This window comes from Denticeps clupeoides, chromosome 13, assembly GCF_900700375.1.
Source record: "Denticeps clupeoides chromosome 13, fDenClu1.1, whole genome shotgun sequence".
Lineage (NCBI taxonomy): Eukaryota > Metazoa > Chordata > Actinopteri > Clupeiformes > Denticipitidae > Denticeps > Denticeps clupeoides.
Window position 1 is genome coordinate 20,533,522 of NC_041719.1, and position 220,015 is coordinate 20,753,536.

At 42.1% G+C, this 220,015-nt stretch overlaps 4 protein-coding genes, 1 long non-coding RNA gene and 1 pseudogene across 15 annotated transcripts; 3 read left to right on the top strand and 3 right to left on the bottom strand.

Annotated features, from left to right (window-relative positions):
• Window positions 1-3,293: 3,293 nt before the first annotated feature.
• On the bottom strand, window positions 3,294-71,240 carry ankrd24 (ankyrin repeat domain 24). The gene is given in 22 exon segments (XM_029001242.1): window positions 3,294-3,902; window positions 4,051-4,116; window positions 6,272-6,415; window positions 13,788-13,964; window positions 14,259-14,492; window positions 14,916-15,253; window positions 15,413-16,157; window positions 16,570-16,779; window positions 24,175-24,347; window positions 30,269-30,392; window positions 30,478-30,590; window positions 37,473-37,499; window positions 38,164-38,178; window positions 42,096-42,259; window positions 57,793-57,899; window positions 58,704-58,774; window positions 58,966-59,023; window positions 59,147-59,211; window positions 66,383-66,471; window positions 66,568-66,698; window positions 70,921-70,981; window positions 71,178-71,240. Coding segments are annotated over 21 exon segments (3,162 nt in total). The 5' UTR covers window positions 70,957-70,981; window positions 71,178-71,240; the 3' UTR covers window positions 3,294-3,827.
• Window positions 71,241-90,180: 18,940 nt separating this feature from the next.
• On the top strand, window positions 90,181-188,592 carry col24a1 (collagen type XXIV alpha 1 chain). 10 transcript variants are annotated; one of them, XM_029000018.1, is made up of 60 exons: window positions 90,184-90,655; window positions 105,393-105,463; window positions 116,947-118,190; window positions 123,199-123,252; window positions 124,257-124,310; window positions 133,402-133,455; window positions 133,634-133,687; window positions 134,880-134,924; window positions 135,297-135,350; window positions 135,500-135,544; window positions 136,213-136,266; window positions 136,962-137,006; window positions 137,464-137,517; window positions 137,803-137,847; window positions 139,869-139,922; window positions 140,014-140,058; window positions 140,247-140,300; window positions 140,582-140,635; window positions 142,679-142,732; window positions 147,143-147,196; window positions 147,288-147,341; window positions 150,349-150,393; window positions 150,622-150,675; window positions 151,599-151,643; window positions 160,109-160,162; window positions 161,365-161,418; window positions 162,669-162,722; window positions 163,109-163,162; window positions 165,114-165,167; window positions 165,255-165,299; window positions 166,725-166,769; window positions 168,838-168,891; window positions 169,381-169,434; window positions 169,763-169,816; window positions 170,075-170,128; window positions 170,787-170,840; window positions 171,274-171,381; window positions 171,550-171,603; window positions 173,683-173,790; window positions 174,103-174,156; window positions 174,721-174,774; window positions 175,112-175,168; window positions 176,061-176,114; window positions 176,560-176,613; window positions 176,878-176,931; window positions 177,309-177,362; window positions 177,602-177,709; window positions 179,895-180,002; window positions 180,755-180,862; window positions 181,747-181,800; window positions 181,900-181,962; window positions 182,054-182,107; window positions 182,779-182,814; window positions 185,337-185,372; window positions 185,502-185,528; window positions 186,033-186,116; window positions 186,449-186,629; window positions 186,723-186,832; window positions 187,354-187,569; window positions 187,727-188,592. In XM_029000018.1, exons 1-60 carry the CDS (start codon window positions 90,600-90,602, stop codon window positions 187,868-187,870), a joined length of 5,052 nt encoding a protein of 1,683 aa, XP_028855851.1. In that variant the 5' UTR covers window positions 90,184-90,599; the 3' UTR covers window positions 187,871-188,592. The 10 variants fall into 10 exon arrangements, 7 of the variants coding, with proteins under 7 accessions (XP_028855858.1, XP_028855854.1, XP_028855857.1 ...); XM_029000019.1 differs by having other exon boundaries at window positions 186,036-186,116; XM_029000020.1 differs by having other exon boundaries at window positions 186,057-186,116.
• Window positions 114,973-134,309, bottom strand: LOC114801756 (uncharacterized). The gene is made up of 3 exons (XR_003751625.1): window positions 134,170-134,309; window positions 123,174-123,232; window positions 114,973-115,919 (listed from the first exon to the last, which is right to left on the bottom strand). It is a non-coding gene; the product is annotated as an uncharacterized LOC114801756 (long non-coding RNA).
• LOC114802747 (uncharacterized) lies at window positions 123,412-123,530 on the top strand (annotated as a pseudogene).
• Window positions 188,593-191,038: 2,446 nt separating the features above from the next.
• znhit6 (zinc finger HIT-type containing 6) lies at window positions 191,039-204,384 on the top strand. 2 transcript variants are annotated; one of them, XM_029000030.1, is made up of 10 exons: window positions 191,039-191,181; window positions 191,525-191,593; window positions 192,420-192,526; window positions 192,602-192,687; window positions 194,017-194,120; window positions 197,252-197,320; window positions 197,399-197,479; window positions 199,961-200,035; window positions 203,403-203,527; window positions 203,620-204,384. In XM_029000030.1, exons 1-10 carry the CDS (start codon window positions 191,093-191,095, stop codon window positions 203,922-203,924), a joined length of 1,110 nt encoding a protein of 369 aa, XP_028855863.1. In that variant the 5' UTR covers window positions 191,039-191,092; the 3' UTR covers window positions 203,925-204,384. The 2 variants fall into 2 exon arrangements, with proteins under 2 accessions (XP_028855863.1, XP_028855864.1); XM_029000031.1 differs by having other exon boundaries at window positions 191,528-191,593.
• A 4,089-nt stretch (window positions 204,385-208,473) lies between these two features.
• Window positions 208,474-210,997, bottom strand: ccn1 (cellular communication network factor 1). Its single transcript, XM_029000029.1, has 5 exons — window positions 210,839-210,997; window positions 210,522-210,735; window positions 209,828-210,172; window positions 209,520-209,722; window positions 208,474-209,425 (listed from the first exon to the last, which is right to left on the bottom strand). The coding sequence occupies exons 1-5, from the start codon at window positions 210,884-210,886 to the stop codon at window positions 209,123-209,125; spliced, it is 1,113 nt and encodes a 370-aa protein (XP_028855862.1). The 5' UTR covers window positions 210,887-210,997; the 3' UTR covers window positions 208,474-209,122.
• Window positions 210,998-220,015: the final 9,018 nt, after the last annotated feature.

Sequence of the window (220,015 nt, forward strand, 5' to 3'; positions counted from 1 at the left end):
TTAATAAAAAAAATCCATGAATAATGACAGCACAGATACACATACACACTTTCATTTGTCAATTGTGTTACTGACAAGCCTATAATGAATTATAATGAACAGTCATAATGATCAAATATAATTAATAAAAGAACTATCCGCCATGCAGATTTGCACTGTCTGACAGGTTGATCGCATCAGGGATAGAATAACTGGAACTCTTTGTAGTTCACAACATTTCTATTTATGTGCTATAGGTTCAAGAAGTTCTACAATACCAGCTTGTTGCCATGTGATCAAAAGGTTCCCTCTATAACCAACAACTTAAGTTAAAAGGATCTTCTATAATAACACTTGAGACTAAAGGTATCAATCTAAATATTTATTATAATACATAATTCAAGAAGTTCTACAGTTCTACAATTGTCATGTTTGCTGTTGCTGAATAAATATGCGGACCCTCAACACACTTTCTGCTTCTTTATTTATTTATTTCCGTATACCCACAATGTCTTGCAGCAACACCCACAACTCAAAACACACACAAACTGCACACTGCCCAACACTCCCCATGTGCATATGTAACAATAATCTTCACAGCTTTTACAGAGGTGGTAAATATAATCTCCGAGTACAAGTTTACACATTTCCAGAGAAAAGTATCAATGATAAAAATCAATCCGACATACCTAGATGATGTTACACACAGCACTGGATGAAAAGACTGGTAATGATAGTCTATAGGACACATTACAGTTCCTGGTTCTCCTGGTCCTTTGGAGGTGACAGGATGCATCTCGCTGTGACAGTTTATTTGTGCCAGAACCCATCCATAAGCATCCATAAATTTCTTCACAGGATATCTTTAATGTCTTTGTAGATATCTGAAGAGATATGTGACTAGTCACAAGTCAAATTCTAGATATGAACATTAACAACAACGACATTTATTTCTTATATAGCCCAAAATCACACACAGTATGTCTCAATGGGCTTTGACAGGCCCTACAGTTAACAGAAGCACGGCAGAAGATGGCATTGTATGATTGATTGGTGCTACAGTGACCCGGTACCCTAAATAGGACAACCTAACTAAGGTAAATTTAACACTGTCTGTGCTTGACAGGGGGAATGTGTGACTTAATAATTGACACTGTGTCTGGGACTTTAACAGAAGGTTACAGAAAACAGATGTGTTTCAGTTTAGATTTAAGCACTCAGACTGAGTCTGAGTCCCAGATACTGAGCGGCAAGCCATTCCACAACTGAGGAACTCTATAAGAGAAGGATCTTCTCCCAGCTGTGACCTTCTGTACTTTGGGTACATTGGGTACATTACCCATTGATCGCAGGGGGCGTGGCAGGTCATAAACAACTAAAAGTTCACTCAGGTACTGCGGGGCGAGACCATAAGGTGAAAGAATGCTATCTAACAGCAATTGGATGTGGGGGTAGGAAGAGTGGGGATCTGCATAAAAACACAGCATGGTGGGAAGGAGCAATCAAGATCTGAAACCTGTTATTTAATTGGTCCCTTTTCCAGTGATTTTTTCCGCTACTGTAGTAAATCTTGTGTATATTCAGTTTGTGGGTAATTATTGTTTTCTTTCTCCAATTTTTTAAGTTTGATTTAAGGAGGCAGGATAGTGATATTATCTAAATGTGAATCAAATGAGAGACCTGCATCAATGAGGACACCTAGGTCCTTTACTTCAGTACTTGGTGAGATAGAAGGGCTATCCAGAGTTATGATGTAGTCAGCCACCTTATGTCTGGCTGCTTGAGACCCAAGTACGAGAGCTTCTGTCTAATCAGGGTTTAACAGAAGAAAGTTGGTGACCATCCACTTTCTAATGTCCTTCAGAGAATTCTCTATTCTGTTCAGCTGCTGCCTTTCATCTGGCATTGCTGATAGATATAACTTTGTGTCGTCAGCGTAGCAATGAAAGCTAATACCGTGTTTACGAATGACGTCACCTAAAGGTAACATGTATAAGGAAAATAGTTCCACAGAACCTTGTGGAACACCAAACTCTACTTTACTATGTGAAGACAAAACACCATTGATGTCCACAAATAGATATGATCTGAACCATACAAGGACTATTCCCTTAATCCCATTCATTCCCAACATTCTCTAACCTGGTAAGGAGAATAGCATGATCAATAGTGTCAAACGCTGCACTCAGGTCAAGCAGGACAAGCTGCGAGATATGTCCCTGATCAGAGGCCAACAGCAGGTCATTAACCACTTTAAATAGCTCTGTCTCAGTGCTTTGATGAGGTCTAAATCCCGATTGATATACTTCATGGATATTGTTGCTGTCTAGGTAAAACTGCTGGGCTACGAGTTTTTCTAAAATGTTTGATATAAATGGAAGGTTGGATATCGGTCTATAATTTGAAAGCTGACTGCGATCAAGATCAGGCTTTTAAATCAGGGGCCTGATGACTGCTACCTTGAACGAACTTGGTACGTGCTAAGCAACGAGTTATTAATTTTAAGAATAGAATTTATAACATCGGGTGCTACTTGTTTAAGGAAACTTGTAGGAAGCGGATCAAATGCACAAGTACATTAATTTGATGATGAGATTAGTTTAATTAATTCATGCTCTTTAAGAAAGTTGAAGCATTCTAATCTGTGGTCTGCTATTTGAAGATTATTTTGCATAGTAATATTGACAGAGTTGTTAGTTGTGCTTTTAATTTTATCTCTATTCATAACTATTTTAGTATTAAAGAAATTCATAAAATCATTTCTACTATGATGATATTGAGTGGTAGTATCCATTTCTGTCTTATTCCTGTTTAGCTTGGCTATAGTGTTAAACAGGAATCTGGGATTATTTTTGTTCTGGTCTATTAACGAGGAGATATACATCGATCTAGCTGCTCTAAGAGCTTTCCTATAGTTAAGGAGGCTCTCTTTCCATGCTATTCGGAATAAGTTCAGTTAACTTTGACACAATTTACATTCTAATTTCCAGACGGTCTTCTTAAGCGAGTGCATGTAATCATTATAGCAAGGTATTACATTTTAATCTCTTACTATCTTCCTTTTAAGGGGAGCAACATTATCTAACATACTACGCAGTGTTAATTCTAGACATTTGGTCGCTTGGTCAAGTCAATGATAGCACAAATAATCATTCTGTAACTCATTCAGTAGGTGTAGATTGGACTTGAATTAGTAAATTAATCTGGAAAATTTGTATTCTCTTTAACTAGCTTTAGTTATGGGAATGAACTGGCTATGACCACAATTTATGTAATAACTTTTATTCAACAAAAAAAATTCTATTATCCCCAATAGTCAGTCAGTACAAAAGATTAATCCAAATCAGTAAATTCAGTGTGAAGTGGCTCAGAATCTTTGATGCTAATTTCTTGAACATACCCTAATCGCTCCCACAGGTTAATTAAAAACATATCGGATACTGATTACGGACCTAGTGGGGCATAGGCGTTAGAAAATAGCATACTGTACTAACAAGGTGTACCTAATAAAATGGCTGTTGAGTGTATTTGATGTCTATTAAAAGACTGGTTTGTATAGTTTGGATTTATCAAATATTTATGACACTAATGCTAATAGATGACAATGACAGCATTAAATTGTGTTCTTCCCCAGTGATTACCAAATATTTTCAGACAGTTGAAAAGCATGTGTGTCTGTGTTAATGTACTATAAAATATAAATAAACAATAACAGCAAATATATGGAAAAATACATGTCCTTTGTCATTTAAATTTAAGTTCTAAAAAAAGCAACCACTTGTTTTTTACACTCATTAAAAAATTAAGGGCTCAACATGACTTCAGTTGGATAGAGGCAGATTAGCTGATTACTGGCTCTGGTTCTTCTGCATCATTCTGAGAATTTCAAGCAGCAAAGCTTGAACATCTTCATCCATGTGACCCTGCATCATAAACACAAAATGATTACTGTAACATCACCGTACAGTAAAACCACACTTTAGAAATCCTTAATCAGGATTTAAATTTAAGTCGTTTAAATCTTAAAACATATACATTTGTTGGACCTTCTAGATAATTAGTCAGTATTACCTGTACTGCAGAAAGCAGGTGTGAACGGTAGATGGCGACGATAGCCTTGTGTTTACACTCCAAGTCCTGAACACAAACAAATAAATCTTAGTTTCAGCACTATTTATATGATCTAATTATTACATACCATTCATTCCAGATGTACAGAAATATAGTCAAATCATCACATGAAATATTCTTATGAAAATAGAATTCCTCTGGGATGTCTCTACACTAGGGCAAGAGGGGGCAATGCCATTTAAACAAACATCCTACCCCCTTAAATTAAACTAAAATTTTGAGAAAGAAAACAATAGATTACCCACACACACAAGAATATACACAAGATTTACTAAAGTAGCTGAACATTTCACTGGAAAAGGGACCAATTAAATAACAGTTTCTTAGCAAGCAGGGAAGAGCAAAAAGGCAGGCTGGGCATACACTGTGCAATTTTTCCTGATCGTTTTCTGTTGTGGGGTAAACACCAATCTCAAACTGTATGAATAAACTGCATATGAAAAAAACAAGCAATATGAACACATCAGGATGGTAGTAGCCTAGTGGGTAACACACTCGTCTATGAACCAGAAGACCCAGGTTCAAATCCCACTTACTACCATTGTGTCCCTGAGCAAGACACTTAACCCTAAGTTGCTCCAGGGGGACTGTCCCCTGTAACTACTAATTGTAAGTCGCTCTGGATAAGGGCGTCTGATAAATGCTGTAAATGTAAATCAGTAGTTATGCTTAACAAAGCGAAATGCGCTGCTTTGGCCATTTGGTAGGCAGAAAAATCCAAAAGGAGTTCAATCAAAATTCATTTGATTTACCAATGTAAAAATATCAACTTTTCTCCTTGTTGTTCCAATCATGACATGTCCCCCTTCCCCTGGGTATTAGGTTTTATGTCTGTGTCTGCATGTGGTGTCATGTGAGGCTGCAACTTCCTGGTAAGTCCTCGTTCCATTGTGTGCACTTGCACACACACTGCTCCCCGGACATCTGACATGGTTGCCCACTGCTCACTCAGGGTGATGGGTTAAATGCAGAGGACAAATTTCACTGTGTGCAACAGCTGGGACCCTATTTTTTTCAGGACAAGACATGGTGAATTGTTTAACCTCATTTTTTGTGTTGCAATAAACTGCACTGCATTGTGCACAGTGTATGCCCAGAGGAAGCAGCAAATCTCTGTCTTAAAAATCTTAGCAACTGGTGAGATAATGAAAAACCGAGACAAAAGGTATAGGTCATTCACTTTACAACCTAGCTAATCACAAACTGAAAGTTAATTCTGTGAGATGCATTCATTTTTAAATTATGCCAACCCTTTTCTTTGTTTTCTTTATATTGGCAATAGTGAGAAGTGTTATTGTTGGCCACCATGTGCCCCCTTCACGTTTCTTTGCCCCGTCATCTATGCCAGTCTAGAACTTGCCCCGATGCAACTGTTCTTTTTTTTTTAGTATTTTTTGGACACCTGTCTGGATTATTGTTAGTTATCATGCTGCAGAATCTGAGTGTTTTGTATGGGCAGAGATTTGTGCCAGTAGAAACTGAAATTGAATTGAATATATATGAATTTGAATTGCACAAACTTAAATTGAATTGTACGAACTGAATCTGAATCTTTATTAACTTGCATCTGAATTCAAAGGAAATTGAAACTGCATTTTACATACCTAAAAAATAAATCAGCTCTTTTAAATCAGTTCTCACACTGAATAGTAATCAATTAAAACAAAACAAAACAATAATTTGAGTACACGTCCATGTTAACAACAACAATAACATTGATTTCTTATATAGCCCAAAATCACATAGAGTATGTCTCAATGGGCCTACAGTTGACACCCCCACAAGCCCTACAGTTGACATTTGCATTTTAATCTTGTATTCTTGTATCCAGAAACCAGGCTGTCTGTGCTGACAAGGGACCAACTGACACCACTTGACATGAGCAAGAAACACTGTTACTACCACAACAAATCAGGATTTCTGTAATACTTATGACTTTTCTCATAAAATGTATCAGGATTCAGTTTGTATGATTCAATTTCAGTTTGTGCAATTCAGATTAATTCGGTTCAAGTTAATTTGCTTCTTCATGAATCCTGGGTCATACTTCGTCCACGCACCCCCATCGTTCCATCATGTTTCATATTTTATTTAAAATTTGGATCAATTATTGGTTAAGACTAGTTCATGGCCCTCACCTGTAGAAAAAAAAATCCCTCACCTGTAGTTTCTGGGTCAGAGTAGTAACTAAATTCTGAAGTGCCACCTGCTGGCCAGAACAACCCCCAAAGGCTGTACCAAGAGGAGGAGTCAGAGCCCCCAGTGCCTCCTTCAGGCGAAAAACCTCCTTTGACAGTTCAGTAATCTTATGCCAGAAACAAACAGATAGACAGTGCAAGGATTTAGAGTAAAATATTGAACTGTTTATCAAAATTGGGTGTATGACTATATGTTAAAGGACAACTATGTGTCTGTGTCAGAAATGTTCACAAGTAATTTGACAAGTCAAGTCTCAAGATTATTGCATTTTTGCACTAGGCTATGCTATTTTGTATGGAGCCCAGGAGGGGCCATGTTAGTTAATTACATTCTTCGCAATAACTATTTTATTTCCTAAATTGTTCTTTAACCATTATTATTTTGGCCTATCAGTATGACAGACCATTAGTTCTTGTGTTGTATACGTTTTTTGGCCCCCTGTGGCTGACCATCAAAGATAGCAACCCGGGAGTCAAGGCCTTGCAGAGATGCACAATCTGACATCTCAGGTGTGTCACTGCTGCCAACACGGTTTGGGAAAATGTGAAAAAAACATGGAAAACCATGAAAAAAAGAAGGTGTTACAATCAAGGCCACCAATCTTAGTGCTTGCAATGCACAGAAACAACAATGAGGCCAGGCTACACAATCTGACATAATTTGCTTTGGTGTGGGTCCTTTGGGTCACCAACAAATTAGGACCAACAAATTAGGACCAACATTTTGGTTGAATTTTCGCCAAGTTGTTGGGCTTTCCATTTGGCATTGTTTCGACATATGGCTTGCCTTGTGGGGTCTATGGGTTGTGTGCAATTTCCCCCCAAAAAACTCAGAACATGTTCTCTTTCAAACATTCGCTCGGTATCTCACTATGGGAAACGCCCTCAGCGTGACCGATCGCGGAAGCACCAATGACACCACGTCCGTCGCAGACGGACCAATGGCAGCTGCACCCCGGGAGCCCCGCCTCCCTATATCAGGTGCCGCCGCCCACCGGAACGGCCTTCTCGCACTCTTCCCCGTGAAGATCTGCGGTCTTTCCTCAGTGCCCGGATTGTGGCTGCCCCCTGCTTACAGTTCACAGGCGAACCGTCAAGGACCTCGCCGCAGAACGCAGGTCTGCGGTCACCCTCCACGTGGTACCGAGAGGTCTTCCTTTGTCTTAGTTTCTGTGGAGGAACAGTGGGCTCACCCCCCGCTGCCCTCCGAATACCGCCTAACGCGTCAAGGCGAGGGGGTAGGAAAGCAGAAATAAAGCGAAAGGACTCAATTCGACGCTAACGCGTTGTGGCGAGTGTCCCCGGCCATTTGGAGCTCTCACCAGGTTCTAATGGCCAGCCCCTCTCCCGCCGGGTCCTCCGGGACAAAGGGCGTCGTGTCCCGCTATTGCCCCGCTGCCTGTGGTTTCAGTATCTCAGGCAAGGACCCGCACCCCATGTGCATCACGTGCATGGGGGTGAAGCACGCTCGGGCGTCGCTTGCGGACCCGGATGGCTGCGCTCACTGCAAAGCCATGTCGGTGAAAACTCTGGAGAGGAGGCTACGTATCGCCGCGTCCACACGCGCCGACTCGTGTCTGCTGCCTAACACCGCGGCGGAGGGCGCCTCAAAACCCCCTCCACCCCGCGCCTCCACGAGTTGGGCGGACATAATGGACGCCGAGTCCCCTATGCTGCCCCCGCTGTTCGACGAGCACGTGTTCGCGGACAGGGAGGAGGCGGACGTCGAGGAGGAGGATGAGGATCAGCTCCTCCGAGACGAGCCAGAGGAGGACGACGAGGATGCCATTCTCCCGGATGCGCAGCCCTCTAGACCTCCCAGCGCTCAGGGCAGCGAGCCCTCCACGGGGGACTTCGGTTTGGTCGAGGTGTGTAAAAGAGCCGCGGCCAAGCTGGGCATTGCATGGCCAGCCCCCCGTGGTGACCTCGGGGTTGAGAGGGACTTTTTCGACGGGAAAAGACTCCCTTCTCGTCCGCCCGCATTCAGCCAATCGCTTCCCGCGGTGCCTGCGTGTGTGACCGAGGTCAGACGGTCCTGGGATAAACCCTTTTCTAACCGCGTTCCCGTCAAGGGCTACTCGGGTTTGGATATTGGCGACATGGAGGAGCTGGGGCTCTCCAGCCCCCCCACGGTCGAGGCTTCGGTGGCTCATCACCTCCACCCGACCAGGAGGGCTTCATTTTCGTCAACAGGACCGTCGCTCCCAGGTAAAATGGATCGCTTTACCGCGTCCATTTATCAGAAGATTAAATCTTCCGCGCTTTCCGCCAGGGCGCTAAACGTGACCTCGCTCCTGACGGCGTACCAAGCCGAACTGCTCGAGGAGCTGGGAAAGCAGCTGGACTCTGGCAACCCCGATCCAGCGACCTGGGTGGAGATCTGCATGATCTCAGACCTGAATCTGCGCACTTCACGCGGCGCGATTCAGAGTTGTGGCCGTACAATGGGTCTCGCCGTCGCGGGTGAGCGCTCGTTGTGGTTAAACTTATCCAGTCTCACCGACCGGGAGAAGGTTGAATTTCTCGACGCGCCGGTGGACTGTAAGAACCTTTTCGGCCCAACAGTCGAGGCAATGCGGCAGAGATGCGATCTCCAGAAGAAAGAAGGAGAAGCCTTCGACTTCTGTCTGCCTCGCAAGCCGGCGCCGCGCGCCCCTCCCCCGCCCCCCCGCCCGGGACCCCCGCCTCAACACCGGGGTTTCCGATCTGACTTCAGGTCACCTGGCCCGCGAGCCACGGGGAGGGCAGCTGAACCCCGAGCTCAACACCGGGCTACCAGCTCCAGACAGGGGACAAAGCCGTCATACGCGGCGGTTGCTGCACAGCACCGCCCGGCTCCTCCCCCCAGCGGTAAGAAGCGCCGGCAGACCTAGGGATTCGTTTCCCTCACAGCAGGGGCGTCGCCAGCACCACGTGGTCTCTGGCCTCCCCCCTCCCTTGACCGACGTCACACTCGCCCCTCCCCCAGCAAAACGGCGACGGTGTGCACGTCGGCAGTACGTTCTGTTCAATGTTCAGCGGCCACTTTTGTTCCCCCGCTTCATTGCAGGACCAAAGCACCAGTTCACATCGTGCTTCCACTTACGCCCTCCCCTCAGCTCGTTCGGTCGAGCTTGAGAGTGGAGCGGGTAAGGCGGGTTTGTCCCTGTTCATTTTCCCCTTGCCGTTCTCAGGGTTCATTAAAAATGGTGCTGCCGCATCCACGCCTAGGGCTGAGGGCGCAGGCGCACGAACGAAAACGAAACTTAAGCGGAGAGTGTCATGCCTCTGCGCCTCCACCAGATGGTGCTCACGCGCCGCTGGTGGGGCAGATGAACCCCCTTGCGCGCCGTTTCGACAGCTGGCGCGCATGCGCAGTTCACCCCTGGGTCCTGGCGACGGTAGGGAAAGGTTACAGGCTGCAGTTTGCGGCACGTCCCCCCGCGTTCATCGGGGTGGTTTCGTCGCTGGCAACTGGGGATGCCGCTCAGGTTTTGGAGGCAGAAATAACCTCCCTACTGAGCAAACGGGCAATTAGGCCCGTCCCCATGGAGGAAATGCAGCGGGGTTTTTATTCTCGCTATTTCCTGGTTCCAAAGCGGGACGGAGGGCTCCGCCCTATTCTGGACCTGCGTGTTCTCAACAAACACCTCAGGCGGTTCAGATTCAGAATGCTCACTCACAAGGGCCTGTTTCGCTCGGTTCGTCCCGGCGACTGGTTCACTACAGTGGACCTGCAGGACGCGTATTTTCACATCGGAATCTATCCTGCCCACAGGCGGTATCTCCGGTTCTGTTTCCACGGTGTGGCTTACGAGTTTCTCACGGTTCCGTTCGGCCTGAGCCTCGCGCCCCGTGTGTTCAGCAAATGTATAGAAGCAGCTCTGACCCCGCTCAGATCCTCGGGCGTCAGGGTTCTGGCTTATCTGGACGACTATCTGCTCTGCGCCCGATCGCGCGAGCAGGCAGTGCACGAAACGAAAGTGCTGGTGACCCACCTCACCAGCCTGGGTTTCAGTATAAACTACGCCAAGAGCACACTGGTTCCGTCCCAGACCGTAGAATATCTGGGCCTCCAGATAAATTCTGTGTCTTTTCGCGCTTCACTGTCCGAGAGACGCGTACTGTCGTTAAAACAGTGCGTTGGTCTGTTCAGCAGCGGCAGAGCGGTCCAGTTCAGGACCTGCCTGCGCCTGCTGGGGCTCATGGCTTCTACTGTGGCAGTGGTCCCGCTGGGACTGTTGAACATGAGGGAATTTCAGCGCTGGGTGTTAGCGCTGCGTCTCTGTCCCCGTCGGCACCTCGGCCGTTCTGTCACGGTCTCGGAGGACTGCCTCACGGCTCTCCGCTGGTGGCAGAGGGCGGGCAATTATTTGTCCGGCGCGCCACTGGGTGTCGTGTCCGTAAGGAAGACGGTGACCACGGACGCCTCCCTCACGGGCTGGGGCGCCGTGTTCGAAGGCAGGACGGTCAACGGGCTCTGGCCATCACGGCTTCGGGACGCCCATATAAACTACCTGGAGCTGTTGGCAGTTTTTCACGCTGTGGTGCATTTTCTCCCCCACCTGCGGGGCTGTCATGTTCTTATCAGGACGGACAATACAACCGCGGTGGCATATGTCAACCGGCAGGGCGGGACGCGCTCACGCCGTCTGCACGGTCTGGCGCGGAGATTAATTCTTTGGAGTTACGCGCACCTTGCGTCACTGCGTGCGACGCATGTGCCGGGTTTGGTGAATTCGGGGGCGGACCTCCTCTCCAGGGGGAACCCCCTGTACGGCGAGTGGAGGCTCCACCCTCAGGTGGTTACTCAGATCTGGGAGAGGTTCGGCAGGGCTGCCGTAGATCTCTTCGCCTCGCGCGGAGACGCGCAGTGTCCCCTGTTCTTCTCTCTGAAAGACAGCGACGCGCCGTTGGGGGTGGACGCGCTGGCGCACCCGTGGCCGGACGCGCCGATGTACGCGTTCCCACCCCTGAGCCTGATTTGCCCCACACTCTCGCGAGTGAGAGAGGGCGGTCTGACTCTCCTGCTGGTGGTCCCCCGCTGGCCTGGGAGGCCGTGGCTGGCGGAGATATTTCAGCTTCTGTGGGACGAGCCCTGGCAGCTCCCGCCGCGCAGGGACCTTCTGTCACAAGCGCGCGGGGAGATTTTCCACCCCTCTCCAGGTTTGCTGAATTTGTGGGTCTGGCCCGTGAGAGGCTGAATTTGGACGCGGCTGGTCTCCCTGCCAGGGTGATCACCACCATCCAGAGTGCCAGGGCTCCATCCACGTGCACACTGTATGACGGCAAGTGGCGCGTTTTTGAACAGTGGTGCGAACAGAGGCGGGTTGTGCCCTTTGTGTGTTCGGTTACTGTGGTGATATGTTTCCTGCAGGACATGTTGGACAAGGGCAGGGCATTTTCCACTGTTAAAGTGTATCTAGCTGCTATAGCAGCATGCCACGTGGGGTTTGACAACACGTCTGTTGGTCAGCATCCTCTCGTGCGCCGTTTTATGAAAGGTGCCCGCCGGCTCCGGCCGGCTAGTCAGCTTTTCGTCCCTTCGTGGGACTTGCCCCTGGTCCTGCAGATGTTCTCAGGACCTCCTTTTGAGCCTCTGGAACAAGTGAGTGTGAAACTCCTGACCCTCAAGACAGCTTTGCTTCTCGCGCTGTCCTCAGCGAAGCGGGTGAGTGAGATTCATGCGTTCTCTGTTCATCCTTCTTGTATGAACTTCGGCCTGGGCGATGCTAGAGTTGTGCTGTTACCTAACCCTGCATTTGTTCCCAAGGTTGTTAACTCTGCTTATAATTGTAGCGCCGTGGAGCTGAGCGCTTTTCACCCCCCTCCATTTGCTTCAGAAGAAGATCGGAGGCTGCATTGTTTGTGTCCGGTACGTGCTTTGCGGGTTTACACGGACCGTACCAGAGCTTTCAGGAGGAGTGACCAGCTGTTTGTGTCCTGGGCTCCTCCATACAGAGGTAAGCCGATTTCATCTCAGCGGTTATCGCGCTGGCTGGTACGGCTATCGGCATGGCCTACCATGCACGGGGTCTCCCGCCCCCGCAGGGGCTTAGGGCTCATTCCACTAGAGCCACGGCTACCTCTTGGGCTTTATTCAGGGGTGTTTCTGTACGTGATATTTGTGCTGCTGCTAGCTGGGCTACGCCACACACATTTATTAGGTTTTACCGACTCGACGTCACAGCCCCGCCGCTCGCGCACGCTGTGCTTAGTGTCGGTGCCGCTGATTAGTGTTGTTTCGGCTCCGTGTGCGTCCGGACGGAGGTACTTCGGAAAGCATGCAATACGGGAGTTGGCCATATCTTTCCCATAGTGAGATACCGAGCGAATGTTTGAAAGAGAACGTGAGGTTACTTGACGTAACCCCGGTTCTCTGATAACATGAGTGAGGTATCTCACTGCTTTCCCCTCCTTGCATTTTGGCACGGGGAAGAGCATGCTAGAGAAGGCCGTTCCGGTGGGCGGCGGCACCTGATATAGGGAGGCGGGGCTCCCGGGGTGCAGCTGCCATTGGTCCGTCTGCGACGGACGTGGTGTCATTGGTGCTTCCGCGATCGGTCACGCTGAGGGCGTTTCCCATAGTGAGATACCTCACTCATGTTATCAGAGAACCGGGGTTACGTCAAGTAACCTCACGTTTCACCTTTTCGTACTTTGTGGCCAGATGGTTAGACATTGGCCAAGCGGTTAAGGAAGCGCCCCTGTAATCAGAAGGTTGCCTGTTTGATGGGTTAAAAGCAGAGGACACATTTCATTGTGTGCACCGATTGCTGTGCTGTGTATCACAATGACACTTTCACTTTCATACAAAGATTCATTTGGTGTTGACACGCCAATACCAATGTTGACATATGACTTGCTTTGGTCTGACTTGCGGATTATGCACAGTTTTGAAAAGTGTCAATTGGAGGGAAAGTGTTTTTGGCACTTAGTTCAGGTCGTACCGGAGCACACACACCAGCAAGCTATATGTCAAAAATAAGTACTTTATTGGGTGAGGTGTGCTATTACTTTTATTAGTGATCTGAGTGGATGTGGCTGAGCTAAAACTGTCAAATCCCAAATAGGAATGCATTGAATGCAAATTTTAGCATTGGTAGCATTTTAAAAACACACCCTGCTCACAGACACTTTGACCCCCGGGAGTCACCCTTGATGTGTTCAAGCACGTGGCATCTTTTTTTTGGCATTTCTCTTTCTCCATTGAATCCCATTAATTTTGTCTCTGATTATGGCCTTGTATCCTGCTTGCACACGGTTCAACCAAAACCCGTAAAATTTTGCATGGTGGGTCAGATATCCTGAACGAGTAAATGGGGTTCATTTTTAACCCATTCTTTTCGCTTTCCCATTCCTTTCGTTACATAACTTGCTGAGGGCAAGTCTAAAGTCAAGTCACAAGTCATTTTTTGTGTAACTTAAGTGCGACTTGAGTCTGAGTCTGGTCTGTGTGTGTGTGTGTGCGTGTGTGTGCGCACGCATATGAATGCCTACCCTGCGGTCTTTCTCTTTAATGAGGTTCTGTGAGTGATGGATTTCCTGGTGTAGCTGTTGGACATGGCTAGACTGTGCTTGCAGGTCAGAAAGCTGCTGCTGCACTACAGCCAACTGTGCCTCAGCCACCTGCCTCTCACTCTTATTGAACAAGGCCTCCCTCTGCACCTGAAACACCTGTGAGAGAAATGTGAGAGAAATAGAGAGTCAGTGTGAGAGAAATAGACTGCTGTGAGTTACGCAATACGTGTGCAGAAGATATCAGAGATTTTCACTTTTAAAACAGTCTGTGTTACAGTTGATATGTTTGAAATGTTAAATAATTTCAGATTTAAACATTTGTGAGACATTAATCTAAAGCATATACTTCATTTAACCTAGTGTGTATGCTTTACTCCTTATGAATCACCAGAATCTTTTTCATTTGCTAGTGTAAATAACCTCTCTGTGGAAAAAAAATCACAGGCTGACCTCAGTGCAGGTCTTCTCATGTTTACATGTGAGGTTAGCAAAGCGCGCTGTCAATGTGTTTATTTCAGCTTGCAGGGAGAGACGTTGGGCCATGTGGTCCTCCTGTGACACCAGACCTTGCTGCATTGCTTTCTGGGATTTGAGGTCCTTTAGCTCTGTATCCTTCTCATTCAGAGCATCTTGTGCTACCTGTGCACTTCTTACACTCTCCTCTAATGAGCGCTGAAGTTCTGTCTGAGTAGGAAATACATTGTGAACCATAACAAATTAATGATTTTTGTAAATGATAAAATCAGATAAATAATTTGTAATTGTGCAAAAGCTTTATTTTCATATCTATGATGTGATATCTGAATACAAATATTTATGCTGTTAATTTTGACAGTGTTTCATTATTTATCAATAAAGTCAATATTTATGTAAAATACCGAGTCAAATTTAATTTTGTACTGCTTTACCTTCATGTATAGCATAATTTTAAAACGTTTGGGTTGTATAAAAAAATCAAATACCATAACATGTTACCCTTTATTCCACTGTATTACTGTCCAACCTAAATATTAGATATTTAGATTATCATAAATTATAAATAATATAAATACATACATTTTAAATAATATAAAATTATAAATAATGATTTGACTTCAACTCCCTCACCTTATCCCTCTCATGCTCCTCTTCCTTACTAACAAGTTTGTGCTGTGCTGCCTGTAACTCTTCCTCCATTCTGGTCATTTCAGTCTGAGCATGGCATCTGAGAGTGTGTTCTTCTTGAAGCTCATGTGTTGTCCGGACCAGCTGCTCTGACAAGGCTGCCATAGCCTCCTGGTGCTGGGATAAAGGTACTGCATCCTTCATCTTCAAGGCATCCTGAACCCTGCCTTCTCGCTCTGCACACAGGCAGTCTAGTGCCTGAGCAGCTTCCTGTCGCACCACCTCCAGTTCCTCCTTCACTGACGCCAGTGTCCTACCACCTGTGATCTGTAAGGATTGCTCTGATTGGACACAATGAAGGTATTAAGTTGTGGGGGTAGGAAGCTTTTATTCAGGGCCTAATTCAAGGAATTAACTTGCTCTGCATCCTCATCTCACACTAACACACAAAGGAGGAGAGAGAGAGACAGAAAGCTTGGAACTCCACTTTACTAGCTCACCTGACATGATTGACGGTTCAGATTCTTCTGAATGGTCATCATCTTCTTCTTCTTCATCATGCTCATTCATATGGGTTGGGGACCGTAGTCTCTCCAGTTCCAGCAAAGCATTGTTGAGCCTCAAGGCTAGCTGTGCCCTTTCTCTATCCAGTTGGTCCAGCTGAAAGCCGAGGGAAATACGCACCTCATCCAGTTCCTCCTGAGGCACACAAACTCTCAGCTGCATTTCCAGCTCCTCCACCCTAGCCTGGAGCTGTTGCACCTTCTCACTTTCTTCCTGCACCTGCTCTTCTCTCCCCCCCCCAGCTTTCTGCAACTTTTCTGCCAGTGATACCTCCAGCTCATTTATGCTTTCCTTCAGTTTCTTCACAGTCTCACTCTCTTCATTCCTTTTTTCTCTGTGCTCCATTTCCTCCTTGGTCTTTTCTGTCAGGGCCTCTGTCTCTAACTCCTCAACCTTCTCCTGAAGATTTCTGATAATGTTCTCTGTGCTGATGCATTGAGCCTCTCTCTCTGTGAGTGCAGCCTCCAACTCTTTGACTCTTTGTTGTAGCTGTTGGTTGTCTGGAATACTCTCAACCCTCCCAGCAGATCCCCCTTCAGCTTGCTCCACTGAGGAAACTCCAACTTGCACCTGCTCCCTCAGATGTTTCAGTTCAGCCTGTGTCTGGATCAGCTGCTCTTCCAAACTGTTCACACGCAGGTTCTGTCTCTCCTTCATGTCTCCTTCTTCCCCATCCTCTTTGTATGTCTCATTTTCCTTCTGCATGAATTTCTCCTTAGTCCTGAAACCACATTATATATATCATCAAAAAGCATCCAAATACAGCATGCTTACTGTAAATATTTTCATAAATGTCTTGTTTTTGCAAATTTCAACTGGGCAGCGAATTACTGCATAGCACTTTTTCAGCATCATTTATCAAAAAATTATGATACAAGTAACATTTGAAATATTGTGCCCGGGTCTCACAACTAATAAATGCTTTTGTTTTGTATTTTTTGGGCATTCCTTCTTCCCCAGTGACTTACAAAAAAATGCTATCTTTGGTCATTGTTAGCTAAGAAACTTCATAACAACTACAATTCATAAACAACTACACACACACACCAACAACCAATGCAATCTGGCAACACCGAGGCAGGTCCATTCAAATTTCTTCAGGAATTTTGGTTTCTAGTTTCTTTTTTTCTTATTACCCCGACTCTTCTGCTGTGCTGTAAGCCACAGCTGTAGCTTGGACATTATAACATTGCTCCTGTAGTTTCTCCAACTCTGTTTTCAGTGAGTTATACAGCGCAGTGGGCACAAAATCAGGCCCAGGGTTCTGCATGTCGGTTTCATCTTTCTCATATGTCTCCAGCATCTACAGTGGGAAAACAACCACAAACACGCCATGCACAATTAGTCAGATACCTATAATGAATATAACTGTGTAGTGGTTTTCTTCTGCATTTTGTATTTCTTTTTTTTTTCTCCTTGGACGGCAAATGATGAGATGACACCACAAGATCACTCAACACCTTTATTGCTCTCACTGCGCAGGAAGCAAACCATATAGTCACAAAATCGTGTATCTCTCTTTCCTGCACCTCTCACTGTCCAAGACATGTCCAGTTGGATGTAATAATAACATAACATATATACAATTTACAGCGTTGCATAACCTGCACAGAAAGCAAACCATACGGTCACAAAATCGCATATCTCACCCTTCCTGCTCCAATATACAATATACATTATAAAAACATGTGCACACTAACGAAATATTTCTAATATGTACCAGGGCATTGAAAATGGGTCATGGTTGGGTATTCCAACATGACACTGATGCAAAACACACGGCCAAGGAAACAAAGGATTGGCGCAAGAAGACACATATTAAGGTCTTGGAGTGGCCTAGCCAGTCTCCAGACCTTAATCTCATAAAAAAAACCTGTGGAGAGAGCTGAAGGCTTGTGTTGCCAAACATCAGCCACAAAACATAAATGAGTTGGATCTGCAAAGAAGAGTGGGACAAAATCCCCCCTGAGATATGTACAAACCTTTTAGAAAAATAGAAGGAAACAAAGAAAGTGATTGTCATTGTGAAACACTGCAGCACAGCACACGTGCACACAATCAAATGTGTCTTCTGCTTTTAACCCTTCGTGAGCAGTAGGCAGCCATGACAGGTGCCCAGAAACCCAGTGGGGCAGACAGTTCTTTGCTCAGTGGCATCTCAGTGACACCTTGTGGCCAGCTAGAAGAAATTTTGCTGACTGATGGGTTATGGATGGTTACTTTTTCATGAATGAAAATGGTAATTAATTTGTAACTTTTTTAAAGTATATTTTTTCTAGTTTTTTTGGCCAGAAAAAAAAAACAGAAACATTTCTGTTCAAATAAACCTATCATTGAAATATTGACTGATTTTTTTCTTTGTTAAAGAAGAGTGCTGCATTGGACCAACTTTATCAACCCAAAAAAGTGTGTGACATAATTTTGGCCTTTGTGGATAGCGCCAGACAACCAGGTTCCTGCTGGTGCTCAGCAGCATTATGATCTGATGCAGAGAGAGAGAGACGCAGTAGATGAAGACAGGACATCATTCGCTATGTTCTAAAATGTGAGCAATATATAATTTTTCTTGGCATGTGTGCTATGAAAATTAGACAAAATGTTTCACTTTCACTTACAGTACAGCCCAAAAGTTTGCACACACTTTATGGACATTTTATGTGGACCGTACGACTTTTGTGTAAAGTTCTGGCAATTGCCACACACCTGTGGGCTAGTTCATTCCACTTTCTAAGCTGCCAAACAGCACCATTTTATTCCTCACCACCTGAATAAACATCTTCATTCTTTGAGTAATTTCAGTGCAATAGTAATACTAAAAATACTTTAAAAAGTCTTGCCTACCTCAGTTGTAATGATGCTGATTTCCACTTCAGAGAAATTCTTTTTGCCTCTTTCCATTCATTCATGTTGTAATCATTTGTGGTGCAGCCACAAAAATTATGCTTGGTTTCAGACATCAGATTTATGAAGATGGACACACATGAAACCATGTGTACCATGAATTTTACATCCCAAATATAAGGTCATACGGATAAATACCCTAGACTTAGATGAAGATCTGATCACAAGATATCTAACCATGAAATTTAAAAAGGTTCACATACATTTTCTGGCCACTGTATACACACAAAAGGTCTAACTCTGGAGTAAAATAATGAATAGAAAAAATAATTTAACACCAGAACTCCCAGAGAAGGGGCCATTTGGCCCGGTTGTTTTAACCTAATATCCTTAATTTAAATTCAAATTTTATTTGACACATACATAGTCATACAGGGTATGATATGCAGTGAAATGCTTTTTGCGACTGCTACAGACCACAGAATTGCAAATGTTGCAAGTATACAATGAACACCAATATGCAAATATTGCAAACATAACCAAATATTACACTTTTAGGTCTTTAACATAAAATATGTGTAACAGGTAGGGTGTAGGTGTGCAAATGAGTGAAAAGACAATGTTTAAAAAAAGAGCAGTAAAGTAAAAAGCGCAAGGAATTTGTGCAAAGTGATTTGTGCAGAGTGATTAGTCCAGAGTGATTGAAGGTGAAAGTGCTTGAGTTCTATGTGCTCGGACAGCCTGTGGAAAGAAGCTCCTCCTCATTCTCTCTGTGTTGGACTTCAGGGAGCGAAAGTGCTTCCCTGATCGCAGCAGAAAGAAGAGTCCATTGTTGGGGTGGCTGAGGTACGAATGATTCGTACCTCTCTTGAACCACTCTCTGTAGGGCTTGCCTGTCCTGCATGGTGCTGTTCCGGAACTAGGTTGAGATATTTCACGCCAGAATGCTCTCTATAATGCAGGAGTAGAAGTTCCTGAGCACCTTGGAGGGCAGTCTGAAGTCTCTCAGGTGTCTGAGGTGGTTCTGAGGTGAAACACAGCCCTGGGGGGCTCCAGTGCTGAGAGTGATCCGCCCATCCTTACTGCCTGTGGTCTCCTGGTTAGGAAGTTGGAGATCGACTGACAGAGAGATGAGCTGAGTCCCAGGTGCTCCAGCTTGGTGGTGAGTGTGGAAGGGATTATTGTGTTAAATGCTGAACTGTAGTCAATGAAAAGCAGTTTGACATAATTTCCCTTCCAAGTGTCCAGGTGGGTGAGTGCTGTATGGAAGAGATATGAGATGCCGTCATCTGTGGATCGGTTGGGACGGTAAGCAAACTGTAGTGGGTCGAGTGTGTCCGGTAGTGAAGAAATGATGAAGTCTCTGACCAGCCGTTCAAAGATCTTCATCACTACTGAGGTGAGTGCTACAGGGCGGTAGTCATTGAGGGAGGTAGGATGGGTTTTCTTGGGGACCGGAACAATGATGGACACCTTGAAGCATGTGGGGATCACCGACTGAGCTAGAGAGAGGTTGAATATCTCTGTGAACACCAGTGCTAGCTGGTCTGCACAGGCTCTGAGTATTCTCCCCGAGATGCCGTCTGGTCCTGCTGCCTTCCTGGTGTTCACTCTCTTGAAGGCTCTCCTCACGTCATGCTCAGTGATGATGAACGTGTTCTCGGTGCTGGCAGTGTCCTCCCGTCTGCAGCTGTTGGAGCCGCTAGCCGTAGCATTGCTAGCGCCTTTAGCTGCAGCCTCGAGGCGAGCATAAAACGTATTTGGCTCATCTGCCAGAGACATGTCCACTTTCTTCGTACCGGATGTTGGTGCTTTATAGTCCGTTATTGTCCTTAGGCTCCTGCCACAGGCTCCTAGAGTCACTCTGTTCGAGTTGTGACTCCAGTTTCATCCCATAGCACTGCTTCGCCTCCTTCACCGCTTTCCTGATGCTGTACGATGCAGCCTTGTATGGTTCCATGTTCCAAGCAAGCCCCGCGTTATGGGTCACGGTGCGAGATTTCAAAGAGTCGCGGATGGTTTTATCCACCCACGGCTTCTGATTGGGAAATGTTCTGACGATAGTTTTCTGAATGGTGTCGTCCATTAGTTTCTCAATGAAACTCACAACCGCTTCCGCAAACTCACTGATGTTTCCGGAACTGCTTTGAAACATGCCCAGTCTGCATCATCCAGTGCGTCCTGAAGAGCGGCCACCGACCTCTGAACCGGAACTTCCTGTTTAAGCCTTTGTTTGTATTTAGGCATGAGGAAGATGGCGGCGTGGTCGGATTTTCCAAACGATGGACGAGATTGTGCCCTTGTCCTTTATTGTCGTGTAACAATGGTCCAGTGTCCTTTTGCCCCTGGTGGGGCAGGGGGCGAAAGGTTGAATGGTTGCTTTTTGGGGGGCAAAAGGTGTGAATGGTTGCTTTTGTTCTGCAAATGTAGCAATTTGATGGCCATCAGTTCATAACAATTTGCAGGCCCTCATGCTTTGCATCATGTCACAGTCCACGGAACCAGAACGTAGGCGGTAGGCGAGGGGATTCAGCCAGCTGAGAATCCGAAACAGCCCGATGTACCGAGGAGACAGTTTGTGTGACTCGGTCCTGAGACGAAGATCCTGGGTGGACAGCCACACTCTCTGTCACGTTGGGTCGACGTCCTGCGGGTGGCGGTGATGAGGGCCAACCGAGCTGTTCTCCAGACGTTTCGGCTGCCACGGATCATCTGTTGGGCCGAAGGGACCCATAACAGACTTCAAAAGGGGCTATGTCCAGTGGCGGATGGAAGCAACATGCAGTTCCCGGTCTGGACCGCGTTGCGAGAGGACAGCACCAGCACCCACCTCTGATGCGTTGCGAGCGGACAGCACCAGCACCCACCTCTGACGCTTCCACTTCCACAAGAAACGGAAGTGAAGGATCGGGATGTTGAAGAACAGGAGCGGTGATAAAACGAAGGCACAGGGAATTGAAAGCATGGATGGCATCTGTGGTCAGGTGAAAAGGGTGTGTAGATGGCTTGGTGAGAGTAGTAAGTGGTGCTGCGACTGTACTGTAGCCACAGATGAAGTGACGATGGAAATTCGCAAACCCAAGAAACCGTTGCATCTGGGTAGGGGCCTCGAGGTGATGGTGAGTGGAGATGCGAGGGGTTCCATGGGGATGTGATGTGCACTGATGAATGAGTGGTCTATGAAGTTTCCAGACGCAAAGACAGTGGTGGAGACGACATGCTGATTCCATTCCTGGGCGGCTGGGAGGGTCATGACGTTGGCTTCAGAAAATGAGGAAGAAGTGACCCAGTTGATCGTGCCGCTCCAATCAGCTGGGCGCCCTGTTTCCCGGACGAATGGGATAGGTTAAGTGGTTGTGTGAGGGGGAAGCACAGTATGCACAAAAAGCCCTCCCGAAAACGCCGCTGTTTCTCCTCATTGGTGAGGGCTGCCCCTCCAAGCTGCATGGGTTCCCCTCGAGTGTCTGGAGGAGTAATGGTGGTTCAAAGTGGTGAAAAAGGGTCCGATGCACAATTGGAGTGGGAACCACAGTTTTCGGGTGCACCAGAAGGTGGCAATCGATCCAAAGCGGCAGTTGAATCAATGCTTCATTTGTGGCTGGCATCTCCCGGCTGACCATCTCGCCATAGAATCACGGGGCCAGTCCTTCATAGTAAATCATCCGGAGGGCGTGGACGTCCAGCTGAGTTTTTGCAGCCAGGGTCCGGAATCATGCAGTGAATTGACTGACAGACGAGGAACAGTGGTGCAGATGATACAGCTGTGACAGCGAGCTCAGTCATTCTGTCACGGTCCACGGAACCAGAATGTGAGCGTGTGTAGGTGGAGACAAGTTCTCTCCGACTTAGTATGCAAACGTAAAAGTACCATTTAGTATGGGGCAGGACGAGAGGCAGGATTTCAGAAGAGAGGATAGGAGAAGGTCAGGAACTGTCTTACTTTGAGACAAAGGAGTGGAGCCATTGACGTGTGTCAATCAATGACTGAGCGGCTGGCAGTGGCCATCTTGCCAATTTATAGGAGTCACGTTACCTCGTTTCCGTGTTGCTCCCAGTCACATGGATGGAATCATGTGACACAGCAGAGCCAAAGACTCCGCAGCAGTGTAATCTCTTGCATTATTTGCGGCTTGTTTGTACCCGTAGCCATACCACAGCCATGCATGAAGTACTATAGATTTAGAACTAGATTTACCGAGTTTTTATGTTCTGGTGAGAGTCCCGAGATGTTTGTCAGTAGCTGTATTTTACAACATGCTGGACCTGGTGGTGGCAAATTCCTACATTCTGTACAAGGCAGGTAGAGGGTGGAAAGGCAAAAGAAGATTCTTTCTGCCAAGGAACACCATTGCCGATTTTTGCAACAAAAGGCAATGGAGACAGTGAACTGCAACAGAAACAGTTTGAAACACTCAATTTTTTTAGAAATAAAACAGACTTGTGTTTCCATATATTTTGTGAATGTGTGTCTTTCATATTTGTAGGTCAGTCATTGTGTGGGATATTTTGTATTTGTGAAGCTTACAAAGAGGTTTGGTCTGCCTTGGATTTGAGCTATTCTAAGTAAAAGAAGGCAAATGTGCCAGGCCTCACAGGTAATGTGTTCTTCAAGTAATGGGGGGATGGGGAGTGACACATTCTAATGGGCCACACATTTACAAATGAATGGGAGCCAATTGTCAGTGATTGAGTTCTTAGTTTCAAATCAAGGGGCCATGTGGCCTACCTCTGGTAGGGCTGAGGGGAACAGGAAAATCTGGGAGTTCTAGTCTAGTCTGCTATAAGCATGATCCAACTTTGACTGTTATAATAATAATAAAATAATAATAAATGTGAAGTCATGTATCACATGTGATACACAGCAGCACAGCACACGGTGCACACAGTGAAATTTGCCCTCTGCATTTAACCCATCACCCTGATTGAGCAGTGGGCAGACAGTGCTTTGTTCAGTGGCAGCTCAGTGGCACCTCGGTGGATCAGGATTCGAAGCGGCAACCTTCTGATTATGGGGCCGCTTCCTTAACCGCTAGGCCACCACTGCCCAAAAGTGGTTATTAGATTAGATATTAGATAGAGTTTTTCTCAGACATATAAAACACAGAATTAACATAAAGACAGGAATAAAGTGTACTGTATACAATAATATTTAAGTAGAAGGCATAAATAATGTACAGAAATGCATAAAAAAATGTTATGCTTGAACAAAATAACATTCAACTTTTAGATTTGTCTTTAAATGCATTACCCATTCAGATGAGCATGTTCAATCATAGAAACACCTAATACACATAATGCACCTAATATAAACTTATTAGGGCAGTAAAACAATTTATTATAAATGATAAATTAAGTTAATTTTAAAAACAAATACATTAAAAAAATATTTATTTTTGAGCAAATTTTCGGCCAACCTTTTGTATTCAAAAGGACAGATTCAGGACATGCCCCAAAACACTGTCCTGTTATTGTGTGCATATTTTTTAAAACTATTAGTGCAGATAGTGGAAAGGTGTGTCCAGAAAAAGGCTCATGGTGTACAACCACAAGCCACTTGCTTATGTGTTTCAGCCACGGCCATGTGTCTCTATTTGAAATGATAACACAATATTTTCATCATTTCAGAATCATCTGAATTGGCCCTAAAACTTCTTCACTGTCTGTCTCCATGTTCATTTATGGAAGTTATTATCTTTTAACTTGTTAGTATTTATACATTAATGATAAATAATCAGTTATCATAAACATCACAAACAGAAACAGCTCCATGGGTTCAGTTTTTCACGTTTTTAGTTTTTAGTGAGTTAGTGAGTTTTTTTGTGTGTGCACATATTTGTGTATGCATTCTGCTTCCTACCTGCACTTTCAGAACCAACTCTGCATTCTGTGCACTCAATTCCTCCACTTTTTTGCGCAATTCATTCATGTCAGCTGGACTCTCTGGCTGCTCTGTAGAACCATCCTGCACTGAAGCAGTAGCCAGATTGTAGTCTGAACCCAAGGATCTCTGGGAGAGAAGCTTTTCTGCCCCTGACAGAGAAGAATCTGAGTGTTAGTATAAGACAATTAATACAAAATGTCACAGGCCACAGCACGGCAGGCAAACGTGTCACTGCAAAAATTCCCATGACCAATGAATTGATGAGGATATGACACAGCAGGCATACATTTATACTCAAAAACACATACACACACAATCAGGAAAATCCGGAGGACACCATGAAACTCCACACGGGAACATGGAGTGGGAGCAGCCCCCAGAGTCATGACACAAAAAGTTGACTACTATGATGCCTTATTATTTTTTTTAAATGCAATGCATCTGGCTGAAACAGCTGAATGTAATTATTAGACTATGTGTTGAGCAGTTGTAGGTGGGCCAGCTCTATCTTGGGGCAAGAGGGGGCAGCGTCCCATTAAACAAACTAAAAAATAATATATTATCAATATATTTACTAGTGGTGGGCCGTCATCGGCTAACGTGTTGCGTTAACGCGAGACTTTTATCGCCGATAAAAAAAATATCGCCGTTAATCTATTCACAAAGTTGGGTTGGGAGCTGGGTCTATACTACGCAAGCTATTGTGCCGGAGTTAAATGGTTACACTAGATTTATAAGTATATTTCTTCTTTCTTGTGTCTTTTAGTTTCTTATTTCCTAAAGACTTTTATTTTGTTTTTGAGACCCGGTTCAGGTCTCTTGGACACCTGCGTGGGGTTTGTGTGCCAATAGTTATTTCTTTCATTTTAATTCATGTACATATTTTGCATGTGTGTTATTTTGTGAATATTTTTTTATGTTCTTTTAATACTGTATATTGTAGAGAGAGGTGCAGAAAGACGCGATGTGTGACGCGATGTTCTGACGCGACCTTGCTTTTTGTACAAAATACACTTTGCACAGAAAATCTCTTGGGTGTCAGCTCATCATTTGTGGTTCAAGAAACGAAATCAAAAAGTTGCACAATGCAGAAGAAGAACTGCTACACTATGATGACTTTCACCTTGATATTTTAGCGCAGATGTATACCTAGCCGAATTGCACTGTAGGGGGCGAGAACGAGTCTTCGAACTGTGAAATTACCACATCAAACGTGACATGGTAACATGGAGGCAGCTATTTAACTGAATAAACAGTTGGTAAACACAAGTACATCTTATTGAACATAATTTATTTTCATCACCAATTATCATAGTAGAATAGCTTTCTCAAGCAGTTTGTGATGCATTTTGGAAACAGGAGATGAGCCCCTGGTCTAATGCGCCACCTGTCTTGAGAAACCCGTTCTCAAAGACTTAGATTTACTTTACTTTACTTTACTTTATTTAGCAGATGCTTTTATCCAAAGTGACTTACAAGAGGAAGACACCAGCAATTCTCGTTCGATTTCTACAGAATATTGAGTTTACAAACTAAGAGCCCTGATAAGGCTTAGACTTGTCAGTGAAGAGCATGCTCAGAGATTGTTAGGTGCTAGATTAAGAAAAATTATAATGTATTTAGTCATTATTTGTAAAGCTGTAAATCTTGAGTCGGTTCAGGGTTGGCCTCAATTTCTATCATGTCATGCTCTTATCATGTGTCAGACAGTCTCAAGGTGATGCTTAAGAGATCGAGAGAGGAACACTTCTCTTCCAGACTGAAACAGTCAGAAAAACAATGGACTAGAGTCCATTGTTAAGCATCATCTTGAGACTGTCTGCTGCATACAGCCGACTGGATGTCCTGTGTCACTTAGACCCTTTCAACTCTGCTTATTGACATGTTTTTTATATTACTTGACCTACCCTTTTTAGTTGTGTTAATATTGGCAAAGGTGAAAAGCGTTATTTTTGGGTTTGAATATATTTGATATTCGTCATGTAATTTAAGTAAATCTCATGTTTTTAGTTGTTATAATCTATTGAGGAATAATTTATAATTAAGATCAGTGACCCTAAAAGCTTAGAACTGTAATTCTTGGCCTGAGCCCAACCCTACTTTTTCGGTGACTGGTAAGAGTTTCACATGCAATAATTCCTCGAGTCTGGCCAAATTGCAGCTTGACTGTGCATCGAATAGTGTACATGATGTACAATCACTGATTCGCCCCTTTTCCTTTTTTTCACATGCTATTTATTCATAGAGTTTGAGCTGGGTGTTAACTCCACAACAGGAAACAAACAGGAAAAATTGCACTGTGTATGGCCAGCTTAAGTCTAGCATCCATAGCTGGGCTTTTAAAAACCTGTACTTGTCGGCTTGGGTCAGATTCTGTCGGTTTCAGTTTGGGTTGGCCCCAACATTTTAGACCTGATTACAGCTCTATAAGAGCTACACCAGTAGAAGCTCAGACTTCAGGTGGGAACACCCAAGGATAGAGGTCTTAGGGGTAGAGGCCTATGTTCAATCACATTACATGACAAAAACAGTTATCCAGAGCACCCCCAACCATTTTTTGTCTCTGTCGCCACTATGTGCCCCCTTCATATTTCTGTCTGCCCTCTCATAAATGCCTGTCTAGAACCTGCCCTTGTTGTAGGCCACGTATTTGATTTGCAACTGGAAAGTCTTAGTATTATTAAGTAATCAAGCTCTCGATGAACGCTTTGTATGTTTTCAAATGTATGCTATGTATGTATGTTCACATATCAAAAGAACTTTGCATTTGCCCAATCTTTGACCTCTGCTATTGTTCGCTTGGTCTCACAATAAACATATGAAGAACATGTAAAACATAAAATAATTAAAATGATCAAGAAGCTTATTTTAACAAAGACGTCTGTTTACTTTAGTGCAAGCTAGCTGCAGCTGCCCTATCTTGTAATACCTCTGGATACAGTAGTGTCAAGTATGAAAGGGAAGTGATTGTCATTGTGATACATAGCACAGCACACGGTGCACACAACAAAATGTGTCCTCTGCATTTAACCCATCACCCTTAACGATGGCCAGTATTTATGTCTCGTCTTGTCTTAATCACATCAAAAGGTGTCTTGCCAAAGATATTGCTTCATAAATTACGTTGACAAAAACAACACTAGTATTAAGAACTTTGTTACATGACAACTTTGTGTCATACATTTGGGGCAGTGGTGTCCTAGCAGCTAAGGAATCATACTAGTAACCATAAGGTTTCGGTTTCAAATCTTGAACCATCAGTTTGCCCTTGAGCAAGTTTAGGATCATTGTCATGCATTGTGTCCCTGCTGATGAGTGCAAATTTCTTCCAGTATTTTTTCTGACAAAATGCTGCAATCATCTAGCAATCAACACTAAATTCCATGTGTTGCTGTAACTCAAACACCAGCCACCAACAGTGGGAAGTCTAAACCCATGCCATCCTAGATGTCCATGTTTCCAGTATTCTACCTTCTTTAGCACTATTTATTGTTCCTGTGTCAATTTAATTTGGGTTATAACTCTGCAATATCTCACCCCTAGTTTACTTTGGTTGACTTTTAATCTCCAACACATTAATGAAATGTCTCTGCCCTACCTGCCATCCTCTTCCCTATCCCCTCACCATGTGAGCCCTGTGTGGACACCTAGTGGTAAAAGCATTGTCTCACATTAGACACCACATTAACACCTGTGTCATGGCCAATGCGCCTCCAGCCCGCTAGAGGGTGCCTCACCAGCCTGGGAGATGACGACCCGGAAGAGGAAATGGAAGTAACCCCAAGGAGACACGCTCTTTGTATGAGTTTACTCGGCAGAGATGCTAGCTCTCTCACCCACGCCCCAAGATAATTGTGATTCCTGAAATACGACCTTCGCCTGCCCACGACTTCGAGAATTGCCTGATCCCCTGGAAACCACGAAAGAACCCCGACCGGAACTTCCTGGCTACGACCTCAGCCTGCCCCTGACCTTGAACCTTCCTGGCCCATCGGTTAAGATGGGATTCCATGCTCCCCTACCTTCCTGCCGCCCAAGACCTACTCCAGTCCAGTCCAAGATCCCGGACCATCCTGAAACCCACCGTCTTCTGGTTCTCCTCTGCCCCGGTACTTCCCAAAGATCCCGAACTGACTCCCCGCTGCATTGCAGCGCGTCCATTGCGTCCTCATTCCTCGCCGGTCAGGCGCCCCCGGTCCTCCTGCCCCGCTCGCCCAGTGTCATCTACCGGTACGACGGCTTATGCCCACGCCCATAGTATGTCTGCAAGTATGTCATCAGATTCCCCCTGTGACAACCTGTCAATGGAACCACTCCACTCTGAATCAGGAGGTAAAGCTATATGCTTTTCAATTTTCGGATTGTAATTGTTCTATAGCTATTTACTCACGGACCACACCCCTTTGGGAGCACACACCCGCTGTGCTGTTCCTTACTAAGACCCAAGTCATGGAGGATTACATCTGTGAGATGCTCCATTAGAGCCAGATTCAGTCAGCTCCTTTTTTGTGAAAAAAGGGATGACAGGCTGATTATCAAAAGATGAATGATTTGACCATGAAGAATAGGCAGGAGCAGCCAGTGTTTGCGATCAAATTGGTACACATGCAGGAGGTAGACGAGTGGAAAACCGCCTTCAGTACAGCATCAGGCCACTATGAGCACCCAGTGATACTATATGGAATGGTGAATGCACCTGCATATTTTCAGGGCTTCATCAATGCATTTTGATGCATATTCTCCCAGTATGTCTCCTTTTGTCCAACAGCTCCACCAGCTAATCGCACGTCTGCTTCCACGTCATCTGTACATTCAGCTCGGTCACTGCCCTACTGATTGCTCTGCTGCAAGACAAACCAATTTTCTCAGCGGGAATAAGGAAGCACATGAGGATTTCTATGATCTCAAGCAATGCTCTCTGTGCCCATCATTAAGATGCCATGTACCTCTTCGTGGTGGAAGAGGTAGATGAATTGTCCAATGGTAAGTGCAATCCTAGCTCAACACCAAGGTGAGTTACCCAAACTATACCTGTGATATCCCTAAGCCGTCCGACACTGAACAAAACTTTGATATCGATGACAGGAAACTTCTTCTGCATTCCAAAAGTGCAGGCACTGGCCTACCTCGTAGTCTTCACAGATCACCTCAACCTGGAGTATATTCACATATCTCACATTTCCGTTATCCTTGACATAATGCCCTCTTCATGGTCCTCTTCAGGAGGAAGAGCCACTGCCTTTCATGGCTGCCCAGTGCTCACAAAATGGTGATGGGTTAAATTTTGAAGACAAATGTCATTATGCTGTGCTGTGTATCAATATGAGGAAAAGAATCACTTGCACCTGGGTCTTCTGTCTCCTTCTCTGACACTCTCTCAGGTCCTTTGACAGTTTTTTGCTTTCTGTATACTAAAATGTGCAGGTGACTGTCAAGATTCCAGAAGCTTGTTTCGTCAGGAACGTTTAGGAGGAAAGGATGGATGTAAACACGATTCTCACACGTCCAATTTAATAATAAATAAAAAGGGTACGGGGACCCTCACACCAGATATGAAATGGGTAAAAGAAAAATGACAGCATTAGGACGGGACACGGCTACATTTATTCTAATGATAACAATCAAGGTAATCAGGTACACAATATAAGCCAACATGAAACTGAGTACTGGGAAATGTTCGGAACTTTTTTGTACACAGACACCAACTACAAGTGTAATTTCAAGTGTAAGTGTACAAGTGTAATTAATGGAAAATTACCCAGTTAGCCTGTGTGTGTCAAATTGTGTGTGTATATGACCAGGCCAACTTTAAGGGAATTTAACCTTGTCATCGAGGCCATTTGGGTGCTTCAACTTATAATTATAAAACAAAGAGTTGTGTAATAATAAATATCCAATCTGGAAATATTAATGCAAGAAAAGTTTTGGGCATGGTAAATCATATTATCTAAATGTTTTGCCAGGATGTGTAAATATGTATGTAAAGTGTATGGCATCATTAACATGTAATGAGGTCTAAAGAGAAACTGATATTTTTTTTTTGTTTTATTCACTCTGAAAGAGCACACACCTGTGAAGTCCAACATGTCATCAGAATCCTCTAAGTTGCTTAAGAGTTTCAATTCCTGAAGTTCCGCCTTCAAACTGTCACGCTCTGCCACTGCCTGCTCCAAACTTTCACGAAGCTCTGACAGCTGAGACAAAGTCATGGACAGATAATAAGGGGGTATCTGTTCAAGGAAAGGACGATGAAAGAGAAAAAAAAAAGTGAAGTAATACCTCCTCTTGTGCAGTGAGGGCACTATGTTGCTGCTGCTCCAATATTTTTATCTTTTGAAGTAGGCGACCCCGCTCCAGTCTCAGTCTGCGAATCTCCTCAAACACCTCTTCATCTTCAGTCTGAATAACAGCATGTGCATACAGCACACTTAAATGATTTAAGTGTGTACACATTATGTGTAATATGTACACATTAATGAAGTCATGCACTGGTTGATATAAACATTAAAAATGACTCCCAAATAGCAGGTAAAGACTAGGGCTCTGAAGTTTTGAAGACAGGTAAGAGTTAAATTTCACAAAACCCCACCACCCCGCCCCTGCCCCACCCATTAATGTTTTTTGCTTCATCTGTTTGTGCCACCCCCTTGCATGGATGCCGCCCTTATCATTTGCCTGTGCTGCCTTTGCCATGGGCCGGTCCTGAAACGAACACAGTTTGGACATGATTCCATTAATTTTGAAAAGACATTAAAATGTCTCTTAGGACCTCATGGGCTGGAATATATTGGTCCTATGCACCAATATAGACTGATTAAATAGAATGAAAAATCTCATACCTGAAGGGGAGGTTGTGGTGGGGCTGGAGCCTTCCTCTTGCGGGGTGTGGTGCCTCCTGAAAAGGCAGGCGGGAGTGCACGGACCTAAAAGGATCACATACCCAGAAAGTGATTGTCATTGTGAAACACCACTGACACCATTGCCCCTATACCGGTATCGCTGATACCGATAGTGATTACTTAATAAAAACATGATTTAAATTTACAGGTAATAGCTTTAGTCATATAAAAAAAACAAGGGACTAGTTTGGAATTAAGAACGTTTATTTAAAATGAAAAGCATGTTGTATGCGACATATTACAGAATAAAAAATTATAAAAAAAATTACACAGTAACAGTGCAACTTTTTTCAGTTTATTGCAAACTCTGCCGCTTTGGACAACACAAGGGGCATTAATATCCATGGTGAAACTAAACACAGAGGAGGCTTGCAATAGGCTGTGGTTTAGACAGCACCATGTCAGTCATGTAGCGGCGGCTTGGGACATCATATCTGGGCTCCAGAACATGGAGGAGATCCCACATTTTCTACCTCCAAGAGTGGCTGGTCACTCAATGCAATGTACTTGATTGTGTTATTTTCACAGCCGGTGGATTGTCTCTGGACATTTTCTCTCGTCTTGCAAGAGATTGCTGCAGCATGGGTTATGTTGGTTTAGAAGCATGGATAAACTCTTTGTACGCATTGTCATGTTGGGATTTTAGGTGCTTGATTAAATTAATTGTGTTAAATGTGCTACCTTTTGAGCCTCCTCTGGACAATTTCTCTGAGCACAATTTGCAGTCTGCCTTTGTTTTGTCATCTTCATTCACTTTGAAAAAGTTTCACACGGCTGTGGTATCGAGGCCGATACCAGATACCAGTATTGGTATCGGTGCATCCCTAATTCTAATAGACAATATTTAAAGTATAGTACTTTTTAAAAAACACTTAATACTTTTAGAATAAATCTGATACGATGTAAAAAAAACATATCTGCACAAATATGCATGTAGGAAGGGGGAGGGAGGTATCATTATGTATCATTACTGTTAACAGCTTGAAAACTGTTTTATGTGGAAATATCCATAATGAGCAACCAAAGGGAAGCGAGAAAAGGGAGAAAAACAAATGAAGGGAAGAATGCAGGTCAGATGGATGAGATTGGCTGTATCTTTGGCTGTATCTTTAAATGATTTTTTATACCACTCAGTAGCCTCGCTAGATTTGAAAGGATATCCTCAAGTGATTGTTCCAATATATTTAGTAACGTGTTTATTTGATAACCCTGTGTCCCATCCTGCAATAATGCAAATAAATTTACAGTGGATGCATATAGGGGGGATGCCTGTATGAACAGCAAGATGGGCATATCAGATCATTTACACTGTTTTATTACTAGCAAAAATAAATTCCTCAGAGTATTTTAACCTAACATTAAATTCAATTAAGTGATCATGGTTGACTATGAATGTTCAGGATCCAAGTTACTTCAGAAGAACCAAGACTGCTAATTTATCCACTCCAGAATGCTTGAAAAATTGAGTTGTTAAACCACAGTAACAATAGATATGTTTGGAGCTGTGAATGTGAGCCTTTCAAAACACTTTAGAAACACCCTTGCCCTTCTGACCTCAACCTCAAACATATTGAAAATTTGGAGTCTTAAAAGCAAAAACACTTAAAAGAACTCTACCAATTCTGACAGTGGTCAAACATCCAGCCAAAAATGTCAGGACAAGGTATAATTTGTATATATCATTGTGATCCTATGTCAAAATTCATGTTTAATCCAAAAAGGCACAGTTAAAAGCATTGAAAGCTAGAAAATCCCCTGACATTGCATGATGATTAATTGGTCCCCCCAAATAGGGCATTTTACCCAACCCTAAATATTTCTGTGAAACGATCATGCATTCCAAAACAATTTTAAAAATCGTAATATTTTGGCCTTTTAATGTGAGGCACCAGAAATTATCTGGTAAAACAATTACATTTTGGTTTTCCACCCCATGTGGCTTTCTAAAACAAGAGAAAGAAAACAGTTGTGGTTACCTCCTGGCTCCCTTCTTGATGTGTTGTGCATGCATGAGAGAAAATCAAAGAACATGAGATTATATACAGAATATCCCACCCCAACGAGATCATCTACCAAACATCTAAATTTGGTCATAGCTACGTACATTGAGATATTGGGTCATACTTTCTACACTAAAATACAAATTAAGGGCTGAAAAATACAGACACCCTCTTTTGTGACTCAGTGGGTGTTATGCAAGTGTAACATAATTTAAAGACATAAAAGACATACCAGTGTTAACACTTATGTGGGTGTGTTCATGTAAATTTTTTCATTTACTTTTTTATTTGTTTGCAAAAAGGCAGGGCTCAGCATAGTAGAGAAACAACAATATTTATTTCTTATATACAGTGAACGTTTTTTTTTTTGGTGACACACAGAACAGTATACGTCCTCAGCATTTAATCCAACACCCTTAGTGAGCAGTGAGCAGCCATTAAAGGCACCCAGGTTGCATAGTATGGGGATGGTACCTTGCTGAAAGGGGAACTTAGTGGCACCTTGACAATTGAGGATTTGAACACGCAAACCTTCAGTTACAAGTCCACTTCCTTAGCCTTTAGGTCACCACTGCCCTAATAGAAGTTATAGATAATAAAGTACAGGTATTGCATGAAAGTATGAGGTTAAGAATTATAAGAATTATAAAGTCTAAGAATTATATGGGATGTCATATTAATGTGGATATGAATGAATATGATATGAATAAGAGTCATGGTTCCAGGTGTTGTAGATGTTAAAGTATATTTGCATAATCATACTGGAAAGGTGCATAATTCTATTGGATAGACAGTAGGAAAGACTAAGAACAAAAGAAAAACAAATAATAAAACCAAAAACACTAAACATTCAATAACATAAACAAATATAAAGGTAATACATATACTTTTGAGGACCACCCTCACATAAAATAAGTGATATAAATATATGTGATATATATGTAAAAGAGATAAATTCAGCTTCAGCATCAAAAAAATAGACGACGTCCTCCAGAAGAAGCTGCTCAGCAAAAAGACTTCTTACACTCAATCGACAAGCGATTGTCCAGCTTCTATCCAAGGTTGGCGCTGGTCGAAATTCTCAGAGAATTTAAATCTATGAGGGAATCACTAGATATCAGCCAGCAGCAGGTGGATAATATAACAGTTCTTAGAGGAGAAAATAGATAATGAAAAAGACTGTAATCGATCTCCAGGCCTACAGCATGATAGATAACCTGGTATTTTCAGGCATCTCGGAATCTGTGGAAGAAGATGCCGAAATCACTGTAAAAACCTTCATCAAGACCCAAGCTTTTGGAAGACACAGTGTATGGGCTTTGACCAAAGAGGCCTGGTGCCCAGAGAACGCGTTCCATCGTGGCCTAATTCAGCTACTTTTAACAGAAGGAGGAGGTGAAGAGCCGCAGCAGGGAGCTGAAAGAAACAGGGTAAACAACCAGTTACCTAAAGAGATCCTGAGACACAAAGAGACACAAAGTTCTGTTCTCAATTTGACACGGTTTCATCCAGAAGGGCACCCAAGCTGTCGTCAGCATGGACAGGCAGCTCTACTGCGACCCCAATAGCACTCCCTGGATGTATCAAAATACTCCATATAAGATCAAAAATGTTTTTCTTCTATCCTCTCCTCTACTTTCATTATCGTTTATCTAGCTTAAATGGATGTCATAACAGATACTGTAACATCTCGCCCCATAGGGTTTCAGGACAGTATTTCCTGTTTTTTCCTACATCCACCCCATTCATACCCTGCAACGATTACCTGCATTTCTACGCACTCACTCTAAAAACCCTTTATTTTTTTACACATCTACACAGCACAACCATATACACTCAGTGTCACCACATCAAGTACATCTTTACAGCTCACACAGACATATAGGACACACACAAGCATGTACACGCTCACCCATATCTCATTAATTTAAGTGTTGAATGCAGCATGGAACATCAACTACAAACACACATTTATGGGCACACTAAGGTTTGTCACATGGAATGTGCATGGAGCTGGCTTAGGGAGCTGGCCACTTAAAAACTACAGGAAGATGTTGTAGATCTGACACAGCTACAGATTACCAAAAAACACCTTTCCTAATGTGTTCTCAGCCTGTTATTACACTATGCAATGGAGAGGAACAATTTTAATACATAAAAATGTTAATTTCACAGTACTAAACACAGTTATACACTGTAAAAATAAGACACATTTCGTTGTGTGCTCTGTGTTCTGTGCTGCAGTGTTTCACAATGACAATAACTTCACTTTCATTTACATTTACAGCATTTATCAGATGCCCTTATCCAGAGCACCTTACAGTAAGTAGTTACAGGGACAGTCCCCCTAGAGCAACTTAGGTTTAAGTGTCTTGCTCAGGGACACAATGGTATTTGAACCTGGGTCTTCTGGTTTAAAGACTACCACCCAAATATACATGTATCCAACTCTCAGAATACTTAAATCACTGCAGCTCTCACAGACAGGTCAATAATGTGATTTTTCTTTTTAAGCGAAGTGATTGTCATTGTGAAACACAGCACAGCATGCACAAAACAAAACGTGTCCTCTTCTTTTAACCCATCACCTTTGGTGAGCAGTGGGCAGCCATGAAAGGTGCCCGGGGAGCAGCATTTCGTTATTGGACTTCTGTGCAAGCTGCAGTTTAGCCATAACACCATGTTCCAGGGCAGCCTAGGTTGCAGGTTGATGATTGACATTGTAGTTGTATCATCCGACCTGCGGCCATATGTTTTGGACACTCAGGTGAAGAGAGAAGCGGAGCTGTCAACTGATCACCACCTGGTGGTGAGTTGGATCAGATGGCAGGGGAAGATACCACAGAGACCTGGAAGAACCAAACTTATAGCAAGGGTCTGCTGTGAACACCTGGCAGAACAACCTGTCAAGATGGTCTTTAATTCCCACCTCCGGCAGAGCTTTGACCGTGTCTCGAGAGCAGTGGGGGACATTGAGTGGACCTTGTTCTGCTTGTTGAGGTGACTGTTGCTAGCTGTGGTCGCAAGTTGGCCGGTGCCAGTCATGGCGTTGGTGGACACCAGAAGTTAGCGGAGCCATCATGCTGAAGAAGGAGGCCTATGGGGCATGGCTGGTCTGTGGGTCTTCAGAAGCAGCAGACAGGTACCGGATGGCCAAGCAGGGTGCAGCAGTGGCAGTCGCCGAGGCAAAATCTCAGGCATGGGAGGAGTTCAGTGAGGCCATGGAGAGGAAGGCAGCAACACGCTCACACTGTTTTCAGCGGGGATGGGGAGCTGCTGACATTGACTAGAGCTATAGTTGGGCAGTGGAAGGAATGCTTTAATGAGCTCCACAATCCCACCTACACGCATTCCGATGAGGAACCAGAGCTGGGATACCTGGATATGGACTGTCCAATCTCAGGGGCAGAAGTTGCTGAGGTAGTCAAAAAGCTACACAGCAGCGGAGCCCTGGGGGTGGATGAGATCCTTCCTGGGTATCTTGCTGGGTAGGTTCACAGCCGAGTATGAAGCGGCTGGGATGAGGATCAGCACCTCCAAATCTGAGACCATGGTTCTCAACCGGAAAAGGCTGGCTTGCCAACTACAGGTCGGCCTCATCACTGATGGGGACGACAGGGAGTACATGGAACTGACAAGGGACTTTGTGGACTGGTGCCAGCAGAACTACCTCCAGATCAACACTGGAAAAACCAAAGAGCTGGTGGTAGACTTCTGCAGGCACAAACATCCTCCACTGCAACCACTGGACATGGGTATGGCCATTGAGGCAGTGGAGAGCTACAAGTACCTTGGTGTTCACCTAAACAATAAACTGGACTGGACTCATAACACTAATGCACTTTATAAAAAAGGGCTGAGCAGGCTGTACCTGCTGCGGAGGCTCAGGTCTTTTGGAGTACAGGGGCCACTCCTAAAGACTTTTTATGACTCTGTAGTGGCATCAGCCATCTTTCATGGTGTGGTCTGCTGGGGTAGCAGCATCTCCGCTGGGGACAGGAAGAGGCTGAACAGGCTGATCCGGAAGGCCAGCTCTGTTCTAGGATGCCCTCTGGACCCAGTGGAGGTGGTGAGTGACAGGAGAATGGTGGCTAAGCTGTCATCCCTGGGAGACAACATCTCCCACCCCATGCAGGAAACTCTGACAGCACTGAGCAGCTCCTTCAATGGCAGGCTACTGCACCCACGATGTGGGAAGGAGAGATTCAGAAGGTCTTTTCTTCCAACCGCTGTCAGACTCTATAACAAAGACCTCGCAGCTGACCATACATACACAGACTTGGGCACATTCTGTTAATTTGTTAACTGTTTAAATTGTAAATTTGTACATATATACAGATAAATATTTATCTTATTTTTTTGGTGATGCTATTACCTCTGTTTTTGCTGCTATTACCTTCTGCTTCTGTCCACTTTCTGCCGTGACAATGCAATTTCCCACTTGTGGGACTAATAAAGGTTTATCTTATCTTACCTTATCTTATCTTATCTTAATTATCTCAGGGTTTTGTTCACGAGTGAGGGAAGGAGGGAGCAGGAGATCGACAGGCAGATTAGGGCAGTTCTGAACTGATCTGTCGTGGTGAAGTGGGAGCTGAGCCAGAAAGCAAGGCTCTCGATTTACCAGTCGATCTACGTCCCAATCCTTACCTATGGTCATGAGCTTTGGGTAATGACCGGAAAAACGAGATCACGGATACAAGCGGCCGAAATGAGTTTCCTCCATAGGGTGGCCGGGCACAGCCTTAGAGATAGGGTGAGGAGCTTGGACATTCGGGAGTTGAGTTGAGGTGGTTCGGGCATCTTGTCAGGATGCCTCCTGGACGCCTCTCTGGGGAGGTGTTTCGGGCATGTCCTGCTGGCAGGATGCCCCCGGGTCAACCCAGGACACACTGGAGAAATTATATCTCCAGTCTGGTCTGGGAACGCCTTGGGGTCCTGCCGGAGGAGCCGGTGGAGGTGGCTGGGGAGAGGGCTGTCTGACATTCCAGTATTTGCAGTATTTGCAGTATTTATCAGTATTAATCAGATGCCCTTATCCAGAGTGACTTACAATCAGTAGTTACAGGGACAGTCCCCCCCTGGAGCAACTTATGGTGTCTTGCTTAGGGACACAAAAGCAAGTGTCTTGCTTAGGGACACAATGGTAGTAAGTGGGATTTGAACCTGGGTCTTCTGGTTCATAGGCGAGTGTGTTACCCACTAGGTTAATGTAACATCAACATCATCTTACATTCATCTTATATTCATCTTACTTTTCTTGGACTCAAAATTCAATGGGGTCTCCCTGCACAGCTGCAGAAAGTAACTGCTTTTCAGGGGCAGTGGTGGCCTAGCGTTTAAGGAAGCGGCCCCGTAATCAGAAGGTTGCCGGTTCAAATCCCGATCCGCCAAGGTGCCACTGAGGTGCCACTGTGCAATGCACTGTCCCCACACACTGCTCCCCGGGCACCTGTCATGGCTGCCCACTGCTCACTCAGGGTGATGGGTTAAATGCAGAGGACAAATTTCACTGTGTGCATCGTGTGCTGTGCTGCTGTGTGCACATGTGATACACATCACTTCACTTTATTATTATTATTTATAGTCATGTAGTTTTAGTTTTAGTTAGTATAGATTAGTTTAGTGTGTATATACATATATATTTTTCTGTCTTTTACGAATGCACTATGGGAGGCCTGTGTCAAACAGTATTTTAATACACAGTGTACTGTGTATACTTTTGTACTGACAATAAACCTCTCTTGAATCACCTGTTTTCATTGAGTGTTCTTCATCCTGTGAGGCATAAGCTGTACCATGGCACAGAATGCCACCCAACCTTATGCTTGAAATGAAAAGGTGAAAAGAAAAGACCAAAACCTAAAAAGAGGAGGGAACTGATTCGCATTTTTGTAGATGGTCTACTTGGAAAGGACCAAGGAAGGCAAAGTTAAGGAACAATGCTGTAAGATTGGACATCGCAGGACCATGCTTTTGTTTTGCATTCCTGTGCCAATTGTTGTGCATGAAGATTCAACACCTCTGTTTCACATGCCTGTGTCGGACGGCCTTTTGCCGAGCCAAACGTGTGAAGTGTTGGCCGTCGGGACCACCTAACCTCTTTGTCTTGCGCAGACGGGAGGCCCCCGAGCCAAACGTGTGAAGTGTCGGCCATCAGGACCGCCCACTCTCTTTGTCTTCCCCAGATCGGAGGCACTGGGGGGCGTGACATCAGAAACAACAGGTTCTGATTGGTCTGTGACAACTTCCTGTAGGCCAGTGACAACTTCCTGTAGGCCAGGGGTATAAAGGTCTGCTCACATGTGGGGAAGTGACTCTTTTTCTTTTCTTTCCCAGCTGTCTTTCCATCAAAACCGGATCTTATGGTTTTTGAGCCTGCTTTATCATCTCATTATTTCCCATGGCTCTGCCTCTTTCTCTCTCTCTCTCCCCCTTTACTCTTTCTTCTCATTTTTGTTTTCTCTGTAACCTTGGTACCTTTTTACATTCAACATTCACATGTAACTACAATAATTATTTACCGGTGTTAATAAATTAGAAACTGTTCATATTTAACACTATTGTGCCATGCCTCTTTCTGCCAGGTAACATCAAATTGGAGTGGTTGAATACAGTGCTTTTGTATGGAGGGAGAAAGAGTTTTTCTACACTCTATTCTCTCATCACCACACGGTTCTTTTTTACAATGCAAAGACCATTGTTGAGCATTATCCCTGCTCATTCCAAGAAAGAGGAACTAAAATAGTTGGAACAGGATTTGATGCTCTATTTATTCAACTTCAAAACAGATTTGAAAATGTTCAGAGGCCCTTAACCTGTGACTCAACCAAAAGATAGCACCAAGAAAAAGTCCTTACAATCAGATTACTATGGCTGTGTGCAGTGGCAGCCAGCCTTTGAGAATACAGCTGAGCAAAAGTCAACTCAAGAAGAACTGAAAGCTGCCTTCTAGAAAAATCACCATCCAGAGTCTAGTGTCCAAAAATTCATGGCTGAAGCATATTGCATCCAACGAGCTGAAATCAACAATGGAAGCCAAGTTAAGAGGCATTTCTTTTTTGAGGCAGTACACCTGTTTGATCACACTTGCACCCTTCTTGGCTTTCCAGCACAAACCAGATTCGTCAGAGGGCTTGTCAAAGAAAGAAAAGACAATTAGGGACTTCCTGGAATTCAAAGGCTATGCCAATTAAAGGGGCTGATCCTATACAACTGATCTGTGGAAGTTCAAGATTCTTCAAGGAGAGTCCTGACCAACTTTTCTTTGAAAATGAGATATAATTAGCCTTTAAAAATGTGTTCATATTGAGCGCAATGTTCATCTGTTTTTTACAGATGTTTTTTACTTACTTTTGTTTTCTCCTTTTACAGCAGCATCCACATTCTGGTGAAATTGTGATTTAGATCTTTAAATATTCTGTTTTTGAAGTAAAATATTCAGTGCACTGATAAGAATGTTTGTTTGCTTATTTTAACATAAGCAGTGTACCTAATAAAATGCAATTGTTGGCACTAAATGTTTTGTTAAAAAAAAAATAATGCTGATACTTTCTTACTGCAATCACTGATTATTATTTTGATGGATGAACTACATTCTAAACTATACATTTTCCTTGATTTATGTTTTGAACATAAAATACCCAGATGTCCCTCACTCTTGAATTTATACAAAGTTAAGCAATGTTTTGCTATCTTGAATTACTTGGTCTTGGTTAGGGATGAAGAAAAAATGTAATCATATATTTTTTTAAATATTGTGAATTAATTTAATTATTCACTGTACTATGTGTATTAAAAACTGTAGCAGAACTGTCACGGCTGACGACGGGGCTCTAATCATAAATAGGTTCTGCTGATTAGGCATCAATGGACCCTGTTAAAAAAAACTTTTTGGCAACAAGTGCCTTTTGCCCAGATGTCCCGTCTCTTCGCTCTGAATAAAGGCGTCTGCCAAATGCTGTAAATGTAAATGCTCTTCCTTCCTCCGTCAGCCCTTGGTCGTGACAATAACCATTCCTTGAAATAAAAACTACGCTACACTACACTAACTAACATACCATCTGCCTGTCGAGTGTCCTCGCTTGGTGTTTCAGTTGGAATGGCTTTAACTTGGGACACATCTGATTGGGAGCATGATTGCATGATCACACAGGGACGTCAGTGTGATTAGTCTTCCCCACACATTGTGCGCCATTGAACCTGGTGGGTTAAGCTGGTGATGAAAAGTAGTGTATGAGCAAGCTTTTCTTGATACATGGCCTAGCGGGTGCCTCATAGCATGCAGTGGTCAAAGTGCAACAAACTGAGACTTTGACTGCGGTGCATGCACAAAGTCGCTGAGTGACATGCTGCAATGTGCTTGGTGCAATGCGTCACTCAGCGGCCTTATGCAGAAGAAAACGTGCGAGGTTTGTATGTAGCTGCATGAGAAATACATAGTGTGGATGGGAGCTAATATTATAATGAGGACCATGCAGAGAGCATTGCCATTGGCTGGCTTGCCCAGCTAGCCCCATCCACGGGACCATGGCTCTGGACATCCAAAAAGCACAGCAACAGCATATTTTACCACCCTCTTTTACCCTCTTTTAAATGTCCTCTTTTACCATATCTAAACAGTTATGCACGAACAAAATATCTGTACGCACTGTAAAAGTACAGAAATGTCTATTCTTAGATTAACACATAATTATTTAAATTACAGGCAGAAAATTACAGGAAAAAATATTTCATATCATGTATCAATGTGAATGGGATTTATGTGATACAGCTTTGATGGTTTCTTTTCATATACTGCTGTGATTGAGGTGTCCAACAATAAATACAGAATTAGAGGGATATAATATTAATATAATTAATTAATATGTCAATGTTTAATGCAAACCAATCTAATTATATAACAATAATAATATGAAATGCTTTTAATATTAATAATATTCAAATCAGTGCAACGAATAAGGATTCTTCAAACATTATATGTTAGATGTTTGCTTACCTTCTTTTTGCAGCAGGTGGACAATTCTCTGGTTGCCAGTGGCAACACTGTAATCAATGGTGTTGTTACCAAGGACATCAGCCAGATGGGGATTGGCCCCAATCCTTAACAGCATTTCCACCATTTCCAAGCTGTCATTTTCACAAGCCAGCATGATAGCTGTCCTAGAATATACAGTCATTTATAATGCATTATTTTCATTAGAGTGGTTTAATAACATGGTAAACTAAAAGGTTGTTGCCCTTTATATAATATTTATATAAATATGTAAATAAAATGTCCTTCAGCAGCCTAACAATACTGTGCAATACTACAATACTGCAATTCCAAAGTTACAATTGCAATACTTCTGACATTCTATCTGTCTAATAATCATCATAATGGACCTACACTGTGGATATTACACTAAAATGAAAGTGATGCAGCACAGCACAGCACACGGTGCACACAACAAAATGTATTCTCTGCTTTTTTTTAAGTGGGAAGCTATGTCAGGCGCCTGGGGAGCAGTTTGTGGGGACGGTGCTTTGCTCAGTGGCACCTCAGTGACACCTTGGTGGATTGGGATTCGAACCAGCAATCTTCTGATTAAGGGGCTGCTTCCTTAACTTCTAGGCCAGTACTACCCCTAAACCCGTTCCTTTAAGTCAGTTGTTTCTGTGGTGTATTGGAAGTTGTGGGAGCAGAAATTGTTAAAAATCAATAAAATCTTGTGTTTGTCATTATCACAGTCGATTCTTATTTTTAGAGAATACTCTTGCTAACAATTTGATTGTTCTGTCTTATTGTGCAGACCATTTTAAGTTTAATAATATGTTTCAGATCTCTTTTGCTATATCTAAACACTTATGCACAAACAAAATATCTGTAAGCACCGTAAAAACACAGAAATGTCCATTCTTAGATTAACAGGAGTAAAGTACACATATCATAATTTGATAAATTACAGGAAAAATGGTAAAATTGTTAATATTCTGATTCATATCTTATCATGTATCAATGTGAAAGGGATTTATGTGATAAGGTTTTGATGGTTTCTTTTCATATACTGCAGTGATTGAAGTGTCCAACAATAAAGGGATATATTTAGAGGGATATAATATTAATATAATTGATTTACATATCAATATTAAACAAAAAACAATAATAATTATTATTGGGTCTGTCAGGAAGACAGACCATTTATTATTGTGCTATGAATGGCAAAAAAGAACATGTCTCACGTTAAAGACCGCCACGCGAAGACCGTCAAACGTAAAGAAACAACGGAGTGGTCAGGCCGAAGGCCTGACCACTCCGCACACGATGATATATTTTTTGTTTTTGTAGGTCGTACGGCCCGGCCACAAATCGGGTTAAAACGTGTAAAAAGTACCGTTTACCATCGTGGAATTTTGGCTTCTAGTTATCATTATTATTTAATAATAATAGTATTAAATACTTTAAATATTAATAATAACTAGAAGCCAAAATTCCAGGGGAAATTTTGATGGGTCTGTCCAGGCATTGGTCACAGCTGCGGGCATGGGATTTGTAAAATGGGGCTTCTTTACTGTGGTACTGCAGTATCACTTCAAAGAAGTTTTATTTTAAAAATCCGTTGTTTCTTTACGTTTGACGGTCTTCGCGTGGCGGTCTTTAACGTAAGACATGTTCTTTTTTGCCATTCATAGCACAATAATAAATGGTCTGTCTTCCTGACAGACCCAATAATCAAATCAGTGCCATGATTAAGAATTCTTCAGACAATATTTGTTAGATGTTTGCTTACTTTCTTTTTGCAGCAGATGGATAATAAAGACTAAATATAAAATTCTATTCCAAATTTGTGTCCATTATTTCTTGGTTCAGGAATTAAGTACCTAAGTACCTAACTCACACACCTCTACAGTCATGGCCAAAAGTTTTGAGGATGACACAAATACTGTTTTTACAAGGTTTGCTGCTTCAGAGTTTTCAACCTTTTTTAAGTTGTTTCTGTGGTGTATTAATGTATAATTACAAGCATTTCATACATTTCAAAGGCATTCATTGATAATTACTTCAAGTGTTGGCAAAGAGTCAATATTTGCAGTGTTGCAATTCACCCTGCAGTGCTGTCAATTGACTTCTGGGCCAAATTGTGACTGATGGCAACCCATTCCTTCCTATTCACTCATGACACTCATTCTAAATTCCCTTCAATAAGAAGTATTGACATTAAGGCCTGGCTTAACATTAACATTCTAAAATGTAAGGATAATAAGACAGAAGTGAGTGCTTTTAGTAGCTCCACTGAGAACCCCAACTGGGACAACCCCTATTTGGCACAATATATAAAATTTGGAGGTCATTGTGATGTCCAGGTTGTGACTATACACAGATGTGTCCAGGATCACTAGCACATGCCACTCATTAGATGCAGATGATCAGGACTTTTCAAAAGGGAACTAGCACACCACACACATTGCCTTGCATTGCGTAAGGATTTTGCTCTAGGTCCTGCCATGTTTTTGTTTTGAGCTTTCTCCGGCCCACATGCCAATATTTCTGTTTGTATTTTATTAATTTTTTTGTATTATTAAAGCCAGTTTGCCCTGATGTTCAGTGTCTCTCCATCCAATGTGGCATTACAGAATGCAAGACACACTAAAGGCACAGCCAACATTGGAGGAACAAATGACTGTCTCAGGGAAGAGGCATTCCACCCAAAAATGAATTCCAGAGTGTGGAGAGATACAGTATGCTGGATTTCCTCCAGTGGGGCATGGTGGAGCAGAAGTGGCTCAAAAGGTGGTGCTGCCTGTGCCCCTGAGATGACTGCAACCTCAGGGAACGATACTACCCGTGATTCTACTACTAGGAGAAAGAATTGGAGCCAGACAGCAGCATCAACAGGCCAGTGGTGGGAGGAATTCGCTGTGTCAGTGTACCCTCTAGATTAAGATGCCACCAGTGTCCATAGCCTGGCATTTTTTGCTGTCTATTTGGCTGTTTTATTATGCTATGTGTAATGTCAACTTACTTTTGACATGTGATCACCAAACACAGTGTGTCTGCTGTAAAATGGGAGCAGTTTGGCATTGCATTCTTCCCCCATTCTTATCAGAAATACTGACTTTCCTATACCTTGCCAGAAAAAGCGCCAGAGCTGTGGAGGAAGTGCGGATGGAGGCACCAGCTAGCTTCCAGGTTTTCAGGTCTACAAGCTGGGCCATAAATATGCTGGAGGAGAAGCTAGTGGGGTCAGCTGGCTTATCTTCCCCAGTTTGAGCTGGTTCTTCTCAAGGTTGATGTACCATTTTCCTCCAAGTTATTTTATCTAGATTGGATGCACAGTTTTCCCTTTTTGGTTTTCTTTCTTTTTTTGGAGCTTTCCCCTTTGTGAACTACCACTATGTACCATCCGACCTCTACAACTCATACAAAATGCAGCAGCACGACTGATCTTCAAACCTTCCCAAATTCTCCCATACCACCCCTCTGTTACGTTCCCTCCACTGGCTCCCAGTAGCTGCACGCATCAGGTTCAAAATACTGATGCTGGCCTACAAAGCCAAACATGGAGCAGCACCATCCTACCTCACAGCCCTTATTACACCTCGCACTGCACCTCGTTTACTCCGAGCCTCCAGTACTGCTCGCCTGGTCCCTCCATCTCTGAAGGTAAAAGGAAAACATTCATCTAGACTCTTCTCCGTCTTGGCCCCTCGGTGGTGGAATGAACTTCCCCTCAAGGTCAGAACAGCTCAGTCACTGAGCACCTTCAAACGACAGCTCAAGACCTTCCTCTTTAAAGAATACTTAGATTAAATTGTAATTTTCTTGTTGTCGAACTTTGTGTACAGAATCTACAACAGAGTGAATTAAATAGATGTATTCATAGTTGGGGTCCTAGTGAACCGGAATTAATCTCTTCATCGATGGTAACTTGAAAGCACGTTGTAAGTCGCTCTGGATAAGGGCGTCTGCCAAATGCCATAAATGTAAATGTAAATGTAACTAGTTAAGGAGGACAGAGGACACTTCGGCCATAGGCTCTAGGTCCAAGACCCGGTTTTACACTGAGGACTGGAGGCAAGTGGTGTCTCTTTGATCCATCATTCATCTAGATTTCACACATGCTGACAACCATGTCTATTGTATACATTCAGGTTAGGGTTTTTCAGTTTGGGCTATAGCTGACAAAAATTGGCAATCAAAGATCTTTTAGGCCCATAATTGACTGGGTTCTCGCCTTTCACTACAGCCATACTAGACCTGGTTCCCATAAGGATTGATCTGGTGAATACCAGATAACTGACAAACAAAAAATATACCCTGTGGTGCTTAAAAAAAAAAAAAAAAAAAAAAAAGTGAAGTGATTGTCATATGTGATACACAGCAGCACAGCACACGGTGCACACAGTGAAATTTGTCCTCTGCATTTAACCCATCACCCTGAGTGAGCAGTGGGCAGCCATGACCAGCGCCCAGGGAGCAGTGTGTGGGGACGGTGCTTTGCTCAGTGGCACCTCAGTGGTACCTTGGCGGATCGGGATTCGAACCGGCAACCTTCTGATTACGGGGCCGCTTCCTTAACCGCTAGGCCACCACTGCCCCTTAGGTCATGGGAGAGGTCTAGCGACTGTTTTTAAATCAAAATATGACTGCAAGCCACTGTTTTCACATTCCTCTTTTGCTGCTTTGAAATCAACTTTTTCAAATTGGGTCGTTATCCTGCGCTATCTTGTGCAGTAGTTTACTGGCCGTCTAGGTCTAATAAGGATTTCCTGATTGTATTTTTTTAATTTTCTGATTTCTTGGCTGCATTTATGCCAAGTTTTATTTTTGGAGATTTTAATATTTACATGTGTCGTCAGGACATGTCCTTGGTTAAGTACTTTTTAGATTTAGTGGACTCGTTTAATTTAATCCAGTTTGTAAATGTTCCCACTCTGTAATGTGGGCAAACATTGGATTTTCTCTTATATATAGATATGCTTGTTTATAGACCATTTTTCTGCATGCTACATCTGTTTGTAATGTGTAAGGTGTTTTACCACCTACTGTCGATCCAAAATTTTTAATACCCTGTTTGACTGTGACTACATTTAGCCTGTCTGTCCCTTTTGTATAGTAGCTCATTATTGGAATTAAACCCCTCCCTCGCCGTAAAGAGACCTTCCCGACTCTGGGTCATGCTATTCTTTTCATTATTAATTGAATCTAAGTTCTGATGTGGTGCACAAAACCCTTAGGCATGCTGTTGTACAACCTTTTGCTGAAACAATCAAGTCAAGGCCTGACTGTTTTGTCAAATCTCGAAGCTGGTTGACTCCTTGAAAAGACTGTTTATGCCTAACTGAAGCTTTTTCTGAATGAAAACACAATTTGTCAGGGGCCTGTTCAATATCTTCTTCAATGTCAATATCAATGTCTTCACTGGATAGGAAGGTAAAAGCTGTTGTGAAGTCCTCCTTTATCCAGTTTTCAGTCTTATTCTGTTGTATAGACTTTTATTATAATTTTTTATAAAATTTTTATTACTTTCCTAGATTGGAAGCGCAGCTGCTGCTACCCGTGCTGCCAGCAGTGCATCGCCAGTCCAACCTTCCCAGCGACTACATGCCTTTTTTTTTTTTATCCCCAGGGATAGTTGGGCTGACTGGCTACAGCCAACGTCCACACCTCTCTGGTCATCGGTGTTGAGGCTGTTCCCCCACAAGTGCAGTCGGCTGTCTGTAATCCCCACACCCTGGGCTCAGTGAAGTCAACAGAGAAAGTGATGGACAGCTGCAAATGGGTCCCAACTCCCCTTCTCCTGACCCCACTTCCAGTGGATGCAGCAGAGAGGCCAAGAATGGAGCAGATAACTCACTGTTCTGTTTGCCTTTGTGTGTCTGTGTAGCCTGGGTCAGCCCCTGATCCTTTTATCTCATCCAGCAGATGGTGTCCCTGTGAACAAAGCAGGTCTGTGTCAGGAGACCCCTGGCACTACTGCACTGTTTCAAAACCAGGATGGCTGGCCCTCTGTTTCCCCCTCATCTAGGCTTGGGGGTGGGCACTCAATCAATCAAGGCCTGTGAGGCCCTTGAAAGCTCCTGAGTGGACATACAGGGACAGGGTCTGCTCATTCCCTATCTCACTTGTCAACCATTTGGCATCCTGGTGTTGCATTCTTGTATGTGGTGGGCGGGGTCTCTGATGCCCCGGTGGTGTTATGGAAGGCAATTTAAGACAAGATAAGATAAGATGATCCATTTTTAGTCCCACAAGTGGGAAGAGGACAGTACAAGATAAGAGCAGCTCAAGACAATAGCACAAACACTCTGTCTAAGATGAATGTAAGATAATGTTGATGTTACAGTAGCCTAGTGGGTAACACACTTGTCTATGAACCAGAAGACCCAGGTTCAAATCCCACTTACTACCATTGTGTCCCTGAGCAAGACACTTAACCCTAAGTTGCTCCAGGGGGGGACTGTCCCTGTAACTACTGATTGTAAGTCGCTCTGGATAAGGGCGTCTGATAAAATCTGTAAATGTAAATGAAAAAAAGGTAAAATAACAGAGACATAAGAGGTCGTCAAGAGTGGACCCTTCACCCCAAAAGACCTGAGCCTCCGCTGCAGGTACAGCCTGCTCTGCCATTTCCTGTAGAGGGCATCAGAGTTAGTCCAGTCCAATTTATTGTTCAGATGAACACCAAGGTACCTATAGCTCTCCACAGCCTCAATGTCCATACCCTGGATGTTTGTGGTTGTAGTGGAAGTGCCTGCCGAAGTCTATACACTATAATCACAATAACATGCGAGAATTCCCTGGGAAGCTAGTATGGACACATGCTTATAGCTTACAGCTCAATGTCTCTTCTGCAGAGATGCTCTTTCACAATGATGTGCCCAGGGTTACACCATCTGTCGTTCACAAACACTGCCAGACCCCCTCCTTTCCTTTTACTACCCTCCCTCGTCCTGTCCACCCGCAGCAGCTGGAATACGGGCAATAGCACACTCTTGTCCAGAGTTAGCCAGGTCTCTGTTAGCATCATGATGCTACACAACAGGTGTTCTGCCCTATTTTGCAACCTGCCAAAAACTGCTTCTAAGCGCTACAGAGCATGCGTACGTCAACATTACGCTGTAAATCTCCAAACACAGAAAGTTTTTGCCACTCTTTCTTGTTTGCTTGTTAAAGCAAACAAGTTCATTTCGTGCATTAGACACATTAGACACATCGAGGTGATTGTTATTATACTGTTTACTTTCTTACGCACTTTGGGTTGAGATTCTATCATTAAACTTCGGTGTACACATGTATTTCATTTGCTTGATGGGACTACTTTAAACTATGTTTTGTTTTTTTACTTTAGTTAGAGTAGAAATATTACATTTATATAGAAAAGCAAATTTTCGTTGTTGTTTAACCTAGAATTACATTTGTTCAATAGAAAAACAATACAACATGTTTTGAGAACAAGGTCTCCATGTCCACACCTTACGAGTCAAGAAATGTGATGTTTTTGTTGGTGAAAGAATGCCATTATTCCACACTTATACTACTGCAACTGGATTGGATTGATTTTGCGAGGCAGCGATTTGATATCTGGCGATATTAAAACTGTTACTGCAATGCAATACAATTTTATTCAGTATCAATCTGCATGATCAATATTTTCAATACAGTGGAACATAAATTCCACTCAAATCAGCTAATTTAAATTTAAAAAGATCATGTTTTGGGGGGAAACTGCAAAAAAAATGTTTTACAATTTAAAAAAGTGTAAAAAGACATTCGGCTGCACAAGAAATATATTTTCTTGTATTTGTACAATTGTCACAACCATCTGGCATGGTGAAGCAGGTGAATGGAGATGATGAGACGAGATGACGAGGAAGAAGGATGTATTTGCACAACGTCACGAAACCAGGGCTTAATTTGTGAAGAACAGGACAGGGAACACATCTGATAACTGGTGAACATGTAACATAACAAAGACCCAACGGTGAACAGAAATGAACAGGGCAACTTTATACAATTAAACACAGGTGAAAACGATTCGGAAACATTACACGACAAACATGTAACCCCTTCCGGACCGAGTCATGACAACAATTTCTGAATATGTATAGCTTACTCTGAAAATGTTAGAACAATACTAAACTACATAAAATGTACTGTAAAATATTGGTCTATACTAAGATGAGTCTCTAGGTTGCTTTCTGAGATTTTTTCACAGATTTTTTTCTGCGTTTTGGTGTATCGTCATATTGTAGTTATATGGACAAACTTGCCAGAGAAAAAAAACTACTTCTAATTTTGCTTTTTACAATCTGTCTATTTTAGATCTATGGAAGTTAGAGTTGGTCTGTTTATGTGGGTTTTCTTGCAGTCTCTGGTTAGGTAGAGCTGTCCAGCTGGATTCTGCCTTGAGTGGGTCCTTCCAATGGATGCTTATTTTATTGTGCTTTCGTCACACTAGATAATTTCTTGCAATACACAGTTATGCCTTTTGGGTTACGTAATGCGCCGGCGACCTTTCAGCATGTAATGTCGGCTTTGTGGAATTCAAAACTGTGACGCATATTTAGATTATATTATTGTCTATTCTTCCACTTGGTCCGAGCACATTCACACTCTGACTGCTGTGTTCAAGCGGCTGCAGGATGCATTGTTGACTTTTAACTTGGCTAAGTGTGAGTTCAGCAAAACCACTGTGACTTACCTGGGTAAAGAGGTGAGTAAAGGCCAGGTGATGCTTATCACCTGCTACACATGCTTATAGCTTACAGCTCAATGTCTCTTCTGCAGAGATGCTCTTTCACAATGATGTGCCCAGGGTTACACCATCTGTCGTTCACAAACACTGCCAGACCCCCTCCTTTCCTTTTACTACCCTCCCTCGTCCTGTCCACCCGCAGCAGCTGGAATACGGGCAATAGCACACTCTTGTCCAGAGTTAGCCAGGTCTCTGTTAGCATCATGATGCTACACAACAGGTGTTCTGCCCTATTTTGCAACCTGCCAAAAACTGCTTCTAAGCGCTACAGAGCATGCGTACGTCAACATTACGCTGTAAATCTCCAAACACAGAAAGTTTTTGCCACTCTTTCTTGTTTGCTTGTTAAAGCAAACAAGTTCATTTCGTGCATTAGACACATTAGACACATCGAGGTGATTGTTATTATACTGTTTACTTTCTTACGCACTTTGGGTTGAGATTCTATCATTAAACTTCGGTGTACACATGTATTTCATTTGCTTGATGGGACTACTTTAAACTATGTTTTGTTTTTTTACTTTAGTTAGAGTAGAAATATTACATTTATATAGAAAAGCAAATTTTCGTTGTTGTTTAACCTAGAATTACATTTGTTCAATAGAAAAACAATACAACATGTTTTGAGAACAAGGTCTCCATGTCCACACCTTACGAGTCAAGAAATGTGATGTTTTTGTTGGTGAAAGAATGCCATTATTCCACACTTATACTACTGCAACTGGATTGGATTGATTTTGCGAGGCAGCGATTTGATATCTGGCGATATTAAAACTGTTACTGCAATGCAATACAATTTTATTCAGTATCAATCTGCATGATCAATATTTTCAATACAGTGGAACATAAATTCCACTCAAATCAGCTAATTTAAATTTAAAAAGATCATGTTTTGGGGGGAAACTGCAAAAAAAATGTTTTACAATTTAAAAAAGTGTAAAAAGACATTCGGCTGCACAAGAAATATATTTTCTTGTATTTGTACAATTGTCACAACCATCTGGCATGGTGAAGCAGGTGAATGGAGATGATGAGACGAGATGACGAGGAAGAAGGATGTATTTGCACAACGTCACGAAACCAGGGCTTAATTTGTGAAGAACAGGACAGGGAACACATCTGATAACTGGTGAACATGTAACATAACAAAGACCCAACGGTGAACAGAAATGAACAGGGCAACTTTATACAATTAAACACAGGTGAAAACGATTCGGAAACATTACACGACAAACATGTAACCCCTTCCGGACCGAGTCATGACAACAATTTCTGAATATGTATAGCTTACTCTGAAAATGTTAGAACAATACTAAACTACATAAAATGTACTGTAAAATATTGGTCTATACTAAGATGAGTCTCTAGGTTGCTTTCTGAGATTTTTTCACAGATTTTTTTCTGCGTTTTGGTGTATCGTCATATTGTAGTTATATGGACAAACTTGCCAGAGAAAAAAAAACTACTTCTAATTTTGCTTTTTACAATCTGTCTATTTTAGATCTATGGAAGTTAGAGTTGGTCTGTTTATGTGGGTTTTCTTGCAGTCTCTGGTTAGGTAGAGCTGTCCAGCTGGATTCTGCCTTGAGTGGGTCCTTCCAATGGATGCTTATTTTATTGTGCTTTCGTCACACTAGATAATTTCTTGCAATACACAGTTATGCCTTTTGGGTTACGTAATGCGCCGGCGACCTTTCAGCATGTAATGTCGGCTTTGTGGAATTCAAAACTGTGACGCATATTTAGATTATATTATTGTCTATTCTTCCACTTGGTCCGAGCACATTCACACTCTGACTGCTGTGTTCAAGCGGCTGCAGGATGCATTGTTGACTTTTAACTTGGCTAAGTGTGAGTTCAGCAAAACCACTGTGACTTACCTGGGTAAAGAGGTGAGTAAAGGCCAGGTGAAACCTGTGATTGCTAAGATTCAGGCCATTCTTTCCTTCCCAGTTTCCACATCTAAAAGGGAACTGCGCCTATTTTTGGGAATGGCAGGATACTAAGGAGCTTTTTGTAAAAACATTTCGGAGGTAGTGTGTCCTTTGACTGAACTGCTGCGGGGCAGTGTACAGTTTAGTTGGAACAATGAATGCCAGAATGTGTCTGTGAAAACCTGTAAGATGGAAAGTCACAAGTCCATGACATTCTGCAGTTTTGTCTTGCGTAGAGATTCATCACCTCTGTGTTCTCCAAATCTTTGTCAAATGGCCTCCCCCTGAGCAAGATGTGCCAAAGGATTTAACTTTAACTGTTTTGCTGATCAAGATTTAATAAGTTGCCGCAAATTCGCTAAATCTTTAGTTTAACTTATCCAGTCCCTATGGTCTTCTTCATTCGAACTACCCATTAAAGTGAATAATCTTGATAGCTACATTGGAGTTCACGTCTAAAACTATTTATCCAGTTGATAAGTAGATTAGCCCTCTATAATCCTTATTTCATTTAGCGTCAAAAACCCATACATGCTAAACCCTTCATCGTCATATCAGATTCTGTCATTGGGCTAATGACCCCAATGTTTTTGAGGTATACATTGGGTCCACTGCACTACCTGTTTTAGGTTTTACTGACTACAATCCCCTGGTATTTTTATCAAGGATGAAAAACACAAATCAGCGTATTATGTGCTGGTCCTTGGTGTTGCATGGCTTCAACTTAGAAATCAAATACAAACGTGGGACGGACAATGTTATGTCAAACGTCATGTCATGGGCCTTTTAGGTGTTTTGTTGAATCAACATAGTAGGTTGATTTTTGGTGGTGGGGGTGTGATGTCCCGTGGCGAAGTATGTGTATGTTCTGTGTGTGTCTGTCTCTCTCTCTCTCTGTTGGTATACACATATACACATACACAAAGAAGCCATGCTTCGGCTTCAAATTGTCACCAAACACAGATGAAAGAATTCCAGAAAAAAGTGAGCCGGACTAGTCAAAATATGGTAGTGCATGGTTATTAAGTTATTGGCAGGGCAGGGCAGGGCAGGGCAGAGCAGAGCAGAGCAGAGCAGAGCAGAGCAGAGCAGAGCAGAAGGTGCCCTCCTGCTTTCTGACCCGCTCACTAGAGAAGATTGTGTTTTCTCCTGCCTTAGACATTAGCTTGTGTGCTATTGCTTGTGTTATGTGTTAGCTTGTTATTTGTGCTAAGGTGCTAGCCTTAACTTCAACTTCACCCGTTGTCATCTTAGTCATTACTACAACCCCATTCCTACTCTTTTTTTCCGAAACTTGAGTTCTTTGTTTTTGTTTACTTACTTATTTTAAGAAGGAGCAGTAGGGAGGAGGACGCCATTTACTTTTGGTCATCTTTTCTCATGTGTTGAGTTAGTAAGGGAGCCAGGTAAGACTTCTGTTGTTTATTTGATATTTTCTTTTGTGAGGTTACCTGAGTTTCTTTAACACTAAGTTAGAACTGTTATGTTTGTTATTTTGGCCTTGCTCCCTGTTTTGGATATTTGAGTTTGTAAATAAAATCTTTTTGGGAGAGGGGAAAAGCCAATTAGACATTGTATTCAGGTTAGTAGATAAAAAGCTGCTATCTTAATTCGTTTTGTTACTTCTCTTCCACCCCTAGACACGAGGAGAACGTAACAATTGGGGGCTCGTCCATCCGTTTAGTTACTTGTGTATGTTAATATCATCACGTTTGTTTCCCGTATTGCTGAGGTATAAAGTTTGTGTGGATGCTTTAGTCTTTGGTAGGGGAGGAGTCATATTAGTGGAAATATGGACTTTGATTTATTGAAGTTTACCTTATCTCCTTCTTTGGAAGAGTTTAATAACTGTAGAAAGGTAGATCTTATTTTGATAGCAGATTTTTATAATATCGCTGTTTCTAGGGCTGCTAGGAAACATGTGATTAAGGAAGAGTTATATGTTAAATTGGTGGAAACTGGCATCTTTCCTTATAAAGTTTTAGAGCAGAGGGATGAGGAAGATGCTGGTGCAGAGATTGACTCTAACTCCGTTACTAGTAATAAGAGTGTAGCATTAGTAGATCCTCACGTAGCTGTGAGATTAAAGGAGCTTGATCTTGCATTGAAAAAGCAAGAATACGAGACGTAAATGCTACGATTAAAAGCTCGTGAAGTTCAAGCTGATCATGATGTGAAATTACGCAGGCTTGAGGTAGAAGTAGAAACTTTGCGTAGTCGTCCAGTTCCTATTCCTCGGGCTAGAGCGTCTCCTACTGGCGATAGTGGAATAACCGGTCCTGAATTTGACATAAGTAGGTATGTTAAATTGGTTCCGCCTTTCCGTGAGTCAGAGGTAGATGCCTACTTTGTAGCATTTGAGCGTGTGGCTGCAAAGTTAAACTGGTCAAAAGATATGTGTGCTTTACTACTGCAGTGTAACCTAGTAGGCAAAGCGCAGGAGGTGTGTGCTGCCTTACCAATTGAAGAGTCGTTAGACTATGATGCAGTGAAAGCAGTAGTATTGAGAGCATATGAGTTGGTTCCAGAAGCCTATAGACAGAGGTTTAGGGCATGTTTAAAGCAGCCCAAACAGACTCATGTGGAGTTTGCAAGGGAAAAGAAATTTCTGTTTGAGAAGTGGTGCCGCGCTTGTAAGATTACCACTTACGAGGAATTGCAAGAATTAATCTTACTTGAAGATTTTAAGAATTGCTTACCGGAGAACGTTGTTGTTCATTTAAATGAGCAAAAAGTATTCAAAATCACTGATGCGGCTGTGCTCGCTGACGAGTTCGCACTTACTCACCGAACCGTCTTTTCTTCGGTACGTCAGTTTAAAGCGCCTTTCGTCACGGAGTCCGTCATGCGTACTGTGCCTAATGGTAAAGTCAAAATGTCTGGTGGTGGAAAAGCAGTTTTAAAGGGCACAGAGAGGAGGAGGGTTTGTTTTTATTGTCTTGATCCTGGTCACATGATTGCTGAGTGTAGCGCTTGGAAGCAAAAGGCTAGACCTAAAAGTGCGGCGACTGTACAGGCAGTTCCTGATTCAGTTACCCAGGATGCTTCTTCATTTAGTCCTTTTATGCTGACAGGCTATGTGTCCCTTGTAGGAGACTCTACAGTTAAGTGTGTTCAGATTTTAAGGGACACTGGATCGGCACAATCTCTCGTATTGGAGGATGTGTTACAGTTTTGTGATTCATCGTATGCAAGTGCCAACACGCTAGTGCGGGGTATCGAAATGGGATGTATTAGTATTCCTTTGCACACTTTTAACTTGAAGTCAGACTTAGTTTCAGGCCAAGTACAGATGGGGGTTTGTAAGAAGTTGCCCGTTGAGCATGTCAGTATCATATTGGGAAATGATCTTGCTGGTGGTACAGTTTTTCCCAGTCCAATTGTCGTAAGCAAGCCAGTAATTTCTGAGATACCAGATCTCTCTGTAACCTTTCCACTAGTTTTTCCAGCTTGTGTGGTTACAAGATCTCAATCGAAAAGTTTTCAGGATGTTATTGACTTGTCTGATTCTTTTCTGAATGTACCCCTTAAGCAGGTAGAGTGCAGGTTATCTGTTAAGGAGGATGGGATTGCGGAGCAGAAGCCCAAGTTTCCATTGGAGAAAGACTATGTCGTGGGTAAGGAAAATTTGAGTGCTGCCCAGAAGTTAGACCCCACTCTAACAAATTGTATTAGTGCTGCAGTGGCAAGTGCTGACCTTGCGGTGGCAAGGGTGGGATATTTTTGGGATGATAAAATTTTAATGCGTAAATGGCAGCCAAAAGAAAGTGATGATTGACAGTTTTACCTTCCACTTACCGATCTCATGTGTTGAGGTTAGCGCATGAACATGTTCTCGCTGGTCATCTAGGTGTCACGAAGACATTTCAGCGAATTGTGAAACATTTTTATTGGCCTGGTGTGAAAGGTGATGTTTCACGATTTTGTAGGTCATGTGATATTTGTCAATGTGCAGGAAAGCCTAATCAGACTGTTCCTAAAGCTCCACTTCACCCGATTCCTGTCATTGGGGAACCATTTGAGAGGTTGATAATTGACTGTGTAGGACCATTGCCTAAATCGAAACATGGGCACCAGTATATTTTAACACTTATGTGTGCTGCTACTCGCTACCCTGAAGCCGTACCATTGCGTACATTGAAAGCACACGTAGTCTTGTAAGAGATCGTGAAGTTTTTTACTACGTTCGGTCTGCCAAGAGTAATTCAGACAGACCAAGGCACAAATTTCACTTCTAAAGTGTTTGAGCAGCTGTTAAAAGAGCTGGGAGTTTCACACATTTGACAATGACAATCACTTAATTTTCACCTTTTTCTCACAAACTTTAGTAGGGCTTTTTCAGCAAAAAAAAACAAAAAAAACTGTTAGTTGACTTTGGGTCAAGTGTCCTTATGAAATTTTTTAATCCTGGTTTTTACATGGAACCATATCTCTGGCGATAATTTTTTTTTTATGTAGTAGTATAAGATTGAGTAAGTGAACAAAGCAGCCAGAGTGATCTGGGCTGGTCACTCTAAATTAATCCAAAAAACTATGTGGGCTTTCATTTATCTTTGCTCTTCTCTAAGATTTGCCGTTCTCTTCCGGTACACAACATGCATGCATTTGGTCAGGGCAGGGGAACAAGCTGTCTACTTTGACGGGTAAGACGAGCAAACCACGAAAGCAAAGTACATACTTTTTGTTTGACAATAACAGTAGTCAGGATTTATACTCTATGTTCACAACATCATCATTTACTGCATCGCACCCCTAATCTGTAATACTTAAAGCTCTGATGCATATTCTAACAGACAAGATCAAGATATGGGTGGTAGTAGCCTAATGGGTAACAAACTCGCCTATGAACCATAAGACCCAGGTTCAAATCCCACTTACAACCATTGTGTCCCTGAGCAAGACACTTAACCCTAAGTGTCTCCAGGGGGGTACTGTCCCTGTAACTACTGATTGTAAGTCGCTCTGGATAAGGGCGTCTGATAAATGCTGTAAATGTAAATGTAAGATCAGGCTTGACACTTACCTGCCCTGGTGGTCCTGAATGTTGGGATTTGCTCCACAGTCCAGTAAAAATGAGCAGAGTTCCAGCTTGCCCATCTGGACACCCAACAACAGTGGAGTGGCACCATCCTGCCACAGACACACACTCAATATTAGATTAACAATCTCTAAGAATTATAACCAGTAAGAACATATAAATTCTGCTTGTACTATCTACTATCTCAAAAATTAGCACAACACTAAATGGCCAAAAGCATGTGGACCGCATAGTCTGCGTTGTGAGAACAGAACAGGTGGAAATAAACAGCAAAGTAAAATTGGTGATTTCATAGGATGCCACCTTGGTCTCAGCTGCATCACTGTTATTTGAAATGAGATCACACATGATGGATGAATCTGGGTTTGGTAGATGTCAAGAGACTTTTCCTGCCTGAATGCATTGTGCAAGCTGTGACGTTTTGATTGAGAGTGATCAGGTTTTAGGTTATCCATATTTTTTTCTGGGTAATTGTCCAGCCCATTTCAACAAAGAGTCAGGGTAATTCAAGTGAGTACTTTAAACATTGAGGCATCTGTTGTACCCGAGGGGTTGTTCCTGTTTCTGCTTTAGCATAACAAACAAATATTTCATATGACATTGGTGATTTGAAGACTTTTGGTGTCAGCCTGGGTAAAATAGGTACAAATTCCAACAGCTACATAACAAAGTGGAATGGTTTGAAATGTGATGTTGGTCTAATGGTGAGATGTCCACACACATTTGGCTGAATAGTGTTCTATTTAAGGTACATTTCTGAAACTATTTCATACTGTAAATAATCATGACAGATTGAACATCATTAATATTTCTAATAATTAACAAGTTTTGGTATGTAGTTATATCATCTAGCTAATTCTGTTTGGTAAGAGGTGATGTCTCTGACATGAACACACCCTATCCTGGACATCAAGGCAAGCTTTAAAATCCCACAGGGCCTCAGTGCAGAATAGGCATCCATTAACAGCTGAGAAAATACAGACAGATCATGATCATACTGATTCATATTGAGCATATTCCACATCAAGGTTAGGGTACATGCTACACTGCCAAATAAATGGATTAACCCAAGAGAATATTTGAACCACTTTATCTGAAACTAGTTTATACTTCAACATAAAGAACACTATAAACAAATATTTTTTTTTTAAATGTTACCAGCATGGTGTAGCGCTGTTTTGCCAAAACTGTCAGCTGAGTCTGCTGGAAAGCTTTCCTGTCAAAATAACCACACATTAATTTAAATGCCACATGTGCATGTGCGTTTCTCTTTAAGGAAATTTGTATATTTTTGGCATATGCCTTTTTTGAATGTCACTGCATGAGATTTAATCAGTACCTGCAATAGCCTTTTCAGACACTCGTGCTGGCCATTCTTGGCAGCCAAATGAAGAGCAGTGAATCCTTTCAAAGAGAGAGAGTGTTATGAATTGTATTGTAAACATGAATTCATTTACACATTCATTGTCAATGCAGTCCAATTGCCTTATAAATTCCTATTTAAAATTGTTAGTGTTTGTTTTTGTCATTGTGAGTAACAGCATAGCATTTCCTCACCCCTTTTCTCCAGCATAGAGCTGGGAGGTCCTTAAAGACAAAAAAATCACTGCTAGAATCTCTTGGTCATCTATTTTGGTGTCAGAGGCTGCTTTGATGCCTTTTTTTATATACATTCCAGTTTGCATAGCTCAAAGTTCAAAAATGCATATTTGACTGTCCTGTGCACCAAATCTCTGCATGCCTAATAATTGAATTTGTTGTCCTAAGCATAATGCATGCTTTTGTTTGTTTAATATGTAGAAATGCATGTAATTACGGGGCCTGTTACAGTATGTCTGGCTTTATGTGATTTCAGGCAATACAAAAAATAAATGTCATCGTTAAATGCTGTAATTATGTTTTGTACATTTAAATTCTCTGATGCATTTTTTCATAGTAGAAGTGTGCCCATGTTTATTGTAATGTATGATTGGCTAATGTGAGTGTCACAACATAAAGAAAAAGAAATACTTTGTTGTCTGCTTGTCCTGAAAAGTGTCAGGGTTTACTGCAGCTGTGCTCAACACCGGTGACCAATCCTGACGGCGCATAAATACCAGATATTTCAGCCCATTCCAGATCTCCGGCATTTTCGTGAACTTCATTTGGCAACCGTGTGTATGTTTGTAATTTGAGTTCTGGCAATCGGCACACGCCTACGGGTTAGTTTATGTTCTTTATTTAAGTTAAATTGTTTTCGGCCACCACATCACTTCCAGGGGGGTGAGAAGCGACAACGGCGGCGTCCCTCCAGCGAGGAGGTGGGCAGGCTCCAGCCCGAATGGCCAGAGTACTGCCCATGGGAGTTGATCGCACCCTGGGTCCAGGATGACCGCAGGGTGGACGACCCTCGGAGTCACTGGTGGGAGGACACTGATGACGAAACCGGCGATGACGTGAATTTTCGTTGGGCGGTCGGGGCCAGGATGGCTCCACCCAGTGTGTACGTCCGAGATTGTCGCGACATCCGTGAAGACCCACGTGACTTCCGAGGGTACGAGGTCGACACGTACTACGTGGGCAGTCGGTGCCGGGATGACTCCGCCCATCGTGCCCGTCCATGATTGTCGCGAGGTCCGTGGTCACCCACGTCACTCCCAGAGGTGCGACAACAGTGAGGAGGAGGACAATGATGCGGGGGTAAGCTGGTGGAACAGGGCGACAGGAGGTCGCCAGCCAGCAACTGCACTGCCGGAACTGCCTCACAGGCAAGATGCCCTCCCAGCTCCAGTTGCCGACCCGCCTTCCCTCTGCCCAGCTGAACGGCAGCGCATCACCAGCGGCCCTGCATGCTGGAGAAGACATCCACCACCCCCCACGCCACACGCCCACCAACATCTCCAGCGACGTGCCCAGCCCCGTGTGGGACAGCCCAAGGGTCCCGGGATCAGCATGGGGCTGGTGCACAGCCCTCTGACAGCAGGAAGAGACAGACAGAAGGAGTTTTCGGGACTTCCTGCAGAAACTGAGGGCGGAGTTTGATCGGCCAGAGCCAGGGATCGAACTCTGCCCCTCCACCACATCCAGCGCCAGTCAGGATCTGGGGCAAGAAGGACCAGTACTGGCGAGTGACAAGAACGTCGCGCCTCCCGAGATCCTGGCTGGACCCCCTGAGGAGGTCCCGGAGTGCTCAGAGAGGGAACCAGATGACCCTCTCTTCTGTCTATCTCTGTCTGTGTGTGTGTGTGTGCGTGGCAGTTGTGTCCGTATGTCGCCCCCACTTCCCCTCTTTGTGTCCACCAGATGGCGACCCAGCCGTTGAGCCGAACGCCAGGGAGGAGGTTCCTGACCCGAATGTGCTGGTCCAAGGCAAGGTGGACAAGCCCCAAGGTACCCCTAAGTCCAGACGGGGGGGGTGCTCCCCCAAAGAATTTTTGGGTCCTCCGGTAGCCAGTTAGGAGGGTTGCCCAGGCATGGGCCTGCGTCCGCCTCCAGAGGGGTGGAGCACCATGCAGCCCCCGGGTAGGCATGAGGACCCAGCTGGGACATGCAGGAAGAGGGCCTGCTTGTCCCAATGGACGCAGAAGGGGCTAGCCGGATGGTCTGGCAATGCCCCCACCTTGGCACCAAGGCCGTGCAGCGAGAGGGGCTGCATAGTCCCAGAAGGCACCAGCCTGGGGTGCCTGGAACGGTCGCCGGAGGCTCCGGAACAATCTCCCTGCACGGTGCAGGGGGTGACACAAGACGTGTCAGAGGGGACGTGTGGAGACAGGGCCCGCACGGATCGGCCCTGATTTTTCTGTGCAGGTCCGAGGGTCCAGGGCAGCCAAGCGGGACCACGCCGGGGAGCCAGGCAGAGGGTCCGGGTCCTCCAAGGGGAGGTTACAGCAGGGCAGGAGCCCTGTGGTTGCCGCCGTCCGCCCCAGCACCTCCACTGATGGTACTGCTGGGGCTCCGAGGACGTAGCCATTGGAGGGGGGGCTCTGTCAGGATTGACTGCAGCTGTGCTAATCACCGGTGGCCAATCCTGACAGCGCTTAAATACCCTAGTTTTCCACCCCTTCGGAAGGGACGGCATTTTCATGGACTCTCTGCACGAACTTGACCTGTTTTTGGTAAAAGTGTATATTTTGAGTTCTGGCAATCACCACACGCCTGCGGGCCGGTTAACAGAAGTTAGCGCAAACCTGCAAAGACTTAGTATCTCTTTTTGTCATGACTACGGACTTACAGGGAAAGGAAGCGCAGAGTTCTGACATTCTAGGAACAGGGTTTTATTATAAAATAAACAATAAACAACGGCGCGGTGGCCAAAACAATTTAAACAAAGGGGAGAACATACTCCCCTTTGTTTAAATTGTTTTGGCCACCGCTCCGTTGTTTATTTGTATTGGTTTATTGTTTTGGTTTGCGCTAACTTCTGTTAACTGTTTATTTTAGCTTAGCGGAGCTTCATGGGAGACATCCACTCACCTGCAATGCGTATGAGGAATCTTGTGTTCATGAAACCATGAAACCCATAATATTCAACCATTCATATAATAAACTTGTTAACATTTGTCTACACCACTTATGTCTATGAAGATTCTCAGACATCCAGACATGAATTTGTCTGAAAGTTGAGTCATGGCAACTGGACTTTCTTTCTTTAAGGTAGAGTCGTTTCATTCTGCATCCACAGAACTTTGTCAATATGAGGGAAGTTGGCTTGTGCCCACATAATTATCCTCCAGGTTGTTTTCACCTCACTCACAGTGGTGTAGACTTACACCACTTACTACCATTGTGTCCCTGAGCAAGACACTTAACCCTAGGTTGCTCTGGGGATTTGCCATGTAATTACTAATTGTTTAATAATAAATAATAAAAATAGTTAAATTAAAAGTTTTGCAAGACAAAGGAGACACAACATAAATTCTGCTCGTGTGAAGATAACTATAACAAAATATGTAGCATGTAATATTGTTGACAAATAAAAACAAGGTTAAAATACTCCATGTAATATATTTGACAAGGTTAAAGAACAAGGTTAATTAAAGGTCAGAAGGAGCTGCACTGTGTCTTTGTTGATTTCGCCAACCAAAAGTGAAAGTAAACTTTATTGCCGGATCAGCTCCAGAAATGTATATTAGTCATTGCTGGATGAAAACTCATGAGTGAGCAATCAGGAGACCACAACAGCAACACACGGAGGATGTGTCAATATGACACCATGCACCAGCAATGTCACCACATGCCATCAACCCCGATCGGCATTACTTGAGTACTGTTTGAGGGGGGCTCTTGTCTCCTTGCTCTTGTAGTCTTGTCAAGTGAGGTAAGGGATGAGGGATGACATTGTGAAAATATAGGATTTATAATAACAAAAATAAACCTGGAATGATTGCTGAACACACAGATAGGAAACTACAGTACACAGTTTCTTGTAGTCAGTTCAATAAGAGCTAATTGCAAGTCCTAGACATGACACAATATGCTCATCTGTCATTGTGGATATGTGCTTTGACTTGATTCTTAAGTCATCTTAAAGAAATAGTTAGATCAAAAATGCAGGTCCAGGTCAATGCACACAGGTTGGGATACTTTTGTTTCATGAGTAGGAGAAAATGAAAAAATGAAGAAGAAAATGTAATGTCCACCTACAAAAAAGTGATATCAGCCAATTGAAATGAACTTTAGAAGATGTTGAAAATAGCCAGTTTTTAGTAAAAAGCCTTTTGACTATTAAAAAATATGATATATTAGTGGACAAAAATCTATTTGGACTCAAACTTGTCATTTTGGGTCCATTTGGGCTTCATAGATTTCTTAGGCCAAAACAATAAAACTTTTTTTTTTTCACCTTAAACATCAATACAGTTATTTTCTCCATGTAAGTGTAAAAATAGTCATCACGATACACTGCAGCACAGCACACAGTGCTCACAATGAAATATTTCCTCTGCTTTTAACCCATCAACTTATGAAAGAAGCCCAGGGAGCAAGGACACCTGAGTGATTCAGGATTTATAGTGATTCATTATAATTGTTTATTATATTATTAATAAATCTACAAATACAAAAATAAATACAAAAAAATTCTCAGAATTCTAAACACAACACAACGCAATGACAAGGTGAAATGTTTACTTCAGGCTTTGGAAAATTAAACTGAGAAAGCATCTGTACATAAGTATTCACAGCCTTTACCATGAACATCAAAATTGAACTCAGGTGCATCCAGTTTCCCCTGATCATCCTTGATTTTTCTGCATCTGAACTGGAGTCCACCTGTGGAAAAAACAGTAAGGCCCACACCTGTTTATCTAAGGCCCAGTAGCCTCAATCATCCATAAGTGGAAAAAGTCAAAAAGCCCCTGTACTCTTCCTAGAGCTGGCCGGCCACTTAAACTGAGCGATTTGGGGAGAAAAGACTTAGTCAGGGAGGTGACCACTCAGTCAGAGCTCCAGAGGTCCTCTGTGGACAGAGGAGAAGCATGGTGTTGGCATGTTTTTCAGCTGCAGGAACTGAGAGACTAGTCAGAATAGATAAATGCAGAGACATCCTGGATGGAAAACCTGCTTGAGAACGTTCTTGAACTCAGACTGGGGTGACAGTTCATCTTTCAGCAGGATGACAGCCCTAAGCACAGAACCAAGGAAAGGAGTGGCTTCAGGACAACTCCGTGAATGTCCTTGAGTTGCCACACCAGAGACCAGACTTGAATCTGATTGAATTGGAGAGATCTCTCTCTCTGGAGAGATCTGAAAATTGTTGTGCACCAATACTTCCCATGCAACTTGATGGAGATTATGAGGTGCTGCAAAGAGCAATGGGCCAAAATGGCCAAGGATAGGTGTGCCAAGCTTATGGTATTGTGATGCTGTAATCCCAAGTGTCTCGGACAAGGCTGTAACATAATAAAATGTGGCAAAAGTGATGGACTGTGAATACTTTCTGAATGCTCTGTATGCAAATAAGACATTATCTAATATAAAAAAGCAGTCCCATAGGGATCCACATAAAGAGTGTTCCCTGTTGCGTGATTTCAGGAAGAATTAAAAAGTGGCCCTAAGAACAGCAACTGCCATTAGAGCAGCAAAACGTGCACACGGGCAGAAAATCAGCCACTTTCAGGACAGCAGATACACATGGCGCATATGGCAGGCCATCTGAGCAGTCACTGAATTACTTTTATACACGGTTTGATGCAAAGGACAATGTAACAGCAAAGAAATCTAACACTCCTCCCACTGATCAGGTATTATGCCTAACCACAGCCAAAATAAGGAAAACTCTTTGCTGAGTTAACATACGAAAGGCTGACAACAACCAGACAACATCCATGGGAGATGCTCAGAGAAGAGATGTGCCAGTCCCTTTGCAATTAAGAAAAGAAGTACTGCTTGATAGTGGTAGACATGTCCCTAGTGGGTAGAGTGCACAGCTAAACAGGACTTTTGAGCAGTAATAAAAGCACGAACAGGACCCATAGTTTATTCCCCCTGTGTCACAACCATGCGGGCATGACGAAGCAGGTGAATGGAGAGGAGGACGGAGAGGTGACGAGAAGATGAAGAAGGAAGGACACAATCGCTGACATCATGAAACCGGGGTTTAAGACAGAAGAGACATCCGAGACACTGGTGAACATGGAACATAACTTTTAAGACCTGACGGTGAACAGAAACGAACAGGGCAGCATTATACATTTGACACAGGTGAAAACGATTAGGGAACATTTCACATAACAGTGAAACTCTGGTCCAGATCCCTTTCGGACCGGATCATGACACCCTGAGTAATACAACCTAGCTAAAATCTTTAACAAGGATCTGGCTCAGGTGCACCATGTTACCTTCGCATTACTCCTATGACCAAACCATTGACCTCCTGCCTGGCATTACCCCGTCAAGGGGGGCAACTCTACCTCAACTCAGAAACCAAAGCCATGGCCAAATACATCAAGGCATTGATACCAGCAGCATCATATGCCCATTCATGTCACCAGCCACAACTTCTTTTTTTTCAACCCACACCTCCTTCTTGGAGACCAGCATAAAGCAACATCAAACAGTTCCTCTGTATCGCTAACTTCTACTAACTTCTACAGCCATCATGCCATCCCCCCTCACATCACCCTTAAAAAGAAAACCCACCAGGCTCCAGTGGACAAGCAAAATTTACATTAAACAGTTTTTCCTTCCAAACAAATACTGGAAGACAGAAGTGAAATGACACATTATGCACACAAAAAGTGATACCCTTCAGTTTGTATACTACTGGAGTGCGAAACACTCACCAAACCTACTCTCCACAATTGTTGCAATGGTTTTGATAAAGTATAATGTTAAACCCTCAAGGAGACATTGTATGGATGTACTGTATTTAACCATGCTTTAATTTGTTAAGTAGGAAATGTAAGAGGAAAGCTTAGTTATTAAATGTTAAAAGTGAAATTCTTGCATAAAACTCAGACTCAACAGGCTTGAATGATCCATGAGGAAGGTCATGTCATAAACTGTGCCCTCAGCCAAAGGACAACAAAGAGGATGGTGTGGTCTAGGCAGAACTCAGATAAAGAACAGTTCAGACTATGGGTTGAATTTTTCTTACCAGTGCCATCAGTGACATGTATATCCACACCATTTGCCAATATAACCTCCAGACAGTCCAGATGCCCTCGTGATACAGAGAGGTGAAATCTAGGAATTTGAATATTACATAATCATATCTTTGAACATTTAATAAGTTGACAAAGTATAACTTGTTACCACTCATCATATTGGGTTATGACTCACGCTGATTTCCCTTCTGCATCTAGTTTAGATGGACAAAGCCCCTTCTTAGTGATTAAAGCAAGTACTTTTTCTGGCTCATTCTGTTCCACCGCTTGAAGTAACTTCTCATCACTCTTACTCCAGTCCTGACTCTGTTAGAAAAACAGGGAAAAATATTATTATTGAAATTATGAAAGTATATATACTTCTTGTTCTTAAGGGTACGAACATGACATCGTAATACCAGCACAAGGACTGACTTTGCTCACTGTGGAAATGACTCATTTCGCATTTAAAACTGAAAGGTTATTACGTTGTGCACACATATTATAGCATGCCAAACAGGAAATAACTAATATATGACAGGGTAAGAGCATAGGGGGAATGCTCTGCAGAACAAACAGGCATTTAGGCAGAGCTTTGGCTTGTACAAATAGATACAGTGGTTATAAGTGGTCATGTTGGTGTTAGACAATGTTAGCATTTCACTTTGTCTTGTGTATCTTTCCTTTTTTTCCACCAGTCACGCCTGTAACAAGCACCACTATACCAGGCCTCACACATTGAGACACATGCATTTACACAAGTTCACATGCCATGCATGGTATTTTTCATGCTTAGAAATGATCAGAAGAATCAGAATATCTTTATTGTCATTGTAACAAGTATACGTTTTTTCATTTACCGCACAGAAATTCTTAGAACGTGTTTTTCCTAGAACGTCTTTTTAAGTTTTAAGAACATGCTCTTACATACATGTGCAAATATTCACACATTCAGCCAACATGGAGACACACAAAACAATATTTGCTCTCACCATACTTTAAAATAAGAGGCCAAAAAGCAGCTGGAGTTGGCTCGGCCCCTCCTAAGAACCCACAAATTCTAAGTGCAATCTGGAATATCTCAGCATAAAGTGTAGTCCATTTTACATCAGTAAACTTCACCTCAGTCATCACCATGGTGGTCTCCCTACATGGACACAGACATGACTTTGTCTGAGTTCCACGATGTGTTGTGGCTGTTTCAAAACAAACACCCGGAAGCAGCACACAAGTTATGATGATTCAACACATTAGACAATACAAGCAGGGCTACAAATCTGTTTCCCAGCAAGCATTTGGGAAATCTTTTCCATAATGCAAGAATATCAATAAAGCTTTGGTCGTGAACCTCTGGACAAGAGGGAGGTGCAACCATGGTCAGCCCACACTGCAGGATGCACTCAATGACTAGGACTCAAGTTTGCGGATTGATCCAGGCTGCAGTGAACGCCCAGACCATTGATATCATCACCGGCAATATGAGCACCTACAAAGCGGCTTTGGGAGTTTTGTAGATCTTGAGACTGGTCTAGGTAATTTTCTTTGGTCTTGGTCTCGATGCTATTTGGTCTCTGTCTTGTCTTGGTCTCTACTTTATTTAGTCTCGATGGGATGGGAAAAAAAAGAAAACAGCCCATCCTCACTAAAGGTGTGGACCTTCACTGGTCTCACGATTCGATTAAGATTACGGTTATCAGATTCTAGATATTGATGCATCACAATGCATGCCAGAAATGTTGTCAAATAAAAGAGGTTTCGGACTCCTGTGATTTGCCTGCAGAAAAATGTTTGGTCTCTTCCAATTTGCATGTCAAAACCTTTATTCAAATATAAACAGTGAACAACGATACTGAGTGTAAAAAAAAATCCAACTCTGACATTATTGTGATGTCTTAGTTCAAAACAGTATTCTTCAAAAATTCAAAAATTAAACTAAACATCCCATCCACTGTGTGGATGCTTTGATTTGCTACAATGAGCAGGAAATGGTCTGTACACACCTGAGACATAATTGATCCATTATTAGTCACAAGTGAAGCTCATAGGACAAAGCGACAACGTCTTATGACTCAATGGGCTTTAACAAGCTTTGAATATTAGAATACTTTTTGACAGTTTAGTTTTGCATTGAAACATTACAAAAGCTGTTGGGAGTAAAATGAGCCTTTTCTTGTAAAAAAAAATCTTGATTAGAAATATATTTCACTGCCACTTGAGGTCAATTTGTACACAAGCGACAAAACTTTGTCAGGGACTGTACTCTCTAGGCCGCCAGAGTTTTTACGATCATTTTTATACCACTCGACCAGATTTGGCCAGTGTTTGCTTCATGTTCCCGACACACATACTGTGTTTTCAGGATAGTTAAGGATGCCTGCCCCACATTCCTATGATTGGTGGCCTTGAAGCGGCCATTCAGCTGGGCGAGCCAGAGACTGACTGGAGTGGCGGGCGCCTGCAGATGACAGACAAGGTGCTGGTACAACACGGGGCTGAAGCCGTCCTTGCAGGACTACCGCCGCTTATCCATCTTGAATGCTCCATCAGTCATTTTTAATTTGTTCATCTTCATATCATCTCATCTTCCATTCATGTTCAAAAAGACTCAGATATGGACTTCGTTCCCCCCTTCGTGGACTTGGGTTGGCACTCCAGGCGTCGTGCTGTCATGATCCGTTCTGGAAGGGGTTACTCTAGGTCCGGGATCCAGACCGGAGTTTCACATTCATCCTGTGTAATGTTTCTTGATCGTTTTCACCCGTGTCTGATTGTATAAAGCTGTCCTGTTCGTGTCTGTTCACCGCTGGGTCATTGTTACATGTTACATGTTACTTTTTCTAGTCAATTTAAAGGTTTTCAAAACATATCTGGGACCAGATATTATAGTCCAATCTGACATAGATCCTGACATAGAAGAGGGGATTATGAATCATCTATTTTGGGAAAATTATTGTATATTTTAGACAGTAATTTAGGAGGTATTTGCTGGTATTTGTAATTTGATTTGATTACACTTAAATTAACTTTTTTACTATTTACTATATTTACTATGTACCTTTTACTATTACTATTTAACTTTATATTTTGTATTTTGATATTGTTAAATCCATATTGTTTAATTGCATTTGGTTTGTTAACTGCTGTCTTTCTTTCTGGGTTAACTAGCATTAGCTGCACATTTCTTAAGTCATCTGAACTCTTTTGCTATCCTTTTGATAGTTAAATACACAGTGCTTCACTCACTTCCGCGATCTCCGGGTCACATGAACCTGATCATATGACAATTTCAGCCAAAGCAATTTTGAAAAGCCATGGAAGCTTATCTCCTTCACTAATCCTTCAATTCACTCAATGCACTACCATCACCAAAAAACGGATAAACAACAGTACACTTCCAGCCTTATGCACCTGATAACATATTGACCATTTTGCACATCTCAATTCGTTTAGCACATGTTTTGTCTTGTCTTATGTGTCCTGCTTGAAATATCCAACATATCCACTTACAAGCAACCTACATGATGTTGTCCTGTTTGTCCTCTTCATTGTACAGAAAAGTTTCACTTTTCTCTTATAGAGATCTGCACAGTATTTAACTCGTTTTAGTTACTATAGTTTAGTTTAGTATATATACATATATTTTTCTTTCTCTTATGATTGCACTATTGGGGGTCATTGTGAAACATTATTTCAATACATGGTATACTGTGTATACTGTTGTACTTGAATCTTCAATCTACTCCATTGTATTTCACCCTTTTTTCCATGTTCCCATTTTGATTCCATATAATCATCTTTTTATATGTTATATATATTGTAATTTTCATATATTGAAAATTTTATAATTGCTGTATTGTGGGAAGCAATCTTTAGAACGTTTTTGGAAAAAAAAACATATTGATATGTAAATAATTATGATATTTACTGATCAAATCACATACATACAAAAATTTGAACTTTTGTGGAACATTTTGTTAGTAGATATAAACCTACCATCTAAAATTGACTGGAACAAGCCACCAGTGGTCAGAATAGTGAAAAAAAAGGCTTTACTTTCAAGGTGGTCAATTTCATAGCACATAAATTAATAATTTTCTTTGATCAAGTTTATGCACCATAGCTGATCTAGAACAGAATTTTTCATGCAAATACTGAAATTAAATGTCACATTCACACATTGGGACAACATTTCTCATTCTCCAAACATGAACAACTCAAACAAAACAAGTGAAAAGGATAGATGAAAATATACTGAAATATTATTACTTGCTGCATCTGATAAAGGAGGAAGCAATAATTTTAACATGACTATCAGGGAAAATAATGTGTGTATGTGTGTGTGTGTGCATGTGCGTGTGTGAATTATTTAAAGATACTGGACAGCTCAGGTTACAGAAACTGTCTGCTAGTCTCCTGCTGCTTAGTGACACTAACACTAAGTAACTATATCAGACTACTTTTCTTTCTTTATCTCTTCTAGATTATTAATTTGTTTTAACAAGACCCATCAAAATCAAAACAATTTTAAGTAGTTGCATCCGATTCTTACTTCTGTTTTTTTAAACTTTGCTTTCAAGGTTTTCATGATCTAGTGTTGTATTCTTCACAATCTGAAATTAAGCAAACAAATAATAAATAAAACACATGGGCACAAACAACATCATGTAACATTATGAGTTGTACAAATATTTACCCTGATCAAAGGCTACATAAAAAAAACTACATTTAGTGAAAATCTATGACAATGAAAGTTAATATTTTCAGTCAACAACGTCCAGTATGATGAATGGGTTTGTACATACTTACTTAAAACGAAATGATCGAAAGAGCAGCAGCATCAGTGTAGGGAGATGTGAGCCCCATCAAGTCCATGGAACTGAAGCCTGCTGGGCGTGGCTACCAACCGACCAATCACATGTGGAGATCAGACTATCAGGGGCAGAGATCAGAGGCAGTGGTGGCCTAGCAGGTAAGGAAGCGAACCCCATAATCAGAGGGTTGCCAGTTTAAATCATGACCCACTATTGAACAGTATTGTTTAGAATGTTTAGTTTGGAAGAACATCATGTGTTCATTTAGTTTTGGAACTATTTGAGCAGTTTTTAATCTAAGTGGTATGAATGTAAGAGGGAATAGGATCACAATGATTTTAAGAGTCACTCTTTATAAAGTTTTGGTAACAATTCCACATCAGATACCAAAAGTTAATTTACATTAGTGATCAAATATTTGAATGAATGAACATCTAGATATGGATTAACAATATGTTGCTGAATATTAGAATGAACAGTCCAGGGCCATAATATCTGTACTTGGATGAGAGACTTGGAAGGGGATGATGTCTGAATGGATTGGTGATTATTGGGGCTTTCTCTTTAAAGCCTGAGAAAGAGTGACTTCATCAATCTATACCAGGGGTCAACAAACTATGGTCCATGGGCCATAGTTTAAAATGGTATTTTTAATCCAGCCCACTGAACATTGTTATAGAATTGTCATAATTATGACTGCTCTCGTTTGAACTCTGTCACGTCCATGTGGGCATGACGCGGCGGGTGCACGGAGAGGAGGACGAAGAGTGATGAGGAATGAAGGACGCTATCACCTGACATCACGAAACAGGGGTTTAATGGTCAATCACAGGACAGGGGAGACATCCGAGACGCTGACATTGGTGAACACGGAACATAACGTCAAAGACCTGACAGCGAACAGAAACGAACAGGGCAGCTTTATACAATTAACACAGGTGAAAACGATTAGGGAACATTACACATGACAACAATGAAACTCTGGTCTGGATCCCGGACCGGAGTAACCCCTTTTCGGACCAGATCGTGACAAACTCATCTTGTAATGCCTGGAAGGCGGTCTTCCACTCATCCCCCTCCCGGATGCGCACGAGGTTGTAGGCGCTGCGCAGATCCAGCTTGGTGAAGATGGAGGCCTGGGAGAGGGCCGTGGAGAGGAGAGGAAGCAGGTGCCGGTTCTTGACTGTGGCTTTGTTCAGCCCCCGGTAGTCAATGCAGGGGCTGAGGCCCCCCTCCTTCTCCTTCACGAAGAAAAACCCAGCGGCCGCAGGGGAGGTGGAGGGCCGGATGAAGCCTTGTTGGAGGGCCTCCGCAATGTAATCCTCCATCACCCTGTTCTCTGCGGGGGACAGAGAGAACAGCCAACCTCAAGGCAGCACTGCACCAGGTAAGAGGTCGATGGCGATGTCATATGGATGGTGCGGAGGCAGGGTGGAGGTTCGCTGTTTGCTTAAAACCTCAGCAAGGTCACGATAAGGTGTTGGGATGGATTCAACGTCGGCGGGAGGGGGGGCTGAGGACTCTCTGGAGCACGTGCTCATCCTGGGAAGCAGATAGCGCTGGTGGCAGGCAGGACCCCAGTCCAGGATGCGGTTTTCAGACCAGAGGATGTGTGGATCGTGGAGCTGGAGCCGGACGGAGAGGGCACTGGGGACGGCGATGTTGCGAAGAGCCGCAGTATGCGCAGAGGCCCTCTGTGGCAGTCATCCGAACTGCATGGGTTCCTCGGCCGCTGGGCTAGCGGCCGCGCTGGGAAAAGAAGAACGAGGCGGAGACGGCGTATGAGTGGAAGGTGGTCTGGTCCAACGTTGAGCAGGTGAAGGCTGTGTCAGAATCCCCTGATCTATAAGGAGAGTCAGATCCACCGCCGCATCGAGGGTTTGAGGCGCTTCCTTGCCGATCATCTCGTCTCGGATGTGATCTGCCAGACCCTCTATGAAGAGAGCGTGAAGAGCGTCGTCTCCCCAAGAGAGTTTGGCTGAGAGGGTTTGGAACTCTGAAGCGTAGTGGCAGACGGAGAAAGACCCCTGACGCAGATGGAGAAGCTGGGAATCCGGAGCCCTCTCGCCGCTGGCTGGGACGAAAGTCTTGCAGAGTTCCTTGGAGAAGAGAAAATAATCATTGCAGATGGGTGATTTGCCGTTGTATAGGGCCGCCGCCCACTCCTGTGCACGCCCGGACAGGAGAGATGTTAAGAGAGCCACCTTGGCGTGAGATGTCTCATAATGGCACTCGAAAATCATATCCAAGGTGGCTAATAACCCGTCCGGGCGGCCGTCCACCCTGTTCCACATATCTGGCAGAGCGATGCGAAGACCGGCGGTGGCGCCGGAGAGCTGGCGCTGTAACACTGTCATGGAGGTGGAGAGCTGCAAAATGGAGTCCTTGAGAGTATTAATGCTGGTGGCTTGCGTATCAATAATACCACGTATTGTACCACGAGACTGTGCCTAACAGCCCAACAACACAAAACTGAGTTTAACCCCAATGTAACTCCAAGTCAATCACACTTCTGTGAAATGAAACTGTCCACTTAGGAAGCAACACTTACAGCCCAGCGCTGTGCAGCACATTTAGCATTTTCCAAACCTGAATCCAGTTGAGCACATCTGGGACATGTCTCGTTCCATCCACCAACACCATGATGTACCACAGACTGTAGAGGAGTTGGCAGTTGCTTTAGTCCAGGCCTTGGTTGTGTAAACAAAACTGTGCTTACCATTTGAGCTAATGGTAAAGATTCCATTGGGTGAAATTCCCTTAGGTGGTGTAGGTCGCTGACTGCCCAAGAACAATTTTCTGATTGCCCTAGAACAATGGATCCAGTACCCTCCACAATATTCTAAACAATCTCTCCTGACCAATCCCCTTCATTTCTCACATCATAAATGGTTCACACCACCCCACTACTATGCTCCCTCCACTGGCTCCCAGTAGCTGCATGCATCAGATTCAAAATACTGATGCTGACCTACAAATCCAAACATGGGGTTTTACCATCCTACCTTAGAGCCCTTATTATGCCTCGCACTGCACCTCACACTGTCCAAACGTCCAGTACTGTTCACCTGGTCCCTCCACCGCTAAAGGAAGACACTCATCTAGACTCTTCTCTGTCTTGACCCCTAGGTGGTGGAATGAACTTCGCACAGCACAGCCACAGCTTAAGACCTTTCTCTTTAGAGAATATTTCTTATAGTCTGACTTATGCAAGGAAAAACTACAACTGAGTGAGTAAAATGACTGTGTTCATGGTTTAAGTCCTGGTGAACCAGAGCTTGTGTCAGGATTGCCTGCAGCTGGGCTCCACACCTGACTCAAATCCGGGTTCGAATCCCACTTACTACCATTGTGTCCCTGAGCAAGACACTTAACCCTAAGTTGCTCCAGGGGGACTGTCCCTGTAACTACTGATTGTAAGTCGCTCTGGATAAGGGCATCTGATAAATGCCGTAAATGTAAATCCTGACGCCCCATAAATGCTGGAAGTTTCCGCCCCTTCTAGGTCTCCGGCATTTTCGTGAACTCATTCTGAACTTGACTTCCCTGAGTGAATGTCTTTATGTTTTTGAGTTCTGGCAATCGCCACACGCCTACGGGTTAGTTTATGTTCTTTATTTAAATTAAATTGTTTTCGGCCACCGCGCCATTGTTTATTTGTATTTCTTTTTTGTTTGTTATAATAAATCCCCTTCCCAGCATGTCAGACCTCTGCGCTTCCTTTCCCCGTAAGTCCGTAGACGTGACAGAATGCCGGAGACCCACCCAAAAGCGCAGAGGTAAAAAACTGAGGAGAAGAAACGCCGCGAAGGACGCAGCCCGGCGCGGCAAACGCGGACGCCAGGGGAGAGACGCGCCGCCCATTCTGGTGGAGCGTTTTCTCCCCGAGAAGCCGTGGTACGCGGCGCCCCGTGATGACGTCACCCCCGGGAAACTCCGCGAAACCCGGAAGCGACAACGTCGGTGGGTGAGTGGGCGGAGCGAGGACGTTGGTGTCGGCAGCAGCGAGGAAGTGACGTGGGCAGCGAGCGCAGAAGATGCGACCCCCACGATCTTTGGCATGTGGAGCCAAGAACTCTGCGCTCTGCTGGCAAGGCTCCCTGTGGACTGGGATGACACGGACGACGACGAGAGCACGGGAGACGAGAGTTGGGCTCCGCCCATCGCGCCAGTCTGCGATCGTCGCAAGGTCCGTGGGGACCCACGTCACTTCCAGGGGGGTGAGAAGCGGCAACAACGGCGGCGTTCCTCCAGCGAGGAGGTGGGCAGCCTCCAGCCCGAATGGCCAGAGTACTGCCCATGGGAGCTTATCGCGCCATGGGTCCAGGATGTCCGCAGGGTGGACGACCCTCGGAGTCACTGGTGGGAGGACACGGATGACGAAAGCGATGATGACGTGGATTTTTGGTGGGCGTCCGAGATCATCGCGGCGTCCGTGATGACCCATGTGACTTCCGGGGGTATGAGGTTGACACGGACGACGACCAGGATGACGCCGTTTGGGCAGTCGGTGCCGGGATGGCTCCGCCCATCGCGCCCATCCTTGATTGTCACGAGGTCTGTGGAGACCCACGTCCCTCCCAGCAGTGTGAGGAAAGCTGGTGGAAGAGGGCGACGGGAGGTCGCCAGCCAGCAACTGCGCTGCCGGGACTGCCTCGCAGGGAATCCTCCATTCCTGCTCCAGTCGCCGACCCGCCTTCCCTCTGCCCGGACGTTCCCCAGCGAAATGGCAGCGCAGCACCAGCGCCCACACCTGCTGGAGAAGACGTCCACCCCCCTCCACACCACACACCTACCACCATCTCCACCCACGAGCCCAGCCCCGTGTGGGACAGCCCAATTATCCTGGGACCCTTCAGTGGGGCAGCAGACACTGATAAGGTCACCACCATCCTCGCGTGTCTGCTTGGGTCAGCATGGGGCTGGAGCGCAGCCCTCTGGCAGCAGGGAGAGACAGACAGGAGTTTTCGGGACTTCCAGCAGAGACTGAGGGCGGAGTTTGATCGGCTAGAGCCTGAGCCAGGGATCGAACTCTGCCCCTCCACCACATCCAGCGCCAGCACTGGTGGGCGACGAGAAGGTCGCTCCTCCCAAGATCCTGGCTGTGCCCCCTGAGGAGTTCCCGGAGAGCCCAGAGAGGGAGCCAGACGACCCTCTCTTCTGTCTGTCTCTGTCTGTGTGTGTGTGCATGGTATATGTGTCCGTATGTCGCCCCCACTTCCCCTCTTTGTGTCCACCAGATGGTGACCCAGCAGCAGAGCCGAACCCCAGGGAGGGAGTTCCCAACCTGACTGCACCGGTCCAAGGCGAGGTGGACGAGCCCCAAGGTACCCCTAAGTCCAGCCGGGGGGGGTGCTCCCCCAAATAATTTTTTTGGGGGGGTGCAGTTCGGGTTGGGGACTCCTCCTGAGGGGAGGGTAGGTGGGGAAGCGATTGAGCTGGGTCCTCCGGTAGCCGGTGAGGAGGGCGGGCCAGGCATGGGCCTGCGTCCGCCTCCAGAGGGGTGGAGCGCTATAGAGCCTCCGGGTAGGCATGAGGACCCAGCTGGGACAGGCAGGAAGAGGGCCTGCTTGTCCCAACGGACGCAGAAGGGGCTAGCCGGATGGTCTGGCAATGCCCCCCCCTTGAATGTCTTTATGTTTTTGAGTTCTGGCAATCGCCACACGCCTACGGGTTAGTTTATGTTCTTTATTTAAGTTAAATTGTTTTCGGCCACCGCGCCATTGTTTATTTGTATTTCTTTATTGTTTGTTATAATAAATCCCAGCATGTCAGACCTCTGCGCTTCCTTTCCCCGTAAGTCCGTAGACGTGACAGCTTGTTACTTCATTGATGCTAACATGAAAGCATGTTGGAAGTCGCTCTGGATAACGGTGTCTGCCAAATGCCATAAATGTAAATGTAAATGATTTCCTTGTTTGGAGAGCAGGGCTGAGGGAGTCTCCGAACGTATAAGACAATAGACGCAAAGCAAGAAAGCAAAGCAAGAATGATAATGGGAGGGAGAAAGATAGCAGCATGTTCAAATCCACTAAGAGCCAAAGTGGTTATGACTCTTTGAGATGTGAGATCAAGAGACGATCTTATGCAGTCAGTCATCATATGGCCAGAAGAGCACCAGGTACCTAAACCTACTACAGTGAAAACAGGGGCGTGGTCCATGTCACATTTGTCCATGTTACAGAATATGCACCAACCCCCTCCCATGTGCAAGACACTCCCGGGGGTGCTAAAAAATTCAGCACTGGCACTAAGAGATATTGCATGACTTATAGCAATGTGGAAGAGTGTCTGTTAGGCCGAGCAGATTGCCGCTCACAGATGAAATGAGGACAAGTTGCATGTCATGACACTGTTTCCATGGTGACTAAAATATCAGAGAAGGTCAGATACACAGACAAAGAAAACACAAGAACAGTCAGAGAAAAGCCAACACTGCCATCTATGAAACAACTTCAACTGTCATACATATTATGTCCACTGAAAGTGGAGGCACGGGGTGAAGTTTTATTGGACTGCTGTCGGCTGCAGTCATGCCAGCTATAACTCATGCTTCCATACTGAGCTCTCACTCAACCGGAAAGAATAAGAATCAGAAAACTTAAGAAATTAATTCCGAGCGAAATTGATACAACTACAACTACAACAGAGAGGAAGACATACAGTGTATATACAATGTGTGTTTGACAGACAACAAGTGCACAGAGAGACAGAGAGACAGACATTCATTTAAATAAATAAAATAAAAATAAGCACTAAAAATAAGTAATTAGTAATGTAGTAATGGCTAAGGCAGCATTGCACATTATGTAAGAGTTAAAAAGTTAAGAGTCAATAAGTGAGTTATTGCACAATAAAAAACAGCAACAGGAGAAAGCAGTAGGATCATATTGCACAGAAGAACAGCAGCAGAAGGATCATGTTGCACATCCCCATGTTGTTTACAGACTTACAGATAGTGAGTATAAGGTAGAGAGAGAGAGAGGGCCACTTATTGTGTGAGTGAGTGGCAGAGGGGTGAGTTAAAGCTGTGGGAAGGAAGGATTTCCTGTGGCGTTCCGTAGAACATTTCAAACTTGTTAGTCTATTGCTGAAAAACTCCTCTGACCCTCTGCAGCACTGTGCAGTGGGTGATCAGCATTTTCAATAATAGACTGCAGCTCTCCCACCATCCTCTGCTCTGCTACAGTTGCCAGCGTGTCCAATTTTACTCCCACCACACTGCCAGCCTTCTTGATTAGCTCGTTCTTATCAGCTACTTTCATGCTTTCCCCCAGCACGCCACTGCATAGAAGATGGCACTGGCCAACATGGAATCATAGAACATCATAGCATGATGTTACAGACCCCAAAGAACCTTAGTCTACGCAGTACAGCCTGCTTTGACCCTTCCTGTATGTGGCCAGTGCATTCTGTGACCAGTCCAGTTTTTTGTCCAATTGGACCCCCAGGTACTTATAGTCCTGAACAATCACCACCTCCACTCCCCTGATGGATATTGGGGTGATTGTAGATTTTGACCTCTTCATGTCCACCACCGGTTCTTTGGTTTAAGATTTAGGGAATTTCCTGGCCATGGATGCAAAATTTCAATGCTTTGCTCCCTGATCCACTTGACATTATGGCACAGTGCTCCATCATACTGGAAAAGGCATTGCTCTTCATCAAAATGTACTTGGATGGTGGGGAGAAGTTGTGGTCGGAGGATGTTTCGCTACCATTCTTTATTCATGGCTGTGTTCAAAATTGTGAGTCTCAGTGCTTTGTATGAGAAGCAGCCTGTTGGCACAATACAGGACTGATGGTAGCACTCACCTTTTCTTCTCTGGACAATTTTTCAGGTGGCCCAGATAAAGGGCTTCATCAGAGAAAATGACTTTACCCCAGTCATTACAGTCCAAACCTTGTCCTTTATGCAGAATATCAGTCTGTCCTTGATGTTTTTCTAGGGGAGAAGTGGCTTCTTTGCTACCCTTCTTGACAACAGGCCATCCTCCAAAGGTCTTCACCTCACTGTGCATGCAGATGCACTCCCTCCTGCCTGCTACCATTCCTAAACATGCTTTGCATTGGTGGAAACCCGATCCTGCAACTGACTCATCTTTATGAGACGGTTCTGGTGCTTGCTGGGCTTTCTTGGCCACCCTGAAGCCTTCTTCTCAACACTTGAACCTCTCTCTGTGAATTTTTTGATGATCCAATAAATTGTTGATTTAGATGCTATCTTAGTAGTGTGGTGGAGGATTTGCTGAAGATTAGATCGATAAATTCAAGCAACAGAAAACTATAGTAGACAATTGTTTATTGCAGAAAAAACAAGACAACAGGCAGCCAGTCAACGCTACTGATCAGCAATGCCAGATGAGAGGCAGTAGTTGAACAGAATAGAGAATTGTCTGAAGGACATTAGACAGTGAATACTAACCAACTTCCTTCCGTTAAACCCTGTTATGACAGAAGCTGTTGTACTTGGGTCTCATGCAGCCAGATGTATGATAATTCAATTTGCATGTAGGTAATATCACTAGAATAGCATTCTTTTGTCACGATCCGGTCCGAAATGGGGGTTACAGTTTCATTGTTGTCCTGTGTAATGTTCCCTAATCGTTTTCACCTGTGTTAATTGTATAAAGCTGCCCTGTCAATTTCTGTTCGCCGTCAGGTCTTTAAAGTTATGTTCCGCGTTCACCAGTGTCTACGTCTCGGATGTCTCCCCTGTCTTGTGCTTCACCAATTAAACCCCGGTTTCGTGATGTCAGGTGAAAGCGTCCTTCATTCCTCGTCACTCTTCGTCCTCCTCTCCGTTCACCCGCCGCGTCATGCCCGCATGGACGTGACATCTTTTAACTTAGAAATACTGCAAAGATAAGAAATATGATCTCAATGCATGATGCAAAACGTTTGTCCATGACTTTATTACATTAAGATTAAATTTCTGCAAAGTATTAGTCCTGCATTATTTGTGATCCGCCATATCCCCTGCATTCGAAGGGTGTGGGGGTCAGTACTGGTACCCAAAGAACAGAAGGTCATAGCTGGGAGCAGATTCTTCTCTTATAGAGTTCTGCGGTTGTGAAACGGCTTGCCAGTCAGTGTTTGGGACTCAGATACAGTCTTAATGAAATCTAAACTGAAAACACATCTGATCACTCTGGCCTTCTTTTAAAATCCCAGACACAGTGTCTATTATTAAGTCCACTTTATTACACTGTCACCTAGTCAAGCATAGACAGTGTTCAAGTCACCTTAGTTAGGCTGTCCTAGTTAGGGTACCGGGCCAATGTTGTTACACAAATGTACCACTATAACAACATATTTCTGTACCAGTTGTACAGTGCCACCATCTGCCGCTGCTTCTGTTTGTTCTCTCCAAGGCACTGAATCAAGCGGTCAGTACCTGTACAAGGTACACATACGTCTGAACTGATTTGTGTTTATTAATAAATCTTGTTTGCAGTATGTCCCGTCTCTGCGCTTCCTTCCGCCGTCAGCTCGCAGACGTGACAGGGACTTTGTTTTTCATCTGATCACTGTACATAACATTATGGAATATTTGCATATTGCCATAATAAAAACGGAAGCAACAAACTTAATAAAAAACAGAATTTGTGTCATTCTCTAAACTTTTGGTCACGACTGTAAAGACTGGAAATGTGATGTTTTTCATATGGTTTCCTTTTCTGTCAGGAAAAATGTTTAAAAAATCTAAAAGCCAATAAATAAATAATAATTAACAGTAATTTGACCAGCTTACACTTTTAAAGTAACCTTAGCCAAAAATATTTTGTACATATTATATGTTTTTGTATTTTGGCTAAACCAATTTAATCATTGAACATTGAACAAAAATAACAAACCCATAGGATTCACAATACCTCCATGCTTACTTAGTTATTCTAGTTACTTAGACAAACTTGCTTGTTCACATTTTCAGAGCTCAAGGCAGCTCTAATTTTTGTTACTATGTGACCCTGTGGGCCAGGACAGAGAGTTGTGGTTATGTCCTTGCTCAACTGGACTGCCAATACAGCAGGCAGTCTGTCTTGTTGATAGTGGATTCTACTCTGTACAAACTCAGGGCTCTGTTACACAGGGCTTGCTCATTGAATCAGAGTCTAAAGACAACGATGAGAGAAAGAGTTTTCGTAGCAGGTGCATTTTGCATTGCATGATGATATTATTGTCTTTTTTGCGTTTGGACACAAAGAGCTGTCTGCAGGTGCTCTCAAGATTTGAAGACCAATAAGAGTGACATTCTACAAAACCTCCTGGAACTGATGCTCAGAGCTCCTATGGATGGAGTCAACAACATTTCTGGAAGATTTCCTTACAAGTAGCAGAATAGAGCAAAGAATTCCAGAATGCCTTTTCATTAGTTGTGTTGTTGTCACAGCCGGAGTGGGTCACGCCGCTGGTAGAACGACGTGACCCAACGTGACCCGTCTGTCTGTCCCCGCCTTCCTGGACCGCCTCCAGATCGTGTTTCAAGGCGAGACCGGGCGACGCGTGGCACGACTATGGCTCATGTCGTTACGCCAGGGAAATCGGAGCGTGAGCGATTACGCGATTGAATTCCAAACCCTGGCGAGCGACAGTGGGTGGACTGATGCCGCGCTCCCTGCCGCTTTCTACCAAGGCCTCCGGGAGGCGGTGAAAGACAAGATGGTAAATCGCGATTGGGTAAGTACAGTATAGTACAGTACAGTACTGGACAGTATAATCACGCTGGCCACGTCCATAGACAGACGTCACGCTGAGCGCGGCCAAGAACGGCGTAGCCACCCCCCTTTCCACTGTGCCCCGGCCGCATGCCTGCATGACGCCCCTAGGGCTCCGCCCCCCCGTGTATCCGACGAACCCATGCAAATGAGCCGAGCCCGACCCCCATTCACTCCGCAGGAATGAAGGCAACGAGAAGAACAGAGACGCTGCTATTACTGAGGAGAACCGAACCACCTCAGCGCCATCTGTCCCAACCGTCGAATCAAACCACACCCATCTGGAAAAACCCCACACTTCCCTGGCGAGCACCAAGGCCCTTCCCAGAGCCACCACCCGCTGCTCACTTCCCATCACCGTCTGCTGGAAGAAACCCAGACCCGGCCAACATTGGGGGTGAGCACTGGTGGACTCCGGGGCGGCCATGAACTTGATCAACGTCGATCTGGCCACCCGACTCCAGCTCCCTGTCTCCAGGTGCGATCCTCCCCGTGCGGTTATGGGACTGGATGGCAGCCCGTTGGGCTCAAGGAGAGTCCTTTTCCAAACCAAACCCCTACTAATCTGCCTCGAGCCCAATCATGTGGAAACCACAACATTCTACTTAACCACGACCCCCCATGACCCAATTGTTTTAGGATACCCATGGCTGACCACCCACGAGCCCCACATTGACTGGACCACAGGCACCATCAAACAGTGGGGACGCCAATGCATCCACCACCAACCCCGACAGGCCATGCCCCCAAACTGCTCTGGACCCACACACGTAGCAACGATGAGACTCGGCCACACCCCTCAACCCATGCCATGGTCCCTGCCTAGGACCAAAACCCTGATCCAAGACTGTAACCACCACGCCCAGATTCCAGCTAAAGACAGGACTGACTATGCCATCAGGCAAAAATCTGCCACAGCCCCACATAAACCATGCTTTCATGTGTAACAACAACCAAACCACACCTACTAGCTGAAACCACGCCCCTGAGAGACGATCCCCTGCCGTGGTCTTTGACAAGGACAAGGCAGCAGAGCTGCCCCCCCATACGCCTTATGACCTGCCGATTGAACTGCTCCCCGGCGCCTTACCACCACAAGGCCGGCTGTACTCGCTCTCACTTCCGGAGCGAAAGGCGCTGGATGAGTACATCACAGCATCCCTGGCTAGCGGCATAATCCGTCCTTCCACTTCTCCAGTCGCCGCCCCGTTCTTTTTTGTGGGTAACAAGGACGGGGGACTGCAGCCGTGCATTGATTACCGGAAGCTGAACGCAATAACCAAAAAGAACCGGTACCCCCTCCCACTTCTGAACACCGCCTTTGAACTCCTGGCAAGGGCCACTGTCTTTACCAAGCTGGACCTCCGAAATGCATACCACTTCGTTCGGATCCGGGAAGGGGACGAGTGGAAGACTGGTTTTATCACGCCATCCAGACACTATGAGTATTTGATAATGTCTCTCGAATAGCCCAGCCGCCTTCCAGGTGCTCGTCAATGACGTCCTCAGAGACATGTTGGACCAATTGGTGTTCGTCTACCTAGATGACATTTTAATCTACTCACCCAACCTCTCGACCCACACCTTCCACGTCAGAAAGGTCCTCCAGCGCCTTCTACAAAACCGTCTCTTTGTTAAATTGGAAAAGAGTACTTTCCACACAGCTGAAATCTCCTTCCTGGGGTTCCACATCAGCCCCCAAGGAATTGCCATGGATCCAATCAAGACAACCGCAGTCACAGTCTGGCCTGTTCCCACCACCATTCGTCAGCTACAGCAGTTCCTCGGATTTGCCAACTTTTACTGTCGCTTCATCTGCAACTTCAGCAAGGTGGCACAACCCATGACTTCCCTCCTTAAAGACCAACCAACACGACTCCACTGGAACCCCCAAGCTCAACAGGCATTCAGCAAACTCAAACAGCTATTCACCACGGCCCCCATCTTATTCCACCCAGACCCCCAACTCCCATTCGTTGTTAAAGTTGACGCGTCTAATCTAGGCGTGGGAGCAGTACTATCACAACAATCCGTCCTCCCCTATCCTCTCCCAGCCCTTCCTACTGGCCCCCGTACGCTGGACCCTCATTCAAGAGGTGATTGCGGATCACACACACCACCCCCCACCTCGGACCACGCCTCCCAACCTCACGTACGTGTCACCCCCTCTCCGACCACGCATCCTACAATGGGGGCATGACACTCCATTGGCCGGACACCCTGGCCAGCATTCAGCAGACGTTCTGGTGGCCAGGCCTGGCCTCAGACGTACAGGCATACGTTTCCGCTTGTAACACCTGCGCCTCACACAAGGCCGACACGCAACAACCCCAAGGCCTTCTCCTTCCCCTGCCTCGCCCCTATCGCCCATGGTCCCATGTCTCCATGGATTTCATCACAGGACTGCCACGATCGAGAGGGATGACCACCATTATGGTACTCGTGGACCGTTTTTCCAAGATGGCCCGGATCGTTGCCCTTCCAGGACTCCCTACCGCGACGTTGTCCTCCAAGAAGTGGTGCGGCACTTGGACCCCCAGTAGACCTCCTCTCTGACCGCGGCCCCCAGTTCATCGCCAGGTTCTGGCGTCACTTCTGGGGACAACTGGGGGTATCAGTCAGTCTGTTGTCAGGGTACCACCCCCAGTCCAATGGCCAGACCGAGAGGGTCAACCAGGAGGTGGAGGCCTACCTACGCTGCTACTGCTCGGCCAGACCTGGTCCCAACACCTCCTCTTGGCAGAGCTCGCACGGAACCAGCACAGTTCCTCGGCCACAGAGCGTTCCCCCTTCAAGGTGGTCACTGGCTTCAGACCCACATGGTTCCCCACGCCCATGGTCGAGGGACTGGTGCTGGTGCAACTCCGCCAGCTCCACACAGTCTGGTCCCAAGTTCACCGGGTCCTCAACCGCACCGCATGAAACGACAGGCGGACTGACGCCATCAGCCGGCCATCATGTACCATCCCAGAGACAGAGTTTGGGTCTCTGCTCGAGGCCTGCCTATGCCGTCCAGTTCCCGAAAACTAGGACCCCGCTTCATTGGATCCTTCAGAGTGACTCGGCGGAGGCGGGCCGCGGCCTAGAATATTTGGTGGCCTGGGAGGGCTAGGACCGGCGGACCGGGCCTGGGTTCCCCCGCGGAATATCCTGGATCCGGCCCTTCTCCTGGATTTCCATGACAGTCACCCTGATCTGCCGGGCCCTTCAGGAGCCGGGCCTAGGAGGGGGGGTTCTGTCACAGCCAATACACCTCCAGCCCACCAGAGAGCACCAAACCAGCCAGAGAGACGGCGACCCGGAAGCAGAAACAAGAGCGGGCAGCGCAGAGTATAAAAGTCAGGTAACCCCGAGGAGATGCTGCCCGATCTATGCCCAGAATTCATTCCCAGAGATGCTAGCCTTATTAACCCACACCCAGCTGATTAGAATCCACGACCACAACCTTTGCCTGTCCCCGACCACGAACCTTGCCTGATTCTACATCAAGACCACAACCTTCGCCTGCCACTGACATTGAGTTTGCCTGCCCCTTTTGCCAAGACGATCTCCCCGCTACCCCCCACGAAGCTCGAGTTCCACAGCTACACTCCCATCCCAACTCACTTCCGGCCTCCCTCTCCCCGACCAAACGGCTCCGGTCCTCCTCCCCAGCGCGTCCAATGTCTACTCCCCATGCCACGACTTGTCCCCTTGCTGCAAGCATGCCTGCAAATGCATCCCCGAACTCAAGCAGTGAAGTTATCACCCAGATATAATATTGGTGTTTTCTGATTGGCTAAAGTGTAGCCGCTACTGTGCTACGGTCTGAGATATTAGAATAGAATAGAATGCCTTTTATTGTCACTATACTCATGTACAATGAGATTAAAAGCAGCTCCTTCAGTGCAGACATATATGTAGAAAATAGTGCAGAATACAAATGAAGTGAAGTGTCAGCATTATATACAGTACAGGCTGACCGCAGAGTGAAGGCAAAGGGGCCAACAACCCCTCTGGGAACTCCTTCAAGACTGTTGGAAAACCATTTCATGTGACTACCTCTTGAAGCTCATCAAGAGAATGCCAAGTGTATGCAAAGCAGTAATCAATAATGTTATTGAACAGCATACAGATATTTCACAGTATTCAATGCTAATAAATATTAATATTGCCCAGTTGTAGCTTAGAAAGAAGGAAATCTGGGTGTTTGGGGGGGTTCAACCGTGTAGTCAGTGCATATAAGAGTTTAAAGTGGTTATGGCTTTTTGTGAAAAAAACTGTTCTTGAATCAATTTGTCTTTGCTGTGATGTACCTGTGATGCATCTTCCTGAGGTCAACAGATCAAACAGATGAAAGCCAGGGTGGGAGCTGTCCTAGATGTTTTTTGCTCTGCTGAGGCATCAGAGGTGTAGATGTCCATCAGGGAGGGGAGAGGGTGACCAATGATCTTCTGTGCTGCATTTACTACTTTCTGAAGCCTCTTTCTGTCTTCCATGGTGCAGCTGCCGTACATTACTGTAATAAAGTACAGTACAAGCCCTCAATGGAGGAGAGGTAGAAGTTCAGCAGCAGGTTGGAGTCCAGGTTGAAGATTCTGGTGAGGAGCTTGTAAGCACAGGCTTTCAGTACTGTACCAGGTAGTCCGTCTGGCCTGGCAGCCTTCTTGGGGTTCACTGCCAGGAGCACCCGTCTGACATCGTGCTCATTTACAGTGAGTGGAGTGATGCAGGAACCTGGTGGGGGTGGAAGCAGGGCTGGAGCAGGTGAGTGCTGCTGCTGATGTGCTTTGAAACGAGCAAATGAGCAATTTAGCTCATCTGCCTGCAACACACTCAGATCTCCTGGTGGTGCATCACAGCCTCTGTAGTTTGTGATGGCTTGAATTCCCTGCACACGCCTCCCATGTATTGTGACTTGACAAGTGGCACTCTATGCTCCTCTTATGGTCTGTCTTGGCTTTTTTAATTCCACTTTTCAGAACGGCTTGAGCTGGTCATCCAGGGTTTTTGTTTTGTTTTGATCCAGAACTTGACATAGCCCAGTATCGTTCCTGTGAATGTTTCCATCTCCTGGTGTTCAAACATGTCCCAGTTTTATCTGTTTGAAGCAGTCCTGTAGTTTGAGGGTGCATTATAATGGCAGGTTATGGGCACGGCAACATATTAGCCTACAAAAAAATAGTGGAAATGCAACACTCAAAAGTCGGCACAATTTCCTTTCAATTTAGATGGATTTTTTTCATGTTTTACTCAGTAACAGGGGAGATACTTGATACTTGGTAAATGTACTTGAGAAAGGTAGAATTACCTATTTACAAATTACTCACAAAGAGGAAGAAAAAATGTATTGCTGTTGCAATACACCATGTCCCTAGTCAGAAGTACCAGCAAAAAAAAAAGAACTAAAAAAAATACTCAATTACAGTGAGTAAATGTAATTTGTTAAATTCAACCTCTGGGAATGGGAGATGTCTTGCTGCAGCCACCATGATTTGTGCACTGTCTGTTCTGATTCCCTATTGCCCTGCCACAGAAAGAAACTGTTCAGCACAGTTTTCTTGTAGTTTCTTGTGTTTGTCTTCTGTGCAGTCAGGGCAAAAACTGAAGATTCCCATCCTGTCTGTAACATCAACAATACGTGCAAGGACTCCAATGTCATCGTCGTCGTCTTCTTATCCGGGTCCGGGTCGCAGGGGTAGCATCCCAAGTAGGGAATCCCAGACAGCCCTCTCCCCAGCCACCTCCACCAGCTCCTCCGGCCAGACCCCAATTCATTACCAGACTGGAGATATAATTTCTTAAACATGTCCTGGGTGGCAGGACATCCCCGAAACACCTCCCCAGGGAGGCGTCCAGGAAGCATCCTGACCAGGGCTAACAAAAAGCCAATTCCAGCCTTCTGCCTCTCACCCGGAGCAACTCCAGCAAAGGAAAGTGTCCAACCTATCTCAAGGACTTGGGTTCCAGAGCCAATGCAATGTGTCAAGGTGAGTCTGACCATATCTAGCTGGTACCACTCAACCTCTTTCACAAGCTCCAGCTCCTTCCCCGCCAGAGTGGTAATGTTCCATGTCCCAATGGCCAGTTTTCTTTTCCAGGGATCGAACAAGGTCTGACACCCAATCCACATTGCACCGGACCCTTCATGTTCCTCATGCAGGTGGTGGGTCCACAGTTGGATAAGCCCATGTATATAAACATAATTATGTGTGAAAATATATAAATGCTTAAGGCATCACAAATCACTGAAGCATGACTGCATGCTCTGCACATTAGGATCTTAGATCTCAAGGTCAACAAGTATTGCTGTAATAATGTAGTTCTACATTCATTACCATAGGTTTTACAAATGACACAAATACTGCTTTTCACAAAGTTTGCTGCTTCCATTTTTATTATGACCATTTTTACATACACTCCCAAATGAAGAGTAATCAGATGAATTGCAAAGTCCCTTTTTGCCATGAAAATGAACTTAATACCAAAAACACATTTCCACTGCATTTCAGCCCTGCTGAGGTCATTTTAGTGATCCTCATGCGAACACAAGTGAGAGTGTTGACATGCACAAGGCTGGAGATCATTCTGTCATGCTGATTGAGTTAGAATAGCAGGTTGGATGCTTTAAAAGCAGGGTGATGCTTGAAATCATTTTTCTTCCATGGTTACCTGCAAGGAGACACATGCAGTCATCATTGCGTTGCACAAAAAAAGTTTCATGGGCAACGATATTGCTGCTACTAAGATTGCACCTAAATTAAACTAAAAACTAAAACGTGTTGTGGATAAGGCTTAGGGTGCCCAAGAAATTCCGGAAAGCACCAGGACCATTTCCTAAAGATTATTAAGCTGTGGATCAGGGTGCCACCAGTGTGGAACTTGCTCAGGAAAGAGTGTAGCGAAGTCTTTTGGAGGATGGCCTGGTGTCAAGAAGGGCAGGCAAGAAGCCACTTCTCTCCAAGAAAAGCATCAAGGACAGACTGATATTCTGATAAATGTACAGGGATTGGACTGATGAGGACTGGGGTAAAGTTATTTTGATGAAATCCCCTTTTTGATTGTTTGGGGAAAATGATTGTCCAGAGAAGAAAAGGTGAGCACTACCATCAGTCCTGTCTTGTGGCAACAGTAAAGCATCCTGAGACCATTCATGTGTGGGCCTGGTTCTCATCCAAGGGCTTACTCACAATTTTGCCTAAGAATACAGCCATGAATAAAGAATGGTACCAAAACAACCTTTGACAGCAACTTCTCCCAACAATCCAAGAACAGTTTGGTGAAGAACAATGCCTTTTCCACCATACCATAGGGCCAAAGTGATAACTAAGTGGCTCGGGTCACAAAACATTGAAATGGCACAAACAAAACATTTGGCCCATAGCCAGGAAACTCCCCAGACAAACTCCAAGCACTGATTATGAAGGAATATGTTGCCATCAGTCCGGATTTGGCCCAGATGTTTATTGACAGCATGCCAGGGCAAAGTGCATAGGCAAAAAGGCAACATTGGGAAATATTGACCCTTTGCGTAAACTTGATGTCATTGTTAATAAAAGCCTTTAAAACTTATTAAATGCTGAAAAGTAATATATCAATACACCACAGAAACAACTGACAAAAGATCTAAAAACACCAAAGCAGTAGAATTTTTGAAACGCAGTATTTGTGTCATTCTCAAAACTTTTGGCCACGACTGTAGATTTATAGATTTCCTAATATCGCCCCTGCCCCACCAGGTGGTGCTATATCCTTGTCTTGAAGAACTAATTAGCCTCACAGGTTTCCCTCATTAGTAGTGTTAATTAAACCTATGCAGTCTTCCTTCTGTGGTTAAAGTTTTGGACTCACGTTAGAGAATTTGGTTCTACCGAGCCCGTATGTCCTGCCTCATCTGTGGCGTGGCTGTATAGGTAGTAATGCGTTTAGTAATCTGAGGAGAGATAAGAATGAGGGATTTGTTGGGAAAATGTTGGATTTATATTACACTTACAGCATTTGACAGAGTTTTAGATTTAAATGTCCATATAAATCCTTCATTTGGTTGTCTCTTCCGGCTTTTTAAGTCTATGTGCGTATTTTCTATATGTTTGGAAAGAATATGTAGTCAATGACTACATGTTTTACACAAAATATAATGACCATAGTTATCTTTATTGTGTAATTTTTACTTTGTCATTTGACTTAATTGAAACGTTCCCTGGCCCATTGCAGCAGGCTGGCGCTGAACTGGTGCTGGTCTGTGATATGAACAGGCAGTAATTGGTGAAATTTAACACCAGCTGGTAGTCGGGATAACTGCAGCTCCGCTTGCACCAGTGCAAGTCAAGGCAGATGCGGAAAACAGCGCCTGGAGGTACAGCACGGCTGTGGGATTGTCTGTCTGTAAAGGACCATATTTTACCAGCACCCGCCTCAGTTATTTGCGTAGTTGTCTAGTCGTAGTCGTACATGGAGCAGGACACATTTTATGTTCTCCTGCTTTGATGTCCGCGCTATATCGTGCACTTTTCCAATGCTTTTTTTGTCGCAAGTGACATTTTTTTAGTGTGCGGTGAAGCGTCCAGTACCATCGGAGCCGCGTCGGACGGGAGAAACTTTTGCCTTCCTCTCGTTACGCTCCCGTTGACTGTAACCAAGAGCTGGCCCATGACCCGGTATCCCCTGGAGCGGAATTCTGTTTTCACTTAGAACTTTGCTGCTCGGACAAATGCATACAAATGCATTTAGGAGCTCAACGGACAAGGAGTGGACACGTTTCTCCCACAATAAAAACGTAAGGAACCCAACTGCGGTGCGCTTTCTCCTGTTTTCTCTGAGCAATGTATCGTTCTGTTCGACGTTTCACAGAAAAAGTGTAAAACGGGTGAATGCATGTACATGATTTAGGGAGGGCGCCCTGTTCGCCTGCGATTTTATTTCCAGATCGGCTCAGCTGTCTGGTTAACAGGCCAGTTACATGGCTTAAAATAAGGGTCTTCGTCTCCATTCAGCATTCCACACAAGAAACAAATTTAGAGCAGATGACGAGCCGGCTAACCTTTCGCTCACACTGCTGTGGAACTCCTGTCTCCGGTTTAAATGGAACAGTGGAGCGGCTCGGTTATCATCGCGAATGATATCCGAATGTAAGTGCGGATTGGATAATTTCATCTGGCTATGCGGTCTCGGACAGTTAAGCAAACTGTCGCAAAAAGATGACACGTGTGCTTTTAAACGGTCCATTACTGACACATCCCAATGCTTCTTATAAACACAAGATTGTGTAACATAAATATTGCATGCAATATTGGTGGTAGCAAAATGTTCCCCATTGATCAACTTTAATTTTGCCCATTCATTACTTCTAGTCTTCACTCTAGTTTAACTTTTTAATTTGTGCTTCATCTGCGCATCCTGTCTGTCTGTCTTATGCTTCATTGATGATCCATTAGGGGCAGAGGTGGCCTAGTGGTTAAGAAGGTGGCACTGTAATCAGAAGATTATTGGTTCAAATCTCGATCCGCCAAGGTGCCACTGAGCAGAACACTGTTACCGCATGCCTCTCCCCGGGCGCCTGTTGTGGCTGCCCACTGCTCATCAAGGGTGATTGGTTAAAAGCAGAGGACACATTTTGCTGTGTGCACAATGTGTTTCACAATCACTTCTTTTTCACATTTGTATCCCTATTAAATAGTTAAAAGCATATATGCATTATTAAACATTTACAGTAATATGTAAGTAAATTATTACCTTTTCAGATTGCATGCATTAATTTGTGTACACTATATGGAAAAAATATATGTTTGGCAACATGGTGATAGGGTTCATTTCAGTGTTATTGTAACATTACTCTGGTATGCTCAAAATTTAACCAAACTAGTAGCAATTGCAACATGTAATCTCTGTACATCACTTTCTTCCTATGGATATGTCAAACAAAAATGGTAAATTCTGTGCAGTCTGAAAATATGTAATCATGAAATTGACAACTGTTTGATTTTGCATAGCAACCTATTTCAGTAGTGCCATTATTTTTAATATAACTATGTTTTGGGGATAGTCATTTTAAGTCCAGTATGTATTAGAACAAGACATAAAATTCAGTTTTAATGTTTATGATGCCCACATGTTTTCCCTATCTTACTTCACCTATATGGTTTTTCTTTAACAATGTTGCTTGTTCTTGGATATATTTATATTTTAAAATATTATTTGAAATATTCTGTTTATTTTTCAGTGACTACATTAATGTCAATTATTGAAAACAATATTATTCATTACAATGTTTCAGTTAGAGTAGATCTGTACAAGGAAGAATTCTGCCATTGCCATTTGTCTGTAACTGCATTTTACAACACTTTGGCAGCGCAACTAGGACCTGGTAGATAAGTCGAGAAGTTCCACGAAGTAATGTCATAACGATGTCTGAAGATTTACAGATCTGTGTGAGGAAGCTAATACCTAAGCATCTGTCATTCGTGCCACTGTCAGAAAAGGGCCAACCAATAAATACAAGATTTTTTTTTCTGTCTGTCCTATGGACTAAGTAAATCTTTACACAGGCTTAGAATGACATTTCTGGCCAGTTGAGGTGACCCAGGCCTTTGCATAAAATGAGTTGTTTTAAAAGACAGCATGTTGAGTTTACAAAGATTGCCTGTTTAGCATGTAAAGCCAAAATCTTGTTCTCTTTCTTTATATTATTATTATTCCAATTTTTCTTTGTTTTTATACTCAATTAATCCATGCTGCAGATGTATGCTTGTGCTTTTACAAGGGATATGTTCCTTTGCCACAGCCATTTTTCAGGCCAATTTTTTTTCCCCATTGACTTAACATGGATCCACGGCCTCTCACATCCACAATTTCTATCTTAGGCACCTGTAACTCAATATACCGCATCTCCATGACACCCTCTTTTTGTTCTTTTAGTTTTTTCCCCAAGTGGCCACACCTCAGCGCCTCTTTTTCATCCCTTATTTTTTCACTTATAAACGGAAATTTAACTTGTCTTTGTTCCCTTAAATTTCAACATATTGACATGAAACTTGCTACATAACTTTAGCTAAGGTCACCTTAATTTAAATTTTGGTGATGTGCCACGTGTGCTAGCATGCTAATATGCTCATTTTTAAACATGCTCCAAACGTCACCAATTTTAACATGGCACATAATGTCCACACCCTGTTAACGTTTTTTTACGTTACCATGCAAGTAACATGCAAATTTAGGTTAAATTAGGTGCGGTCCCTGAACTGGAGCGGTATCTTAGAGACTGTGTGTGAAAAAGAAAGTAAGATAGGATGTACCTTACTGTACATGGAAAAGAAATTTAATTGGAGATGGAAAAAAATATTAAATGCCATTAAGTGCCCTAATGGTAACGGGGTAGAAGCTGTCATTTAGTCTGTCCTTGTCTTAATTCTCTTGTATCTTTTGCCTGATTGCAGCAGTTGGAACAGGTCTTGAGTGCGATGTGAGGAGTTGTTTATGTATCACAGCTAATTGCTGGACTTGTATGATTTAAAAGCAATTAATAGTTATGTATTGACTGTGCTAATTATCTTGCCATTATCTTGTTTGTGTAGTAACATGAGTAAATGTAATTCATTACTTTCCACATCTGATAAAGGCAGTGTCATGAATTCATGAAAATGTGTAATAGACACAGAAAATTAATAACACATTAAAAAAATAAAGGGAACACTTAAACAACCCAATGTCATTGGTCCTGGGATCCTCCTAATGCAAGACACTGTTAGACCTCATGTGGCTGGAGTGTGTCAGCAGTTCCTGCAAGACTATGATGAACTGGACTGGCCCACTCATTCTCCAGCACATTCATCACTGTAAAGAACAAATAATTTAATATGAATATTTAATTCATTCAAATGTCTTATTTTTGTGTTTCCTTTATTTTTGTGAGCACTTTTTTGTGTATAATGCTGTCTGTTGCTTGAACAGGTTCATAAAAATGCTGTTCATAGGCAGGTGTATCCATTATCTCATGTTCTTTTTATGGGCCACGTGTGGAAGTTGGGACTCTTAGGATTGAAAGCAGGTATTGTCTCGATCAGCCATTTAACAGTTTGACATTTCCTCTATAATCCCTGGATAAGAGGCTTTGGGGAGGGGCAGTCGATTGGCACTTGGGAGGAGAAATACAACCCTCTGTGGTATTGTGCTCTGATAAACTTTGCTGAGGTTAATGAAGATGAAGTTTATTGTCATATGTACAGTGTGCAGAGGACAATGAAATTCTTACTTGAAAACCCCTCCCTCACAGACAGAACATAAGACATGAGACATAGAAGACAAACTGGTGCAGCAACAATAAGTCACAGGCTAAGTTGCATAAGGTGAATGTGCCTAATGTTAAGTAAGTTCCATAAAGTAAAGCGGAAGATGGCAATGCAGTATAAGTTGTTTTGTGTTCCAGTATTACACATTGTGTGAAGAATAGATTTATTGCACATATTACATATTCCACAGTTACTGTGTGTTGAATAGGCTGATGGCACTGGGGTACAAATTGTTCCTGAATCATGTTGTCGTGTGTGAATTGTCCCGAGTCTCTTGCCTGATGGGAGTAAAAGTAAAAAGTGACAGTGCAGGGTGGATGGGGTCTTTCAGGATGCTCTTAGTTTTCCTGTACATGCTGTAAATGTCCGTTTTTGCTGGGAGTGGTGTGCCTGTGATCCTCTGAGCTGTTTTCACCACCCTCTGCAGAGCTTTCTTGTCCTCAACAGTGCAACTGCCATACCAAGACGCAACACTTCCTGTGAGGATGGACTCCACAGCGTACCTGTAATATCCGATGAGGGCAGAGGTGGATACCCCAGCCTTCTTTAGGCATCTGAGGAAGTGAAGTTGTTGGTGGGCTTTTGGTGACCGCTGCTGTGTGTTCTGACGACTTGAGGTTGGCACTGAGGGTGACCCCAAGCTGCTGACCCTCTCCACAGCACCTCCTCTGATGTAGAGTGAGCTGCATCCTGCCTCCTAAAATCCCAAACCATCTCCTTGGTTTTGATGACATTGAGAGAGAGGTTGTTCTCCTGACACCACTCTGCCAAGAGTCTCACCTCCGCTCTGTAGGCCATCTCGTCGTTGTTGCTGATCAGGTATACAATGGTGGTATCATCAGCAAACTTGATGGTGTTGGAGCTCTGTCTGGACACACAGTTGTGTGTAAACAGGGAGTACGGCATTGGGCTCAGAACACTTCCCTGCGGCATGCCAGTGTTGAGGATCATTGTGGTGGAGGTGTTTTTGCCGATCCTCACATGTTGCGGTCTGTTGTTGAGAAAGTCCAGAACCCAGTTGCACAGAGTCCCAGTGCTCGCAGCTTCTGGATCAGCTTGGAGGGGATATCTGTGTTGAATGCAGAGCTGAAATACACAAACAGTCTGGCATAGCAGTTCTTATTGTCCAGGTGAGCCAGGGTGGATCTTTTGTGACTATATGCAAATTGAAGGTGGTCTAGACTGATCAGAATGGAGCTCAAGATGTGCCCCATTACCAGCCTTTCAAAGCACTTAATTGAAATGGAGGTTAGTGCATAGGGCTGCACGATTTGGGGAAAAAGACATATTGCAATTATTGAGATCAATATTGCGATTGCGATATGATAAAGGACACTTGCTTGTATATCAATGAAAAGTCGCATACAAATTACTAATAGTGAAATGTTTAATTTCAAAGTGAAACACACAAAGTACTTATAACAACTTGAAATGCCCAGTGCTTTCAAAATACAATATTCTACTAAATTAAATAATCACAAAAAACTATTTACATTACTGTCGAACGACAAACCCTAGTAAGGCTAAACAACTGTTTTGATTATATTTGGCCATTATAAAATCCCGTATTATAGTTCTTACATTTAACCAAAACGTTGTTTGGAGGCTGGCTTGAACACAGGAATGCATAGCTTTGTTATCTTAGCCTAGCTTAGCAAAGGTTAAGACTAAGGATTTTATAATGGCCAAATATATTCAAAACAATTGTCCAGCCTTACCTATGAAATGTAATCCCCCAGGATCTGGTTTGGAGCGTACAGCAGTTTGTACAGCCCCAAGCAGCACAAACGTGAGGCATTTTTATGCACTTCTCTCCATAGACATGTATATGCTTCATGCCACAGCAGAGCCTATCGCAATATGGCAGCGACGTTGACGTATGATGCAGCTCGTCATGCGACGTCTACCCAGTCACCAATCTGAGGTCTCCTTTGAACCGAATTGAAAGTCATGTGACCAAACACGTCACATCCGACTGAAGGGAGACTTCAGTCAGCTCGCAAACTTTGAGAGAATGAGAGAATGGATCGGATATGTTGCCGATGTACTAATCATTTAAATTGCAGCTTTTTGCGTTCATGTAATCGCACAGACTGACATCGCGATTACGATTACGATTAGATTAATCATGCAGCACTATTAGTGCAACAGGCCAAAAGTCATTAAGGCCACTGGCTTTGTTCTTCTTGGTAACTGGCACAATGGTGGTGTTTTTGAAGTAGATGGGGACAGTTGAGCTCTGCAGGGAGGTGTTATAAATGTCTGTAAAGATGGCAGACAGCTTCTCACTGCACACCTTCAATACATGACCCGAAATTGTCTGTGAAGATTGTCAGTCATCCAGGTGAACTTGTCTGAAAGTTGAGTCATGGCAACTGGAGATGTTAAAGAAAGAAAGTCCAGTTGCCATGACTCAACTTTCAGACACAACGCGAAATTCCATCTGGACCGGCAGCTTTGCGGATGTTACTTAAATTTATTTTGCAGACACTTTTATCCAAAGCGACTTACAGGAGGAAGACACCAGCAATTCTCGTTCAATTTCTATAGATTTTGAGTTTACAAAAACTAAGAGCCCCGATAGGCCTAAGCAAAGAACATGCTCGGAGATTAAGTGCTAAGTGCTTTTATTTATTTATTTATTCTCTGCAGTGTGTACGCATGTGTGTGTGTAAGTGTTAGATTTGTCTGAAATATTTTTTGAATAAGTAGGTTTTCAACTGCATCTTAAAGGTGGTAGTAGTCTCAGCTAGTCGAACGGAGCAGGGCAAGTTGTTCCACCAGCCAGGGACAACAAAGGAGAACAGAGTTGTTGTTGTAGTTAACAGTAACAGCAACGCGCTGTGATCGGAGGTGTTCCGTGTAGCAGTGGTTGAGCGTGTTGTTTCCCCGAGTGGGACCGGAGACATGTTGGTGATATTTCGGGTACACGCTCTTAAAATTCACCCTGTCAAAATCTCCAGAGACAATGAACAATGCGCATTCTGGTGATCAGCTGAAAGAGTACACTCAGAGTGCGCTGTGTGTTTCCTTGCGGTTGGATATATTTCATTTACATTTAAGGCATTTGGCAGACGCTTTACACATCGATGAAGTGATCAGTTCTGGTTCATTAGGACCCCCAACTATGAATACAATCTTTTTAATCATTCTGTTTTAGTTTCTATACATAAGTCAGACAATAAGAAGGTTACAAGTTAATCTAAATATTCTCTAAAGAGGAAGGTCTTGAGCTTCTGTTTGAAAGTGCTCAGTGAGTGAGCTGTTCTGACCTCAAGGGGTAGAACATATTTCAGTATCGGTCGTACAGTGCAACCGTCTGCCGCTGCTTCTGTTTGTTTTTCTCCGAGACACGGAATCAAGCACCCAGACTACTGGCAGACTCCAGTGAAGAGACCAGCAAATTAATCCTGGTTCCTGACAACTGCTTAACAAGGACATACCATGAAACAAACCAGAGGGTCACCACAGCCACCACCACCGTTACAACTACAGCTTCAGGGATCTTCAAATGGACCAGTAACATCATTATGGACACGTAATCTAGACCATGACAGTGAATACATCCTGGACTTATCCAACGCTACAACCGTAGGACTTATCATTGTATCATATCCAACCCTGCACTGACACCATTTGCAGGCTCACTCTACCCTGGAAGGGGGTCCCTCTCTGTATCACTCCTTCCCAAGGTTTCTTCATCTCTTTTTTTTTTTTTTTCTCTAGGAGAGAGTTTTTTTTGTGTGCAGAAGGGTCAAGTGTGGGGGGTGTCAACTGTAGGGCCTGTCAAAGCCCATTGAGACATACTGTATGTGATTTTGGGCTATATAAGAAATAAATGTTGTTGTTGTTGTTGTTCGTTCCACCACCGAGGGGTCAAGACAGAGAAGAGTCTAGATGAGTGTCTTCCTCGTACCTTCAGAGATGGAGGGACCAGGCGAGCAGTACTGGAGGCTTGAACAATACGAGGTGCAGTGCGAGATGTAATAAGGGTAGGATGGTGCTACTCCATGTTTGGCTTTGTAGGCCAGCATCAGTATTTTGAATCTAATGCGCGCAGCTACTGGGAGCCAGTATAGGGAACGTAGCAGAGGGGTGGTGTAGCAGAGGGATGGTATATACCGCCGTCAGAACTCTCGCTGAACTCTCTCAGCTATTTATCAGCAGGTACACGAGGTCTGGAGTGCAGTGACGTGAAATAATTTCCACATTCGTGCACCATGTGTTGTTCACGAGAAAGCACATGCCACCGCCCTCCTTTCTTCCCCAACATCTCTGTCCGATCAGCTTGATTGATTGTGAACCCCTCCAATTGGACTGCATGGTCTTGAATACTCTCAGTTAGCCATATCTCTGTGAAACACCGAACACAGCAGTTACTCAGCTCTATATGGAATGAAGTCGTCCTCTGAGGTCGTCCAATTTGTTGTCCAAGGACTGGACGTTTGCCAGGATTGCTTGGCATCGGTGGTCGTAGTCTGTGGCGTTTTACTCTGACTTGCGCCCCAGCCCTTTGGCCCCGTCTCTGCTCTCACTGGCTGCAAACTAGACCTTACAAACAAGAAAATACATGCAAAACAAATCTACGAGGAGCGGCACTCAATACATCTGCACTCTACAACGCTGGTCATATTTAGTGCTTCAATAGCTGTACTTGTCCTGATAGGAGATTATATCCATTGATAGACTGTCTGCAAACTGTGTACTTGAGTTAAAGTAGATATACCCAAGGTAAAATTTTACTTTAGTAGTCTTCCCTTTAAAAGTTCAAACATATTTTGCTTCAAATGTACTTTAGACCAATAGTAAAAGTACACTGATTTATTATGGTTCTAATGTAATTAGTCATTTTTGTGGGTTTTTTTCATTGTGTGCAGAAAGGTCAAGTGTTGGGGGTGTCAACTGTAGGGTCTGTCAAAGCCCACTGAGACATACTGTATGTGATTATGGGCTATATAAGAAATAAATTGTATTTTGTCACAACAATCTTTTAACAATGTCTCTTTTCTGGTGTTCATTGAAATATATAATAAGCACAAAAACATTATAACACTATATATTCTGAAAATAAACAGATAATATCAGGGGCAGGGCTTGCAATGTAAGTGTCACATTTGTGCATGAAACATGAGAGGAAGTTTACAAAAAAACAGAATGTGTCACTACATCAAAAGGCAGGGAGCAGTGTGTGAGAACTGTACCTTGCTCAGTGGTACCATGGTGGTTCAGAATTTGAACAGAAAACCTTCCAATACCCACTGTGAAGCATGGGGGTGCAAACATTATGTTACAGACCTGCCAGGTGTGTTTTGACTGTGAACGGGTCCTGAGGTGAGATGAGCAGAGGAACCCCCAACCAAAAGTTCTTCACATTATTCAGTAGTCTTTAATTGTAAATATTTTATATAGCAGTGGTTTATCTCCGTATGATCTTACAGTAAAATGAGGTTATAACATCATTATTAAATGAGTCAATTATAATAATTCATGTATTTAAAGGAGTTTAGTACCAGTCAATGTTTAGTGCTATATAGGTAGGGTAAGGTAAGGTAAATGCAAACACTGCCAGGTTACAAAATTTCTAAATTACAAACAGTTATTAATTCGGAATTTACAAAAGTAAACAAAAAGTTTAATCTAATGTAATTAGTTCCATAATTTAAATAGTTACACTATTGTTACATTTCAAATAGGATAAATTGTAACAAATGATATTTCCAATGTAATCTCCCAACACTGCAAGACCAAGAGACACTAAGACGAAGACAAGACCAAGACCAAAAGCAGACTAGGGCTAGAAGGATCATAACATTACTCAGATCAAATGTGACAAAAATGGCATTGTTGTAAAGTGTCATTACTTGTCTTATCTTTTCAATTTTTGTATTGTCCATATAATTTAAAATCTCCCATATTTGCCATTGTTAATATGATGGAAAATAATATTCTCAACAATCCTCTCCTATAACCATTTTACCAGACCTAGTCAAGGGCTATGAATATGGCTATAATGCTTGCTTTTGAATAGAAAAGAATGAACTTTTGGCCCTCAAATTTTCATTGACACTCTTAAATACATTTGATCTACAGTTAGAGATTTAACAAAGGGTAGTTAATTCGATGCTTGCAAAAAACAATATATCTCCCCCTGACTGTACTATGCGTATTCTGTTTGATCTTTCTTTGTATATACTGTTTTTCTTTATACTGTCCTGGGGCAGTATGTTCATCAAGGGTACCTCAATGGCATCTTGGCTGGTTGATTCTAATCCATTACCTTCTGCTTTCTTTACTGCCAGGCCACCAGGTGAGGGTTCTACCCCTGGGGTTTGGCCAGCTTCTAGTAAATCTCCTGTCCCATAACTACTCTATGTTTGTGGGCTCAAGACCATGGTATTTCTAGCTTTGTCACAGCCTATTTGCAAATCTCTTTTGTACTGTGTTTTGTAGGCAATTAATACATTGTCCCTTTTATTCAGATGGCCAATACTAAAATTTCCTGATTCATGCAGTTCATGAATTTGCCACCCCCACATTAGGACAGTGGTGGTATAGCAGTTAAGGAAGTGGACTCGTACCTGTAAGGTTGCAGTTTTAAATGCCACTAAGGTACACTTGAGCAAGGTACCAACACTACACATTGCTCCCCAGGCACCTTTCACGGGGGACACATTTCGTTGTGTGCACCATGTACTGTGTTGTAGTGTATCAATATGACATTGATGGTTTTCTGTGAAACATTGATTGCACTTATTCTAATATTAAATACAATATAAATGATATATAAAATAAAAAATAATTCTGCTGTTTTGAAGTTCCCAATGAGCACAGTGGCCTCTATCATTTGTAAGTTGAAGAAGCTCAAATGACCAGAATTCTTCCTAGAGCTGGCCAGCCACCTAAACCGAGCGATCAGGGAGAAGGGCCTTAATCAGGGAGGTGGACACAGAAAAACCTAGAAGGACATCCACTAATCAGGTCTGTGTGGTAGAGTGGCCAGAAGGAATCCACTTCTTAGTAAAAGGCATGTGGCAACTACCTGGAGTTTGCCAAAAGGCACTTGAAGGACTCTCAGACCATGTGGAAAAAAAATTCCTTGGTCTGATGAGACAAATATTGAACTCTTTGATGGGAATGTCAGGCATCATGTTTGGAGGAAACCTTGTCACCACTCATCACCAGATTAATACCATTCCTACAGAGAAGCATAGTGGTGGCACCATCATCCATCATGCATTGGGGATGTTTTTCAGCTGCAGGAACTGGGACTAGTCAGGATAGAGGTAAAAACGACTGCAGAAATGTACAAAAACATCCTGGATGAAAGTGTAGTTGTCATTGTGAAATGCTGCATCACCCTTAGTGAGCAGTGGACATCCATGAAAGGCGCCTCAGGGAGAAGTGTGTGGGAATGGTGCTTTGCTCAGTGTCACTCAGTGACACCTTGACGGTTCAGATGGCAACCTTTTGATTACGAATACGTTTCTTTCCCCGCTAGGCCACCACTGCCCATCACTGCTTGTAGCATCATATTCAAAAAGACTTGAGGCTGTAATTGCATCGAAAAAGTATTGAGAAAAGGCTGTGACTACTCAATTATTACAGATCAGGGGTTTGATGTACTGTGCCTGACCGAAACTTGGTTAAAACAAAATAAATTTGTAGCATTCCATTGTTTATTATTTACAGACCCCCTTAAAGTTAAAGTGAAGTGATTGTCACATGTGATACACAGTAGCACAGCACACGGTGCACACAGTGAAATTTGTCCTCTGCATTTAACCCATCACCCTGAGTGAGCAGTGGGCAGCCATGGCAGGCACCCGGGGAGCAGTGTGTGGGGACGGTGCGATGCATAGTGGAACCTCAGTGGCACCTTGGCGGACCGGGATTCAAACCAGCAACCTTCTGATTACAGGGCCGCTTCCGTAACCACTAGGCCACCACTGCCGGACCTTATTCTGAGTTTCTTAGTGAATTTACAGATTTTGTCTCCAACTTAGTTGTATCTGTGGATAAAGCCCTAATTGTCTGCGACTTTAACATCCACTGTGATAAATTAGAAGACTCACTAAGAACAGCATTCCTGTCTTTATTTGACTCAGTTGGAGTTAACCAACATATAACAGGACCTACTCATGAAGGTGGTCACACGCTCGATCTTGTACTGACCTTCGGTTTAAATATAGAAGAAATAGTTAATCTTCCGCAATCTGAAATGATCTCAGATAATTTCCTCATCGCTTTAAAAATATGTATCAGACACAATAAACTCAACCCCCCTTGTTATATTTTGATACTCCCACTCAAAATATCGTCATAGTAGCGATGATTTTATGAATTTCTTTAATACTAAAATAGTCACGAATATAGATAAGATTAAAAGCACAACAAATAACTCCACCAATATTTTTATGGAAAATAATATTCAAATAGCTGACCACCGATTAGAACGCTTCAACCTTATTAAAAAGCAAGAATTAATTAAACTAATCTCATCGTCAAATAAATGTACTTGCGCTTTGGATCCGATTCCAACAAGGTTCCTTAAGCAAGTAGCACCCGATATTATATATTCTATCCTCAAAATTGTTAACTCGTCGCTAAGCACCAAGTTCTATCAAGGTAGCAGTCATTAGACCCCTGATTAAAACGCCTGATCTTGATCGCAGTCAGCTTTCAAATTATAGACCGATATCCAACCTTCTGTTTATATAAAAAATCTTAGAAAAAGTCGTAGCCCAGCAGCTGAGCACATATGTAGATAGAAACAATATCCACAAAGTATATCAATCGGGATTTAGACCTCATCATAGCACTGAGACAGCGCTATTTAAAGTGGTTAATGACCTGCTGTTGGCCCCTGATCAGGGACGCATCTCGCTGCTTGTCCTGCTTGATCTGAGTACAACGTTTGACACTATCGATCATGCTATTCTCCTTGCCAGGTTAGAGAATGTTATTGGGATTAAGGGAACAGCCCTTGAATGGTTCAGATCATATCTGAACAACCAATATCAGTTTGTGGATATCAATGGTGTTTCGTCTTCACATAGTAAAGTAGAGTTTGGTGTACCACAAGGGTCTGTCCTAGGTCCGTTACTTTTTTTCCTATACATGTTACCTTTAGGTGACGTCATCCGCAAACACGGTATTAGCTTTCATTGCTACGCTGACGACACACAGCTGTATCTGTCAGCAATGCCAGATCAGAGGCAGCTGCTGAACAAAATAGAGAATTGTCTGAAGAACATTAGACAGTGGATGCTCACCGACGTTCTCCTGTTAAACCCTGACAAGACAGAAGCTCTTGCACTTGGGTCTCATGCAGCCAGACATAAGCTGGCTGACTACATCATAACCCAGGATAACCTTTCTATTTCACCAAGTATTGAAGTAAAGGATCTACGATCTGTCATCATTTATGCAGGTCTCTCATTCAATTCGCACGTAGATAATGTCACTAGGATAGCATTCTTTCACCTTAGAAATATTGCGAAAATAAGAAATATCATTTCAATGTATGATGCAGAAAAGTTGATCCATGCATTTATTACATCAAGGTTAGATTACTGCAATGCATTACTGTCTGGATGCTCTAGTAGGTGCATGAGTAAACTCCAGGTAGTACAGAATGCTGCAGCCAGAGTTCTAACCAGAACCAGGAAATTTGACCACATCACCCCAGTCTTACAATCACTGCACCCATCACTGTTACCCATCAAATTTAGGATTGCCTACAAAATCCTACTTTTGACCTATAAAGCTCTAAATGGTTTTGCCCCTCAATACCTGAGTGAACTTTAAGTTCTTTACGACCTGCCACGTCCCCTTCGATTAATGGGTGCAGGGTAACAACTGGTACCAAAAGTACAGAATGTCACAGCTGGGAGCTGATCCTTCTCCTATAGAGCTCCGCAGTTGTGGAACGGCTGTTTCTCTGGTCCTAGACACTCATTTCACTTCACTTTGACACAGTGTCAATTATAAAGTCCAGTTTATCACAGAGTCCCCCTGTTAGACACAGACACAGATAAAGTTAAATTCACCCTAGTTAGGCTGTCCTAGTTAGGGTACCGGGCCACTGTAACACCAATATACTACTATCCCCACATATTTCAGTATTGGTCGTACAGTGCCACCGTCTGCCGCTGCTTCTGTTTGTTTTCTCAGAGACACAGAATCAAGCACCCAGACTACTGGCAGACTCCAGTGAAGAGACAAGCAGATAAATCCTTGTTCTTGACAACTGCTAAACAAGGACATTTATTGCATGAAATGAACCAGAGGGTCACCACAGCCACCACCACCATTACAACTACAGCTTCAGGGATCTTCAAGTGGACCAGTAGCATCATTATGGACAAGTAATCTAGACCATGACACTGGACTACATTCTGGACTTACTCCAACCCTAGAACTGTAGGACTTATTATAATATTGTACAAATCATCACCAGCCCTGCACTGACACCATTTGCAGGTTCACTCTACCCTGAAAGGGGGTCCCTCTCTGTATCACTCATTCCCAAGGTTTCTTCCTTTCTTTTTTTTTTTTTTTGTGGAGTTTTTACTTGTGTGCAGAAGGGTCAAGTGTGGGGGGTGTCAACTTGTAGGGCTAGTCAAAGCCCATTGAGACATACTGTATGTGATTTTGGGCTATATAAGAAATAAATGTTGTTGTTGTAGTAAGTGGAAAGCTGGTCTTCTGATTCATAGGCGAGTGTGTAACCTTTTCACTTGCCAGGTGATGGCACTATGCCAAGGAGTCAAAATTCATATATGGAAATGACTAGGGTGTGAGACTAAATGTTTCTGTTAACTCGATAACTCAATGTTTAGTGTAAATGATTATAATTTTTTTATATCCCAAAAAATTATGTCATTTTGACTGCTCGCCATTTCAAGACTGTATCAGTTATAAAAGCTTTGCAATTAAGCATTGTGAACTACTTTTTTTACCCACTAGGCTACTACTACCCCTTATGTACATGTCAATTCTCTTTTTTTTTAATTTTATTTTAAATAAATATGCCACGTTGTCATTATGGGGTGTTTATGTGTAGAATTCTGAAGACAAAAAATATATTTACTCTATTTTGGACTAAGGGTGTAGCATAACTAAATGTGGAAAAAGACATGAATTCTTTCTGAATATCTTATTAGAAATATTACATTTGCATATTACAATATTACATATTACAAGTGTTTTTTCATTTTATTTTAATAGGAGAACCCTCCTACTGGTCCTCTCAATATGCACAGGAACACTGTTTTCAGAAGAGCTTTCTCAAGTGCAAGGTAGGATGATGCTATTTTGAACCCCAGGGCTTGTGAATTCCAAACAATTGCCTAATCTGGCAATTGCATTTGTAAAAATCACTTTTATAATGGAGGTGATGAGTCACCATTATCAAGAGCATGTTTTGAAAATTTTTTACAGAGACGGGATAAATTTTGATTAAACCAAAGTACAGCAGAAATATCCGATTCTCACAAAAATGGTAGTCGCATCACCTGCAAACCATGACTTCTTGCAGCACAAGCCATTTGTTTTGGCCGGATCTTTAAAAAGTTCAAATTAGAATTGTCCCAATATTGTTTTATCTGGTATGTGGTTATGCTATATTTTCATGCATCTCTAAAAAGTTTTGAGCCATTAGAGCAGCAAAACGTACACATGGGCAGAAAATCCACAGTCACTTCCAGAACAGTGGAGACACACGGCGCATGTGGCAGAGAATTCAGGCAGTCACAAACCAATGGACTAAAATCTCTGCCTGCGACAGTGACCCCTCCACCAGATGTGCTGATTGCTGTGCACGATTTGACACACAGAACAACGTGACTGCGAGGAAATCCAACCCTAGTTCCAGTGGTCAGGTGTAGTGTCTAACCATGGTGGACGTGGTCAGAGTTAACTCACGAAAGGCTGCAGGACCAGACAACATATCTGGAAGAGTGTTCAGGGAGAATGTTCTGACAAGCTGGCAGATGTATATACTGAGCACCGCAATTGTTACAACATGCCTCAATGCCACCACCATAGTGCCGATGCCTAAGAAATCTTATGCACGAATGCTGTTCAGTTCAAGCACCTGGTTGAGAAGCTAAGCCTACTGGGTCTGAACACCTCTCTCTGCAACTGGATCTTGGATCTCTTGACTGAGAGACCTCAGTCTGTCCAGATTGGGAACAGTGTCCACCACACTGAGCTCTGGAGCTCCTCAGGGCTGTGTGCTCAGTTCAATGCTGTTCACCCCTGCTGGTGCACAGCTCCAACCACATCAAGTTTGCCAATCAGCAAGTATGATGAGTCAGCCTTCAGACAGCAGGTTCAACAACTGACTATGTAAGGTCAATAATCAGTTTCTGAATGTGGACAGAATTAAAGAGATGATTGTTTACTTCAGAAGAGAACGGAAGGACCACTCTCCTCTGAACATTGGCGGATCTTGTGTGGAAATCCTCAGTGTTCATCTAGAGGAGAACCTCTCCTGGACTCTCAGCAGCATCTGTACTTCCTGTTTAGGAAAGCCCATCTCCCACCAACCATCCTCACCACCTTCTGTAGAAGGACAAATGAAAGCATTCTGACCAGCTGCATTACTGTCAGAGTCTCTCTTTCTTCCTCAATGGACATTTACCACATATGCTGTATCAGGAAAGTCATCAGCATTGTTGAGGACTCTACACACCCCTCACATGCACTCTTTATCCATCCTACCATCCAGAAAAATATACTGCATTCGGGCCATCACTACCAGATTGTGCAACAACTTCATCACACAGTCCATCAGACACCTAAACACTCAGGGACTTTCCACTCATTTTCACATTGTTGCATCTTCATAACTTGTTTCACTGGTTTTTAGCGCTGTCTGTATCTCTGTTGTTATTCTTGCAATGCTTGTCTTGTACTGCCTGTGTCCCATGTGTGCATTTAATCGCACAAATGCACTTAAATCTAAATGTTACATGTAACACCTGAATCAGGAGAAACGTTGTTTTGTTTCATTATGTATATAGCTGAAATTAAAATAAAGCCTACTGCAGTGCCTTTGTTATGGACACATGCAACACACAAACTGTTGTTACCATTCAGAAACAACCGTAAGCAAGTTTGATATAAATAAAGCCACCTTGAGGTCAGCAATAGTTCAGTGACAAGATGAAGAGTAGAATATGAAGTACAGTTCATTAGGTGAGGAATAAGACTTTGAAACTGAAATGTCAAATGTCTTAGAGAAAAGAAGGATGGGAGTATAGACACCATGGAAGCACAGGAGCTGTTTGTTTTCTTGTTCCCTCCTCTTTTTTTATCTGCTTGTCTCTTTTGCAAGTCTACTCTTGCTGCATGAGAACCAGAATGCATGCAGAGACAGGCCTGTACATCAACTAGCCATTCCTTAACATTAGAAATTACTTTGCCTACTGTCTAAGAACAAGATTATGTGTGGCCTTATTACAGCTTGGTCTACATTGTACAGGGTGGGCCATTTATATGGATACACCTTAATAAAATGGGAATGGTTGGTGATATTAACGTCCTGTTTGTGGCAAATTAGTATATGTGAGGGGGCTTTTCAAGATGGGTGGTGATCATAGTGGCTATTTTGAAGTCGGTCATCTTGGATCCAACTTTTGTTTTTTCAACAGGAAGAGGTCTTGGGACAACAGGTCTTGTGACACATCAAATTTATTGGTAATTTCACATGAAAAACAATGGTGTGTTTACGTAACTTTATTCTTTCATGAGTTATTTACAAGTTTCTCCAACACACTTATAAAATGTGTTCAATGTCACCAACCATTCCCATTTTATTAAGGTGTATCCATATAAATGGCCCACCCTGTACTTAGCAATGAAGGAGAGTTTAGAGCAATGTACAATTCTGTCTACTTCACATGTATGTGTAATTGCAACAAACCATTTAAAATGGATCTAATCTTTAAATAAATACAAATAATTTTCTTGACACACTTGAAATTACATTTGAATAAAAAAAAAAAACTTTAGGTGAGGACTAGCAGAGTCTGGCACCTCATAGACAGGATGTGCGTTGGGAGTACAAGTGGGGCAGTGGTGGCCTAGTTGAATAAGGAAGCAGACCCATGATCAGAAAGTTACCAGTTCGAATCCTGCAAAGCACAGTGAGCCAGGACCAGTCGCTCTAGGGTTTTCATCAGGTGGGGTGTTAGAGCCCCTGGTCTGTAGTTGGGTCATGGAGTCTTTGTCACTGGTACCACACAAGAGGTTTACCAGAGCTCTGGAACTCTCCCCAGCCTCGGGCTCAGGTTGAAAATGTGCTCCATCACCGCATACAGTTGATCTGATGACCCTTGATGACCCTTGAGCTGATGTCATCTGGAACTGCTGCCTTTATGACACTAATCCCCAAGTCCATCCTGACCCGGATGTTGAACGGCGATGTTGAAGACAGTGGTGGCCTAGCGGTTAAGGAAGCGGCCCCGTAATCAGAAGGTTGCCGGTTCGAATCCCGATCTGCCAAAGTGCCACTGAGGTGTCACTGAGCAAAGCACCGTCCCCACACACTGGTCCCCGGGCGCCTGTCATGGCTGCCCACTGCTCACTCAGGGTGATGGGTTAAATGCAGAGGACAAATTTCACTGTGTGCACCGTGTGCTGCTGTGTATCACATGTGACAATCACTTTACTTTTACTTTACTTTAGACAGCATTCTGGATGAATTAAACTTGTTAAAGAAGTGATTCAGTTCATTTGCCCACTGTGTTAAATATTGTAATCAATATGTAATCTCAAGAACTGTAATCTCACTTCTCCATTTTCGCCTGGAGGAGTTTTTACGCACATCACGCACATGTATATTGAATTTAATAGTGATAAATAAAAGTGTGTGTATACCAGAAAGGGTAACAGAATTAGGTGGCACCATTGGGTCCTCGACGATGTCCATGGCCATTTTTCCAGAGGCCCTAGTAGCCCTAATTACGGATGAGTGTGCAAAATACCAGATGAATGTGCAAATGATTTTGACCATGGGAAAGGCCTCAAAAATGCCAATAATAATAATAACTAGTACAGGGTAGTTTGTGAACATACTATACTTTGACTTGGAAAGCAGATAAAAAGCAAATGGATTACAATGGTAGCAATTGTAGCAAATTTGGTGATATTTGGGAAGTATGCTAATAGTAGCATGCTAATTGGCATGGTGAAAAAGTGTAATATATTTCACTTCATTAAATGTTAAATGTTATTTATGTGACCATTTTTGCTCTGTAAAATGAATGGGCTTCAGTGGGATGATGGAGCGATGAAACAGGAGTGGAGAAAAGGGGGATGAGTGGAACTTGGTTGAATGTAGTTGAATCAGTTACAGTGGTGTAATAGGTGAAATATATGTTGGTTGGAAGGCTCAAAGTGTTTATTGTGGCTCTGTAAAATGATTGGGCTGCAATAGGAGGATGCTGGGAAAAAATTAGGAGTGGGGGATGGGGGTTAGGAGAAATAGGTTAAATATGGTTAGATTGGTTGAATTTGTTGAATAGGTGAAATATGCAGTGTTTTGTAGGTTGAAAGTACAACCATTGTAGAGCTGTGGAGAAGGGCCTGTGTGGAAAGGTATTTTATCTGCTTTACTGAAGTGGATTATTTATTTATTCTCTAGTGAGGATGTGGACACAGCTCCACCCTGATTAAAGATTTTCATTCCTACTTGACAGAGAAATATGCACTGCTGGATTTGGTGAGAAACCCATTTCTCTTATCTGAAGCAAACAAAAGCAAGTTACCGGTCTCTTATGAGGAAAAACTTTTGGAAGTGTCCTCTGATCGTGGTCTTCAGATGAAGTTTGCCACGTCCACACTCACACAGTTTTGAGTGTGTGTGAGGCAGGAGCACCCTGACCTGGGACAGAAAGCTTTTCTACCCTTTGCCTCCACATATTTATGTGAGGCCTTTTTTCTCTGCAATGACTGGTCAACACCAAGCAAAGGAACAGCCAGTGCCTGGATAAGAGCTTGATCACATCAGTTGCTTCCCTGACATCAGACAATCACTTCACTTCTAGACATCAAGATTGACAAAGATACTCAGGATGTACTAGGTATGGTTGCCGTGAACCAGACCCGAGTATGATTGTCCCCCCTCTCCACTACCCCTCTGGCCTGCGCTCACATAGGATTTCAGAATTTGTGTCAGAGCACACTTACGGCATTATTGTGTGATACTCCATTAATTTTTTATTTTATTTATTTTTATTGTGCGACAGTTTCAGGATAAGCAGGAAGAAAATTTTTATATTCAAAACATAATAATAATTAAGTGGAAAGTCAGATGTTTATAAAAGGAGTAACACGCTTCTCCGCTATCGGCCAGATAAATGTGTAAAGTTTAATGGATGTACAATGAAAACTATATGTGTTGTTGCGTAAATCAGTGGAAAAAAAGATTAAAAAGTTGGAATAATAAAAAGAAATAGAAGGATACAACACGGCCTTCGCTTTTGTAGGGCCTCTTTTTTTGCAAAAACATTAGGGCTTTGCACCTTTGGTGCAGACCATTTTATGGTTGCCCTGCACCTTCAGTGGGCCCTATTAAACATTGACATAATTTGAAATAATGATGTACTGAATCCCATAACTTCTGATAATTGCACTAGATTCTGTACTAATGGAAGGGGGTCAGTTTTAGTTTATTAATCAGTTAAGATGTTTTCAGATTAGGGATGAAACTAACGATTATTTAAATTATCGATTCTTCTGTCAATTATTTTTGATTAATTTTAGAATCTGAAAAAAAGGAAAAAAGAAAAGCATTCATTTCCAACCTTTTATTATAAACAGAACTAAACAGGTGCACAAACATGTTGCTTTTTGAGCTGTTATAATAATAATACAATTAAAATGAACTAACACATCTGCCATATAGACTTTTTAAAAATAAAGTGCCATCTGAGCTGGTCCTCAGTCGTCCTTCTCCAACTTCTGACCTTTCTTCCACTCCCCTTCACATCTCTGACCACCACTTCCTGACCTTCGCACTCACTCAACACAACCTTCACACTGTCTCACCTTCATCTGTATCTTCTTGCATTCTTTCACATCTCCCTACCTCTGACTCATTCTTCTTCTTACCATTAGAGATAGCTACTAACTCTTTCCTCACCTCACTTTCCCTTTCCATGGATCACCTCTGTCCTGTATCAACAAAACCCAAAAGGACTTCTCCCCCGCACCCTAGCTCTCCGATACATTGCGCAGTAATCGAAGAGTTCTTCGAACGACGGAGAGAAAGTACAAGAAATCACAGCTTGACTCAGACCTATTGCATTACCAGAATCTTCTGCAAACTTTCCACTAACCTCACTTCTGCTAATACTGCTTTCTACAAGGCAATACTGGAAGCCTCTGCCCACAACCCTCAAAAACTCCACAACATCTTCTTATCCCTACTCAACCCTCTGACTCCCCCTGCCCCATCTTCCCTAACAGCTGATGATTTTGCCAACTTCTTCACAGGGAAGATTGAAAAAATCTGTGAGACATTCTCCACCACAAAATGTACTCTACCCTCTGAAAATTCTACAACTGCTCTAAATCAACTTTCTAAGATCACATCTGATGAAATCATTCAGATGATATCTACAGGCAATCCAACCACCTGTCCACTAGATCTGCAATGCTTCAAACCATCTCCCCTGACCTCATTTCTTTCATTTCTTATGCATAAACAGCTCAATGTCATCTGGCCACATCTGCCTTTAAAACAGCCAGGGTTCTTCCAATCCTAAAGGAACCCACCGCTGATCCTACAGACATCAACAACTACAGACCAGTTTCCCTCCTCTCATTTCTTTCTAAAATCCTTGAGAGCTGTGTCCACAATCAGCTACCACTTCATCTGTCACAGAACAACCCTAGATCCTCACCAGTCTGGCTTCAGCTCATTCTACAGAGACTGCCCTTCTGGCTGTTACCGAGCAGCTACATGTGGCCAGATTGGCAAAACTGTCATCTGTTCTTATTCTCCTCAACCTCTCTGCAGCATTTGACACAGTTAACCTCAAGACTCTCTTGTCAATCCGGAAGAGGCTTGGAATTCGGGGCTCAGCATGGCAGTAGTTTGCTTCCTACCTTGATGAGCGATCTTACCAAGTGACTTGGAAAGGATCCACCTCTGCCTCACATAGACTCTCCACTGGTGTCCCTCAAGGCTCAGTGCTAGGTCCTCTCCTTTTCTCCCTCTACACGAGATCACTTGGTGAGGTCATTTCCTCACATGGATTATCCTACCACTGCTATGCTGACGACACACAACTCATCTTCTCTTTTCCTCCCGCTGATCTACATGCTCCTTTCAAAATCTCTGCATGTCTAACCGACATCTCATCTTGGATGGCAGCCCCTCACCTCAAACTCAATCCCACCAAAACTGAACTAATATACATTCCTGCAGATTCTTCACCACATCAGGATCTTGCTATTTACCTGGACAACTCACAGCTCTCTCCTTCTACAACAGCCCACAACCTTGGAGTAACAATAGACAACCAACTCTCCTTCTCGACACACTTCAGTAGTCTTTCCCGCTTATGTAGATTCCTTCTCTACAATATCAGACGAATACACCCTTATCTGTCAACACAGGCCACCCAGCTACTGGTTCAGTCCTTAGTAATCTCACGACTGGACTACTGCAACTCCCTTCTACCTGGTCTATCTCTATGTACCCTCCAACCTCTACAATTCATACAAAATGCAGCATCACAACTGATCTTTAACCTTCCCAAATTGTCCCACATCACCCCTCTGCTACGTTCCCTCCACTGGCTCCCAGTACCTGCATGCATCAAATTCAAAATACTGATGTGTGCCTACAAAGCCAAACAAGGAGTAGAACCATCCTACCTCACAGCCCTTATTACACCTCACACTGCACCTCGTATACTTCAAGCCTCCAGTACTGCTTGCCTGGTTCCTCCATCTCTGAAGGTAAAAGGAAAACATTCATCTAGACTCTTCTCGGTCTTGGCCCCTTGGTGGTGGAATGAACTACCCCTTGATGTCAGAACAGCTCAGTCACAGCTCAGACATTTCATTTATGTAAGAAAATCTATACCAGAGTGTATAAAATGATTGTACTCATAGTTTGGGTCCTAGTGAACCAGAATCATTGATGGTAACATGAATGGACGTTGTAAGTTGCTCTGGATAAGGGTGTCTGCCAAATGCTACAAATGTAAATGTAAAATTAAGTACAATATTTTGGGATTATAAGTATAACAAGTATAAGTATGTAAGTATAACAATATAAGAAAAACCTAAAAAAACAACAAAAAAAATCATCTCACTGCATGATTCAGAAAAGTTTAATTTTCAAGGTCAGATCACTAAAATGCAAATGAAATGTCAACTTAATTTAGCACACATGATTAAACTTCTGTATTTGTTATCGCCCATTTCTTCAGTTGAATCAGGTGTGGTGGAACATGAAAAGATATAAAATGTGTAGGTGACCCCTGGTCTGGATTTTCTAGGAGATGCATGAAATTTAGGGTTGTCTATAAAATCTTATTATTGACCTATAAACCATTAAATGGCCTCGCATTGCAGTTATTTATCATCGGCCACATTCCCTGCGATTGAATGGTATGGACTCCCTCCTGGTACCCATGTTCAAGTTTAAGTTCAAATTTATTTATAAAGCACTTTAAAACAATGCAGTTGACCAAAGTGCTGTACACAAACAAAAGAGAAGAGAGAGACAGTAAATAAAACAATAAAATAATAACAACCAATAAACTAATAATAACCATAATAAAACAGTAAAACCAGCATCTCAGACCGAAAAAATGTGTTTTGATGGAGCTCGAACCGGGAGTCAATGTAATGATGCTAGAACTGGAGTAATGTGCTTGTGTTTTTCGGAACCAGGTAAAAGCCGGGCAGCAGCATTTTGGACCAACTGAAGTCGATCAAGTCACCTCTGGTTAAGCCCAACATAAAGTGCATTGCTGTAGTCCAGACAATTAGTAATAAAAGCATGGATTAAAATCTCAAAGTGAGGCTGAGAGAGAAGTGGTTTGACTCTCAACAGTTGTCTCAATTGAAAGTACCCAAAGTACAGAAGGTCACAGCTGGGAGCAGATCTTTCTCGTATAAAGCTCCACAGTTGTGGAATGGCCTGCTGGTCAGGACTCAGAGTCTCTGTGTTTAAATCTAAACTGAAAACACATCTATTCACACCAGCTATTCTATTAATGTTTCTAATGCTACTAAAGTTATCAAGTCCACTTTAAAACCCAAACACTTAGTCAAGCATAGACAGTGCTCATTTCACCACAATCAGGCTGTCCTAATTAGGATCCCGGGCCACTATTACACTAGTGTACCACCATCATCTCATGTTTCTGTACCAGTTGTACAATGCCACCGCCTGCCTCTGATTCTGTTTGTTTTCTCTGAGGCACACTGAATAAAGTGCCCAGATGACCTCCTGAGTCCAATGATGAGACCACCAGAGAGGTAAAAGTATGGACATGGATTGTTGGCCAACCCAAGCCCAGGCTCCCCTGACCCAGAAATGGACTCATGACTGCATCCATTGCATGGACAATCTTAGAAATAATGATCAAAAAAAAAAAAAAAGACTACACCATGCCTCTCATCAGTACCAGTGAAAGACCATCAACTCCACTACGCAGATACACAAACATCACATTATGGGGGTAGATAGGTCAGAAAGGCAAGATATGGGAAGAACAGAGAAAGAAATAATTACACGGGGAGAGACAAGGTGAATTAAAAAAAAAACAGCCCCAGACTGTACTCCAGAGTACATTGTTGGAACTGAAAAAAAACTCCTCAGCAATATAAGCACATAGTCTCTACACTTTAAAACATAAAAAGACCTGTCTGTCCATACTAAGGGTATGAAGCACCAAGGTGTGGGATGGGGGCGGGGGTGTCCTTGGGATGGGGGCAGAGGAATGTAAGAGATTCTCACTGCCCTCTTATCCAGGGGTAGTTGTTAATTCAGCCTTCAGAGAGGGACTTTTTTTACTCATGTGTCTTGGTAATCAGTGTTAACTGCAGGCTCTTTTCTAGCCTGAAAGGGGGTCCCTCTCTGAATTACTCCTTCCAAAGTTTTTCTCCATGTGAGTTTTTTTAGGGATTTGTTCCTTGTTGTTGGGGTATGATCTGTTGTGGCTGTAAAGCCCATTGAGACACACTGCAGGAATTCGAGAACTACTAAAGGAGAGAATAGTTGACTTCAGTTTGGGTCTCCCCCCTAAATTATGCCATGAAGCTCATTAGATTAGCTAGTGCCAGATCAGGAGACTTGCAATGTTTCAACCCTTGATCGCAATTTCACAATCATTTGCTCCAAAATCATAACTTGTACCCTGTTATTTGCTCCAAAATCATAACTTGTACTCCACAACATATTCTAGCAAATATCTGATGAATGGTGTCCAAAAGGGCAATGTGAATGTAATTATCCTGCCAGTGATTGATTTAAGGTGAATATCTCTTTACATTTTTTAATTGATTACTCAACATTTACTGTAAATGTAAGAATTTCTTTATTTCATAAAAAAAACAAAACAAATACATTTTGAGCCAAATTGGACACAGCAACTAGGGTCCTTGTTTCCTATTTCTATGTATGTCTAACTTGATGTTAGGTCTCCTCTTATACCTTGTGGCAGTCAATGGGTCAGCAGCAGGTGCAGTCGGTAGGCAGGAAGCTCCTCCTACCACAGCAGCCTAAAAAAGAGACAGACAGAGTGACCTAGCGGGAAAGGAAGTGTATCTGTAATCAGAAGTTTGCCGGTTCGTATCCCCAGCCGCCAAGGTGCCGCTGAGGTGTCACTTGGTAGCAGTGTTTCCCCAGGCTCCTACATAGCTTTTTCTTTTTCAGAAAATGACTGTTTCAACATATATATGAGTGCTATCATTGTATTTGTCTCTTTTGGAAACTTACGAATCTAGACTTGGTTTACTGTCTGTTTGTAAGCTCAGTTGTAGGACTGTGTTGAACTATGTATAGAAACTACAACAGAGTGAATAATAAGATTGTATTCTTAGTTGGGGGTCCTAGTAAGCCAGAATTGATCATTTAATTGATTGTAACATGGAAGCACGTTGTAAGTCACTCTGGGTAAGGGTGTCTGCAAATTGCCTAAATTTGTAAATGTAAATAAATGACATTGATGATAATTAGCATGTTTGGAGGTAACACCAAATTACTATTTTGATGTTCCTTTTGCTTGATCACTTTGCATTTGGTAAATTTAAAAATGTTCAAACCTGTAATGTGTGTTTGTGTGTGTGTGATATAATCTCATATAGACAACTAATGTTAGCTTCATAATGCAGTGGAATTTTATTTTGCAAACAAATCTATATAATATAAGCTGTTGGCTTGTTGTTTTGGGGTCACTTTTGTGAGGTTTTTGTGAATTCTATTTTTAAAAAATCTTCCTGAAAAAGCTTCTGCATTGCCATTTTTTGTTAAAAGGAGGTAGGGGTAGTAATTTTACTATACCGAGAATATTAAGGATAACAACTACTGCATTGAAACACAAAGTAGCTGTAAACATTAACAGTACTTGACTTTTTACTGGCCTCATCTCAAAGTCAGTAATAGCAGGAAAAGTACGGTGTCTTGCAGTATACAGGGTTTTTGGCATTTGGTCTTACTTCAATGTCTATAGAACCTGATCATAATTGACCCACCCCTCTCTCACTCTCTGCCTTTCTCTCCCAACCTCTCTGCTTTCCCTATCTACAGGTGTAGATCTTGTTCTTCAGCTGGGCCTGTCCGGCTACAGAGGAAAGCCCTTGTCTGGCATCAATATGCAGTTGTCTGCTCTTCTCTCCCCAGATGTCCCACCTCCTGGAGTTGGCCTCATCCTTGGCAGTGAGGCCCCTTTAGACGTTTCTACTGAGTCTTTACTTCCTGCAGACCTTGGGGAGGAGTTCTCTATCATAGTGAGCCTAAACTCCTGGCAAACAAACAATGCGTTTCTTTTTAGTGTACATGACGGCAGAGACCAGCTACAGTTTGGCATCCAGCTCATGCCACATAAAGTTGTTGTTTATGTGGCCGAGAAGGCATCAGTCTTCTTTAAGTACAATGTTGTGGATGGACATTCGCACTCCTTTGCTGTTGGGGTTCACCTTAACTTTATCACCTTCTATGCTCAATGTGGGAGTGTGCACTATATTGAAGAGACACTTACCAGGCGAAAACTTGGCCATGACAGCCTCTTCACCTTAGGAAGAATGAACTCCAGAGCTGTTCAACTGGAAACAGCTCTGTGTCAGCTTGACATTTACCCCACTGCCCAGGCTGCATCTCATTATTGTGACTATATTAAAAAACAGTGCCATCTGGCAGACACATTCCGATCAACTGGGACATCTTCACCAGCACAGAGGGAAGCAGATAACCCCATAGGTTCCATGTCAGAGTCCTCTGCATCTGTGTCTACCTTACTGCGACTTCCAGAGCCTAAGCAGCAGAAAAAATCAGTTCAAGCTGCATTGACCCCTAGCTCAGAATTTTCAAACTTGAGTCCATTGTTGAGGTTAAACCCTGAGAGACTCGATGAGGAACAGCAGTACAGTCCTCCACCAGGTTCTTTTAACAGGTTGTTTCATTCAGCCACTTCCACCAGGACTACTAGTGGTGTCAGTACCTCCCCCTCTAGTGCTCATGCAGAAGACCACGAGCAACACAGAAAAGCTACTGTACCCATCTGGGAGAGCGTCCTGCTTGAGAACCAGGAGATCAACACCAGAACTTTGCGCCATGTTTCTAGGATGACTGACAAGCATTTGAAGAGGAAGGCAACGCTCTATCGAGAGGAGGAAAACCACATCCTGATAGATGACTCAGATGAGCAAGCCCAGGGAAACATCTTTAATACTGAGGATGATTGGGCCTATGGCTTTGATTACTCCGATGAGGGTGAAGACTATTTTTTTGACTATGATATCTTCACTGGCCCAAAAGGAGAACTAGGCCCTCCGGTGAGTTATCCTGTGATAATATGATAATCTTGTCTGTTTTGCTTTTGTGGTGAAGCTTTCCAAGTGTTAAAGATTCAGCAACCAGTGCAGAAGTGTGCATAAGAAATAAGGGGAATTATTATGCAGTGAATTTTTGGCTGTATATTTTAGCAGTTGAGTTCTTTGAGGGTGCTTATTCTTGGCTTTTATTTCACAGTCTCCTTGAATTGCCAAATGAAAGGATTTGGCAAGTCCATGTATTGATTTATAAGCATGCATCAATAGGTGGAAAGAATATATTTATCTTTTAATGCCTCTGCCAGAAACATTTATTTGATTCTTTGATTGTGTAGTCATTTGTGACTACACTATATTACTTTTAACTAAATTAGTAGTTCCTTATAGTCTGCACATTTATTTAGGAAATTATCTCCAATATTGACTTTATGATGGACGTAACAGTAATTATATGTTTTGTACTGCTGTGTTTTGATTAATCTGACACTAAAGGAGGTCAGCCAGAACACTGTGCCCTCCAGTGAACACCCAGCATCTCCAGTCATTTCCTGTTCCTAGAAACACTTTAAATTATGTCCAAACATGTCAGAAGGCATGGCAGACATGTTTATGGAGTTAATAGTATAGTAGAATGTCAGTGATTTTCTTTTTTATTGCATTAAACCTTTTTAGTGTGTAGGAGACCAAGAGTAGAACTGCTGGCAAGGAACCATCCCTCTCTGATAGGCTACTCAGGAGTTCTTCATCTTCCAGATGTTCCAGCACATTAACTGGCTCAAATCCCAATAAGTTTCCATAGTAACAAAACCCTGGAGCCAGGGTGAAAATTCCCCAATCTTTTCCTATCCATCTCTGGGGCTTGTGGGAAGGGAAGGTAATGGATAATATAAGTATTTAATAATTCCACTGATTTATTGTCTGGATTCAAGACTCTCCATGGAATTAAGTACTGGTGATTCTGTGGTGGGACATTGCAGTAGGAGACTGGCCATGTCTGTAAAATATCCACTTTTTCCCCTTTTCCATGGATTGATTTTTTTGGGATTGTACTCATTGTGCCCACAGAGTGTAAATTACTTTCAGTTTGCAGGTGTATTTCCTTAGTAGAGACATGGAGCCAACCAAGCAGCTAGCACCTTTGACAGAATTATTCTGAATCTACAGCGTTTTTGAGAAAACAAGTGTTATGATTGGTGCATGTCTGGAGTGTTATGATTGGAGCCACTGGACCAGCTCATCAATGGTGGAAGAGCTCGGAGCAGGCACTGGAGGATCTAACCAATACTAATTAGATTGAGAGACAGAGAGAATCCCTGGCAAGGTAGACCAACCTGGTCACAGGCAGTGTCATGGGTAAAGTCATGGGCTGAGGGGCCAGTTGTGGAGAAGTTGGTGTGGTCCAGGATCTCTATGAAATTTTGGCTTAAGTCACGTCCTCTCGAAAATCCTCTGGTTCTTCCTCTTTTCATCCTCTAGCTCTTTCAAGTCCTCCCTTGAATACTTTTGAGTCAGGCTTGCCGAAGAGCTCTGGGATAGTGAAGTGTGCCCGCCAGTCTGACTCTCTGCCTGGCAGCATCCTGCCCGGGTGGTGGAGAAGGCACACGCTTTTGCTTTACAAAGTACACATGCGGCACTTCCTCACAGCCAGGTGCAATCCATTGTCAGAAGCATGTGTCAGAAACATGGCTAGAGGCTGCTGGTGGGGACATGAGGTGGGGAAGTGATGCACTGCCCGCATGTTGACAACTGTGTCATGCTGCATTGGGTCTCATCCAGGGCTGCTTACAGGCGAGACCGATGACTATTATAATGACTGGAGCAGAGACATGATACAAATGAGGACAGACAGAACAGAATGTTACAAAGGTGAGAGCTTCAGTAGACTCAAAGTCTTATTTTTTTTTTAGTCTTAGTTTAGTCTTATTTTATTCATTCAAATTCCAAATTCAAATTTTATTTGTCACATACATAGTCATACATGGTATGATATGCAGTGAAATGCTTTTGTGACTGCTAGTGACCACAGTATTGCAAATATTGCAAGTATACAATGAACCAATATGCAAATATTGCAAATAAACATAAAATAACATAAAACATAAAATATGTGTAACAGGTAGGGTGAAGGTGTGCAAATGAGTGAAGTCAAAGTATAAAGTAAATACAAATAAAATAAATAAAAAAATTATTGGGGGGATTGAGTCCAGAGTGATTGAAAGTGGAAGTGAAACTGCTGGAGTATATTGGAATTCTATGAAGTGTTGTGATTGTTGAGAGCTCGAATAGCCCGTGGGAAGATGCTCCTCCTCATTCTCTCTGTGTTGGACCTCATGACGATTTTATGGTTTTAGTCAATGGAAATTGTATTTGTATTGTATTTTTTGTAATGCAGCCAACAGTACAAGTAACTAGTAGAACAGACAAAAACAAAATTTTCAAGAGAGACTTATTGTCAATTTAATAGTATTCAGTGTCTTGAAATGCTGTTTCACACAGACCCCCCCATAGTGCGATTAGTTGTTACCTCCTCAGTTGTTACCTCCTCTCTATGCAGACTCACCGAGACCCCACTACTGTTATCATCTGCGTCCCTTTGGGGAACCTGTGCTGTTTGTTAGGAAATCCAAGTGTTTGAGGACATGCAGAACCTTTTCTCACCATGCCAAAGACAAAGGAAATCAGAAGATAGTAGAGGTTCATTTTAAAGGGGAAAGCTACACTGCCATCTCCCAAGTAATTCACAGCATAAATTGCCAGTTGCGACACATCAGAGCCTGACTGAAGTTTTGACTGTGAACATTTTAAAGGTAAAGATGAGTTTTGGAATTCTCTGCTTTGGTCTGATTAGACTAAACTGGAACTGTTTGGGCACATGGAGGTTGTTTATGTTTGGTGAAGAAAGGGACAGACCTGTCTCCTAGGAAGACAGTTAAAGGTGATGGTGGGAGCATCATGCTGTGGTCACAGGGAGCCTTGTTTGGGTTCATGACATTATGTAAAATTAAATTTATGTTGACATTTTGAAGGAGAAGTCTTCTCCAAGCCTAGGCTTAGGTCGTCGCTGGGCCTTTCAAAAAGACTGTGACCCAAAGCATACATCGATATTATTCCAACATGTCCTCAAGGAAAAAAAAAAAAACAAGATTCTCGAATGGCCTGCAATCTGTGGCAGGTACTCAAAGTGAATGTCCATGCTTGGAAACCATGCAATTTGGACCAGCTAGCTCAAATTCCAATGGATTTTACGATTTTCATTTCTTCTCCAAAACTAGTTCAGAACAGGTATACTAGGTGCCCACTGCTCACCAAGGGTGATGAGTTAAAAGCAGAGGACACATTTACATTTACATTTACGCCATTTGGCAGACGCCCTTATCCAGAGCGACTTTCAACGTGCTTTCAAGTTACCGATGAAGAGATCAATTCTGGTTCACTAGGACCCCAACTATGAATACATCTTTTTATTCACTCTGTTGTAGACTCTGTACACAAGTTCAACAACAAGAAAGTCACAATTTAATCTAAATATTCTTAAAAGAGAAAGGTCTTGAGCTGTCATTTGAAGGTGCTCAGTGACTGAGCTGTTCTGACCTCGAGGGGAAGTTCATTCCACCACTGAGGGGCCAAGACGGAGAAGAGTCTAGATGAATGTTTTCCTTTTACCTTTAGCGATGGAGGGACCAGGCGAGCAGTACTGGAGGCTTGGAGTATACAAGGTGCAGTGCGAGGTGTAATAAGGGCTGTGAGGTAGGATGGGGCTACTCCATGTTTGTAGGCCAGCATCGGTATTTTGAACCTGATGCGTGCAGCTACTGGGAGCCAGTGGAGGGAGCATAGCAGAGGGGTGGTGTGGGAGAATTTGGGCAGGTTGAAGATCAGTCGTGCTGCTGCATATTGTATGAGTTGTAGAGGTCGGATGGTACATAGTGGTAGACCAGGACACATCTTGTTAAGTGCACCATGTGCTGTGTTTCACAATGACAATCACTTTCACTTTTAATATTCAGTATTAATGGCCAGGGGGTAGAAATTTGATTGACTAGGGAGGGTAATAATTTTGACCTGAACTGTAAGAAGTCATTTTAAATACTTGTGATTTAAGGCCAAAATAATTAATTTTTGTGTTTGCCAAATGGAGTAGCCCAACTTTGTGCTACCAGAAGTGTCACGAACACTTTGTTTTGGTATTGCAACCTTCAATTGATGCCGGAAGTTTAGATACGTTGCATTTAAAGAAAACGTTTTTGTCAGTGAATCAGACAAAACATTTCTACAAAGTCATTTTACATGCATTTCTTATTTGATAGCATTGCCTTTAAAATGTATGACTTGGGTCAAATATGCGGGGTATCTTTCCACAATATCTTACAATAGTTCGCTGGAATTTTGGCAAGACCTCCTGACAGAACTGGTGTAACTGAGCTACTACAAACCACTACAAAATATTATACAAATATAATAATATACAAATTACATTTATAAACATACTTTTTATGTGTTTTTGGAGTAATGTCTTTTTCCTCAACGAGTGGCCTGCCAGCACATGTCAGTACAGGACATGTTTCACTGTGGATAATGACAGACATACCAGGTTCAACCAGCATCTTCACAAGGTGTTTTTGCTTTTGTTCTGGGGTTGAAATGTACATTTCATCTCTTGGGCACAGAAACCTTGTTGATTGAAGCTACTGGAAGTCCACTTTTAAAAACTTCCAAGCCTTGACATAATAATTTGTTTTTTTCAAAATTGTTTAATGTAAAGGCATAGTAACTTCAGTGTATGTAACCTTCCGACTTTTCAAATTAAAGTAGCTTTCTTATTATTATTCTTATTACATCTCCCTTTCACTCTGTGGACAGACATTTTGGCTTTTGTTACAGCACTATATTCACTGTGCCAGAACGCCCTCCTTTCATTTTCCTCAACAGGAGTTTATGATCCTTGATCATCATTGCGGTATTACTAAATAAATCTCTGTCGCTAACCCCTCTCTTCATCTCTTGCGCACAGGGAGCTTCTGGTCCTCCTGGACTTCCAGGACCCCCTGGAAAAAGAGGACCACGGGTTAGTAACAGAAAGCTCTCATCACACTGTAATGTATGTAACATATTCAATCCTCTCCTGGCTATGACACATATTTTAAAAACATCTCACCACAGACTGGTCTCTCTGAGCTGGATTATCATTATAGGCCACATTAATTGTCCTAAATAATTGTCCTTTGCTTACGGCCATACCAGCCAAAGAACACCCAATCTCGTCTGATCTCGGAAGCTAAGGACGGTTGGGCCTGGTTAGTATTTGGATGGGAGACTGCCTGGGAATACCAGGTGCTGTAAGCTTTAACTATTTGGAAACGGCCCCGTAATAAAAAGGGGCCGCCTAAGTGCCACTGAGGTAACACTGAGCAAACATGTAAGAGTGACATTCCACTATCTCTTAAGGTACTAGGAAGGTGGTTCAGTGGTTCAGGGGGTGGGCATAATTGTAGAAAGAGACCAACGCAAAGGCTGTACAGAGAGAAAGCATCATCATAAAGATCAAGGCATGGTACACAGAGCTATTTTGACAGAACAAAAAAAATGTGACTAGGTAGGTAAGTGTAAATGTACTACAGATTTCCTCTTTTCAGTCTCATTTTTGTGACCACAATATCATCCATGTTGAAAGCAAAGCTGCTTGACTCCTCACAGTTATGAGAGCCCATCGAAAAAAGGAATGAGTGGAGGATTTCTGTTTAATGCAGTAGCACAGCTCATTGATTGGTTGATCTATGGTGAAAACTGTAGATGCGGAAGAAGAAGAAATCAGAGAACAAGATGCTGGCACACAGACCGGTGACTGTGGAGTACATATGTGTTCATTCATAGATTTGATGCATTCAAGGAGAATCTATTATTGTCATGAAAATAAAGAAAACACATTGAATGAGAAGTTGTGTCCAAACTTTTAGCCTGTACTGTAAATTTGTCATACATTGGCTCCCAGGGTATCTTATGAAGCGATAATGAATATTTCTCATGTAATGTATGCTATTTATTTAATTAATAAATACTTTTTTTAACCAGGGTCCACCTGGTCCACATGGGAGTCCTGGTCTCCCTGGTTTACCTGGTCCAAAGGTGAGTGTGTTCCAGGCTGCAAGTTTCTCTGTACATGCTCTTTAGGCCACACAGTTGAGAAGAAAGTAGAAACACAGTTTGTGTGATAAATCAATATATGTCCCAAATGATGACTTCACTTTTCTAAATCTTAAACTTGGCCAGCTGTCTGTTAGAGCTGTGAGTGGTTCATACACCTCTGGCTTTTTCCATTCACACATACCTGCCATTTCCTTGCTGGAGGAAAAAGATGATTAATATATTTGGGGTGGGGGAAGTAGAAGCAGGTCTGTGGTTTTATATGCGGTTAGAGGATATTGCTTTAATTCTAGCACAGGGACACTATGGAGCCAAAGCATTTTCATGGATGGAAAGAGCTCTTGAGTACATGGAGGGATTGATGGATGAGTGGAAAAGGCCATTGTATACCAATGAATGAAGCTCTTAGGCATAAATGCGTGTGAAGACATATGTGTGTGTGCGAGGGAGAGGCTTGGCTAATGACAGAGAAAAGAGACTGAATGCTCCAGTAAAGGTGTGCAGTAAGGGTGTGCTGTGACTGGATGTTGATTCACATCCAAGGCTTATTGATGCATGTGGGGGCTGGAGTATGTGTCATGTGACTGGTAAGGAAAGTCAACCTGACACCTGCACTTACTTCTACTCACCCTTCAGCATGTCGCCACAACTCCTCTCACCTCCCAGACCATATTTTTGTCCCACCTGACATTCTGCTAAATGTCATCTTGGATGATCACTGGTGGGTTTTTCATTTTGTGTATTTTGCGTTCATATAGTAACAGCGAGATTCACCTCGCCTCGGGCAGTGGTGTCTTAGTGGGTAAGGATGCATACCCATAATCAGAAGGTTGCCGGTTCAAAAGCCGAACCACTAAGCAAAGTACCATTCCCCCACACACTGCTCCCTCAGGGGAGGGGTTAAATCTGTATATGGGACCACATTTCACTGTGTCCACTGGGTGCTGTGCTGTGCTGTGGTGTGTCACATGCAACAAATAATCACTTTTGCTTTGTGCTGTTCCATGATTGGGTTCACTACTCTCGCTACCTTGAGTTTGGACGCATTGTGTTTGTGATAGTGTCCATGCCCAATAGTGCCTTTAAGGCTGTCTAGCTGACTTTTTCATGACACAAACTTTCACTGCTCCCCAGGCACATTCAGAAGAGAGATTAGCTACTTATTACAAGGACGTTATCCCCCTTCCTCAAGAGTGTGGAAGGCGTGGTGATAATCAGAATGATGATTGATAACAGTATAATGTTTAGTGTCTGGTGGTTTGAATATGTATTTGAAGAAGGAAATGCTGCATTGTGTAAAGTATAAAGAACTCGTTGCCATTAGGTGCCATGTTGAACTTCAAGTGACCAGTATAAGAGAGTGTGAGTGTGACAACACACCTGTTCCCTATTCACACTTGACACCTTGTAACACTAACCAGTCACATGACACCAGTGAGGGAAAATGGCTAATTTCAGTTGGGGGTGTGCTCACTTTTGTTGACAGCAGATTAGACATTAATGTATGTGTGTTTAGTTTTTGTTGAGGGGACAGTAAATTTAAACGGATATACAAGCTGGACACTGACTACATTGTATCAAAGTGCCATATCTTCAGAGTTGTCCCAAGAATAGAAATAATAAGGTCCCCCTGAGCAAGGTACCGTTCACATACACTGTTACCTGGGTGCCTTTCATGGCTGCCTACTGCTCACTAAGAGTGATTATTTAAATGCAGAGGACACATTTTGTTGTGTGCACCGTGTGCTGCAGTGTATCACAATGACAATCACTTCACTTCCACCTTAATAAAATGTTTACAAAAATGTGAGGGATTTTAAGTGATGAAATAGTGTTATTTCAAAAATAAAATATTTGAACAGCTGACCAGAAAAATATGGCATTTAGCTTTAGGGTGAGTACCATTTTTTTCATGGCTGTGTTCTTAGGCAAAGAACCAGCTCTCTTGGAGCCCCACACATGAATGGTCTCAGGATGCTTTACTTTAGGCATGAGACAGGACTGATGGTTCTTCCATCACTGTTTTTTCTCAAGATAGGCACTCTCAAGATAGTTAGGGAACGAGAGGAGATTTCACCTTCAGAATGCTGAAAGGATTAAGAAGGCAGAGAAGCAGTATTGCCAGATGTACAATAATTATCGTATTTGTACCATAATTTTATCCGATGTATGATGTATAATCAATTCATCCAAAAATCCCATAATGTATGATAATTATTTTAAGGTTATTTCATTTGCACTACCAGGTACAGATCTCATTTTTCATCTAGCTGCACAGACTTAATCATCTCATATGCCTTTACAGCCAATCAGTGCATGATGTAACATCTGTACATCTGGCCCGCATGATCTTTTAATATAGATCCATTATAATGACCCAGCATTATTTGAAGCTCTGATAACACACAAATTACAAATTACATAAAGCAGTGCTCCAGTTGCCTTGCTGAATGTGATCTGGGCTGAATACGATCTGAGTGTAGGGTCTCATCCTGCATTCCACTCAGGAAGAAGTGTTGTTCTGACCAGAGGTGTTTTTTACAAAGGTTCTGTAGGTAAAAGTTACATTTTACACCATTAAATGCACAGTCTATGATTGTGTTATTGAAGCAGATTTTCTGAGCAGCGTCAGAATGGAAATTTCGTTTGTACGAAATTTTTTTCGTAATTTTAAGATTCTGGAATAATACTACGTTCTGGCAACACTGTGGAGAAGGCTGCAGTGGTAATAGAGGACTCCATACCTACTCTCCCCTGCTCAGGTGTGGTGTGTGTCTAAAGTGCTCTTGTTGTACATTCTGTACACAAGTTAGACAATAATTAAAATCAAGTGGGCTCTTGCACCATAGGAAATGCTGTATGAACAGACAGCCCTCTATTGATATTCAGTGTGCCTACTCCCAAGGTCCTATATGTAGTCAGTAATCGTCGTCTTCCTCTGCTTATCCGGGTTTGGTTCGCAGTGGCAGCATCCCACCATTCCAGACAACCCTCTCTCCAGCCACCTCCACCAGCTCCTCTGGTAGGACCCGAAGACGTTCTAAGACCAGTTTGGAGATAGAATTTTTCCAGTGTATCCTGGGTCGACCCGGGGCCTCCTGTAGGCAGGACATGCCCGAAACACCTCCCCAGGGAGGCGTCCAAGAGGAATCCTGTCTAGATGCCCGAACCACCTCAACCGGCTCCTTTCGATGTAGAGGAGCAGCGGTTCTACTCAGAGTCCCTCCCGACTGTCTGAACTCCTCACCCTGTCTCTAAGGCTGCGCCCGGCAACCCTACGGAGGAAACTCATTTCGACCGCTTGTATCTGTGATCTCGTTCTTTTGGTCATTACCCAAAGCTCATAACCATACAGTCAGGTCCATAAATATTAGGACATCAACACAATGTTAACATTTTTGGCCCTATACACCACCACAATGGATATCAAATGAAACAAACAAGATGTGCTTTAACTGTAGACTGTCAGATTTTATTTGAGGGTATCTACATCCAAATCAGGTGAACGGTGTAGGAATTACAACAGTTTGCATATGTGCCTCCCACTTGTTAAGGGACCAAAAGTAATGGGACAGAATAAGAACCATAAATCAAACTTATACATTTCAATACTTGGTTGCAAATCCTTTGCAGTCAATTACAGCCTGAAGTCTGGAACACATAGACATCACCAGACGTTGGGTTTCATCCCTGGTGATGCTCTGCCAGGCCTCTACTGCAACAGTCTTCAGTTCCTGCTTGTTCCTGGGGCATTTTCCCTTCAGTTTTGTCTTCAGCACGTGAAATGCATGCTCAATCGGATTCAGGTCACGTGATTGACTTGGCCATTGCAAAACAGTCCACTTCTTTCCCTTCAAAAACTCTTTGGTTGCTTTTGCAGTATGCTTTGGTCATTGTCCATCTGCGCTGTGAAGCGCCGTCCAATGAGTTCTGAGGCATTTGGCTGAATGTGAGCAGATAATATTGCCCGAAACACTTCAGAATTCATCGTGCTGCTTTTGTCAGCAGTCACATCATCAATAAATACAAGAGAACCAGTTCCACTGGCAGCCATACATGCCCAGGCCATGACATTTCCAGAACCGTGCTTCACTGATGAGGTGGTATGCTTAGGATCATGAGCAGTTCCTTTCCGTCTCCATACTCTTCTCTTCCCATCACTCTGGTACAAGTTTATCTTGGTCTCATCTGTCCATAGGATGTTGTTCCAGAACTGTGAAGGCTTTTTTAGATGTTGTTTGGCAAACTCTAGTCTGGCCTTCCGGTTTTTGGGGCTCACCAATGGTTTACATCTTGTGGTGAACCCTCTGTATTCACACTGGTGGAGTCTTCTCTTGATTGTTGACTCTGACACAGATACACCTACCTCCTGGAGAGTGTTCTTGATCCGACCAACTGTTGTGAAGGGTTTTTTCTTCACCAGGGAAAGGATTCTTCGGTCATCCACCACAGTTGTTTTCTGTGGTCTTCCGGGTCTTTTAGTGTTGCGGAGCTCACCAGTGCGTTCCTTCTTTTTGATAATGTTCCAAACTGTTGTTTTGGCCACGCCTAATGGTTTTGCTATCTCTCTGATATGTTTCTTTTGTTTTTTCAGCCTAATGATGGCTTGCTTCACTGATAGTGACAGCTCTTTGGATCTCATCCTGACAGTTGACAGCAACAGATTCCAAATCTTCTATCTTCTGAACCATTCTTTGTCTCAACCTTTATGTAAGACCAATTTGTCATGGCAGCCCTTACCAGGGGCACCAAGTGCCCCAGACAACATATGGTCATTAGGGCTCTCAAACTCCTCCACCACAATAAGGTGACTGTTCAAGGAGGAGAGAGTCAGTAATGAGATGTCTAATTTGTGATGAAGTGCAGGTGGCCATGAGGGGACAGAGGAGGAATAATTCCTTGGTGCACATTTACAGACGGATGGTGAAATGTAGGCTGCAGGACGCTTGGGGTGATGTGAGTCCCCGAGAGAGTGAGTGGAGGAGAAGAGTTCAGGGAGTCGCATGGCAGTGGAATCTGCTTTTACCGTGGCATAGTAGTAGTGGAAGTAGGTGGGTGTAAAAATGGTTGACAGGTCAACACACAAGGTGTGCTGTGCTTGCTGTGCTTCACAATTACTACATTCACCATGCACCAGGTGGAGAGAAAGCACCATGAAAAGTAAGATAACTAACTATAAGATTGTTGCCGTGTGTTTCTTGCCTTCAAACAATGAGAAAATAGTCCTAAATCTGACATAGAACATCATGTGGACATCACACATAGTACAGTAATTTGTTCAGTGTACAGTCATTTGTTCAGAGTACTGCTCGCCTGGTCCCTCCATCGCTAAAGGTAAAAGGAAAACATTCATCTAGACACTTCTCCGTCTTGGACCCTCGGAATTGATCTCTTCATCGATGGTAACTTGAATGCACGTTGTAAGTTGCTCTGGATAAGGGCGTCTGCCAAATGCCGTAAATGTAAATGTAATTTTGTCATTGCTACGGAGTCCATGTACAAGTACCATGAAATGGGAAAACATGGATCTTGTTATTATTAAGGATTGTGTTTTTATCCTATTATTATTTTGTCTTCACCATGGTCTTTAGGCACAAGTTTTGAATAGTTATTTAATATTTCTAATGCTTCTATGAAATAGCCCTCAATAACCCTCGGGTCACTGCTTGTTTTGTAGGAATTCAGACAAATTATTTGTCGATATCGATACACCCATTAATACACACGCCAAAAGGTTTTAACTTGTCATCTGAATCATTGTGACAATTACAGTATAATTAGGTCCCTTTATGAAGTTGGTCCCTTTGAGAAGTACCGTCTTCAGTAAAGACGAAAGAACGAAATTTATTCCTGTATGCTGACCTTTCAAAATCCAACTCTGCTAATATATGTTTTTTTTTTTTTGCTTTAATGCCATGGTCTCTGTACAACCTTCTTTAACCATGCATAAATGAATTTAGAGTAAATAATTTTTACTTGCTTTTAATAAATTATAGTTTATTAACAACAAGACAATAATTTTAATAGTTTTATTATAACAAGACAATAACTTATGCACAAAGGATTTCTTGTTCATGGTACTTTAGGGTCACCATAAACTTTCTTAAGTCACTAACTGTAGATCAGTGAACCAGCACTGTCTTACTAATATTATCTTAACTAATTCGCTAAAAGTAAGTATTTAAGAGTGTCTGTGATCATTTGAGAGCCAAATGTCCATTGTCTTTAATTCAAGGCAGGGGTTCATTACATATTGGGGCAGTGGTGGCCTAGCGGTTAAGGAAGCTTAACCGTAATCAGAAGGTTCGAATCCCGATCTGCCAAGGTGCCACTGAGGTGCAAAGCACCGTCCCCACACACTGCTCCCCGGGAACCTGTCATGGCTGCCCACCGCTCACACAGGGTGATGGGTTAAATGCAGAGGACAAATTTCACTGTGTGCACCGTGTGCTGTGCTGCTGTGTATCACATGTGACAATCACTACACTTTATTCATTGTTTAGGGGTGGTAGTAGCCTAGTGGGTAACACACTCGCCTTTTGAACCAGAAGACCCAGGTTCAAATCCCACTTACTGCCATCGAATATTATTTCTATATCAAGTCTCGTAATTATGACAAATCTGGGACATTTAAAACTTTGAACTTGTTAGAGTGTACTAAGAGATTATGCCAGGTTTCCAATAAGTAGAGCATTGCAGTAGTTGATTCTTGATGTGGACCAGTTTTTCTGCATTGTGCATTGTGAGTGTTCTTAGCTTTAAGAATAGGTGAAAGAATGCAGTCTTGCAAATGTTGCTTATGTGGTTCTCGAAAGACAGATCACTGTCCCACATGAGCACATTCAAAAAGTTGGGGCAGTGGTGGCCTTGCGGGGGAAGGAAGCTTAAGGAAGTGGTCCCGTAATGAGAAGGTTGCTGGTTCAAATCCCAGTTTGCCAATGTGCCACTGAGGTGCCACTGAGCAAAGCACCATCCTCACACACTGGCTGCCCACTGCTCACTCTGGGTGATAGGTTAAAAGCATTTCGTTGTGTGCACCGTGTGCTGTGATGCAGTATATCACAATGACAATCACTTCATTTAACTTTTTTCACTTTCAATTGTGATTCCCAGGTCTTTGGCGGTTGTACATATGGTGGTATGATTCCCATCAACAATGACCTTGGGCTCGGATAGATTCCTTCTGCCAGCTCTAGGTCCAGGTAATAGTTTTTCAAGTTTAGCATGAGGGTTGAACAATAATCTGGGGAAAATTAGGGGCAAATCTGAGATAATGGTCAGGCAAAAATGAAGTTGATATGAAGCAAGATTAGGCAAGGAAAAGGCTACCAATCAATGAGGGACAAATCCACGATGAGTGGGTGCCGAACAAGATGGCCACCAGATGTTTATATGGGGCACAGACCCTGGCCTCATCTGATTCCGGGTGGCTGTCCTCAGTGGTGCTCCATGCCTGTGCGGCAGATGGTGGCATTGTACAACTGGTACATAAATAAGAGGTTATGGTGGTGTACATAAGTCTAATAGTGGCCTGGTACCCTAACTAGGACAGCCTAACTAAGGTGAATTGAACACTGTTTATGCTTGACTAGGTGACTGTACTAAAGACCAAAAACAGCCGTTAGGCTCGATATAGGCCAGATAAACATTTATATATTTCTTATATAGCCCATAATCACATACAGTATGTCTCAATGAGCTCCCACTCTTGACCCTTCTGCACACAAGGAAAAACTCCACAATGAAAAAAATAAGAAACCTTGGCAAGGAGTGATACAGAGAGGGACACCCTTCCAGGCTAGAGTGAGTCTGCAATTGGTGTCAGTGCAGGGTTGATGATGATTTGTCCAAGAAGAGAAAACGCCCTACAGTTGTAGTGATGGAAAATCCGTGCAGTATAGAGCATCTGTTCATAATTGGAGGTTTGAAAAGGCACTAATGGGGGGTAAACCCATGCTGGTTGGAGCTTAAGCTTTACACTCTTTATATTTGGGGTATTTTCTTCAATGCCAGCAAACAGTGGCATTGTACAACTGGTACAGAATTATGTGGCTATAGTGGTATATTTGTGCAAAAGTGGCCTGGTACCTTAACTAGGACAGCCTAACTAAGGTGAATTTAACACTGTCTGTGCTTGACTAGGTGACTGTGTAATTAAGTGGAGTTTACTCCTTCTAGAACATTGAGGCAGTAGTGCATTGCAGTAATCTAACCTTGATGTAATAAAGGCGTGGACCAACTTTTCTGCATTGTGCATTGAGATCATATTTTTTTTTCTTTGCAATATTTCTAAGGTGAAAGAATGCTATCCTGATATTATCTACATGCAAATAGAATGAGAGACAATGAGCAGCCCTAGCTCCTTTACTCCTGCACTTGGTGAGATTTCACCAGAGTTATGATGTAGTCAAACAGCTTATGTCTGGCTGCTTGACGCCCAAGTACAAGAGCTTCTGTCTTATCAGGGTTTAACAGATAGGGTTTAAATGTGTAAAGTTTCAAGGATGTACAATAAACGGTGTAGCATTCCAAGCCAAAATAATTAAAAGCAGTTTTTACAATATGGTTGCCGGACTCTGTAACTCTGGGGTAGGGATAGTCTAAGAGCTGGCATGTGTGTTGCTAGGTCTGAATGGCCCTAACTAACTATTTTAAGGTACACTGACAGCACAGAGATTTATAGATCTTCACCTAAAGTCCTCAGCTGTCAGCGATCCACTGGGCAGCCTTGTCACTTCCTAGACTGATAAAGCACTACAAAAAGATGTAATTGGTGCATGGTTTTCAAAAAGAGGAATTCTTCTCTTTTTCATGAAGAACATTTAATCACTTTAAAGCAGTTTTTTTATGCTTTCCTAAACATAATGTCGTATCTGTACTTTGGGTAAAATAGTCCCAGCAACTCATCAACTAAGTAGTACCTCTGTATATTCCCCCATATCTAACATATACTGTTAAGCTATTGGTCAGAACAGTGTTAGTCCACATTCTGAACTAAGAACTGCACTCCATATATTACAATAGTTTTCCCTTTTCAATTTTAGAGTTAATGCTCCATTATCTATCTTTTTAGGGCTTGAAAGGTGATACAGGAAAATCCCCAGGTCAGGCTCCAGTAGGAGAACAGGTAAAGCTAATTATCCATTCAAATCCCTGCCTGGAACATATTTTCCTGATCTCTGTTACTACATCTAGACTAAATAATTATGTTGTATTATAATTCTTTAATACATAATTTCCTCATGTGCTATGTCAGTTTTTTATACAATGAATTTTTTCACAAAATAATCTTTTTAACCATTTAGGGGGACCAAGGACATAGAGGCCCTCCAGGACAGCCAGGTCTTCAAGGTCCAAAGGTGTGCTCCTTGAAAAGATCTAATGTAGTCTGCATGCTGATTGAAATGGTTATGGATTTGTTGTGGCCTAGTGGGAAAAGACCCAGGTTCAAATCCCACTAACTACCATTGTGTCCATGAGCAAGACACTTAACTCCGAGTTGCTCCAGGGGGGACTGTCCCTGTAACTACTGGATACGCCCTTATCAAGAGCGACTTACAATCAGTAATTACAGGGACAGTCCCCCTGGAGCAACTTAGGGTAAAGTGTCTTGCTCAGGGACACAATGGTAGTAAGTGTGATTTGAGTCTTCTGGTTCATAGGCGAATGTGTTACCCACTAGGCTACAACCACCCTATGCTATGAAATAGAATGAAATAAACTTAGTGCAGCCTGTTAGTGCAGCCTGAATCTAAACATTCCATGGCGCACTGGGATCGGGCAGCGCTGGTATACCGGATTTGAAGGGCTAAAAAGCCCCTGTAATCCCTTGTTTACTTACCTCCGTTTCCCTTTGCCGTGTTGTATTCATGGACGGAGATTGTAAGTAGGAATGGCGGTAGGAAGCTCGTCTGATGTGGAAGGCCTGTTTCGATCAGTGCGGATGCTTGACGGATAAGCAGCAGCTGTCACTTCATTAGGTCTTCCACAGTGTGTGTGTGTGTGTGTGTGTGTGTGTGTGTGTGTGTGTGTGTGTGTGTGTGTGTACATCTATAATTAGAAAGGCATGGGTCCAGAGGAATCTGAAATGTTAGCCTTCCTCTGCCTCATCTCAGCCAACACCATGATGTGGATAACATTGGTGCAACATTTACTTCACAAAGCCTTTACCTCACTTTAAAGCCTTTTGACAATTGTGTATTCATTTTTTTTTCTGAATGCATATTCAGGTTTCAGTTGTGTCCATATGTTTTTAAAAACACAAGATAAACATTTCCTTAAAGAACCATTATGTGAATAATGAATATTTCATTTGTCATTGTATTCCCTCTTGTTAAGCTATTTTGGAACATTATTACCATGTTTAGCTCTAATTTTTAGTACTGTTTACTTTGATAGATTTCTTATACTCAAGAAAGGGTGACTAACATGATGTCAAAATAACTGGTCAGACATCTTCAAAATACTCACATGGACAATCATGTGAAAAAGACACCCTTTCTTCATCAAAGAGTTTGATATTTTCATTTGATATTGTTTTGATTCAAAAAGGGTCCTAATGGGTACCCAGGGCCTCCAGGGCTCTCTGGACAAAAGGTAAGCTCCATACACACCTAAACACAGTGTTTGTGGATGTCAGCCAGAATCGATTTATGGCACTTTGATAGATTAACAGAAAAATTGACACAACTTTTCCTGTGACTGAACTTCACTTTGCATGTGCTGTTACAAATTAAGCAGTACATGCTCTAAGGTTCACATTTTCATTTAAAGTACCCACATCCAGACTTAATGGTGTTAAGTTCCTAAAGAGTTCATTTTCATTACTCACAAAGGACAATTGCCAGTAGGTATTTACCAGAAGGGCAGGTGGTCGATTGCTTAGGGTATGGGCATTTAGAAGCAGAGAACAATAAGGGTTTCAAATGCCTTTGGCACATGTTTCACCTTATCTTTATTCATTTGCAGGGAGTGCCAGGACCCCTGGGTGTGGCTGGATTAGCAGGTTACCCTGGCAGGCAGGTGCAGTGACCAAGTTTTTCTGCTTAATGATTGGTTTCACAAATTACTGCTTTTTGCATAGATTTGTGCATTATTTGTTTTAAACATATAGCATCAAAGTAGGGTGGGATGTGATTGTATTTTGTCTGCTCTGGTTTGCTTTCTCTCAGGGATTGGCTGGACCTGAAGGCAACCCTGGTTCTCATGGTGTCCCTGTGAGTATGGAAATCTCTTGCCTTGCTATAGTTTCCTGAGAGTATTTGACACTAGCAGCAAAATTGGTCATGATGTTGCCCATGGCCTTTGACAGCTGATGCGGCATCTGTAGAATTTATACGAGGCTCTGCTTTGCATCAACAACAACTACAATTAAATTTTTTGGAGCAAACCCGGGGAAGAAGTAATTCAGGGAGGAACCCCCTTTCAGGGTAGCAAGAGCATGCAAAAGGTAGTGTTATTGTTATTGTAGAGTCATAAGAGTAAGAAATTGACAGTGTGTCTGGGATTTTAACAGAAGCCCAGCATGAACAGAAATCACTAGGGGTTTTCCAGAGTGGGGTTGCAAATGTGGCAAGGTGTTTTCTGTGTGTTTTATGAGCATGGGTACAACAGTATGTTGATAGATGTTTATATATGATAGATGATTCATCTCCTAGATTAAACAAAATTAAAAATTCTAAATATGTCAGGGAACACCAATGGAGAAAACCCTTAGAATCAGTGAGTCTTCTGCTGTATTTAACACATACCAAATATTTAGAAAAGGATATCTTCGACATTGTCTTCGTCAAGTAATCCCTGTTATTTAATTCCTTCTCTTCACTAATGTCTATGCTAGATAAAATGTTCTTATCTAATTCCTTGTCCCGTTTGCTTCTTTCAGGGCTTCATTGGACCTTCAGGTGTTGCTGGACCACAAGGCCTTGAAGGGGAAAGAGTAAGGCCACTCCAATGAAGCTAGGATTGTATGAATATGCATGAAATAATAACATCTATGAAAGAATTAATTAATTAACTAACTAACCTGATGCATATTGGGAAGGTCTTGTATTAATGTCTTGTGCTAATGTCAATTTAAGGTATTTTATTAAAAAAATACTTACAGTTAGAAAACAGCAACATTTCCTTTTTGTGGCTCCCATTAAAAGTCCCCTGACACGAAAATTTCCCTTTGTAAGATTATATAACATTAATATAAGTTCCCCTAGCATGTCTATGGTCCTGTAGTGGCTAAAAATGGTGATATGTGTAAAGAGTGATTTGGCAATTCTGTTAGATGTGGTTGGTCCATGGTGTTGATAACATAATTTCCGCGAATGCCCCCTCAATAGTCTGCTCTCCTCATAGTCCCGCCTCTCTCCTCCTCATTAGCATTTAAGGCTATAGACACCGAAATGGTACATCATTGGGAAATCATATTTTGGGACTGGCTCAAAGTGACTGTTATTCTGCACCAAGGCTGAATTTTTGAAAGAGACTTCAGATACACTATTAAGGGACCACAAAAACCTATGTAAAAGCAACAAAATGTTCATGTCAGCGGACCTTTTAAGAAAAATAACCAAGAGAGAATTTGACTTGATAATTCTCTTCATTTTCTTCAGCCTCGACTGACTTAAGATTTATTTTTAGGGACTTCTGGGTCCTGTCGGGAAGATGGGTCTCAAAGGAATACAGGTAAAAACATACCCATTGTCTAACTTAAGGTGGTGAAGAGAAGCCAAGAGTGGGAAATGTTGCCATCACAAAAGCTCCCTGCTTTTAAGAACCTCAAATGTTAAACTTTTTGCCTTGTTTTTGTTTATTTTTTTGTAATACATGCACACACTGATTCCCCTCATTTTCATGAAAGTCTTTATTAACTGCACTCACACTGGTGAGTGGGGATTCCTGGTGGAAATACCCCCCCCTACTGCCCTCATTCTTCTGTAGGTTCAGAACCACACTGTTGTATCAGTGACGTGGAACGTAAATGAGTGATCATAAACAATAGTTTTTTTTAAGTTACTGTCCCATGTGGACAGAAGAAAGATACTACCCTAGTCCCCTATGTCTAAATCTACACAAGTGCCATACTACACACAAAAAAACACTGTGAACATTTTTAATGTTATTTTTATGTTATTCTTTGCAGGGTATAGCAGGTGATGTTGGTGAGCGGGGTCCACCTGGACCAGATGGAAACAAGGTAAACAACATATGCTCTGTATTGAAATGCTTTGTTTGAGATGATGAACAAGCTGAGGCTCAATGTTCAGAAAAAGCAACCAACATATTGACAAAGCATCAGACGTCAGAACTTCCATTAAGTACTTCACAGTACCACATTAGGAGTGTACATAATTTTGAAAGAATAGCTTCACTCCAAATCTATTATATTTGTGTGCCTCTTTAAATAAAAGATAATTCAGTATGGCATGATCTCAGTTAACATGCGGAATGAGTTGATTGAATTATAATCATTGTTCTACAGGGGCCTGAAGGACAGACAGGGAGTGGTGGATTCCCTGGATTACATGTGAGTATCAATCAGCTCTGCCCAGTTTACCATGGCTGGGACTATAAAAACATGAATGCAGAAGGAAGATGCTTTTGAGAGTACCCAGAGAATATGCAACTTTTTCCTCTTCTATTCAAGAGATTGGAACAAATGTCTCAGGTCAAAAAAACTGAGCAAATTTGTTCGGATTCATTGGATCTATTTTCGCTGCTAAAAAAAAAAACTAGGGATTCACCGATAGCACATTTTCTAAAGTACTCGTTAAAAGTCCCCCGATACCGGGGACCGATACCACGGTCTGAGAAATGTATATGTTTAAGCGGCGTATAAGGGGTTAACGACAGGCCCCGCCCCTAGGTAGAAATGTGGGATTCCTACGTCTCCTTCACATTCTGGAGCCCAGATATGATGTCTCAAGCCGCTGCATAAGTGACACGGAGCTGCGTAAACTACACGATTCCGTGAAAAAAAACATATCCACAGCCTACTGCAAGCCTCCTCAGCGTTTAGTTTCACCGCGGATATTTGGACCAGCCGTGTTAGCCCCGTGTCACTATTAGCCTAACCTCCCAGTGGATAGACGAGAGTTGCTGTTTAAATGTTTTTATAATGATTTATTCTGTAATATGTTGCATACAACATGCTTTTCATTTTAAATAAATGTTCTTAATTCCAAACTAGTTGTTTTATGTTAAATTATATGACGAAAACTGTTACCTGTAAATTTAAATCATTTTTTATTAAGTACGGTATCGGCGAGTACTGAAATGCAAGTACTCGTACTCGTTTTCCAAAAAAGTGGTAAAAATGTAAGTGACTTAATATTATTAACCTTAATATTAATTAACTTATTAATTAACTTAATAATATTAACCTCACATTTACAATCGTGAGGTGATGGTAAATTAAATTCTGGGCAGCATTGATGTAGGAATATCCTGAACTCGTGGCAAAGCAGGCTCAGGTCTCACATTAACATCACCTACCTGCAAGCTTCTGTAAAACTGCAAATGATGTCTATTATTAGGCCTAGTAATAATAACAATAATAAACCATAAATTAATATCAGAGGTCAATTTCCCATTATACAAATCGCCTAGTAATGATGATAGGCCTACTACTACTCATAATAATAATAATAATGTCTGCAAGCTCACATTAGAAGTCTAGTGCTACTGCCAATTATCCATCCATCCGGGGTGGGGAACTGGGGTTCACATACCATGATGTATCCTTGGTGTCATTTACATGGGTGTGGCTTTAACTTGGAACCAATCTGATTGGTGCGCATGATTATCTATCACACAGGGACAACAACACAATGTGATTAACTGTCATGGCTTCTGTTTGACATATGTCCAACCGTATATTGGTGGTTGGCGCCGGCCTCTTTCTCTTCCTGTTTGGTGTCTGGGACAACCGTGTGCCCTGTGGTGGTTGGGCAGAGAGCTGCCAGCCGTGACAAATTCGATAGATTGTTCAGCCCTCATTTTGATCATGAAACTTTGCTTGCTGCCACTGTGGCTTACCTATCTGGGAGTACACAGCAATATGAAACACTGAAATTGGGAGTTTATATAAGGAAGGTAATTGGAAACACCTGGGAAATCTTAATTAGACAGTGAGACAAAAAAGGATATTGTGTCACCGGGAACTCTGATTTTTATGTATTTTTTTTTTTAAACAAAAATTTCATGCTGTCATTTTGTGTTGTTGTGTGTAGAATTCTGAGGGGGAAATAATTTAATCAATTTTGGAATAAATCTTTAACATGTGCTGTGAACACATTCGGGAAACACTGTATACAGAATGCTATACATACCATTCAGTATAAAATTTCAGCATAGTGGACAAAAACTACAAAAAAATAAACTTGAGGTATTCCCATTGGACAGAAAAGGCTGTATATAAGTACAGTGAGAAGGTGCAAGTTGACTGCATTTAGAGCACTAGGAATTGCTCAAAAAGACAGATCATGTGATTTGTACCCACAGTTAATAATATGGGCATTTATTTGGTACTCTTTCATTATCATTCAGGGTGTCTCTGGACCAGAAGGACCTCGTGGACACCCAGGAGTACTGGGAACTCGGGTAGGAAAGTATAACCTTATGTTCTGTTACAAAAACGATTAATACCAGGACTTCTCCTACCAAACTCACGGTCTTGTTTTCCTATGGGCAGGGTCTGCCAGGAGGGGCAGGGCCACCTGGATTGAAAGGTGATAAGGTGATCTAAATATTTCTATTATTGCAGTTAATCAGTAAATGTAACAAGTATAGTATGCTATGCAGTGAAATACAATGCATAAATAATTGCAGGTTGGAACATAAACAGAGTTGCAATATAAGAACCATTAAACTTAAATCTTTATTGGACTGTGTTGCCTATGTGTTTCAATCTGTTGCATAATTTAGGGGGATCCTGGATTAAGGGGTGAGACAGGAGAATATGGTTTCTCAGGAGACAAGGTAAGAACAGATAATGTAGCTGCATCTAAAATCAAACCTGTTTATACACAACAATACATATATTCTCAGTTTTTTTAAATAATATAGGACTAAATAGGACACTGTTTTTAGACTGAAAATTTTATGGCAGCTTCATTTTATAGTCTGTATTTTGGCCATTGATTTGTAGAATAAGCAAGCAATATGCCCCATTTAATAAACAAGTGCAAGTGCTTTTGTCTATCAGTCTGAGCAATAAACTAAAGTCTTTTTGATTGATGGCTGGTCACTCTCCCTCCAAGGGTGAAGCTGGTGGGCCAGGACCTCCAGGACCACGTGGAAAACAAGGACCACATGTATGAATACTGAGGCACCTCATTATTGTGAAACAGATTAAATACATAAATCATTCAGGAGAGACTCTGAAGAGGTCTGAGTGTAGTCAAATAATCACATGCTGATGACCTGTCAAGATTGTAGTCCAGCATTATTACTACTAACTGTGGGAGAATTTGTAGACAGGCTGTATGTACAGTGAATGCGGAAAGTATTCATGGTGAATCACTTTTTCCACATTTTATGTTACAGCCTTATCCTCAGAATTCTACACACAACACCCCATAAGGACAGTTCACTTGATGATTTGATTCATTTATTTAAAAAAAAAAAATTTAAAATCACATGTACATAAGTATTCACAGCCTTTGCTCAATACTTTGTTGATGCACCTTTGGCAGAAATTACAGCCTCAAGTCTTTTTGAATATGATGCCACAAGCTTGGCACACCTATTCTTGGCCAGTTTCACCCATTACACTTTGCAGCACCTCTCAAGGTCCATCAGGTTGAATGGGAAGCGTTGGTGCACAGCCAATTTAAGAACTCTCCAGAGATTCAAGTCTGGGGTCTGGCTGGGCCACTTATGGACATTCTCATGGTCTGAAAGTCTTTCAGGTGCCTTTTGGCAAGCTCCAAGTGGGCTGCCATGTGCCTTTTACTAAAGTTAATGTTAAATGTTAAAGTGAAGTGATTGTCACATGTGATACACAGCAGCAGAGCACACGATGCACACAGTGAAATTTGTCCTCTGCGTTTAACCCATCACCCTGAGTGAGCAGTAGGCAGCCATGACAGGCGCCCGGGGAGCAGTGTGTGGGGACGGTGCTTTGCTCAGTGGCACCTCAGTGGCATCTTGGCGGATCGGGATTCGAACCGGCAACCTTCTGATTACGGGGCCGCTTCCTTAACCGCTAGGCCACCACTGCCCCACGTAGTTTCCGTCTGGCCACTTTACAATACACTGATTGGTGGATTGCTGTATAGTGATTGTCTTTATAGAAGGTTCCTCTGTCCACAGAGGACCTCTGGAGCTCTGACAGAGTGACCATTGGGTTCTTGGTCACCTCTCTGACTAAGGCCTTTCTCCCCTGATTGCTCAGTTTAGATTCTGTAATATTTCCCAGAACTGTGCCTCAAGACAGTGCTGTCTTGGAGGTCTACAGACAATGTCTACAGACACAAACTGTAGAGGTGTGAACCTTCACTGGTCTCGCGATTCGATTTGCCTTGATATCAATGCATCACATTGAATAACATAAAAGAACAGAAAGAAGACACAGTGGCTTGGATTCAGTCCAAAATACTTCATGCCATGCAGCGGTCAAAGTTCAACAAATGACCACTGTGCAAGAAGAACAGCTGCACCACTACGGAGCGACACTGTACTCAGATCAGGCAGCCACATGTCCAAATCATGTCAAATCAACTGTCACAGATGGACTGCAATTAAGATGTAGAAACATCTGAAGGTTGTTCAGATGAAAACAGGATGCATCATCGCTCAATTTGAGCTGTGAACACTTATGTTTTTCTTTGTTTTTAATGAATTTGCCTTTTTCACATTGTCATTATGGAGTGTGTGAGTCCTTCCCAAAGCACTATATATATGGCACACATTTAATTTTCTTGTGTGTATGATGATACATATGACACGCAAATCCGTGAAGCGTTCCATATTTTTTTTGGGGCAGTGGTGACCTAGCGGTTAAGGAAGCGGCCCCGTAATCAGGAGGTGACCTGAGGTGCCACTGAGCAAAGCACCGTCCCCACACACTGCTCCCCGGGCGCCTGTCATGGCTGCCCACTGCTTACTCAGGGTGATGGGATAAATGCTGAGGACAAATTTCACTGTGTGCACCGTGTGCTGTGCTGCTGTGTATCACATGTGACAATCACTTCACTTCACTTTGTTCTATTGAAATTGTGAATAAACAGACAAACACATTCTTACATTTAATTTTGGCAGTGGATCTGGTCAATAATGACAAGATTACAGAGAGAATGTTTATCTATTATTATTATGTTTTAATCATTTGTCTTTTGACTCTTTTCTTTTTTAAGGGAAGGATAGGTGAAAGCGGACTACAGGGACCTCCTGGCCCTCCTGGGCCTGAGGTAGATATTTTATCCTAGCTAATTAAGCTGTTAATGGACATAATGACATGTAGTTAATGTTGTCTCTCCCATGGACAAATGGACATCTCTCCTATGCTTCATGAGGTGAGGTAATATTGCAGACAGAAGAGTACACATAATATAAATGTTGGATTTTATATTCCACGTGTGTCTCCACTGAAGTGTTAAAATTGTTGAATTTGCACAGGGTTGTCAGTGATCTATTACTAATGGTTGTCATTCATTTTATGCAGCAGATGGAGAATATAGATTGTACAGATTATCCCTTTTGTCTGGTTGTAGATCACTGGGTTACCTACATCTTCACACTATATCTTATTTGTTTAGATAATTCATAAAAGTACAGTTTTGGCCAAAAGTTTTGAGAATGATCATCCAGATCATATATACAGGCAATCCAACCGCCTGTCCACAGGATCTAATCCCCTCCACAATACTTCAAACAATCTCTTCTGAACATATCATCTTCATTTCTCATGTCATATATGGTTCAATTACATCTGGTCATGTACCATCTCTCTTTAAAACAGCCAGGGTTCTTCCAATCCTCACGAAACCCACCGTTGATCCAGCAGACATCAACAACTACAGACCAGTGTCACTTCTCTCATTTTTTTTCCCCAAAGTCCTTGAGCGCTGTGTCTGCAATCAGTTATCACTTCATCTGTCTCAGAACAACCTCCTAGATCCCAACCACTCTGGCTTCAGTGTAGGTCATTCTCTGGCTGTTTCTGAGAAACTACATGCGGCCAGATCAGCAAAACTGTCAACTGTTCTTATTCTCCTCGACCTCTCTGCAGAATTTTATACAGTTAACCACAAGACTCTCCTGTCCATCTTGAAGAGACTTGGAATTCAAAGTGAAGTGATTGTCACGTGATACACAGCAGCACAGCACACGGTGCACACAGTGAAATTTGTCCTCTGCATTTAACCCATCACCCTGAGTGAGCAGTGGGCAGCCATGACAGGCGCCCAGGGAGCAGTGTGTGGGGACGGTGCTTTGCTCAGTGACACCTCAGTGGCACCTTGGCAGATAGGGATTCGAACCGGCAACCTTCTGATTACGGGGCCGCTTCCTTAACCGCTAGGCCACCACTGCCCCTAAAAAATTCGGGTCTTACCAAGTGACTTACCAAGCAGATCCACATCTGCTTTATGCAGACACTCAACTTGGGGCTCAGTACTTGGTCCTCTCCTTTTCTCCCTCTACAAAAAATCACTTGGTGAGGTCATTTCATCACATGGTTTATCCTACCACTGCTATGCCGATGATCACAACTCATCTTCTCCTTTCCTCCCTCAGATTTACATGCTGATTCTAAAATCTATGCATGTCTAACTGACATTTCATCTTGGATGGCAGCCCATCACCAAAAACTAAATTTCACCAAAACAGAACTAATATTCATTCCAGCAGATTCTTCACCTCACCAGGATCTTGCTATCTACCTGAACAACTCTCAGGTCTCTCCTTCAACAACTGCACGCAACCTTGGAGTAACTATAGACCACCAACATCACCAATGTTTCCCGCTCATCTAGATTCCTTCTCTAAAATATCAGATGGATCCGCACTTATCTGTTTAAAAAGGCCACCCATATATTTGTTCAGTCCCTAGTAATCTCACAACGGGATTACTGTAACTCCCTTTTAGCTGGTCTACCTCTGACTGCCATCCGGCCTCTACAACTAATACAAAATGCTACAGCATGAATGGTCTTCAACCTTTCCAGATTGTCCCATACCACTTCTACACCCCTTCCACTGGCTCCACTGGCTCCACTGACCGCATCAGATTCAAAATACTGATTCTGGCCTACAAAGCCAAACATGGAGTATTACCATCCTACCTCAAAGTCCTTATTAGTCCTCACACTGCACTTTGAACTCTCCGTCCCTCCAGCACCCCTCGCCTGGTCCCTCCACTGCTGAAGGCATGAGGAAGACACTCGTCTAGACTCTTCTCTATTTTGGCCCCTAGGTGGTGGAATGACCTCTGACCTTGAGGTCAGAACAGCACAGTCGCTGAGAATTTTCAAATGGCAGCTTAAGACCTTCTCCTTTAGAGAATATTTAGATTAACTTGTAACCTTCTTATATTCTGACGTATGTATAGAAACTACAACATAGTGAATAAAAAGATTGTATTCATAGTTGGGGGTCCTAGTGAACTAGAATTGATCACTTCATTGATGGTAACATGGAATCATGTTGTAAGACGCTTTGGAAAATGGTGTCTGACAAATGTAAAATGTAAATGAATTGGGCAATGGTGGCCTAGTGGTTAAGGAAGCAGCCCTGTAATCAGAAGGTTGCCGGTTTGAATCCCGAGCTGCCAAGGTGCCACTGAGCAAAGCACCGTCCCCACACACTGCTCACCAGTGGTGATGGGTTAAAAGCAGAGGACACCTTTTGTTGTGAGCACCGTGTGCTGTGCAGCAGTGTTTCACAATGACAATCAATGATATTTATCAGTTGTTTCTGTGGTGTATTGAATATTGTGTATATAATTACAAGCATTTTATATGTTTCAAAGGCATTTATTGACAAATACATCAAGTTTATGCAATATTTGTGGTGTTGGCCCTTTTTGGCAAGCCATTCCTTCGTATTCAGTGCTTGGAATTTGTCAGAATTTGTGGCTTTTTGTTTAATCCAGTCTCAATTGGATTAAGGTCCAGGGAGTTTCCTGCCCATAGACTCAACATTTCAATGTTTTGTTCCCCAAGCCACTTATTACTTTGACCTTATGGCATGGTGCTTCATCATGCTGGAAAAGGCATTGTTCTTCACCAAACTATTCTTGGATGATTGGGATAAGTTGCTGTTGGACGTCACTGTTTTGGTACCATTCTTTATTCATGGCTGTGTTCCTAGGCTGTGTTTTTCAGGATGCTTTACTGTTGACAGAAGACTTATGGACACAAGACTTACAATTGGAAAGAGTCTTCATCAGAGAAAATTACTTTACCCCAGTTCTTAGTGATCCAATCCCTGTAATTTTGACAGAATATTAGTCTGTCCTTTATGTTTATGTTTTTCTTGGAGACTAGTGGCTTCCGTTTCTGAGCTTCTTGACACCAGGTCATCCTCCAAAAGTCTTTCCCTCACTGGGCACACAGATTTTAGAGTCTATGCGAAATTTTAAAGGTAGCCAATGCAGTGAAGACAGAATTGGTGTAATGTGTTCAAATTTTCTCGTTTAAGTTACAATTCTTGTTGCAGCATTTTGAACTCAGGCTTTCGATAAGCAGTACAGTATTCGATTCTTGACATTTTAAATGCATGCACCAATTTTTCTGCATCATGCATGGTCAGTGTCTGTCTTACCTTTGAAATATTCTTGTATGATGGGAGATTCCAGTTATGTGTTTATGAAGACCATCCATTAACTCCAAGCTGTGGTCTTCCCATCACAAATATCACCAGGTGGCCAAAAGGTCATCAAATGGCCAGAGGGGTATGTGGACAAAGCATAGGACAATCTGATTGGTCTATGGCAACTGTGGCCAAATGTCCAGTAGAATATTTTATTATTATTATTATTATTATTATTATAAAAACTCATGAGCAAGATATTTGTGCACTTTCTAAAGTTTGGAAATGAATGCTTTTCATGTTTTAAATTTTTTTTATCCGATCCTACTACTAATGAAATAAAAATTATCGACAGATTAATCAATTATTAAAGTAATAGTTAGTTGCAACCCTACAGCCAACAAAGTTCTGCAGCAATGAGCCCAAACACATCAGCATTGGCTGAATAATGAAAACTTCGGAGAAGTCTAGTCAAAGTCCTGAACCCCGGTGTGGAGTAGCACAAGGAGGCAGGTGAATTTCCACCAAGTTGATCTGTGAATGTGTACCCAGCATAGACTGCAACATCCACAGATGAAGACAATTGCAAAAATATGCAAGACAAAGCAGAAGCGAAAATAGGAGCCGCGTGGAGCCACATGACAAAAATTTGTCTGTAAAAGACTCCTTGCAAGTTATCGCAAATGCTCGATTGCAGTTGCTACTAAGGGTGGTCAAGCCAATTATTAGGTTTAGGTGGCAGTCACATTTTTGAACAGGGGGTTTTGATTTTGTTTAATACACTTCTGTTGACTAATGACCATTTATATTCAAGCTTGGTTGAAAGAGACTTTTGTTTTTTAGTTTTATGCTCTACAGTACATCAAAATGTGAGTGTGAGTTTCAAAAATCGCAAATAATCAAATCACTTGATAATCTGTTTATTTTTCTATTTTGTATTTTCATTTCCTACTATGTATTTTAATTGACCAATATTTCTACAATTTGTTATTATGACTTTCACTGATGATATTATACACAATCTCATAATGTACTAGGAAGACTAAATTTACAGTTATAATTTTAAGGGGTTTCCAGGAGACATCGGACTACCGGGCACCAATGGCCCCCCTGGACCCAAGGTAATAAAAAATGGTGACAACTGCTCACCCACTCATCACTTTTAATGCCTGTAATTGTTCCATTACATTTCTGTGGTGGGTGTATGTGTAGGGACTTCAAGGATCACGGGCCCTACAGGGACCACCAGGGCCAAAAGGAAATGAGGTAGAGTGTGACAACAGCATGATTGCCTTATTCTAAAGGGCTCCTATTCTGGTTAACATTCCAATTTACATCTAGCATTTCTACATGTATAAAACTATGCAGCCTTGTTAGGTATTATACACAGCTCTCAGCGCATATCCCTTTGTATGAAGTTATCCATCATTAAATAAAAGCCAAACAAGTTGGTGACTTTTCCAGAAGTGGAAAAAGAAACAGAAGTCTTGGCGTGGTGCACACTGCAAACACCTTTAGGCTCTGATTGATTTACATTCTCAGACGAAGTAGTCCTCAACAAAACCAGAATACAGAGGGCACATGGAGCATTCCTTCTTGCGAGATTAAGTGTCTGTCAAGCTGTCACCATGTCTGTTGGCTGAAGGGGTGTGCTGCTGGCATTGTATAGCAGTACATCTGCTATTCTCAGCCACCCACAAATTCTCAGACATCAGAGATGATAGCATGGGTTGATCAAACAGAGGTGTCTCTTTATTAAGCCTCCTCACATCATGTACTAAATCTGTTGAAGACATACTACAGTACATAACTTTTATAGTATTTCGGTCAGAGCTTTGACTCCCAGGACTGTGTGTTTGTAGCTTGGGATGGGATTGTGTAAAGGGTTTAATGTTCCTGCAGAGTGGTCCAGCTGTATTTACTAATAGCGCAGATGCACATGATCTATGATATTTTTTTCATTAGCATGACAGGGTACAGATCTTTATTTTCATCTGGCTGCACAGGCATAATTGGCTTGTTCATGTGCAGTCATTTCACGTGCCTTTACAGCCAATCAATGCACAATGGAACATGTGGTGATGCACAAAGTAAACAACGATGAGTGGTTTAAGCACGGATTTGCATGACAGAAGTGTAGTTACAGAACACGCAAAGATAAGTATACGCAACATCACCATCAGACTTACAGAAAGAGCTTATGGAAATAAACTGTCTATGAATCTGTTGGTCCTAGTACTGATGCACCTGTAGCACCTCCTAGAGGGCTAGGAGGGTTAGGAGGTTGAACAGGCCATGAGCAGGATGGCTCTGGTCTTTGATGATTCCCTCGGCTTTGTTGAGGCGGCAGGACGTGTAAGTTTCTTTTAGTGAGGGGAGAGGGCAGTTGATGATTTTTCGTGCAGTCTTGACTACCCTCTGCACCCTCTTGGTGCTGTCCCTGTACAGCGGGAGAACCATACTGGTATGCAGTATATTAGTGTGCTCTTGATGGTGGAGCATCAAGAAGGTCACCAACATCATCTCACTAATGTTATTTCTCCTGAGCACTGTCAGGAAGTGCAGATGGTGCTGTGAATTTTTAATGGCCTGTGGAGTTTGCATTCCAGGGGAGGTCGGTAGTGTTTGTGATGGCCAGGAAGGTGAGGGTGTGCACCCGCTCCACACAGTTACCCTTGATGACATTATTAAAGGCTGACCTGAAGTTAATGAAGAGCATTCTGACATAGCTTTCCTGATCCTCCAGGTGACTGATCACAGTGTGAAGTGCGATGCAATGACCGTCCTCTGCTGACCTGTTTGCTTTGTAAGCGAACTGGTGGGGGTTTAGGACTAGCCACTCAAAGGGATGATTGTGGTGCACTTCAGATAGGTCTGGCTGGTAGCATGTGCCAGGGAGAGATTGAAAATCATGGTAAAGATATCTGACAACTGGGCTGCACAGGCTTTGAGTACCTTCCCTGGGACTCTGTCAGGTCAAGATGCTTTCCTGGGGTTTCCCTGCTGAGCAACTGTTAGTAAGTGGTGGGGAACTGAAATCTGATTGATGCTGGGGTGGTGTCACTATTAGCTGTGTGGTTTGGGTCTCAAAGCGTGAAAAGAAGGTGTTCAGCTCCTTTGCTAGTGCAGTGCTCAAGTCTCCATCTGCATGGGCCTGTCCTCTGAAGTTGGTTATCTGCTGGACACTGTGCCACATCTGGCGAATGTTGTTAGGGCTGTTGTAGGGCTGTTGTCTCGGTCTTGTCTTGGTCTCGACTCTATTTGGTCTCGGACACAGCGGTCTCAATGGTATGGGGGAAATAAGAGAAAACATCCTCACAGAACAGTATCATCATTTTTAAGTGCCTCAATTCAAAGGCAACCTCTGTCAGATGCCTCTGTTTTTAAAATGTTGTATACGGGAACCTTGTCGGGCTGTATGCCGATTTTGTGGAACCACTGTGTCTGAGACAACATCTACATTCAGCAGATATCTGGAGAGAAATGGCATGAGGAAAAGGAATATTGTGCATTTACATTTACAGCATTTATCAGATGCCCTTATCCAGAGTGACTTACAATCAGTAGTTACAGGGACAGTCCCCCACCTGGATGTCCCAATTGCTCTAAGATGTCTAGTCTTGTACAAACATATGCACCATCTATTATTTTCCCCTTCTCATGCAAGATAAAATGAAGCAGAAGTTTCTGGATATTCACAGACTCCTTGGATGCTGGATTCTGTTTCAGTGGGAGTAGAGTTGGGGGTGGTGAATGCAAATATGCCTAGCAGGTTAGGAAACGGACCCATAATCGGAGGGTTGCCGGTTCAAATCTTGAACTGCCAAGGTGCCACTAAGGTGCCACACACTGCTCCCCGGGTGCCTGTCATAGCTGTCCACTGCTCACCAAGGTGATGGGTCAAATGCAGAGGACACATTTTATTGTGTGCACCATGTGTTCAGTGTTTCACAATGATGAACACTTTTCAATAGTAATATTTTTGTGGTTTCTTTATTATTAATAAGCAGATGGTTAGTAGCAATAGAAATACTGCCCCTTTACTATATAATGCTGTAAATGTAAATGTAGAATGTAATTGTAAATATAATGATGGACACTGAATAGAAATAGAAATTGAAATAGGAAGGAAATAACGGAAGTTTACGACAAAGATAGGGCCCTAACTCCTACCTTATTTTGAACTGTGGCAGGGGCTGCTATATTGCAAATTGTGTAGAGCTATTGCATCAGTGATTCACTAGATTGTTTTTACTGAAATGCTTGTTTTCAGGGTGATGAAGGGCCTTTGGGTCCACCTGGCAAACCTGGACCCACTGTAAGTTTTTCCAGTCCTACACATCTTCTAGCATGTTAATTCTTTCAGATGCTTGCAGGCACAACTGCTAAATTGAGCTCAGATGCCTCTAAATAACAACACAGCATGAGTTAATTATCATGTGAAACCTGGAAAGTATTACTGCATTTATGTTGATTGGATAGGAAGAAGAACAGCTGCTGGTGTCTAGCAAATGATGCAAATGTGTTTGTGTGTTATGCTTCCCAGGGTAGACCTGGACGAAAAGGCTTCATAGGTGAGCCAGGACCTGAAGGCTTGAAGGTAAATACCACATGAAATGTTTCCACTTCATCCACTCATAACCTCAGAAGTGTGGAAAATTAGCAGATAATTTAGGATAGTTTATTTGTAATGAAAACAGTTTCTGTTTCTGTGTAACAGAAGGTAAAATACCTCACATTAATTTATAGCTTTTAATTAGACCACAATTAATTTAATAAGCCTTAATTACACTTCTTGCACAGCTGTATGTATTCACCACTGGTCAAACTTACATTCTGTACAAATGCGGAAGAAAACATACATACATTGCTTTTTTTCTACATTTGAGAATCTTTTATAGCAATAAACTTTTGAGCAGTTCTCAGATTCCTGTAATCTATAGTGGATGTAAAACATCTGCACACCTCTATTAAAATGCTTGCTAAAATGCCAGGTTCTGGAACTTCTGGTTTTGAAAAACTGGAAGTGAAGTGGGTGTGTTAGTACCAAATATGTTCCATCTGCCTCATGTGTTACACTTATTTGTGCTGTTGTTATATTGTGTTCTTTTTCTAACTATGGTTAGGGTTAGCGCAATAGGTATCTCCATTCACTTTGTGTGAATCAGTACCGGAACACTGATGCAGGACACCTTTTATAGTGAGGGTGTCAAGAGGGAGCATGGCCTGCCCTCAGTGCTACTGGGACTCATGTTAGGAATGCGCAATCCTTGGCAAACCCAAAATGACAGAGATTTATAAAATAGAACAAGCATGTCAGTTAGATAAAATGTGTTGTGGATTCTGACTGATAGATTAAAGGAGTCACATGCTTATGTTTAATATTAGTGTACATTGTATACTGCCAATCTGATATTGTTTATCTACTATATTTGCACTGTGCTTGCTGTGCTACAGCTGCCTATTGAATGCAGTGGGTCACACATGCTGTACTATGTGTATGTGTGTGTGTTTTAATTACAGGGGGAGATTGGAGACATTGGCATCATTGGAAAAAGTGGACAACCAGTGAGTTTTTACTTACTAACAAAAACTTTGATGCTACTAGATTTTCATCAGCTGCAAGGCCCATGAGCCCTTTGTTCTTTGTTCTGTAAAGAAATGAGTTGATTTCTTTTTCATCAGGCCCTATTGAAGTTTCTGTTGTTTTGGTTTTGATCTGATAGTCATCATAGTGATAGTTGATAGTTGCATGATTGTCTATTAACAATTCATGATGTCCTATTGGACTTTTGTTTTGAAGAGAAATTAGGCCTTTGTTTTATTTTAAATATTCAGTTGTTTCATGTTGGGAAGTGGTTGGCCTAGTGGGTAAGGAAATGGACCTGTCATCAGAAGGTTGCTGGTTCGAATCCCGAACCACCAAGGTGCCACAGACATGATGACTTAAAAGCAGAGGACATATTTTGTTGTGTGCACTGTGTGCTGTGCTGTGTTTCACAATGACACTCACTTCACTTTGACTTTAGTCATCCTTAAGTCTTAAATTGGATTTTCAAGAATTAAGGCCTTAAAAGAAATGAAATTTATTTTTTGGTTTTATATAGGAGTTAGTGGAAATGATGCCGTCAATACCATTCAGTGCAGACAGGAAATCATGTTGCCGTTTTATCAGAAAAAATGACGACATAATGGGCTAAATTCCAGATTCGGCCATCTGAACTGCTACTCCCTAAACGGTAGATGAATGACTTTGCCCTTGGCTAGGGGCACTCATATCTATGTTAAATAATCTCACAAAGTGTCAGGGCACCTTTAAATGTCATTAAAAATGAATAGTAATCCTTAAATCCAGAGTAAATAAATTTATTTATTTACTGGTAACCTCTAAATAATTTAGCAAATTTCTAATATGTGTAACCGAAGGAATGGTGGGCTCTATTTGGTGGGCTCTATAGCAACAAAAATTTCGGCCTGCCTCTCAGACATATCGGCATGGATGTCTGAGCGACACCTCCAGCTCAATCTATCAAAAACCGTGATTCTGATCATTCCAGGCAACAATTACCCTCAGCAAAACCTTTCAATTCAAATTGGCTCGCTACTGTTAACACCCACGGCATCTGCAAAAAGCCTTGGAGTTTGGATAGATGACAAACTGAGTTTGAACCATCATGTTGCTGCGATCTCCAGATCCTGCAGGTTCACTCTCTACAACATTCGCAAGATTCGGCCTTTTCTCTCACAACAGGCTACGCAGCTCCTCGTCCAGGCAATGGTCATCTCCAAACTCGACTATTGTAACTCTCTCCTGGCTGGAGCCTCTGCAGTCATCATAAAACCACTCCAGATGATCCAAAATATGGCAGCCCGTCTCATCTTCAATCAGCCAAAATACACCCATGTTACACCTCTTCTTACCTCCCTCCACTGGCTCCCGGTAGCTGCTCGCATTGAGTTCAAATCCTTGATGCTGCCTACAGGGCTGTAAATGGAACTGCGCCCTCCTACATCAATACAATACTACCTAGCTACACTCCTGCACGCTCTCTCAGATCTGCAAATGAAAGGAGACTAAAAATTCCTTCTTCACGGGGTCTCCGATTCCAATCATCTCTGTTCTCCGTTGTTGTCCCTGGCTGGTGGAACAACCTGCCCTCCTCCACACGACTAGCCGAGACTATCACCTCTTTTAAGAAGCAGGTGAAAACCCTCTTGTTCAAAAAATATTACAGACAAATCTAACACTTACACACGCACATGCGTACACATTGCACAAACAATACAAAAATGTATAAATACATTATAATTTTTCTTCGTCTAGCACCTAACAATCTCTGAGCATGCTCTTCACTGACAAGTCTGAGCCTTATCAGGGCTCTTAGTTTGTAAACTCAATATTCTATAGAAATCGAACGAGAATTGCTGGTGTCTTCCTCTTGTAAGTCGCTTTGGATAAAAGCGTCTGCTAAATAAAGTAAAGTAAAGTAAAGTATTTGTAAGTAATGGTTGCAGAGCAGAACCAATGTGATGGATTTAGGTAGAGGGGGACAGGAGAAGAGGTGCGCAAGGAGGTCGAGCGCAAGAATCTGTTGCTGTTGTGTGCAAGTTATTAAAAAGTACTGGAATGTGAGTAAAGTAGTTATCTTTTTATTCAACACCCATCAGCCAACAGACCTGCCTACAGGGAATCTGATCCAGTAGCCACGCACATTTGTTTAATATTACATATGTTTTGCATTTTTGTGAATGACATGAAATATAATTAGCGGAACCGCCTATGGAGCTAGATGGCTAAATTCTGCTCTTGCCAGCAGACGTGTTCTGACGAGTTCTGCATTAAAATTTTCTGTGACATTACTAAATCTGTAATAGCCTAGTGAAATTTTTTCGAAATAAAATGAGACAAGCATTCAATCTGTGAGTAAGTCACCGGTCATGGCTCACTACAGGCAAGTACAACATCGTGCAATTGCAATGTCAGATCATGTGATCACATGAACGCAAAATGATGCAATTTATATTATGAGTACATGGACTGAAGCGACAATATATTATGTCATTCTCTCCAAGTTAACAAATTGACTAAACTGAGACTGGCTGCTCAGTTTGTTAACCATTCTTGCCATGTTCTGGACTATGGGAACTGGAGTCAGGGAATGAACGGTTAAACTGTAAGTCAATTTAGATCATTTCAGTAGAATTAAGCTCATGGAGAAGGGTCTTGAAAGTTCTTTTTGGTTCCACGCATGCATGCACATGTGCAACGGCTAGGGTTAGGTTTAGAACCTAACATTGTGGCTTTCGAAGTATGCATGCACACGCATGCGCAGAACTGATTAGGCAAGTGGTACCGATTGGACACTGACAAGACCCTTCTATACCAGCTCATCCCGACTGAAATGTAAAAAAGGTTTAATGTGACGTCAATAGGTTTCTTCCTGTTTATTTAATTTGGTGACAACATTTTAGTATTATTCATAGCGATAAATTTTTTATTAATAATTAGAGTTTTAATAAGCAGTGTAGGATAATTTAATTCTATATGTAACACCAGTTTAATTAAAATTTCTTTGTCAATGCTCAACGTTATTGAAAATAAATCTGATGTTTATTTTGTGGCAAACGTTTCACGCCATTTATACCATAAATGTCAGAAGACAAATGTCAAGATTTGAGATGGGTGAACCTAATTGCAGAGTTGCACAAAGTGGTGGGGTTAAATCTTGCCTTTATTCCTCAAGTGTGTGAAACTGAATAAACAGATCACCCCACCCCACAGGGTTCACGTTCGAGTGCATGCTCAGTCAACAAAGAAAAACTGAAATATCACATAGTCCTCAGTATTCAGACCATTTGCTGTGACACATATATTTAACTCAGGTGCTGTCCATTTATTCTGATAATTAATGAAGATAAACCTTCATTCGAGTCCAGCTGTGTTTAATTATACTGATTGGACTTGATAAGGAAAGCCACACCCCTGTCTATACATGTGACCTTACAGCTCACAATGCATGTCAGAGCATATGAGAATCATGAGGTCAAAGGAACTGCCTGAAGACAGAACTATGGCAAGGCACAGAACTATGGCAAGGCACAAAACTTCTGCTACACTTAAAGTTCCTAAGAGCATAGTGGCCTCCATAATCCTTAATTGGAAGACATTTGGAAGTACCAGAACCCTTCCTAGAGCTGGCTGTCTGGCCAAAGTGAGCTATAAGGAAAGAAGAGCCTTGGTGAGAGAGGTAAAGAAGATCCCAAAGATCACTGTGACTGGGCTCTGGAAATAAAACCTTTTGATCTTAATTCTAAGCGGTACGTGTGGAGAAGACCAGGCACTGCTCATCACCTGTTCAATACAGTCCCAACAGTGAAGCATGGTGGTGGCAGCATCATGCTTTGGGGGTGTTTTGCAGCTGCAGGGACAGGATGACTGGTTGCAATTGAGGGAAAGATGAATGCGGCCAAGTACAGTGATATCCTCGATGAAAACCTTCTACAGAGTGCTCAGGATGGTTTACCCTCCAACAAGACAATGACCCTAAGCACACAACTAAAATAATGAAGGAATAGCTTCACATCAGTTCTTCAGTAATTCATTGCTTTTTGGCATCATCCAGACATTCCTAGCTCACCTTCAATTACCACAAGATGCAAATGCATGTTTTCTCACTGGTACAAACAGGGGAGATAACATAAATGGTCAATTTTCCCACCACCCTCAAGCTACAAAGGAACCAAATGTTTCTCCCAAGAGGCAACGTCTGCCACTGCTTCTGTTTCTTTTCTCCGAGACATGGAATCAAGCGCCCAGACTATTGACAGACTCCAGAGAAGAGACAAGCAGATAAATCCTGGTTCCTGACAACTGCTAAACGAGTACATAGCATGAAACGAACCAGAGGGTCACCACAGCCACCACCACTGTAACAACTACAGCTTCAGGGATCTTCAAGTGGACCAGTAGCATCATTGTGGACACGACATCTAGACCATGACACTGGACTACATTCTGGACTTCTCCAACCTTACAACTGTAGGACTTATTATTATATTGTACAAATCATCACCAGCCCTGCACTGACACCATTTGCAGGCTCACTCTACCCTGGAAGGGGGTCCCTCTCTGTATCACTGTACTAAGAATTAGAACTCACAATTAGATGACTGCAAGCAGTACATAAGGTTTCATCAAAATGTTAAGCATGGTTACTACCATAGGACAAAGTGTGTACACCCACAAAAAGTGAAAAATAAATCAGATAACTCTAGCTGACGGGGGAAGTAAGCGCAGAGGTGGGACATAATGAAAACAAGATTTATCAATAATAAAGGAAAAACGGGACGATGGCCGAACAACAACACTTATTTCTTATATAGCCCAAAATCACATACAGTATGTCTCAATGGGCTTTTACAGTTGACACCCTCCACAATTGACCCTCCTGCGTGTCCACGAAGGGAGCTGGATAGGCGGATTCCCCGTGAGGCAGTCCTGGCAGCGCACTTCTTGTCGCCCTCTTCCAACAGCTTATCCCCACGTCGCCATCTTCTTCCTCGCTGTCCGGTTCTTTCTCACGGTCCTCATTGCAGTGACGTGGGTCCCCACCGACCTCACAACGATTATGGACGGGCGCGATGTGCGGAGCCATCCCATCACCGACCGCCCAACTCACGTCATCGTCGTTCTCGTCGTCGTCCATGTTTCCCTCGTCTTCATCTCCCTCCCGGAAGTCACGCGGGTCATCACGGATCTCGTGATGATCGTGGACAGGCGCGATGGGTGCAGTTGTCTCCAGCTGCAGCCAATCCTGACAGCTATTTATAAGAAGCAATCTCTCTAGAACAATCATTACATGCATTTTAACATGAAACTGAAATTACATTTCCATATAAAAATAGCATAATTTTCATGTTGAAAATGTAATCTGCATATAGGTATTTTTACATTCAAAATAAACTTAAACTACACTCCTACTACTACATGCAAATCAATACAAATACAAACACCACAAAAAGGCAGGCAATATTTGAAAGTCCCTGGCAATTTTCACGATAAGCCCTGTATAATTTCCACTCATACATTTATATTTATGCTTTAATGTATTTGTAGAGAATTTTTATATTTACTATATTTACTATATCTATTTACATCCATTTACCTGATTATAGGGAAAATAACTATAGACAGCTCCATATACAGAGGCATTTTCTATAGATTTGGAAAGTACTATAGACTATGAACTGCAATATATACAGGTATCAGTACAGAAGCTGTGTCTTTCCTGTGTGGTGGGGGTAGCTGTAACCGACCAACAGCCTGCTTGTATAACAGTGAACTAACTATAAAATATATAGAGAGGTGTTAGAATGGAAGCTGTGCCTTCTCCTATGGGGTGGGAGTGGGAAGACAGATCTGGTCTGTAACATAAATAACTTTAATCTGTCAAACTGAAAATTTCATGAGTCCGGCATCTTTGCTCGTGCCATCAGAATGAGCTTCAAAAGTGGCAGCGGTACACCAGCACTGCACTCTTAAAGCACATCACGCATTTTACAAGTTATACGTGTGACGTCACAATGACAGCCCAGGTGGGAATGAATATGGAGTCATTGTGTAGCCCTGGCTTTTCGTCATCATCCTTCAGCAGCTTTCGTTAGGAGTTGCCACAGAAGATCAACTGGTTGTCTGGTTGTACAATTAATTTGGCAAAAGTTTTACTCTGAATTGACCATAGAGGATGCCCTTTCCGACACAACCATCACCATTTACCCGGGCTTGGACCGGCACCAAGAAATACACGATCATATTGGTCTCAAGTGGCTGGGTTGCTTTATAAATAAGTAGCAAATCAAATAAATCCTAACAAATTACACTCTTCCTTAGACTCTTCCAGCCAATTAGGAAATTTACAAGGAAAAGGAGGGAACGGTGATATGAAGAATGTTTCCCAATATTGCTCAGCAATTCAACATACCTCTGTTTAGGGCCACTTGCACAGTTGTAATTTCCCCAGATTCCCTTAGTTCACATTCAACATATGACATTTTATCGGGAAACAAATGTGTTCAGACAAAATATATGAACAATGTATTTTTTTGTCCTATGAATTCTGCACCTCAGCTCATGGTAACAATAAGCTTCATATATTTACTGAATGTGTGGCATGATGTGCTAATACTCACCTCATGGTTTAATTAAAGGTTTTCAGTTCACATTAATTTTGTGATGTGCATTTGGTTATTGTAATATGTTAGTAACTGCTGTTAGAGGCCCTGCAGCAGTCTGGTCTCTGTTCTGTCATGATGAGTCAAGAGGGAACTGTATTGATCACAACGAAATAGACTTGTAATTGGATATTTTAAGATTAAAGGTTATTAACAGTTACTTTATGCTTTTTTCATCAGTCAGTGCTATTAAAAATAAATGAGATTATATAATTAGCACAGTAGATATTTCTTTGTTGTAGCTGTAACCACAGTGTCTTTCTAAAATGCACAGCATCCCTCAGAACACAATGCTCTGACACCTTATGAGTTTCTTGAGATTTCTCTATTTCAAGAAACCTTTTTTAATGATTCTTAGAAACACTTCCCCAGAATCATCTACAATTAATAGACTTCCTCTAAAACAGACTGGTGTTTTCTATTTTTAAACTGGTGCAGATGTTCTCTGTCTGGATTCCCTGAAGAAAAATGAGAACAATCAGTAGTTGTGAGAGACAGAATTGAATAAATTGTTCTACAACAGACCTTTAGATCATCTTGCACTGGGACACAAAGGAGTCGTTCTGTGTTTAGTGGTGAGCCAAAACCGTGATAAAACAGCCACAGCATCAGTTTTCAGTGTCTAACACACAGTAAAATGGCTGTGTGTTTTCCAGGCATTCAGTGTGGAAGTAATTATCCCTTTTAATTTTTTCCATCCCAACTTCCAAGGTTGTGAGTTCAAATCCTGGATCAGACCTTGTGTTTGGGGATTTTGCAATCGCCATGTTGGTTTCATCTGGGTTCTCCAGTTTTCTTCCACTGTCCAAAGGCATGCACACTAGGTGGCTGAGTGACACTTAATTGACCGTAGGGGTGTGTGAGAGAATAGGGCGTGTGTGCAGTCTGGTGGACTGTCCTGGGTGAGTCTCTGCCCTGTGCCCAGTGTGCCGGAATGGGCTCCGGCAGACTGAGTAGAGGATTAAGTGATTTAGGCTGGTGAGAGAAAGTTATTCCATATTTACTTTTGCCAGATTGTTCTGTTATTGTTGCTTTAACTGCTTTTTGAGTGTGGTTGGGTGTTGCTGTTTCGCTTTGATGATCAAATGTAGATGTGCAGTCTTTGCACATGAGCCAGACTGTAGACAGGCTGCAACTCTTCATGTAACATTCCAGAGCAAAATCTGTATTTCAGTGCCTTTACAGTGTCAGATACTGAGTTTAATATGAGTTGGGTTTTTACAGCTTCTAATTATCATGTACATTGCTGAATAAGAAAAGGGAACAGAAGCCATTCGCAGCTTTGTGCAAATCTGTATAAGTGAGGTTCAAGTGAAATACCAGTTGAATTCACACACAATTCCTAGCTCAATTTTCTTTAATTAACTAGAAATTAATACAAAATGACTTTCTCAATTCAATATAGATGGCAAAAATGGCTGATGCTAATTTATTTTCTGGAGATTTTGGGTGGATTTACCCTGTGTGTGACTGTACCTACCCCCTCCCTGTGACAAGCTGGAGCTGTGAACTGCCTCGCTTGATTTCATTATAGGCTGCACTGTTGAGCTTTTTATACAAACTTGGTTGATAAAGTGCTTGGACTATGCCTGTACATATACTATAGACTATATGGCCCATATTGCTAACTTGTGCTGAGAGCTTTTTCTCATAACTCATGCTGACATTACATTGTGATCAATGGCCTCCCACATTCCTTATGTCTGTGGAGCTTTAGAGGCAGTACCCTTTTTTGGCAAGATGTGCTTACTGACGTTCCACTTCTTTCTTTTCATCTTCCTTTCTCTTGTCTTCTTTTGCAGGGACCTGTGGGCTTAATTGGAATATCAGGGATCATTGGAGGTCTTGGTGAGAAGGTAGAGTGAATCTTCCTCCCTTATTATGTTGTCAGAATTCATCAACCAGGTGCTCCCAACTGAATAACTCAAGCTGGCAGGCATCTTCAAAACTACTTGTGCATTCAAGAACCCAAAGACACATTGTGCATGATAAACAGTTAGTTGTATAATTGTAACTAAGAACACTTTGGTGGAAAATTGTCATGAATGACTCTCCAGTGTATGACTCTCCAGCAAGCAGCAAGTGATGCAAGAGATTGCATGGGGTTCACACAATTTTATCTGTGCTAAGGTTTCCAAAATTCGATGAGTTTTTGTTCCCTCCACTTGCTTCTTGTAGCTGCCAGCATCAGATTTAAATTACTGATGCTTGCCTACAAAGCGAAGGGTCTACACCCTCCTACCTCATCAGTCCTAGCTCTGAAAATAAAAATGGATAATTTTTATCTGTCATATATTTTTATCTGTATATTGCAATGGACAGTGTCACTATTTCCTGATTTTTTATTCTTATTTATTTATATTTTATACATATAATTACAGTGACTGTGCTAATTTTGACTAAATAAAATAAGATGTTCTACATCCAAGCTTCTGCCATGTACATTTACATTTACAGCATTTATCAGACACCCTTATCCAGAGCGACTTACAATCAGTAGTTACAGGGACAGTCCCCCCCTGGAGCAACTTTGGGTTAAGTGTCTTACTCAGGGACACAACGGTAGTAACTGGGATTTGAACCTGGGTCTTCTGGTTCATAGTTGAGTGTGTTACCTACTAGGCTACTACCACCCTAAAAGAACCTCAGTACACTAGACCTTAACATCAACTGCAACTAGACCTCTGCACACATGCCTAAGATTCACCCTGAGACTACATTTACATTTACAGCATTTATCAAACGCCCTTATCCAGAGTGAATTACAATGTGCACAGTTTTTCAACGTGAGACACCAGACCACATTTCCTTCCATGTGCATGTGGTAGTGAGACAGCAAGTACTATCTCTTTCACACAGAAACTTCATGTGTCTTAGAGGCCATCTGTTAGTGATAAAGCCACATGTATAGTATAATGTGTGCTCTGACTTTTATTTACTCTGCTGCCAGTGGCTCCTGGTCACAGTATGTTTTAGAGGGCTTTTATGTGCTGTCACTGATGCTGTTTGATGTCATTTTCCCATTATTCAGCAAAGTACTCTTAATCTCTGCTTCCAGGGTGACCGTGGTCCAGCTGGTCCATTAGGCCCACACGGGGAGAAGGGCACTGTGGTAAGTAACATAATATAGAACACTGTACAGTACAACAGTATTCAGTGCAGACTTCAGACTCACTTCACACATTTTCACAGAAATGCCTAATTTATTACAAACACAGTTCATATAATATTTAGAAAATTGCCAACCTTAGCTTTAAGTGTTTATAGGCATAGCAGCTTTTGCTCCTTCTGTTTACAGAGTATAGTTTCCTATGAACATCTTGTGGCCTGAAGATTTTTTTCCCCCCATTAGGAGAGATGTTTATAGAAGGTATTCATTCTGTTTGTCTATTATAACACTATTTTTCCTTCATCACCAATTTCTCTTTCAAAAGAAAATTATTCTTTTGACACACAGCCTCTAGCCCACAGCTGGCTAAGACTGATGCAGCTCCCCTGAGGGCAGGTAATTGGTCAGTGCCCATGTTTTTGACAAGTTAGGCCTTATCAGGGCTCTTAGTTTTGTAAACTCAAAATTCTATAGAAATCGAACGAGAATTGCTGGTGTCTTCCTCTTGTAAGTCGCTTTGGATAAAAGCGTCTGCAAAAGTAAAGTAAAGTTTTTGGTAACTTGCCCTACCATGACTGTATTAAACTAGATTTGAGTCACTCTCTCCCAGCTGGTCTGAGAACCATTTTGTGGCTTTGGTCTTTTGCCCTGTGCATGCTGGCCTCAGCGTAGCTCCTAAATAAATGTATATTGAGCCCTTCCCACCCCTGGCCTGTTATTCAGATCTGCAGCTATGGCCAATACCAGTGTACTCTTGTGTCTGCAACAAAGTCTGCCATAGCCTTATTGTTTAATTTTGGCTTGTTTCTGTAATCTGGCTGGTCCCAGGTCTTTTTTGTGTCCATCTTGTCTGAATTTATGGGCCCCTTTTGCAGCTTTGTGAACCCAGGTTAATCCTGAAACAGTTACAGAGGGGAAGCTCTGTGCTTAGCTAAAAGCTACACTGCCCATGGAATATGGCATAGTGGCCTGAGTTCCTCCAGGGGACTGACCCTGTAACTGCTATGATTGTAAGTAGCTCTGGAAATGCGTTGTGAGTTTTTCGGTCCAAGCCGAAATAATAAGAAGAAGAAGAAAAAGAAGAACAAGATTCTGGCTTTCCAAGCCAACATAATTAAATGTTTACTAATAGTTGTATTTGAAATGGTTATGGAGCCTATGACTTAGTTAAAATGATTTCAACATGATCTGATTTTCTGTTTTCAACTCCTCGTCTGTAACAATCTCTTTGCTTTGTGTTTTTTTTGTTCAAGGGATATCCAGGGTTACCAGGGGCTCCAGGCACCATTGGTGCTCCAGGACCACCAGTAAGTTTCATCAGTGCCTCACCAGATTCTGGTGCTGTTACTTTTTATGGCTAGTGAAAGAGCTGAGCTCTTTCTTCAAACCTGTTCGAACTCATGCTGATTCGGTAAAGCTGATTGGGGATTGTTTATGAAACAATCCCCAGGATCAGCCTATAGTGTGTATTTCCATGGCTTACTCCTTCAGTAAGATTAATCTAATCAAATAATTCATCAATATCACTGTAAATTGATTTCTTAATCTGTTCATCAACCTCCAAATTTAATGTAGGTGCAGGTAATGTTAACATAATGGACACTATCTGCTATGAAATACAGAACAGGAGGTCTTTTTTTTATTGTGAATTTTGTATATTTGATATTTTTGTATTTTTAATTCTACACAACAGGGTCTAGCAGGTCCTAGCGGAATAGCAGGAGTCCCTGGGCCAAAGGGTGGAAGGGTAAGGCACACTTACCAGCTAAACTCTAGATTGATAATTAGATTGGCTGATTTACCAGAAATGAGGGATGGTCCTGACTAATCTCTACTGTACTATTGGTTGTAAAAAAAACATTTTCCTGCCAAATCCTTGGCACAACTCTCATCACAATGATGTGAGAAGCCAGTTGCCTCCTTTTCTCCCATCCATCCACTATTCTTCTTCTCATTCTTGCATTGTTGAACTTTTTTAAACTGTCAGTTTACTCACAAAAAATTTAATGAAAATTATTTACATATGCTACTTTCATGTTGTTGTTCTATGTATTACGCTTTAATATACACTGTTCAAGAAAATTAAGGGAGCACAACACAATGTACCTCCAAGTCAGTCGCACTTCTGTGAAACCAAACTGTCTACTTAGGAAGCAACACTGACTGACAATCAATTTCACATTCTGTTGTTCAAATAGAATAGACAATAGGTGGAAATTATGGGCAATTAGCAGACATTGCTAATTAAGGAGTGGTTCTGCAGCTGGTGACCACAGACCACTTCCCACTTTCTTATGCTTTCTGGCTCATGTTTTGGTCATTTTGAATGTGCTCATCACAGATTAAAGCAGGTTCCCACTGAGACACTGTGGAGAATGTTCTACTGCCTGCAACATCCTTCAGCATGACCGCTTTGGCAGTGAGTCATTAATGGTCTGGGGTGGCATTTCTTTCACCAGAGGTAGCCTGACTACAAGAGGTTACCGAGATGAGATCCTCAGACCCCCTGTTAGACCATATGCTGGTGCGGTTAGCCCTGGGTTCCTCCCAACGCCAGACAATTCTAGACCAGTTCCTGTAAGACTAAAGCATGCCATGGACTAGCCTGCCCATTCTCTAGACCTAAATCAAATTGAGCACATCTGGGACATCATGTGTCACTCCATCCACCAACACCATGTTGCACCACAGACTGTCCAGAAGTTGGCAGATGCTTTAGTCCAGGTCTGGGAGGAGATCTCAGGAGACCATCCACCACCTCATCAGGAGCATGCTCAGGCATTGAATTGAGGTCCTACAGGCATGTGGATGCCACACACACTACTGAGCCTCATTTTGACTTGTTTTAAGGACATTACATTTAAGTTGGATCAGCCTATAGTGTGTATTTCCAAATCCAGACCTCCATGAGTTGATCGATTTGATTTTCATTGATAATTTTTTGTGGTTTTGTTGTCAAGACATTCAACTATGTAAGGAACAAAGTATTTAATAAGAACATTTCATTCATTCAGATCTAGGATGTCTTATTTATGTGTTCCTTTTAAGTTTTTGAACAGTGTATTTGGGTTCAGTCAAATTTGAAATGCAAGCAATCTAGTCCTTAAGAAAAGCAAACAGCAAACAAATCTCACAAAAATAAGTACACCCCTCAAATTTTAGTAAAAAATGTATTATATGTAATACAATGTACAGTAGTGTACACCGTGCATAACAGTGTAAATTTGCTGTCCCCTCAAAATTAAATACACTGTTCACCAGAGCTTCACAAATTGCCTCTGGAATCTTCTTGCACTCCTCCATGACTACATCATTGTTATACTAGCTGTACTCTGACTACTTTGTTCAAAGCGTCATATCTTCAGTGTTGTCCCAAGAAAAATTATATTATAATATTTAATAAAATGTGTACTCATGTTTGTGAGGTACAATACGTTAATTACTTCTAAGAGCGGCTCTTATAGAACCGTGTTTATGATTGCAGCATGCTTTACACTGGATGGATGAAGGATATTTTTTCATTCATCATTTACTAGTGCTGAATGAGTAGTTGTAAAAATTAGGAAAATGTGAACAACACTTAAAATTATTTATCTGCATACTGATCATGCATTCTGTTTGCCCTGGAACATAATGGGCTGCCTTCTGTGTCCTATACTACTGCTCTTAGAAACAGACTTTTTTGTGTTTCCTGCCAGGGCCCACGTGGTGCAGATGGTCTTGTAGGAGAGCATGGCCCAGAGGGCACGAAGGTGATGATGCTGTTACAGTACAGCCTCTCAATTATTCTAGTTCTTGGATAACACATATGGACTTCATCTGTTCCCCGCTTCTCCCAGGGTGAGCAAGGCGATCCTGGAAAGAAAGGACGAACTGGATTCATTGTAAGTTGTACATCATTGTTTTAGTTCAGCTATGTTTATGTAAGTGTTAGGAAACATTTTCGAATCAATTCAAATTATGGGGAAATTTCAATGTCCTTGTAATTTTTTTCCACAGTTCTGTATGATTAACGCACACCACCTCTTGTGTTGTCTTGTTATTTGTGTTTGGTTAAGCAATATGTTGATTCATCAACATATTGCTTTCAAGATGTAACGTGCTACTTTTTCAAAATATACATTCTGCCTAAAGTCCTAAATGCATGTGTAATATAAAATTGCCAGGATAACAGCCAACATTGTAAATGTACTTCAATCATGTCCCTCTAATTACTTGCAAACACAATCCACAACAGCAGATCTGCATCGTGTATTTACTTTTGTTGTTCTCACAGGTCACTTCTATCGCAAGTCACTACACCAAGGTTAACTGCATGAAAGCCATTTTACTATTTTAGAGAAAACCATTCTCGTGTAGGTCTTGCCTTAGTCACCCACTTTTCCTCAAAGAAAGGTATTTTGAGTCATTTACAGCCAAAACATGCCAGCTGAATGATCTTTCCACTGTCATTGTATGGGGCAGTGGTTGGCTAGGGGGTAGCGGTTGGCCTAGCAGGATAAAGGTTGCCGGTCCCAATCCGCCAAGGTGGCACACTGCTCCCCATGGCTGCCCACTGCCCACCAAGGGTGATGGGTTAAAAGCAGAGGACACATTTCGTTGTATGCATCATGTGCTGTGCTGTGTTTCACAATGACAATCACTTCACTTTAATTTTCATTCATAAGAATATTATTCTAGACCCAAAAATGAGTGTAAACATTAGAGTCCACATTTAAGTTATATATAAGTATAATATACATGACTCATCTTAAAAGATGCGGTATGGTTTAAGGTGAGTATGAAGCCCAAAATGATTTTCTTTCAGGGGTCCAAAATTGCTAATGGTGCCCTTGTTAAGATTGCGTGCATGTGTGTCTCTGAAATAAAAGTATGTTCATTTCTGTGTGTGAAATATTTTATCTAATGTAGGGTTTTAATGGCTACTGGGAATACATTCAGCACATTTGCATTTTAGGGCAAAGGATTAATTCAAAGTTTAAAACATTTAAAAGTGTGTAATTAACTTTAGATTGAAGTCTCTCTGTTCAGCTACAGGTATATTCATGATAAAAGCAGAAGTGCCTGACGCTATTAATTGTAAATAAAGAGCTGCTAGTCTTGGATTTGACATTTCCTAGTTTCCCATGAGATAATTTGTGAGAAGTTTAAATACAAGCTGCAATGCTCATTCTTTAAAAACAAATTTAAACATTTAATCAGAGATTGCAGAATTAATTCATAAGGTCATTATTCATTTTGAGCACTGCTGTAAGTGACAATTCAAAAACATAGTATTCCGTATTCTTTCTCACTGTGTGCTGTTGCAGGGCAAGGCTGGCAGCCCAGGGAAGAGAGGACCACTAGGCACTGTGGTAAATATTGTTATTCATTTTATCCCTGCTGTGCATATCTATACCCAAACCCTAAAGTTGAATCTCTGACGCATCTGTAAATATGTCTGTAAATCTAAACTCAATTCAGTCCAAAAGGATAAGACTTGTTTGTGCACTTGTTACATTACATATTAGCAATTTTTCTGTTAAATGATAATTAATGTTATTTTAACTGTTTGGTAATTAGCCTGTCTTAACCAGTCCCTCAAGGATTTTGCAATAAACTTTTGTGATTGTTGCAAGCTAAAATGTCTGAAGTTATGGCACCTTAAGTGAAAAGTTGTGACAAAAGTTGCTGTTTTTTCTGGGCAGGGTTGCTGTGAAATTGTTGAAATAAGTGAAAACTTTTTTGTGGGCGACCCATAGTCGACCCATAGGCCATACCACAGACAAGAAGACCAAAGACCAATATGTCATACTGTGACCTCTTCGCTGTTTCTATAAATTGCAAGGGCTTAATGTCACAGTAGTGAATAAAACAGGTGGTTTTTCAGCCTTTTCCATAGTTTTCTGGGTTTACGGGTCGCTAGCTTTGTGTTCCCAGCAAAATAGTAAATAGTCTGTCATATTGACAGGCCCAAATAAAATAAAATATTATAATTTGTAATATTGAACCCTTACTACACTGAGGCATTCCTCATCCCACAGCCCTTTTTTGTCGATGTTTTTTTTTTTCTTTCTCAGAAAACAACCTATTTTTGTTGGTCTATCAAAACTCACTAAAACAAGAAAATTGCAGATTTACAGCAGGACTAATCACACAAATTCCCTTTATTCCTATCAAAGTCTTTCCTCCTCACTGTGTCTCTCTGTATTTTCTATCTGCAGTGTGACTGCTGTAGTCACATCACCCTCTATTGTCAATATGAGTCATAATTTCATACAATGTGGATCCCTGTATCTGAATGTAATGTGTTTTAACACAGACAAGCATAAGCAGATAAGCATGTCATTGTTACATCACCTGAATCAAAATAAATCCTTTTTTGCTAGCTCTTGTGTTAGGTGACCTTTATTTAACTTTGGATAAGGCTTTTTGATTTACTGTACATGTACATGGTTTTGATTTATAGTTTGTTGTGGTAATTATATATACTGTAGTGATTTATGTCTCATGTAAGCCCTGAAGGCACCAAAGGAGCTTCTACCCACATCCATATTTTGTCTATGAAATCACCATGGGAACTAAATGTTATGAAATGGAGGCTGGCCTCAAGAAGAGAACACTTTGTTCTCATACATACCTACAGAGAACGTACATTCTCTATGTTACCACAGCTTGGTGGCACTTAATTTGTGCTTCATTTGTGCCTCATTTGTGCCCAATACAATCATATGTGTTTTTAGTGTACAGCACACGGTGCACACAACAAAATGTGTCCTCTGCTTTTTACCCATCACCTTTAGTGAGCAGTGGGCAGCCATGAAAGGCACCCGGGGTGCAGTGTGTGGGAGACAGTGCTGTGCTCAGTGGCACCTCAGTAGCACCTTAGCGGTTTCAGGGTTCTGATTACGGGTCTGCTTCCTTACCCACTAGGTCACCACTGCCCCACTGGTCCAGTATTAAATATTACATGGCCCATCATTAGGCACCTCTGTTACATATGAATATTTGGGGTGTGGGGTGGTAGTAGCCTAGTGGGTAACACACTTGCCTACGAACCAGAAGACCCAGGTTCAAACCCCACTTACTACCATTGTGTCCCTGAGCATGACACTTAACCCTGAGTGTCTCCAGGGGGGGACTGTCCCTGTCCCTACTGATTGTAAGTCGCTCTGGATAAGGGCGCCTGGTAAATGTTGTAAATGTAAATATTTTTGCCTTAACTTACTAACTAAACAAAATACTGATTTACATGTATTGTAAATGAGTATTAACTGTCAAATGAAAAAAAAAGTGTATTGTTGTATTGAGATAATGAGAGCAGCCTGTATCTGTAAGGATAGCAGCAAGTTGGGATTTCTGAGTTTGTGACTTGGGATTGAGGATATTGAGGAGCTTTGGTCTTGTGTACTGTGATACTTGTAACTCTTCCATCTCTTACAGGGGATGCCTGGGGTTGCAGGCAGTACAGGAGAGAGGGGATTCAAAGGGGAGCCTGTGAGTAATGTTCTACACAGAATTCCACCACAAATTAGGTGCATCCTGAACATTCCTCTATGGTATAGTTTTGGCGTGCCAATTTACAGCTCTGACATGTGGGTGGTAGTGTGTAACACACTCGCCTATGAACCACTTACTACTATCGTGTCCCTTAGCAAGTCTCTTAACCCTGAGTTGCTCCAGGGGGACTGTTCCTGTAACTACTGATTGTAAGTTGCTCTGGGTCAGGGCATCTGATAAATACTGTAAATGTAAATGTTATGAACCTGTAAACCTGCTGCATGAAGCCTTGTAAAACAGTAATGGTCTTGTTTGATCTCGAGTGACTTTTTTTTTTTTTTTTTTTTCTCTTAGTCACACACACCCATTGCTCAGTTGCCACACATTAAGACCCACTGTGTTTCAGCATAGCAGTAGCTGATTTGGTGCTCATATACTTTAACTTTTGAAACATTCACATATGTCTTCACATATGTCTTTGTTTAGGGATCCAGAGGATCACCAGGTGAAGCAGGACCTGAAGGACTGGCAGGCCCAGAGGTGCTATTTCCCCTTCATATTCACTCTCAAAAGTCTAACATTTGTCTCCGTCTACTATTACGTTAAGTTTATTTTGCTCATACACTGATCATACAAAACATATTGCTTTAAAAATATTTGACCAAATCCAGATGGATGATTACTATGAGTTGTGTTAGATTGGGTCCATTACATCATAAAACTTTGGTATGGCATTATTACAACATATATTTTGATTACAATTAGTGTATGTTAAAATTGACTTTCTCCTTTAAGATGAGTGAAATACCACACACTACTCAACTCTTTCAACACTTCAACTGCTCTGTCATCTTCCTCATCTTCAAAGGGTCCCCCAGGGCCAGAGGGAGACTCAGGTCCTGCAGGAGAATCTGGACTTAAGGTCATTTTAAACAAATTGTCTGATCTGTTGATCTGTTCACTGCAGAATATACAACAGTGCTCAGTATATCTGGGAAGAAAGCAGTTTAATATATCAGATATCTTGTTTATATGTAGCCGATTACGAAAAAAAAATTCTAAACATTTTAGCATGTGATACAGTTAACACAAAATGTAAGTCCAAACACTGACATTCAAAGCTGTAGGGTTGTTGTATCTATGCTGATTGAGTTTGCTGACTGTTTATTTGGTGACTCAGGGTGACATGGGGCCTGTAGGAGAGGAAGGAGAACAAGGACAACAAGGCACGAGTGTGAGTAAGATTGCATCCTTTGGGCCTTGAATTGTGTGGATTTAAATTAAAATGATCCAGCTGTATATTCTCAGTGCTTAGCAGTCATGGAGACATCTAATTTGGGCAACAATCAGACTTAGGGGCTAGACAGTTTTTCAGTTTGTTCTTTTCTGTAGTTTCAATTTGTTTTGCATGCTTGTATTGTGGTTTTGAAAAAACGAAATCAAGAAAAGAAGTTGCTCATATGCATGCAGTCAGTCCTTTTCCAGCTTATCCAGATGTGAGTCACCGATACAGGACTGTACGTTAACACATTTACATTTATATTTTGTGGCATTTGGCAGATTATTATCCAAAGTGACTTACAACATGCTTTCATATGGCCATCAATCAAGTAATCAGTACTGGTTCCCTAGAACCCCTACTATGAATACAATAATTTTATTTACTTGGTTGTAGTTCTCCTTACATAAGACAGACTATAAGAAAGTTACAAGTTACTCTAAGTATTCTCTAAAAACAAAAGTCTTAAATTGCCATTTGAAAATACTCAGCACAAATTTACCAATGCTAGACATAATTTAAAAATCTTGCATAAACAAGATGTGCTAGACATTTTAATTAAAGGAGTGTAATTCCACAAAATTTAAATATCTTTAAATATTCTTTGTGCCAGGGCTCACCTGGTCCAGTTGGAGAAGATGGACACCAAGGGAAGGATGGACCTAAGGTAAAGTAATCCATCCGATACTCTCCAGACATTTGCAGGTTTTCCGGTTCCCTGTTCACATGCTCAGTGGTCCCATTTACATTTATGGCATTTAGCACACACCCTTATCCAGAGGTTAAATGGTTGATTGGAGTGAGGTGCCGAGTGCAGGACAATTGACCTTGTTCTGGAGGTTTTGGACCATGTTCTCTTTGATCTCCACCATCCAGTTACTTCTGACCTATTTGCTGCCCCCCAATGTTCTTGAGACATGCCAGTGTTGCACCTTGCAGAGGATGTGTTCATGTGTATGGCTCATGTGTTCATTTGTTTATGGTTGTGTGTCTATATATATTACATAACTGCCTAGTGTTGTGATTTGTTGTGTTGTGTCATAACTATTTTCTGTACTGCCATGAACACTTGATTATTTCAGTACTATTTGTAACTCCAGGGAGACAAAGGTGACTGGGGTCCCATGGGAGAAGCTGGTGAGAGAGGAGATATGGGAGAACTTGGCCTGTCAGGACCAGCTGGAGAACAAGGACTAAAGGGTTTTCCAGTATGTAAAGAAATATATCCATATCAAAAAGAAGACAAATTACAGCAAGTACCCAAGTACAACACCTGATAGGTTATGAGTCATGCCATTGGGGTCCATTCTGTTCATTGTTTCCCCCCAGTTGAGTGCATTTCTAACATGCATGTTGGAATCTTTACTCGCAAATAGGGACCTGAGGGGAAAACAGGGCTTCTCGGAAACCGTGGGCGTGCTGGAAAAAAGGTAATTCTTCAGGTCATAACCCGATTCCAAATACACCACATTTGATAATTTAACTGGGGATTGGTTTTTTTATGTGCAGAATGGTATAAAGGGAACACCAAAATAAGACATCCTAGATCTTGGTGGTAGTAGCCTAGTGGGTAACACACTTGCCTATGAACCAGAAGACCCAGGTTCAAATCCCACTTACTACCATTGTGTCCGTGAGCAAGACACTTAACCCTAAGTGGCTCCAGGGGGGGCTGTCCCTGTAACTACTGATTGTAAGTTGCTCTGGATAAAGGTGTCTGATAAATGCTGTAAATGTAAATGTAATGTAAATGTAGATGTCTGAATGAATAAGAGATTGTCATTGTGAAACACTGCAGCACAGCACACGGTGCACACCCCAAAATGTATCCTCTGCTTTTAACCAATCACCCTTAGTGGGCAGTGGGCAGCCATGACAGCCGCCCACACTAGCCTATGAACCAGAAGTTGAAATCCCACTTACTACCATTGTGTCCCTGAGCAGGACACTTAACCCTAAATTGCTCCAGGGGGACTGTCCCTGTAACTACTGATTGTAAGTCGCTCTGGATAAGGGGGTCTGATAAATGCCGTAAATGTAATGTAAATGGTGCTTTGCTCAATGGCACTTTGGTAGTGCGGGATTCAAACCTGCAACCTTCTGATTATGGGACTGCTTCCTTAACTGCTAGGCAACCACTGCACCAATATTCTTATTAAATTCTTTGTTCTTTACATTTACATTCATTACATGTCTATGATAACAAAATCACCCAAAATTATAGATCAAATTTATCAACAAATTGAGCTCTGGATTTGGATTCATGCTCAAAATGAAAGTGGAAATACATACTACAGGCTGGTCTAACATTGATGTAATGTCCTTAAAACAAGTCAAAATGAGGCTCAGTAGTGTGTGTAGCCTCCGCGTGGCTGTATGACCTGCAATGACGGATGGTCTCCTGAGGGTTCTCCTCCCAGACTTACATTTACATTTACAGCATTTATCAGACGGCCTTATCCAGAGCGACTTACAGTCAGTAGTTACAGGGACAGTCTCCCTGGAGCAATTTAGGGTTAAGTGTCTTGCTCAGGGACACAATGGTAGTAAGTGGGATTCGAACCCGGGTCTTCTGGTTCATAGGCGAGTGTGTTACCCACTAGGCTACACCCACCCAGACTTGGACTAAAGCATCTGCAAACTCCAGGACAGTCGGGCCATAGCATCAATGCTTTTGTCTTGCAGGAACTGTTGACACACTCTAGCCACATTAAGTCTCACATCGACTTGCATTAGAAGAAACTAATGGTCTAATGGCAGTCAGACTACCTTTGGTGAGCAAATGGAGGAATGTGCCAAAGAAATGCCTTTTATTATTACTGACTCACAGTCAAACGTTTCATCCTGGGTGCCAGTGGTCTTGGTGTTCTCTGGCAAATGCCAAACGTGCTGCCCAGCGTTGGCCCTCATACCACCCTCATAGAATCTGTTTCTGACCATTTGAGCAGACACATGCACATTTATGGCAGACACATGCACGTTTTGCAGGGCTCCAGCAGTGCTACTCCTGTTCTTCCTTGCACAAAGGACTTGTGTGGGTTGTAGACTTCATCTCATGCTACTACTAGAGTGCAAGCACCGTCAGCATTCAAAAGTGACCAGAAACAGCAATCAGAAAGCATAGAAACTGAGAAGTGGTCTGTGACCATCACCTGCAGGACCACTCCTTTATTGGGGATGTCTTGCTAATTGCCTATAATTTCCACCTGTTGTCTCTTCCATTTGCACAACAGCATGTGAAATTGATTGTCAATCAGTGTAGCTTCCTAAGTGGACAGTTTGATTTCACAAAAGTGTGATACACTTGGAGTTCATTTGTGATGTTCCCTTTATATTTTTGAGCAGTATGATTTGTGATTCATTACGCCCATTGAGACATGCTGTATGTGATTGTGGGCTATATAAGAAATAAATGTTGTTGTTGTTGTTGTTACTTTTAATCTGAAAATACCATCTGTTATCAGTTTTTATATTTAACTTTTTTGTGTAACGGTTTTGGTGTGTCCCAGGGTGAGAAAGGACCATCTGGCCACCTGGGTGAGATGGGTGACCATGGTGAACAGGGCCAAGCCGGTGAGAGAGGACCAAAAGGTGCCCGTGGAACCCGAGGACCTCCAGTTAGTACCCTCATTTCTATCTCTCTCTCTGTCCCTCTTTCTTTTCCCTTCAACCCAATTTTATATGCGCTTTAACAGAACAGAATTTCTTTTTCACAAAGTTCATTACAATTCATTACATAAAAACTCATCTTTTGTTGCACATAACACAGGACTTTTTTTGCCAAGCTGATTGTCATGTAATGGTGTTTCTGAGATCCAAAAAAACTCACTGTCTATAAAAAGTTCCTGAAAGGAGCTTTTGAAAATCTAATCCAGGGTTGACGCAATGAAGCAGCCTTAGTGTGTATCTGTTTTGTGCATCATTTTCAGGGTCAACCTGGAGCCATGGGACCCCAGGGGGAGTCTGGAATGGAGGGGTACACAGTGAGTTTCTCCTGCCTAAACTCCTATGAGAGACACAGAGTCATAGTCAAGTCAGATTCCCTCTGTCCATATGAGAAACATGTGGCTCTGTTCAGTCATTATATCTTTATTGGTTGTAGCATCAGAAGTCATACAGTTTGACCTTATGAGACCTAGTGTGTTTTAAAAGATTTGCCTTGGCAGATCACAGAAGGTTTATGGCCTGTTCATACAAATCTTGTTCTGGGTGCCTGGGGGGTTTGTTCTGCCTTCAGCGTTCCAGTTCATTCTGTGATGCTGGCTCTCATAGTATGAGGTGTGGCCACGTCTTTTCAACAACCTGTTTGAACATACTGAATGTTAACACAAAAAGGCAAAATAGCTTGGCAAAAAGGCACAATAGCTTTCTCTTCCTAGTGAGATATTATGAGAATAGCCATAAACTATATCTCTTTTTCCTTTAATCATATAATTTTTATACAGACATACATATGGTGACACACTTAATAGACACAGGCACACTGGTGTCCCTATCTCACACACAGTAATAATTGTAATTTGGCTCATGTCATCTCCATGTTTCAGGGTCATATGGGCAAACCAGGTTCCCCTGGTTCACCAGGACCAAAAGGGGAAAAGGTAATTTAAATTATAGAATATAAATTATTTGTTGAACCATATTTTGTACAAAACTATCCTTAAATAATTTTGTCATACAGAGTTGTCTTATGACTTATTTTGAAAGTTGAATGGGTGGTAGTAGCCCAGTGGGAAACACACTTGCCTATGAACCAGAAGACCCAGGTTCAAATCCCACTTACTACCATTGAGCAAGACACTTAACCCTAAATTGCTCCAGGGGACTGTCCCTGTAACTACTGATTGTAAGTCGCTCTGGATAAGGGTGCAATGTGATAAAGGCTGTAAATGTAAATGAAAGTTGCAGTGTAAAGCTTTGGCGAATTGCACCTTGCAGGGTTACCCAGGAGATGACAACAAGACTCCAGGAGTGCATGGGCCCATGGGTGAACCAGTAGGTCTCACCTTCCTTCAGTTTTTTGTTCTATCCAAGAAAGAGTTTCTCATCTGTGTCTGGTCCATGATAACGGTTCACATTATTAAACTGTGAATATTGTTTAACTTACTAGCAGTACTTACCTGTTCTTGCCATCATGTGAATAATGGATTAGATAAATGCCTTTACTATTACTATAGAAATACAGCAAGATAACATTCAGACAGACAGTCTAGAAATAGATCCATATCAAAAAGAAGATACAGTCTAGAGTATTTGCAATTTAATTAAGCAGTGTGTTAAAGTGCAGGTAAGATGATGATTTAACAAGAAAAGTAAAGAGGTGTGATATTGCACAACAGTTATTGAACTGATACATTTGTTAATCATAGTTATGTGTATTAACTGTTTAATGTTTTAAATGTTTGAATTAAAAAAAAAAAAGAAATTTTTATCATGGGTGAGAAAAAAAAAATTATTGTGCGTTTGAAGAATTCCATTAATTTTGTACAAAACAGGACATGAAACATTTATTTGTGAACTACAGAACATCAATGTTAACATTCATGCTAAAACAAATCTGATTTTCCACAACCCCTTCATTAATTTCAAGGATCAGTTAATGACCAGAAGCAGAGACAGTGTCAAACCATGTCAGCCATGTCCTGAATGGGTTCCAGAACCTTCACAGATGCAGATATATGACTGAACTGTGGTTTCCAGAGCTTATTCCACCATATTTAATAGTTTACAATTTTTTGGATGTCAGCATATTCATTTGTTTCCCAATCACAACGCTTCAATTTAAAACACATTTGCATTAGTAGCGGCCACTATTGGCCCTGTGAGGCTTTGTGTGTTTTTGTGTGAATGTGCGAGTGTGCACACTGATGTAGTCTATCTTTGGCAGGGGCCACCTGGAGAGCAAGGGGAGTGTGGAGAGCCTGGAGATGATGGGTATCAGGTTAATGTCCAGGAAAAGTAAAACCACATCTGACATTAAATAAAGCTTTTTTTTCCCCTTTGTACACCTTTCTTTTCCATTTTTTGGAAAAGAGATTTATCTAGGAGATTTATTTAGACAGTTAAAAGTTAATTTGCGTGGTGAGGTGAAATATGAGGTTAAATTCCTCTGCAGTGCTGGACACAGTTTCAAAGTCAGTAGGATTAATCCAGTCAGGATTCCAGTAAAATTATCTTTGGGGAATATGTCCATTGGGTAACCTTAAAATGCCAGCATACGACCCGAATTTATGTTGTAAAGTATGTTCTAATCTCTGTCATGTGTGTGTATATGTGTTTGTATATGTGCACCCTAATGGGCTAATGGCACATGTGTCTCTTTATTGAAGGCAAGCATTTCAAATGTCCACAAAAGCAATATGTTGTTGTATGTTTCTGTTTTTCAGGGTTATTCAGGCATTCCGGGGCCTTGGGGTGCAGTTGGACAGCAAGGACCTCCAGTAAGCTTTTATCATCACATTTAGGATTTATCATTTTATTATGCACAAGGCAATAGGGTGGTAGTAGCCTAGGGGTAACACACTCGCCTACGAACCAGAAGACCCAGGTTCAAATCCCACTTACTACCTTTGTGTCCCTGAGCAAGACACTCAACCCTAAGCTGCTCTGGGGGGGACTGTCCCTGTAACTAATGATTGTAAGTCGCTCTGGATAAGGGTGTCTGATAAAAGCTGTAAAACTATTATAAATGCATTTGCATCTAGGGTACACCAGGAATCCCTGGACAGCCAGGACTCAGAGGAGAGAAAGGGAGTCAGGTGAGTTTTTATTGAACAGGAGTGCCTTCATATGATTAAGTCATATATCTTACCAGTGCTTTGTGGGTTAAACACTATACAGTGGCTACCAAGATACCTCTGCCATCCTCAAATCCTCTTTTAAGCAGTGCACGCAGGACTTTTGCTGATGAACAGGATCGGTTAAGGGTGCACCAAGGTGCTTTTTTGTGATGTTCGGCTTGAAACTAAAACACAGGCTAAGTGTAGGTTAAAAGTTGGTGTTTTTATTATTAATCAAGTAATCAAAATTAATGCTCTGCACAGGCAGTGGCAATTTAGAACAACACAGAGGATATAGAAACTCATGTTTTTATTGTCTAAATGTGTGTGTTGTGTGCACTTGTGTATATTCCTAGGGAGCAGAAGGAAATAAGGGTGCTCATGGTTTGACTGGAAATCCTGGTATGGAGGTGAGCAACTTGTGCTCAGTAGAGTTAATGGGTTTTATTTGTTCAGATCTGTTGTTTGATAGGATCTGAATGTTGTTGGGGGTGATCAGTGTGAAATTGCAGTCTCTTAGTCATTAAATTGTAGTTATTTGTTGCTTATTTCCCTTTTTTCTTCTTCAGGTAGATCCAGTATAGAGAAAACAATTGATTTCACAAATGCATAACTGAATCGACACAGAACTACCTCTCTGATTTCCTAGGGGCCTATAGGGTTGCCTGGGCCAAGGGGCATGATGGGATACCCAGGACCTGATGGTATTCCAGGACTTCAGGGGCTTACAGGCCTTCCAGGCACAGCAGGTCGCACAGTACGTGTGTCCTACCGAGATCCACAGACACATATCTCACTCCCTCTCACTCACTTCTCATAACCGCTTAGTCCGACTCCTGTGACTCAAGGCGTAGCGCGGGGACAACCAGGGTGGAGCGTCAGCCCATCGCAAGCTTCACACATTCACACACACTGTTCGACACATCTCATGAGCTCTTAATCTGTCATCCACACTAACCTAGCTTTTGATTACCACTCTATACCAAAACAAATTAGAGCATGTACAAATGTGCTGCAAAATAAAACTGGGAAGCTTGCTGGGTACATTTAAAGGATGATTCTTCGCATGTGTAGCATGCAAAAATATTTATTACATTTATAAACTAACACTGGGTTGAGGCCCCTTTTATCGTTCTGTATTCCTCAAAGTCTGGATCATCCTCGCCCTGCCTCTTGATCCCACAAACTCTCAAGATTCAGAGGCTTCAGATTTGCACACACAAGAAGTTAAAGAAGTTAAAGAAGTTAAACCAAGTTAAATATTTTGTGGTGGTGCAGGTTATTGTAGGGCCTGATTGGGGCAGACGGGTGCAAATGATGGAGATAATTGGAGCAGAGAAATTGGGCTGAGTGTGACAACAGGTGAGGGTAGACAGGGCAGATGGACTAAGGACATGACTGCAAGATCTCTACAAGATCTTGGTGATAAATGAATGCAACTGTGGGCAGAAATAAATGTTGTGATATTGCAGAAGCTCATCGAAACAATGCTACAGGAAATGCATGTTGAAATCAAGGCTATTACTTTTGTAAAACTTTTGTAACATGCCCAGAGATGCCAAAAGTGTTGACAAGTGTGTTTGCCAGACCCATGAGCCTCCTTTTATCTTTCTGTATTCCTCAAAGTCCAGATCATCCTTTCCCTGCCTCTGGATCACCACGTCAACCTGCCAGGACTTGCTATCTCCCACCAATGCACATAAAGTCAGGGACTCGGGGGAATGTCTTCAATCACTTGCAGTTGCACATCCAGGGTCCGCTCATGTGTCCATTCCATGTGGGAGGGGCTGTCCTGTCCCCGAAGCATGCTATGTTTCATGGATCTTTCATGGCTGCTTTCACAGGTTTCCACTGTGATAATACATAATTGCTGAAATAAACCAATACTGTAAACTCCTATTCAGCTGTATGAAACCTCATCCATTGACAGTTATTGATGGGTGGTAGTAGCTTAGTGGGTATGAACCAGAAGACCACAAAGTCACAGGTTCAACCCCCACATTGTGTCCCTGAACAAGTCACATAACCCTGATTTGCTCCAGGGAACTGTCCTTGTTAGAAAGGATTTGCTGAAAATTCAGTCAAGAATCATACTCAACAAGAAATTATAGTGGCAGAATTTTTATTGCAATGTGCAGATAAAACAAACAGCCAGCCAGTCAAGGGATCCGCCCAGATCCAGATCGGGGCATCCTTTTTATACAGTGGTCATGTGTCAACAAAAACGCTTGTGCTCAGCCAATTAAAATAGACTTAACACTTAGAACATGACATGGCCGGACTTGATCTTGTGTCCGGCCCTAAGTGCTTTAAGACAGCTGGGTGTTCTAAGCTTAATTAGTAAGTGACTGGTATTGCCGGACAGTCCGTGTGTGCTTTGGTATACATGAATTATCAATACTATAATACTATGTATAAATTGCGTATCAGTGTTCAAAGCATGTATAGTTCATAGTGCTCAGTATATAAATGTTTTCTTATTTGTGCTTCTTATAAATTTAGGTGTGGACTCAGTGACTATGATCATAAATTGATCCTTTAGCTGTGAGAGCCTGGGTGACAGGTACAGCTCAGTCAACTGTGACTCTCAGAAAACTCCTATAATTCAATCTTCATCCACATCAACTGACTCAGACACTTCCAACGTTGTGGCTGACTTTTAACCTTTCCTGTATTTTCCCCCATACCTACAGGTCTGTGTGTGTGCGAATTCATGAAAAGTTTTCTGTGTGAAAACTCTGACTTTGTGCAGGCCTGCAGAAACTCAGAGACCCACAAATATGATCCACAAAGATGACAATATTACCCACAAATATCACAACATCCCCTGTACAAGGGCATCTGATAAATGCTGTAAAAATGGAATTGATGAAGTATGTTCCTCAATTGTTATTGCGTTTTGCTCAGCTAATCAGTAGCTGATTTCTACCTATTTTCTGTAGGGTGAACGTGGAATCCTTGGTCCTAATGGTCAGTCTGGAACTCCTGGGCCTCGGGGTGAGCTGGGTCTTCGTGGTGTGGTTGGGGAATCAGGTCTAGCAGGACACAGGGTAAGAAAAAAAAACAGAATTGAATTTCTTTTCCACAATCATCTTACATTCATGTGTACCCAAGACAATGACGCTGATAATTCTGCACAGATAATTAACACATCATCATTTTGTGTGTTTTCAACAGAGGTGGAAAAAGTACAGAGGAAATGTAATTAAGTAAAAGTATCTTTACTTTGCTTAAATTCTACTCAAGTAAAAGTATCTAACAATCTACTTGAGTAAAAGTAAAAATGACTTAATTGAAAATTTACTTGGAGTAAAAGTTAATTAGTTACTTTCAATTTCAAATGTTTCAAATACTAGTCATGCAAGCTGTAAAAATTTAGGCTTCAGACACTCGGCATTGATGGTAATTATCTGGGCAACATTCTCTAACAGCAGTTAGATTAGTTAATTAGTTATAACATTAAAACAGAAGATGACTTACTCTGAGCTTGAAGTGATGAGTGGAGCATTATTGTTTGAGACAGCTACATTTTCGAAAGATTTGGTCACAAGTTGCAGAATAACGTGAAGAATATGCCGTGCATGAACCTGCGCAATTTCTTTTCAGTTCAGGCTTTTTTTCTTCTGAATTAATTTTTTAGATTAGAAACGAGGGGGTTTCTAATCTAACGAAGTAAAATACTTGTCTAAAAATGTACTTGACTAAAAGTAAAATTACCTATAAAATAAAACAGCAAAACTGTAACTGTATTACAAAAGTATAATTATGTTAAAAGTTCATTTTGCCATAATTTTTTCCATAGGGTGAGAGAGGTCTTCCAGGAGAAAGGGGGCCTACTGGAATAAAAGGCATGGAGGGAGCAACTGGGGACCAAGGAAGGAGGGGCTATACAGGGGTTAAAGGAGAACCTGTGAGTTGACTTAATTCTTTTTCAGTTCCTGCTCAGAACTATGCGTGTATTGTATGAAATAAGTGATTCACAATAGGTCATTTCAGTATCATGGTTTTGTGGAATATCAGTGTTTTGAGTTCATTTTCTTTCCATTGGCAAAGGTACATGTTTCATTGGGCCTCATTTATCAAATGTCCGTATGGCAGAAAAAGGGTGTATGATTTTGTGATTTAGCAAATTTCAGTGGCTCCTCTCAGATTGCATACACACTTCCTGTCAACGCTGCAGCAGGGGAAATCAAGCTGTAACAGAGAATAAATTTAATCATAGTTTGTTTTAATTATGTTAAGCAGGCAGGATTTCAGGTGATGTTTGTTATGGGACAGGAGAGGAGATACAACATTGCACAAATTATCACCCCTTTTTCCACACAACACAATTTTATTCCTCTCCACCTGAATAAATTAACTTCATTAGTTTTGAGCTTTCAGTGCAATAGTAAAACTAGAACAAGTCTTCTGTACCTTGTTTGTAATGATGTGGATTTCCAAAGAAATTCCTCTTCTTTGCCAGCTTCCGTTCCTTCATGTCACAAAGTTTTTTGGCAGAGGCCATGTAGATTATGCTTCTTTTGAGCCAATGGATTTATCAAGATTGGTACAGGTACTCCTTATCATACAATAATTTTTACTAAATATAACCCAAAATATTTGCATGCATTGATAAATGAGGCCCATTAAATCAAAATATATTGCAAGGTTGAGGAAGTTAAGCTCCTTTGGCCACAGGTATGTTCGAGGTATGTGAGTGACTGAAAAACAGAAAACCAGCCACTCTACATGACTATTGTCACAGTGGAATGATGGACAAATGGACAAGTATTAATTGTCTGTTTCCTGCAGGGAGACCCTGGAGACACAGGTATGCTTGGACTACTGGGCTTTCCTGGGCCAAAGGTTAGTGTTGCTTCTGTGGTTGTTGGTATCTATTGTTGACTGTTCGAATAATCTTTTATAATTTCTGAACATTATGAATTATTTATGTGTGTGTTACAGGGACCAGAGGGAGATTTCGGGTTTCCTGGTACACCTGGTCCTAAAGGTCAAATGGGTGTTCAGGTAAGACATTTTATCATATTGAAAGAACCCATCCTCCACAACATGTCCTGTCCTTACTGGGTGATAATATCATGCCATCTCATTTCCTCAGGGCTTTACAGGACCTTTCGGCCCAGAGGGCATGATTGGTCCAGTTGGCAAACCGGTAGGTCTAAATTGTGTGTGTTTGCTCGATACTAATACTAAGGATGGTACTCGATACTATTTTCGATAGTACAGGGGGAGAAAAAACAGTCAACTACGTTTAAATATTTTTTATATTTTAAGAATATTTTTAAAAATGTCTTTTTTTGAGCCAAACTAAAAATAGCATTCCTCACTTCTCATGCCACAGAAGTGCAATTACATAACTGTAAAATCCGGAGTGACAAGAGAAGACACAGCCATTCTTATAGTTAACTTACTGCAACAGTATTGCTTGACAGTGTCAATTAATCTATTCATATTATGTTTGAACAACAATTTTACTCCTCTCTGTGTATAATTCAGAATGATGTAGCAATGCCTGTTGAAAATTTTTGTAGTCGGCTAGCGATTTTTGTAAACCGGCAGATGCAAGACCTATATCAATAGTATCAATACCTGTGCTAATCGACAGTTAATTTTATTATTGTTTAGAATTTCACTTCACTTTCACTTATTTGAGAATCTAGTTTTTTTTAGAACATTAGTGTGTATGTGTGATCTTTTCAATGTGTTTATTTGCATAAATGTGTATGTATGAAGGTAATCAGCAAACAGTTTTTATTTTGGCACTGTGTTCTGTTTAGGCCCAATTAACCTACCTTTTTATCATTTATATTAAATTTATATTAGGGTCCTAGAGGTTCAAAAGGGAGCCAGGGGGAAATGGTAAGAATTTTATTGAATATATGTACGCTATGCTTTTGATTGCCACTGAGCAAAGCTCTGTCCCCACACACAGCTCCCCAGGTGCCTGTCATGGCTGCCCACTGCTCACTAAGGGCGATGGGTTAAAAGCAGAGGACACATTTTGTTGTGTGCACCGTGTGCTGTGCTATCACAATGACAATCAATTCACTTTCACTTTCAGAATTATAAGACAGTTAATGCAGGAGTAAAATACACATTATTTCTTAAAATATATTCTGTCATGTTGGCAAACTGAACACCCAAGTGCAAGTGTAATTTAAACAACAGATTTATTTTGATAAACAGGGGTTGAGACCCCCAAAATGGCTGAGAGGTTCAGGATCATAGTCACACATTAACAAAAATAGAATGGGCTCTGCTGTGCAGCAGCAAACACAGGTGTCCCACAGACCCAGCCCTGGTATGTTCGGGGTCCTCCTCCACCAGATGGGAATGACCAGGCAGTACCAGGAAATCAAAAGCAGTCCTTCTGCTTGTCCAGGCTAAAGAATTTCCCAGGAATTTAGGGATTGCTTTTGACCTTGGGGCTGGGGCACCAAACATCACTCCTCTTCCCCAAAGGTGGACAGGGGAGACCTAGCCATATAGACCTTTATGGCCCTCATGAGCCTTTCTGTTTATTGTGCATCAACTGCATTCAATAATTAAAACATTTAAGAAACACAGTCTGTTTTTTATTGCTGTTGAAAGAGTTTTATTGCTATTGAAAAAGTGGTCTATGTCTGAAAATCAACAAATGTGAGCATATGGCATTGAAAGAATGTGATGATTCTGCACTCTAAAATATTCCTGTCAAAAAATGAAGTATCATATCTGGGAATTCTAATTACGAAGAACCAACAATCACAATGTATTACAAACTTCAGATGCATCATTGAATAATATAAAAGAATATTACAATGTTTTGAGGCATGATTATGAAGGCTGAAAGTATCTTCATTTGTGAGAATTTCTGTTTGACTCCATCCTCAACCCAAAAAGGCCCCACAAGCTCATCTTTGATGATACCAGCCCAAACCAGTACTCCACCACCTTGCTGGCGTCTGAGTCGGACTGGAGCTCTCTGCCCTTTACCAATCCAGCCACGGGCCCATCCATCTGGCCCATCAAGACTCACTCTCATTTCATCAGTCCATAAAACCTTAGAAAAATCAGTCTTGAGATATTTCTTGGCCCAGTCTTGACATTTCAGCTTGTGTGTCTTGTTCAGTGGTGGTCGTCTTTCAGTCTTTCTTACCTTGGCCATGTCTCTGAGTATTGCACACCTTGTGCTTTTGGGCACTCCAGTGATGTTGCAGCTCTGAAATATGGCCAAACTGGTGGCAAGTGGCATCTTGGCAGCTGCACGCTTGACTCAGTTCATGGGCAGTTATTTTGCGTCTTGGTTTTTCCCACACGCTTCTTGCGACCCTGTTGACTATTTTGAATGAGACGCTTGATTGTTCGATGATCAATTTTAAGAGTGCTGCATCCCTCTGCAAGATATCTCACTATTTTTTTACTTTTCTGAGCCTGTCAAGTCCTTCTTTTGACCCATTTTGCCAAAGGAAAGGAAGTTGCCTAATAATTATGCACACCTGATATAGGGTGTTGATGTCATTAGACCACACCCCTTCTCATTACAGAGATGCACATCACCTAATATGCTTAATTGGTAGTAGGCTTAAGAGCCTATACAGCTTGGAGTAAGACAACATGCATTCGCAGCGCCCTCTCATAACCCAAAATGGTGCTTTTTTTGTACATTTTTTGCCAGTGCCAAAGAAGTCAGTGTCTTGTATCAATTACTACTGTCCCATTGCACTTACACACATCATGATGAAGTGCTTAGATATACTTGTCATGAAAGGCCCTGCTTTCCTCCACCCTGGACCCACTGCAATTAGCCTATCGTCCAAACTATGCCACCTGGTCAAGGAGCTGAGCCTACTGGGCCTGAACACCTCTCTGAAACTGGATCTTCAACTTCCTGACTGAGAGAGTGATTACTAAGTGGCTTGGTGAACAAAACATTGAAATTTTAGGTCTATGGCCAGGAAACTCCCCGGACATTAATCCAATTGAGAACTTGTGGTCAATCCTTAAGAGGCGGGTGGACAAACCAAAACCCACAAATTCTGACAAACTCCAATCACTTATTGTGAAGGAATTTGTTGCCATCCCTCAGGATTTGGCCCAGAATTTGATTGACAGCATGCCAGGGCATGCAGATTTTAATGTCCTGATGTGCAGTTCCAATTTTAGGGACAATAGAGCTCTATCAGTAACAAATCCAGGGCTAATTTTCAGTTCTACCTGGTAGTTACTGATTCTGAGTTTCACTCTTGGGTAGAGGAAATCTGGAAAACCAGAAATCCTGACTGTGAGTTGAAGAACTCATATCTGAAGCAATCTTGTTTTTTTGCAGTCTGTTTCCCAGCTCCCGTCCTTGTTCCCTTACAGATTCTTTATCAATTGTATTTTCTTTTTTTTTTTTGTAGGGACCCCAAGGGCCACCAGGCAGTCCAGGACCCAGGGTGAGTGTCACCCATTCTGCAGTAAAAGAAAGTAGTTAATGACGTCAGTGCGACTTGAGACTCCTGGAAGTGTTTATCATTACTTAAATGTGTCCTTATAGCTCTTTGTTATATTGTGCTTCCTCACAGGGACCTCCGGGTGCTCCTGGTCCTACAGTAAGAATTTGTGTAGAATCTTTTAACCCTTTCAGCCATAGGAATGTGTGATATGATAGAAGATACGATTGCATACCCCTACTCAGTTGTTTGATTGCAGAGGCTGAAAGAGCAGCCAGGAGTTTAAATTTTTAATATAACAGTAATCCTGCAGCAAGATGACAGTTGCTATGACAATAATTGAGTCCACATCTTGCAAATGCAATCATTATATCCCCACTATGGCTGCTGAGCTACTGATTGTCTGAGCAAAGAAGTGCTACTTTTTGGCTCATCATGTGTGGTGGATTGGTGGTCAGAAATTCTGTTTTTCCAGCATGTCTGATTGACCTATGTAAAAGACAATTATATTTGGAATATATTGTTTATGTATGTTGCATGCAGACTTCAGGAAGATTAGGGTCAGTTCATGAATGCCTACGTTTGTTGACTCAGGTCATTGTTTGTCCTTTTAATTCTCTTGCTTCTCCCTGGACTCTTCTCCCTAATGCTCTTTGTGGTTTGTGGTTTTGTGGTTTTTGCCCAAAGAAACATGTTGACAAAGCTATCTGGGCTCTGATGGAACGTAGTGATACCCTTCCAATGGAGGTGAGCCATCACTTGTGTGTCTCTTGATTCCAGTAACATAATTTTTTTTAATCTCTTTAGTCAGTGAAGTTGGTTTGACTGCTCCGATGTAGCTGATATTGTGCGAGTTTTGGACGTGATTAGTCATTTCATTTCATTTATTAAATTGTTTTATTTCTACAAACATACGTTAGTGCCAAGTCATTGATTATGAAAATATGTCATCAAGGCAAATTTGCATGAAAATATAATATTTTTGTCAGTGTTTTAATTTTGTTTCAGTTTGTTTATGTTATGTATGCGAGTGTAGCTCTTTTCAGCTGTGAGTTACATCTGCTTAAAATCCAATTCAGAATGAATGGCACAGCTATCAGAACATTGAGGGAATCATTCCAGACCACAACACAGGGATCTTTAAGACACTGCACTACCTCAGTAGTGTGGTCCAGAACATTAAGAGGCCGTTGGGTACACGGGACAACCCTGCCCGCTTCTGCCGAGACCTGCTAGATTGTCACCACAAGCAGCACGATGGTAAGACTAACACTTCCAATGTTTTCTTTTATAGAAATATATTACAAGAAGGCATTCATCACAGACCTACTTCATTCCTCTTGCACTGAACAGGATCATTCTGGGTCGATCCAAATCTTGGCTGCACATCAGATGCAATTGAGGTGTTTTGCAATTTCACAGCAGGAGGCCAAACATGCATCAGTCCTGTCACGTCTAGCAAGGTACACCAGCACTGTGGTTATGGAAAGTGAGTGAGCGAGAGAATTGTGCAAAAATAACAATTTCTCTGCCTATTTGACCAAGAAAGATACACAAACTGATTATGTTTGCACATATGACATTTCGGTGGTGTTTAAATCATCCAGAATGAATCATTGGGTTCTTACAATTTTGTAACACCAACAAAAAGATGCATATTGAAGATACTGAGAGGTTCTTATTTTATCAATTTATGTAAATCCTGAGGATGCCTTTGACCTTTACTACTTAAAGGATTCTTTATTATACCCATCTCCTATTGTCCTATAATCATTGAATCCAAATCCGGACCTTCTTTTCAGTGCCATGAGATAGTTCCTGGTTCTAATTAATGACAGAATCAGTAAATCAGTAAAAAAAAAGAAGAAAAAAATCATTAAAAATTGAGTGAGTGGGTTGCAAGATAACATTAAATGGAAAAGAATTTGACATGATTAAACATTTCTATGTGTTGTCATCTCTACATTTTATCGTCTTTCCTTAGATGATGTTTGGCATTGGGAAAGTCCAAATGAAATTTCTTCACTTGCTGAGTACAGAGGCCACACATACAATCAAAGTCCCTTGCCAGTGGGACCCAGAACTGGTTGATACCGCAACTGATGAGCTCAAAGCAGTGATGAGGTTCAGGGGCTGGAATGGACAGATCTTTGAGGGAAACACATTACTTGAATCACAAGTGCTGTTGGATGAGTGTGAGGTAATAACCAGTATTCATGTCATTGTCAAAATCTCCATCTCCAAATAGCTGTCTACTACATTTCCTTTCAATGCCGAAGGCCTTGTGCTGTAATTGTTTTGGGAACTCTGTGATCATTGTAGAGTCTGACTTTTCTTAGTGTTTTTCCTCCCTTCAGATTCAAGATGGCAGCTGGCACCAGAAAAGCTTTCTTTTCCAGACTCAGGAGACCCATCTGCTCCCTATTGTAGAAATCCAGGGACTCAAAGCCAAAGTACATGGAGAAGATCACATCGAAGTTGGACCCGTCTGCTTTCTTTAAGTGGAGGATTTTGATGTAGTAAATGGGACTGAGGAATTTTATCACATACACCATGTGGTTTGCCCATGGGAGATGTAATCACTTAATAACTGTGAAAAACAATGGGAGTAATAGCTGACCTCAAAGGAGCACACAAACAAGATATATATTATTGGGTCAAGAATACCTGTCCCAATGCAAACATAACAAAGAGAGCATTGCAAGAAAAGCTAAAGACAGTCATCATGATGGACAGTAATCATATAATTGTGCAATAGCTTGTGTATTAATAGTCAGAAATACGTAATTGCATTTTCTAAATTGCTTTTATTTGTCAGTTTAAAATTTGTTGTCCACCCTAGGTTTGATGGTGCTCTACCTCCTGTTTTGACCTCAAGATGTTACTCAAAGTTGTATGTACTGGTTACATTATGTCTGTTGTATGAATACTTATTTGAACTTGGTCATTTCTGCCATGATAAACTTAATTTATAAAAACACTTAGGTAAAAAAAAAAGTTAGGTCACATTGGCTAATTTACGTGAATAGGGAAGGTCTGCCCACCAGAGGCAACCTTGTTATGGTGCTGCAGTTGACACAAACAGTTAATCAGGCATTTCCCTGTGTATATTTTGACATATGTTTAATTATTTATATTATCTTAGTCATTCTCTATTAACTGCAGCTCAATAAATTGTACTATATCTAAGAGATTTAGTCCAATAAATCACTATTTATGTTAATAATGCACTTGTGTATCACACTCATTTTCAGTTTTTTGCTTGCTTTGAGATTCTTCACATAATTTGGAACATCACAATCATATCCTCATGTGCTTTTGGGGAATAAAATAAAATGTAAATGTGAAAGATAAATGTGTAGATGATTTCTTGACATTTGGTTGGGAATTATGGCAGAAAAAATGGGCACTTTCCAATACTGTAAAATAACTGAACGTTTAGATCACTTTTGACTGGATGTTTTCAAATCTGTCTCAGGTTTATGTTAAATGTTGACTGTAACTGACATATAATCCCAGCTATTGTTTAATTGTTTCAATGTCCCACTATTGCTAGGAATGAAAAGGTCTACTTCATATTTGCAGATAGTAGATTTTACTTTCGTACATTTGTGTTTGAGAAATAATCTCAGTGTTCTTAAGGTCTAAACTAAAGGACTAAGATAACTACTAGAGATTCAAATTCCAATTTTATTTGTCATACAGTCATACAGTGACTGCTATAGACCACAGTATTGCAACTATTTCAGGTAAAAGTGAAGTGATTGTCATTGTGAAACAAAGCACAGCACATGGTGCACACAAAGAAAGGTGTGCTCTACTTTTAACCCATCACCCTTGATTAGCAGTGGGCAGCCATGACAGGCACCTAGGGAACTATGTGTGGGGATGGTGCTTTGCTCAGTGGCACCTCACTGGCCCCTTGGCAGCTTGGGCTTCGAACCGGAAACCTTCTGATTACAGGCCGCTTCCTTAACCCCTAGGCCTCCACTGCCCCACTGTGATTTGGTATCACACTCCTTAAAATGAGGCTTAATAGTTTGTGTGTCCTCCACGTGCCTGTAAAACCTCACTACAATGCCTGGGCATGCTCCTGATGCGTTGTCGGGTGGTTTCATGAGGGATCTCCTCCCAGACCTGGACTAAAGCATCCATCAACTCCTGGACAGTCTTTTGGTGGATGAAGTGAGACATGATGTCCTAGATGTGCTCAACTGGATTCGGCTCTGGTGAACGGCCGGCTCGGGATTCGAACCATAGCATCAATGCCTTTTCTTGCAGGAACTGCTGACACACTCCAGCCACATGAGTCTAGCATTGTCTTGCATTAGGAAAACCCCAGGGCCAGCCACATCAGCATATGGTTTCACAAGGGGTTTGAGGTCTCAGTACCTCATAAATGCTGCTGTAAATGTACATGTAAGTACCTCTGGCAAGCTCTTGGAGGGCTGTGCGGCCCCCCAAAGAAATGGCGCACCACACCATTATTGTGTGTGCATTCACACACAAGTGTGCACTCAGGGCTACACATAAGGGCTCACACAGGCACACAAACATGTACTCACAGACACATTGTCTGTGGCAGCTGAACATGTCTTGTATTATTAGTACTGTTACTAATTTTTGTTCAGTGTTTATTGACTGTTAAATACGGTTTAATATTCTTTGTTTACCGTGATTTATACTGAGGTTGCTTGTACAGAAGCAGATGGTCTATTCCGTATCGTTCTCCAAACCCCCTATCCGATATTTTTTTCTCCTTCACCGTCTCCCTCCTCTATATGTTGACTTTCTATCAAATCTCTCTCCTTTTTCCTGTCCCTCGCTCATTTCTGTCATGTTTGTAGCAAGGTAAATAAGAAAAAAAGGCCATGAATGATGACAGCACAGATACATATACACACTTTCATGTGTCAATTGTGTTACTGACAGGTCAAGAAAAGAAAGATGTGCCATCCTGGATGAGCTGCACTACCTGAGCCACTTGTGTGGGTTGTAGACTCTGTCTCATGCTACCACTAGAGTGAAAGCACCATCAGCATTCAAAAGTGACCAAAGCATCAGCCATAAAATATAGGAAATAAGAAGTGGTCTGTGATCACCACTTGCAGAGCCACGCCTTTGTTGGGGATGTCTTGCTATTTGCCTATAATTTCCACCTGTTGTCTTTTCCATTTGCACAACAACATGTGAAATTGATAAGTGTTGTCAATAAGTGTTGCTTCCTAAGTGGACACTTAGAGTTAATTTGTGTTGTTTACATGTTCCATTTATTTTTTTGAGCTGTGTAGTTCTGTCTGGTATTTAAGAAAATAAATTTTATGCAAAATTTTATGCACAATTACACTATTCGTCCTCGTGAGGTAGAACTCAGTGTAAAAACCAAACAGCAGAGTGCGCTACTGTGACGCTGTTACAAAACTTTAGGCGGTAGTATCGCACACACTCGCCAATGAACCAGAAGACCACAAAGTAGCAGGTTCAAACCCCACTTAGTACCACTGTGTCGCTGAACAAGACACTAAATCCTGAGTGTAAATCCTGACTGTCCCTGTAGCTTCTGACTGTAAATCGCTCTGGATTAGGGTGTCTGATAAATGCCGTCGTAGTACGGTAAATGGTCGTAGTACGACACTGTCGTAAACCTCAGCGAATTTACGGCACAACCATCCACGTGTAATGAGCTGAGCAGTCGTGTTTCTGTTTGGAATAAGGTTCCTACAATGGAAACAGCAACAGATACAGGAGATATTGACAGTGGCATTCTGCTTGAGCAATGCAGAGGGACGAAAAGAAAGATCTCGCTAACTAGGTTAAACAAATATTACATACCACGTTTCTGTTTTTTTGGCTCTGTTGGCTCTAAGAGAACACGTTGCATGTTTTAGATGTTTGATTGATGTTTATTCGAGTATTTTCTGCTTCCGAAATACTTAACACTAACGTAGAAGTCATAAAAACCTGAAGATTTCTGAGGCTTCACTGCTTTTGAGCGAATAAATAGGAACGCCTGTCAACTAATATTTGAGCATTCGTTTACGTTTACCCAGTTTCCTTAGAAATTCTGCTTTCTTTCACAGCCTGTTTTCACTACTTCTCGTCATTTTAATGATCTAATCATTGTGTTCTTTGCATTATTTCCCTTTGACTGTCAGCAGCTGTGGTGTTTGTGGAAAGGCTGAGGCAAGGTACAGATGTCCCCGTTGCTCTGAACACTCATGCAGGTAGGCTGAGCATAGGAAAATGTTTTACTTGTATGTTTTAAATATAATAGGGATACAATGTCTTTTACCTCAACATGTATTCCTGGAAATACACAGCTGAATGCTTTCATAGGGGTGATTTTGATTGGTACCATGAAGGGTCTTGTTATAAGACCAACAATGAAATATGTTTGACATTCAAGGTTGTTACTAACCTTGATTAATGCTGTTTTGATTGTAGTACATGTTGGTAGCAGTGTACTCTGTTTCCCCACACATGGTAGTGGTTCAAATCATAATCATATTTTGTATTCCTGACTACTGCAGACCAGAAGCTACCATTTGGATTTGCTGTTACACTGCTGTCTAGCAGTCACATTTTGGAGTTGCTCAAGTCCTTAAGCTTGTCCGTATTTTTGGTTTTCAACATTTACATTTATGGCATTTAGCAGACGCCCCTATCCAGAGTGAGTTGTTTTAGGGACAGTACCCATGGTACTAAGTGGCGTTTGAATCTGTGGCCTGCTGTTTCACACTAATCACCCTAATCTACATAAAAGGAAAAATATTTGGTTACTTCCTTACATTTTACATTTGCTGTTATGTGCTGTTGGTAATCATCCCAAGTGGTAATTCTATTGTAATTGTTAATCATTGAACATTTAATGAACATTGAATTGTGGGGAAAAAACATCAGTTTTGCATTTGCTACCAGAATTTTGTTCCACAACAATGACTTTTGAACGTAACAAACCAACCACCAGCGCATATAGGCATATTTCTTTCATTGTGGTCATCTTGCTTCTGAGATTAAGTGCTAAGTATTAATGTTTTGTTCTCCCTGTAGCTTGCCATGTGTTAAGAAACACAAATCCGAATCAGGATGCTGTGGCATTCGAGATAAGACGTTGTTTGTCCCGCTCACCAAGTTTGATGACATGAATCTACTCAATGGTGAGGATATTCTGCTATCTGTTATATGTGTTACCAGTTCGCCGTCTGTTTCTAAGTGTCTTTGTGTTCTGTTAGATTACAGGTTTCTGGAGGACACAGGACGTTTGGCAGATGTGGCCAATCGTGACCCTCTCATGCAGTGTCGTGTGCATTTTCCAAGTGTAAGCCTGAGTCATTCCTGTTTAGACACACCCCCTTATAACATTTCCCTCAGCAGGAATGAAACTTCTGAATTGTATAATATGTGTCATAAGGTGTATTCAAATATATTCTCCATATAGTATATGTTTGTGATAGAGCCCATGTAGCTTTACTTGCAAAAGGTATGATACTCTACCAGAAATAATTGCCTGGACATGATTAAATTCAGCTTTGATATTCAACAGTGTACCGTAATTTCCAGACTATAGAGCTCACCTGTATTTTTTATTTATATATTTTTTAAGTGAAAGTGAAATGATGGGAAGGAGTGATACAGAGAGTGAGCCTACCCTGGAAGGGGGTCCCTCTCTGTATCACTCATTCCCAAGGTTTCTTCCTTTCTCCTAGAGTTTTTTTCTTTGTGTGCAGGAAGGGTCAAGTATGGGGGGGGGGGTTGTCAACTGTAGGGTCTGTCAAAGCCCATTGAGACATACTGTATGTTATTATGGGCTATATAAGAAATAAATGTTGTTGTTGTTGATTGTCATTGTGAAAAACTGTGCACACAACGGAATGTGTCCTGCTTTTAACACTTCACCCTTAGTGTGCAGTGCTCAGTGGCGGATCAGGATTCGAACTGGCAACCTTCTGATTTCGGGGCTGCTTCCTTAATCTCTAGGCACCACTGCCCTAAATAGTCCACTCCTACTCATTTTAAAAAGAGAAAAGAAATGGTATATAAATAAGATGCACTTGTATATAAGCCGCAGGTGTCCCAGTTGAAACATGAGATATTAACAGAGCAAGAATTTTTGGACCTTTTAATTAGATAGATCCCGTTTTTTCAGAACAGTGCTTTTAACAGTACCAAATTTGTCGTCTGTTTCGGAATGAACAGCCTGAAGGTATGCCATTACTTTTACATCTCTTTTACACTAAAATGCAGGAAAAGCAAAAGTCATTGATAACTATTGCCATTGTGCTCCTGTGCACTCAAGCTTATGTGCAGCAGCTCTATTTCCTTCAACAGCCAGAATGATTGCTTTTAACTTGAAATTCGCATCATATGCATTTCTTTGTGTCTATTCCTTGATTGGCATCTGTGCACGTAGCGCAAAATGGCTGATCTGAAGAATTAAATGTAAGTGAGTTTGCCGAAACAGATTCATTGATCCACTGTGACCTGTTCAGTAATTTTGTTGGTCTGATATGACGAGGTTAAATATTTTGGTGGCAGGAAGCTAGTAAGCCTATAAGAATCCATAAATTAGCAGAAGTAGCAACCTATTTGCTGGAATTTTTACGCTATTGTTTCATGTGTTTTTATTCTTATTTTTCTTTTAATTCAGGTTAAAAGGTTGAGAAAGCAGGCAAGCCTGGCCAAAGTTACACTGAAGATCTTACCCAGCACGTTCACCAAGCGCAAAGAGAATTCCACTTACTTCAGTAAAAAGTAGGAAAATATTAAGTTTCTCGAATGCTGATGCTAGATCAGAGGTGTACAACCCTGGTCCTTAGGGGCTCCAGTCCTGCACAGCTTAGATCTTTCCATGTTTCACCACACCTCATTCAACTGAAGAACTGGGTGGTAACAAGTGCAGAAATGGAATCACATGTGCCAAATGAAGGTAAACACAAAAATGTGCAGGAGAAGTGACCTCCAGGACCAGGGTTTGTGACCCCTGGGGTAGATAACATAATGAGAGATCGAATTAGTTTGTGTCTATTAAGATGAGTGTGTGACATACACAGCCTTATTTAACTTCTTGTCTGCTGCTATGGCATTGAACAATTAAATGTATTGACTAACCCCAAAAACATTTCATGCTCACCACATGGTGTCACACTTGCTAAATTGTCTGCCTTTTAGGATCTCTACTCAACTTAAAGCCCTGGTGTAAAAAGTGAAAATGGACATTAGCATTGGTCACCAGTTCAGATTGTGGAATGGGGTACTTCTTGTCTGACCATAATTGCTCTGATGTTTTAATGGCTGCTTTGTGTTAGTAGTGCTTCATGAAGTACTAGAGTGTGGTCAAGAAAAACATGACAGCTTGTTCATATGTAAAATAGAATTAATTTGATGTGTAATGTGGTGTTAAATATATTGCTGTGTACTAAGGAACAAACTTGACTAAAAGCTAAAACTCAACATGCAAATTGTTCAATATGAATGGTCCCCTGCAGTGTCAGTGTTTACCCAGCACATTATAGACAGAGCAAATGTTTGTACTCATTTGACTGAATACAGTTACTGACATTCATACTGCGTATTCACTCTGCCATAGAAATAATGGCATCTGAGTCCCTAATCAGAGGATTTTGTGCATGTATTTTTGCACAAAAAAATATCTACTCTGTTAAGTTTGTACCACAATGACCATAACCAAACCATAGGAACATTACTGATGCCATATAACCTCTTTGTTAACAATGACATCAGATTCTGAGAAAAGTCATGTCCAACTTTTTTCACATGGCATGGCTGAAAAGGCTCTGAAAATTCTCCCCGCACCTTTCATGGCTGCCCATTAAACCCCACCAAGGGTGATGAGGACACATTTCATTGTGTACACCATGTACTTTGCTGTGTTTCACAATGAAAATCACTTTACTTTCATTTATGGAATTTTGCCCGCTTTGTACCACAGGTGGTTTTAGAAAATTATCTAGAAATATGTAATTTGCTTGTGTTTCTTAAAGCTGAATAATTATTGTTTTCATGATCACCCCTGTGTATGCCAGAAATTGTGTTTGGAAAACTGAACAAATGAGGTGTATATGGTCAATCCCCCACCCATTCAGCCTTTTTTTTTTTTTTTTTTGACCTTCGACAAATTTAATTGACCAGACAACAGCAACAAGCAGCTGCTAAAATGTAACTGCATGTTTGTGTGAAGGATGTCTAAGTGAACTCCAGTCATCCTTTTCACTATATTCTTCATATGGTCTTTCAGGTCAGTTGGATTTCTTGAGCGTTATGGACAAATATACTTTTTCTGCCTAAGAGTGAATTTACGGCATAACATGAAGGTTTTATCCTTTATAGAAAACAATGTGGTACTTTATTTTGCTCGATTTGTTTGGGGTTTTTTTTTTTTCCTTAATTAATTTCCTTAATTTTTTTTTTGGCTGGTCGCGGTTGGTTCTTGATCCTTGTTCCCCATGGCCTGACATTGAGTGCGTATCATTAGTATGCATTCCAACCTCTATTGAAGAATACCTGTGTGCATTCTACTACCAATGCCCTTTTCTTGCAAGGAGAACTGAACACTTTCATTTTGTCAAAGTAGAACAATGCCCTCACACCTTGTATGAAAACTAGTTGTGCTGGTGCATTTTGTATTAGTTGAAGAGGCCGGATTGCATTCAGAGGTGGACTTGCTTGAAGGGAGCTACATAATCCAGTCATGAAATTACTGGGGATTGATCAAGTATCTGGATGGCCTGTGCTGATGGATAAAGGCAAATCCGTCTGATATTGTAGAGAAGAGATCTAGAGTACATAAGGGGAAGAAGGCACAAATAATTCAAGTCTGTCAAATGTAAGGTTGAAGTCACTTAGTGTTAAAGGGGTGTCTGTGGGAAGATTGTTGAGCAAATCCAATTCATCAATAAAGGTTCCAAGTGACCATTGGAAGGTGATAAATGACTACTAGAAGGATGTTTACCAGAGAAGAATCTGAGACTGCATGGAAGCTAAAAGAAGAAATTTTAATATTTGTGAGAGGCAGAGGTGTGATGGACCAATTCCTAGATAGTAAGAGGCCAGTGCTACCACCTCTCCCAGTTTTCCTAGGAGTGTGGGAGAAACTATAGGCAGAAGAGAGAGCAGCATGTGTAGCTGTATGCTGGGGGCAGTAACTGAGACATCCAGGGAGTGGAGAGTAGTAAGGGAAGACATGAAGTCACCTTTTTTAACGGCATACTGGCAGTTCCAGAGCCCTCCTACCAAAGGTTTAGGTTGCTGGTAACAGAGCATCTGCATGAATATGTTCTCCTAAGCCTGTAAGAGACTAATGAGAGAAGTTTGGTAAAAGGTACAAGATTTGGATGAAAAAGGCTGCTGCTTACCACCATACTGCTACAGATTATTTCTATAGCGGAGTGACCATCGCTATAAATCACTAAACCCTGCCCCTAATTCACACTATAACTGACCACCTGAGCAAGCTAACAACACTGCACAACAGACAATATACCTTTGATATGCACCACATATTTATTAGTCCTACACAATCCTACAACTGAGTTTATTTGTTACTTTACAAAAACAGCGGTTTTCTGTACTGAAATAAAATAGATCTGCAAACTATAATAATTAAATATAACAATCTTCAAAGCATAGCAATTTTCTCTGAGTGACCAGGTGCTGTTTTAAATGTTGCTGCTGCTGTTAGAAGTAAGAACTGCTACTGAAGAAAATGTTTTCTGATTGTCATTCTTTATCTTCTCATGATGTGATAAGTAAGGAAACAGTCATACTTTAATAAACCTCAGTCGCCTGTGTGTGGATGTCATTTTGTGATGCAGTCAGGCATTACTTCAAATCTGTTTAACTATGTCCCAATTCTTCACTCACAGGGAAGCAGTTTTCTACTGGCACCTAAAACTAATGTTTCCTCAGTGTGGCTCGGAGTACACAGTGAGGAGGTGAGCACACTTTTGTCAGACATGCTTTGGCCTACACTTACGGTAGTATTAACATTAATTTGTCTGTCTCCTCTACAGAGTAGTTGACACCCGAATGCTTAAAGACATCCTTAGTGCCTACATCCACCCCACAGAGTCTCATCCTGTGATACGCCAGAAGTAAGATACTCTTTCTCCAACCAGCAGTTTTTCTTCACTGAGCATTACATCAATTATACTGGCCATGATGCTTTACCCAGAAGGTGTTTGAAGTGAAGTGATTTTCATTGTGATACACAGCAGCACAGCACACGGTGCACACAGTGAAAATTGTCCTCTGCTTTTACCCATCACCCTTGGTGAGCAGTGGGCAGCCATGACCGGGGAGCAGTGTGGGGACTGTGCTTTGCTCAGTGACACCTTGGCGGATCGGGATTTGAACCCGCAACCTTCTGATTACGGGGCCGCTTCCTTAAACACTAGGCCACCACTGCCCCAGTTTAGGAAGAATTGAGGGATTTTGATGACCCTGTGGTTTTGTACCAGATGGAAGGCATGTTGCAAGTAATCACCAGCTTATCATATGGCTTTATGCAATGTAATAAAACAAAGTTGTAATACTTATTATCATGAGTAATTGCACTGCAAGGACTTCTCTCAGCCACTCAAAATGCTGGAGCTAGGAGTAAAGGCTGGAGCTAGCTGTGAAATTGTGGATCGTAAAAATAAGCCATTAAGGCCATACCACTTCTGACGTGTCCTTTAAGGGCAGTCATGGCCTGGCAGGTAAGGAAGTAGACCTCTAATCAGAAGGTTGCCGGTTCGAAACCCAAACCGCCAAGGTTGCTCTGAGGTTAAAAGCAGAGGACACATTTCGTTGTGTGCTCCGTGTGCTGTTTCACAATGACATTCATTCCACTTTCATTAAAGGCTTTGTAGATGACAACTATAGATGCACTATAAAGCCCCTTGTCAAATTATGGTACATTAAACTGATTCTTGGCAGCAAACTAGAGAATGTAGCGAAGAATGTTTTCAGTGTCCATGGTGATCTCATTAAGCCTAATATCTGCTCCAGTCTAAACTATCACTTTCTGTTTTGTTGTGAAATGATGGGCAGAGAAGTAGCATCAAGATTGAGGCAGACTTACAAAGTATTCTTTTACCATGCATGCTGTGCTTTTTCTGGTTTATATGAGAAGAGGGGAGCATTTTACCTTAAAATAAAACCCACAACCATTTGGTGCCACAATCAGTGGAGGACAGAAAAAATATTCCTGAACATTGTGATGCAGTCATTGTATGTTCATAGCTATTTATTTAATGCCTCCTACAGTGTCATTAAGAATATAACTGTATGTCACAGTTTGTATAGCCAGCAGCATGATAATGTGGTCATGGTGATATGCTGTTTAGTAGGCACATTGACCATTGTGACTGAACAAGAGGGTTTTAACACTCTTATGTTACTGATGGTCTCCATAAATCCACATAAACAAAGTGATCTAATTACAATTTTGGATGTTACCAAGAGGAAGTGAGGCAACATGCTGAAATTTTTAAAGATGTTTCCTGCAGGCCTAGTTCCATAGCTTCAGACAGGTCTGAAGTAATGAATATGAAGCAGTAATAAAATCACACTCTGTTTCCACATGTTCACACATTCAAGTGGCAGGGCTGTGTTCCAAACAGGAGCTGGTTCTAAAAAGTAAAAAGGAGTCAACCATGTCTGTATGGTCATAAATACTTGGTTTTAGAGTGGTTTTAGAATGATGAAAAGGGAAATAAACATTGCTGCCACTTTTGAAACTGCCAGCCAGAACAGTGCTCATTTCCCCAAAACAAAGCTAACATTGCAAATATATCTTAACGATAACAATTGCTCCTTTCAAACAGTTAATCCTACATTACACTGGAAAAATTATGAAAATGGAAAATATCATGCTTGTGTAGTTTATCTCCTCTTTCCATGTGAGAGATAACTGGAATCAGAGATTTGGCTTTACAAAAGGTGACTGTGAGCAAAATTGTGGCAGATGAGCCATAACATTTCAACCAGGTGCCAAAAATTGTGCTTTTTGAGTCATGGAATAAAACTAAGTATGCTGTGATATCAGGTGTAAGCAATTCCTTAAAGTTCTCTTGCAAGGTTGCTGCACCTCTTATTTTTCCATTACATCCCACTGATTGGATTGAGATTTGGAGAGTTTGATTTCAACACCTCAAATTTGTTTGGTCTGCCAATCCAATTCCATTCAAGTGTAATCAGAAAAAAATTCCAGAAGGTTGTGTGTTTTTGTCAGCAACCATGTTTATGTAGGCGGCATGTGTCAAAATAATATCTATGGATGCCTGCAACCAAGTTCCCAAGAACATTTCCCCAAGCATCACACCATCTTGTCTTCTTCCTATTTTGCACCATGGATGGGCTAACATGGTGGTGGGCAAAGGCCAATATGGTCTCAATGTAATGGTATAAATTCTCACCGATGTCTAGGGAAAGTTCATTTCATTTTCTGGTTCATTTACAGGCACTTCAGTGGTATGCAAAAGATTTTCACATGACTAATGAGGGGACTAATTGTATGATAAAACTGTTTCCTGTTGTCCTTTATCCATAATGTAACGTTAGGCCCAAGTTGTGTGTTTTTGTGTTTTCAGGTTGAAGATTTATGTTCAGGCTCCAATGGAGAATGTGAGAGTCTTTATGAAATCAGAGGAAGGAATTTCCTTGAGGTATGTGCTCTTTGGATTTCAGATGTTAATAATAATCTAATAATCACAATTAATTTATCCAGAATTTTCACTTGTATTGCCTAATGTTTCCTGATTTAAGATACCTAATTAAACATCTTATAACCACCCAGCTCTTTAGTTGAATGAAATATGTTGGATCAGGGAAAGAGCTAATCAGTGCAGGGCTTGTGCCCTCCTGAGCCTGGTTTGAAGGGGCCTGGTATGTTTGATCTGTTTTTGTTCATTGGCTCATTGATTGAATTCAATCTCAACCTCTGATTTCATGCCTTGTGTGGGAAACCAAGAACATAATTTGTGTACCATTTTATTTCAACAAATGTATATATTGGTGAAAGGATCCCTAAATGTATTATTGTGATTAAGGCATTAATATATTATTCATTTTGACCCTTATTTACATGAGAGACAGAGAAATGTTGCTCGCTTTTCCCCTGGCATGAAAAGTTTTTGCCTTGATAAAGGGCCTTAGTGGCCCCCTAATACTATATCTGAAGTCTCTTTCCAATATTCAGCCTTGGTGCAGAATTACAGCCACTTTGAGTCAGTCCCACATTGAGATTTACCCAAGATGCACCATTTTCATGTCTGTATCTTTATACTAATGAGGAGGAGAGAGGCAGGACAAGGAGGAGAGCAGCCTATAGAAGATCAGGGGCACTTGCAGAAATTAGGCCAAATTCCACATCCAGCCATCTGAGCTGCCGCTCTTTGAATGGCGCGGCAGAATGACCAAAGCACTCTTTATTCATATGGCCATTTCTAGGGGCTAGGGGAAATTGCATTACTGTTAAATAATCTCCCAAAATGGGATTTTTCATGTCTGACATTTAATTGATGGTTCAGGATCTCATTGGCCTCCGTGTGTTGACTGCAGAAGCACCAGTGACACCAATCACAGCTGAAAACAGGGAGCATTGGCTCCCTAATCAAATGTTCCCATAATGGGAACCCCTTTTTTTTTTTTTTTTTTTTTTCTCCCCCCTCTCAGTGCTCCAGACTGTGGCTATCCCCATCTAAACTGTTCAGAAACAGGGTGAATGCAGATTGTGCTGTTTTTTGTCTTTCCCAATGTGCATTACATCGGTGGGGTGAAGCACCCCCAGGCTTTGCTTGCTGACTCAAATTTATCCAGCTTCAGGAAAGGGTCTTTATGCTGACCTGAATGCAGTGCCAAAGGGCTACACAAGAATTTTTCCAGTTCCCATAAGACTGCACGTTTTTCAATGGCTACAACTACAACGTTTTCTAGCGCAGGTCTATAGCAACTTTGCTAGCTTTATGTAGGGAACAATGTCACAAGGTACTGCATGCATTCCTTCCAAATTCCTGCACCTTCACTGCCTCGTGTCTCCCTTTTAAAACCCATGTAATTTACATCTGCAACACTCAACTATTTACATCCTAACAAGTCATTTCCTTTCCCTGTTAGTCTAGTGCTTGCAAAGCATGCTGGTACAGTCAGATTGGCCAGCGTCTGCCGGTACAATAAGTCACTCTGTCTAAGTCACATCATAAAAATAGGTCTGCACAATTAATCAAATTTTAATCACAATCACTATTTTAGCTGCCACGATATCAAATCAAGCACTTCCTCAACCAATAGTCAGCCAACCACCAGGAGGCGAACAAAAGCAGCAACCTCTTGGCTTCAGTGGTATGCAAGCTTTGTTTGGGCAAAGAATTATAGCTCTAGTTCCAAGCTCACAGCTTCTGTTCTGACACCTGTGTATATTGTATTGTTAGTTCATTGTTTATAGTTCTTGACAAATCTTTACAAAATGCCTCTGTTTATGGACCTGCACTGTTTAGAATGATCTTTTCCAAATATATTTAATCATATTTAATATTAAAAAAATAAAGCATTTTCATAGTGACTTGACCAGTCATCACACATTGAAATATGGCCTCTTCTTTTAACCCACCCCCTGAGAAGTGTGTGGGGACTGTAGTGGCAAATTGGCACCTCCACTTCCTTAACCCCTAGGGCACCATTGCCCCACTGAGTATTTCCGATTCAAAAGAAGCTGGTGAGTAAATTTAACTGCTCATACAGTTGGACACAGCTACCTTATGACACAATAGTTTACAACAAGTTTTTTTTTTTTAATTAAAGGGGGATTAACAGAGTTACTCTGTTTGTTTGTGATGAATCCATATATCAAGATTGGCAATTTCCCTATATCCAGTAAGTAGATTTAGTTAAAGAATACTATACTCATATCTATTTTTTAATAAAGTCTGTAACAAAATGTGGAAAAAGCGAAAGGGTGTGAATACCTTCCAGTGGCAGAGAGTGAGGAGGACAGTAGTTTTGACTTTGGGAACAACAAGGCCTGGGTTTACAGAATATCCAAGGCCAAGACACACATACACACTGAAGAGGTTTTGGAAGACACGCACACATACTTTCTCGAAATGTGCTAGTTGTAACATGTGAGTTTCATAAGAGAACATGCCACCAAAACAAATGTCCTCTTTATCTTTCAAGCATTACACATGGAGTTTGTTGGACTTAATTGTGATGAGCTTCCTCGTCTCTTACATGCCTACCTGTGTAGGAGGGGTGCAAATATGGCATGCCCACACTCAGAGTAATACTGGTGTCAAAATGGGATGTGTTTGATTCATGACACCCTTATCCAGTGCGATTTACAATCATTAGTTACAGGTACAGCCCCCCTGGAGCAATTTAGGCTTAAATGTCTTGCTCAGGGACACAATGGTAGTACAAGAGATTTGAACCTGGGTCTTCTGGTTAATAAGTCAAAGTCAAAGTCAGCTTTATTGTCAATTCTGCCACATGTACAGGACATGCAGAGAATTGAAATCTCAGACCCATACAAGTAACATTAAATACAAAACAGTAACATTGAGCAAACATAAGCAAATGTCTTTCCCACTAGGGTACTAGCACCCAAGAGGCGATCAGAGGTTTTCATGCCATAAGCAATAAGTAGGGTGATATAATGGCCAGTGATGTATTAATCTGAAATTTTATTTATTTATTTATTTATTTTAAACCAAGATTGAGAACTGCTATTTGCTTTAAATTTGCATAATGATCCTACAGGCTTTTAAGTGTGTGGTTAACTTTATATTTTTAAAATTTATCAAAATTTAACCATCTTCTCTATTAGTAATAGAGTATAACTTCCTCACTTTACCTTCCTCACTTTACCTCACTTTACCTCACTTTCACAAGGCAAGGGATGAAGATCTTGGGTCACCTGCATTGCAGTAATTTACCAACTTGATTCAGGGGATTGTTTACCCAGCAGATCAACATTTAGAGACATGTCAGGACAAATTTTGGTGTTGAATAGCAATTCTTTACCTTTGTTTACAGGTATCATGAACTTGACATGAATCAAAGTTTGCGAAATAACCTGATGAACAAGACTATCATTGAGTATCCAACTCTTCATGTGGCACTTCAAGGCTGCTGTGAGGAGTATGTTACTCAGAAACAAGGTAAATAGCATCATCTTGTTATGTTGAATAAGCAGAACAGATTAAAGGCATGTTGATTGAGGTAAATAATGGTCTTTAAACCTCTGCCCAAGCTTTTCTCCCAGCTGATGCCTGCACCATTCATCACACCCTTGCAGCACAAGCAACCACGGATGAAGACACATGTCATCAATCTGGATCTTTGTCTAACCCCTCTCACCTTATGTGTGAGGAGGAGCTGGAGGATGGCGAAATCCAAAGTGGAGAGGAGGAGGATCATATTGTTAGCCCTGAGAGTGAATTCAAAAAGAATACTGATAACCGTGAATGTGATAACCATCCCTATCATGACACTGAAGAAAATGAAAATCCTTTTTGTTCTGAAAATGCTAAAAATTGTGTTGACCTCCTCAAATGAGGTTTTTGGTTCTCATGACAAACTATCTGAAGCCGATAATAGTATTCATGACAAAAACAGAGAAGAGCTGAGCAGTTACAAAGAGGAGCTTAGTGTGCTTAGTGACGATACCCAGAAAGAGATGTTTCTAATTAAAGATGCGATAAAATATTTTTTTTTTTATCTTTAATTTTATATATATATATAATTTTTTTTTATGTGTAATGCAACATTAATCTGTACTTTCTAAGTCAGTGAAATGTCCTAGCCAGATTGTCTTTCCAATCATTCCTTAATCATGCAGACATCCACTGAATGGAGCTTGTTGAAAACCAGGTGAATACACTAATTAATTTGTTTTAAATGAGTCCACAATAAAAATTTATTTTCTGCTTGTGAAGCAGTTTGGTACAGGCTTTGGGCTCTCTGCTGGGTTCCTTCTGTAATATAATCACTTGATCAATAAAAATGTCTGAATGTTTAGGTTTTTGTCTTTTTTTTTTTTTTTTTCCCCCTAATGTAATTTGTTTCATGCAATCTAATCTTTCAGCTGATCACATTAGATAAAGTTGGTATATCTGTGGAGCATGGAGGTTAATGTAATTTTTGCCACACTTGTCTGCTTACTTCAATTATTTTCCACAATCTTTGCAAATTACATGGTTATATGGCTGTTTGTTGGCCACAGATGCTCAGCCACAGCTGTATCCTTTTTTTAACAGTCCACTGCCCCAGGAGAGGAGTGTGGATTCATGGTTTGTGGAAGAGAAACTGCATGTCTGTGTGTATGAGATGGATGTATGCGATGACATTTTGAATTTATAAATTCCATAGCAATAATTACTTCTCTCACTTTGGGGTCACAAGAACCTTTCACTTAGTTCTATTGTATGTTTTTGCTCCTTGTTTTGTATTCCATTCTGCGATATCTAGAAGAGATAGTGTAAATTTCCCCCCCTATGTGGATAGAGGAAAGGTATGGTATGCTGAAGTTTGTATACTCTACTAGATGGACAGACAGTTTGTTTCCAATAGATCTTCCAACAGATTACTTGGTGTTTTGATGTTGACTGTGTAGGTGCTGTTTAAAACCAGAATCTTCTATACAGTCCCTGACAAAGGTTGTCGCTTACCTATTTTGTAGCAACACCTGCTATTAACCTGACTTTTAATAAAATCAATTGATGTTAGAAATAGCTCATATGAACATTTAAAACCCTACCAAATTATGTTTCCAATTAATGCATTGAAATGAATTAGTTTCACTAAAAAAGATTTTTATCATTTAATTAAGACAGAAATGTCAAATTTTGGCAAGACAAAAGTTTTGTCGCCTATACAGAAATTGAACAAACTTACTGCAAATACAACAATATGTCAGCAAATTAAGTAGTGGTGCTGTGAGATCCAAATATAATATCTTGTATGACTTCCATAAGCTTGAAGATCTGCATCCATGCGGTTTGGCAAGGATTCAAACTATTTATTGATGGAGTCATCAGCAATAGCAAAGAAAGCAGTCTTTCATGCCTTCCATAGTTTATAAATATTATTTGCCTTCGTCTTCCATGCTTCCTCTTTCATCCAAGTCCACACATGCTCAATGATCTTCATATCTGGTGACTGGGCTGGCCAATCCTAGAGCATCTTGATCTTCGCATTGTGGATGTTGGGGAATATTTCAGACTGTTGATGTTGCCTTCCACCCTGCAGATCTCTCGCACACCCCCATACTGGATGTAACCCCAGACCATGATTTTTCCGCCACCAATCTTGACTGTTTTCTATGTGAATCTCGGATGCATGCGGGCTCCAGTAGGTCTCCTGCAATATTTGCGCCGACTGTGGTGAAATTCAACAAAAGCTTCATCTGAATAATCCAGCTTCTGCCTCTTTTCCAGTGTCCATCATTTTATCAGGCTGTTGGCTTGGCTTTTTGTTTCAGTTGTTTTTTTGTTTAGTACTGGCTTCTGGGCACTGATTCGACCATGGAGGCCATTTCGAGACAGAATGGGACAAACTGTTCTGGTTGACACAGGGACTTCAGGTGACCAGGTCTCGTGGAGCTCTGCTGCAGTGAAAAATAGGCTGGCCTTGGATTTTCGAGCCAACAAATGGTCCTCTTGAGCAGTTATCTTGTGGGGTTTGCCTGACCTGGGCTTGTCAAAAATGTCTCAAGTTTCTTCAAATCTTTTTTTATCCTCTGTACCTGACACTGAGACACATTGAAGGTGTCTGCGACATCAGCAGTTGATCTGGTCTTCAGCATCCTGATAATCAACACTTTAGGCTAAGGGTGGTAGTAGCCTAGTGGGTAACACACTCGCCTATGAACCAGAAGACCCAGGTTCAAACCCTACTTACTACCATTGTGTCCCTGAGCAAGACACTTAACCCATAGTTGCTCCAGGGGGACTGTCCCTGTAACTACTGATTGTAAGTTGCTCTGGATAAGGGCGTCTGATAAATGCTGTAAATGTAGTCTCAGGGTGAATCTTAGGCATGTTTGCAGTGGTCTAGTTGCAGTTGATGTGAAGGTCTAGTTTACTGGGGTTCTTTTTATACACACCTGTACATTATTAGTCACAGGTGAAGCTCATATGACAAGGCGACAACACTTATGTCTTTGCAAAAATTGACTCAATGGGCTTTACCAAGCTTTGAATATTAGAATATTTTCAAAGTTTTGTTTTGCACTGAAACATTATTACAAAAGCTGTTGGGAGTAAAATGAGCCTTTTCTTGTAAAAAAAATCTTGATAAGAAATATATTTCAACGGCACTTGAGGTCAATTTGTACACAATCGACAATACTTTTGTCAGGGACTGTAATAGGAGGTCATACCATATGAATAATTTTCCCTCAATTTTCAATTTTTGGAGTACATAAACAGTCTAGTCCTCTCTTCCCTGCTGGTCGAGTCTGAACATTCTAGCCAATTCTTGTCCCCGCAATTCATATCACCTGTTACCCCCATGTAAATGTCTGACAGGAATTAAAGGGCAGGTTTCTTGTTGAATGTCTACATGTATTTTGTTGTTTTACTGTTTGTTTACAGATTAATCTGCCCTTATCTGTCAACCCATGCCACCCAACTACTGGTTCAGTCCTTAGTAATCTCAAGACTGGACTACTGCAACTCCCTTCTAGCTGGTCTACCACTATGTACCATCCAACCTCTACAACTCATACAATATGCAGCAGCACGACTGATCTTCAACCTGCCCAAATTCTCCCACACCACCTCTCTGCTACGTTCCCTCCACTGGCTCCCAGTAGCTGCACGCATCAGGTTCAAAATACTGATGCTGGCCTACAAACATGGAGTAGCACCATCCTACCTCACAGCCCTTCTTACACCTCGCACTGCACCTCGTATACTCCGAGCCTCCAGTACTGCTCGCCTGGTTTCTCCATCGCTTAAGGTAAAAGGAAAACATTCATCTAGACTCTTCTCCGTCTTGGCCCCTCAGTGGTGGAATGAACTTCCCCTCGAGGTCAGAACAGCTCAGTCACTGAGCACCTTCAAATGACAGCTCAAGACCTTCCTCTTTAAAGAATATTTAGATTAACTTTTAACTTTCTTATTGTCGAACTTATGTACAGAATCTACAACAGAGTGAATAAAAAGATTGTATTCATAGTTGGGGTCCTAGTGAACCAGAATTGATCTCTTCATCGATGGTAACGATGAAAGCACGTTGTAAGTCGCTCTGGTCCTTTTTTCCTTTATATCTGTGTGTGTTAGGTTCTAGTGTTCGTAATTATGAGTTTGGTTTAGTTGGACTCTTTTATGGGTCTTTTCATTTGCTTGGCCCTTTGTGATGTTTATTGTTTGGAAAATAAATCCTGCTCCTGAACTGAAAATCTGGTGTCCTTTGCCTGACTGTTAAAATTAGCATAGAGCTAGATATTCTGTTCTGTTCACATGCACTGGTGAGATACAGTGTCTGCATGCTGCCATGAAATATTTTCCAACATCTGTTGACCATCAGGATATCTGTTTTTCAAGACATTCTTAATCTGTTCTTTTTCACCTTTTTCATCAAAACCGCCTGTATGTGTATTACATTGGTGTAGAGGCAGCTTGGTGGGGTGAGATGTTAAATGTCAGTGCCCAGGTCCAAGCGTCTTCCATAGTCCACAGATGATTATGTTCAAGTCCCCAAACGTGATTGGGGGAAAAGCATCATTTACATAGATTCCAGAAAAATCACATAGGATTCCTGGCATAGCTCCATGCCAACTGTTGTTGTGGTGCTTTGGATCATTTTGATAATAGCATTAGTTCAGCATATGGCTGTGGCTACAAAGCTGACAAGACTCCCCTTTGAAATGCCGTTCCACAACACATTTCTGGAAGCATTTAACACGTTTTATATAATCTGGTCCAGAGCCACTGCTCAAAGGCCCCCCCTTCTCACTTTATCTGTTGTTTCACTAGTAGAATGCTGAAATGTATGTTGCAGTTGCATTTATATGAGCACATAGTTTATTATAACCTAAATTCTGATTTGGGCTTTTAATCTATTCATTTTCAAATCTGGTTATTAATGAACACAACACAAATTTCATAAATAAATCACATTTATTTATTTGTAACATAAAATTAAACAACTTATTCCAGTATGCAATATAAAGTAGCTACATTTTAGATAAATAACAATAAAACACAAAAACATTCAGTCTTTCAAGATCTCATTCTCTTTTATGTCCTAATTGAGCTGCCATTAAGTGTGAAATCTCTACACAAAGAAGGATCATTACCACAGACACACACTTTGGTGTCTTTCTCCAAGGTTTATAAATTTAAGTTACATATGTGTATATATGTACATAGATACACATACACACAAGGTAACAGTTTGAATTATATCTTGTACTTGTAAATGATCAAAATATACCACATCTAAATTGTACATGTTTAATTACAAGTTGCTCCATAACGAAGCTACCATATATAAGTGCTCCTATAAGTGAAGCGTCTTTCAAAATGAAAGTTTTTCAATGCTGACAGTCGCAGCAAACAGTGCACTTCAAGTCCTCATGATTCAAAGTCAGTAATTCCTTAGGAATCTGGTTACCACAGGTGATTAAGATCAATTGGAAGCTGAGCAGATCGATGCCTTTCAGGTGTACATTTTGACACCATTGCTGATGCATTTCTACTACTCTCTCTTTTCTCTGTGTGTGTAATGTAGAGATTCCAGGCTGGACTTTAGTCTCTGAACTTGTGAATGTCATTTGAGAGTCTGTAGAATGGGTAGGATGCTTCATTGCCATGGGGGCAATTTAAGGTGCATTTGCAAGACTCAATCATCATGACATTCTTGTTGAAGATCTCACCATCCTCACAGCGGAATTTAACCTGGATGGTCTGGGTCTGCTGTGGGCTGCAGCACCGGCCATCCACACAGGAGCCGCAGTACTTAGGTCGGTATTTCTTCAGGCTGGAGCAGCCAGCATACGCAAACTTGACAGCCTGAGTGGACTTCTTGGTTCTGGTGCATTTTTTTCCTTTCTGTTAGAACAATACACCGAGTAAAACATGGAGTCAGTGCCATTTGCTGTACATATGCATCAATTCATAATCTGTAGTCTTTTTTTGTGCTTACCTTCAGTCTAGAGTAAAGGGATTGGGTACATGGACGAACTTCACAGAGGCGGGTCTCTTTGACCAGTTTGCATTCGCTGTTGCTATTAGTCACTCTGGAGGAGACGCCTGTGCCACAGGTCTTTGAACATTGAGACCACGGTGTTGTCTGGATGATGCACTTCTGACTTTTGAATATCTGGCCTTCAGGTTTTGCTCTGAACGCTGCAATAAAAATAAATTAAAAACATAAATTTTCTGTTCTGGCATGTCATTTGTTGTGTATAAATCTTATTTTTCTTGTTGCCAAAATTACCATGGGATACTTACCAGGTAGGGACTTGAGTCCAACTTTGATGCTATTAACAAGCTCATTTCTGATGGTGAGGTCACTCTCTGACTCATCTGTCAAGGTGTCTCTGCCAACGAATTTGTCCAGAGAATCCACTTCTTTGCCATCATCACACACCCACTCCTCGCAGCACTGACCTGGCATCTTCACCAGCCTGGGGTTGGCACAGCCCAGGTTGGGTAGGGACAACTCTTGTGGGCACAAGGGGATGCAGCCTACAGCACCATCAATGCAATTACACTGGTGTTTGCAGTTGGGCTGGAAGCTTTCACCATTCTGGTAAATCCTGCTGTTGTATTCACAGGGCCTTCCCTCAGACTTGGCTGTAAGGAAAAACATTCATGGCGTTTAGTTGATGCCCTTATCCAGAGCCATAGTAGTTTCAGGGACAAGGGTAGTAAGTAGGGTTTCAACTTTTAGTTTTCTGGTTCACACAAAAATGTGTTCCCCACTAGGCTACAACCCCCCAACACACACACACACACACACACACACACACACAGACAAACAGCAACCCTGGTCTATAACAGATACAGACACAAGAGCCATGCTACTTTGTTTAAAGTAAAGCCCAAGCTTCTGTGTTAGGAGAGTTCAAAGCTCTGGACAATGTCCACATCACAACACATTCCTCACAGTGCAGCTCTTTCACTGTAGTAACCAAAACCATACCTCGGCAGATGCCTCTGGCTGCTCCAAAGCTGGCCCCGAAATTACATTCGAGCCCCTTGGTGTGGTCGCAGGGATCAGTTTTGCTGCAGTCCTCGTTGAGCTGTCGCGCACAGACTTTGCAGCACCCACAGGCGTCTGAGATCACGCTGACTCCAGGCGCGCATTTAAGCAACTCCGTGGGACACTGGCATTCTGATGGACAGGACGTGGAGACCTGCGTGGAAAAATCCCCCACATTGACTCGACCACATACTTCTTTAACAGTAACCCATGCGACGCCATATTACATCCAGCCCGTTCAGCATCTTCAGACTCACCAGGCTGAAGCTCCCCAGCAGGAGCGCGGCGGCGGAGAGCAGGAACATGGCTTTCTGTTCGGTGCGCAGGCTGCAGGCTGCAGGCTGTGGGAAGGAAGGCTGCTGTCTGCCGGAGCGCAGCGCCGCTCCGCTTTTATATCGGTGCCGCTGACGTCGTTGCTGGCGCACCGCTGAACTGTTCCAGAGCTATGCGTGGAATGTTCGTGGCGCGTTTTCCATTCACGCCAAGCACCACCCCGTCTCACGTCTCCTCTCTTTCCTCCTGCCGTTATTACAGCAGGATTCACGAAGCTCGCTCCAATAAACAAGAACGAAACCCAGTAGTCTTTTCTGTTTGATTTAGTGTTCTTGTGTCTTTGTTCATCTTTCTTTCTGATTTTTTTAAGCAGAAATATCATGTGTATTATGTATCCTTGCAGATGGATTTTGAAAACACGCCTTGTCCTTATCAATTACCGTTGAATTTATTGTTCTTAAAGTTCATTTCATTACGGAGAGCATGAACGGAGGACAGGCGACAAAATCCCTTCTGTCCGGCGAATGGCGTTCACATTGTTTGCGTGCTTGAAGAAGTGTGGAGATGGAGAAGAAGTTTCTATTTTTGTCCCCCCTCCTCCTTGTCCTCCGTAGTAAGCAGTTCCAGATGGGACTCCAGACGTAACAATATCGCCATATTTGGTATGGCAGTAGCCCACATTATTAACATATTTCTACTGCATCTAGCCAACCACAGAGCATTCTTGACGACTTGTTAATATTTCCCCCAGGCTGGAAATTCCTCTGCGTTTCTAATTCAGAACGTTTTCTCCATCCACGTAAGATGTTGGGTTTTAACAACAAATACGTTTCAAGGGGTTTAAAACAAGTAACATTCCACAAAAAGGTGAAAGACAGCAATTCAATCCGAATAACGAGTTACCGAATCAGGCCCGTTCACTCACCCAGGTCAGTTTGGCGTTTTATGATTCTCGACATTCTATCTGATCACTTTCATACTTCCACATCGGGACACTAGATGGTGATGTGCTATGACTTGCACTGGTGACAGTTTTGTGATCTTCTTGTATGAGCTCGGGGATCAGAGAACTGGAGAGGCAGATTGAGGGACAACAGAATACATCAGCACAAGCAGTGTTGGGTTTTATTTGAATATGTCTGCATGAATGAGGGAGAGTTTTGATACATAATACAATTTTCTCACCCTGACAGCATTTTCTAGTGGCTACTCTATCTCATAATATTTCAATGTTTGTTCAGGATTGCCATTGAGAGAGCACCAGAGTTCATTCACTTCCTATATCAGATTTGACCTAGGAACCAAATCTACAAAATGACAAATAGTTATATAGATGATTATCCTAACCTCGAACATATTCATACAAAGAAGAATTTTAAACCACTGCATTTATGCTATGATGTCCTCACCATGTCTGGAGCCTGCTCTCAGCAACAGACAAAAAGAGACAGAAGCACAGGAAACAAATTGTGACTATATAATGGGAAATCAGGGATGAGAGTTAGCAAGTACTATTGTAAATAATTGTTTTGGTATTGTTCCAGTATCAGTATTAGGAAACTTAGTGTAGGCCTATTCCTCAATTTGGTTCAAGCAGAATATTACTGAGAGCCCCAAAAGTTTCCAACATTCATTCACTTTTTACTGCTCTCTCACCCTGAACCAGGTGTGCCCCAAGCAATGCATTCTTTGCTTAACTCAAATATTTCTACATGAGAGACATTTTTATGGCAGACACCGTGAAAACTGGATGGAAAAATATTGTGGGATGGGGGGCTGCACAGTGGGAAAGAGGTATGCAAGATTCCTGGAATGTTTAGACCACTCAGGATAATTGAGTGAATCTGGATTAAGAAAAGACAAACTTTGCTGGCTGTGGAGGAATGTAGAAGGAATGCCTTAGGAAAGATTCCAGTCTGAGATGAGTCTGCCTTAGATGGTACCTTTGGTTTATTGTCTTATCTAAAAAAGAAAATATATATAAAAAATATATGTATATTATGTGTGTGTGTGTGTGTGTGTGTCTGTGCGTGTATAGACTGAAAAAATAATAAAGCTGGTTGCATAAATGTGCACCACCAGAACAAGCTTCATCATGTGTTCTTTAGGTGTTTTTGTGCTTTTTGGAATTATAGCCAAAAAGTTCAACCTTGGTCTCATCAGACCATAATCGATTTTCCCACATGCTTTTTTAAAGGAGGAGAGTGAAAGATTTGTGGTGTCTAATGTCAGTACCTTGTGTGTACCTTGTGTGTTATTAGTGTTTCAATGTTTACAGTTAATGAGAAAAAGGGGTCTGTAGAGTCTGTGCTGAAGAGTTGGCATAATCGAGGGAGGTGTCCAGTCATACCCTAGTGCCTCGGATAGGTTGGTGTCACAGTGGCGGGACATAGTAAGGAAAGAAGGACATATACGCACAATGTTACAAGACAGAGGATTACTACAAGGACTAGATCCTGACAGTGGGCCCTTTATGTGCAGGGTAATATCACAAACTTAAAAGAGAAAAGAGCAACTACATTCATGATATTCAGCCACGGCAGATCTGGTGCTGTTGTTAGATGGGAGAAGAGATACAACTTTGGGCACAGTCCCACATGGTGGGGACCATCTAAAGGAACGAAAAAGCCAGAAAAAGTGTGTGATGTCATTTTGGCCTGTGTGGTCCTGCAAACATAGTGCTGGATCCATAATCCACCAGGTTCTGCAGCATGATGATCTGATGTTAAGAGAGCCATGCTAGACGAACACAGCAGTTGTTTAAATGTGAGTGATAAATACTTATCATTGGCATGTATGCTATTAAAATTAAACAGAACGTTTGTTAATTGTTTTTCATAGTTTCACTTATGTATTTTGAACAGTGGCGGTTCTAGAGGCAGGGCCACAGGAACATTGGCCACAGCTGAAATCTGATTGGCCCCCTTTAATGCCCCTGCCTTGTCCTTGGGGCAGTGGTTGGTTTAGTGGGTAAGGAAATGGACCCATAATCAGAAGGTTGCCACTGAGCAGGGTACCGTCCCCACACACTGCTCCCCACTGCTCACAAAGGATGATGGGTTAAAAGCAGAGGACACATTTCATTGTGTGCACCATGTGCTGTGCTTCACAATGGCAATCACTTCACTTTCACTTGACACAATTTCAAGGTTGGGTAATACCAAGTATTTGGGAGGGGGGTGAGTAACATTACTAGATGATTAAAATGCTATTATTTTGCTGCCAAATTTAATGAATAAAGATAACCAACAAGATATTAATGCAAGATAATTAATATATTTATTTGTCGGAATTATCTGATGATATTGGCTGGATCTGATTTTTGTGGGGGTCATTCCCCCCAACATAAATTATGTCTATGGATGACACTAAGAAACCAAGCATGTGAGCCATTGACCCTCACCTCTTGTGGGTGGCCCAGCCATTCATATATTTTTACGTGTGGCACACTTTGAAAAAAGTTTGGACACCAACAACAACAACAACAACAACAACATTTATTTCTTATATAGCCCAAAATCACATACAGTATGTCTCAATGGGCTTTGACAGGCCCTACAGTTGACACCCCCCACACTTGACCCTTCTGCACACAAGGAAAAACTCCACACAAAAAAACTCTAGGAGAGAGAAAAAAAGAAAGGAAGAAACCTTGGGAAGGAGTGATACAGAGAGGGACCCCCTTCCAGGGTAGAGTGAGCCTGCAAATGGTGTCAGTGCAGGGTTGGATATGATATAATGAGTCCTACAGTTGTAGGGTTGGAGAAGTCCAGGATGTATTCAGTGTCATGGTCTAGATTACGTGTCCGTAATGATGTTACTGGTCCATTTGAAGATCCCTGAAGCTGTAGTTGTAATGGTGGTGGTGGCTGTGGTGACCCTCTGGTTTGTTTTATGTTTTGTCCTTGTAAAGCAGTTGTCAGGAACCAGGATGTATCTGCTTGTCTCTTCACTGGGGTCTGCCAGTAGTCTGGGTGCTTGATTCCGTGTCTCGGAGAAAAACAAACAGAAGCAGCGGCAGACGGTTGGACTGTACGACCGATACTGAAATCTGTGGTTATAATTGTATATTGGTGCTACAGTGGCCCGGTACCCTAACTAGGACAGCCTAACTGGTGAATTTAACTTTGTCTGTGTCTAACAGGGGGACTCTGTGATAAACTGGACTTTATAATTGACACTGCGTCAAAATCAAGTGAAATGAGGGTCTAGGACTTTAGCAAAAAGCCAGAGAAAACAGATAGGTTTTGAGATTGGATTTAAACACTGAGACTGTGTCTGAATCCCGGACACTGACAGGCAAGCTGTTCCACAACTGCGGAGCTCTATAGGAGAAGGATCTGCTCCCAGCTGTGACCTTCTGCACCTTTGGTACCAGTAGTGACCCCGCACCCATTGATCGAAGGGGGCGTGGTGGTTCGTAAGGAACCAAAAGTTCACTCAGGTACTGTGGGGTGAGACCATTTAGAGCTTTATAGGTTAAAAGTAGGATTTTGTAGTCAATCCTAAATTTGATGGGTAACCAGTGCAGTGATTGTAAGACTGGGGTGATGTGGTCAAATTTCCTGGTTCTGGTTAGAACTCTGGCTGCAGCATTCTGTACTAGCTGGAGTTTACTCATGCACCTACTAGAGCATCCAGACAATAATGCATTGCAGTAATCTAACCTTGATGTAATAAATGCATGGACCAACTTTTCTGCATCATGCATTGAAATGATATTTCTTATTTTCGCAATATTTCTAAGGTGAAAGAATGCTATTCTAGTGACATTATCTACGTGCGAACTGAATGAGAGACCTGCATCAATGATGACACCTAGATCCTTCACTTCAATACTCGGTGAGATACAAAGGCTATCCAGGGATATTGTGTAGTCAGCCAGTTTATGCCTGGCTGCTTGAGGCCCGATTACGAGCGCTTCTGTCTTGTCAGGGTTTAGCAGGAGAAAGTTGGTGAGCATCCACTGTCTAATGTCCTTCAGACAATTCTCTATTTTGTTCAGCTGCTGCCTCTGATCTGGCATTGCTGACAGATACAGCTGTGTGTCGTCAGCGTAGCAATGAAAGCTAATACCGTGTTTGCGGATGACGTTGCCTAAAGGTAACATGTATAGAGAAAAAAGTAACGGACCTAGGACAGAGCCTTGTGGAACACCAAACTCTACTTTACTATGTGAAGACGAAACACCATTGATGTCCACAAACTGATATCGGTGGGTCAAATATGATCTGAACCATTCAAGGGCTGTTCCCTTAATCCCGATAACATTCTCTAACCTGGCAAGGAGAATAGCGTGATCAATAGTGTCAAACGCTGCACTCAGATCAAGCAGGACAAGCAGCGAGATGCGTCCCTGATCAGAGGCCAACAGCAGGTCATTAACCACTTTAACCAGCGCTGTCTCAGTGCTATGATGAGGTCCTGATTGATATACTTCGTGGATATTGTTACAGTCTAGATATGTGCTCAGCTGCTGGGCTACAACTTTTTCTAAGATTTTTGATATGAACGGAAGGTTGGATATCGGTCTATAATTTGAAAGCTGACTGCGATCAAGATCCGGCTTTTTAATCAGGGGTCTAATGACTGCTACCTTGAACGAACTTGGTACGTGGCCGGTGCTAAGCGACGAGTTAACAATTTTGAGGATAGAATTTATAACATTGGGTGTTATTTGCTTAAGGAGCCTTGTTGGAATCGGCTCCAAAGCACAAGTACATTGATTTGATGATGAGATTAATTTGATTAATTCATGCTCTTTAATAGGGTTGAATCGTTCTAATCGGTGGTCTATTAGAAGATTATTTTCCATGGAAATATCGGCGGAGCTATTTGTTGTGCTTTTAATCTTCTCTCTATTTGCGACAATTTTCGTATTAAAGAAATTCATAAAATCATCGCTACTATGATTATATTGAGTGGTCGCATCCATTTCTGTCTTATTCCTGGTTAGTTTGGCTATAGTTTTAAACAGGAATCCGGGATTATTTTTGTTTTTGTCTATTAACGAGGACAGATACGTTGATCGAGCCGCGCTAAGTGCCTTCTTATAATTAAGTAGGCTCTCCTTCCAAGCTATTCGGAATATGTTTAATTTACTTTGACGCCATTTGCGTTCTAATTTCCGGGCAGTCTTCTTAAGCGAGCGCGTGTGATCATTATACCAAGGAATTAAGTTTTTATCTCTTACTAGCTTCCTTTTGAGGGGAGCGACTATATCTAACGTACTACGCAGTGTTAATTCTAGACATTTGGTCGCTTGGTCAAGTTCTGCGGCGTCTGACGGTGAGTTTATCAGCGTTGATAAATCTGGTAAGGTATTAATAAACCTCTGTGCCATACTTGATGTAATTGTCCGTTTGTCTCTATAACGAGGGGCATTGAGTTTGTTGTGTTTGATACATATTTTAAAAGCGATGAGGAAATGATCTGAGACCATTTCAGATTGCGGAAGAGTAACTATATCTTCTATATTTAAACCGAAGGTCAACACAAGATCGGTCAACACACCACTGGTTCACTGTCAACTGAGTCAACTGAGACCCTGCTTGTGTTCAAATGTTCCACAAATAAATGTAAAGCTATGTGATAATTCATGTGATAATTCAAGGATTAGTCTCAGATGGGAATTCAGCAGTTTTTTAATTGATTTCACAACTGTATTTACATATTTAAATCACATAAACACATTATATAAATGTTTATATAAACTTAAAAAAGCAATTTATTGACAATTTTAAAACAGTTAGACAATCCTGGATTTCTTATTTAGCATCTTTAGGGAACCCAAAATATTCCCACACAGGAGACTTTCCTAGGTTGAGTCTCTCATTGTCCTTTTGCAATGTTCTGCAGTGTTTTGTCTGCTTCACTTTGTCCGTGCGGGTCCGTGCAGCTAAATACATGCATGGAGTTTGTGACATGTATTTATATTTTGGCCACAAACTGGGATAAGACTGTTACGGACAACTTATTGAGGTTGGTGACTTGAGCCACCAGAGACACCATTCAGCAGGAATCTGCTTGATCTGCAGGTGAAAGTAATTGACAAAAACAATGTGATACACAGGATATGGTGCCACAATGAAATGTGTCCTCTGCATTTACCCCATCACCTTTGGTGAGCAGTGGGCAGCCATGAAAGGTGCCCAAGGAGCAGTATGTGGGGACGGTACCTTAATCAAGGGGACCTCAGTGGCACCTTGGCGGTTTTAGATTTGAACCCGCAACCTTCTGTTTATGACTCCACTTCCTTAGGCCATCACTGCCCATGGTGGTAAGTGACAATCTTGCAAACTGCCTGCTTTTATATTATGACATTAGAGTCAAATATTTTTTCATTTGCTGCTTTCAGACATCAAAAGTGGGATGCAGAGGCATTATGTCGAGTGCCTTACAATCAGTATTAAATGTGTTACACAATGTACACAATGGTGATAAATGGGGTTTAATCCTGTGGTCTTCTGGGTCATGGGCGGATGTGTTACCCAATAGGCTACTACCACCCAGAGGCTTACTACACTTTGAATTTGCAAGAACCATTCAGGGTAGTGTTTCATGAAGGGTTTTGGTTTGGAAAAAGCCCTTGTGAAATCAGTGAGAAGTGCAGTATTAGTGATGAGCGTTTGAGTCATCTTGAGGTTCTGAGCATTGAGTTCCGACAAAAAAAAGTCAAAGTCAAGTCAAAGTCAATGTCAGCTTTATTGTCAATTCTGCCACATGTACAGGACATGCAGAGAATTGAAATTACGTTACTCTCAGACCCATACAAGTAACATTAAATACAAAACAGTAACATTGAATACAAAGGTATAAATACAATTTTAAAAAACACAATATACAATTTTAAAAACACCATATACAAATAAGGGCAAATAAGGAGAGTGCAAACCCATGTAGTGCAACAGAGGTAAGTTTAAAGTGACAAAGTGACAAGTGAGGTAGTTGGCAGACCAAAGCTGCACAGAGTGACTGGTGCATGGTCAGTTTGTGTGTGTTAGGGTTCAGAAAGTTTGTGGAGCAGAAGAGGGGAGTGGGGGCAGAGCCGGGAGGGAGTTGAGTTTCCTGACAGCCTGATGGGTGAAGCTGTCCTTCAGTTTGCTGGTCCTGGCCTGGAGACTCCGCAGTCTCCTCCCTGATGGCAGCAGGCTGAAGAAGGTTTGCATTGGGTGGGTGGGATCAGCTGCTATGCCGAGGGCTTTCTTGGTGAGGCGTGTGCTGTAGATGTCTTGGAGGGAGGGGAGAGGGACACCGATGATTCTCTCAGCTGCTCTGACTATGCGTTGGAGAGTTTTTTGGCAGGACGCATTGCAGGCTCCAAACCACACAGTGATGCAGCTAGACAGGATGCTCTCGATGGTTCCCCGGTAGAATGTGTACATGATGGGGCTGGTGCTCTTGCTCTTCTAAGTTTGCGGAGGAAGTAGAGACGCTGCTGTGCTTTCTTGGCCAGTGCAGTGGTGTTATTTGTCCAGGAGAGATCCTCAGTAATGTGCACACCCAGGAACTTGGTGCTGCTCACTCTCTCCACGGATGCACCATTGATGGTCAGAGGAGCATGCTGAGTGTTTCCTCTCCTGAAGTCAACAACAACCTCTTTCGTCTTCTCCACATTCAGGGAGAGATTGTTGTCTCCGCACCACTTGGCCAGGCGGCTCACCTCGCTTCTGTAGTTAGACTCATCCCTGTTATTAATGAGTCCCACCACAGTCGTGTCATCCGCAAACTTGATGAAGAGGTTGGAGCAGTGTGACGGAGTGCAGTCGTGGGTCAGCAGAGTGAAGAGAAGGGGGCTCAGCACACATCCCTGAGGAGCCCCCGTGTTAAGGACGATGGTGCTGTTTAAAAGCATTAATGCTTTTAATGTTCAAAAGCATTAAACATTAATGGATTTGTAAGGCTGTTCAGTTCCTGTCACAATAAATGTGGTTTTAGAAGAGCAAAATGTACAGTAGATTAGATTAGATTAGATTAGATTCAACTTTATTGTCATTACACATGTACAAGTACAGGGCAACGAAATGTAGTTTAGGTCTAACCAGAAGTGCAATAAGCAGCAAGTGCAGGATACAGTTCAAATGAGTTATATATATATATATATATATATATATATATATATATATATATATATATATACATATACACACACACACACACAC

Bases quoted from the DNA above. Each gene is read 5' to 3' on its own strand.
- col24a1 (XM_029000018.1), top strand. From the start codon at position 90,600: ATGCATTTAGGAGCTCAACGGACAAGGAGTGGACACGTTTCTCCCACA. The intron at 105,464-116,946 runs GTAGGATGATGC...CCCTATCTACAG, and splicing joins AGAGCTTTCTCAAGTGCAAG to GTGTAGATCTTGTTCTTCAG. The intron at 187,570-187,726 runs GTAATAACCAGT...TCCTCCCTTCAG, and splicing joins TGCTGTTGGATGAGTGTGAG to ATTCAAGATGGCAGCTGGCA.
- znhit6 (XM_029000030.1), top strand. From the start codon at position 191,093: ATGGAAACAGCAACAGATACAGGAGATATTGACAGTGGCATTCTGCTT. The intron at 197,480-199,960 runs GTAAGATACTCT...TTGTGTTTTCAG, and splicing joins CATCCTGTGATACGCCAGAA to GTTGAAGATTTATGTTCAGG. The intron at 200,036-203,402 runs GTATGTGCTCTT...CTTTGTTTACAG, and splicing joins GAGGAAGGAATTTCCTTGAG to GTATCATGAACTTGACATGA.
- ccn1 (XM_029000029.1), bottom strand. From the start codon at position 210,886: ATGTTCCTGCTCTCCGCCGCCGCGCTCCTGCTGGGGAGCTTCAGCCTG. The intron at 210,736-210,838 runs GTGAGTCTGAAG...TTTTCCACGCAG, and splicing joins TGCTGGGGAGCTTCAGCCTG to GTCTCCACGTCCTGTCCATC. The intron at 209,426-209,519 runs GTAAGCACAAAA...TTGTTCTAACAG, and splicing joins CCCTTTACTCTAGACTGAAG to AAAGGAAAAAAATGCACCAG.